Raw genomic sequence first — 266,630 nt, forward strand, 5'->3', positions numbered from 1 at the left:
GCTAAGAAACTGAAACTGAAGAGGAAATAATGCGCAACAACATGCTTCTTGAAACTTAACCTAAATGGCACATGATATGTGGGGAGGGGAACAGTAGTGTACTCAGACATTGCTGGCATCTCTTAGATCCGAAAAAAACGTGATCACTAAAATGTGCAGGTGTCTGGTGGTCGCTTGTGTCGTGTAGCATTTGAATATCTTAGTCTTGCTTAGAAGATTTATAACAATATTTCAGTCCCAGTGCCCAGCTTTGACAGCTTTAATGCCAGTCCATCTTCTTGAAAGTAGCCTCTCCAATCACGAGGCTTTCACTCTCAAGGGGCAGTGGGATAGAATCCTATGCGCAGAGCAAACAGAGTTCTACTTGGAAAAAGGGTGAGGGCTTGTAACCATGCAGTCGATTCTCCAAGGGCTAAACTGTGATGAAAATTGGAGTTCCATGTTGGTTTCCAGTTCTAAAAATGAGTCATGCGCAAACTGAACTAATTAGTATCCAAGTGATACCTTGCTGGAAACGTTTTTGTGTGTGTGTGTGGGGGGGGGGGGGGGGGGTCAGAGAGAGAGAGGGAGAGAGATGCAGAAGTGTTGCAAAGGACCGTGTTGCTGTATCGTATCCCTGCACATGCAAGTGCAGAGCCATAAGGAACCCAACGCTGTGAAATATTTATTCATTCATTCATTCATTTTCCGAACCGCTTTATCCTCACAAGGGTCGCGGGGGATGCTGTCTTCGGGCAGTAGGCGGGGGACACCTTGAACCGGTTGCCAGCCAATTGCAGGACAGACAGAAACGAACAATCATTCGCGCTCATAGTCACACCTAGGGAGAATTTGGAGTGTTCAATCAGCCTGCCATGCATGTTTTTGGAATGTGGGAGGAAACCGGAGAACCCGGAGAAAACCCACGCAAGCACGGGGAGAACATGCAAGCTCCACACAGGAAGGCCGGGGATGGAATTGAACTGTGAAGTCGATGTGCTAACCACTCAACTACCAGGCCACCTGTGAAATATTTTTTCATAAATATTTAATTATATATAATATAAATGTTTTTTTAGTTGTTTGATGTATTTCATAGCATTGGGTTCCTTATGGCTACAGAAGATCCTCTCTGGGCCTTCTGGCACAAAAAATTTGCCTCGTCCCCAACTCATCTGACAATTTGTTAACAGAAAGTAGTCTTCGCTCTGCATAAAAACGGGCACAATGTCATTCCCGTGCCTGAGCTATGGACTGGGCGTTATTGCCGCTTCCCCCGGCGCATCTGCAAATGTCGTTATAAAAGGTAGTCTCGATTTTAGACTCACAAAAAGCAGGTTGACTCTGAACGCAGGTGGTTTGACGCAATTTTGGTGTCTTTGATCGAGGCACCAACAGACAATTTCCACGTTCCATGCAAGAGTATGGTGGACGTCATGCTATTTCATTCATAAATACGACACCAGCATGAGACAATCCCTCTGAATTGTAGAAATCGATTAATTGCACAAAGTGTAATCATTATCACCTTTAAAATTTTAATAGCACCACTGTCACTATTGGGGTGGCGGTCTCCACGGCGTACAACAGTTACAATTTACTTGCCAATGTCGATCATGGCATAGTCGGTCGGGCGTACTGCGCTGCCGATCACACGAATTTTGATGGAAACTAGGATTGGCTAGAAAAGACCCACATCCCGTAAGACTGCACAAAGGTGCAAATGCTTCGTTATGCCCAATTATATCTGTGGAAAGTCTCACAAAATACCAAAAGGATGAAAGCTGGACCCATGCACACAACTAGACTGAGCTTCGAGCTACACTTGCGCTGGGCAAGAAAGCATAGCCCCGAAAAGGTTGTGTTTTTATTTGCTTTTGTTGAGTTCCTCATATTAGTGAGCTTATTTTTACACGTGGGTAACTACAAATGTAAAAAAAAAAGAAATAAAAATCTGTAAAAAAAATGCAGGAAGATGTAATACATGTTTTTCACTAGAAGTGAAGTGGTACACGTGACTGCCCTCCATGCAGACAGTGTGGGCTTGATTACTGGCCAGTGCCCCAAAACCTGCTGCTGCTGCCAATCCCAAACCTGGATAAAATTAAATGGGTGTGTTGCATCAGAAAGGGCATCCAGTGTAAAAACGGTGCCAAGGTTGAAAGTTGGTCAAGCAACAACAGGATTTTCATTCTATTTCGAGCAGACCCTTTTCCCAGAACACTATCTTGCACACAAATGATGTCTTAGCCAAGATCACTTCATACAGTCTTGTGCAACAGCAACGGTGTTTAAAACGGGGGTCAACCAATCACTTTTATGCATGTATGCTTCTTGAGAGGACCACAGCTCATAGTTATTGTTTAGAGAGCATTAAAAATCAGTGTGGATACTCATGTGGGTCTCGACGTATGTACAGTACGAAACAAGGGAGCCCACGAACACACTGCTGCAAGCATACAAATGTCCTTTGCAGTACCATACATAGCTCAGTGAGACTCATTTCTCAACAGTTGGGACGCAGGGCATAAAAAATACTGCTGTGCTTTCCCAATGGGCTGCAAAAATGCAGGAAATCTTTGCATTTTCATGCTTGAAAATCTTGCATTTCTGGCTCCATGCTACACTGAGCGGATGTCATGGGCTTTAATAGTGTCTTGTGATGTACATGCCCTGTACATACAGAAAGAGAACAACGACCTCTATGAGAAGGTCGTATTGCACGGCTGCACATTTCAAATAGTGAGCGCGAATAAGATTTTGGACTTACTGGGCTCTATATTTTTGTGACTGATTTAAACCCTTCGCGGTAGGTGGCATAACTCTGTGTAGGTGGGTTAGAGCCAATGTCGAGAATTTCGCAGACGGGCGCCGGCAGGCGGCTCTGCGACAGGAAGGGCGGCGCCGTTATTGGAGTGACTGGTGCCGTTTTCAATCATGGCCAGTGAAAAATACCTCCTTTTATTCACTTTAAATGTAGCGTGCTCGTCCTACAATGAAGTCTCGACACGTCAAGCGAGCGCTTGGAGACCGCCTCTGCGCTCCCAACTGTTTGTGTGCCTCCCCATAGTTGTGTTGCTCAGTGGGATGATTTAAACATAATAGTAAAATGATTTCGAGGGTTTGATGAGGGGCGACCTGGTGGTCCAGTGGTTAGCCCGTCGACCTCACAGTGCAGAGGTACCGGGTTCGATTCCAGCTCCGGCCTTCCTGTGTGGAGATTGAATGTCCTTCCCGCGCCTTCGTGGATTTTCTCTGGGTGCTCAGATTTCCTCCCACGTGCATGGCAGGCTGTTGAACACTCCAAATTGTCTGTGTGCCTTGCGATTGGCTGGCAACCGGTTCAGGGTGTCCCCCGCCGACTGACCGAAGACAGCTGAAATAGGCTCCAGAACGCCCCGCGACACTTGCAAAGATAAAGCGGATCAAGAAATAGATGAATGATTTGGGTTTGATGAATGAAGACCAGCTTTCTACCCTACGGTGTTATTAGACCTGGCCTGGACAGGTGTTTACAGGGTTTATATTGACTTTTTTGTGTTACGCATGGACACGAATAAATGCAAGCATGCGAGGTTTTGTCGAGAATTGTCGCTTTTACATCTGAAACACCGTTCACATCAGTGACGGTTAGCCAGAGATGAGGCAGGGAGCTCCACGTTTTCTAATCAACAACGTCCCAATCGCCCGTCATTTGCTATAAAAACATCACTTGCTGTCCTTATTCAAAGTATATTCAGGTAATATGCAATATTGTGCATTGACACAAAATAACAACATAAATCAGTAGCCAAATGTTTTGTAGATCGCTACAGTATCTCTGGTCAAATAACATGCGTCACTATTTTGTACTTTTACACGTTCACAAATGCCCAAAACCTACATTGCACACAATAATCACATTATTGAGGGATACTTGGACTCAACTACCGGCAGTATTGCAAGTTATAACAATCACTTTGGCACTTTTATTCGCCGCGAGGTGCACATTGTCAACTGACTTTTGGGTTATGAGCACCGCAAAGCTGTCCCAGATGACTTCATTAACTTCACACCTCTGATCTAATTAGCCACTGATGAATTATTCTACTGTTAGCACGTACACATTTAAAATGATTGTCATAAAATCATCTTAAACGAAATAAAATATATATGGGTAGGGACCATGGATGTCATTGACTTATGAAGCCAACATTGTCCAACGACCTTGGATCCCACATTATGCCACCAAAGTATCACTCTGCCGGGTTCATCTCCACGAGAGTCCTTCTGCTGCGCAGGCTCGCTCATCCTGGCTGCCAAATAGACACAGCGAGGCTTGCAATGATAGGAACAAAAGTCATCGCTAGCATTTGCGGCTTGGCGCTGTTGCGATGTCTCGGAAAACTGAGCCCACAGTCTTGCGACTCAGCCAAAAAGGATTGTGTTATTAATTATAGGAAACACCTCGAAGGCATGTCTGCATTCGTGGCTCTTTTTTAGGGCAGTTGCAGTACAATACAGTACTATAGTTGAGAGAGAGAGAGAGAGAGGAGAAAATTGTTTCTTTATATTGGTCATGCTGGAATGATGGGCTGGTATTTGTTCCCTTTATAAGATAAGATACCCTTTATTTGTCCCACACTGGGGAAATTTACAGTTTTTGTCGTCATTTAAATGTTTTTTTGATCGAGTCTAAAATCATACAATTCGCAATTCAATAGTCATCTGTAGTAATTAATGTAGTGTAAAGGCAAAACTTTGTTTTATATAGCGCATTTCATACAAAAGGTAAGTCAATGTGCTTCAGTCGTTACAAAAACAATATTTTAAGGCGTTAAAAAAATGAAGAATTTAAGATCATTCAAAGCAAAGTAGGAAAAAGGAGCAAATTAAATTACTAAAAGAATGTACAAGCGGAATAATTTTTTGGGGGAGGGGGCAGGGGATGATTGATGACAATTGTGACAAGAAAAGTACAGCTGAACGTCTGACTAAAGCATGCTGACTGTTGGGTGAACATTTGCAATCTTGAATGAACCCTGATGAGACTGCAACATTTGCTACCTCTGCAAACACTCACGAATGTTCACCGCTCAGTCGGATAGAGGCTTAAAACAGCTGCAGGCAGCCACCGGCTTAACTCCGAAAAAACCAAAAAGTTTTAAATGCCTTATTTTAACCAGAATCCGCTCTGCATTATGTTCAATCCAATCCAAGTAACTGGCAAAGCAATTCAGGGTGTCCCCCACCTACAGACAGCTGGGATAGGCTCCAGCACCCCCTGCGACCCTCGTGAGGATAAAACGGATTTGAAAATGGATGGCTGGTTGTCATAAATGTGCAGACAAGTGAAGTCTAATCCGTTGCATCTGACAAGTGACAACCGTGACAAAGTGCCCAAATATTTGGTATTGACTGTTTCCCCAGGTGGAGAAGTCACTGATGGACAGAAAGAAGCTAACAACGTTGTCCTCCTTAGGGGGATGAACCTAAACATAGCAAAATAACCCCCATGCACTCAACTGCCTTTGGTCACACAGCATGACCGGTGAGTCAGGGCAGTGCTAGCACAAAGTTGATGTGTTGGCTGCTTGAGCTTCTTAGAATTAACATAGTGGCATAATCCCTGCAGAGAGGGGTCTGCCATTTTATGTGTGCGTCTGCAAAAAGAAAAGCATGGATGTGTATGCGTGCCAAATTTGAGAAGAAAAAATGTGATTTGAGGGGTTGAGGTGAGGGGGGGGGGGAGGGATAATCTCAATTCACGCCACATGGCGGAAATTACCTTTTAAAGTGTCTGGCTTGGCTGCTAGGTGGCAGTGCAATGCAGTTCATGTGTGCAGGCAGCTCAGAGGATACCACTTCTCTTGACCATTACTAGATTAGCCGGATAATCCTGTTTTTACAGTCCCTATTATGTTTCCCTTCCCAGCTGAGTTCCTATCTCATGAGAAAGATTCATTCATTGACCTTCAATTGCCCTAACTTAATCAGAACACCTTTAAATCTCACTGACTCAGTTAATTTACCAAAATCGAAGAGGCCAGACTGGTGAGTTCATTTATAACATTGGATTTTCATTTAAAGACTTGTCAGTTTTTAAACTCCGTCGCCATGTGTGTCTAGTTCAATTTCCTTTGCTGTTTAAGGGAATGATGAAGGCGCCTGATGATCCTAAGTAATTAAGAAATTCAAAGGGATTCTTCAAATGAGCTGGTGATCACATGCCGGTTCAACCTTGTATTAACATGGACCCTCCATCAAAGCAAAACAATGTTCCCTCTCTCATCCTCAAGTACGTAAGTCCTTCATCATTTGTCTTTGCAAACTCTCATATTGTATATACCCGCATTTCAAAGAAAGGTGGTTTTACAGAGATAGCGCCGGCAAAATTGCATCATCTTGATGGCTACAGTATAGGACATGATTGCCCCCCTTCACAAGTATAAATCAGGCACATTCGCTTCCCTCTTCCAATCCTGTGAAAAGGGCTCAAATATGACCGCCCGCTTCACTGTAGAAGAGTATTAATCTGCCTTCATTTCCAGCTATCGCTGCATTTCATTGTTTGTTTTGTGTCTTTACAGTCACTCGACGTGGTGCTACTCTGGCGCTTCATGCTCTAGGACAGCCTGTGGAGAAATTTATTGACAAGTGCACTCATAACTCAGACCGTTGGTACTTCACAGGCCGTCATGTGTTACCGCTTCATCCATTTCCTCCATGGAGCCCTGCAGGTGACCTGCAGATAAATAGTCTGTGTGTGTGTGGGGCGGTGGGGGAGGGGGGGCTCGCAATGTCTCCAAGGACAAAATTAGATCGGTATGTACCTGTCAGAACCATGAAGTATGAATCGGCTCAATTCTTATTGCTGCTGTGCTAAAACGTGGATTTACCTTATCAGAAACCTTGAGGACAGTCACAGTAATCCACCCAAATAGTCACTGAAATAACTCTGAACTTTGTTCACTACCTGGCCTTGTTTTTGCTGCATGTACACTAACAGCAACTGAGCAACAAATACCAATTGTGAATCGCCAGTTCATTCGAACCACAGTAGAGTGCATTCATTTGAGTGAAACACCAGGCAACTTAGAACATTGAGAACTGCCCGAGTGGATATAGCCACCGGCGTTCTCTGCTCCAGTGTTGCTTGTTTACTTTAGACAGCTCCACACTGGGGCTTCAACATGTCCGGTCCTTGCAGTAAAGTTCGACATGTTCGTTTATATGCTGAAGAAGTAGTGTGGTGCAACGACCCCCATTTTGAACGCCTCCCTCATTCTTCTCAGATGGGAGTAGCAGAACTCAAGAAGAGGATGAGGTGAGCTTTCGTGGTCTAATCCATTACATTTCATCACCCATGTTTGGGATCCAGGGCGGCCCAGTGGGCAAGTGGTTAGCTCGTCACCCTCACAGTGCAGAGGTCGTGGGTTCAATCCCGGCGCCAGCCTTCCTGTGTGGAATTTGCATGTTCTCCCCGGGCCTGCGTGGGTTTTCTCCGGGTACTCCGGTTTCCTCCCACATTCCAAAAACATGCACGGCAGGCGGATTGAACACTCAAAATTGACCCTAGGTGTGAGTGTGCACGCGGATGGTTGTTCGTCTCTGTGTGCCCTGCGATTGGCTGGCAACCGGATCAGGGTGTCCCCTGCCTACTGCTTGAAGATGGCTAGGATAGGCTCCAGCGCCAACCGCGACCCTTGTGAGGAAAGAGTGGATCAGAAAATGGATGGATGCATGGATTTTTGGAATCCGTGATAATTGAAAGCAGACTTTGTGACCAATCTCTTTTCTCCAACCCCATTGTTCCAAAGTAACAGACGAAAGGCTCGAGACTGCAAATTTAAAGCACCACCTCCGCAGTGATCATGGGTGGCCATCTGAAGAGAGAAATCTGATGGTATCATTTTCAGCGCTCACTCATTGCTAGTCAAGTGGAGCATATAAAGTGTCACATAAACCAAGCCAGTTAGAGAGCTTATTCTCTGATGAGGCGGAGTGGGGAATCCCACGGCGCACGTATGAAGCTGTAATTAATGGAAGAGAACAAACTGTTTTGAATAAAATATTCAGCGTCATTCACGCAGTAGATTGGCACCAGAGAAGCAAAGCTACTGAACCCGAAATGCGTAAATTACATATTAATTATATTTGATGACATGATATAATTGGCTAATTATATGAAGCACAAACGTTTTGACAACATACTTTTTTTAAAAAACCATCAGTTGCAGCACATTAAAAGCAATGGTTGCAGCAAAACATACGTTATATGCCAATATATTCTCTGCAATCCATACCAAATTAATTACAGTAGAACATTCAAGGTAAAATGTTTCCGAGATCATAGAATTTTGAATTGAGTTTTTCAATTAAATCTGATCGGCATACATTGGATCATGGAAGAACTCAGTTCTACAACCACCGACTGTATTCAGTTGTGGCTGTTGCAGAGGGGATTTGACAATCCTTTGCACACTGGTTCTTTTCTTTCTCTCGAAGGTGGAATAAAGACGACTTTTCTTCTGTTTACTCCAACATCACAACATGTGTGCCGAAAACTCACCTCGCAGGTAGGTGTGATTAGCAAGCAAGAGAGGAAGTTGTAAATCACAGTAAGCAGAAAATTCCTCCACAATGTACATTTGCTTTGGATAGCTGGTTTCTATTTTTTATGCCCTGTGCAAATCTGCGCAGGGGTAGGTTAGGCCGGGTTTGGGAATTTTTCCAAGGATCTGGGCACAGTAATGCATTGTTGTGGGCATAAACAGAGCCAACTTGCTTCCTCGCGTTACCTTTGGCACACGAGAGGCACAGTCCTTGACTGGGCAGAAGCTCAAGTCCATGTGGGAGGTTGAACCGTGCAAAGTACACTTATCAGGAATTGCAAGCATACCTCCATGGGGTGGGGTGGGGGGGGGGGTGATATATAGCTGGCCAAGGGCATCATACTTTGTCGATCTGTGAAGTGGGCCCGCCTACCACCCGGATCGTTTATGTCCATGTGTGACCGTGGCACCTCATTCCCCCGGAGCTGCGCTGAGGTCAGAGGTTGATTCAGAGGGTTGGATGCATGCTGTTATATTTATGAATGAACTACAAAAGCAGAATCTGCCTGTGTCCCAATGGAGAACCCCATCGACCCTCAATTTAGGAGATTTATGATCACGTCTTTGACTCAATAAAGTAGCAATAACTTTTTGGTCTGTGCTACTACTTTGCACGGGAGTCAACGCTGTTGATTCATTCAGGTTTGTTGCTGTTGGTGATACCATGGCGACGGTCGAGTTGCGTCGACAAAAAGTATTTTTCCTGTTGTATTACTCGGCATTTGTGAAGGTATGCACGGCAACCTTCTTGTCAAGATGATATCTTTTTCTTACAAAATCCAGTGTTTCCACACAGACAAACGCATTGCTTTGTCTTCAAAATCTCCTCCTTCCTGTTGATATATAATAATCCTGTTGCGTGTTGACATACATCTCCGGCGCCGATCAAAGATGATGTGCACAGGTGAAAAACTAAAACACATTTATTGAAAAATAACACTCAAACCTCTGTGGCGCGGTGGACGAGTGGTTAGCGCGTCAACCTCACAGTGCAGAGGTGCAGGGTTTAATTCCGGCCTTCCTGTGTTGAGTTTACATGTTCTCCCTGTGCCTGTGTGGGTTTTCTCCGGGTACTCTGGTTTACTCCCACATTCCAAAAACATGCATGGCAGGTTAGTGGAACACTAAATTGTCTTTAGGTATGATTGTGAGCATGCATGGTTGTTCGTCTCTGTGTGCCCTGCAATTGGCTGGCAACCGGTTCAGGGTGTCCCCCGCCTACTGCCCGAAGACAGCTGGAATCGGCTCCAGCACCCCCCGGGACCCTTGTGAGCATAAAGATGTTCAGAAAATGGATGGATGGGTGGATAATTTGAACAGCGTGAGCGAGAGATGACCAGAGGTCAGCATTTCGTCAGTACATCGTCACTGGAGGTTGACCGTTTTGCTGACGAACGACGGCAAACTTCAGAAAAAATTATGGAGGGAGCACTGACGAGAGGGTTTTTTTTTTGTCTGTCAGTGTAATTGTGTATGTGTGCCCGGCTGGCAACCAGTTCAGGGTGTCCCCCGCCTACTGCCCGAAGACAGCTGGGATAGGCTCCAACCGCTTATCCTTGTGAGGATAAGGGCATCGGAAAATCGATGGAATGATAATATTCAAACCTTAATTAAAAATAAAAGGGCATTGAGAATTTTGAGCATAAAATGTTTTTCGTTCATATCGATTTGATCTATAAAAAATGAAAACTGTCCAGCAACTTCAGCACAAAATATTCCTTTTGTAAGTAGTCTCAAGCAAGCATTGTTTGTACAGCTAACTTTGAAGTCATTCCAGAATAACAATAGGGAGCTGGAATGCATGGCTCCTTTAACATTCCAGAATTATTATTTCTCGCAAACTATTCGCTTCCTTTGTCCTCGTTGGATGAACTTGAACAAAAGTTCAATTTAAGCCTAGTCATTTATTCACTGTGCTGAGGGAAAAGGAGGCAGCAGAACAGGAACTGGAGACCCACATTAAAGTTATAAATGATCTCCATGCGGTTTTGATCAGTATGCAAGTATCACACTACATCACGCTGCATTTTCTTGAATAAATAAGCAAACATGTTGGGCAAAATATTCCTCCAAGACGCTCATAAATATTTGATGCAATCGCATTTGAGAATGCAGATAACGAGTGACCTTTGCCATTGACATTGTGTTGGGGGGGGCAAGGGTAGGAGTGATTTACTTTAACCTGCTGACTGCTGCCTTATGATGCTGCATTATTAAGCTGTAATGTTTACTGTTGTATCTACGGCAGCTCACAAATCGAAAGGAAATCAACAGGTTCACAAGGCAAGGTCAAACACATGCGTCGCTGTTTGGCATCCGTAATACAGAATATGACAATCACCAGCAATATCAGTGTGTTGCTATTTATTATGAACAGCATCAATTGAGGCGCTTAGTATTTTTGCTACGACGATGGCAGATGCACACGTTTTCATGATGTTCTGAACAAGCTCTGACCCAATTCTTTTAATGTGGCCAGGGCGACCCATTTTTAATCACTCAAAAATTCTTTCTACATTTGTCTTTAGTCAGGAAAATGAATCTAGCTTGCATTTTCAATTTTAGCACTTTGTTTTGGAGAAATCTGCACATAATTAACGAATGTTGTAAAGCCTCTTTCTGCTGTCAAATCTGGAGGAACTGGACACAATTTGTCTAAATCACTTATTACATTACGTATAATAACCAAAAACTGTGCTAAATCATTGCCAAAATGTACATGGCCATCTCTACTTATGCTCTCTCCAACCACTGAAAATACCACGACGATAAAGCTTTTCATAAGTGCTAAGTGTAAGAAAGTGAAGAACTGCGTGGGTTTAATGGAGTGCTTTTCCCTTTCCTACCATGCAGGTCTGTATTTCTTTGCAAATGAAATTTATATAGCACTCTTCAAGACACTCAGGGACGTTTTTATGTCCAAAAATGAAAATCAAAACTGTTTCTGCTACTCCTTGTTGCTGGCATCAACAAGAAGCCCCTAGCCCCCATTGAAAGGAAGCCAAGTGAAACTCTTGTTGGGGAGAGAGTGGCCTTTCTCTTCCTCCACGTGTTCGTTAATTTCGGATGATGAGGATGTTGGTTATCCAAATACAGCTGGAGACAATGAACAGTACCTTCAAAGGTTTTATTTTTCTTTTCTGTAGTTTTCGAATCGATTTTGGCTCCTGAGAGTTTCATATTTTGTCAGGAAGCCCGAAAAAATACAGTCATGAGAATGTATAGAGAGAATATGATAATGAGAGGTGGGGAGTTATGCCTCCATGCAAATCCCGGAAACAAAGAAAGATCGATGCAATTTGATCTTGGCATGTTGGGAAAATCCAGACATCTCCCGCTGTGCGTAAATCTTGAGATAAGAGTCCCTCCCCGGGGGAACTTGACGGCCTTCAGGAACTCTCCCGAGGTGGGGGTCAAGAGGCACTAAAGGTGATTGTAATCACAGTAAGCAGGAAATACCTTCAACAGCATTCTACATTCTTTGTTTCAAGTGTTTGAACAGAACCAAAAACAGAGAGGGGCTAAAAAAAAAAATCACAGTAAGGAATAGATTCCTTAACACTCGCTTTACCTGCGAGAAGCTCACTTTTGTCGGTGTGCAAAGCAGAAGCTACAGCACCGGCCAGAAAGAAGCCAGTGTCTGTCTGGTCGGCGTCGCCTGCTTTCATGGCGAGGAGCTCACCTCTGTCAGCAGGGAAACCAGCAGCTGTGCTCAGGGAAGACACCACAATACCGGCTAGAAAGATGCCAATATTTGTCCAGTTAGCATTGCCTGCGTTAGCGGTTGAAAATTCACAGCTGTCGGGGTGGTGAAGCAGCAGCCGTGCTCGTAGAAGAAGCCACAGCACTGGCTGGAAAGAACACGATTTTGTCTGGTTGCCATCACCTGCATGAGCGAGTGGGAGCTTACAGCTCTTGGCTGGTGAAGCAGGAGACATGCCTGGGAAGAAGTCACAGCACCGGCTGGAACATCAAGTACAATGGCGATTAGGTCCAAGAAGGGAGCTGCACGGCCTCATGGCAGCACCACTATGGGTTTGGAGCGAGGTGGTCATGGATTCTTGTTCAAGTAAGCTATTTCCTTCGAAATGCCAAACAAAACACTTCATCTTCCAAGTCGGAGTCATTGAAATGATCGCTGTCAATTACATTCTTCTGCATGGTCCATTCCATTTTTTTCCTTCATTCTTTGAGTTTCATGAGAAAAGGAAACCTGGCAAATAAGTAAACAGTGTCATTAGCCTTGCCTCGTTGCTTTGTTGACATCGTCAGGTTGACGCTTTCTTTCCTTAAAATGTAGGTGTTATGAAAGACTGTTGGAAAAGCAAAGCAACCATAAAATCACAAGTGTGTCATTTTGCTGGGGTTATTTTTACCGCTGGCCTTCAATTTTAAGTACAGAACTATGAAATAATTCAATTGGTCCTTTAATATGCATCAACACCAACTTCATCAGAAACATTTATTGGTAATAAGATATTGGAGTAAATGATTGAGTTTTGCAAATATGACGCTGACCTTGTGATATTCAGGATGCTTAACGCAGCCATTGCCTCTTGAATGAAAGGAAGCCTGGAAATGATCAAGCGTTTCCCTTGAGAAGTAAGATTTGACAATTCAATTATGGTATGAAATTGAGATTGGGTCCCATTGAAGTTTGCATGAACTTTCCTAAAATTAAAATAAATAATGGTTTGTGGTATTTGACTCAGATTCACTGTATTACAACCAACCAACTTCTTAAAACAAAACAAAATCAGTTTGGCCAACAGCTGGGGGAGTCAACACAGTACAGTCCATTGTTGTTGTTTTTTTATTTCGCATTGAATGATGCCTGCACTATCATACAGTAGGCAGTACTGTGAGAACTGGACTTACTTCTTCAGTTCAGAAACATTTTCAACAAGCAAGAAGGATCCAGCTGTTTCCTGACCAAAAACACGAAGTCGAAGTGCAATCTTAATAGGAAAAAAACTAAAAGAAAAAGCATACACACCCGCTAAAGCCATTGCCCCCGTGACCCAACGAGCAGTAGAAAATGGATGGATGGATGGATGGATGGAAAAGCATACATAAGACATTTATAAATACAGGTTAAAGTGACATTGCTGATAACAGGTTTTCAAAATAACATGGAAATTGCATTTAGTGCAAGTCATTTAATGGTGTTTTGCTCGAATGCAATACAAATGCTGCTTTATTCTTTTCTTTTAGTCTTTCAGCCCTTTCATGGGAACATCAGTCCAGTCTCATTTTTCAAGTGATGCAAGCCACACCACAGTTGACATGCCTCTCCAAACAAGTCAGGAGGCCATCATCATCTCTCAGCCACACATAGAAAGTACAACTGCATTCTAAGCAAGCTAAGACAAAATTGAGGAGTGCAACAAAAGGTTTGCGGCTTCTTTCAAAATCCATTAAAAAAGCTTTTGCTGCAGGTTTCACGAAAAGATGCCTGAGGCTGTTTGATTGAATATGTATCAAAACATACACTTAGTGCAGATGGCAGCAAGAATCAAAAGTTGATGGGTGTACAGCAGTGGTGTGAAACATAGGGCCCGCGGGCCGGAACTGGCCCCCAAGGAGGTTCGATCAGGTCCGCAGGATAATTTAAAAGTGAAAAAATAGATAAAAGACACGGAATCAATATTTTTAATAAGCTGCAATTCATGGATCATCCGCTAGGGGAACACTGTTTTGATCAGAGAAGAAGACAACAGCAGTCTCAGTCTGTCACTGAGACAGACCCAACACAGCAGTAAAAGCCAGCTACCTAATTGCGAGTGAAATAGCATGAGCATCAAAGCCATATTCCAACGGTGACTTTGTGAAACGATGCATGATGAAGGCGGCTGAACTTGTATGTCCCGAGAACCGACAAGCTTTTGCCAATATTAGCCTGACGAGGAATACCAGAGAGCATTTCGGACCTATCAGCAGATTTAGACAGCCAAATGAAACAGAGAGTCAAGTCATTTTGTCAAATTTTTTGTAAAAGGTACGTTGATTAAATTTCAACATTTTCCTAATGTTCTTGTGCTTATTTCTACCAAAACAAAGGAAAGAAATGATATTTTGGTTATTTATAGCAGAGTATGGTATAATTTTAACAGTCCGGTCCACTTGACATCGACCGAGGCCGTATGTGAAATGAGTTTGACACCCCTGGCGTACAGTATACGTGTGACACATCGGCCTGATGACAATCACCACGCCTGTTACGTGTTAAAAAAAAAAAAACATTCTGATGAAGAAGTGACTCAAATGCTTCACTGCCCGTGCACTGGTGTCCTGACAGATAGACAAGAACATGTTTGGTCTCTTTCAGGCTAAAGGGCAGAGCAAATCACACTCCCGGGATTGATCGATTGGGCCATAGGAATGAGTCATGTTGATGGAGCTGCAGTTGCGTGGCTCCCCTATTAATACAGCTGTGTGGAGATGTGGATTCTCTAATAGTTTAAATGAAATGAATCAGCTCGGTTTAATTTGCGGATTTGGGTCTGCTCCTGCAATGGTACATGCTTTGAATTTCAATATCTTCCTTTGCTTTCAAAATGCTGGTTTTGCTACACTATCTAGTCACAAAGCGATCTTCCTGCTTCTTCCTCTTTCACTTGCAACTAGGACATACATGACAAAGACGCAATCTTTTGTAATCCGCATCTTCAATATCCAGGCGGTTGCCAAAGAGGACGGAAAACAAAAAGTACAGTAGCTCATCAATTGTGCAACGTGTTTGAGAGCTTCCTTTCATTGCTTATGCAACAAATTATAAATAAAAGTAGTCATCTGGAGAGACGTAACATTCCCGCGACTGTAGTTTGTACGAAAATAAAACACGCCGACTGGGAGGAAAACAACATTGAATAATTAATCATTACTAAGCGGTGTGGCCATTTGTGTGCATTATTCAGTGATTCTTAATGTTTTGTAATGGTAATTGAACACAAAAGTGTGGAATTAAAAGAGTTACCCCTTTTTTTTGCCCCCCGCCCCTCCCTCGTAATCTTAGATTGAGTGTTCAGTTGTGGTTATAAGAGCCAAATGGATGGCTGTAGCACTGCTTGAGAAACATGTCCATAAAAAAAGCTCATCAGTGGGTACTTTAGAAAATATACGGTAAGTGAATTTTCATTTAGATTTCAAGGGACTGAAGGGGTCCTGCGCTGTCATTTGATTCACCTACTGATGACACAAATGTGGATCGGTATATTGCTGAAAGACACTTCGGCAGGGATAAAAGCTCCAAAATTCATTTTGGAGTCATAAAACTTGTTGCTCATTTATTGGCCTGCATTTGACTGACATGTTCTCCAGAGTGTGTCCCGCCTCAGACACATTGTTAGAGCTCCCCCTTACCCCAAATGGTTGGAATGTTAAAATACATCAGTAAAGCTTCAGAGGAAATCTTCCAGACAGAATGGTTGATTGAAGCTGATATTCCATTTTAAATCGATCACAATTCAGACAGAGTTTGTCTTTTTTGTTTTGTTTTACTATATAAAAAAAAGATCAACTCTTCTGGCAAGACTATCAATGTAGTTTTAGAGTGCATCGGAACATCCATCCATCCATATGTTAAAATTGCAACAATATTTTTTTTATCACTTCAAGCAGCCAGAGTGCGCCCATTTCTCTCTCAGAGATGTAAATGCCTGCGTTCATCACAAACCGAATCGATTACTGCATAGGTGTCAAAGTCAGGTCCTGGAGGGCCGCTGTCCTGCATGTTTTTCAAGTCTCCCTGTTGCAACACACCTGATTCAAATGATCAGATCATCAGCAAGCTCTGCGGAAGCCTGACATTGAACCTGTTCATTTGTATCAGGTGTGTTGCAACAGGGAGACTTGGAAAACATGCAGGACAGCGGCCCTCCAGGACCTGACTTTGACACCTATGGATTACTGCAATGCCTTGCTTTCTGGTCCCCTTAAAAAGATCATTTCATGTCTACAATTAATACAGAATTCGGCAGCTTGTGTCCTGACTGAGATTGGAAGGCGAGAGGATATTACACCAATTTTCAAATCTCTGCATTGGCTCCCTGTGTGCGTCAGGGTTGATTTTAAGGTATTATTATTGGTTTTTAAATGTCTTAATGATCTAGGGCAGGGATGGGCAACTTAAATATTGGAGGGGGCCACATACTTCCGAACAAGCTGTATGACAAAATTAAAATTTTACATATGGACAAAATGTGTGCATATGTGCAAAATATGTATTCTTAATGCATTTCATTTTTCATAATTCCTTTCTCAATGCATTTATAAAAGATCTGCTATCCTAACCCAAATTACCTTTCAAGGATGGCACAAAATTGCAAAACAGCAAATTAACATAAAGGGAACCACGTCTGTCTCGCATATAGAAATCCAGGGTTTGAATCCAGGCTCTGGTCTTCCTGTATAGAGTTTGCATGTTCTCCCCGTGCCTGCGTGGGTTTTCTCCAGGTACTCCGGTTCCCTCCCACATTCCAAAAACATGCTCGGCGGGCTGATTGAACATTCTAAATTGTCCCTGAGTGTGAGCGCCAATGGTCGTTCGTCTCAGTGTGCCCTGCGATTGGCTGGTAACCAGTTCAGGGTGACTCCCGCCTACTGCCTCAGACAGCTGGGATAGGCTCCAGCACGCCCTACGACCCTTGTGAGGATAAGCGGTTCGAATCATGGATGGATGGATAATTGTCTTGAATGTGATTTCAGAACAATTTGCTTTGGTTTTAAACAACAAGTGGGAAAAATAAGATGGATTCTTTGGAATAGATAATTATGACAACATAAGATGTCAATTCATTTTTACACAAACAGGAGACAAGAGGCCACACTGCACCCATTACTATGCAAGATGTGTTATTTCATATGCGTCATTTCCGGTACATCATTTTTGTTGGAATTAAAAAAAAAAAGTTACATTATAATAATCCATCCATCCATCCATCTTCTACCGCTTATCCGGGGCCGGGTCGCGGGGGCAACAGCTTTAGCAGGGAAGCCCAGACTTCCCTCTCCCTAGCTACTTCTTCCAGCTCTCCCCGGGGGATCCCGAGGCGTTCCCAGGCCAGCTGGGTGACATAGTCACTCCAGCGTGTCCTGGGTCTTCCTCGGGGTCTCCTCCCAGTGGGACATGCCCGGAACACCTCACCAGGGAGGCGTTCAGGAGGCATCCGAATCAGATGCCCAAGCCACCTCATCTGGCTCCTCTCGATGTGGAGGAGAAGCGGCTCGACTCTGAGCCCCTCCCGGATGACCGAGCTTCTCACCTTATCTCTAAGGGAGAGCCCGGACACCCTGCGGAGAAAACTCATTTCGGCCGCTTGTATCCGGGATCTCGTTCTTTCGGTCACGACCCATAGCTCGTGACCATAGATGAGGGTTGGAACGTAGATCGACCGGTAAATTGAGAGCTTCGCCCTTCGGCTCAGCTCCTTCTTCACCACGACAGACCGATACAACGTCCGCATCACAGCAGACGCTGCACCGATCCGCCTGTCGATCTCTCGCTCCCTCCTGCCCTCACTCGTGAACAAGACCCCAAGATACTTAAACTCCTCCACTTGGGGCAAGATCTCTCCCCCGACCCGGAGGGGGCACTCCACCCTTTTCCGACTGAGGACCATGGTTTCAGATTTGGAGGTGCTGATTTTCATCCCAACCGCTTCACACTCGGCTGCGAAACGCTCCAGTGAGAGTTGGAGAGCCCCGTTTGAAGGAGCCAACAGCACCACATCATCTGCAAAAAGCAGGGATGCAATACTGAGGCCACCAAAACGGACGCCCTCAACGCTTCGGCTGCGCCTAGAAATTCTGTCCATAAAGATTATGAACAGAATCGGCGACAAAGGGCAGCCTTGGCGGAGTCCTACCCTCACTGGAAACGATTCCGACTTACTGCCGGCAATGCGAACCAAACTCTGACATCGGTGGTATAGTGACCGAATAGCCCGTATCAGGGGGTTCGGTACCCCATACCCACGAAGCACCCCCCACAGAACTCCCCGAGGGACACGGTCAAACGCCTTCTCCAAGTCCACAAAACACATGTAGACTGGTTGGGCGAATTCCCACATACCCTCGAGGACCCTGCTAAGGGTGTAGAGCTGGTCCACTGTTCCACGGCCGGGACGAAAACCACACTGCTCCTCCTCAATCTGAGGCTCGACTTCCTGACGGACCCTCCTCTCCAGCACCCCTGAATAGACCTTACCAGGGAGGCTGAGGAGTGTGATCCCTCTGTAGTTGGAACACACCCTCCGGTCCCCCTTTTTAAAAAGAGGGACTACCACCCCGGTCTGCCAATCCAGAGGCACTCTCCCCGTTGACCACGCGATGTTGCAGAGGCGTGTCAACCAGGACAGCCCCACAACATCCAGAGCCCTGAGGAACTCCGGGCGGATCTCATCCACCCCTGGGGCCCTGCCACCGAGGAGCTTTTTAACCACATCGGTGACTTCAACCACAGAGATAGGAGAGCCCACCTCAGGGTCCTCAGACTCTGCTTCCTCCAAGGAAGACGTGTTGGTGGAGTTGAGGAGGTCTTCGAAGTACTCTGCCCACCGGTTCACAACGTCCCGAGTCGAAGTCAGCAGTGCCCCATCCCCACTGTACACAGTGTTAGTGGTGCACTGCTTCCCCCTCCTGAGACGTCGGATGGTGGACCAGAATTTCCTCGAAGCCGTCCGGAAGTCGGCTTCCATGGTCTCACCGAACTCTTCCCACGCTCGGGTTTTTGCCTCGGCGACCACCGAAGCTGCGTTCCGCTTGGCCAGTCGATACCCGTCAGCTGCCTCTGGGGTCCCACAGGCCATAAAGGCTCGATAGGACTCCTTCTTCAGCTTGACGGCATCCCTTACTGCTGGTGTCCACCAGCGAGTACGAGGGTTGCCGCCACGACAGGCACCAACCACTTTACGGCCACAACTCAGATTGGCCGCCTCAACAATAGAGGCACGGAACATGGTCCACTCGGACTCAATGTCCCCCGTCTCCCCCGGAACATGGGAAAAGCTCTGTCGGAGGTGGGAGTTGAAACTCCTTCTGACAGGGGATTCCGCCAAACGCTCCCAACAAACCCTCACAATACGTTTGGGTCTGCCAGGACGGACCGGCATCTTTCCCCACCATCGGAGCCTACTCACCACCAGGTGGTGATCAGTTGACAGCTCCGCCCCTCTCTTCACCCGAGTGTCCAAAACATGCGGCCGCAAATCCGATGATACAACCACAAGGTCGATCATCGAACTACGGCCCAGGGTGTCCTGGTGCCAAGTGCACATATGGACACCCTTATGTTTGAACAAGGTGTTCGTTATGGACAGTCCGTGACGAGCACAGAAGTCCAATAACAAAACACCACTCGAGTTCTGATCGGGGGGGCCGTTCCTCCCAATCACGCCCCTCCAGGTCTCACTGTCATTGCCCACGTGAGCATTGAAGTCCCCCAGCAGAACAAGGGAGTCCCCAGCAGGAGTACTCTCCAGCACACCCTCCAAGGACTCCAAAAAGGGTGGGTATGCTGAGCTGCCGTTTGGTGCATATGCACAAACAACAGTCAGGACCCGTCCCCCCACCCGAAGGCGGAGGGAAGCAACCCTCTCGTCTACCGGTGTGAACCCCAATGTACAGGCACTGAGCCGGGGTGCAATGAGTATGCCCACACCTGCTCTGCGCCTCTCACCATGAGCAACTCCAGAGTGGAAGAGAGTCCAACCCCTCTCGAGAGAACTAGTACCAGAACCCAGGCTGTGTGTGGAGGCAAGTCCGACTATATCCAGTCGGAACTTCTCTACCTCACACACCAGCTCGGGCTCCTTCCCTGCCAGAGAGGTGACATTCCATGTCCCAAGAGCTAGCTTCTGCAGCCGAGGATCGGACCGCCAGGGTCCCCGCCTTTGGCTGCCGCCCAGCTCGCATTGCACCCGACCCCTTTGACCCCTCCCACGGGTGGTGAGACCATGAGAAGGAGGACCCACGTTGCCTCTTCGGGCTGAGCCCGGCCGGGCCCCATGGGTGTAGGCCCGGCCACCAGGCGCTCGCCAACGAGCCCCACCTCCAGGCCTGGCTCCAGAGGGGGGCCCCGGTGACCCGCGTCCGGGCAAGGGAAACTGAGTGCCATCGATTTTGTCTGTCATAAGGGGTTTTGTGAGCCGTGCTTTGTCTGGTCCCTCACCTAGGACCTGTTTGCCATGGGTGACCCTGCCAGGGGCATAAAGCCCCAGACAACTTAGCTCCTAGGATCATTGGGACACACAAACCCCTCCACCACGGTAAGGTGACGGCTCCCGGAGAGGACATTATAATAATAATAATAATAATAATAATAATACATTTTATTTATAAGCGCCTTTCAAGACACGCAAGGACACTTTACAATCAGGAACAAAAACAATAAAACACATTAAGTTAGTTACAGCTTTAAAGGGGAATGCACAAGTGCTTGATTTTTACGCAAGTGGTGTTATGTTATTATTCACTGGATAAGCGAAGTGATTCTATACTGATTCAGGGCAATTATGAAGTGTTCAGTGAGTTAAAGCAAGGGTGACATTGTTTCACCACAGTTTAGTGGGAAAAAAATCCTTTTTTTTTTTTTTGTCACTGCCTGATAAATCACTTGTTTTCAGTTGCAGCCATTACAAAACATTACTGTGTTAAGTTATGACAAACTGTGCACTGCACACCACATATATCTTCAATTCTATGCATTTTTATGAGCTTAGCGCTTCCAACTGTACATCCATCACACTTCAAACATTTCGGCAGATAGCACAACATCATTTTAAAGCTGCTTTTCACAGTTAATGCATCAAGTAGCATCCAGGCCATATTGTGCTCCAGGTGACTTGAAACAGGCTCCCCCACCATTTTGGAATCCTCAAATCAATTCAGTCTGAGAGGCAGAGAAAGAGAAAGTTGAGGTGCAATGGAAAGAAAATTCAAGAGTCCAGTTTCATAGCATTAACATTCATTTGAGTCTTTAGCTCTTCACTCGAACAGCTGGCCTGATTTTGCAAAGGTCTCTTGCCAAAAGAAATGCTGGTGTCTGGTTGAATGGAAAGGTTTCACTCCAGTATCCTCGCCAATAGTTCAGGATTAGTTTCAGAAATTGAGGCTTAGCCTCTCTTCACTTATCATCAAATTCCCTTCATTTCCATGAAATCTGCATTTCAACCAGATGAATCAGCTTTATCTAAGACAGTACCAACAGCCACAGCTATATTTTGTTCATTAACTAGCATTGGCCCTGCTCACAAGTTTATCGACCTCCATTCCTCGATGCTTGTTGATTTCCAAGGTCTAATTTCAAAGCACTTTTGAAAATTGAATGACTCTGTTCCAAGGTTAGACTATTCATCATAAAACCTATTTATTAACTGTCCTAGCATTTTTTTTTTTAAAGAACATTTCAAAATTCACTCAGGATCACACAATCGTGCGAAGAGACCTTTGAAGAGCTAACGGGAATATTTGCACATTGATATTATTGGTGTCCTGTGGGGGTGTCACAAAAATACAAAAAGTCCAAGAAAAAGCAGAAAATGTACACAATTTATCTTTAGCTTCCTAGTGGGTTGAAAGCCAAACACGATTGGGTGGCATCTCACATGACATCACACGATCATGTTTTCAACTTGCAAGTGACTTATGAGGTTTATTTTTAAATCAAATGTTGGTTGAACTCCAAAGTGCGCCACATCTCATTTGTTTGACATTGGAAGTTCCACAGTCGTGCGCTTTAGGACTTAAATCGTTGTTTACCTTGACGGGATCTGAACATTTATTTTGTCTTACATAAATAAGAACTATTCAATTCATTTCATTGTTTTGTTTACTACTTGGGCTGTTCAGACTCAGAGGAACTTCGAAGGCCTTTGTGGCTGACTTATGAGTGAGAGATGTTGTACACGCCGGAATGCTCACCAGTCATGCAGGGACTAATTACTTCCCAATGTAAAACATTGTTTTGACAGTTAGTAATTAAATTAAGGATGCATGTGTACATATTGTACTGTCTACTATAAGCCAGCGATGTCTATCAAGCCAACTGAGGCAATATATTAAAATTTACACCTCACCAGCTTTGTGGAGGCAGGATAAGTGCCAGAAGTGTCGGTGCAGCCAAGTGCATGTAATGAAAGTCTTCATGTGGCAACAGTTGGAAAATATGTGGTGCTGTCCCCATATTTCGAAGATTCCATTTTTCGAAGTTTACCTGCTGCCTTGGCAATCTATTTTTGGTTCATCGTCAATGAGAAAAACACATTTATTTATTAAACAGTGTCAAATACTGTATATTAAACAATGGTTGTTAATCATTATTATGGCAATATCTATCACAACCATTGGTTTGGATATCTGATTGTGGTTTCTTAACAACGTTCTGGTGGGAATCTATGCCATGCAATTGGCTGGAAACCAAATTAATACAGGTAAGTGTCCAGAGAGAAAATTGTACAAAATAATGCTTGAAATAACCATTGCAAATTTTCAATCTGATCGAATGGCCACCACATGTGGGGTCCCGCAAGAGTCAGTCCTTGGACTGTGTTTGTTCACCCTGTATGCTACTCTTGGGTCAATTTTTTTGTTGGCTATCAGGCATATCTATCAATGTTGCCAAAAGACAACAGTTCAATGAAGGTGCTGTGTCGCTGTCTAAAACAAATTAATTACTGGATTAATGAACGTTTCTTCCAACTAAACCAAAACAAAACCGAGGTAGTCGGCAATAAAGAAAAGAGAAGTGGTGTTGCTTGGAATCACTGTCTTTAAAAACTAAAGACCAAGTTCGAAACCTTGGTGTGTTGACAGATTCGGATCTGACATTCAGCAGAGAAACATAGCTGCCCATCAATTCAAGCCATTGGTCCATCAGCGTCCAACACTTGAATACGGATAAGGTGCTCTGTTTGACAGGATCTCCCACATCAATCATGTCTGACACTTTGGATAATAAGGCTCTGGTCAGACTGCAGCTCAATTCCAATTTTTTTTTTTTAATTTGCCCCATATCCATCCATCCATCCATCCATCCATCCATTCTCTGATCCGCTTAATCCTCACAAGGGTCGCGAGGTGTCCTGGAGCCTATCCCAGCTGTCTTCTGGCAATAGGCGGGGGACACCCTGAACCGGTTGCCAGCCAATCGCAGGGCACACAGAGACGAACAACCATCCGCGCTCACACTCACACCTTGGGACAATTTGGAGTGTTCAATCAGCCTGCCATGGATGTTGTTGGAATGTGGGAGGAAACCGGAGAACCTGGAGAAAACCCACGCAGGCCCGGGGAGAACATGCCAACTCCACACAGGAAGGCCGGAGCCGGGACCTCTGCAGTGTGTGGTCGACATGCTAATCACTGGACCACAGGGCCGCCTATTTGCCCCATATGCTCCACGTATCTTTTTTTTTTTTCATGTAGTATGAACAGTCCCATTCCAATTTTTTTCAAGTCTGACCTGGTAACCTTTAGGATATGTATGCGATGCATCTGCAGTATGAACACTTATCGGTACACATCCGACTTATACGTCATCAAAGGCCCAATATGCAATCCGCTGGGGCGCAGAAAGTGCTTGGGACGGAGATCAATGTCCATGAATCTGAAATTTTTACTTTGAGTAACAGTGTTGTCTTTGTATTTGACTTGCATTTGAAGCATGCATCATACACTTGATATATGTACGGTATATGGTGATTATAGTAATGGACCTGACAATGTCATGCACAGACCCCAGCAAGTCTACTGAGGTACTGTGCTCCGACTGCCCTGATTTTAATACAAATGAGGGATGCTACTACGATTAGCCGGCAGACAATGGCGCTAACGCCCCACTATGCACAAACTGCATTTTCTGCTGGGGAACGAAAAGAGGGTCCATGGTACTTGAGCTGGAGCTGGAGCTGCATGTTGTAACTGTTGGAGATTCTTTAATGAATACTGGAGCAGCCTTGTAAGAGAGCATCATACCAATCAGGACTAGAGCTGACAAATGTATGTATTACTTTGTAATTTTTCAGCAGAACTAATGGCAAGTAACTTGAAAAGTGAAAGAATACTGTACTTGATGTATGCACACACACACACACACACACATTGTCTGAATACAAATATACGTGATTTTTTTTTTCCAGCTGTCTGCAACCCACCCAAAAGTGGTCCATGACCCATTTTTGTGTCCCGACCCACCAGTTGAGAATTATGACAATATAACCAATGAACCGTAAGTTCTCAATTTTTATATAATCAAGTTTATTTATTTATTTAAAGAACAGATCGTGCAGCAAAATGTATTTTCTTATCGAGAAACATTTTCAGTGAGGGAATTTGAAGCAGAAATATGAGTTTCGCTTTGAACTCATTCATTTCTGAAAAGGTTGTATGGTCCTTTTGCAAAGCTAAATTGATTAACAAATAAATCCAAATAAGATGAACAATTCAAGTGTTATGTCATTTTGAGAATATTTACACTGTGTCTATCTCCAAAGTTAAAATCAAAACTTAGGACTGTATTGTGAAAATAGCACCGCTGGTCTCTTCACCCAAGACTTGCGGCTGCAAACCCGATGACCCAATCACAAAGTCGATCACCAAACTGCGGCATAGGGTGACCTGATGCCAAGTGCACATATGGACACCGTTAAGTTTGAACTTGGTGTTCATTCTGAACAATCCGTAATGAGCACAGAAGTCCAGTAACAGAACCCCGCTCCGGTTCTGATCAGGGTGGCCGCTCCTCCCAAATATGCCCCTCACTGTCACTGCTGATGTGAGCATTGGAGTCCCCAGAAGGAGCACTCTCTAGCACTCCTTCCATGGATTCCAAAAAGGATGGCTACTCTGAACTGCTTTTTAGTGCAAAAAATAGTCAGGACCTACTCCCAAACCCAAAGGCAGAGGAAGGCTACCTTCTCATCCACTAGAGCTGGGGTGTCCAAGGTTTTTTTGGTGAGGGCCAAAGTCTGAAAAATAAGCATAGGCTCGGGCCACACACTAGAGGTGGCATTTTGACACATGATTACTGTGTGTAATTCTTACTCACCTGTAATGTGAAGAACATTGCTCTCAGTTGGAGCAGTGATGCTGTCCTTTGGATTGAAGGACGGCTGGGATGTCAGGGGAAAGTTTAGTGGTTGAGACACAAAGGACTTCACAGAGATGGCTATCAGTCATTCTGGATCTCAGTCTGCTTTTGTTCTGATTTAACAGAAAAAATGTTTGTTCACATATGTATGTGTATGATATGTATATGTATGAGCTGAACAGGCTCATCATTGTTTTTGCGTCTCATCAGAGGAAACTTGGCATTCTCCAAACTCTGATAGAGGTCAAGGAGGGAGAGAAGCTGATGTTGACGCTTTAGAGAATCATCCCATTGCATTTCAATCAGTTCTAATTGCAGACTCTCTTCCACTTCTTCTGCATCCACCTGGAAGGGGGTCGAGAACAGCTTGATTTGTTTTTCAATGACAGAAAAATCTTGAAAACGCTGGTTGAATTCTGTCACGAGAGATGGAATCACAGACACATATTTCTCATTTTGAGCAGAAAGGTCTGCCTTTGGAAAAGCAGACTTGATTTCAGACAGCACAGGGAAATCTGCAGCATTAAAGCTTTGTAGTTGTGTCTGAAACAGGCGGAGCTTTACACAGAAGGCTTTCATGTGCGCATACAGGTGTGACACCAGCTGTTCTTTGCCTTGTAGGTTCTTGTTCAGTGTATTCAGATGATGAGTGAGATCAACTAAAAATGCCAGGTCTGCCAGCCATAGAGGGTCACTAAGTTCATGAAGAGGTCGGCCCTTCTCTTTCAAAAACTTTCTGATCTCAGCGGAAAACCCCCCCGCTGCAGCACAGAGCCGCGGCTGAGCCACACAGAGTGGTTTGAGTACATCCCCGTATTCAGCATCCACATCAGATAAGAAAGCTTGAAATTCCCTGTTGTCCAGTCCTCTAGCTCGAATTATGTTGACAGTTTTTACAACAGTGTTCATCACATCGCCCAGCTAGACAGTCTTAGCACACAGTGCTTCTTGGTGGATTATACAGTGCAGCCTAACAGCCTCACCTCCGCTCTGTTTTACCTTGGCGCACACCATGGATGCCATTCCTTTGCGCTCACCCGTCATGGCTGGAGCTCCGTCCGTTGTTACTCCACAGAGCTTGTCCCATTTAAGCCCCATCTTTTTAACTGCCTCTGACACAGCTTCAAAAATATTTCCACTCGTCGTTGTGCCTTTTAGGCTCATCATATCAAGGAGCTCCTCCGTACAGCAAAAATTGTCATCGCCTCCCCTGCAAAAAAATTAACAGCTGTGCAGTGTCTGTGGCGTCCGTGCTCTCATGGCTTGCTATCGAGTAAAAATCTAAAGCACAACCTTTGTCTCTCAGCTAAAATTTCAGGTTGGCTGACAAGTCCTCGATTCTCCGCACCACTGTATTTCTAGATAAGCTCACGTTGTTGAAATCCTACACTTTTTCCGGGCACATTACTTCTGTGACTTTGATGAGGCACTGCTTTATGAAATCACCGTCTGAGAACGGTTTGGCATGCTGGGCAACAAGTTGAGCGACTTCATAGCTTGCTGCTATGGCATTTTCCTGTATTTTGTTAGCACGAAAAAAAAACCTGTTGCTGATCTTGCAGGCCAGATGCCAATTTCTGTGCTCGTTCGGCACCTGTGTACGATGCGTAGCTCTGATGCTTGGTCTCATAGTGCCGAAGGACATTATACTCCTTCATCACGGCAACATCTTCATTGCAAATCAAACAGACACGCTTTCTGTTGATTTCTTTGAAGAAATATAAATTTTCCCACCGTGTTTGAAATCTTCTGCACTCACTTGCTATCTTTCATTTCTTCGGTGCTGCCATTTCTGGTGACTCGTGGTAAATGTTTTTCTTAGCTTAATTTTGTCTAGTGGAGAAGCACCTTTTCTGTTAATGGCTCCATCTAGTGTTGAAACTGAGAAGTTCAACAGAGTTGAGCTCAAGCACCATGTGCGGGCCATATTCAACTATATGTTCAGAATTTGCTCTGGGCCAATAAAAACAAACCTGCGGGTCACAGTTGGCCCCCGGGCCGTAGCTTGGACACCCTAGTGACTAGTGACTAGAGTGAACCTCAATGTACAGGCACTAAGTCAGGGGGGCAATAAAAATGCCCAAACCTGCTCTACTATGTCTCTCACCACTCTTGAGTGGAAAAGAGTCAAACCTCTCTCGTGAGGATTGATACACAGCCTTCACGCACACAGTCTTGCCCTCACACACAGCTTGTGAAGGTGAGGCCGACTACATCTCGTCGGAACTTGCATCTATTTGGAGACGTAACATTCTACACCCTGAGAGCCAGCTTCTGGCTATCGGGGGAAAAATACACAAGCATGCCGTGGATTGATTAAGAACACCTCATGACTTGAAAAAAATGTAGCATCTATAATTTTTCTCAAGACAGAAGCCTCTTTGTCACGCAATTATTCCTTTTTAAAGCCGGTCAGTCTAATTTATTGATTAGTGAAGTAAGTGCTACTAAAATTGACACACTGATGGTTATATTAGGTAAAAAAATAAAATAAAATAAAAAGTGGAATCACATTAACCTCCTTTATCTTTAGGTTCAAGAGTCAAGTTGATCTCCTGGGGGCATTACAGTATACATAATTGATTATCGAGTGGGGGAAGGCTATTAGCATTTAATTGGCCAAAGAGCAATCAGTGTTTTTGTGACTAGTCATGAATATACTGGCCAACGAGCTGGCTTTGGCTTAAGGGTCTACTTGAGCAACAATGCACAAATTTCACTCCTGTTTCACTGATTGACCGAAACACACATGGGATGACTACACAGGGGCTGGTGAGAGCAGGTCTTCTCCGATGAAGAAAAAAAAAAAGTCGGAACATTGCTCGTCAATTTGAAGACCTGTTGTTGCATTGGCTGCTAAATGCAATCTTGGTTGACAGTTGAACAGGTGGAAAAAACTCAATCCCCTCACCAGACATGTCAACATTCTTGCTTCCCGTTCTCCTTTTCCTGGCTGGCAAAGGAAGCTGGCTGACATGTATACCTCTTAGTCACCATATCGTGTGTGTGTGTTTGTGTGTGCGTGCATGTGTGCTGTGCGTCCGTAACTATGCTCTTCATGGCAAATTGGCTGTAGCTGATGCACCATCGTCCAAGAAGAACAAAAAAAAAATTGACGGTCCTAAAGAAGTGTTGATGAACGGTAATGATTTGTTCAATGACGCATTAAAATTATTATTTCTTTTGCAATAATTAAGCAATGAAGTGCAGTTAAAAGATCTGCAATCGGTAGCAGGCCCGTTGAACATTTTACGCAAACATGGACTAAATACTGGAAGATATTTTGAGGAGGAAAAAAAATAGAAAAATAAATAATGACAGAACACCACCAAGCTCCTGTGTGACAGTTCAGCTTGTGTATTGTTGTGTATACAGTACTGTATACTACCACCATTTGGTACTGGGTAATTTGAAACAGACAAAAAGGGAAAAAAAAACTATTGGGATCAAAATATATGATTAATTATGCCCTTGTTCAGACTATTCCAGTCACTCATCCAAATGATAATTATAATCTAAAGTGTCAGGTACACAAAAGCTGTTCAGAAAAGGCCACGTCATTGACCAATCTCAGAGGTTGCCGTAGCAACGATGTCAGAACGGAGGCGTCATCCAGCACGTGTGGTGTTTGATGTCATTTAATTGTGACAGTGTAAACGCACAAAATACTTTCATGAATAGACTTGTTTCTATACTGTGCATGCCCTTGAGCTTTGCTTGTACGGCTTGTTTATCTCCACACAAACCGATAAGGCAACGAGGTTCCTCCTCCGTGAGGGACGGCTTTTTCCAATTTCTTCAATGTGCTCCATTCTTTACCACTCTGCATTTCGATTGCCGCTCTCTGTTCTGGCGCATTAGTTCTTGCGTCGTGTAAAGTGACTTCACAGACACTCAAGATCGATTGGTGTGTTAGGAGCTGTTCAGATTGAGACCAACTCCGATATGAAACTATTTGTAACTGTTTAGACTACAAAAGGGTCATCAGGATGGGCTAAAAATTGGATTTTGTCTGGCAGTCTAAACAAGGCCAGTATAAAATTGTTCCATCTTTTGATGACATACAGTACAACACTGATCTAAAAATGTCCCGTAATATCCACAGAGAATTTTCTCACTGATCTCAACATCTGTTGGCCACTATTAGATATTTAATAACAAGACCTACATTTATTGGCTCATACCAGAATGCTTGACCTACCCCTCTTGTTACACTACACTCTTAAGTAAAACCCACATTTGACCTACTTGTTATGTGCAGGCTTAGGGAGTAACAGAATACATGTACCATCGTATTTGAATTCCTGTTTTTTTAATGTATTTGATTTGAGTTACAGAAAAAAAAAAGACAGATACCCCGTCCGCCCGGTTGTTTATTTGAGCCCTGGGCACAACAAGTGGATAATTTCGGGAGGTGGGGTAACTTTCTGTGGTGTGTCCTCCAAACAGTTTGAAAGCAGGCAGCGCGGAAGAAATCAAGAATTTGTAACTGATATTCACAGTTTAGGCTGTATTCAGTGAAGGACATATTTATCTGAAATAAATTTTACAAAGAAAAGTTGAACAGTCATGTACGTAAGGCTGGAATACCCAAAGAAAACCCACACAGGCACAAGGACAACATGCAAAGCACACAGGAATGCCAGAGCCCAGAATCAAACCCCGGACCTTGGTATTGTGAGGCAGATGTGCAGACGTGCTAACAAGTTGTGCCACCTACTTATCTAATTTATGACTTTTTACTACCAAAATCAGTTACAATTATCCGCCTCCAGGTTGAAGCAATGAGGAAAAGTTAGATTCCACACTCTTTTCAGCCATGATGATCCCGGTTCTCGTTTGTGGCCATCTTACATACAGGTTTTAAAAAGACTGCTCCGATGTCCTCCTAACCAACATTTGGAAGAATCACCACCTGTGCTTTGCAATATGTAATGCTATGACCACGGTCGGATTCGGTAAGCCCACATCTTGCGAATGCCTGGTCTGGTGACAGAACAGATAATTGGTCAGCTATAAACTTCAAGTCACCAGAGTTTTGTAGCAGCATAAAATGATTACAGCCCTCTAACCATGTCCAGAGTTACATTTTCTGTTCTTTCAGCAAAGGATTATCCTGATCTACTTTGGGAAAATGGGATTGCACTAACTGTAAATGGTGAGAAGCTGTGACGTGCCAGATGTCATTTTTCTATGGTGGCACAATGAATGCTGTACTGCTTGGAAAGTCTTGTGCGGATTCCAAATCCACGACTAACCACCCTGCCCAGTGCACAATGAAAAGAACTTGCCTCTTTGATCCGGGTAAGTGGGGTACATTTTGAGAAAATCTGATAAGATGCCATAGCGTCATGGGATCTCATTTTCTTTCGAGGGCATCAAAAAAATTGCATACGTTTAAAAATTGACAGCCTCACATTGGCATTGTAGCAAACTCCTCTGAGTCTTTTTTGACACTGTCTTCCCCACCTGCATTTTTAAGAAAAGGATATGCATAAGTGGAGAGAATCAGCCTCCAGAATACATTTACAGGGGGGTTCACTTCATTGGAAGGTTGTGAGGTGCACACATTTGCCTTTCTCAGCTGTCTTTTCCTGGAAAAGTTTCCAACTGCAAACAATACCCTGAGAAAGAGAAGGAATGGGATCATCAGGTTTGTAGCGCCCGCAAGTTATTTCAGGCACAATAAAATGAAATATATCCATCTGATGAATGGAGAAACCAAGGATTGCAAATTTCATGTATTTCGCTATTTTTCCATCATGACCAAATACGCATCATAGCATGCATGGATGTTATAAAAAGCTCAAGAAAAAGTTAACAGGCACAAACCTATTCTTCTAATGCTCCGTGAACTGGGGCCTCGGGAGGTACCCTGGGGTTTCAGAGGAGCTGATGTCTCTGCCATTGCACCACCATCGCTCACTGAGATTTCTTGATGTCGGTTGACATGCAGCATAGCAGTTCATGCTCTCCCCTGAAATGTTTTGCATAGCTTGAAAGACATAATGCTGCTAAAATCTGTTGAAATCTTCAACTGTGAGATCTTAGACGACCGCAGGAAACAAGATTTGTTCCGTTTAGAAAATCAAGACCGAGGGTGGTGTTTGTTTATGTTTGCTCTGTGGGTGCAAAATATAACTTGTATATCGTAGCCTTGGGAACCATCCACTGACAAGGTTTAATATGGTCTTGGCTTGAAGGAACATCGGACAAATGGCCATTTTCTCTGGAGGAATCAGGTCAGCTTCGTGCTTGTTATACTGACAAATAGCTTAGAAAATAGTGGATCGATCCATCCATCCATCCATTCATTTTCCGACCCGCATATCCTCACAAAGGTCGTGTGGTGGGGGGTGCTGGAGCCTATCCCAGCTGTCTTCAGGCAGTAGGCGGGGTACACCCGGAACTGGTTGCCAGCCAATTGCAGGGCACACAGACAACAACCATCCACGCTCACACTCACACCTAGGGACAATTTAGAGCAGGGGTGGCCAACCCGCGGCTCACGAGCCGCATGCGGCTCTTTGGCTGGTTCAATGCGGCTCCCGGGCTCTCACACGACAAGCGTCGAAAATGCTTTGCCAGCGGCGATGCCATTCAAACAAGGTGCCAACTTCACAGAACGTACTCCGTCAGCCAATCATCAATCCCGTGCTTGATTGACATAGAGAGCAACCAATCAGATGACTGCATCACCGCTCATGCGCAAACAACTGCGCTAAGTGCTAAGCTAGTCAGTGAATTACCTCTGATTTTAAGGCAGCAGTGCCCAATACGTCGATCAGAATCGACCGGGAGCCAGCAAACTGGTCCCAAGTCGACCGCAAGGGGTGGGAGGAGGAAATGCATGGGGAAAAAAAGATTTGGTGTGCGTGCGTATGTGCGCATGTGTGTGTGTGTGTGCGTGTGTGTGTATGCTTGCACGTGCGCGATCTGGTCGTTCGTGAGAAGTTGGTCATTTCAAAAGTCGATCTTTGGCCAAAAAAGTGTGTTTGTGTGTGTGCCCACGCGCGTGCGCGAGGAAGGGTGTGATTTGGCTCTTTGCAGTAACTCAGTAAAAAAATTGGCTTTTCGTCTCTGACTGGTTGGCAACCCCTGATTTAGAGTGTTCAATCAGCGTGCCATGCATGTTTTTGGAATGTGGGAGGAAACCAGAGTACCTGGAGAAAAACCACATAGGCCCGGGGAGAACACAGGGAGGCCGGAGCTGGAATTGACCCCGGTACCTCTGCACTGTGAGGTCGACGCGCGAACCACTGGACCTCTGGGCTGCCGTGGATCGATCCATGAGGCTGAAAGCTTGTCTTCCTCAAATGGAAAATGGCTGCCTGGTATATTGTAAACAATTCCATTTTTCAGGACTACAGAATTTACTGGTATGTTTAAATTTAACAGGTATGTTTCCTCCGAATTTGAATTTCCATGATAATCCTCGTGTAAGGAACGAGTACGTACAGGGCACCAGCTGTTGTTTAAAAAAAAAAAAGTTGTGTTAATAGACTGGCTAGATTGGTCCATCCTCTGTTTGGATCTGTGATCGGTTGTCATTATTTTTAAAAATCGGTGATCGGCTCCAAAATTCTGATGGTGTAAAACCTACTCTACATTGCTCTGTTTTCTGAAACCACCGCTAACGCTTTGTTTAGTAAACTTCGACAAAGAGCAGTCGATGTGAAAACACAGAAGAATGTTTGTGTTTTACAAACAGAGAAAGGCGTTTTATCAGGCTTTGTTTTCGTCACCAAACGATAACCTGAGGAGAGACACTTTGTTATTCGAAACCTTTCTGGTAATTCTGGTAACTTGAGGGTATTTCCTCCAATCATCATCGTTACTGGCAGGGTAAAACATGAAATGGCCATATTACTTCTCAATCATTGACATGACCTGCCTCACTGTCCCTCTTGCCATGTGCACCATTTGGCTTCAGGTCATCCCTGCCAAGCATGATACCAGCTGTGAAGACACAATGATCCTCCATGCTTTGAAAGAGCCCAAGCTCGAGACAGAAATTGGATTTTTAAAAAAAAAACAAAAAAAAACTGTGCTTGTGTTCACTAAGTGCTCATCTGGCTGTTTTTGTTTTTTGTCTTATTTCAGCATGCTTTTATCTTTTTTTACATCTTTGTAAATTACATGTTTGTATGTTTTATTCTTTTACAGAATGTTCTACAACCTACAAGATTTTCCTCTATTTTGATGTTATACTATCCATCAGTCAGTAGCAGTGCATCAATGCCCCATAGGTAGTGTCATTCAAATACACGTGCGTTCAAAAAATCATATTACAATTAGCCATAGTCCGTTTTACCAGAGTGGTTTATGATCAGTGAGTTGGCGTCAGAAGCAGAGGTTGGCCAATCCAGGTCCAGAAAGTAAAAACCCTGCTACGGTTTGGCTTTCGCAACAAGTGAGAGGATTTTTTTTTTTACTTTGTAGATCTGGATTTGCCACCTCTGGTCAGAAGTTATGAAGTAGTCAGAAGTAGTCATGCATCAAAACTGACTTTCATAAGAAGCGCGTCATCAGAAAGCGCAGTGCTGGTTGCTTAAGCGCTGCTGGCTTCACAGCGTTTTTCGAAATCTGCTTTGTAAAGTCTGAAATGTTCTGCTCACTCTTCTTTTGAAGACTCAATTCCTGTGAGCTGTTTCTTGTGCCTCGGCTTGACATACCTCATTATCAGCGTCATCCTTCTCAACGGTTCCCTGCTCTGTTTAACTAGCTCTGCCTTACACCTTCACTCCAAATTGTCATTTGCATAATTTGCTAGCCCTTTTTCAGTGCCTGAAACTGTTTTTGGATCTACACTACCTGATTTCTGACCCTGCCTGTTCTCCTGACCTCACGTCTTGTTGATCTTTTTTTTTTTTTTGTTTGTTTGTTTATTGAACATAAAACATATACAGTAATAATTTGACAGAAAATAAGGTAGATAAAATAGTAAAAAGAAAGAAATCAGTCTTCATTCAACACAGTTATTATGTTCAAGGGAGTAGGAAGAAGTAAAAAACGTATCTAGTCCTACCCGTTATGTGTTTATATCTAATAAATCATTTTTATATCAATCAGAAAACAAAAAAAGTAAGAAGAAAGAAGTCTCCATTAAGGCTCATACTTTACCCTTAACCGTGATATTTTTACAACTTTTGGTTTGTATCGGGATTATATACATCCACACCCTGGCACTCTTGTGTCAATTTTCTCTTGTATTCATAATGGATATTTCAATACCTTTCTCTATTTATCAACTTAGTTCTGATTTATCATTATATTTAATGCTTAGAATTTATCATTTTAACTCTGATTGATGTAGGTTGTTTGTACTATTTTTTTAAATTTGTTTTTGAACTCAGCAAGCGATTTACTCATTTTCAGGTCCGTTTCGAAATTATTCCACAGATTAACACCTTAGATAGATACACTTCTTTGTTCTTTTTTTGAGTTTTTTAAATAAGTTGGTACCTATTTAAATTGTTTTGAGACCTTGCAGATATCATTTATATATAAGATGAATAGTTTTGGACCAAGCACTGACCCCTGAGGAACTCCATGAGTGATTTTCAGTTGATTCGTTTTTTTATTGTTGAGCTGCACGTACTGATATCTGTTTTCTAAATAACTTTTTATCCATTTATAAGCTACACCTCTAATGCCATATCTTTCTAGTTTTTTCAATAATATACTGTGATCTATTGTGTCAAAAGCTTTTTTTAGATCTAGGAAAACCCCAACAGTAAATTCTTTGTTGTCTATATTAAGATAAGAAAAGAGGTTGCTGCCGATGTTGACAAAATACTCATTAAATTCAGTTGCTATTTCTGCAGTTTTTTCCAGAATAGTATTTTTGCCTTTGATAAAATACTCTGGATAATCCATTTTTTTAGGACTATTTCTGATTACTTGGTTAAGTATTTTCCATATTTCTTGTGTGTTACTTTTATTCTGCTCTAATAGTGCATGATAATGATCTCTTTTACTGGTTCTTATAATATTTACTAGTTTATTTTTATAGGTCTTATATTTTTTTTCTGCTTCTTCAGTTCTCAATTTTAAAAACAATTTATATAAATTGCTGGCTGGACGTCTCCTGGGTCCCTCGTGGTCGCTGGCTCCCTTGTGGTCGTCGCCGACTCCCTCACGCTTGCTGGCTGGCTGCCTCCCGGCTCTCTCACGCGCGCTGGCTGGTTGTCTCCCGGCTCCCTCAGGCTCGCTGTCTCCCGGCTCCCTCGCGGTCACTGGCTCCCCTGCAGTCGTCGCTGGTTTCCTCTTGATCGTCTCTGGCTCCCTTGCGGTCGTCGCTGGCTCCCTCGCGGTGGTTGCTGGCTGGTTGTCTCCCGGCTTCCTCGCGGTCGCTGGCTTCCCTGCAGTTGTTGCTGGCTTCCTCGCGGTCGTCACTGGCTCCCTCACGGTCGGTCGTCGCTGGCTCCCTCGCGGTCGGTCGGTCTTGAAAAAGTTATTGTCCGGGTCCAAGTTGTTCTCAGGGTCAAATGTCTTGTGGTCAGTAGGGTTGGAAGTCATCAAAGGGTTGGAAGGGTCGTCTCCCGATCTGACCTTGGAAACTGCAAATTTGACTTGGACTTTCGGATTTTGGATCATTTGTGATGACCACAGACATCCGACGATTGGCATTGAACTTAAATCGCAAATGTGACCTTCTTTTTGGATTGCGGACCTCCACCTTGCAGTCCTGGCCAATCGCTGCGCACATAGGTACTGTAAAAACACACTTAACTATCTGCTGTGTGTCCTCCAGCCACACACACACACACACATCAAACATATACACAACTCCAAAACATTCAGATGTGAAAACAGCCCACTCCGCCGGAACCAGTCAAAAAGGAGAATAACTTTGCTACATGTCCTCTTCTCAAATGCTTCGAGCTGGTTCATACGATGCGAGCGTCGTTTGTGCATAAACTCTGGTATAAAATAAAGTTGTTGCTTGTGAAAGTCCGAATGGTGAATAACTGACAAACAAGTAGAAACAGTGCCTGGTGAGCAAAGAAAATACCGGTAGGTAAGCCACTCTCTATATAGGTTCTATATTAAGAAAGAAGGATGTTCAGAAAGAATGTTGCACCACTTGAGCAGAGTGATGAGGACAATGTCTTGCTCAAGAGCACATCAACAAAGCCAGCAAGAAAGTAGCATCTTTCCAGAAACTAGTTGCCTTCATTTTATATTTTGGGAAAAAAATGTTTGCCTGTCGTGGGATTCAAATATCTGCCCAATTCATTACAGGCTGAGCAACTGCCGACCTGTCGTAGCTCCTGCATTAATGGTGATGGAGGAGGCAGATTGCTATAAAATGGCCAACAGAGTTCTGATGACTCTTTTGTTTGCGCAGTGACTTGATGGATACACTTTACAGTAGAGTGTTGCAGTTAACCAAGAAGGAAGTGAAGAGGCTATGAACAAGAACATCAGTGATGTGGGTGGTGAGGAATGGACAGAGATGATTGATGTATGTATTGATGAAATTATGCAGACTGAGTCATGTTAATGGTATCTTGAAATAGAGAGCTGTCAAGGATGACATCCAGACTCCTAACCTGGGGGGAGGGAGAAAAAGAAGATCTATCAAGTATAATGGGAAAAAAGGGACCATTTTGGCTAGCGTGGGCTTGGTAAACCTAAGTAGGATTATGACGTAATCATTAGCCAGTTTTCCACTCACAAGCCCAAGAACATTTAGTTTCTGGTAATATAAATTCTTAGGAATATAAAGTGCCTATGGCCCAGGTGGTCTGCATTTCCACCGTATCTATTTTTGGGTAGGCAAGACATATGAGACCCGTGACATATTTAGGGGGTGGTGATGTGTTACTTTGTTCGTCATTTACGGACACCCTACGGCTCTTGATCAATGCAATTAACAAAAAATAATTCAGACAGTAACATACTGTATTGTTCTATATCTTGTGCTGCAAATGTGCATCTTATACACATTGTATTTCATAGTTCAGTTCAGATGTTTAAAAATGAACTAGTTCAAGTCATAGTTCAAAATTGTAAGAAGTTGACACTGTTGCCAAAATGAACTAGCTCCGATTTTGTTGTTGTTGTTTTTTTTAACTAAACAATATGTTGCTGTGAGGTATTAGTCTCAAAATGCCTAACCCACTTGTAGACAGCTGTAATTTGCAGGTTATAATTTTTTTTTTTTAAAGACAATCGCTCCAATAATCTAGGGCAGGGGTGTCAAACTCATTTTTGTCATGGGCCACATTGTAGTTCCGGTTTCCCTTGGTGGGCCGTAATGAATTTTGGGAAACCATATCAATGTTTAATCACCTCCACATATTACATGCACGGTGCACATCAAATTGATGGATAACTTGTTTTGGAATCAGAAGTCAAGAATAAGGACTGTAATTGTGGATTACATATGATCATTTGAAATTTTGGTTCAGACTTTAGCAAGAATCATGGAACTTGACATGCTTTCGCGGGCCACATAAAATGATATGGCGGGCCAGATCTGGCCCCCGGGCCTTCATTTTGACACCTGTGATCTAGGGTAAATCAGCAATGGCTTAAAAGTCACATATTGTTTGATTTAATTCATTCTGAGTGCTTGACAAGCAGATATTTGTACCCATCCTACGTAACACTGCATTTAAACCAGCCAGAAAATTATTCAAGGACAGCCCATCACCTGTTGTCAAAGTGTGCTAAAATGACACACATGCACAGAAATTCACGTACCTCCCAAAACATCACTTCTCAGGAGCCCGGCCAAAACGGCAGGTTTGTTCACGCATTAACATTGCATCGTCAAAGAGAGCAAGCCATTTTCAACATTTCACCCTTTCATACACCCTGTAACCTGATAACATGGTAAGATGTTAAGGGTTTAGCTTGATCAATAATTAAAAATAAATAAAAAAACACCCACATGTGTGTACCGAACAATAGTTTAGATTTGTGACAAATCTACTAAATCGAGACATTGGCTTTCGGGCCGATGCTGGCATTATGCAATTCAAAATTAGAGTTCTGCCTTCAAAACCCGAAATAAATCCCATCCAAATTTCAAAGAGCCTCTGAATGTGGTTGGAAGATGTTATCCTTTGGTCAAGACCGTTTTCAAAAAGTTGCGTTATGCCATTGTTCGCTGATAAGCTGGAGCGGGGAATGGGTAGAATTAAATTGCAGTCTTTCTGCATTAGCTGGGAGCTCTGATGTTGCAACATAGCACGTGACTCTGCTCAAAACTTCAGCAAGTTCCTCTTTTGTATTGTGCTCTCTTAACAGAGGACCAATATTAGCAAAAGGGTTCTATTAGCCAACAAAAGTCAGTGAACAAGCTCCTTTCTGACACAATGCCATCTTATTCATTTGTGACCTCAGTGCTTAATTTTATTGGGCTGATTGTGAATGGGACCATATTTCAATCAGTGAGAATAAAATAACGGGCTATTCCATTTAGAATGGATATGCTACAGAAAACAGTCTCAATTTGAAGTCACGGCCATGGGATTTTACTTTACTTTTGAATCTTCCACAAAGATTTTCACAAATTCAATAAATGACGACCATTTTATAGATGCAGAATAAAACATTTCTCTTCACGTGCTCCGGGTGTCCTTGGTCAATAAAACAATGAAAATACTAATTTTCGGTATAATACGCTGCCCTTCATCTACGGTCAGACACAGTGCTAGGAATCAGGCCTCAAGAGCAATGCAAAAAAACAACAACAAAAAAACCCAACAATGGATGACCTCATGAATACAGGTAAATCCTTTCCCAGACAATATAAGCCTTTTTAGTTCACAAATTGCGCCAGACAAAACTAAGATTCGAATATTTGTAATGCTAATGTAACCTTTGGGAAAGGAAAGCTAGACACACCGTACATGGTGTTGCTGTTCGCTCCTCAGCAAGAGGTGGGGCCGCGGTGTATTCTGCAGAACTTCCTAACTGTACAGCCAACCCCTGATATTCGCAGAGCCACGAATAAGCCAAAATTCACATCTCTAATTAAAATACATTAGAAAAAATAATAACAAACCATAAAATTCTCCCAAAAGCCAGCACGGTGGTCAGCCTGTTAGTTCCTGTGTTGAGTTTGCATGTCCTCCCAATGTCTGTGTGGGTTTTCTCAGGGTACTCCGGTTTCCTCCGAAACATGCCTGGCAGGTTAATGGAACACTCTAATCAGTGGTGTCAAACATACGGCCCGCGGGCCAGAACCGGCCCGCAAGAAGGTTCAATCGGGCCCGCAGGATAATTTAAAAGTGAAAAAAATGCGTAAAAGACACAGAATTCATATTTTTTAATAAGGTGCAATTCATTGAGTATCCTTTCTTTTTAAATCTCATTTAATCTTAAAGTGCATTACTATATTTTTCAATACCAATTACTTGTTAAAGTTTGTCCAATCAGTGGGTCAGTGGGATCAGTTGCAATGCATATATGTGAATGATAAAAGTAAATTGCACATTTGTCGAAGGAAATGCAATGTGCTTCATGAAATGTTTTGTAAAAGATATGTTCATTAAACTTCCACATTTTCCTAATGTTCTTGTACTTCTTTATACCAAAATAAAGGAAAGACATATTGTTTTGGTTATTTATAGCAAAGTATGGGGTGGTAGTCCAGTGGTTAGCACGTCGACTTCACAGTGCGGAGGTAGCGGGTTCAATTCCAGCTCCGGCCTCCCTGTGTGGAGTTTGCATGTTCTCCCCGGGCCTGCGTGGGTTTTCTCCGGGTACTCCGGTTTCCTCCCACATTCCAAAAACATGCATGGCAGGCGGATTGAACTCTCTAAAATTGTCCCTAGGTGTGAATGTGAGCATGGATGGTTGTTTGTCTCTGTGTGCCCTGCGATTGGCTGGCAACCGATTCAGGGTGTCCCCCGCCTACTGCCCGAAGACAGCTGGGATAGGCTCCAGCACCCCCCGCCACCCTAGTGAGGATTAAGCGGTTCGGAAAATGGATGGATAGCAAAGTATGGTATCATTTTAATGGTCCGGCCCACTTGACATCTACCGAGGGCATATGTGGCCCACCATGTGAAATGAGTTTGACACCCCTGCTCTAAATTGTCCCTAGGTGTGAGCATGGATGGTTGTTCTTCTTTGTGTGCTCTGTGATCGGCTGGCAACTTGATTGATTGATCAGCAAATCATGACATTACAACTGATCACTGATTTTGCATTCAATGCAAAAATATCCGCCGATGCGATCCAGCCAATCAGATCTGCAGCTTATTATAGAGCAAGACAAAATTGTTGATTACTTTTGGTAGTGGTAATTAGCTGCCAACCAGTCCAGGGTATATCGCATGCCTCTCACCCAAAGTCCAGTGGAATAGACTCTCGGTCACTCGTGACCCTGATGAAGACAATCGGTATGCAAAGTGGTTGGATTGAGGAATATTTGATCACAAGTAGAGTTTATGAGCATTATCACTACGGCTTCACAGTCGAAGTGAAAACATTATGCCTATGATTAGCAAGCCAAGGTGAAAGTTATCTTTTGTTTGTTTGTTTGTTTGTTTTTCATATAAAAAAGAAGAATTGAAGAGTAAGATAACGGAACTATTTAAAAACAAACAAGAAAGGACACTTTGTGAAGAAGATATCAGCTTCAGATAACAGATGTATACGATTGAATGCCATAATGGAAATCCTCTGCCTGGGCTGGGGTAAACTAGATAACAGTATGGAGGAGCCGACAGGTTGTGTCAAGCCATTTTCCTCCTTAATGGCTTGACGTGAGTCATTGCGTGGAAAATTGCCGATGCTGCTGTTGAGAAAGAAGTATTGTCATGGTGCGTGCTTCAAAAGATTGCAAAGTGTTCAGAATATATGGGATGATTGTGTGAGGGTTGCGCTGAGGATAACGCATTCAAACGTTGCAGCTGAAAAGGCCTTGACAAGCTTTCAAAAGATGATCAACCACGCCCTTGCAATTACAGTACTGTACTCTACTGGAAATGTAGCGACACCCATCCATCCATCCATCCATTTTCCGAACCGCTTAATCCTCACTAGGGTCGCGGGGGGTGCTGGAGCCCATCCCAGCTGTCTTCGGGCAGTAGGCGGGGGACACCCTGAATCGGTTGCCAGCCAATCGCAGGGCACACAGAGACAAACAACCATCCACGCTCACATTCACACCTAGGGACAATTTTAGAGAGTTCAATCAGCCTGCCATGCATGTTTTTGGAATGTGGGAGGAAACCGGAGCACCCGGAGAAAACCCACGCAGGCCCGGGGAGAACATGCAAACTCCACACAGGGAGGCCGCAGCTGGAATTGAACCCGGTACCTCTGCACTGTGAAGCCGACGTGCTAACCACTGGACTACCGGGCCGCCATGTAGCGACACAAACTACAAAATGGCCTTTAGCGGGGATCATAGCAAGAAGCTGAAATTAAAGTTAAAATCTGATTCACCCTTTCAGGGTCACCGGTTACTACAGTGGACAGCTTATAATGTGCATGAAAGGGTTACTGACACTAATATAACTCGTCGAGCTCATAGAATTTGTCATTCTTTTCCCACAAATCACAGTGTTCGGCCAAATTTTGAGAGATTGTTTGGAAAGATGTTAAATCAAATTGATCAGCAATTTGATCATCAAGATTATTGACTGTGAAAAAAAATCATCATATTTCACTAGACAAAGGTTTACATCTGTTCAGTCAACTAAGATTACTGATGTGACACTTTTCTGTTCTCGTCATCAGTTGTACTATTTTTTTTTTTAAAAAGCACAGTAGCCATTCAGATTTCTAAACAAATAAAGAAATTCAGTACAGTATTAGACCAGATTGAACCAAACTGCTGTTGTTGGTGGAAATGCTGCTTTTGTTTTTTTCAGTTCAGCGATGACAAGAGTAAGTTGAGCACTAATTTCAAAATAATTATCTTTCGGCGCATCGTGTCGGATGAGTGGTTAAGGTTTTGATTTGTTGCAGTGAGAGAGATGGCTTCATTTATTTTCAGTTTTTGCTCGCACCTCTGCTGTGCCGGTGAAAGTTTTATGCATGTAATTTTGTAGCCTGTCTTTGTGAGTGTTTGTTTGTAACTGAGTGACTTAAGTCAGACATTATTTTCTGAGGAATTCTGTATACTGTATTATGATACACGGTATCTCAAGCAAACTTGTACTTTTGTTTTTTTGTAAACCACAACAGAGGTGTGTGACTCATTGAGTGTCATTCAAGTTGTCATCAAGAGATTTTCAGGTCTTCAGCTTGTACAGTGCCCTGATGGAGTCCAAGGGAGAAAGGAGACTTAGCGGTACATGAATTCTTTTTTGGGGGGGGGGGGGGGGGGTTGTTTTTGTTTTTATAATCTGGTACTGAATGTAATTATTTAAACACCAGAACAATACATCATTAGTTAAATGAAATATTTTATGTTGAGAGGGAAGAAATTTCATCCGTGCTGTATGTAGATTTGACAATAAAGTTGTGTCCAATCCAATTCACAACAGCTTGGTCCCGGCGTAGCAGGTAAAGATTCTTAGAAAAAAAGAAAAAAAAAAGCACCCATATGAATGCGTGTGAGTTCCTCATGCCTCTGGCATGCATTCATGGTTTTCCAATTACAATCTTGCTCCAATTGTAAGCGTTCAGAATTAATGTTCGTTGTCCGGTGTCCTTGTCCATACAAGTCTTAGTTTCATCATTTCCCAGAAGCGCAGATTTTACTACCGACTCTCAATGCAATAAAATATACAGTACTGTAATTGCATAAATGATTCTTGAAACCTAATGATAAAACTAAAACAGTTAAAAAAAAACGATCCTGCAAAAACACCCCCGTCACTATGATGTTCATTTTTTATTGAATCTTTTTGGAGAGAGTATTTTAATGGTCGTGGGAGGCTGCGATTTGTGGCACTATAAACTATACTGGGGTAGATCATAAGATGAGGTTTTGCCATCACATTTATATGAATGAGTCCTGGTATGGCGCCCACCTCATGTTTACAAATTTAATTGGTGTCATTCAGGTCTTGCTTGAGGAAAATAACCCCCCTGACTGGAATGCAAGAATAAAAAGCATCCTGTAGTCACTTGTCTTGATTGTTGTCACAACCCAATGGTCTTTTTGTTTCAGAAAGAATTACTGAGAATCTGAATCAGAATCAGAATCATCTTTATTGGCCAAGTATGTAGAAGACACAAGGAACTTGTCTCCGGTATAACACGCTGCATTAGTATCATCGTAAACAAGGACATGACAAATAAGTATGGAAGGACATTTTGTAATGTAAGTGAACCGTAGTGCGGTGGTACCACCCAGTGACAACTGTGAGACAGCAAAACGGTCCACCTCCAGTGACGATGTACTGACGAAATGCTGACATCTGGTCATCTCTCGCTCACGCTGTTCAAATTATCCAACCATCCATCCATTTTCTGAACATCTTTATGCTCACAAGGGTCGTGGGGGGTGCTGGAGCCGATCCCAGCTGTCTTCGGGCAGGAGACGGGGGACACCCTGAAATGGTTGCCAGCCAATCACATATAGACGAACAACCATCCACGCTCACACTCACACCTAAGGATAATTTAGAAGTCTTCAATCAGCCTGCCACACATGTTTTGGGAATGGCGGAGGAAACCGGAGAAACCCACGCAGGCACGGGGAGAACACGCAAACTCCACACAGGAAGGCCAGAGCCGGGATCGAACCCATGGCCTCGACACTGGTGTCGACACACTAAACATTTGTCCACCGGTCCACCCTGTTCAAATTATTTCAGGCAAAACTACAAATATATTGATGCCAGACAGCAGTTTCGGAGTTGCCAAATAGATTTACCCAATGTTTTTATCATCCAAATTGTTTTCATTTGCAAGCAACTTTACAATAACGTAAATAAAAATATTGCAAGAGAATGACATCTTATTTTACTGGAAACTGAGACGTGATCTGTTTTAAACATAACAACAAAAGAAAAACCCTAAAGACAGGGAAGGCTTTGCCATTCAGCGCCTGGAATACGTAAATTAGTTTTTAACATTTAAGATTATTTCGTCCCTTCCGTGAAATACACACGTTCAAAAAGTCACTTAGAATTCTAACCTATTTATTACAAAAACGAGTGAATGGACAACTTTGTGGGGATTCGTGCAAAATGAGGTGTAGAAATTGATCCTCATTTGATACACTTTGATATGGCAAAGCTGTCTTTTCCACATACGTTTTTTTCACCCAATCCCATTACTTTTTTAATATTTCTTTTTCAATTGTAAAGTGACTTTGTGGACACTGCATTATTTTCTGTTGGCGTTTTGAATAAATGAGCCAAAAGCAGGAAATACACTCCCCTTCTTCTGGCCAATGCAATATGAATTGATTTTTTGTTAACTCTTGTGGCCATGGAAATTACTTTGGCTGATAATAAAAACACTCTTATCACCACTCAAAACCTGCATTTACATTTTCATGAGCAGAGAAGGTCCCACAGGGATGGAGCACCGACCTTGGCTGACCCGTCCTTGAGTTCTGTACGGTGCACAACGGCAAGTAGAAGTGCACAGGGTCTCCTGGATTCCCTGTATCCGTGCGTTTGCTTAACTGCCAAGGATGGATGCTTTGATGAATATTTTTTGTTGAAAAGGTGAGTGCTGGCAGACCTTGCATTTGTTAGACTTCTGCCAATGTCCTCAATGCTGAATTATTCAAAGATATTAACGCGCTACATGCTGGCTGGTAATATATTATTGAGGCAACAGTGATCCAGTGATTGCCAGAATCTCACATTTTGGAGTCATGTTTGCTGTTTTGAATAGAAACTTTCTCAAAAAAGATGCATTCTGAAATATGAGTTTTATGATGTATGAACATTAGTCATATGTGCTTATAATACGCCACAGCCCCCATTAGATGCTAAAAAGATTCACACATTTTCACCAGATTTTCCAATGGCCACCATGCCCCTGGTTTTGGTTTATTTGTACCGGCTCTTATTTTGAAAGCAGTGGTTTTATTTTGGTGTGCGCAATCTAAATCAGGAGGTGTTGGGGCCTTGTGTGATACATGCAAGAAGTTATGCTGGTTCAGAAAAAAAAAAGGAAAAGAGTGAGAAAAAGAAAAGCAAAAGAGATCGATTCAAATCCATGCAGTTTTCACTCTGCCCGCCAAACGAGATTTTTGGTTAAAAGCTACAATTTACCATATTTTCACAGCCATATGGCACACTGCATTAAGAGGCGCAGTGTCAGCTACGGATGATATTTCTGCATTTAACACATTCATAACACGCACTGCATTATTGTTTGCAGGCATGGTAAAGCATACGCTAGCTTAAACAATACGGGAGCATGCATGCATGCTCGCGTATGTTTTAAAAAGGCAGCAGGAGCAAAACTGAGTTCGGTGGTACTTTATTGAAGTATATAACACTGTGTTTCGTGGGCGTGTCTCTTCATCTGTGCCTTTTTCAGGGGTCCGAAGTTGTTTTGCCCAATCCATGTACCGGCATTATATCCACCTATTGGTGCGTATGCCTTTAGTGTCCTCTTTCACGCCCACACTTTCCCTTTAACGTCCGCATGCCGTCCTCAGTTACGTCAGCCTTTTCTCTATAAAAGCAGCGTGTCCACATATCATCAGACAGTCAAGCGGAACACTCATCGAAGTCATACAACAACAATCACAGACTTTGGAACTCTATGCATAGATTAGACGCCCCGCATTATTTGGCACCCCGTCCATTTTGGAGAAAATGTAAGACTTTTCAGTGCACCCTACAATACGTTGCCATGAGGACGTCTTGAGTTTAGCTCGCTGTCTAGCTCAGACGAGGCCCACACATTTTTGCAAGGACACAGGCCCATGAACAAGAATAATATTCAGACCCACTGGAGCAGTTTTACTCTTTTTTCATCAATCATCTGAGCTTTAATGAGACACTTGATCTGACACGCGGCTGTTGTGATTTTGGTGCAACTGTGCCACGGGTCCAGGAAATAAATTATTAAATGTTTCCACGTACCCCCTGCAATGTGCTCACGTGCGCCCAGGTACACGTACTCCTGGAAACACTGAGTTGCATAATAAAAGTGGCCAAATGTATTCAGATGTCCACTGACGCTCGGAATTCTATCGAGGTAAAAGCAATAAACATCTTAACATTACAGCTGGCATGTCAATTCAAATCTGCCAAAAGTCTTGATGATCTACAGCAAACGTGTCAAACTCAAGGCCCGGGGCCAGACCTGGCCCGCCACATTATTTTATGTGGCTCGTGAAAGCAAAGCAAAGATGAAAACATTCACGATGCTTGCCAAGATCTGTACAAAAAAATCAAATTCTCCTTGTAATAAATAAGAGTGACACTGTATGCATTTTCTTGTTACCAACCCCCTCATGACAGTAACTTAAACAATAGATGAAAAAAACACTTTATTCTTGACTTCTTTATATGGTGTCAGTCATAACGGCCCTCCAAGGTGAAACTGTCAATAAAATCTGGCCCGTGACAAAAATGGGTTTGACACCCTTGATCTCCAGTATACTGTAGGATTGGTTATTTCCTTTGTTGTAATGGGCGACTTTTAAATTGAGGAAAATAAACTGATTTGACCTTCAAGCTCCCCATTGAGTCATCTTGTCTTCAATACAGTTGACGTCAGTAGCCTAGTTCTTCAGATATTAATACACCTTGAAATAGTTTGAAAAATGACAGAACTGTTCAATTCTCAAGTGATGGCAAGAATCAGATACCATCTACCCTCAATGTAGTCCCATCATCACTCTGCATGTCTACAACTACAGAAGCCAACCTGGTTGCTACATTCAAGGTTCTCTTTAATCATGTCATCTCCAAACTGCCCGCCAACTGAACCCCATATTTGATGAAGATGTCAACGCTGATACAGGTGATCATTTGCTTGCAAGGATTTGCCCCCCTCTTCATAGGATGACAGCAGATTCAGAAATGGACTCATGATAAGATTAAGAGCTTTCCCGACCAGCCCTGACAGGGTAGCCTTTAAGCGGACTGCTCCATCTATCAGTGTTCAAGTACAGAATGCCGTAAACTCAAACATGCAGCACATCATGCACACTGAGGGACGCCTTCTTTTTATGTCAAATGAATTCAGAAAACTGCGCGTGAGGTGAGTGCCAAGTATGTACAGCCATGGAAAAAAATGTAAGAGACCACAATGTTTTCCTCAATTTCTTGTTCATTTTAATGTCTGGTGCCACGAAAAGTGTATCAAAAAATGTAAGAGACCACAATGTTTTCCTCAATTTCTTGTTCATTTTAATATCTGGTGCCACGAAAAGTGTATCAAGTGACTGACACAAAATGCCTAAAAGCATAGCGATTGATGTAAAAATGTGTCAACCCAAATTTGGGTTATTATCAAGAAAACCTTTTGAAAAAGTCTTGATCAGACTCTCAAACTCTGATGAGCTGTTATGTTGACATTAATATATTGGTCCAAACAAATGAACAAGAAACTGAAGAAACACACACACCTCTCTCTCTCTCTCTCTTCATTCATTCATTCGTCTTCCGAACCGCTTTTTCCTCACGATGGTCGCGGGGGGTGCTGGAGCCTATCCCAACTGTCTTTGGGCAGTAGGCGGGGGAAACCCTGAATCAGTTGCCAGCCAATCGCAGGGCACACAGAGACGAACAACCATCCATGCCCACTCTCACACCTAGGGGCAATTTAGAGTGGTCAATCAGCCTGCCATGCATGTTTTTGGAATGTGGGAGGAAACCCGAGTACCCGGAGAAAACCCACACAGGCCCGGGGAGAACATGCAAACTCCACACAGGGAGGCCGGAGCTGGAATTGAACCCGGTACCTCTGCACTGTGAAGTTGATGTGCTAACCACTGGACTAGCGGGCTGCTCTCTTCTCTCTCTCTCTCTCTCTCTCTCTCTCTCTCTCTCTCTCTCTCTCTCTCTCTCTCTCTCTCTCTCTCTCTCTCTCTATATATATATATATATATATATATACAGTATATATATAAACTGTTAGGATGGCTTAATTAATGGCATCATTCCAATTTGGGCAGAAATAGCTTCTGGCAGTTAGAAAAAAAAGTTCTGATTTCATCAAGGTGACATCTGATGCGCCTCAAGGGTCCATACTTGGCCCTAAACCTTTCCCCCCTTTTTTAATCAATGATCTAGATTCAGTACTGTATTGCAATTTCCTGGTGTTAAGATCTTCACAGATGATGAAATTAAAATGAACGGCTACTTCACTCGTATTACTGATGTCAATGACTTAATCACACCTGATTTGGACGCAATTTCATACGTAACACATAAAGTAATGAGGAACAAGCTTGTTTGATGTACATTATGGCTAGGCTAAGCCAAACAGGGGTTTTCAGGAAATTTACAGTTGGCATAAGTCACTTGAAATTATGTAGGCCGTGACTTGACTTCTCTGAAAATGTGACGTTTTCCCAGCATCATTCAACATTAGGAAAGGAAATACAGGTACTTGTTTTAGTAAGAGGGTAGTGCCATTTTGGAACTACCTAGCAATCTTAGGAGCGATGTAAACTCTCCCCTATTGGCAATTTTTCAATGACATGTGGCTCAAATATCTGTGGATTCATTTTCGGGTTGGGAGTATGAGCCCACATCAGTTCCCTGCGAGTCAATTTAAATCATTTGGATTTGTCTGTTATTGTATTTAAATGTACCGGTATCTTGATATGGCTGGTTGTCTGTAATGTTTGTTGACTGGCAAACAATAAAATTCACATATTTTCTAGTCCACTTACACTGCCAGTGTACAGTTTCAGTCCAGGATAATGAAGTCAGGGTGGGCAATCGTACATATTTATGAAATTATTACTAAATGAATGAAAATTGCCAAATCTCCACAACCTTTGTGCTCTAAGTATTAGTTGTGAGTAATGACTATGCTCGTGAGTCGACTACAGTGGAGAAATGTATTTTAACATGATATTTGAAAACACAACACCTTAGTCGGGAAAAGTCCCACATTTGCCTCAATTTATGGACCTTGAGTGACATGTTGAAGACTCTTCTGGGAGCTTATGAGGAGTGAAATAGAATTTCCAGATGTAATTTGCCTGTTAATAGGTTTACCGGGAGAAGAGTGAGCTTTCATCTATGCGTTGGATTTCGGTTCAGCAATCAAGCCCATCTGCACATAAACACACAAAAAAAAAACCTTCACTTTGTTTCCTGCAGATTTATATCCACCAATCAAAAACTAATCAGGGTCCAATTCAATGTGTCAACAACACATTGAACTTTGAAGAGTTAATCATTTGATCTGGCTGGCTTGCCGTTCCTGTCCTCCCTGTTGCTTGTAAAATCTCTTAGAATTGATACCTTGGTTGAGCAAGCGAGTTCAAGCGATATCGGTCATTGACCCCCTTGGATGAGAACTACGGCTGCATTTGTCCTCCTGGAGTAACAACATGTTCAGGCGACTGAAAAAAACCTTGATTAAAACCCTTAAAGTCATATCCGAGTAAAAGTGTTGCTGAACCCTTACATGCACCCTGTAAGCCACAGGTGTCAAAGTCAAGGCCCGGGGGCCAGATGCAGCCCACCGCATCATTTTATGTGGTCCGCGGGAGCAAATCATGTGTGTCAACGATTCTTGCTGAAATCTGTACCAAATGTGAAATTGTCATTGGCAATAAATAACGTTGAGATTTTGCACCGGCCCTCCAAGGGAATCCGTAACTCCGAAGTGGCCCGCGACAAAAAATGAGTTTGACACCCCTGCTGTAACCAGATAACATGGTAAGCTGTGCACTGTAGTAACCGCTATTCCTGAAAGGGTTAAAGCATTTTCCACCAAGAAGAATCACATCAGACAAAAATATGAACAGACCACTTCATATTTTAGTTGTTTTATAATAACTATTGACACATTTTTGCACCAAGGAGCACTAAAAGAAACCATGACTTATTTAGTTGCACGTCAAAAGTGCCAAAACATCTAAACACACACACACACATATACAGTATATATACTGTATATATATATATATACTGTATATACACACACACACACACACACACACAGTGGAAGACCTAATGGTTTGTATCATTGCATTGCAGCACTGCATGAGACAGACCTTTCAGAAAAGCCTTTCAAGCTAATCAGCAATTTTTAAATAATTAATGCCTCAGCCTATTTTAGTATCTCTCACTTTGCACCTTTCTGTTTCATAAATACGTCATTCGAAATCCAATATAAAAGCAAGTGTCCACCGCCTACAAAAACAACAAATGATACAAACAAAAGATGATAATGAAACTTTTGTTGTTGCTGAAACAGAAATAAAAGTCTGAGAAAAGGTCCCTATACTCTTATCTTAATAATTTCTTGTACAACCTTTTGAGGTTATCACTAACTCTCAATTGGACTTTACCCCAATGCTGAAAGGTACTCCGAACGTGTGGCCCAATTATCTGGTCAAATGTTGACTCACTCATTATTTTCTTCACTCAACTTCACAATCAATGCTATGGAAGAGGATTAGGGCCAATGAACATACAAAAAAAAAAAAAAAGTCGGCAAGATTCTCACTTTTATCTCAGAATTGTGACTTAATACCCAGAATTGTGACTTAATACCCAGAATTCTGACTTTATTCTCAGAATTGTGACTTTAAAGTGAGAATGACAGAACTCTCACTTTGATTCCACCCCACCACAAAGACGAATTGCACGCTGCACTAGAAGTGGCAATACGGTTCAAGGTATTAAAAGTTTATTCTAGAAATATTCATCACAGATGGTGTAGTGGTACACCCGCCTGACTTGTGTGCGGGTAGTGTGGAATTGATTCCCACTCAGGGAGGATGGTTGTTCGTCTCCGTATGTGCTCTGCAGCTGACTAGAGTAGTTCACCTTATTATTGTAAAGAAAATTTTGGGGTTGACTTCCCCTTTAACTCGTGATGTTATTGCTTAGTATGTTTTTGGTTTTGTTTTGTTTCATGAAAAATAACCATCTCTCCGTTCTCACTGCTATAATGAATTTGATTGCATAATAGGTACTGTTAAACCGAGCTAATTTCCTCTGCAAAATTTCCAAGAAAGCATTGTCTGGCTTTTTTTGGTGACTAGAATCTGTCTTCCTGTAAAGTGGCCAAATTACCAGATAAGAAAAATATATATGGAAAAACTAACCAATCAAGAACCAAAGACAATACAGTACAATTTAAACTCCATTTTCCACTTCAGACAAATTGACTGGTAAAAACGCACAGGGGAGTCTGTATTAACTTTATTTCAATTAGTTTCCCTCTTTTCATTAACTATGTTCTCTTTACGTTACTTTGTATCTTATGTGAGAGGGATGTTTGTCAATTCCTGTTTCATTTCCCCTCCACCCACCTCATTTCACAGAATGACGTTATGATTCAGAGGTTTCCAGGAATTTAATAATTAATGTATTAGCAAGCAATATTTCTTTTGATTTGATGTCCCTTGGCCGAATTGACTGGTGTGTTTTCAAACTGCTTTTATATAATTAACTTAATAAGGAAAAAGCTATGTGCCCCAGTTATCCTATCTTTTACATTCAAGAGGGCTTACCGAGCACAAACATTTTTTAACGAAAGTCAGTGTGTCTAGATGCGCCAGTAGCTCCGGAACAAATGAGGATGTGTACAACACAAGGCGATATGAAACCAGGGAAGAGTGAGGAAATTCACCATCCTTTGGTCGTGAAAGGAGTGCAGACAAGTGGATGGCCATCAGCCTGACAACAAGCAGGCCAATGCTGTGTGCTTGCTTCTGTTTCCTGAGGGGTCTGGTCATTCGATACAGGCAAAAAGAACAAGAAATATATGTAGGAATCAACAGTGCAAACATGTCTGTGACATATGCCTGGCAGAATCCTTGTCCCTCCAAAATCATCTCTTTTCAGGAGACCCCAAAACATTAATTTGACGTTGTCAAAGACAGTGAGCCATTTTCAATCATTTAGATTGGTCAATATTTTTTTCAATAATACCCACATGCGGGGATTGACCACTAGCATCGATTTGTGAGAAAATATGGCATTTACCAAATTTTCTCAGAGTCTCAGTTAGTTTTGAGATTCACCGGAAAAAACTGTTTTTGCTACCCAACATGAATCACGGAGCATCACAAGCACAGCCCATCCGTTTGATGCAACAGGGCATTGGATTTATATTACTTGACAGAAAAACCCCTCATTTATGAATTTGTAACACACCTTGCACACGTGTGTAATTATGATAAATAAAATTACATGCCCCCTCCATGAGCCGTCACCTGACCGTGTTGGAGGGGTTTGTGTGTCCCAGTGATCCTAGGTGCTAAGTTGTCTAGGGCTTTATGCCGCTGGCATGGTCACCCATGGCAAACAGGCCCTAGGTGAGGGACCAGACAAAGCACGGCTCAAAACACCCCTTATGATGAATGGAATATATGGATCTCAGTTTCCCTTGCACGGACGCAGGTCACCGGGGCCCCCCTCTGGAGCCAGGCCTGGAGGTGAGGCTCGTTGATGAGCACCTGGTGGTCGTGCCTACACCCATGGGGTCCGGCCGGGCTCAGCCCGAAGAGGCAACGTGGGTCCCCCTTCTCATGGGCTCACCACCTATGGGAGGGACCAAAGGGGTCGGGTGCAATGCCTCTCGTCGTATCTGATTTTGAAGTCCGGTTTGAGTGAACGCTGGCGCGTTTTGGCTGCCGCTACTCTCTCACAACTTTTGTGTTTTACGGTGTTTTTACGCTCGATTGTTTTATTGTTTTCGCACGGAATCACTTTCGCACAGAATCACTGTCGTCATATCACAGTCATTCCACTCCAGCCCCCATCCACGCCTGCTTCACACTCTCAACCATCTTCGACTGTTTTCGTCCCGGCGTCCTACCTGCTCGGCTCTCGGACCAGGCCCCGTGCCATCTCTGCTCTGTTGTGCCCCGTGATGGGGGTCGGCAGGGCCTGTGTCTGGGTTCTACTGTTGTGGATCATCCTGTCGCTCCTCCATCGACCTGTCGAGGGTCTGCTCCAGTACTCTGTATTCAGATTTCTTGGATGTAGTGTGTTAAATGTTCTGTAATGCGCTTTGTTCCAGCTGCAGCGGTTGTGAAAGCGCTATATAAATACAGCTGTATTGTATTGTATTCCCTTTAACGTGACGCCATCTAGTGGATGCATAACACAACCACAGCCATTATTGTTGCTTCTATTCTATGCACCTTATAATAAGGTGCACCCTATATATGAAAACAGTTGTAAAATAAGCCATTCATTGAAGATGCGCCTTATGCTCCGAAGCAAAATACGGTAACTACTGCCGTACACATATGTAGCAGTGTATTAAATAGATGATTTAGTGTATTCAATAGATGTTGTATCAAATTTCCACCAGAAGAAGGTGCTAATATATTATGAAACATGCATTGGGAGTTTGAACACAGTTCACACATGGCTGTAGAATGAAAATGTGCGAAGATGGTCAAGAACATGGCAACTTTTTACCTTCAAGAGACAGATTGTGTGTCAATCTGTTTTTGTAGCCAAATTATCTGAATTACTTTTTTCCCCCAAGGAAGGTCGATAACAATCAACAAATCGAGGGAGCATTGCATTCATGAGTACAAAGGAAAATATTGTTTTGAAGGACTTTTTTCAAAGTGTGTCAAATATTGGAATGTCTGTTATTCTTGAGAAATTGGGATTAAAACCTTTGCCGATTTTCGGTTTGTAATTTTAAGACAAAAGACGAAAATCTGAAAGGATATACTGTGCAACAGTCTTAAACAATAAACTAAAAAATCAATATATCCCACTGGTGTAATGAAATATCAACATATGATCACTGCCTTTTCTAAATTTGAATCTACAATGTAAATTGACAAACTATATTTGTTTGCCGGGTTTTTTTTGTAGGGGTGGGGGTCTTTTTGCTATATCCCAGCCTTCTTTAGTCCAGGTCCCTTAAATATTTGTGAGGGAGTCCAGCAGTGTAGCCCTCAGGTTACCTTGTTCAGATGGTTCCCAGGAGATGAATCCTGAAGAAAGTTTGGGAGGATTCAAAGACTGGAGACAGGATGAAGCTTGTTATTTTCAACTCCTGGAGAGAAGCAGGTGAGATTTCATGTAACCTCGATAGAAAGCCATAATAGTATATTTTAACAGTTTGAGATCTCCTTGCTGAGTGCCAAAAGGCAGAGTGCTTAAATTACATTTTCACACCCCCCCCCCCCGCCCCTTTTTTGACAACCATGTGAGTTCATACATCACATTTAAGTGGCATCTCCGTAAGTTGACGATACAGACTTACTTCTCTGAACATTTCTTCCTGCTCGCTCCTCAAGTGATTCAGGTGACTCCTCAGTGGAATCTCTGATAGAAGGCATAACAGTGTGATGACTGGTCCAAGGACTAATAAAACAAAAGACTGGTATAAACACACAATGATAAACGAGCCAATTATGAAACCGAATTCCCTAGCTCTTCCAGTTAAAGTCATCTAAATCCCAATTATCGGATGGCTCTAAGAATCTTTCTAATCCCTGAGTGATTATACAGTACCAGTTTATACATGATTCATCTTCTCCATCTGCTCAGAAAAGTTTCACTATTTGTGATTGAAAATCCCTGCGATTGGTTAGTGACCAATTCAGGGTGCAGTTTGCCTTCCCCCGGAAGTTAGCTGGGATAGGCTGACAAAGAGGTTGTCGCTTAATCTGAAGGTTGTGGGTTTGATCTTAAATCCTTGTGAGAGTGAGGTGTCCTTGAGCAAGATAACGAACCCCCAGTTGCATCTAATGTTGCGTAGTGAAGGAGGAGACCGTGTTCGTATTTTGAGTACCTTGAAGGTTGAAAGTCAAGTAAAAGCCCACTTACTACAACAGACATCTGGTTTGGAGGAATAAAGGATTGTCAATGGTGATATTCTAATATAGGATGTGTGATGTGCTGTGTCAGTCATCTCGAGTACATCGTACAAAGAAAGAGTGAAAAGAGTACAAACTGTCATTAATTTTCTCATCATGTGTGAGGTCTCGCACATTTGATTTTTCTTTTTTCATTTCAAATGGTGTTTTTTTTTCTTTTATTTTTTTTAGCGCTGACTTGATGATGACAAATGGCAGGCCTTAATGAACGGAGATGGAGAACTGAGGCAGATAAAAGATGACTGTCAGGGTGGTAAGCAACAATGGGACATTGGAATTCAGATTATAACAAAAACAGTAATCAGTAAAAGTTTTCAAGGAATAACTGGTTAAGCTTGATGAGGTATAGCAGGTTCAATGAGAATCAACAACTATCTAGCATGGAAGCAGATGATTAGACTTTCTACAACGACAGCCGATATGGTCTTAAAGTCTGGTCCTCGTGAGCCTCAATCCAGCCTGTTTTTACTGTACAGTATTTCTTACCCTCTTCCAACACACCTGATTCAAACGATCAAGATTGTTATCAGGCTTGTGCAAAGCTTGCTGATGAGCTGATCATGTGACCAGGTGTGTTGGACGAGGGGAACATATAAACAAGGCTGGATAGGGGTTAGCAGGTGTGAAGCCTTCCCTGCAGTCTGCTCATGAGTCTTTCCTACCTGTTTTATTGACTCTCATGAGTGTCACTCATTGGTGAACAGTTCCAAATCAAGTCTGCACATCTCATCACAAATGATTCAAATACCGACACCAACTTTCTCCTCTTTTGGAGTGTATGTCAGATCGTGACTTCCAGTGGCTTGCTAGCAATCCCACAATGAATTGAGTGTCTTGTTTGCTTCGACCTAACCATGGACGTACTATACATAGTAACCTGGACGACCAGTCGCCTCTTGCGACGGATGCCAGAGGACAGGCATCTTGCGTTGCCTCTGTTACTGACACCTTTGGTTATATTTATTTATTTATTTTCTGAAAACACTGTTAGCAACGCACATTTTATGGGCATTTTATAGCTAGTTATTATTTGGCCGAATGGCAGCATGCACAGACTGAACTTTGGGAGTCCCAAGATTCACCCATGGGGAATCCCACAATTATTAATTTTAAAAATGTCCACTCTGTCTTCCAGATAGGACTTGAATCAGTTTAGAGGAGTCCCGGAAATTCCCACCCAGTGTTCCGACCTGTGTCAAAGGTAGCACTCAGGTCCAGCAGAATTAAGACTGAAACTCTGCCTGCGTCTGTGTTCAGGCAGATATCATTTGTCACTTTGATCGAAGTTATCTTTTTGCTGTGGTGGGACCTAAAGCTCATTTGGAAAGTATCCAGTGCATTATTTGACAGGATAAAGTCAGTAGGTTCTTGGTGTGGCATTAGGACTCGAGTGAGTCTTGGTAACAAACTCCTCAGCACCGACTTTTGAAATCTAGTGGGATACTCATCAAGGCAGCACGTCGATGGACTTCAGATGATCTTTTCGACTTGTTAGATAGTGACAGGTGTGAAATGTGGCAGCTCTACTGTAAGTGTCAATCAAGCTATGTCGTAGAATTTTGTATTTTTAAGGCACTGAACTTTTTCATTCAAGAATATTGATTACTCATTGTTTTGATGTGGAAGTTAGTTCATCAGGTAGAAAGACCGGAAATTTGTTGCTCATTCTTTGTAAGTTGCATGATGAACCCGAGGCTTGGACTTTGGCCATTTACTTTGGGCACTTTGGCACTCTTCTTTCTGTGCCTGAACTAAGTCTTCTTTTCTAGATCGCAGATTTTGTCTCCGAATAAACAGTTGACAAGAGCAATGGCATCCAAAATATTTCAAGCACTTGATGTGTTATGAGTTCACCAGATTATTAGAGCGAGAATACAGGATGCTTTAAAACCATCATGCTATCATTTATGAGACTCAACTGCTGGTTTCGGTGCAATAGACAGGTCAAAGAAAAACATCAAATAAAGGATCAGATGAAGCAATCTCGACATTCACATCTGAGAGGCGAACGCAAGTCGTAATGAGCATATCTTGAGCGCGCCCTCTGCGGTGAGTGGGCTCAGTCACATGCTGAGTTAGTGTGAATATTTGAAGTTCTTCTGCATGTTTTTCATTCACATGCACGTTGAAGTCCCCTGTCATGACAACAAAAGGCAGTGCACAGAATAGAAAGTAATATGGTAAAATCATCGATAAAACAATTCTGTGATGGTTTGTTAATGTTGATAAAAATTCTGGAAGATTATTTTATCTCCATTTTAAATGACACATGTATAGTGTCCTAATTTTTGGAAATCAGAATATGGTTACCATTATTAGTCCAGTAACATGCATTTGTTTAAACTAAACCAGTCATTGTACTGTTGGTTTGTGAGACCATTTTTACTTTTTCTGTGTTGTTTGTGATGACAGGGCAGTCATGGTGGTAATAATTTGCAATCAGCCCACCGCCTATTACCTTTACCCAGCTCATCTGATCAACAGGGTGCGATCTGCAACAAGACAACGTATGTGACCATTTGGAGTGGCACTGCTGAGTGTAGTTTGGAAAATAGTAGGAAAAATGTTTCTTACCCTTCAATAAGAGAGATCATGAATCAAATGTGATCTGGTTCCCGGATCAGAGAACGCAGTTTTGTGTTGCTCTTCAAGTATTTTCGCTGACTTTCATCCCTTCAGTTATTCGTGAAAAGTACAGTTGAGCCCACTTTAAACGTTTGACGCCACAAAAATGGTTGACTGTTTTTGAGTGCAGAAATTGTTGACAAACGTCACTTACTCCAAAACCAGCAAATAACTGACCAAATTTTTCGATGAAAACGGACCTTCGTCGATGGTTTGAGATATTACAAATAGCTTTCATTTCTGCAATTATGGAAAAGTAAAATCAGTGCAAGTTCACCTTTTTAACAACTTCAGTATATGCTCAGGAAAGCATCTGGGGAAAGCCATTCAAGTTATAGTTCAAATACAACAATCCATAGGATGAGTCATTTGGTTTCACTGGAATCATCATCCCCGTCATCCTCACAAGGCCTTGTAATTTGATGAAACATTTGATTCTAACATACGCTTTGCATTTTTTGGCCAAACATAACAGTGATGTCAATTGTCGGTAGAGTAAATAGGAAGACAAAACAAAAGACAAACAAACAGTAATCGATGGTGGCTGGGTATGAACCATTACGATGGCACTAAAATTTCAGGGTATTTAAAATTAACTAAGAAAATCCATCCATCCATCCATTTTCTGATCCGCTTTATCCTCTTAAGGGTCGCGGAGCGTGCTGGAGTCTATCCCAGCCGTCTTCGGGCGTTAGGCGGGGGACACCCTGAACCGGTTGCCAGCCAATCGCAGGGCACACATAGACACACAACCATTCGTGCTCACACTCACACCTAGGGACATTTTAGGGTGTTCATGCATGTTTTGTGGAATGTGTGTGCGTGTGTGGGGGGGGGGGGGGAGTACCCCGAGAAAACCCACATAGGCACAGGGAGAACATGCAAACTCTACACGGAGCTGGAATCGAGTTCAACGCGCGAACCACTCGACCACCGGGCCTCTGCTTATAGAAAATGAAATCAACTACAACCTCATCTGTTTTGTAATTACATTGTAAGATTATGAAGTAGATTCTTAGAGGTTTGTTTTTTGTTTTTTTCTTCATTTCAGTCTTCAACAGTAGCCTGTAGTGCAAGGCACTTATGCCTTAAAGTAGCGGGAATATGTTTGTTTTCAGCTTGTCATTTTTATTTAAACTGCCCATCTCTGTTTTTTGCAGGTGTTGTGATCCGGAGTAATCCAGATAGGTGTCGATCCCACAACCATGTACAAGGATAAAGGTCTTTTCACAAAAAGGTTTATTTTACTAAAAGTGCAAGACCGACAAGGTACAAATTAAGTAGCTGTTACTCAGAGCCAGGAGAAATCGTAAATAACAAAAACTGTTTGCAAAAAATATACCAGACCAGACATAAGTTTGATAGTGAGCAGGTTATCTCAAATCCTGTCACAACCAAAACAACATCACATGGTAGCAGCCAAAGATGTGATGAGATATTTAAAAGTCGCGGTCTCGATAGCTTTGCGGGTCAGCAAACTCACCATCACCATCTAGGGTTAACTTTTGTTCACACGGAGTGGATCTTGCTTGACACTCAGTCATACCAAATTCTTCTACTATCTTTGAGATATACTTCCGCTGGGACATTTTCACAATGTCTTTCGCTTTAGCCTGCTCAAAATCAATGACAATCGATTTCCAATATCCCACCCGGGCCCCTAACCGGTTGTGCTTCCCATATCTCTAGGTTGGATAACTGGATAAACTGTTTCTTTACAGAGGAACAAATAACACATAACACGCCGTGGGATCGCGTTTGGGACATTGTTTATTTTAACCTGTGCAACACATAAATGCAATCATCCTGTTTGTGACATCACAATAATCCACCTTGCCCCAATTATCGAATTATGAGAGCATACACCCGCACACAAGTTAACACAGCCTATACAGACAGGGTGACTGCTACGCATTAAGATGTTATTCACGTGTATGTCATGCATAAAACTTGCCAGGGAATGCAGAATTTATGAACTGAATTAGAGTGTGTGTGTGTGTGTGTGTGTGTGTGTGTGTGTGTGTGTGTGTGTGTGTGTGTGTGTGTGTGCGTGTGTGTGTGTGTGTGCGTGTGTCTGTGCATGTGTGTGCGTGTGTGCGTGCGTGTGTGTGTGTGTGCGCGCACAGAGGCGTTATAACATCCGCTCTCCCAAATGAACCTCCTGCACCCACTCGCCACCTCTGGTAAAACTCTGTGTTAAAACAAAAAGGTTTATTAAGCCATATGTACAGTACATGTATCAAAGTTGAATACTAAACCTTAAATGTTGATTTGCGACTGTGCTCTGTTGACCAGACGTGCTGAGTAAATGTAAAAATAATATTACCATGACTGCCAAGAAAAGGTGCATTAATACGAAAATGCTGATGAAAAATACAACAAACCCTGCTAAACTTGGAGTGGTTATAAAGTCCAGCTGTTGAAATGCCAGGTTTTGGTGATCCAAAAAAAAGTGACACTAAAATAAATCTAATTTACTCCCCTATTAATGTGACTTAAGATCTGAACATTCAAAATCGTGAACGTTCACAATTCAAAGCTTCTTGGCTGAAACACTTTCAAACGAATTCGGTTGTTCTAGCAGGCTTTTCATGACTTTTGTCTGGTAGAAGCATGAAGATTAATCCTAACATTTAGTGCCATTTGGAACTGTTCATAATTCCCCTCGCACATTGCTTAATGTTGCATTCCCAGCAAATGAAAAACAGCCCCAAAGCATGATGCTGCCACCACGACGCTTCACTGTAAATAGTGTTTGAGTAGATTTGTGTTTCTTGCCCAAAATATCTTTCCATAATTTGGTGGAAAAGTTCAATCTTGGTTTTTATCTGGGATTTTGTCTAACCATCAGGGGGCGGTTGCAGAGACGCCAACTTGTCCGGGCATTCCCCGTTGACATTCTTGTGTATACTACTTCTCAGATGAACTTTGCGATGCATAGCCTTTCAAATACCAAGTGGAATATATCGGGAATACAACATCACCAACCTGTCATGAATCAATAGCCGCAGCGGCCATGCAAGGTGCGACGGAGCAAAAAGGCGAGACCACCTTATTTATTCAAAAATCTGAGAATAAATCTCATACTGCTCAAATAATTACATCTTATTGCACAGCAGGCAGAGAATTGTCTTGCTGAAAGACAACATGGTGATCGGCTGATATTTCTTTCAAAGAATATGCAAGCCTTTGGCAAAATTGTTTGACTGTGACACGGAGTTGTGAAAAGAGAACGCTCACAGGAGCAGGTTAATTTCATGTGAAAATATGCACGTTGAATACTACGCTAAAAATGTGCCAGAAAAACAACATTGAATACTGTTCGGATATGTCAACGCAGCACTTGATCAAAAGGGTTTGTTTACATTCATGTTTTAATGCGTAAAATGAAGCAGCTCATTCTGATCATAAGGTCAGTTAGTGTATACAAAGAGAACTAGCTTGTTCTGTTTCACTTTGTTTATGCTAGACAGAGAACTAGCATGCTATATAAATAGAGTGAAGTTATAAATACATGAACTGTATATATATGTGTATATATACAGTATACCCACCCACACACTGTTCATTTAGAGAAGCTGTGGAATAGCTTACCTGGTGTGGTGGTCTTAGAAGGTTTGTATTATTTCAATGCGAATAATTAATATGCCTTAACTCTGTAATTGACAATTATCGGGCACTTATGTTTCCACTCAACAAATCTATTTGACTGCAGCAGTTGCTTTATGAATGCGGCAAATTATTCCCTCATTACAGAATGCGCTCTCTTCTGTGTTTGTGGATGCAGTAATTGTAAAAAATGAACTTAGTTGAGAGTTTTATTTGATGCTTTTCTTCCACATATGAATTACAATTAATTCCTCGCTGAAGGGCCCATGTGAAAGACGAATGGCTTTTCTTTTCCGGTACACGTTGCACTAATCTGTGCCAAGGAATTAATGTTATGCAAAGAGCCGCTGACTGCAGAATATTTATCCCTGCACAAGAAACTCAATTTGATTTTGTTTTGTTCTGATAAAATGTGATTTATTCGGCAATAAGTAAACAGGGCCAAGCAGGCCAAGGCGAGAAAATATCCACATTACTTGTCATTTATTATGTGTCAGAGACAATGCTGAATCCAGCTGTAAAAGATATGAAATTGCAGAATTTATGATGAACCTATGTGTCACCGAGAAAAAAACTCAATGTTATATATGTGTGTGGTGAAGTTAAACATGACATCTGAATAAGCTGAACAGGAGCCGGGCGGCAAGGTTTATGCAGAACCGAAATGCAAATACACAACACAGGTGTGAGATGACTTGTGACCCCCTGATGTGCCGCCCATCCTGGGTCGAATATTATTTCAAATAAGTGGGGTTCACATTTGGCTATCTGAAAACGGTCCAAGAAAACATAAAGGTCAGTTGAAAAGCACACAGATGACAATGTACTTGTATTGGATTGCTTCAGCTTAGTTTTCAGTGGTTTATAGTTGGATGTTTCAAATGATCAAGGTCTCTTGATTGAGGATGAACCATCGACACAATTTGTCTCCAAGCACTATAAAAAGACAGTTGTTCAAATTAAAGACAAGCCGCATTTAAAAAAAAACCCACACAACCCCCCCCCCCCCCGAAACTTAAATTAAGTAAGTATTGGTATATAAGAACAGAGCATATCATCAACATCCAATCACAACCTCCAAAGTCTACTTTTTGTGAAGACGCATCATTAATATTATATTTGAAAAATCCGGCCAATTTACTAATTACCAAAAGGTGATCTAGAAAGGCCGAGCGAAGATCCTTTGGAACTTCCACATCCGCACTCAGGAGCTACCCATCCAAATTCACATCACATCACTGAGTGGGAAATGAACCCACGCTGTCTGCACCAAAGAAAGGCAAGTGTACCACGAGGCACTCAGTGGCACAGAGGAGCTTATGGTTGACAACCAAAAAGGCTATGGTACTAAATGCAGCAGTCCCATGCAACATCGACTAGTTTGTGACCCCCACAAACTAGTCGAGTCGCTACAACAGATTTCAGCAATCACCTTAGTCCAGTAGCCACACAGTTAAAACACAACACAGAACTCTCAGGCTCCTCTGAAAGAAGACGTTTTAAATTTATTTTCCTCACTGGCGGCAGTTGTTTTTTCACTGTCATTGTCAGTCATGTTTATTTAGTACAATACATTCAGAATATTGGGCCATAAGCATTATGAGATACTGTGTACTCGACCTGACTCTTTAATGCTACAGTAGGTGTTAAGACCTGTAATTTTGAGACATGAAACTGTCAGAGCATCAGCTGCTGTCATGATTTACTGATGGAGTAGCGGTAGATACCGCAGCAGCATTCAGCAGCTGATCCAGCTGCTTTTTTTTTATTTTTTTAAATTTTGTCCCCATGTGCCAACCAAGCTGGACGCGAGTCTTTTAATATTTTATGTCTCACGGAGGCTGCTGGAGCTTTGCCCAGTGCTGACGTGTTTGATCGTGTCGCGCTTGTCAAAGGCTACTAGCGCATAGCTCCGGCATCTGTTAAAATAAAGTTTCGGAGCAATAACTTTTAGTACGGGCACAGTCCATTGGGTTGAGCAGGATTATGCATGCATGAATATACGCCGCATTTTAATGTGTCTTCAGCCTCTATCTCTTCTGAAAATTCATTAAAAAAAACAGACCACCGACTAACTTCATATCAACAATGTACATCAAATAAAGCGTTCCATTTATAACTACATTAACATTTATTTGTGAGCCCACCAATAGTCTCCATTGAATATTACTGTGTCGTTGGCGTTCACATCACTTATCAAACAGAAATTACGTTTCTGGGGTTGTTTGCTTCCACAAAAAAAAAAGACTGGTGCAAAAGACGTCTTTTCTGTAACTCAGTAAGATGCTTGTTTGCCTCTTCCACGAAGGCAGTGGTTCTTAACCTGGGTTCGATCGAACCCCAGAGGTTCGGTGAATCGGTCTCAGGGGTTCGCCGGAGCCTCTGCCATGCAGGTTAAGACACACCCGACTCAACATGTCAATCAGTTATGACACGTCTGCTTGGCCATCGCTGGCTGCAGATGATCACATGACTTGCTTGTGTAATCAGTGACTCATTTTTTGTGCACAATTAAAAAAAACTTACGTCTTGAAATTTTATTTACTTTTTTCTGTTTTTAATAAATGTGTTTTTTAATGTCTTGAATGTGTAAAACAATCATTTTAATTTTTCACTAACGAAGGGTTCGGTGAATGTGCATTTGAACTGGTTGGGTTCGGTACCTTCAACAAGGTTAAGAAACACTGTACTAAGGCATCCAATTCCACCACTATGGAGCTGCCTCTTTGTTTTTGTGCCGATACTGCACATACTTATCAAAATATTCAGATACTATGACACAGATACCGTTTCACCCGGCCTTGCAAACCCTCTGGGTAGGAGCGATGCCAGCCGAATGGAGATACTTTAAGGTGAACATGGAGGCCAACACTAAAGCGAATGCAAATTATACTCGCCTTTTACTCCGCTCCTTGCGCACCTTTGCTCCGTTCGACCCAGCCATGTTGTCATTCCAAAGCCGCTGTGAGAGGCTTCCTTATTCATCTCTGTAAATGTAAAAGGCCCAATTTAATGTTCATATTTTCTACCTGTTAAAGGCAACTTGATGCTGATCTTGGGTTTACTTTTGGGGATATTTTTAACATGCAACTGTTCAGAATCAGCCAGTAAAATACATGCCGCACATTTCAGTATTGATTTTAATTTCATTATTCACATTGATCGATAAAAACACATGCGTGTAATGAAATGCGTGTTTCGTCGTATCCTTGTTTTGGAAATTTCCGAGTTAATTTAAAAAAAACACATGCCTGCCTACAGCTTGCATCTGTGATTGGCTGAATGGGTGTGGTCTGAAGTTCGATGGAACTTCCGCCTCGTAATTAAATCTACTTTGACATGATGGTGCCAACATTCGCCATCCGTGGTCTTAATTAAAGAGATGCTATTATTGAATAAGTAACACACCGACTTATTTCTGCCTTTTTTACCACATCAGTCATAAAACTACCCGTAAGCTTTAACTTTGTGATTGGGTGGTCAAAGGAGCGGAGCCGGAACTTCTGCCTCCAATGGCGGACACGTCTAAAATTTGTTTTCGGGGTAATATACATACTATGGCAGGAAAGAAACTACAAATCAACTCAATTCAACTCAACTGTATTTAGATAGCACTTTCAAACAGCCATCGCTGCATACAAAGTGCTGTCCATGGAGCAACTAACATATACAACAGTAAAGTTATATAAATTTATCATTGTTTTAGTTAAAGTGATATTTTAGGGCAAATGTGTATTGGCACATTTTTTAGAATATTTTTGTCATTTTGGTATTTATGGTTTGATTAAAAAGAAAACAATCTGACGTTACTTGGATTACTTCAGGGTGAAAGAGGCTTGCATTACGCACACGAGATCTAACTGGGACAGGGGAATTGAACCAACATTCATATGCATCAATGCACGGCACAGCTTCTTTTTTACTTTTAAACTTTGCTTGCAGCAGACGGACGTGACGTCATGCACGCTGTGATCATGACGTCTCAGATCCACTGGTGAAAGGAGACTTGGTGTCTCTCCTCTCATCTATAACAGCTTCAAACAACAAGCCGTATGTAGGAATAGCTGTTATGATTGTATTATTGTCCAGGTTTTATGTGATGTGCTCTGTTGGATGATGTTTATTTTTTTGTTAAATGTCCCGCTTTTGTTCCAGCTGCAGCTGTTGTGAAAGCACTACATAAATATGTGTTGTATTATATTTATCGTAAATAAAGGCTTGTGAGAACAATTAAAATGCTCTTTTACGTTAGGCGTCATGCAACACTTCGTGATACCAGCTTCTTTTGCTGAGTGCCCTCTACAATTCCAGAACATTACGTCTTGGTAATCGTTGTTATTGTTGTTATTGTAACTATTAATCAGAATTCCAATATGGTTAAGTGCAAGATTAAGAGAGAATTCATTGACATGAGGAAACGTCTTCCTTAGTTCAGAACGGTAGTTGATGTAGTTTAGAGAGAAGAGCAGCGAACAAAACTATCAACTCTGCATTGCAAATTTAAGATAAGGGTCAATGGAAGCCAATTCCCCAAAATATGCATCTGAGTCTCCTTAAAGTGTCCTTGAGCCCCCATAATGGCAGTGGAGTAGTCCAAATGAGTGCATACCGTAAGTTACTTCTTTAAAAAAAAAATGCAATACATTTGTGGAAAAAAGGGATTTTACTCCAGACTCTTTGGAAAAAAATATTTGCATATAAATGGAGCATTTTATTCCTCCCACTACAACTCGTGTAGTCTCAATTGAAGTTGTGGTGTTGTTAGAGTTCTATTAAAATGACAAACTGTGGGATTATTTCTGTTTATGGGAACTGTAAGGGTGGCCATGCGGTTAGCACGACCGCCTCACAGTGCAGAGGTGCAGGGTTTGATTTCGGCTTGGGCCTTCCTGTGTAGAGCTTGCATGTTCTCCCTGTGCCTGCGTGGGTTTTCTGCGGGTACTCCGGTTTCCTCCCACATTCCAAAAACATGTGTGGTAGATTAATTGAACACTGTAAATTGTCTTTAAGTGTGAGTGTGGCGTGCGTGTGATTTTTTTTGGCGTGTGCTTTTGAGCTATTGGGTGAGATGCAGACATGATGCTGGGCAGTGGCGTGAGAAGAACAGTTGACCGGTTTCGATGCCATCGAAAACTTTTTGTCGAGAGTGGTGTTAGGGCAGGGGTGTAAAACTCATTTTTGTCATGGGCCTGATTTTAGTTACAGTTTCCCTTGGAGGGCTATTATGACTGAAACCATATAAAGAAGTCAAGAATAATGTTTTATCCACCTATTGTTTTAGTTACTGTAATGAGGGGTTTGTTAACATGAAAATTCTTACAGTATCACTTTTATTTTTTACATATGAGAATTTGAAATTTTGGTAGAGATTTTAGTAAGCATCGTGAAATCTGACATCTTTGATTTGCTTTCACGGGCCACAGAAAATGATGTGGGGGGGGGGGGGGGGGGCAGATCTGGGCCCCAGGCCTTGACTTTGACACCTGTGGGTTGGGGGTGTTTTTACAATGGTGACATCCATCCATCTCAGGGATCCAAATTCACGTGGCCCAGAGTGCTTACCGCTGAACTAAACGTCCAGTCTACCGTCGCTGCTCAGCACCGTATTAGAAGTTGGTAACTCCAGAAGACAGTGTCCCAAAGATAAAAGTTTTCGGGCCTTGAATTCATTTACCAGCATATTAAGCCCACGTTTTGTGAAGTTTCTCTTTTTTCATCGGTTACTGATGTCTTGATAATATAATTATCATTCAGAGTGTTTATTCCCACCGGCAGATACTGTTTGATTTGCATATTGATATAAGGCCATGGAGAGAGAGGAGTCTGGTACTCAAACATTTCAGCATTGATTGAGATGTGCCAAAGGGATGTGTTTGGATACACGCGTATGCAGAGATTCATTCATGTGCTACATTTTCTGGATTTGGCCATGAACCGTGTTTTAGAATGAAAGCCACACAAGTCCTTGTTCATGAGGCCCCAAAACAAGGGAATGGTGCTACAATTTAACCTTTTCAGGGACAGCGGTCACTACAGTGGACAGCTTATCATGTTATCAGCTTACAAGGTGCATGAAAGGGTTAAAGAAACAACAAAAATCCTGTGGGCGCAACAACTAAGAGTGCATGCAGCACAATGCGATCAAACAGATGCTGAGGGGTGCATTTCTGTAAAACTTTTATTAGGTTGGGTCGAGGGAATTATTATTTAACTCAACATTGATGTTTTTGTTCTTCAATGAAGTAATGAATCCCTTCATTATTTAAAACTTTTTAATTCCTGTGCTCGAGGTTCTGAAGGCGTTGGGACAAAATGAAACACATCAAAGCTGAAATCTGATTGGACCAAAAAAATAAACATGAACCCACAAACAACAAAAAGCCACACGGCTAAGAGAGATGCAATGAAATGAAGACAAATGACTGTTGGAAATAATTCATGACCAGTTTTTTTAAGTTGAATTTGTAGTTCTGTGCTTCGATAGTGTTCTGAAGGCTGCTGCTTTTGACAATGAGTCTATTTCTCGACGTGAAAAGTTTTCATGTAGTGTAGTGTCCAGTTGTACAGCTTGTACGATAGAGCACACGTAATCATGAGCGTGTTCAACATTGCTAGAAAATCAGCGGTAGCTTAAATTTGGATGACAATGTGTACATTGAAACAAAACAATGCTCTCCGTGTGTATTTTGTTGCTTTTGGAGAAAAAGAAAAAGCTCTTTTCGTAAGGCTCATCCTGGAAATTATGAATACACTGCCATCATTCTGCGCAAAACTGAAAATGGGTAAGCCGTATGATTCGCAACAGATGCAACGTTGTGGCGTTATGTGCAAAGAGTCCGTTTTCTTGCAAACCATACCTAAAAGCAAAAACCTAAGCGCAAATAATACCCAGACACAATGGCAGCGCCCATTTGTTTTCCTACACCCCATTTACCACAATATGGCCATAAACATTTTCATTTGATATGAAAATCAATTCTGAATGCAATACATGCTCCAATCAAAAAAAAGGAAATGTGAGTGAGTCACATTAAACCTGGTTGTGTGTGTGCCAACATCTCGTTTTAAAAGGTGACACTGCTGGCACTGACCTGCTGCCGAATGCTGTAGTTTGTCAAACTTGATGGCAATTTAAATGACCAACATTGAATTGTGAAGATGCTAAATTGATGAATTGGTCTTTCTTCAAAAGACACATATCGACAGAAACCACCAACATTCCTCAAAGTAATACTTGTAGCGTTTATGAATTATTTATCTCTGCGGGAAGAAAAAAACCCTTCTCATCATTCCACTTACTGTAGCTTGTCAGAGGTTTCTCTCTAATTACCATTTAGGAGTAGGAAGAGTTTCAAGGAGCTGAGGACATGCAGCACCCTAATTACTGTGTGTGTGTGGACCTGTAAGTGTTGTGACAGTCTTTGATGTCCCTGTTACCTTTTTCACCGTATTAAGAGAGGAGAAAATGTCAAAGAGTTTAAAACCCACCACTTGATGTTAAAAAAAAAAAAGTGCCATAATTTCAAATTGCTAACATGAACATCACAGCATACTTCCTTACTTATCAAGAGTCACATGTTGTAGTCATCACCAGAGTTCTTTGAAAATTCAACCAATAGAAATGTGGAAATGCTCAGTGAACATTTTTATAACTGCAAAAATGGAAATTATTTCATGCTCAACCATTGTCAGTGTCGACGTGAGAACAGATTGCTTTGGCTGCAAGTTCTGGAAAGACATCCTCATTTATTTAACACCGTCCCCGTCTGTCACTTTCACATTTTTCTGTTATGAGAAACCTCATGTTATGACTGGTTATTCCTTGATGAATCATTTGTGCTGCAGTTGGTCTTTTATTATGTCACCTTTATTCTGTCATATCGGCCTGATGTCACAACAAGACATAAGCCCACGTTACTCAGTGACATGTGGCCTGGTCAGTACGTCGAGCTTTCTTCGAGTCAGAATGTCAGATTTCTTCCATATCTCCTGCATCCAGCTCTGCTCTCTGTAGTTACTTTGTATTTTTGGAGATAAAGATGTTTACTTTTCATATCCGTTTCTGGATCCAAATTCTGCTCCTCATGTTGACCCTTGACCTAGACAAGACAACCAGGGCTCCATTTATAAAATGTGAAACAATACAGTGTCTGGTCAGAATCACTCTTGTCAATTTATTAACGAATATAACAATACAAAAAATATCCAAGGTAAGGGAAGGTAAAGAAGACGCTTTCTCATTAAGGCCACTTTTATCCTGCCTGGAGGAAATTAAGGCCTGGATGGTACTACATTTCTTGAATTTCAATGAAAAGAATACCGAAATGATGGTGTTTGGTCCCAGTGGCCCTTGTTACAGTCCATCCTGTAGACTTGAGCCCCCTGGCTCCTTATCGTAAGTCAACAGTCTCAAACTTGGGTCTTAAACCGCACAGTCTTTTTCAATTGGACCGGGAAATTGTTGCCGTTGTTCAATCCAGGTTCTTCCATTTTAGGCAGCTGGCTAAAGTAAAACATATCTTTCCTCATGAGCACTTTCGAACAAAAATGCATGCCTTCGTCACATCCCGGCTGCATTACAGTAATGCACTTTTACTTTGGAGTCAGCTAATCCTCCATGAAGCATCTCTCGTTGGTCCAGAATGCTGCTGCTTGCCTCTTGACTGGTACTCATAAGAGGGAGCACATAACTCCTACTCTGGCATCCCTTCACTACCTCCCTATACATTTTAGAGTTCTTTTTAAGATCCTATTATTTGTTATCAAATCTTTAAATGGCCTCGCTCCACCTTACCTCTCTGAGCTCCGGTCTGCGGACCAGGCATTATTCGAAGTACCAAGAACTAAGCGGAGGCTCAGAGGGGATTGAGCCTTTTCCGTTGCCGCTCCCTCTCTTTGGAAGGACCTCCCACTGAATGTTTGGCAAGTCCCCTCACTGCCCATTGTTAAAACTCATCTCAAAACCCAATTTTATTCTTTGGATTTTGACTCAGCATGACTCCGACATGATTTTTAGTTTTACTGTTTTTGTGCTTTCTACTGTCTTTATTAATTTATTGCTTTATTGTTGTACGTATAATTTTTGCTCCATGCACAGCACTTTGAATAGAGCGGTGGTTCTTTTAAAGTGCTCTATAAATATAGTTAAATTGAATTGAGTTGAGTATGGCAAAAGCTCAAAAGGAATGGTGTTGAGAATGAAGTCTAACAGCATGATCGGAACTGAATAAGACTGACGATCTTTGAGTTGTTTTGTTTCTTTGCATCATCGAGCTTGTCATTGGGTGATGTCATCACATCCCATGTGAAAGAGGCGGAAACCGCTCACCTTCCTTGTCCTCTGGCTTTTCATTTGCACACGTTCTCTTGGCCAGATTTCTGACATGACGCGCAAACACCAAAAAGGTGTGATTCACCTGACAGCTCAGATGACTTTGAATCAAGGAAACATGGGTTTTCCCCGGGACTTAGGACTGTCATTTAAATGCGCGAAAAAGATCAAGCACGCTTATAATTTGAAAACACCTTACACCAGTGAATTTGTAGCCAACGAGTTGGGATGTGCAAACCTGTCATGCTGACGGCGATAATTACACATCAAAAGAGAGCATGTTTTTTTTTTTTAATGAATTCACCAATAGGGATGTAATACCCACTCAAGAATACGGTTATACGTCCATAGAGTTTGACCAGGCAATAGATTCACGAGGGCGACAATAGAGATAAATGTTGGGGGTACAAATGAAATAACTGGGGACAGAAAAAAAGCCCCATGAATACTTGTATTCGTACAAAATGAAATAATAAAGGATGTAAACCTTTCCAGCCAGCATCTCTATGAATTCAAAGTAATTTTCAAAAATGTTCCTCTCTTGTGGCTATTTTTACTGTCAACTCTCATGTGCTTTGTGCACTTTTAGTTCAGTCAACCACAATTGTATTTTGTCTCCTTTGGGGACTAAAATTCGATGTTATCTATTGTTACAGATGGAAAGTGGATTGTATGTGCCTCAGAGCAAGCCAATCAATTCACACTATTTCCCCCCCCTCCAAGCAATAAGGGCATTTTGAATTAATTACCATCCTTCTAAATGCCTACCATCACTACGGAAGAGGATTAGGGCCAGTGAAGAAAAAAAAATAAGGTTGGCAAGATTCTCACTTCTGGAAATCTGGAGTTACAAAAAATAGTAATAATAAATAAAAATAATCATATTAAAATACTCATATTTACAAATACTATGTAGCATATCGCTACATAGCAACTCTGAAAGTGCAATGCAGTACATCTTTTTGGTTGTTTTTTAAATCACAGCAACTTTTGCAACTACTATGGTATATTTTCCTTATTTCTTTATCATCATTTTGTGTCACACACAAATATAGAGACACAGAAGATGAAATATTCAAGTCATATTTTTTTCCACAAGTTATATCAATCCCTAAAAAGAAAAAAAATCACATTCATTTTAACCTTGCTTAACTTGTTTATTTCTCTCCCTTTGCCACTCCTGTAAGATGAACAACATCATAACGTTGATGCGCATAAACTGGAAAATCGTCACACATTGTTTAGTTGTTGAAATGTCCATGTAGTATTATCTATGTTGGACTAATCAAGCGCATTCTGAAACTGAGAAGAGCAGAGCACAAATCTGCCCTCAGGAATGGGAATCCGGACTACGCCATAGCCAGGTATTTTAGAGAGAAGAATCTTGGTTCTGCGGCCTCCCTTAGATTTATTAGCAAATAAATACTTTTAACCGAGCCAAGAGGAGGGAAGCCAGTTCGAAAGCCTCTCCAGAGAGAACGATACTGAATTCATGCACTTAATTCACTGGAACCGCATGGCCTCAATGAATCCCCGGAGTTAAGCTCATACCTATAACGATTCTGGCTTGTCATGGCTATCTGCGGTCTGTTATTTGCGTTTTCTGTATTGTTTTTGTTTGATTCTTTCATCTATGTCCTAAACACGGGAAGTGGATTCAATATAAGACGGCGCCCATTCTTTCTGCTGAAGAATAACCACACATCTATCGTAAGAAGCTTTCAAGAACCCCATCCTCCACTCCTTTCCCTTCTCATTCGTATCCTCTTATCATTGTAGCTCCTGAACATATTTACACTGCTTTTAATTTTTTTTTAATACATGAAATGTGTAGCCCTCTTTGTATTATTGCTCCTTTTGCATTCTCTTGTATGATTTGTAGTTTGGATTATGCTATGTTGAGTGGCTCTGCAAGCCCCACCCCTCTCCCAGCTGTCACTCATTTGCTAATGACAACACCTGTCTATGTAAAAGCCGGCAGCGGAGCCCAGACATATTAGCTTCCTGATGAAGTCCCGAGTGGTGAAATGTGTTGCATATTTCATGAATTTGCCCACCTTTAAACTATGACACCACTGGCACAAGTCTATCACGTGTGGGGCATCCAACATCCATTTTCCGATCCGCTTTCTCCTCACGCCGTGCATGTTTCTGGAATCTTGGAGGAGACCGGAGTACCCGGAGAAAACCCACGCAGGCATGGGGAAAACATGCAAACCCCACACCGGAAGGCTGGAGCCGGAATCGAATCCTGAACACTCTGCACTGTGAGGCCAACTCGCTAGCCAGTCGACCACCAATCTCACCAATCTCAATGTTGTCAAACCACCATAAGAACGAGGGGGAGGAATTGATTCAATTCTGAATAAATCAAGCGATTTATATCCTTAGGTTTTGTAATTAGGTACAATAGTGTTATTTAGTTTGTATAGTCATTACAAGTACGCTTATATTTAGAACATCTGCCATCGTTTAAATCAGCTTATTAAATGAGGAATCAAGTGTGTTCTTGACATTATGCGCCATTAGAGGACCTATCAATTAGGTGGTGTACTTCTTGATAAGTGCAACATCACTACAGTCGGATAACAATGACATTAGTGTCAGTAATTTTCAGGCTTCTGACCATGAAATGGTTCAAATGAATACATCAATCACTCCCGGCTCATTTTACACCCCCTATTAAACGTCACCTCATTGATTCCGATAATAAAATGATTAGCTGGGGTAACCATAATGTCAAGTAGTTTGAGCTTTAATTTACTGATTTATTGCACGTCTCATTGTCTGACTGTTGTAAAAAATGTTTATTTCTGGTACACGTAGAGGTCCCTATATCCGTCGTAAGAAACAGCGGTACGCATATAGCAGATCCCCGAGAAGCTGTAGTACTGAGATCAACGCTACCAGTATCATCCATTGCATAAAAGTCAGGCGCCTACGCAATAATAAAAGCATGTTTAACCCCGGAATGGGTGTAATTCAAGTTCAGGGTGCTTACCCTTAACCCCAGTTTCTTTTGATGCTTAACCCCATTCAATATGATATTTACTCGTTTTATTATGTGGATTGAATTAGAGACTCGCTGAGCAGAAATGTTTAAGCAAAAGAAAATAAAGGGGGTGGAGGAAGAATGCGTGCAAAAAGTGTCTTTCACAAACAGTATTCAAAAGGTTACATTGAATACTGACACAGTTCAAGGATGTTAAAGGTCAATATCTGTTAATCTCACCAAGCTTCAGAAACATATTCCTCTAGCGTTTTTTTCATTTTATGCGATAAATATCAAACCGGGCGGCCCGGTAGTCCAGTGGTTAGCACGTCGGCTTCACAGTGCAGAGGTACCGGGTTCAATTACAGCTCCGGCCTCCCTGTGTGGAGTTTGCATGTTCTCCCCGGGCCTGCGTGGGTTTTCTCCGGGTGCTCCGGTTTCCTCCCACATTCCAAAAACATGAACGGCAGGCTGATTGAACGCTCTAAATTGTCCCTGGGTGTGAATGTGAGCGTGGATGGTTGTTCGTCTCTGTGTGCCCTGCGATTGGCTGGCAACCGATTCAGGGTGTCCCACGCCTACTGCCCGAAGACGGCTGGGATAGGCTCCAGCACCCCCCCGCGACCCTAGTGAGGATCAAGCGGTTCGGAAAATGGATGGATGGATGGAAATATCAAACCATGACAATGGCCAAACCGTCAGCGGTGTTCTTAGGATATCAGAATCAGAATCATCTTTATTGGCCAAGTATGTAGAACACACAAGGAATTTTGTCTCCGGTAGTACAGGCTACACTAGTATCATCATCAACAAGGACACAGTAAGTATGGAAGGACATTCCGTCATGTAAGTGGACTGCTGTGCGGTAGTACCACCCAATGATAGCTGTAACACAATGTGCAAAGTATCAAGCAGAGCTAAAGTGATCGGTGGTAGAATACAATACTTTCACGATTGTGCAGTTGGTGCAGATAATCGTTGCAGCATTTTTTTTAAAGTGACCAGTAGTAGTATTTGTAGAGCAAGTTTAAGTGTGCAATTGTACAGAAGACCTTGAGCGCTTTAAAGTGTCTGGTGCTGTGGAATAGAGATCAGTGACAACGGTATATACTGCCAAGATTCATTATATGAATGTCCTGCTCCAATATCCCAAAGGTTTTCTACTAGGATTGTGATATTACGGCATTGGTGGCCATTTAAATACATTGGGTTGATTGTGGTGATCAGGAGACCATTGCGAGAGATGAGCTCCGCGACATTCTCCGTTATCATCTTCAAGTAGCCATTAAAATAGAAAGTCTCGGAGCTCATTACCGAATGGACATGGTCAGCAAAATTGCTCAGGTGGGTCGTGGTTTTGAAAGTTATGTTCACTCAGTGCTAAAGGACTCACATTATTATGCCGAAAACAAAAGTCAAATCAAATGTTATTACCAAGAAGAACGGCAATTAAAAAAAAAAAAATAAGTCACATATGCACAGGATGATGTTTATGCTCATTTCAGAGCCAAGCATCTGCTGGCAAGGGGGTGGGCTTGGGGTGGGGGATCCCTTTCCTAGTTCTATCGCCCATTTTTAAGGCAGAATTTTACTTGAAGTGTATTTGAAAAGAAGATCCAAACACAGATAAATGGCACCGTGGGCAACGCGGGCACAGTCGCCACATCTCCAACTGTCTGCCTCGATAAGAAGGAAAGCCAACAAAAGGCGGGAGCCTCCGGAATAAAAAAAAAAAAAAGAATGCTTGTGATGCCATTTTCTACTCACAAACACCACCAGGCATGATATTCCTTTCATGTCGACACCCCAAAAATGGCAGACGTCATTTTGACTGGAGTCAAGAAAAATAAAAAGCAACCACAAGCAACGACCACACCTCTTCGAATCATTTCTTCTGTTCAGTAAGTGGATACCAAGGTCACAGTTGGTGCAGCCGATTAGTCAAATGTAGTCTTTGCCATTTCATGCTTTCATTCCCTTTGACCAACATTGTACTTGTCTCTCTCATGTAGCCGTGGGGTGATCGCCCCAAGCGGAGATAAGCTGCAGGCTTGGACAACCACACTTTTATCCGACTTAATCTCCATACAGTAGATTTTACTCACTATTTATTTATTGAGTCAGTGTCTCCATCTCAGGCTGCTTTAAGTGATACCACTTCAGTCGGTGTTGGGCGAAACAACCCTGTAGGCATAAACGGCTGTACAATGGAGCCTGTAAGTTGAACGCAATCTGTTTTGGGATGCTTGTCGACATGGATTTTGAAACAAGTCTCCCATGGGAAATAATGCCTCAGGTGGTGCCTTGACTTAGAACTTCTTCGACTGCTGAGACAGTTCAAGGCAAGGCAGAGGGCGACTGACCCTCATGCCGACTGACTGCAGTGACTGATATCACTCAGTAGGCCACGTGCCATTAAAAGAAAAAAAATCCTCAACATGCAAGTACCGTATTTTCCGCACGAAAAGGCGCTTTGGAGTATAAGGCGCACCTTCGATGAATGGCCTATTTTAGAACTGTTCTCATATATAGAGCACACCCGCATTATAAGGCAAATAGAATAGAAGATACAATAGTGGCTGTGGTTGTGTTGTGCATCCACTAGATGGAGCTATGCTAAAGGGAATACAACACAGCTTTATTGATACAGAACTTCTACAACCGCTGCAGCTGTAACCAAGCGCTTTACAGAACATTTAAAATATTACATCCAATAAATTAGAATATTGATCCACATATTAGGCGCATTGGATTATAAAGTGCAATGTCGGCTTTCGAGAAAATTGAATGCTTTTAGGAGCGCCATACAGTACGAAAAATATGGTAAACTTAGTTTACATTGCCTTTTAATTTGTGGTATCTGCTTTTATGTTTATATTCTACAATATGATGATATTCATTGCTGTATAGAAAAAAAAAACATGATCCATTTGACTAATAATACATTAATCCCTCGCCACACACACACACACACACACACACATTAACTAAATAATCAAAATATACAAATCACAAAAAATACAGCCATATCGTCAGCCAGCCACAGTGTGGAAAGATGCATTGTTTCATGTTGATGCGCGGGAGAGAAGGTTTCCCTGCATGCCGAACAAAGAGCTGACGTGACTCAGAGGCTTTGTACATGTACTGTAGTGTACTGTACATGTACTCAAACAAGGCGCGTGATTGGTTCCCGGCGCGACATCGACCAATGACAGCACGAGTGAATTTACCCCATGAGCTGATTGGCTGCGCATTATCGCAGCCTCGCCCAGCAAACTTCCCTTGTGTCTCGCCACGCTGTTGACTGTCTCGCATACTGTATCTTAGTGTTGTGTTTGCAATAATTTCTTTGAACCCATGAGTAGGTTTATTTTTACTTTTTCACATAGGGACAGGTAGGTTTGGATTCATTGATTAAATTTTTTGTGCATCAAAATGAATTAAATTGGCATTTAGAAACTGCATGTTGTATTTCCTTAGGTTGTCTCTGTGTGATTTGATGAACTGAAATCTTTTTGGGTGATAAATATGCAAAGAACCAGAAAACAGGAAGGAGGCAAATACTTGTTCATGGTACTGTGTCATGCTGCTTTGAATGGGACTTTATTTCCGTCACAGTGTATTCTTACATCTCAATTCCCATTCTTCTTCTCTGATTACCGCTTGCTGCAGTTCATCTTAGAATTATTGCAAAAATGCCAAATAGGAGGGAAGACGTACATAGTCACCCCTTTGATGCTCCCTTTAACTTAATGCATGTTGGCATGTTTTTTCTCAATTCACTTTTTACTATCCTCAAATAAGCGAAGAGGCAGGGAGGAGCAGGGTAGACTAAGCAAGATGTATTTAACAAAAAATACAAACAGGAGTACACTGGAGAAAAACTAACTGAAGTACTTGAACAAAGTCCTGAAAAGCCCAAGGAACCAAAGTAACAAAAACCTATGACAGAAAACAAAACATGACGGGAGCACACAGACACTTAAAATGATCCAACCAAGACTGACAGAACCCATGGAACTAAATACAAGCAAAATGACGAGATACCGAGAAACACCTGGACAAGACACAAAGGGTCGAGGGAGCCAATTGGTTAAACACAAGGGACACGGATGACGACAACAGGTGGACAAATAAAAGGGCACATGAGGGAACAAAACCCAATGTAACCTAAACAAAACATATTGATACTCGTATCAATCTGCGTATCAATTCGGTATTGACTATGCTCATAAGGTAACAATACTTAGGGATACGTAATGAATGCCTTCTGCTCCACTTTGGCTTTTCGGAAACTTAGACCATAATTGGAATGTGCCACGGTCTGGGGGTGCCAGAGTGCGTTCTGGTCATTCTGACTGGGGACCCAGAACGTGACAACGTCAGCCAGGACAAGACGGAAGCGATTAGCGTAAAATGCCAGGGTTGTGGGCTGTTGGGCCATTTGAATGGATTTGACAACAAAACGTTCGTAAGTACAAAAGAAAGGGAGCTTCGTTTGCCTCTCGGTACTCAACTGTATTTATAGAGCACTCTAAAACAATCACCCTCTTTATACAAAGTGCTGTACATGGAGAAAACATACAATTTTTTAAAAAAAAGTAATGAGAAATAAATATATCCATCCATGCATTTTCTGAACCGCTTTATTCTCACAAGGGTCGTGGGGCGTGCTGGAGCCTATCCCAGCCGTCTTCGGGCAGTAGGCGGGGGACACCCTGAACTGGTTGCCAGCCAATCGCAGGGCACACAGAGACAAACAACCATCCGTGATCACACTCACACCTAGGGACAATTTGGAGTGTTCAATCAGCCTGCCGTGCATGTTTTTGGAATGTGGGAGGAAACCCGAGTACCCGGAGAAAACCCACACAGGCACGAGGAGAACATGCAAACTCCACAAAGGAAGGCCGGAGCTGGGATCGAACCCGGTACCTCTGCACGGTGAGGTCGATGCGCTAACCACTGGCTTCACCGGGCCGCCTAAATAAATATAAAAGGATAAGATCAAAATAAGTGTATAAATAAGTTATTCCAAAGCCAAGCTAAAAAGATGTGCTAAAAGATAGATGTTACGAACATTTTTCACTCGGGTAACAAACTGAGCCACCGAAAATATTGGACGCTGTTTTCATTTTAATAATAATAATAATAATAATGCATTTTATTTAAAAGCGCCTTTCATGCCACCCAAGGACACTGTACAGACAATAAGAAAATACAATGTAAAAATTAGTAAACGAGATATTATATAAAAACAGGACATAAAATCATAAAAACATAGGAAATGGAAGAGCTATGTGTTGTAGGCAATCCTGAACAGGTGTGTTTTTAGACGGGACTTGAAAGTGGAAAGAGGTGTGCAGTTTTGGAGGTCCGGAGATAGGTTGTTCCAGAGCTTTGGAGCAGCGTGACTGAAGGCTCTGGCTCCCATGGTGCTCAGTCGGGCAGGGGGCACTGACAGGCGGAGGGAGGACGAGGATCTGAGGGAGCGAGAGGGGATATGCACCTGGAGAAGGTCGGATAGGTAAGGAGGGGCCAGGTTTTTTTGATACATTGCAGTTCGACACTACAGAAACCATACAGAATCATTCAATGCATATTTTGTGGATGAATGTGTTCTGTCCCCTTTTGGGGAACTCGTTTTTTTGTGGATTTCTCACGAGAACTTGAAACCTTATGACGGTCAGAAGAGTTTTGAGGGAGCGATGCGTTTAGAACAACAGATAGTACACTGCACCTGATAGGCTACTTTGTTCCCGTGAATGCTAAATACCGTTAAGAAGACACTAATCCGTGGTCGCTCCTTAATCTCCTGCACACAGCACGACACCGCAGGCTGTGGGGCGAGCAACCCAACTGTGTCTTTTTACGCACGGCCATTGCGCACTCGCCCCCCTCCAAGTGTTTGCGTAAATGCGCTCCCCCGTGCGAACTGACCTGCCTGCGCGCCCATCCTCCCAGCAGCTGCCGAGAGATTTTCCCAGCGTCCTCGTTGCTAGTCCCTTCACCAAAAGCCAACAAACTTCTCTGTTCGGTGGATCTAAATTTTGGTCAGCTTTCGGGATCCAATGGACCTTTCGCAAAGATAGGGAAATAGTTCCAAGGGACATAGTGTGCTCGCCGTGGAGAGTATAATTAGTTGCCATGTAGCAACACTCTGAAATGACGCTTGGAAATATTACAGCAGAGCCCTCGCATCCAACCGATTTATTTTTACTTCAAGGGAAAACTATACATGCGATGTGAAGCGCTTCGTCGCAGTTTGGTTCTCAGCGAGTGCAGCTTTTCAGAGCATCACAGATCTTGCCGGTGACATCCCCCCCCCCCCCCCCCCCCCCCCCTCCGTCAAGGAAGAAGCTCGAGTGAGGAAGCGAATATGCTGTCGGATAGGCAGCTGGTGGTTGTGCAGTTCAGATCTTGGTTTGAGTAGATGGACGAAGGGAGCGGCTGAAGCCCCGAACCAGGTCAACTCATCCGCATTCATACAGCCTGCAGCGACATATAATGGATCGTTATCCATCTTCAAAGGTAAGGGGGGGGGGGGGGGGGGGTGGATCATGTCCGATTCTGTCATGCAGTCTTAAACATTACATTATCTGTTTATAATGCAGCACACGAGTGGGTGGAATGCATACTGTAACAAATAGGTTTTTCATAGTTAAAAGAATATATATACTGTATATTTTGATGCACGACGCGCAATCTGCAGTGTCGGAGGTGTGTTGGAAAGTAGCTCACGGTTGCTCCTAGATTATCACAGGTAACCCGATTGCAATGGGATCAGTCCGGCAGAGGCTGCTGAGACTGTTCGTGTTCCGGAGTCCTCGCTTTGTTCTTAATGCGGGGGGGGGGGGGGGGGGGGGGGGGGGGGGGGGCTGCTGCGTGGGATTCGATGTATATCATGATGCTCGTAACCGACGCACACTAATTCCGGGTGCACTTTCGGGGGTCTGCGAATTGCGCGTGTGCACGTGAAATAGAATAGAAGGGCCGGTGTTGGTCGCCCAAACGCTTTTTGTAATAATACCCCCAATGTAATTGATGTGGGGGTATTGTGTCTGTTCAATTCGTGCTGTTTTCACAGCCTGCGTATGCCACCAATGTGCTCACGCTTAATTATGTTGAGAAACTTAACGTCTCAGTGGAATATCAAACGGTGCGCGCGCACGATCGCTTATATCGGAGGCGAGCGTCTGATAGGAGGATCGATAGCCACTCCGAGGCTCCATAGGAAGCAGTTTACGACCCCCCCCCCCCCCCCCCCCACACACACACACACACACTCCCCACCCGCAGTAATCTCTCCTTTGTGGATTACAAGCAGTTCCTTGGAGGGTCGCAATCGCAACTCCTCGCCTGGAGAGCTTTGGTGGCTTTTGCAGAACCATGGACAGCTCACAGTGTGAGCTGCAGTGGGAGACGGCACCTGACTCCCTCAATGGGGCATTGATCTTCCCCACCCCCACACCTAAAAAAAAAAATCTCCCTGTCCAGGATTCGTTTCCTGAATCCCGTGTTAAGATTTCTTGTCAAAGCAATGCATTAAGGACCCACACACACATTTACGAAAAGTGGAATGACGCAAAATGACTCACTGACGACCGCACTTGGCATGCAGAACAGTTTAGTGGTAGTCGTTATGATTTGAGTCCAGCATCAATATCTGTCATTTCAAAACAGGAACACTCTCGCAATCGATTCAGCGGGGACAGAAATTGCTATCACGTGCAAAACTACTACACCCGTTCTAGGATATGCAAATAAACCCAATGATTTCCACACTGTCATTATTGTCATTATTTGTTTCCCAAGAAAGCAGACGTATCCGAAAGCAGTTCATCCAAAGTATATATAGAATTTATTATATAGTGTGGGTATTGTCCTACTTCGTATAATGTGCTTGAAGAAACTAAAATTACACTTGTTCCTGTAACACAGCTAAATTAACGACACGATCATAATTGATTTTTAATTACCCATCATGAATTGATTTCACCAACTTTAAGAGCATTCAATTGTCAGAATTGCTTCGTGCTGAGAGAAGGCTAGTCAAATGGAATTACTTTTAATTACTATTTTGAGTCAGTGAACAACTCGTGATTGCAAACATCAAACAAATTAACAAACAAAACAATATGCGAAATAAAAGTATCTGCAGTGACCAGTACCCGAAACATCAGTTTTACACAGTCCACAGCACGTTTTGTGTCAAGGATGAAAATATGATACAAAACAAAGATGAGCTAGTGCAATGAAATTGTTTTGTTTTCAAGAGACAATGATATTCAAACACTGATGGTAAGAGAAATGTTGCAGCACTTTTGTATTTTATCCATTGTTTCAAAAGAAGCCTCAGAATCAAAAAACATAGTTGAAAACGGAACTCTTAAGTTTCTGTTGGCAAACTAGGCTTTCCCCCCCCCCCCTTTTAACATTGCACAATACATTTTACTTTTTTTTTTTAATTAACTGTCACCACAACTCAATGTCAACACAGTCTATAGCAGTGGTTCTTAACCTTGTTCGAGGTACCGAACCCAACCAGTTCACATGCACATTCACCGAACCATTCATTCGTGAAAAATAAAAATATGATTCAAGAAGTGTTCCTTCAGTTTTGAGTTGCTCAACTTGGCATGACAAATCATGCAGATAGGATAATTCACTCCCATCACTTTACATGATGCATGTGAATCCATGTTGGAAATATTTGTCCGACCACTTTTTTTTTTTTTGCTTGACATAGTTGGCATGTTTTTAAAAAAATTCAAATATATATATATATATAGTCAGAATTTCTAAAATAGCACAGTGAGACACATAAAACTTTAAAACCATGATGACAGAAATAAGAACCAAATAGGTAAGACATCATAAAAAAGACAATACAGTTATAAGCTGTCCACTGCAGTAACCGCTGTCCCTGAAAGGGTTAAAATCAACTGTAAACTCTACCAATGGTTGTTGTTTAGTGGTATCAGAACAACTTTGTCTACTTTTATTTTAGAACAGTTTTAGTTTTTGCCTCTTCATGATTTATCGCTGTTATTCGGAGCTCCACGAGCAACATTAGAGAGAGTGTGCTCATGTGCTGTGTTCCTGCCATGTGTGTCTCACGCTAGCATTCGGCATTGTCTCCGTTTAATCTCAAGCGTATCCAAAACATCATCCCACAAGAGGCAAGACCTTAGACGAGGGTTAGCACCATTTTTTTGTTGTTTGCAGTGATTTCATTTCCCAATGAGTCAGCGGTCGGAATCTCTTTGTTTTGAAATTTGGACCTCAGCTGGATCTGCAGCCTTTGTCACTTCCCTCCCATACCTGGTGATTGAATTGAAATGTATGCTGTTCAAATCCCAACAGAAGTCATCGAAAATTACCTTTTACATCTAGTACACTCCAAATACAGTAAACGGACATCTGTGATCTCATTTGATGTGAATGGCTTTAATTTAAAATGTCACACATCCACTGTTGTTGTGGCTAGCGACGTTGTGAACAATGTCGTCGGCAAACATGCGAAGGCAACCTCAATTGCCTGATAATCAGATGAAAAAGAGCTCGGACTCAGAGGGGCAAGTAGCAGCCAGAATGTCTTATTAGTCCAAGCAGGGAAAATACTGATGGCCCATCTCTCAGAAAAAGCAGCAATTTTCATGAACACCCCCTCCACCCACAAAAAAAAAAAAATCTAAGTGGATTGACAGTGGCTTTATAACAGAACTAAGAATATAAAGACCACACATAGAAAACATATTCTCACTCATGATACAATCAAATATCTGTCAAGGACAATACAAGATGGATAAATATCAAACAACGGAGTTGTACTACATTTTAAATCAATGCATTATATATACATTACCGTCTATATTCATTCACCAGATGAGCCCCACATTCGTTAGAGGTCAGTTCAAGCGCATTTTGATATTCCCTGAAATAGATTTTTACCAACATCAAGATGATGGATCTAGCTTTCGGTAGATTTTATGAATAAGGAATTGCGGAATAATTACATTTGTCTGGATTGCTTTGTGCACAATTTACCTTTGCACCAAATGATCGTTTTTGAACTTTGTCTCCCTTCACAAAATCAGATTCGTTCTCTGCCTTGTACGGCTGACTCTACAGCAGATTATAGTGGGACTAGCCTGTTGTTTCAGTTTGTTTTGCCACTGCAATTGATGAGATGTGCGCGTGGGTAACTTTCATAGGAATGCTCTTGTAAAAATGCGACAGAAGAAAGGCATCAGAGAGTTTGATTCCTTCCCATTCGGCGTGCTTGGGTTGTGACTCTCCTCTTTTGTCCCTCATCGCCAACAGTCAAAACAAAATCGTCACCAATGTTCGTCTTGCATGTCGAGATCACGGCTTTCAATGTCTGATGCCAAAATGACGCTTCGGGGTTAATGCCCTCTGTTGAGGCTGCACGGGGAAATTGATAGGCCTGCTTTGACAGATGAGATAACCTGCTATCACAGGCAAATGCAATTTACGGGGACGACAGATGGATGCAGAGCATTCTCTCTGAAGTAGGCCAATTTTACCTTGGGGAGAGACTCCACATGCAAAGAAGGCTCTCGGGTAATGTGAGAAAGTTGTTGTTTCGCATGTGAAATTCTGTGAGAGGGCAAAGACGAATGAGGACATTTACATTTTCCTGGCAGGCCATTTTTGCTCGGTTCTGACATAGACAAACCTGAATAGAGAATAGTTCCCTCTACATTCCAAGACTCAATGCTGGGTGTCTGTAACGGTGTTCCTTTTTCAATCTGGTTTGTGAGCAAAAGCAGTGAAATACAACTCGTACTCTGCCGCCCACAAGAAAATTAAAAAATAAATAAGACAAGACCGGTTGTAGGAGGCACGTGAAGACGTCCAGGTGTGTTTGAGCTGTTTTGAAATCATGAATATGCTGAAAGAAGTTGAGGAACTCTGCCGCAGGGCGTTCTTGAATAATTTTTGTGCCCCAACTGCAAATTGTTGTGCATTAGAGGGAGACATTTCCCTTAAAGAGACTGTCACCAAGTAGTCGTCAAAATATACTTCTTGTTAGGAATGACTTCCATAGAGGTCACGTTTATGTGTTGAAGTAACAATTGTATAGTGGATATGATCGAACGAATTCCCAAATTTGAAAACGCATCAACAAAATCGCAATGGAGTTGGGATGTTTTGTTACACATAAATAAAAACAGAATACAATGATTTGCAAATCATGTTCAGCCTATATTCAATTGAATAAACTACAGAGATGAGATATTTAATGTTAAAACTAATACATGTTATTCTTTTTTTTGCAAATGATCATTAACTTAAAATTTTATGGCTGCAACACGTTCCAAAAAAGCTTGGACAGTTGGAAAAAAAGACTGGGGAAGTTGAGGAATGCTAATCAAACACCTGTTTGGAACAACCCACAGCTGAAAAGGCTAACTGGGAACAGTTGGGTGCCATGATTGGGTGTCAAAGGAGCTTGCCTGAATTGCTCGGTCATTCACAAGGTGGGCCAAGGTTGACCTCTTTGTGAACGACTGTGTGAGAAAATAGTCAAACAGTTTAAGGACAAAGTGAGCGACATGTTCGAAAACCAACATTGAATGCCATTGACCTTTGATCCCTCCGGCGGCACTCCATCAATGTGTAAAGCAAAACAGAAAACTTATGTCAATAAATACAGTTTGACCCTAGATGTTTACGTGCAACTTAAAACTCTACTATGCAAAGCAAAAGGCATTTATCAACAACACCCAAAAACGGCCCTGGCTTCTCTGGGCCCAAGCTCATCTAAGGTAGACTGATGCAAAGTGGGAGCGTGTTCTGTGCTCTGATGAGTCTATATTTGAAATTGTTTTTCAAAATTGTGGATGTCGTGTCCTCGGGGCTAAAGAGGAAAAGAACCACCTGCATGCACTGTTATGGATTAATGCTTAATGGTGCATTTAGGTTTTTGGAGATACAGTATGTGCTGTCATCCAGCCAATGTTTCTTTCTTAAATGGGAGCCACTGCCATTTTCAGCAAAATAATTCCAAACCACATTCTACACGGGTTACAACAGTGTGGCTTGCAGTAAAAGAGTGCAGACTAGATTGGCCCGCCTGCAGTCCAGACCTGTCTCCCATTGACAAATGTGTGGCACATTATGAAGCGTAAACACAGTAACATCTTTGTCAACCTTTTTCCGAGCAAAATTTGTGTGCCATTAACTACAAGTATTGTAAGAGGACCATTTGGAAAACTGATAATGAATAAATGCATAAAAAAATAAATGCGAAACTAAAAGCAGACAACCATTAATTCTCGTGAAGAATATTACCTTCTCTCATTTCTGCATTGAAAAAATGACACTCAACTGCATGATGTTGAATTCATAATCCAAATTAAAATAAACACACACAATAGCAGGACAGTTGAAAACACAAATGGCACTTCATTTGGTTGACAATAAACTAACTTCTGGAGCAATTTTAATTTGGTGAGCGTGGAACCCATGTGTTTCCTCTATTTTCTCTCTGTATGTAACGGTCACAATTAGCCGAAGGTAATACAAAATTTTGCATTTATGAGACGTGACATGGCCGCAGCTTGATTCAGCCTTCCCAGTTTTCACAGGAATCACTTGGCTCCAAGGTAACCCTCAAAAGTACGCAAGACACTTTTGAGGGCTTGGCAATTGTTGCGCTCAGAATAAAAGGCAATGTCTCCTTTCAATGTCTCCTTTCCTTTTGAAATACAAGTCACTGCATTCATAAGCCCAATATGACTTCAGGGGCGCAAATATGCTGCCTCAGCCAGGATGTGGAACTTGAGAACATATTTTCCCGCTCAATATGAATATGCCTTTAAAATCAAAAGCCCAAGAGACTGAATTGTTTTCGTACTCCTGAGATTATTTATTAAATGTTTGCTTTTCCAGATTCAATAGATTTGAGAGAAGTGAGAGGTGTTGTTTAGCTTTTTCTATGACCTATCTGCCTCTCCCACATGAATTCTCTTGTTCTTGTTCCTGTTGACCCCCTTGGTTAAATTGGGGGCTCATTTATCACAGTCAGCAGTTCCAGCACAGTATTCCCGCAATAGGCCAAGTGTGAACAAGCTACTGACTTGAGTTGTTTACAAATTGTTGCAGTGTGTTCTTGTCCAGCGGCTACATTGTTTCCATAGTCACCTCGAGGTATGCTAAAGGGGATAATACAATAAAATGTGGCGGCACATTTCCACTCCCAAAACATTATTATTATGATAATTTATGAATTTATTGTCACCAGGGTTCATTGTCATAGGCGATGGCTCACGTACTGTGTGGTTATTTGGACTGGGTAGGAAGGAAATTAATCTTCTGCATTCGGTTAAAAGAATCCCTGACTTGGCGGTTTTACCTCAGTTCATAGCATAGGCTATGGAATACATGTTTCTATTGCATTTTGTTGGAAGCGATGACAGTTTTTTTTCCCCTGATTCTCCAATTGTGAAGCATTTGATTGAAACTATATGTAAAAGGTGATGGATACCATTGGTTGGCATTGCTGGCTAAGTTAGTTGAATCTTGATCATCTTGGACGCTGCAATTGATTATACCTTTGGAGCAACTGTGATGAGACCCAGCACATCCATGCAACACAGTTAGAAAATGGTGGATTGCACGGTCTGGACTGGGACTAAAGTTTTACCTCAAGTGCAAGTGTTTCATTTTCTTTGGTCTCAGGCAAACTCATTGGGGAAAACAATTACCGGTAATTGCAATGTTGATAGCCAGATTTGACCAGTGCCCGTGGTGGAAAAAAAGAGCTGAGCCAAAAGACAAAACCCGCATTTTACCAGTCGATCTACGTACCCAATTTCACATATTTCAACAAGTTCAAGAAGAGGTGACGGAAATTAGTTTTCTCTCCACAGAGTGGCTGTGCTCATCTTAGCTTATAAGTTGGATAATAAATCATGCATCAGGAAGTTGTTGAATTGTCTGGGAGGAGCACGTAATGCCATGTGTGGAAAAAAATGGCGCAGCACACCAACATCAAAATTTTATTCCAACTGTGAAGCATGGTGGAGGGACCATCAGTAATGGGTGTGATTTACTACCTCAGGGCCTGGATAGCTTGCTATTATCAATGAAAAACTGACTTGAATTTTCTCACAACATTTTGTCCAAAGAACTTGAGGTCATCTCCCTAACAGTTGAAATTCAAAGGAGGATAATTGTTGGAACAGGACAATGATCCGAAATACAGAAGCAAAACAAAAACAGAATGGCTACATCAAAAGAAAACTAGTTTTGGAGTTGCCCTGTCAAACCTTTGATCGCAACATGATTGAGAAGCTGTGGCATGACCTCAATATAGCTATTGACACTAAATATGCAAGGAGTCTTTGCTTACTTTCTCCGAATGTTCTGTGCCGGTTTACTTATGATCCGTTAAAACATGAAAACATATCATTTCAAGTTTGTGTTATTCATTGAAGCAGTTTAATGAAGCTCAAGTTTTATTCTTGTGATTGATATGAATATCAAGCTATTACCTTATTTTATGCTGACACTCAAGAAACTACAAAGCTCAGGTGTCAAATTCAAGGCCCGGGGGCCAGATCTGGCCTGACATAACCTTTTATGTGGCCCGCGAAAGCAAATCAAGCATGTCAAGTTCCATGTTACTTGCTAAATTCTGAACCAAAATATCAAATTGTCATATGTGATCCACCATAACTGTCATTATTCTTGACTTCTGATTGCAAAACTAGTTTTTTATCAATTTGTTGTGCGCTGTGTATGTAATATGTGGAGAGGATTAAACATTTATATGGTTTATCAAAATTCATCAGGGCCCTCCAAGGAAAACCGTAACTAAATTAAAAACTAAACTAAATATGGCCCGCGACAAAAACGAGTTTGACACCCCTGCTACAAAGGCTTCATATTTTTCCTCTCACTGCATAGTTACAATACCCATAAATACACATTTACTTAGACTATGTACTCAATTCATATATCCAGTATATTGACCTGCTGAAGTCACCTCTCACAGCAATATTATAAAACGTAAAGTGGTCTCATCTGCCTCACTGTTACATTGTGATCACTTTGTGAGGCCTACGTATCGTCGTAACCTGTGACAGTTTTTTGCACTCAAAAAACTTTAGTATACTGTATATAAATCTTGTGTGTCCCACTGTGACCTCATTAATGAACAAGACACAAGCGAATACATTAACCGATCAATTAACTTGCCATTCTACTCTTGAGAGAAAAAAAATATATATATACTATATATATATATATGCCTTTCCACTCACATTCCAATTAATTCTCCTCGTGCAGTGCGACTTGACCAAAATGACTCACTTTCTAAAACATAAAATAATAAGCAGCATTGTGTCATCACATATCTGTCATCCATGCCCTGTTTACATTGCTTTTCACCAAAGCATTTGTCTGTTTTTGCCCAATATTTCTTCATTTTGCCCACGGGCCCGAGAAGATAAGCTTTTCAAATCCTCTATAAATTACAGCTTCTTCATAGCCGTGACATCCCCCCACAGAGCCTGAATCTTATCACTCCACAGCGGCATGACGAGCTCTTCATTTGAGACCTCTGGAGCGAAAGCATTTTTGTTTCTAACCTTGGGGCCCCGCTGCTCACCAGCAAAAAAAGGAAGCGAGACTTTCTGAACTGCCACTGCCACTGTGTGTGTGTTCACTGATGCAAGCGGGTTAAATGTGCAGTCCTAATTTTCTCCGAATTAATCACAAAGATGAAAAAGACAAAACTACATTAAGTGGGCCTAAATAAGATTGTGCATTGACTTTTGCAACACCACATAGATCCTTCAGTATATTGGCTGTCTGCTTGGATTGGCTGCATTTGTACATCATTAAATTTACTGCAATGCACATGTTTCCAGTCATGTTAGTTAAATTAAAATGGAGAAAAGTGGTCTTTTTTCTTTTGGGATTTTGTTGCGGTGGTAATCTATGACATTATCTTATATTTGTCGCTTTACACCCGTAAAAAGAGGAGACAGTGTACAGAGCAAACGTAGGATTCTGACAAGCACGACAGCTTCCTCTACAATTTCCCTCAGTTTCTGTAAGTAATAACCAATCAGATTCCAGCCTGCCTCTGCAAAATATGCAGTTGTCTCATCATCTTGATTAGTCTCAGTGGATTGGTATTTCCATTCTCATATTCATTTCAGTCTTGTTTGTGTGACCAATCTACTTGGAGTTTTTAGTTTGAAACATTTTCTCAGCTTGTCAGTACTTTTGTAATGTGTTTAGATTCGCAGAACTTTGTGATGTCCAGATTAAATGGAAACTATGTCATGCTTTTATTTTGAAAGTGACGCTTTTATTTCGATGAGCACGCGTGTCGGTAAAACAAGCAAGCGAGCCTTCGTAATCTTCAGTGTTGTGAATTTAAGGGCATATTCTCCCGTTCGCACTTAAATAATCTTCGCACGCCTGAATTGTAAACTGCGATTCTCCCGTCATGCACATCATGGAAGCTTATGAAAACGTTTTATTATTATTATTATTATTATTTTTAATTCTTTGAAAAGACAGTATTCATCTTGAAAACAACTGATGTTAGTATTTTAAAGTGGCCTTGCCAATCATTCCATTCTTCCATGGCCCCTTTGGAAAATGAGTTGTCCACCTCTGCACTACATCATGCAACAAAATATTTTAGTGGTGATATGCTGGATCTATGATGTCCCTTTTGCTGCTTTACAATATACCAAAATATTCAAACATGTTTAGAAACAAATGAAGAAACATCAAAATCAGAATCATCTTTACTGGCCGAGTATGTAAAACGCACAAGGAATTTGTCTCCGGTAGTATGAGCTACCCTAGTCTTGCAATAACAAGCAACTCCGATGTAGTCAGAAATGTGAAGACACAATAGTTTCACTGTAAGTTAGCTCTTGTTGCAGTTTAGCTAATTATATAAACACTGACTCTGTTTTGTGGGCATAAAGTGTAGCACTGGACTCAAGTGTAATCTAGTCAAAACGCTTCCCCTTCACTGGCCTTGGCAGTACTGCACTGCTGTCATGGCTTCACTTCCATGGAAGCTCTCAAACGCTCACAAAAATGATCATAAAAATGATTCAGGTGACCAGCCACTCATCCCCCAAAACAAAATGTGTTGATTTATTTTATTTTTTTACCATAGCTGTTTTCTCACATTGTATTTGTCTCCTCTGGCGCATTGGATTTTGAGGAGGCAAAGCAGGCACTGACCGTCCTCTTCGCCATCGTTCATTGTTTACAAGAGTGACACCTGAAGATGTGTGCAATTACCTCAAGATCTGCCTCTTTTCACACATTAGCCCAGTGGTGGGCAAACTACGGCCCACGGGCCGAATCCGGCCCGTTGGTCTTTTTAATCCGGCCCGCCGAAGGTTGGTCCACAATTAAGGTTCGATGTGAATGATTGCATTCATTTCAATTGGACTTGTAATGACAGGCATTTCACCGCCAGGTGGCGCATTGACGTGAAGTTGCAGAACACGGGGGGCGGGGCAATCTTTTCGACCACCTAGTACCTCTGTATCGCTCTACTTCTACTGGTCTGATCACAACCCATCTGCAGCGATGCACAGGCTAAAATAGGTCATCAACAACACTTTTGTCATTTAAAAAATGTATATTAGCACGTCAACTTCACAGTGCAGAGGTACCGGGTTCAATTCCAGCTCCGGCCTCCCTGTGTGGAGTTTGCATGTTCTCCCCGGGCCTGCGTGGGTTTTCTCCGGGTACTCCGGTTTCCTCCCACATTCCAAAAACATGCATGGCAGGCTGATTGATCACTCTAAATTGTCCCGAGGTGTGAGTGAGGGTGTGCATGGTTGTTCGTCTCTGTGTGCCCTGCGATTGGCTGGCTACCAATTCGGGGTGTCCCCCGCCTACTGCCCGAAGACAGCTGGGATAGGCTCCAGCACCCCCGCGACCCTAGTGAGGATGAAGCGGTTCGGAAGATGAATGAATGAATATTAATAGCGTACTTTCATGCTTTTGTTCTGTTGATGTTTGATATGGACTGTCAACAAATGCAGTTTTTTTTTAATGTACCATAGCTCGTGCTGACCTGGCCCTTCTGTCAAATTTAAAAAATCAATGCGGCCCCCGAGCCAAAAAGTTTGCCCACCCCTGCATTAGCCAGTCACCGTGGTCAGTCGCCGACAACCTCCCCAACCCACCCCCGTGCCCTCGCTTTCCCTTTTGTCTTGCTCTCTTCTTTTGTGGCATTTGGCAAACATGTGTGCGTTCTCACCAAAAACTGCGCTGATGTGTGGAGCGGAGGTTCGTCAGGAACCAAAAACATGTAATTCAACTATTTGTATTTGTTTATCGGCAAATTTCCAGGTGAAATATCTACAAGTAAATGTTCCCACCCTGTTTCTGGACACTGTGCAAAATTTCCTACCAAAGAGGGATTGAAAACATTTGCATTTTTACAGAGTAACCCTGACCTATGTCAATACTGGCATCAACAATTACCACAAGCTATTTCTCTCAGTGGCCTCATCTATTTGAAACAAAAACAATTGTTGATTAGATGTCCTGTCCGAAATATCAAATAAATGCCTCCTGACCGTGTGACTGGAAAAACTGGCAACATTTTCTGTCTGAGCACTTTTCACACTTAGAGTGGTTGAGACCATGTCCAGTGCTGCTGAGAGTTTCAGCTTTGCTATCGATTGAGTATTTTGCACCTTGTGATGTGGTGGACAACTTTGGATGAGGCTAACAGTACTTGATTGCCCCCCCCCCCCCATTTACTGAAGTTGTGCTCTCAAAATGACCAGTCATTCGGGAATAACCCACCAGCCCGCCCCCCCCCGCCCCCCTCAAAAAAAAGGAGTCCAGTGGGTTATTGACATAACTGGGATTTAATGTGTCCAGGTGCCATCTTAATTGTTGGGTTTCATGCTCCTGCCAGAGTTTTTTAGCGACAAAACACACGCGGAATTTTCCTCATTTCCGACCGTATTCACAGGAGACCCAAAGGGCTATTTAGGTGCACTCGCCTCAGAGATTTACTCCATTTTTTTATTTTTTTTGTTCAAAGTGTTTCTATTCATTTCGAATAAATGCTTTTACACAACACTATTTGAGTTCCCGCTCCACTAAAAACCAAAAGAAGAAAACCTTCCTTTTTTTGGGGTCTCTCTGTGTGGTACCGAATGGCCTGTGACCCGGTACCTGTCCAAGGATTGCTGGTTAGAGACCCCTGAATTAGTATAGTGCAGGATAGTTATTCTCGACCAGTTTCTTGAGGCGATAGTCTCCTTTCCTATTTTGTTGAGCGGGGAAATTGTTTGTTTTGTTTAACAGAGTCACCATAAGAGCAGTGACTATAAATCATGGATATGTAGTTTAGTACAAATATTCCATTTCAACTGCTAAATATCACGAGACCTCTCTTCAGGATAACACACGGCAACAACAACTCAACAGTATTCAGTGAACTTGAATTTGGGCTGCTTGTACTACTACAGCTACTTGTCATCCCGGCGCTATTATATTGCATTGGATACTGTAATTCATCAGCTTTCGGTAGTCACCTTGAAAGGATGAAAATGTGACTTGTAACATTTTGTCAAATCTGAGTTAGCGCTCTCACTTATTGGCGATCTTATCAGGGAAAAATACACTACGAAATAACAAATTTTAATAGAACTGAATAGAATCCCTTTATTGTCATTGGCATTGTAGACCACGAAATGATCATTCTCATTTCACGTTTCTTGCAAAATTCTCACAGCGAGAGATGACAACAAAACTGTTGCCATCAGTGAGGTATGATAAAGCAAAGTCATGGCTTTTTTTCGCTTATTTTGAACGCTGGCCTTCTATAAAACGCCGGAACGGTAAGGATTTTAGTATACTTCATTAGTCGAGCTGAGAGCTTTAAAGCACTAAGGATCCAAGATTGCAGGGTTATTGCCTGTGGCTACTACGCGGCGGTCATTAAACAAAAACTGTACTAAACAGCTGTGTGGTCTGTACTTCGTAAAATTACGTTAAAAGATGAATAGGCACATTTGGTTGTTTTTTTTTCTCCCACTTTTCCTCCAAGTGATAATATCTGCCTTTTGATTGAATATAATCGACTGACTCATTTTACAGTAAAACTCCGCTGTAATATCTTGGTCTTATTAAACCATGGTATAATATAAGACAGTGATCTATATATAGCACAGCATTCTTTTTATGTAGTTTCATTAATTTTAGAATATTCCCCTGCATGCCACGATGTACTGGTGAGCAGTTTATTTTAGGTAATTGCTTCAAAGGTACTCTACTGAATTTGTCCAGGAGGAATTGTCGAACAACACATCTTAGATTTGTGCACAAAGGCAGGGAGAGAATGTTGGCAGGCCGGATGTGGCCCCACTGCTGGACTTCCATCCATCCATCCATTTTCCGAACCGCTTGATCCTCACTAGGGTCGCGGGGGGTGCTGGAGCCTATCCCAGCCATCTCCGGGCAGTAGGCGGGGGACACCCTGAATCAGTTGCCAGCCAATCGCAGGGCACACAGAGACGAACAACCATCCACGCCCACACTCACACCTAGGGACAATTTAGAGCGTCCAACCAGCCTGACATGCACGTTTTTGGAATGTGGGAGGAAACCGGAGCACCCGGAGAAAACCCACGCAGGCCCGGGGAGAACATGCAAACTCCACACAGGGAGGCCGGAGCTGGAATCGAACCCGGTACCTCTGCACTGTGAAGCCGACGTGCTAACCACTGGACTACCGGGCCGCCCCTGCTGGACTTAATTGTGTTTAATTATGTCACAATTAGAATGGAAAAGTAATGATAAAGAATCTGTCTCGACAGAAGTTTATGCTTGAACATTTTTTGTCAAACAATATTGATGGGGGGACTCACCTGTTTACTGTTTTGCTGTTCAGGGTCAAGCCTTGTATAATCAACTATTGCTTTGGTTCCATATTTTGGAAACTTGATGCAAAATAATGTCGAAGTGAGGGGAGGAGACTCTTACCATAGCTTTTGACTTTATTTGAAACGTGAAAGTAAAAATTGAAATATAGGCAAATAATTTATTTTGGCTTCATATTTTTATATCTCCGTGGATGTAGCATCTCACCAGTCATGAATCTCACCGCACGTCACTGCATCACATCCACCGCGAAATCCTCTTCCCACATTGGCAGTTTCGGCGCCTGATGAAATTGAATGCGGAAGTGCTGCGTGCAGTCCATAGTGGCGGAACACAGTACTACACTTTCTTCTTCCTTGTATTGTCTATCATTCTCAATTACCTCTGGCACCATGCGTCCTGGTACTATGACTGACAGATTTTATCCATTGCGTTGCATCTGAATACCCGCTGAGTAATGCATCATCATCCGTCCTGCAACACAAAATCTCTCACAATAGCCAGTCCTACCCGGCAGATGAACAGAAAAAGAAATATTCGGAATCCACTAAAGTCCTCGCTGGCAGTGACCGGATGCGACTTTTCCATTTTTAAAAATGCTGAGCTGTGGTTGAGAAATAAATAGCACAACTCGAAGAGGAAGATAGTTGCAATATGTCCACTGTGTCTCTGGAGATGTGCTCTCACTATCTGAGTAAATATAGCAACTAATCTCTTGCAGGTCACTGTTTCAATATGTAGTGTGGACTTTTCTAGAGAAAGCAAACATGAGTCACCTTTAGATTATTTACCATCAAAGCACCCTGTGCTTTGCCGTCAGGTTTATAACCATACACTGCTGGAATGCCAAGGTATCGAGGGAATATGTAGGAAATTTTCAAAGGCTGATTCTTGGGGATGGCGGCCCGGTGGACCTCACAGTGCAGAGGTCGGGGGTCCGATCCCGGCTCCGGCCTCCCTGTGTGGAGTTTGCGTGTTCTCCCCGGGCCTGCGTGGGTTTTCTCCGGGTACTCCGGTTTCCTCCCACATTCCAAAAACATGCATGTCAGACTGATTGAACACTCTAATTCTGAGGTGTCAAACCCAAGGCCCGGGGGCCAGACCTGGCCCACCACATCATTTTATGTGGCCTGCGAAAGCAAATCAAAATTATCTTCTTCTGTGATGCCTGCTTAAATCCGTATCAAAAATCAAATTATCATATGTAATAAGTAAGAGAGCTATTGTAAGTTTTCCTGTTTCTATATCCCTCATGACAGTAACTTAAACAATGAATAAACCATGAGTCTTAACTTCTTTATATGGTTTCACAGTAATAACGAACCTCCAAGGGAAACAGTAACTACACTGTGGCCTGCGACAAAATTGAGTTTGACACCCCTGCTCTAAATTGTCCCTGGGTGTGAGTGTGAGCGTGGATGGTTGTTCGTCTCTGTCTGCCCTGTGATTGGCTGGCAACCGGTTCAGGGTGTCCCCCGCCTACTGCCCAAAGCCGGCTGGGATAGGCTTCAGCACCCCCGTGACCCTTGTGAGGATAAGCGGATCGGAAAATGGATGGATGGATTCTTGGGGACCTGTAGGTGCCCTAGTAAAAGACTTGCAAGTTAGATTGCATATCAGATTAAAAAAAAATAGGACATTTGAGAATATTTCTTCAGTGTTTTTTCAGGTTGCCCAAATCCTGCACTGCTTGTGGGGTGACCATTTCCTCAGTGCAGTTCCACGGTAAAAATTAAGTTTGGCTTGGGCCTTTTAGGGTGTACTGTATACACGCAACTTTATCAAGACATTGAGAAATGAGGTTTTTTAGGGGCTGGAGGCAAACACAGACATCATGGATGACAGCAACATGATGGCAAGATTGGTCACGACAAAGCTGTTGATGTATTTAATGGCTGTCCCAGTGACATCTGCCAGAAGCCCCTGCAAGGACCGTATCTCTCACATCGCATTTTCTCTTCAGGCAGAAATGGATATTTTTCGTACTTGGACAAGAGTGACGTTCAGCCATATCAAAAGGCTTTTTTTTCCTTCAGTGAATCACCCCCTGGTGTCTAGCTCTGGTGCCCTTCAACACAAATATTGGTTGTAATGTTTTTATTTAGACTTGCTTGCTTTGATAGTAATGTGATGTCAGTTGCAAAAAAATTGTTCACCTCCCCTCATAGGCTTGGGATATTTCAGTCATAAAGTTTATGAGGAATACTCTTTAAAGTATGTTGTAAAAGCTCTTCAAGGCACAGGATGCGCGCAGTATGGCTTTATAAGGACTTGAGCACGGAGCTCAATATGAGATTCACTTTATTGTGAAATAAAACACGTAAAACGAGGAGAGAGGTGCGTTTTATGTATTTGATTGTGTTGTATGTGTTTCGGCCTCAACTATGTGTGCTAAAAATAAAACATTGGACAAAAGCATATTGGTTCAGCTCGTCCAGAGGTAGTGTCGTGTTAATTTGTGGATACAAAAGCAATGACCGTATTTTAGACGGGATGAAGCCTATCTAACTTTGGTTACATTTATTCATTTATTTATTTTGGGAGAACCAAAAAACAACAACAACAGCAAAAATCGATATTAAGTGGCTTTAAAATTACTTTCATTTTCACTTTAATATGAACAGGGGGTTTCCCTGATCTTCAGCATGACACTTGCCATGTTTCATTAATCCATTTCATTTAATCATATTGAGAGAATCAAACTTATTACTAAAACTCCCCTCCATATATACTTTGCAACCTTGCTCGCAGTGGTTCAGGCCTATATGAGCATCTCAACTAAAAGCAGTAGAAGGTAAATAATGTCAAGTATAGAGTATCATATTGTGAGGCAAATGACGAATGATGGACCAGCAAAGTTTGCAGACACACCCACCTCTGTATCAATAAATCTTCCTTACCACTTGTCTTTTTTTTTTTTGCTTGTGTGTGTGCTGCACTTATTCACATCCTGTGCAGTCATTGGGGGCTCAGACCCCATCCATAAAACCTCATGACGCCCCTCTACACAAGTATCAACAAACATGAATAACCTTCCATGGGTTCAGTCACATTCATTTGTTCCTTTCTCCAGTACAGTCATGCTTGATACCGACGTTACAGGGGCATTGATAGGCATAAAGGTCTACATTAGTGGAGCGTATGTGTGCCAATTGTATGTTATCGCCATAGCACGAATGTAACGGATGGTTGACGGAGCACGGACAATCAATCCAACCATGAAGCAGTCCGTTGCAGAAAAAAGGTTGGGGACCACTGCCTTACTATGCCATTCCTGGCATGGCTAATAATGGAACAAATTCAAATACTGTATACTGTACACACTTTTCTGTCTCACCTGTTGGTGGTCTGGTTTGATGTTAGCTAGTTAATGTGCAGTGAAGATTGTGATGGTTGGTGATACCGGGACAAATTAGCAGCATTATTTTTCTTTTGTAGCATCTAAAAAAAAAAAAAAAAATGAACACCATCTCTTGATTCTTATCCTCACCCTTTAGGTTTTATTTTTCTCGTTTTGCGTGACCTGCTCGATAAGTTTGCTTCATCCAGTCTTGTTTTGAGATCTTTTCAGCAAAATTGCTACACTGAAAGAAAAAAAATGGTGTGTTGAATGAACTGAATTGTATTTTGTTAATTTCCTGCACATTATAGAATCGTCTGGATAGAGTTGTATTGATATTTGTAAGTTGATGTATAGTCTACTTAAAAAAAAAAGTTTTCCGGATCCCGATGATTTTAATTTTGTGCAACAATAAAACATGTGTCATCTGTCGACATTCTCTCTTCAAAGTTCAAACATACCAACTTCACACGCACACACACACGCACATATAATATATATATATATATATATATATATATATATATATATCCAATTTCCGAACCGCTTGATCCTCACTAGGGTCGCGGGGGGTGCTGGAGCCTATCCCAGCTGTCTTCGGGCAGTAGGCAGGGGACACCCTGAATCGGTTGCCAGCCAATCGCAGGGCACACAGAGACGAACAACCATCCACACTCACATTCACACCTAGGGACAATTTAGAGCGTTCAATCAGCCTGCCATGCATGTTTTTGCTGTGTATATATATATATATATATATATATATATATATATATATACACAGTATATATATACAATATATATATACACACACATAATTTTCTTTTACGTAATCTAGTAATCTATTGTATTCTTGGTCAACAATTTGACCAATCTAGTATATTGAAAATGGTTTACTCTCTTTGACGAAGCAATGTCAAACATGACATTTTTGGGGTCTCATGGAAAGTGAAGTTTTTCAAGGTTTTTTGATTTTTTATATTTTGCCTTACACCCAAGATCATACAGCTGATGTTTACAATCGTGTTTGATAATCATTTTTTTTCAGTCCATCAAAATTCCGATGATGGATTCAGGACATGATTAGGCATGATTAAAAAGGGACTTCTTCTGGAAAATGTACTTTAATTGCTTCTATACAAAGATTTTAGTGTCTGGAATGTTTGGGCACCCATCAAGGGGAAGATGAAAGAACTAAATGAATACTACATTCGCTGCTTATTTATGAAAATGTTTCTGAAAGTGAGCTGGGGGTTTTTTTTTGGGGGGGGGGGGGGTTCCACTTGACAAGTGTACCGGTAATTTGGCTTGATGATGAAGTGCTGCCTCCTCTAGTCATACTTCAAACAAATCTAACAGCAATCTCACCAAGTTCCTCATGTTATGCAGCTATTTCCAAAAGGTAGTTTATGGGGTGTCAAAACTAGGATGTTACCATTTTCAAATTTAGTGTAATTTAAAAAGTTTTCGTCAAGCTGATTAGAAATCTGACATCTTCACCTTCAAATGAAAACATACTTGTCACGGGTGCAAAAACATTCAATGTTGTCTTCAGATGCAGGATACAAGTACAAAAGGCCGAGAATTAAAGCTGCCATGCCAGAATATGTGCTGTAATCTGGGGAAGCACAAGAATATGTGAGTCTTTGTTTGAGTTTAGATAAATGAAACAATATTGGCATGTTCCAATGCATGTTAATGCTGTTTGCTGATGAGATGAACGCTATTATGGGGCGAAGGCGTATCTGTTTATTGTTGTGCTTTGCCTTTCACAGTTTATTTTGCATATGTTTTGCATGCATTGCAATGTTTTTCTCAGTGTCAATAAGATTGGCATGCATATATGGAGAGGGATAATAGACTTTGGGTATATGAATACTAGACACATGCGACAGCCTTATTTTATTTAGTCCCTATCTACAACTTTGCTAGATCAAGGTAGCCTGTGTTATGAAAATTCCCAGCAAGCAGGGTGACTTAAATGTTTAATTTTTTTTTGGACTATTGACATCAGAGGTGTTCAAATCCGGTTCTCAAGAGCCGCTCTCCTGCATGTTTTCGCTACCGTATTGGCCCGAATATAAGACTGAAAAAGTGGGGGTCGTCTTATATTTGGGGTCTAGACATTATACCCATTCACGACGCTAGATGGCGCCAGATATCATTGAAGCGAATGCTGAACTTGACTCCCCAGGCCAAAGCGAACCCCCGTCACGAAGAATAAAAATGAAAATAGCGGTAAGAAAGAAAAAAGAAGAAAATAAAAGAAGAGATAACAGAAAATGGAGAAACGTCGCGACAATCTGGGGAAAAGTGGGTCGAAGATCGGCAGCTGAGGAGAAGTTAGGGTGTAAACTTCAAGATGCTTTTCCTCTCAAATATATTTTTATCATAATTTGTTTCAGGTGTACTGTAATTATTTTCTGTATAAAAAATTAATTTGGTGTTCAGAAAGTCTTTCAAACTTGAGTCTTGAAAAAAAGGTCTTATATATTCGGGCCAATACGGTATCTCCCTCCTCCATCTGATTCATATGATCAGCTCAACAGTAAGCTCTTCAGGAGCCTGGTAAGGATCCTGATCATTTGAATTAGGTGTATTGGAGAAGGGAAACATCTAGAACATGCAGGAAAGCAGCACACTGCACACCATTTTTTTTCATTGGACAATTCACATTTCCTCACTCATTTGTACAGATGCCAGCATTCAGCCTTCAGTTTGTATTCTTGAGCTCGGTCGGGGGCCCACACCCTCTGAGTATGTCTGGGGCACCTGAAATGCAGAGCCCCTGCGGATCACAATCATGCAAGGCTTTTTGAAGTGAACTTGCATTGTTACAAACGGTTGCTGTGATGCACCGTGGAAGAATGCTTTTCTTCCATGGTAAAGTAAAAATTATTGAGTTCTCCAAGTACCACAGGCTAATTCCGGGCACTCTGAATGACATGAACATATTTAACAATGATTTTGCTTTCATGTCAGCATCAGACTTAACTTGAATAAAAACTTTGTGTGTCCATGAGGGGGAAAAAATGCTGGAAGGTTACCTGTCAAAAAGTTGCTGTGGTTCCTTTAATTTTCTGCTGAAAACAATGAGGCTAGCAAAACCCGCAATCCCAGCCTCTTGTTTAAAGGGGCACTTGTCAGGTGCTATTATGAGCAGTAGTTATCGGGTCAAACACTAAGCTTGCTGCGGGCTAAATGAGTGTGCATGCTGGGACGGTAGGCACACACCTCTTGTGGTGAATGCCTTTTTTTTTTGTCTTCTTTGTCATGCAACAATCGAGAGCAGACAGCCGCACCTACTGCTCATCGTCAAGTTCTGACAACTTTTAGAAGAACTGCAGCATGAAAAGTAGTCTTTGAAGAAGTCTCCCATTGCACTTTCATTGAGGAAAAATGAGTGATGGTGAAACATCAGCATGGGGATAGAAATAGAGGTTGAGCTGTGGAATGAAACTCTTCACATGGGGAAGAAATATTCAAATAGTGAATAGAGTATTGCCATAAGGAAAACAGAACTGCGTTGAGGATTATAATTTATTCCAGAATAGACTCAGGTGCAGGTCATTGCAACCCAAATGCCGACGACTTAGTTAAGAGAGAATTGTTTTTGCTCATACTGTTTTTTTGTTTTTTTTTGTGAATCATCAATGTTCCAATGTAATATCATAATAAAAATATGGATCTGAAATGAGTATGAAAGTAAAATCTTTTTGAACCATTCATCTCTAGAAATACACAATACAGTGCAAACCATCCATCCATTCTCTGAGGCATACCAGAGATTGGTTTGGAGTGGACATGCCCCACGAAAAATATTTAAAGTGTTCTTTTTAATTATTACTGTATATATGTTTTATGTTCAATAAACAAACAAACAAACAAACAAACAATTATTCGTGTAAGAGACAGTTGCAACCGAATTAACCCATGACAGGGATCAAACTTTATCCTTGCTTTGAAGTATTGTCCAGGTCATATTAGCACTATTAATTTGTTAATAATGCATTGTTAATTCTCCTACACATACAACACAAATTATGACAAATAATAACTAACCTCATATACATACAAGACCAATCATTACAATTAATGTTAACAAAAAAAACTACCTCAAACATGGAGCTGTTTCCGACGCTAAGCTTTGATTTGTATATCTTCTGATGCCAAACCTTTTATCTCCTCATAAATTCCTGTTTGATTACTCCTATAAGTGGTCGGCATTTTCTGTGGCTGTTGAACTTTTCACTGCTTTTGTTAAAATGGTGACAGCATTTTAGCACCTATAGGTGTAAAAGTCTATTATGGAATAATGTCTCATACGATGATTGAAAAACATCCACATCGTAATAAATTTGTCTCGTCGTAAAATTTATTGACCTAAGTTCCCTGAACACCGTAAATATGCCAGTTTAAGGGCATCTCCTCTCACACCCATTACTTTAACTGGACTGATGGCTTGGTGCCAGACAAAATATTGTCTTTTCTATTAGTGCTGCTCAATAAGTGAGAGAAAAGTAGACTGGAGGCACAACGCTTCAGACAGCAACCCTTTAAAAGAAAAATACTGCAGAAAAAAGCTATTCCTTCTCTCTTCACTGCAAGTGAAAACATTCCTTAAACCCTACAATGGTGCAACAATAAACTGTTAAAATGTTTCAAAGGAATTAGGTGACGAGTCTACGGTAATTAAAATGATTGAAAAGACACTAAAATGATCAGTCGGTGAAACGAAGTGCCCAACGCAAGTCTCATGCAAGAAGCGTTCTAAATGTATACATACTGCAGGTGGAGTTTTCTTTCTTGAAGTATATTCGTACAAACGCACAGTTAGAACCGGTCTTTGCGCTTCTGTGGGAAAAAAACAAAGCCAACTTGCTTCCCGGCCAATGAAAACGGCTCCTTTCGTTCCCTTTCAATTCAGCGGAGGAGAGGTGATGATTTCTGATTTTAACGTGGAAGATCCTATTTGTTCATGAGCTTATATATGTGAAATCTGAGGTTATGTTTTGTTTTGTTGGCAATCCGATCTCAAAATGAAAGTCCAGCCACTTTTAGCCATTTAGGGCCAAGATCTCTGTGATTCACTTGTTTATTTTGCAGGTGCAAAATGGCTCTGCCTCGACAGAAGTCGGCATTCACTGCGTTCTCTTGTTTCTTATGTCGATGCACCTCCATTTGTCAAGGTGTGTGACCGCTCCTTCCAATGCATACCTGTACATCTCGTCACACACACTGGGCCACTGTGGCCAGTTTCTTTCAGTTTAATGAGGACGGCGGTGTCCAAGCCACTTTCTTTCCAAGGTTCAACCTGAGGATTCACACCAGAAACTTTCCATGCACTTCTCCACTAGTTTGCTTACATTCAGGTTGTGTCGCTTTACAAATGCACATATTGCCAGTGTTTGTGGTGTTGACATTTGGTGGAATAAATTGTGTTGCACTGATGTCCATGCAATAAAAACGATATTCACTTGTCCCTCTCCTGCTCAGCATTGCATATGGCACGATGCAGAAAAGCAGCCACACGTCACACCAGCACTTGCTTGACAACTGTCATCTGTCTGCTCTCCTATCATGCCAAGAGCTGAAATATGCAGTCAGTTTTTGTGGCCTGCACACAAGCTCTTATAAATAATTAGGCTTTTTTTGGATTGGGAAAACATGTAGCCAAAACAATAGAGAAGCCATACCAATTGTGCAAAATTCACATCATATCATGACTTATTAATGAAGGCATTGGTTCATAACCTGATCTCATCCTTTGAAAGCTATTTTATTTTTTCATGAGCATTGGCTCAAGTTGTGACATTGAGTGTCAGGGACATTTTCCTGAAGTTTTGAACTGACCGGAAGCTTTTCATCATCAAGTGATTGAAAGCACAGTAAAATGGTTCATTGCTCAAATATATCACCCGTTTGGCCGCAGCTTGGGTCTTGTTTGAAAATACCGTTTACAGTCTACGTCAATCAGAAGATGACAGTTAAATTGAATTCAGATTTTCCTGCCAGCGTGTTCTAAAACAGAACTGATTCGACACTCTAAAATAATTGACGTGACAGCTAACGTTTAACAAGCTCTCAGGAAATATTGACTGCCTTTGCTTAACGTTTCAGTATTATGAGCTCATAAAGAAACCTCTTCTGTGATTGCAACTTGAGTGGAGGGATAAAAGCTCCCATTGCAACATAGGGTGGCGCTCATAGTTACAAAGTGTACCTGAGTGGATATAGTCAATGAATTAAAAGCCTCAAGTTGCGCCATCATGATTTGCGGTATAACGTCATTTTAAATTTATTTATTTATTTATTTTAAGGATTTACTGTCAGCGGGGTAAGTTGTGGTTCCAAGTCCTCTGATCCTATTGTCCTTTTTATGGTGTGAGGGACTTTAACTGCAGTTTTATAAGTCCTGTCTTCGAATTTATGATGATGAGGGTGTTGTTATTTCGGTTCACGGACAGTCACATCATCCACACGAAATGCTTAGTTGTGCTTTCTCTTACACAGCGTGAACCACCGCGCATCACATTTTTCACATAGAGATACGATCTTTACGAATCTTTTTTTTTTTAATTTCAGGCTTTAAATTAGGCCCCAGTGTGGCTCCCAGGAACGTGTCCACAAAGGTCATTTCGAGTCACTTTAATGAGACGTACATTGCACATTCTATTCGACAATCATTTTACATACAAAGCTCTCTTGCAGGTCAGATAATCATCTCATGTCTGAATGTTACAAGTTCTTGTTAGATATGTAAAAAATAATAATAAAATGCATCATGGAACATGCAGCCATTTCTTATTACTCGATGAGTGAATATGAGATGCCGGGAGAAGATGCACTGTGTGATTTTTTTTACTTTAGCTCTTGGAGACAGCCTGGCTTGTTTATGGTTGCTTATGAGCCCTCTTAACATCAGCAGATGTCAAATTGAAGTTTAAAGAATTATGGCTGAAAGAGCTGAGCCTTGGGGGATACACACATCGCTGGCCAGGAATTTGCTGCTTGGCATTGCCTCTACCAGAGATCACTGGTTTATGTTTAATTCAGCACTGATCTCATATGCTTGTGGAATGTGAGTTAGAAGCGAAATACAGTACATGCTTTTGGTTTCCAGTATAGAGGTCAAGTCAAGGATTCCCAGTCCTGCAGTAGGTGATACGGGATTATAGAAATGTTTGCTTGTGCAACAATGGGATGAGCTTGTAAGCTAAGAGTGCCACTCGGTGATTGTGTAACATGTGAGTCAGACCTCTGAGCAAATTAAATGTACCCTGGGTGCTGCTCATTGCTTGGATTCAGTGTTTGCAAGATGATTTGTCTTTATCCTTTGAGCAAAACATCAGGTTTGTTCAAACTCAGAAAATATTTGCAAAGGTGCGTTTTTATGTTGTTGTTGTTTGTTTTTTTTGTCAACATCAGCTCAACCAAACCGAACAGCATTTTCAAAGCGCTCTATTTCTGGCACTGGTAGTTTAAATAATGGATGAAACACGAGAAGTGAATAATTTTAAAGTCTTCATTTTTTTTTTGTTGCCATTTTCCCACTGGTTTGCTTTGAGGTCGTACTGTTTCTCTAACGCCTTCACCCTTCATTTCTTTATTCAACCTATCAGGGACAGCGGTTACGAGAGTGGATGGCTATTCAAATGTTGTTTTTCATCTTAATGTCCCAATAGTGCTTCAACCATGGCAATGGACCCTTATGTGTGTTGCCATCCAAGGTGATTTTTTTTCATGCCTAAAGACTAATAAAAACACTTCAAAAGAAAAATCTCTCTCTCTCTCTCTCTCTCTCTCTCTCTCCATCCATCCATTTTCCGATCCGCTTATCCTCACAAGGGTCGCGGGGGGTGCTGGAGCCTATCCCAGCCATCTTCAGGCAGTAGGCGGGGGACACCCTGAATCGGTCGCCTGCCAATCGCAGGGCACACAGAGACGAACAACCATCGGCGCCCACACTCACACCTAGGGACAATTTAGAGTGTTCAATCCGCCTGCCATGCATGTCTTTGGAATGTTGGAGGAAACTGGAGTACCTGGAGAAAACCCACGTGGGCCCGGGGAGAACATGCAAACTCCACACGGGGAGGCCGAAGCTGGAATTGAACCCGGTACATCTGCACGTGCTAAACCACTGGACCACTGGGTGCCCTTCTCTCTCTCTCAAATTATATATACAGTATATATACTGTATATATATATATATACTGTATATATAATGCACTAATCCCATAACTTTACTGCCTGTGTCTTCCTCGTTGCTGATAACGGCATGGAGAGCTCTCTGATGAAATCTTGTCAAGATGTAAAATAGAGAACACTGCAAGAAAACGAAGGGGTTCGATTCCAGCTTATTTTACACTGTAATACACACTAAACTAATTATCATCTAATGACGTGCTTTACTCCAAAGGAATTCTCAAAGGAGTGGTCATTTCCACTGCGGACTCGAATCACTAGTCAGCTCCGTAGTCTGCCGAAAACGTAATCTTTGCAGGGTTTTTTTGCACATTGTATTTTAACAAACATGTTCTTGAAATCGCCCCAACTGCAGGTCCCAGAATATTATGCAAGCGAAGTTTTGTGTAAATGGCATCCCAGCATGCCTTGTGGTTGTTTAGCAGTAATTTATTTAAATTTGTTCTTTCATGCATCCATTTTCTGTACCGGTCCCTCTTATCCTCATTAGGGTCACGGGTGAGTTGGAGTCTGTCTCATCTTACTGTAGGTGAGAATGGTCGCCAGCCAAGCGCAGGGCCAAATGTGTTGTCGTCTATGAAAATTGTGCTCTTTTGTGCCTTTATAGAGCAGTAGTCAGTAAGGTACTGTTTAGCTCATTATTACTAGTTTTGTCATAGTGGATGGTGCACGATGTGTTAGACTCTCTTCCTGTATCTGGGTACACCATTAAGCTGTATCCGAGCAAATTGAAGTCCAATTAATTGTTTCAGATGAGCACCTCCGCTTCTCAATGGCTACGTCAACTCAAGCTTGTCAAGATGCCTTCAGTGGTGATCATTCTTAGATTCACTGACTTGTAAAACATACCTACGGTCCTTGTTTAAGATTCTAACGGATTTAAACTGTTGGAAATGTAACTGGGTGTTTTCCCCCCACTTTTTTTATAAGCTTACTACTAAATAAATTACAATCAACCCTTTATTTTTCGTGGGGGTCAGGGACCAAGACCTGTTGCAGATAGCAACATTTTGCAAAGGGTAGATAGCTCCCTGAGATTTTTTTTTTTAATCATTTGCTAGATTAATAGTTAAAACCTTAAATGAACCGCAAGCTGCATCCCAAAACACTTTAATATCTTTCCAAGCTCGCCTTACACATACCCTTAAATAATAAATAGTGTTTTCCTTGAAGATCTGCTGCTAAAATGTTTTCGGATTTTCCTAAATGGTGTTGCCATCCAAGGGGATGCTCCTTTTCCACAAGGCCAAGACAGACTCCATCTTGACAATGTGCTTATCTCACACAATCTTAACTATTTTAGCACTACGCTCTCGCCGTTTTGTTACATTATATACCGTACGGTACTCTTGTTGGCAACATGATTTTTAAAAGTTGTTTTTTTCCTTAGTGTTTCGATTGATTGCCTTTAGAAGACTTAAAAGGAGCAGGGCATGTGGGCGACATTTAAGGTCATTAGTGAAGAGCACAAAACTACGTGGGTATGAATATGTGGGTTTTTCAGCCAACTTTATCATTTACAGAAAAAAAAATTAATGGCAAATTGATGGGGATTGCCTGTATATACTGTCTATTCCATGAATTTATTTTGAAAGACTATTATACCCACCTTTGGCTCTATCTTTGTAAATGGTCCATGCAAAATTACTGGCATATCCTGATTTGCTTGGTGCGCTGGTTTGGCAAACCGCCCTGCGACATAGCGAGGGTGTACCCAGACAATTTGGTAGGTCTAAAGTTGCGCCTGCTGGAACATCTAAATCGAGGGACATCTGGTCTAGCTCAATTTTTATGAATTTGCTCAGGGCATAGGCAGCCAGAATCTGAGCCTCGCGGACATGTACATGGGTGTCACTGGTCTCATCTCATGTTTCTGAATATCTCCGTTCCGAGCTTCTCTCTCCTCAAAACATTCCAGTTGTTCTCACGCCATATTAAGGAACATCTCAATTGTCTTAAATGCACGTCGAGGTAAGAGTATTGAGCATCGAGGAGCTTCCACCGGCTATCTTGATTGGAGGGACATATTTCCATACCTGTCAACTTTTCGGAGCGCCAACCTGTATAAACTACCAAAAAAATCCTTATAAAGAGCAAAAAATCCTTATAACATACCAAAGCATTTTATATGTCAAAATAACGGCAGAAAAAAACCCACGAAATTTTCAATTATATTTATTGTAGATCTCCATAATACAATGTCTGGTTAATGTCTAATCATCATTATATTATATAATGTCTAATCAGCCTCCTCGCTGCCCATCTTCAAAACCCTCCTCAAAACTCACTTGTATTCTTTGGCATTCGACTCAGCATGACTTAGATTTGTTCTTGGTTTACTGTTTGGTGCTTTCTACCGCCTTTATTACCGATTTGTCTTACTGTTTGTTGTGCATGTTAAATTGCTCCATGTACAGCACTTTGTATGCAGCGATGGCTGTTTGAAAGTGCTCTATAAATACTGTTGACTTGACTTGATTCTACTTAGTGGCATTACTGTGTTCATAGTTGTATTCCTGCGTTACTTTTTTCACCAACTCCAAATCATTTGGAGTTGGTGAAAAAAAAAAACGGAAATTTTCAGAATCCGTATGATTTGTGCGATACGGCCATATACGTAAGATTCACCACAAAATCCGTATGAACTATGGCTAAACCGTATGAGTTGACAGGTATGTATTTCAAATATGTCTAAATTATTGTAGATAGAAAACCCCACATTGGGATCACGATAGCTTCAAGATATACCTTGTGGCCTTTCCCAAATAATGCAGTGAGATTTCTTGTGATTTCATTCATAACAACCATGTATAGCAAGTTAGGAGTTTTTTGCCTAACTCAAATTATCCTCAAAATGAGGGTAGTTTGAGCGTGGATTTTTTTCTCCCCCTCTCCCTCCCTTGTGGTTTCTTTCTGCCTTCCGGGTTGAGTGAACGCTGGCGCGTTTTGGCTGCCGCTGCTCAATCTGTATTGTTTTGTGTTTTTTGTTATTGTAAAGTGTCCTTGGGTGTCTTGAAAGGCGCTTATAAATAAAATGTATTATTATTATTATTATAAATATGCACTGCATGCATTAAGTGAGGGAGAGGGGGGGCACGCGTGGGACAGATCAATCACGCTTGATAATTGACCTTAACTTAATCTCACGAGAAACATAAAGTGAACATTTGTGGTAATAGTAATTCTCACAAGCAGACGGTACATTTCTGACGCGTCAATGCCGTTAAGTCATCTTGAGCAGACGTCAAATGACGACATCGACTCATTACCCCAAAACATTTCTACCTCCTCCCGCCTTGCTGCTTTGTCAGTGTCCTCCCTCCCGCATAGAATTTTTGGTGTGTGGTGCTGGCATGTAAACAAGGGAATGACGAAAGGTACGTGCAATTAGAAAAATGAGTTGAGCCCACTGTATTTCATTCATAAATATGAAAACAGCGTGCATCAGACCCTCTGAATAGTTGTAGAAATCAATTCATTGAACACCTTATTATTATTAATTAATTAATTGTTTACTTAATTAATTATAGTAGTAGTAGTTTTATTAATAGTTGTATTGTCCTTATTGTACTCTTAAAACTATCCCACTGGCCAGTGCACAGCTAGACACTGAGGTTTGAACTGTCAGGGGCAGGTATTGATACAGTACATAAGGTCCGAGGACATATAGAACGTCAGCGGTTCTCAACAGCTCAGTGTGTTTAATTGGGATACTTGCTTACGTTGTCTGGTGATACACCGGCCAAGAACTGATCACGCACTCATCGCTGTGTAGTCCCCCCCCCCCCCCCCCACCACCACCATCACCACAGAGACCCTTGAGAGATGTCAGTGGGACAAAATTAAATGAGAGGAGCTACTTCCATTGGCAGCGGATAAAGTCATCTGTATTCATGCCAAAAACGATGCAATCCGCCGTTTTTAAAAAAACACCAGCTTGTGTGCGTCTGCCAAATTACCAAGGCCTGGTCTTACACATCTCAACTGCGTAACAAACAAAACCAAGCATCATAACATACAGTTGATCATTTGATATAACTTTTTTTTACATGACTATTTACTAACAAATGTTGGAACTGGAATGATGAAATCCCCAATACCTATTGGTTTTGGCTCGTGAATGTGATTACCAAATTAGTTGAGTGAGCAATTCAGACACGTAGTTGCATGCTCTCAGTCTTTGAAATGTTAACACCACTCAACAGTGCTCAAATATTTTAAGTATTTGAAACTATCTACTGTTAAATCATACTGTATACTTTTTAAATCTCGAGAATAAAATGAGATGCACATTCTCTAGGCTGTACGTCAGCAAGAGCTTGAGTGGCATTAAGAGACTCAGAGAAAGTCAGACAGACAAACTCAGAAAATTAATCATAAAGCACTACAAATTGGGAAGACAATGTGTGTTTTTATGCATTTCCAAGATTGAATCACTACTTTGTACAGGAAACAAAAAAAAAATGTAAAGGAAAACTACTAAATCCTCGAAGACCTGTAAGCACAGCCATACTACTTGCTCCTTTTGCAAATTTGTCATTTCCTCAAGCAAGAACCAACTGCTCCTTTGTTTAGATTTTGGTCTCGAAAAGAGGCCACTATTCTTGGAAACAGGCTGCCACTCTTTACCTTCTTAATATAAATAGGTTAGGATGGCAGTGAAAGGCCGTTGAGCAGCTTAGTGTGTGTGGACAAAGCTCCCTGCGTGCTACTTGGGGTCCACATGCACGTACTGGATAAAGAAGTGTGCCTAAATTGCAATCCCCCTCCTTCAAAAACATTTTTGGCTGATAATAAAACAAAGTTTTTAATGTGGTTATGGATCGTTGGGTGTGTACACATCAACCTATCATAACTCCAGATGGGATTTGTGAGTTCAATTAAGAAATGAGAATTGAGACAAAATTGACATTCCTATTCGAACTTCTCCAATGTGGACTTTGGAGATCCTGGAGGCAATTGTGGGAGTTGATCCGGAATTACCAGTGTTTTCCTGTCGAGTAGTCCTGGAATATGCTCTTTGCATATGTAATATTACACTTACCGTCGTTACCATGTACTTTTTGTCATACTACAAATTGCTTCTACAACTGCTGAACATGAACAGTCCAGTCAAAACAGATCAGATCAGGAAGTTAATAGCAGGTAGTTTTTGGTGGATGACCTCTGATGCCCTTTGTAAAATAAAATAATTGAAGCATACAGTTCTGGTTGCCCTGTGTTGAGTTAGTTCTCTGGAGGAGCCTGTGGATTGATGAACTTTTAACAGGCCAAATCAGGCAAGATACAAAGCTCATTGGTTAACTTCTGAGCAGAGTCAACAGAGTGAATGCCCCTAAATAGGCACAGGTGTCTCCCGAGTGCTGGCCGATTTCGCTTTGTGGATCCATCCATCCATCCATCCATCTATCTATCTATCTATCATCCGCTTAATTTACTGTTTACCAACAATGTGAGGTAATTGAATGATGGCCATATTGGGGGCGGAGGGAACTCTTTTTGGGGCATTACAAAGAAGATTCACGTCATTACCCCTGTCTACCATGTAGTGCTTTTAAGCCTTGGATTTACAGCCTGTCACTCGGCAAAGCCTTGAATTAGCTTAATAAGGAGAGCTAGACACATGACTTATACCTCACGTGGAGAGTGACAGCAAGCCAATATGGTAATGCTACAATGTACTGTATAATTGCGATTGGGGTGTGGTCTGTTTGCGTGCCATGCCTGATTGTATGGATTTTAAATACATTTGGGAAAGAGCCAAAAGAAAAGTCTGTCACCCAATCCTTGCTCTTTTGTTTGTAATTTAACGTTGTATAGCTCTGATTTAAACTGATTCTGACTATAAACACCGCCTCTTTGGATGAGCGACCAAACTGAGTTTTGTCAGGCTCAGGTGTCCAGGCTCATCTTTAGTGAGGTTCAGGAATCATGTCATCAAGGAGAGTAGTAGAGCTGCTTCTCCTTCCCATGGAGAGCAGACCAATGAGGTGAGCATCTCTCCTGACTATTCCCCTCTTAAGGAGCTCCTGGTATCTCCCTAAGGGTGTAGACCAGGGGTGTCCAAAGTCGGTCCTCAAGGGCCGCTGTCCTGCCTGTTTTCCAGCTCTCCCAGGAGCAACACACCTGATTCAAATCATCAGGATCATTCTAATGCTGCTTCAGAGCTGGCTGATGAGCTGATCATCTGAATCAGGTGTGTTTCAGGCGGGAGAGCTTGAAAACAGGCAGGACGGTGGCCCTCCAGGCCTGGAGCTGGACATGTCTAGTGTAGACCATAGGTGTCAAACTCAGGTCCCGGAGGGCCGCTGTCCTGCATTTTTTCCAAGTCTCCCTGTTGCAACACACCTCATTCAAATGATCAGATCATCACCAAGCTCTGCGGAAGCCTGACATTGAACCTGTTCATTTGAATCAGATGTGTTGCAACAGGGAGACTTGGAAAACATGCAGGACAGCGGCCCTCCAGGACCTGAGTTTGACACCTATGGTGTAGACCCTTGGGAGCACCCACAACCTGCTGGAAAGACTCTTTGTCTCTTGGCTAACCTGGCAATGCCTCAGGAATGATTCCCTTGGAAGAGCTGGACAAAGTGGTGGGTCAGAGATAAATCTAAGATTTCCTACTTTTCCGGCAACCTGAGCAGGAAGCGGCCAGGTCGAAGCGGAAGATGACGTACTGTATAATTATGAGCCTTTTTTTATGTGAAGAATTTATTTCCATTTTGGTTGTCTTAGAAAGGCAACTCAACAGTGTTCTGGAAGCATAAAAGTTTCTGAATTGTGATAATTCAGCCAGCAGTGGTTTTGAACACTCACTTCTGATCCCAAGGCCCACTGTTAGTAAAACTGAAATCCTGCTGTACATAAAGAGGTAAATCATGGTGTTCTTAGCAAAATGTCTACCCTATTGGATATTGTGTTAAAAGTACATTTGACAAAATATAAGACTGCTCCCAAGGTTACAGGGAGATATATAGATACCGGTAATATTAATAGAGAATATTAAATTAATACCTCTGGTGTGTCCTGTCAACACTGTTCTGCTTAGGCTTGTGGAAAAACCATCTATTAAGCCATTAGCACACGTTTGCAACCATTGGCTCTGTCTGCACACTTAGACACAGTCCCTAAAGGTCTGTGGTATTCATGATCCAAATGGTTCCATGGCTTTCTGGCAGTTATGGCTGGCAAGAAGAACATGAGACTCACATTAAACTCGCCATACATCATTATCAAAGTGCATGGTTGTGTTGGCTTGGTTGAGAATATTAAAGATTTACGTATCTACAGTATATGACAATGTGGAGAATAGGGAGCAGGATTTTAATACACAAAATGTAGCACCAAAAGGACCTCAGCTCACAAAATATGATTCGAAACATGTTCATATAGTAAACATGCTCAAACTGGAACTTCTGCTGGACGTGCAGTTATGACACAATAAAAAGACCAGGGATGGGAACAAATTTTCAGAGCCTCTATAATGTAATAAGCAAATTTTGGAGCGTAACATTAGGTTGTCCAAAACAGCAAAGCAAAGCAAAAGCAAAATACATCTCTCCACACAGCATGAAATCAATGGCACATGGAACGTTGCCGTTGTCATCTAGTAAATATAAGGCACATATACTTGGGCTGCTCTTGTCCCGATTTTGCAGATTTTTTTCTATTTGGGGTGTGGGAAGAGTGGATTTGTCCCAACAATCGGGTCGGAAAATAATATTTTAAAAGATTAATTTTGTTTCACATTTATGACCAAAAATCTTCATGTGTACAGGGGAAAGCAGACTACTGTACTCTCTCGTCATTTGACTCCATGAACTGTCATGTGAATGGAAAGCAGCCAATCAGAGAAGCGCCCGGACTGTTGAACGAAGAAGCGGCAGTTAAATAAAACAAAATATGTCCTTATTTGTGTACCAGCAAAAATATGTCCTTATTTGTGTACCAGCCCTTGGGGCTACTTGTGTTGTGGCTACACTGTGATGAACATAAGAATTGGTTCCACAGCAGACTCATTGTTTATGTTGCAAGGCTGCAGCACAATGATTCAGTGGCAAATGGGAATAGAAGTGTAAAAATAAATTTGGCATTCTTTCCATGTGTTGAGTACTGACTTCCATTATGTTGTTTGTGTTGTTTTGAATGCACGCTGTGACTTCTCCATTTAGTTGCGGGGACTAGCAGTGCTTGAATGCACATTTTCACAGGTCACTGTGCCTTGACTTTGTTTTACAGAAATGCACTCTATCCCCCCTCCTTCAGTGTAGTGATCCGAGTATACTGTATAATTCAGTTGTGGGTAGCATTTATATGGCACACTATTTGCGTTTAGGAGGCTCAACTCTATGCAAGTTGCCATATATGTTTGAGTATGCGTGTGCGGGGGAATTTGTCGTTTATGTTCTACAGATTTACCACCTTTTTGACTGAAAAGATTTGGTCTTATTTAAAAATGTGCAAATGTGTTGTTGCCTAATAGGCTTCAACTACACATTATTTAAAAATGTGCAAATGTGTTGTTGCCTAATAGGCTTCAACTACACATGATATATACAGTAGATAATAATGATTTGGACAGAGTATTTATCACTACACTGAACAACGAGCTGAAGTTGCCATGAGCAACAGCCTCCATTGTTTTGAAAAGACCTTGGACACAATTTTTGAGTATCTTTGCACTTTATAGTGTGGTGAGAATCCTGTGACTTAAAATAGTAAATACTCCCAGTCCACAATTTCTTATGCAGAACTGTAAAATAGGGAGTTGATACAGCATTGATCACGCAAACAGTTTTGCCAGGACATTGAAACAATACAGGACTCCTATCCCAAGTCCGATGATAAAATATTTCATTCGGCAATGACCAAATGTCTGAAAATAATGTTTACATTATAAGGTGTAACTATTATTTCTGATTGGTCCATTTCTCAGTGGTGTTATTTTATTCGACATTTGTTGTATAGTAGAATAACACGGTTTGAAACGAATGAAAAAAAATCTACGTAACAAAATGTTTAATTACTCTATAATTATCTTTATTGTCAGTAATAGTGCTTTCAAACTGGCCATTTAAAAGCAATGAAAAAAAAAATGTTCGCCGGTCAGCGAACAACATGTACTTGTCTCAACTCAAAAAAGTTGGCCACCACTTGTCTACATTATATCCATCCATCCAGTTTCTATACTCCTTGTCCTCATTATTGAATTGGCCAGCAGCAATCTTTTTGACATAGTAAAAGAGAAAAAAAGAAAAGGAGAAAATTTGAGCATAATTCGGAGTATTGCTGAACATCATGGTCCTTCTACCCATGCGTGCCAACAACTCCAGGATCCATTGTGTGCAATCACTCCAGCACGAATTGTGAACTGTTATGATAACCATTTTACTAGGATAGCCGCAGAGAGTGTTCCGTAAACTTCACAGTTAAAACAAAACATCATATTGCTTATGTTGTGAACAAATATGCTCTCAATTATTGCCTGTTTTACTTTGAAGGATCTGTTCCAACTTCCGGTTTGTCCACTATATATGCTGTGTGTGTTATACTGGACGCTCACCAATTCTAATAAAACAAGAGACGTGTCACGCAGATTTTTCCTCCGTTTATCCAGCCGCCTTGAGGGGTGACACGCGGGTATACTGCATAAGTAAGCCGCTGACAACAGCTTATTTCCCAGTTTTCTGTCAAAGCCTCAACAGTTAGGTGAAAGGATAGTCGGCGATGCACCAACCCACCGATTGTCAGTCGATGCAGTTTGATGCATTAAAGCAACTGCAGGAGAGCACTTGAAGAAAGTGGGCTTCAAAGAAGCCACCGAGATAGCGGCTGCCGAATCTGATTTCTCTCGCGTTGGATAATAGCATTCAGGTCCCTAGAGGCAAAAACAAGGATGTGTGATAAATTATGAAATTCTGGGAGAACTGCAATGGATGGCGGTGTCATGCAATAATTGCTACAGCTCCTCCAAGTGAAGCTCGGTAGTCGATGTGGGATGTACACTGCAGGCACCTTCCTTAAAAAACAAGTAACCCAAATCATTGTCAATCTCAATTGTCATATTGATCTAAGACTTGTTCATGTTATGGTTCAAACTCGGGTTGTACCGACCAGTCACTTTACTTCCCCTAATGAGGTTTGCTGCATGTTGTTGACAAGCCACTTGAAGTCACAGATGAGCGTGCCGAAAGAAATTGTTCCGTCACCTGTGCGGATTTAAATTGTCTTCTGTTTCTGAATGCAAAGCTTTGTTCAGTGAGTGAAAAGGCAGTGCCGAGTTCAAAGATGGCACATTTGAGTTGGCAGCCCGGTTACAAAAGCTCTGCTAAGTTTTCCGTTTAGCTTTAAATGTATTGATTTCGGTATTACTTAATGGCCATACGAAAGACTGGAGGACAAATTGTCATTTGTGAATTCTAGTATACTTTTCTTTACTGCACAATAATTGTGACCTTAATCTTGCATTCAACAAATACTCCATGTATTTCCATCCATCCATTTTCCGATCTGCTTATGCTCACAAAGGTCGCAGGCTTTTTTGCGTTATTTTATTGTACGGGAAAATGATGTTAAGAGAACAAATATCCACTGGAAATTCTCTACATTAACCAAGTTTGCCTACTTTTGTCCAGCATTACTGAGTATTTTAAGTGAAGAAAATCCTTTATAGCCATGTGGTTGACTGAAAACAAGTATTAGTTCTTTTAAGAGTCAAGTTAATTTCTAATCACAAAAGAATCTCAAAGGGCTTCACACACCCACAAGTGACAAAAATCAACATCACCAGATCTAAACCTCACATCCGGGGAAAAAAGGATCACAGATAGTATGTTGTGCATTTGCACCATGTTTGTTTATCAGTGGAAATGCATTTGACAAGAATAATCAGTGAGCGAAGATGCAAACCCGAATTAACTTCAGAGCCGCAGGCTAGCTAGTGCCGAACACAAACAATTTTAATGGTCTTTCGGGATGTTATTGGAGATGAATTTTCAGTTGGTGACTTTATCCAGGTAAACAAGCCTGACTCTTTCAGCGTAATGCTACCGGTGAGAAGGAATCTCAACAGCAGTGATCAGCCGGGGTATCCATATCCCGCATTCCCCCCTAAAGCAAGAGGATTAGATGTGACACTCTGACCATTTCTCATTCTCTCCTTCTCTCTCCTCGATGTGTTCTTGCAGCTTTGAGTGCGAGCTGATGAGGTGGTTGACTTCTTCTTCAGCACACAGAGAGGAGACTTTTTTTCTGTCCACGGTAGGAATTTAAGGCCTGTGTTTGTGCACACATACAGTCAGGCTGACTACATATATATATTAGGGCTGTCAGTTTAGCGTGTTTTTATTGGCATTAATTTAAATGAATTTCAACGGGATTCATTTTTTTCTCGCGAGATTAACGCGGCACACGTCACAGCGGATGTTACGTTGCTCAATAAATAAAACAGAAACAAAACAACAAGCGCTGCAGAAGCCCACGCCCATGTCTGTTTTGCCAGCCACGGCAGCGCGAGACACCGAAAACAGATACTTAAAGAGTTTATGAATGGAAAGTTTACTTTTAAAAAGTTGCCAGATTGTTCCACTGACAAGACCAAAGTTACCTGTATGTTTTGCAGTAGTAAACTGAGCTATCATCATAGCACGTTGAGTGTGAAATACCACTTAATGGCCAAGCACACAGCTGACGTGAGTACTCCGCCCCCTCGTCAAAGACAGACAGCTATGGATCATTTCAAAGCGAAGAAAATGGATAACACGACGAAGAAAAAATTTGCTGAAGCTATACTATAGCTAAATGTATGGCGACTGCATGCGAGCCTGTCAACATTGTCCACAGCTCGACTCAAGCTGAAATCATTTGCATTGCAACTAACGACTCCACTACGGATTGCCAGCGAGAGCCTCCATTACCAACTGTGTACAGAGATTGTACGTAGCGGAGAAGACACTGTTTCGGGAGAGAAATAAGCGACTAGGTTGATGAGCCTCTGGTGAATAAAGAGCAGGCATTCTGTTGAGTTCGATGTATGCCACTGATGCGATTGTTACTTGTTTGGAACTATTTTGTGTGGAAGGTTACCGTGTTCCGTGTCCATATAAATAATGGGGGTGGAGCTTCTCTGTGTTCATCTGACAGCGACGGTGCGCTGACGCACGTCGAGAGTTCAGCGGTGCAGTCGTAGCAACGATGCTGAAAATAAAACGTCTCCCGTGTTGTCATCTAACCAAGTGTAGTCATCCGAAATGATGTCTACACAAAACCGTAGAGCCGTCTTCCTCAACTGGCGGACCGCGATCCACGACCGGACCGCCGACCTCCTCTGTCCGGACCCTCGGCAAATTGTATAAAGTAATAAATTATAAAGTGATTTTTACGTTATACATTTTATATTTTTGGACTATAATCCGCGCATTACCACGATCGCTTGTTAAAATTATCCGTTTTATTATTTGCGTGCACGAACAGATGTATTGCAGAGGACGCAGCAGCGCGACTGTGTGTGTATAATGTTTGACGAACTGGAGACCCTGGCTGAGCAGGGCATGTCGGCGATAACGATGCGCTGATTGGCTCCTCTGAACTTAAGGTGTGCCCATACATAAGCGTCAGCATATACGATGCGCTGATTGGCTCCTCTGAACTTAAGGTGTGCCCATACATAAGCGTCACGCATTCAAAACGGATGATTGTGTCAGGAAACAGACGCATGCATGACGCCACAGTGTGCTCACAGCTTCAGCACAGGAGAGCCGCACACAGACAATTAGACAAGACGAATCGCGGGAGATTTCGATTGTGTGCAGTTTTGCTCCCGTCTACCCGGGGATCTTTGCAGCTGTTTAACAGCAGAACACCGCAACATGGTAAATGAACATCCCAATGGTGTCCTCAAATAATATTTGCATGACATTGTATTCACCTTTAGTGGAAGAACAGCACTGCACATTCCTGTGCTCCCTTGTGTCAGTATTTAAAAGGGTTCTTAACTCCTCTTCTGATATATTTTTCAGTGATTTCAGAGGGGATGTGAAAAGGGGAATTGTACAAATGAAAATAATATTTTTGTTTTCATGTTTAGTATGTATTTTGGTAAAATGAGTATTTTGTTTTGCTTTTGTTAAATTAAGGGGAAAAACGACAACTACTGTTTAACAAAGTTAAAGTAAATATGTCTTATTTCCCTAAAAGGGCTATTTCTATTATTAAGCAGGCACAACTTAACAAAATAAAATAGTTCCTCTGCCTCAACACAATACCTCTCATTATTTGTTGTGTACTGGCAAGGTGAATAATTGTTATTTTCATGCACCCCATTATTGGTTGGTTGTGAGGAGTGTTGATTTGTATAAGCTTGGCTTGACCATACTAAATTGGCATATCGCCCTGCTCCCCATGACCGCCGTGCATGGGACCGGACCTTGGTCTTATAAAAAAAAAAAAAAAAAAGTGGACCTACACCCTTTCTAGTTGAGGACCACTGCCGTAGAGAGACTTGCGCGCAAGAAGGACCAACAGAATCAACATAGCCTGACTGCCGTGTTCAAAACAAACTTGAGAAAAACGAAGTATGCAACCATGGTTTAAATCCACTATAGGCGGAGTACTAGTTTACCTTTGATGTGCACTTTATAATGTTATATTGCTCTGTTTTGAGTTCATAAAAAGAGCTGTTAAAGCAGCTGTTGTGTGCACACACTGCATACACAGTATCTTCAAGATTATGTTCAGATCCTCAAATCTTTCAACAATAAAAACAAATATCATTTTGGAGAACAAATGGAAGAAAACGCTAAACCACATAACTACTCTTTGACACATCACTTTGATTGCAGTTGTACTTTTTTTCGTGTACTTGTGCATAAAAAGTCCATTTTTGGTGTTGCCGGAGCACCTCTTAACTTGAGAAAAACGAAGTATGCAACCATGGTTTAAATCCACTATAGGCGGAGTACTAGTTTACCTTTGATGTGCACTTCCATCCATCCATTTTCCGAACCGCTTGATCCTCACTAGGGTCGCGGGGGGTGCTGGAGCCTATCCCAGCCATCTCCGGGCAGTAGGCGGGGGACACCCTGAATCAGTTGCCAGCCAATCGCAGGGCACACAGAGACGAACAACCATCATGCACTTTATAATGTTATATTGCTCTGTTTTGAGTTCATAAAAAGAGCTGTTAAAGCAGCTGTTGTGTGACAAATATTTTTTTCACTGTTGTTGATGGACAGTAATATTGTGTGAGATATTATGTGTGAATAACTGCTCCAAGTGAAAAATGTTCATGTAAAATTTCAGTAAACATCTGCATTTTGCACATAGAAAATTGATTCATGATTCCATGTTGATGAGAGCATTAAAATGGGGAAAAATAGGACAAAAAATCTAAAAGGAAATTCAGAAACAATAAAAAGTGCGTGAGTAATCACGATTAATTTTTAGTTCATCTGAGTTAATTATGACAGTTGCGTTTTAATTAGATTAAATATTTTAATCGTTTGACAGCTCTAATATATATATATATATATATATACACACACACGCACACACTGCATACACAGTATCTTCAAGATTATGTTCAGATCCTCAAATCTTTCAACAATAAAAACAAATATCATTTTGGAGAACAAATGGAAGAAAACGCTAAACCACACAACTACTCTTTGACACATCACTTTGATTCCAGTTGTACTTTTTTTTGTGTACTTGTGCATAAAAAGTCCATTTTTGGTGTTGCCGGAGCACCTCTTAACGTAAATCCAAGCACCCCCAAAATATGAGATCTTAAGATGTTATTATATGAATGTCCCTTTTAAACAAGCAGCAGAAAGAGTTTAAAGCAATCCTGTTCGGCTTAGCTTGAGATGAGCACAGGACCCATAGGCAGAGACAATGAACTCAGAACTGGTTTATTGTCAGGAATCGGGACAGGTCGAGGAAGCAGGAACCAAAGGTGGTCAGAGGAACTACGTCGAGGAGTACAGCTGGGCTTGAATGTAACAGCTCGGCAGCATCGAGTATGGCAGGGAAGGTAGCTAACAAACTGGCAACGGGTGGCTTTTCAGACTGACCTTTATGCTGCAAGGGGTGAGTGTGGCTGTAAAATGTAAAACGCAAAAGTAAAATCCCCCCGGCGACTGAATGCCCCATACCAGTTGTGCTCTGGCAGCAAAACTGTCAGCAGCCCTAAACCTCTGATCATAGAATCACTTCTGTATGTGATTTGTATGCAGCGATGGCTGTTTGAAAGTGCTCTATAAATACTGTTGACTTGACTTGACTTGACTTCTGTACTTTTGTATTTTTTTCCACCTTTGTTTTCATTTGAATGGATGCAGAGTACGTATAAAACAGATGCCTACTTTTTTTTTTTTTACTCCTGTGAACTGTCCACCGTAGGAGGAGCCCAGATTTTAATTGCTTCCCCACAGATTGCAGCCTCGCAGAGAAACTGGGTTAATTGCAAAAGAAGTGAGAGCCGATTGTGACCTTCACTGAGTACTGCCAATTATACTCGCTGCACCACACAGCCCTGGTAAGGAAAATTGCAATAGCCTGACTAAGGATTGAAATTATATAATTTTGTAATGCAGTTTAGAATAGTTAGGGTTATGACGGACTGTTAGTTAGTTAGTTAGTTAGTTAGTTCCGCCCGCTCCTATTTGGAACATTGGGCGACGAGTCTCCTCCATTTGTTCCGGTCACTGGCGACCCTTCTTGCTCCATGCCAGCTGACACCCATCTCACTGAGGTCTTCTTTGGCAGTCTGTCTCCATGTCTTCTTTTGCCTACCTCTCTTCCTCTTTCCACCCTCTGGCATCCAGTCCATGGCCACACTTGCCGGTCTCTCTCTTGGCAGGAGAACGTGGCCGATCATTTTCCTTCTCCTTTCAGAGACAATGTCTGACAGTTCAGCCACTCCTGCCCTCTTCATCACCTCCTCGTTGGTGATGTGGTCTCTCCATGAGATCCTCAGGATGGATCTCAGGCAACGCCGATGGAAGACATCTAACTTGTTGGTAATGTTGGCTGTCTTCATCCATGTCTCACAGGCGTAAATCGCTGTTGGGATAACCATTGACATATAGAGGCGTAGCTTGGTGGTCGTAGTGATGGCTTTCGATGACCAGATGTTGCGGAGGCGTTGGAACACTCCCGAAGCTTTACCAAGTCTACTGTTGACGTCTTTCTCCACACCACCTGTATTTGAGATGTTACTCCCAAGATATGTGAAGCTGTCAATGTACTCTATGTCATGTTGGTGTTAGAGTGAGTGGTTGAAGGTGTTGGTGCTGTCCGACGGCCATGGCCTTGGTCTTTTCCTGGCTAATTCGTAAACCGACCTTAACTCCGTGCTCATGCAGATTGTTGGTCAACTCCTGGAGTGCGGGCTGGGTGTGACTTAACAGAGCCAAATCATCTGCAAATTCCAGGTCAGCTAGTCTGCTCCCTCCCCACTTGATACCAACTTTTGCCCCTGTGATGGACTTCCTCATCACAATGACTTCCTCATGACGGACTGTGCCATTATGAAAATGGTTTCTTGACAGGGCTATTTACAAGGAAACTTTGCATTCTGCCTACTTCATTTTGAAGGGCATTAGCTGAATAGATAAATGGCTTCTGACTTCTTTGCTGAGTCTGTCTGGACATTGGGAACATGTCTGTGGCACTGGGAATCAAATGAGAATCATTGCTACAAGTTTCACAGTACGGGCAAATTGCCATGAGATGATTCGGCAGATGGAAAACCATTTGAGAAAACTGTGGTCAGGCTTTGACAGCTTTACTTTTGCACTGCGATAACCGCAACGTAATTGGCTAATATGAAATCGCAAATTTCAAGACTGTTAATTGGTCTGATGGGAATGTGTGATCACACTGGCCAATCTGTGCTGTGGCAAATCTTGGAGCGTTCAACACATTTGTGCTGAATTGTTGGCATTCCAGCTGTTCCAGCTCATGCATTTGGAGTTCATTTTTAGCACTGCAAGAAAGTATACTTTGTATTCATGAGGCAACATACAGTATTTCATTTAGTATGAATTTTATCAGGCCGGTCCGGTAGGCGGCTTGTTAGCGCATCAGCCTCGCAGTGCGGAGGTGCGGGTTTGATTCCGGCTCCGACCTTCCTGTCTGGGGTTTGCGTGTTCTCCCCGTGCCTGCGTGGGTTTTCTCTGGGTACTCCGGTTTCCTCCGACATTGCAAAAACACGCGTGGTAGGTTAATGGAACACTCTAAATTGTCCCTAGGTGAGAGTGTGGGTGTGGATAGTTGTTCATCTCTGTGTGCCCTGCGATTGACTGGCAACCAGTTCAGGGTGTCCCGCGCCTACTGCCAGAAGACAGCTGGGATGGGCTCCAGCACCACCGCGGCCCTTATGAGGATAGGGAACGTGATATCCAAGTTGGATGGCTTGTTTAGTGCAATCATTTTATTTACTGTATTTTCTGGATTGTAAATCAAAGGGTTTTTTTCATAATTTGGAGCGATTTATGCTTTTTTCATACTCTGGAGCGACTTATATGTGAAATTATTAACACATTATTTTTACATTTCAAATGGTATTTTCAAATTAACTGCAAGAGGGCGCTCTCGGCCTGCGCTGATAAGTGGACGATGAGTCTGACGTTAGCGACGTAGAAGTGGAAGTGAGTTGACGGAGTTGTTTAAAGGTGAGACAGAGGATGAAGATTTCATTGGATTTAGTGATTTGGAGTGACACTGGTGGTTTGGTCAATTTGTTTGCATCTTCTTTATGCTATGGTTATCTGAGTCACTCTTTTAATAGCTTATGTGAACATACCAGGCAGGTTCTCAGTTCATCGTTTATGCGTCATATAATGTTAGCATATTGTATGCTTATTCAGCTTGTTGTTCTCTTTTTTTATTTTTATTTGCCTTTCAAGATGACATGTCTGTTCTTGGCGACTTAGATATGTTTTTGTTCTTCTTTATTTTGCATTTCATGGCTGGTGCGATTTATACTCCGGAGCGATTTATAATCCGGAAAATACGGTTGTCGTTTCGATAACAAAAACAAACGTGACTTCTAACGTGAATGCAAAGCGTCCATGATATGACACGCATGCGCACAAAGCACAAAAAGAAACGTGGCATTCTTTACGGAAATAAATATGGTCCCGCGCGTAGGGGCTCATTTTTTTGTTTTGTTTGGTGACCAGTTCAGATTTACACTTGCCCAAAGTTAGCTGGGATAGAGACAACACATCATCAACCTTGTGAGGATTGAGAAGTGTTCGAGAGACCGAGTGGAATAATGGACGGTATAACGTCGAGAAGATGAAGTCTTCTAATTACTCCTGATAGTAAAAGGCCTTGCTTCCCATACAGCTACTGAATAATCTTCCAAGTAAATCCAAACCCTGAGAGGGTGTAATATCCTCGTGTGAAAGCCTTCGTGCGCAGAAACATGTTGTTCATGTTTATTGTTGTCAAGGTGATACAGTTATGGCAGTTCACACACGTCGGAACAAATTTTCAACCTACCTTGAAACAGCTCATGCATTTTTGTCTCTTGGATGATATAAAGACAAGCACAAGCTCCTTCAATAGTCTTTATTATTAGAGCAGAAGAAAATGGGTCTTTGGGGACCAGCTGACTGGAGGTGTATGTGGGCGCTGTGTTTAGCTGACATGTTTTATTACCCCTTTGGTTTGCCAGCAACACTCTTGCCTGAAGGGAGTAAACTCTCATATTAACACACTTGATTTGCTCAACTAAAAGATCATCTCTCACAACAGCTCTTCGCAACACATAGCCATCATTCACGATGCAAAATGTTAAATTGATAAGATCTTCACAAGTCACGTCATAACATATTGAGCGAGTACAGTGGAGCTCACAGAGCTCTCGGTGGACTGCTTGTCCTACATTGTAACATTGGGCTGATGATTTTATTTTATTTTTTTGGTCATCTCAATCTTCTGCTGTGCTGGGCTTCGAAGACAAGTGATCTATTAAAAATGTGAAAACCATACCAGTGCTTGACAAATTACCCAAAGACATCCATCAAGTCAGTCGCACTCAATCAAAGTTGACAGTCAAACCAAAATCAGACGTCTGCTACAGTTTTGCAGATGATGGAAAAAGTACCTGATCAAACCGTCTCAGGGAATCTTAGGTGCTGCATTTTTGTGCCTCATCTAACTGAGCTTTGATCAGAAAATGTCTGTCTGCTAAAATCTATGAATGCCTCCCTCAATCTCTATTTATGAACATGTCCCAAAACTGTCACGGTGACAGATGGAACAGTAGGAGAAGTCCTGGGGATAAAAGTTCAACTGCAGTTAAATTTCATTCCTCGAGTCATCAAGGATGTTTTGCTAGTCCAGGTGGTCCTGTGAAAAATGTGCGAACCATCAGTGAACTATTTCAATTTGTCCCGTTTTCCTTCCCGCCTCACATGATGCTGAATGTCAGCACTTTCATCGAAGGTGTTGTTTCACATTCTTGCGTCAATTGCCGAGACAGTTGGCCCTGTTACATTCCTCATGTGATAGCCAGAATTATTTTTGTACCAGCCTGCAAATGTGTTTTGTTTTTTGGAGGGGGGGGGGGGGCTTCGGGGGTTGGCCAAGCAACATGAGTTGTATTAAATGTTGTTCTTAGCTAACCACCAGTAATTACCTGTGAGGAAACAATTAATGTCAGTTTGAGTCCAGTCCAATTGATGTATTGTGAATAAGCTTTTGGGCTTAATGGGTGCAAACATCCATCCATCCATTTTCCGAACCGCTTGATCCTCACTAGGGTCGCGGGGGGTGCTGGAGCCTATCCCAGCCGTCTCCGGGCAGTAGGCGGGGGACACCCTGAATCAGTTGCCAGCCAATCGCAGGGCACACAGAGACAAACAACCATCCACGCCCACACTCACACCTAGGGACAATTTAGAGCATCCAATCAGCCTGCCATGCATGTTTTTGGAATGTGGGGGGAAACCGGAGCACCCGGAGAAAACCCACGCAGGCCCGGGGAGAACATGCAAACTCCACACAGGGAGGCCGGAGCTGGAATACCTCTGCACTGTGAAGCCGACGTGCTAACCACTGGACTACCGGGCCGCCCGGGTGCAAACATAATATGCCAAATGAAGTTGGGTTTTTTTCCATTTCGTTCTTAATTTTATATATATACAGTATGTGGGGCCGGTCCAGTGGTTAGTGCGTAGACCTCACAGTGGAGCGGGACCGGGTTTAATTCCAGCTGCGGCCTTCCTGTGTGGAGTTTACATGTTCTCCTCGTGCTTGCGTGGGTTTTCTCCGGGTACTCTGGTTTCCTCCGACATTCCAAAAACATGCATGGCAGGCTGATTGAACACTCCAAATGGTCCCTCAGAATGAGTGTGAGCGTAAATGGCTGTTCATCTCTGTGTGCACTGCGATTGTCTGGCAACCAGTTCAGGGTGTACCACGCCTACTGCCCGAAGACAGCTGGGATAGGCTCCAGCACCCCCTGCAATCCTTGTGAGGATAAAGCGGTTCGGAAAATGGATGGATATCGGAAGATGGATGGATATATATAAGTCACAGCTTTGTTCAAACATGCCATTCAAAAGCTAACTTTTACCCATAACACTGTTGACCTTTTGTGCTACTTTAGTACTGTAGTATTTAATGTAAGGGTCGAAATAAGCAGCTTGTAAACATAAACATAAAATTTGTATGTTACGGTTGAAACACATTGAAACAAAAACTATATGAATGAATTGATGTTCAAGTAGCAAAACGCAGAGCTGCCAACTGCTATGGAAATCACTGAGGGCTAGCTCATTATGCCCGTACCATCTCGTGATTGTTCCAAATATTAAAAATAAATAAAAAATAAGGAAGAGCTTTCGTCAAACAGCCTCAACCGGGGGTCTCAAAGCCAATTCACGTAAAGGCTGCTGGAGATGGAGTCTGGATATGTCTGGGGCGCACCAAGTATTCCACAGAAAAGGGGTTCAAGTCATAAAAAAAAGTACAACTAATCGAATCTTTTCAGTCTGTATTAATAACCGTTCAGAATATTAATGATTCTACAAAAAAGATTTGTGATTAGTGACCCGCTTCTCTCTCTCCCCTCTCCGTGGTATTTTGCATACTCCTTAGAACATAGGTGTCAAACTCAGGTCCTGGAGGGCCGCTGTCCTGCATGTTTTCCAAGTCTCCCCATTGCAACACATCTGATTCAAATAAACAGGTTCAATATCAGGCTTCCGCAGAGCTTGCTGATGATCTGATCATTTGAATCAGGTGTGTTGCAACAGGGAGACTTGGAAAACATGCAGGACAGCGGCCCTCTGGGACCTGAGTTTGACACCTATGGTCTACACTAGACATGTCCAGCTCCAGGCCTGGAGGGCCACCGTCCTGCCTGTTTTCAAGCTCTCCCGCCTGAAACACACCTGATTCAGATGATCAGCTCATCAGCCAGCTCTGAAGCAGCATTAGAATGATCCTGATGATTTGAATCAGGTGTGTTGCTCCTGGGAGAGCTGGAAAACAGGCAGGACAGCGGCCCTTGAGGACCTGAGTTTGACACCCCTGCCTTAGAATGTCAAGTTGAATAATAAGAAATGACATCTGATATCTAGAACACCCCAACTTTCCCTGCACATTCAAGACTTAGAAAGGTGCATATGCGCTGCCCCCCACCCCAAAAAAAACAAAAACAACAACAACAAAAAAAAACATGCCGACTCCTAATTTTCTTGAAATAGGCTTTTCGCGGCAGCAACACTTCTCTTCACGGGAGGTTTTGAAAAGTCATAACTGATTGGGTGACGGGATATTGGTGTTACTTCAAAATGTCATTTCACCGAAAGCTTTCATTAGCATGTGCTATGCTAGCACACAATGCAGGCAGGCAAATGGCCCACACGCTGCTTGTTTGAGATCTCTGCCATAAACTTTGGCGAGCCAATAAGTAAAAGTTAAATTCATGCGTTCAACTAATTCTTTGATCTTAACGACAGGCATCAATCATCTGTGGGCTCACTTTTTAACCCTACGTATGCACAAAATGGGGTCTGAAAAATGCATACACAAGTTCCGGCGCAAAGTGTTTTGACTTATGGAAAAAAAAAAAAGGAGTTGACAGAAAAAAGTGTTTCGTGTACTGCGGCCGGACTCATCAATCCTGCGTTTGCACAAAACACGGCTTGAAATTTGTGTAACCAATGTCCTGTATGTGACCCCCCTAAAAAAATTACAGTAGACACATTTTGGGGAAGAAAGGAAATTCACACACATCCAGTTTCACTTAATATCAAACGTCAATCATGCAGATTATGCATACAGGTATATAGAGTTTGTATTTTGCGTACAACTTGATTAATGTTCCGTCTGTCCTTTTGTAACGATGCTGCTTGTGATTTTTAAAATGGCTCTTCTGGGATAAATCAAGTGTTTTGATTGCAAAATCACATGTTGGTGTGGCGTGGGGGCGGTTGGAGGAGGGGGGTGGCTTGGCAGTCTACTGCAAGCACTCTCCTGTATTTACCACTCGTAATCCTACAGGAATAAACAAAGGACAGACATCCACCCTTTTGTTTTATCATCGCTTTTTCATTTGTTGTAATTTGTTGTCATTTGAAGACTGAAGAGTGCTTCAATTTCTGGATTGTCTCAGGTGTCGATGTCGACAATGCGCCACGCAAAAAAAAGTCCTTAAATGCATCAACTTAATTCAGACATACATCGGTTGCACATGATTGAAAAGTGATTAATGTTTTTTACTCTTTTCCTTGAAAATATTTAAACTACAAATGTTAGCTCAACACAATTTTAGTCATGTGCAACCGATGTCCATGTCCAAATTAAGTAAATCCATTGGTTTTTTTCTTTTTTTTTCTTTTCAGTGTAGTCTACAAGTTGATGGCGTTGCTCCGTGTCAGTCCACCTCTGGAAGAGGGCTTCAAACCCCAAATGGGTCGCGCTTGGGGTTTGAAGCCAGTTTGGAACCAGAGCGCACTAATTGCTGAGCTATAACATCCCGGCCACCAACAAAGCAGCCAGCTCCCTTTTTTTTTTTTTTTTTAACTGTAATATACCCCAATCTATTTTCATTTTAACACAATCAATGTACACAAATTACATAAATTGAATCGGCTATTTGTTTCAGCGCAGCACCATTTGCATTCCCGAGTTGTGTCCCTCTGTGTGAGTGCACACCTGCGCCTGTCATCACTGGAGGAGCAGCAGCAACGCACGATGGGTCGCACCATTGCAATTTATTTATTTATTTGTGTGTCCATCTGTCCTGCCTTTTTTTTGTACGTTGCCAACTTAGGCCACCAAACAATATTCCCCTCCTTGTTTCCCCCGCGCTGACAAACATTGCCGCCATGATTGAGCTTTCACAAAACGTTGGCCGGCATAGCTCATTCATTTTCATGTACCGATACGCAGTGACCATTTATGGATAGATTTGGCCATGCAGAAGGCGGTACGGGCAGGTTACTAAGTTTCCGTGACTTATCAAGAGAAAATATGCAATAGGTGCTTGCACGTCCGCACAGTTCGGTAGGTCAGATTTTTTTGCGACCCTATTCTCGGATTTTGTGCAAACAAATACATTTAGTTTATATCCCACACACTCTTTGATAAGTGAGACCTCTGGCCTTTGTACAAGAGCATTGAGAACTAGTGGTCACCCCTGCACATTTTTGGGATCTCGGAGAAACCGAGACACTAGAGATTTTCCTGGGTGAAGAGGAACTAGTCAGCTTCCCTCATTTTCCAACCGCTAGCTTGTTTGCTTACACATGTAGTATAATTGACTAAGCACGTATGTCAGCATCTACATGCCTGATTACACAAATTTGCATGAATAGAAGCTAATGGAAGTACAAGTGTTCGTGACAGTGAAATCAGAGTAGCAACAAAAGGCGCTACTCTCTTGAAGCCAAGTGGATGCTTGATTGTGCTTCAGTCATAGTCCCTGTAACACGAAGGAGGCCATGTGATCCATTATTAATTTACTGGCCTTTCGGCCTTGAGATAGTGTAGTACTTCCACTTTTGTTTTTATCTTTATCACCTTGTCAGGGCAAAGGACTATTGTGATGCGGAATTCTCCTTGCCAGTTGACTTTAGGATGCCACAAGCATTCACACTGCCACTGCTCTGCTGGCTCAGAGGATTCAGTAATTGAATATCCTTTGATGACGGCCCACTTAGCAGCGCGGAAATGGCTTCAGGAGGTCACAACAGAGAGGGAGGGCATGCATCATCCTTCAAAACATATTAGAGTTCCCGTGGCTGAGCCTGGCGGAAGAAACAATGTTGGAGAGACCAGAGAGAAACTTTAGAATAATAATGATGACAATAAAAGAAGAATCGCCACCTTTTAGATGACTACCTTTGGAGATAGATTTGGATTTGAGCCTCAGAACATGACTGCCCTCCCTACACATCCACATAGTCAAAATGAATATTCTGGCAAAAAAAATTTCAACTTTGTGTGTGTGTGCACCTGTGAAAGCTTTTGCGGCTCTTTTGTAATGAAGGGCTATACAAGCAAACTTGGCTTAATTATTTTCATGAATGACAATCATATGGGCTTAAAACTGTCTTCAAAGTATGTAGAATGGTTGCCCTCTGTGCTGAGGGCTTTGTTTAACAACTGCTTAGGAGAAACAGGGATGACATTTGGGAAAATACTTACGTAATACCGAAAGAGATATTGCTAAGTGTAATTTGGATCCCCTTTAAGGCACCAGAATGCGTATCACAAAATGCATCATTTAGAAGTGTAATGATCAAGCCTGTGCTCAGCATATCACTGTCAGCGTACTGATGCATACACTCCTTTGCCAGATCTTATTAATAATCACTGATTGTGGGCTCTTCAATAATGTAAAGGAAACCAAGAGATATTAAAAAAAATACTCACTGGGGAGACAAAAATGCAAGATGGTGAATCTATGAATTAGAAATGAGCAACGCATTTCGCATTTATAACCAAACGAGACCGCTCAGATATTCACGTGACAAATCTTCCTTCATTTTTCAGGATCTTGTCTTGCGTTTCCGTTATTCATTGCCTTTAACGTTGGGGCTTTGGTTTATTGCGGACCAGAGGCTACACATGCTGCAAATGTATTAGTGAGTCAACTAATGCAATTCACCTCATTTTTTGGGGGGGTTATATCTTTTTAAAAATCCGAAGCAACCATCAACATCAAGTAGTATTGCGAGTCTTCACTGACCTCACATTGGTCAGATGTCACATGATGCAACGTTTCACCTCGTGCTAAATGACCCCCGCCCCTCCCCCACCCCCATGGGGAATGGGGCCTACGCGCAGTACATGATCTGCATGTCGGGAGGGCGTGACTCTCTACCCCACCTTTGTTTTCTTAATAGTTAGCTAAAAAAAAGCCCAAGGCCTGCCCATTGGTAATTCCACAAAGTGCAAGCACTAACAAGACACCAGTAGTCATCAGGCACTCGTCTACCCGTCTTCGTTGCAGAACAATTATTCCCTGTACTGTTGAGTGCATATATTAGGAATTACATCACTCTGCCTACACAACCTTTTGGAGTCCAACTCTGAGGGGTTAGTATTAGCTTCAGAGATGAGCAAATATTTGTTTATTCTTGGAGATGTGCAAGTTTGAAATCACTTGATCCGCCGATCCTCACGAGGGTCGTGGGTGTGCTGGAGCCAATCCCAGCTAACTGCAGGCAGAAGATCGGGTACACCCCATGTTATGTTTGTGTATGTAGAAATATGCACCCCAAAAAGAAATAGCAGAGGATCAATCAAACAGTAGTCTGCCAGGGGGTGTCTGTTGGAGGGGTGGGGGGGGGGGGGGGGGGGGGGGGGGGACTGTCATTTTCTGTTTATTTCAGCTCCAGCAGGCATGAAGCGTGTTTCCTTCCGGCAGGTACACTTGATCCTTGTTCCTAATCAAAGCCTTGCCAAGTATTTAAGGACTGCCAAGTTGACGCATTTCTGTCGGATTATTGACCTTGCTTACTGTACTGCCTTAAGTGATATTTTGTAGTCCGTGTTGATTCCAGTTTTGGAAGTATTTTTGTTGTCTTGATTCTGGTTTTGCGTATTTGGATTCTTGCTATTTTGTTTTGTGTATTTTCGCGTTTTGCTATTACCTTGCTTTTAAGTAAGCGTTTTCTGTTTTCCTGGCTTTTTATCATCAGTGATTTCTGTTTGTACTTTGTCGGTCTTTCAATAAATATTTTTGTTACATATTTTATTTGTCTATGTTTGTGGGATCCCATCACCATCCAGTTCGTCTACAAACCGTTCCATGAATAAAGATAAGAATCTCAGCTCAACTGAATGAAGACTGGAGAAAGCACAAAAACAGAAAAACTAAAATCAAGTCTGAGTCATGTTGAGTCAAAAGCCAAAGAATACAAATGAGTTTTGAGACCAGTTTTTAATAGAATAACTAAGATGAACGAGCGAAGCAAGGGAGGAGCTAGCCGCCAAAAAAAAAAGACTAAAAGCTACAATGCAAAAACTAAAGAAGATTCAAAGAAAACCAAAAAAAAAAAACTCAGCCGCTCAGGAACACTAAATTGTACAAAAGGACAGGATCTAACCTACACAAGGATAGCTACAAACTAAGAAAAACGAAAACCGGTAACTACGTGGACATAACGAGACACGAATACTGTAATGTAGCAACAAGCACAATGCACACTTGCAAATGGTAAAGAGAAACAATATTCCAGCAACCAGCTCCTCTCTCTCCAACAGTTATTAACCTAACTGATGATGATGACAGGCAGTTGTACACTGGAGACTCCTTCCATCCATCTGTCCAATGACTGGCTAAAAAAAACAAAAACAAAAAAAAAACAGATCGACCTGCATGGCGGCTCATAACCCCCCGAGTTGTTTGCAATCCAATCGCAAGGCACACATAGATGAAAAACCATTCAAACTCACAATCACACCTAAGGACAATTTTGAGTGATCAATTAATATACAATGCATGCTTTTGGGCAGCCTGGTGGTCCAGTTCACAGTGCAGAGGTACCGGGTTCAATTCCAGCTCCGGCCTCCCTGTGTGGAGTTTGCATGTTCTCCCTGGGCCTGCGTGGGTTTTCTCCGGGTACTCCGGTTTCCTCCCACATTCCAAAAACATGCTCGGCAGGCTGATTCAACACTCTAAATTGTCCCTAGGTGTGAGTGTGAGTGTGGATGGTTGTGCGTCTCTATTGGCCCTGCGATTGGCAACCGGTTCAGGGTGTCCCCCGCCTACTGCCCGAAGACAACTGGGATAGGCTACAGCACCCCCTGCAACCCTCGTGAGGATAAAGCTAAGCTAAACGCTATGATGGACAGTCCCTTACACCCCCTCCAGCCCACCCTGACAGCATTGGGTAGCTCCTTCAGCCAGAGACTGTTACACCCGCGCTGCAAGAAGGAGAGATACCGCCGCCCGTTCCTGCCGACTGCTGTCAGTCTGCTGAATAAACATGCGGGAAACCCTGTAACCATTCTAAATAGCACAGCCACCTTATGTATGCATAAGATGCATATATGCAGCTTATATTTATATTGCATTTTATACTGTGTACATTTCTTTTTCTGAGACATTTATTTTTTTTGTGCATTCAACACTTTGTTTTTTTTTCTTTTCGACAAAATAGATGAATACAGTTCAGAAAATATCCGCAATACCTTTTTGCAATTTCCAAGTTCAGCTTATAAACACAGTGTGTAACATTTACACAAGACTGCTTTGTCTGTGTATTTTTTGGAAAATAGAAGGTAACAATCATCAAAACAATTTTAAAAACTGATCACAGCTTAAGCATATTATTATTTTGAAGCATTTTCTGTCTCAAAACTTGCAACAATGCTAATAGCTGTGCTGCTATCCAGTGATTACAGTGATTATTTTTTGCATCTTGCAGTGTAGTGGGCAACTTCATAGGAGCTCGAACGGTGTTTTATTTTAATTACGTCTGAGTCGATTCCAGTCAACTTGCTTCTCTTATCTCTGACTCATCCATTTTTCCTTTTCTTTGTCCATCTCACCCCCTCCACCATTGGCTAATTGAACACAAATGCAGTAGAGCTCTCCACTGTCCAAACTCAGGTCAATTAAGGGAGCCCAGGTTTCAAAGCCAGCATGGTAAAGTGGCATTTAACTGTTATGCTGCACACAAATGCAATAAGTTGCCAACAGAGATGAAGTCAAAGCCAAGCATAAATGTTTTTTAAAAAATGTCTACATTCCTTCGATGGAGGTCTTTTAAGCATTTTAAAAATCAATTTCCCTATACAGCCTTTCAGTAATTTCAGAATTCTACTTTTGATTTCAGCCCTTTGCTTGTAAATGTCTTTATATCTTTTGTTTGGAAATGTGTTATAATGTTGTCAATGTATGTACTTTTAGTAACTTTAATAAGCTACTTTTGTTCTCTTTTCCCTGCCTTTGAATGTTTGTTTTGTTTTGAAATGCCCTTAGGTGTTGTGGTCTGTGGTCTTGGTTTGTATGAAGCACATTGAGTTGCCTTGTGTCTGAAATGTGCTCTAGAAATAAACTTGCTTTGCCTTCTAACCGGGTTGAAGAAGGCAGCCTGTTGATTAATTTCGAGCATTGCTGCCCCCTAACGACTGGAGGCTTTTTCATTGTGTATAACGGCGTAGACTTAGACTAAAAGTACCCCCTGCCTCTCCCATCACCCCGCTGGGGTACTCGGGATGTTGTGCCCCACTGTTTGAGAAGTACTACTTAAACTGAAATGGCTTTTCCCATTTCTAGTCAGGATAGGCTCCAGCACCCCCCGCGACCCTAGTGAGGATCAAGCGGTTCGGAAAATGGATGGATGGGGATAGTCAAACATAAAAAAGTCTGCAGCGGCTTTTTATTGAAATGTGACTGCAAATTAAGAATGTTTTGTTTTATTGATCAAAGCAACCATTTGATTAAATCAATGGAGTTTTTTTTCCTGCCCCTAATTAAATGATGACACACTTCATGTCACACCACCAAACATCAACTCATGCAAATGTGGAACAGCTTTTCATTGGCCTCATCAACGCAACCCTCTGCGAGCTGATGCTAAAAATATAGTTGGCCCTGTTTTCTCATTACTTCCTCCTTTGGGAGTTTTGGGGTGTATGACAGCTGCTTTCACAGACGGAATGCAAAATGTATAGGAAACAAACACACAAGTCGTTATGACAGTTAACGGTAGCCCTTTTTTGTACTACATCAGAGAGAGAATTCACAGTAGAATTGCTACAAAATTCTGCAGGTTTTATTTCCAAGTGTGGTTTTTACTTGGACTTTAAATGTTTAAGACAAAATGGGTGAAAAAGGCTCCAAATAATTACTGTTGTTTGCAAACTAAAAAAAAAAAAAGAACAAGAAATTAAAATGGATGACTGTGGCTCCTTTGTGAGGATGCCCAATTGTACTGAACCATCACCAAATTGTTTTCATTGTTGAACAGCGCCTGACCCTGGCTGATCTCTGACCAATTACATTTTTATTACTTGTAACCTAATGGTACTGACATCTAACAATTTGACAAAAACAGCTGAAGTTCAGCAATGACCAAAGAAGAAAATGACGATATTCCTCTGCATGCCGGGTTGGGAATTATTCAGCCATCTGGGCCCAGCTCTCAAATTGATAGACAGGAAGCATGGGCTAATCTGCACTGGCCGACCCGTAATAATACAAGCGCGTTAACCACCTGAGCCACCCAGAGAACCCTGTCTCTTCACATATGCAGCAAGTCCTTGGGAATTTTTTTTTAAAGTACTTTCAAACATACTCTCGATGTCATATCGAGCAACCACTTAAATTAACAATGAGTCTTTCAATCATTTTCAAGTACCCTCAGACTGCTATTGCTTGGTTATGAAAAACATGGCCAGATATTAAATATGATGGTTAAGATTCGTAGTGTGAATGACGCAGCATCAGGAGCAACTGGGGGTTCAGTATCTTGCTCAAGGACACTTTGACAACCACTCCACCACTGAGCCATACATACAGATCTTTGTATGAGTTCCCATTTAATTGTGCAATCATATGTAATGATGCATGTCACTACTTTGACTTGCACTTGAGGAACGATGCCTCTAGAAAACTGGTCATTGCAAGTAGCAACACATCACCTGGATGCAAACAAACTTTCTCATTCTAAACTGCACTCAATCTCAACTGCTAATCACCGGTCCAAACTCCCATCACCCAAACAGCCTCCAACTTTCAGCTCACTATCCACCCCTCTCCCCATCCTCCCACTGTCCCTTTTGATAATGATCTCTCTTACGACCAACACATCACCCAAATCACCAATAATTGATTTCTTCCACCTCAAAAATATTTCTCGCCTCCGCCCTTCACTTTGTTTCAACGCCACTCAAACACTCACCTACGACTTCATCACCTCCCACCGTAACTACTGCAATAGCATCCCCGAGGGTTCAACCTCCAAACTCCTCAATAAACTACAGTCCATCCAGAATGCCGCCGTCCGCCTTCTCACCCACGCCCGCACCTGTGCTCACATCACCCCCATCCTTAAAAACCTCCACTGGCTCCCCGTTCTCCAGCGTATCCAATTTAAACTCCTCCTACTGACCTACAAAGCAACATATCTGCAACTGTACTGACCCCCATTTCTTAAAACTCATCTGTTCCGCAATGCTTTCAACATCTTTTTTACCCAATTTTCGCTTTGTTTTTCTTTTTCAAAATGAGTTCATTTTAGAACATGTATATTTTGCTTTAAAGTCTAGGTTTTTATTCTGTGTTGCTCAATTTTTGTTGTGAAGTGTCTTTGAGTACTATGAAAAGCGCTTTCAAATTAAATGTATTATTATTATCATCCAAAAATTTGGGGTTTCCAGGAATTGTTACAATAAGGCTTTATTCATTTCATAATCTCAATATTTTCATTGTGAAGTACATTAATACAGTATGTCATCAACAACGCATGATGGCAGGCAAGCAGTGAGTGGTGCGGTACGGTGTCTGTTTAGAACAAAAAAAAAAAAAAAACCCCACAAGTGTTGTGCCACATCCACAGACAATATCGTGACCAAACACTAGAATGAGAGGCACAATCATTTTGAGTGCATGGGGTACTGTCTGCTGTTTTAGGTTTCACTTTCAGCGTAACATTTACATACAGTGTTGCAATATTTGGAGTTCCCAATTACATAATTATTAAAGGATAGTACATTAAAGGATATGGCTTTTCTGCTTATGTGTGTTTGCGCGTGCGCATGCGTGCATGTCTGTCATATTGCATTCGGAACATGTGCTTGGATGCACAGCTGTTTAGAATGTTTTAACTTAAACGCTTCAAGGTTGAGGAGGGGGGAAGCATTTTGACCCCTACAGTTTTAAAATAAATAGTTGGAGATGTCAAGCATAAAAAATGTGTCAACTTCCCTCATCTTTTCTGATTAACCTTGACAAGAAGCACAATCGGGGTGGCTGCCTGTCACGCCGAAGAGCTTAGCAGCTGAGATAAGGCCAGCGGCATTGAGACCAAATCCACAAATCACTCAACAAAAAGTAGTAAAAAGTAAGAAAAGACTTTTACATTTTCTTTGGGTCCTTTTTATTTGACAGAATGAATGTACAGATCTGCCATTATACAGTGATCAGGGGCGCACATACCCACTCAGAGGCTAGCTAGCAGCTAGCAACGGAAGTTAATGTTTCAGTCCACTCCAGTATCCGGTTTGATTTGATTTGGTTTGTTTATTGAACATAAAACATATACAGTAATAATTTGACAGAAAATAAGGTAAATAAAATAGTAAAAAAGAAAGAAATCAGTCTTCATTCAACACAGTTATTATGTTCAAGGGAGTAGGAAGAAGTAAAAAAAAACCTATCTAGTCTTACCCCGTTATGTGTTTATATCTAATAAATCATTTTTATATCAATCAGAAAAGAAAGAAAGGAAGAAGAAAGAAGTCTCCATTAAGGCTCATACTTTACCCTTAACCGTGATATTTTTACAACCTTTGGCTTTCTATCCAGAATCTCCTCAGCTTCTCATTTTCAAGAAGCTGACAGACATCGCTATTGTAGTTACTACGATACATCCATCCATTTTCTAATCCGCTTATCCATACGAAGATCACGGGCATGTTGGAATCTATCCCAGATGTCTTGGTGCAGTGGTGGGTTGGGGGGGGGGGGTAAAACATCCTGAACTGGTTGCCAGCCAATCGCTGGGCACGCATAAATGAACAAGCATTCACATTCACGATCACACGTGGGGACAAGTTCAATTAACCTACCATGCATGTTTTTGGAATGTGGGAGGAAAACGGCGAAAACCCGCGCAGGCACGGAGACACGTTTGCTTTCCACTGTTAAGTCTGGTCTGTCAAGTCTTTTGGAATAAGCATCACACATAGCATTATATCCATACTTTTAAAAGTGTGGTCCCTTCCAATCAATATTTCCTCCCTCTGACACATTTTATGACAAAAACATTGGAATTTCACAAGTCCTATTATCCTTGCATATGTAATGCATCTTCCTCACTTGAAAAATATTCAGTCTTGTGCTCAAGACTGGGGGCGTTCATCTTACATAGACAAGTACGGTATTCAGCTTCATCATATATCTTCCATGCAAATGAGACTATAAATAGACAAACACATCTCTAAGATGTGCCGTGTGCAATGTCAGACTGCGGTTCAGTGTTTTCCTGTGATCTTCTGCTTTGAAAAGTGAACCCGTTAAATTTAGGAGGATTTTTCTTTCAACTAGTCCTATCACTAAGCCCCCCATTTCTAGTGGATATTAGAAGTCGACAAACATCTATACCAGGGGTGCCCAAACTTTTTGGACTTTTCGATCAACCAACCTCCCGCGATCGACCCGTTACCGCGTACGTGCACGCACATACACGTGCAACAGCCTGACACGGAAGCATGCGACGCACTTTTGCACCCTGTGAACTATCGTAGCTCACACGTACCGTTTTAAATTGCTTCCCTTGGCCCTCTAAATTCCTATTCTTTGCCCGTGCCCTCGGTGAATTGTACACGAAAAAAATGAATGAGAATAATGATAACAATAAAAGCTATAGCGCAGCAGCTCTGATCATAAGCTGCAATTGCAGACTGCTGAGCGCTAACAACTTCCGGTAAGACAGGTTACGCGCCACTGTAGGTTAAAGATTTACCTGCTTTTATTGTATTTTTTTTTTGATATATTTTAGTGACAATGAGACTGATAGGATGATTAAGGTGCCGTGTAAATTAACATAAAAAATGTATTACTAACATGCACAAAGACACACAAATGGTTTGGTTTGGGGGTTTTTTCACACCTTGCGATCGACTTGGGACCCGTCCGCGATCTACCGGTCGATGGCGATCGACGTAATGGGCACCCCTAATCGATACTCAAATTGCCAGGCTTTTGTGATATTTAAAAAAAAAGTGCAACCAAAAAAACTTTGCCCATCATCAATGTGATCTATATAACCTGTCCAGTTCAACTAAAAACAAATCTATGAGAGACTCCATTTTATAACTGGGAATGTAACAGCATTCACAATGAACCAATCACATTCAAACTCATGATAAATTGGAGTCGGCATACAACTCGCGTGAAGCTAGAACTGGTCAGAATTTTCTCCACCTTGACTAACCAATGCATGATGCTGCCATCACCATGCTTTACTGTCGGCTGACCCAGCCCAGACCTTGAGAGGGGCCCACTTATTACTATTACCTGACAAACAACTGCATGACTGCATGCGTAGCTCAAATGCAACAGTGCAACAAATTCTTTGAGAGAAACACTGTCTTATTATTCATTTTCTGGCTTTGCACAGGACCTGTCACAGTTTGAGAAGTGCTCAATGCACTAAAAACGTTGCAGTGTGACGTTTGTTTCATGTGGTGTACTGTAACATAATGTTTTGCTTGCTTGCTTCATCACAATTTTTGCTAAGTGAGTGCAACAAGCAACACACCTCGCTCCGGTTCAGCCTCTCTTTTTTTCATCATCCAAAATAGGTCCAGTTAATTGTGGATAATTTATTTTTTGCCTTTGCATCCGGAAAATTGTGTTCTGCACACTCCTTAACTTCCGTCTAAATCCCCCCGTGCATGTCGCATTTGTTGCTCCCACCCTTAGATAATTGTCATTGGCTGGCTTCAGCTGGTGTACCACGGCAAGCATGAAATGAGGTTTGTGATTGGTTGGCCTTAGCGTTGAATTCGAAGGCAAGCGTGAAAATGAGTTGTGCATTCACTTTAAGTTAGTGAAAACCGACTGTATATTTTTGCATTTTGAGATATTTGAAGGGTGGCACGGTAGTTGGCACATCCTCCTCACAGCGCAGAGGACTTGGGTTCAATTCCTGACTCCGGCCTTCCTGTGAGGACTTTGTATGTTCTCCTCATGCCTGCGTAGGTTTTCAACGGGTACTCCGGTTTTCTCCCACATTACAAAAACATGCATGACAAGTTAATTGAACACACTACATTGTACCTCGGTGCGATTGTGAGCGCGGATGGTTGTTTGTCTGTGTGCGCCCTGCAATTGGTTGGCAACAGGTTCAGGGTGTCCCCCATCTACTGCCCGAAGACAGCTGGGATAGGCTCCAGCACGCCTGTGAACTTTGTGAGGATAAGCGGTTCAGATGGGTTGATCAGTAATACTGCCAATACTTCAATGTTGCTGTGAGTCTGCCTTCTGGGAGCCTTCTGACCTCTCATCTTTTCATCCATTTTAAAGGAATTTTTCTTTTAAATGTCACCGTAATGCCACATTTTCCCTACTTGATGATGACTTTCTGCACTGTGTTCCATGGTATATTTGATGCCTTGGAAACTATTTTGTAACCTTCTCCGGACTGATACCCTTGAACCATGAGATTCCTTCTGATGCCATGAAAGATCTCTGTGGACCAAAGCTTGGACTGTCAGATGTGTCGGCAAAATTGTAATGAAAATCTCACGAGAAGAGCTCAAATTTATTCCGGTTTAATAAATATACTTTAGAAGATGGCAACTGTCTACAGACCTGAATTTGAATGTGATTGGTTAATTCTGAACACACTGTGTAGTCTTTTGCAAGTCTGTCTGTTTTATTTTTTATTTCCATTCTAAAATATGTAATTGTGTTCAATTGAATTTTTCAAGTTGTACATCATATGCTTCAGACAACAAAGTGTATGCAGAAAATTGGTGAAGATTGCACGACTGTCTGTGCTATTTTCACTTCAAAATGGCGCCGCGAGAGTGGCTGCCTTTCCAGCAGCTCCTATATTTTGTTGTTCTACTTCTTCCTTTCATAACTTTGCCGCTGTGAATTGGGAATTTCTCCATTGCGAGACTAATAAAGGTTTTCTTATCTTTCTTATCTTATATTAATGAAAGAAAAAAATTTGAAATAATTTATCGTGGTCACATTTCTACTTTGTCATTTGAACAGGATGTGTCAACATTTCATATCCACTGTAAGTCTTCTCACCTATAACTGAATAGAAACCAAAATAACTTCAATCCTGATATTTTGAGCTATTTGAATTGTTATTATTTTTTAACAAATACTCACCTTAGATGGCTTCTTAGGAGATGGTATTTATTTGTCAACAAGTCCACAAGACAACAAGGTTATTGAACAAAACGAGTGCAAGCTGCTTTCTCTTTTTGGGTACAAGTGCACAACATAATATCCATTTTGTTTTCGACAGAAAATACTATATAAAAGTCGCGGATGGTTTGGTGGTGCACTCACCTGACTGTGGTTCCTACACAGTGACGGTGTGAATGTGGGTGTGATGGGTCGTTTGTCTCTGTATGTGCCCTGCGACTGACTGGCGACCAGTTCAGGGTGTAGTCTGCCTTCCGCCCAAAGTCAGCTGGGATAGGCTCCAAGCATCTCCACACGACCCTGTTGGGGGTAAGCGGTGTTGAAAATGGATGGATGGGTGGATGGATGGATGGGCGATAGCATACAATGTTAATACTGTACACATACACCATACACACACACACACACACACCGTATATATATATATATATATATCCATCCATCCATCCATTTTCCGAACCGCTTGATCCTCACTAGGGTCGCGGGGGGTGCTGGAGCCTATCCCAGCTGTCTTCGGGCAGTAGGCGGGGGACACCCTGAATCAGTTGCCAGCCAATCGCAGGGCACACAGAGACGAACAACCATCCACGCCCACACTCACACCTATGGAGAATTCAGAGCGTCCAATCAGCCTGACATGCATGTTTTTGGAATGTGGGAGGAAACCGGAGCACCCGGAGAAAACCCACGCAGGCCCGGGGAGAACATGCAAACTCCACACAGGGAGGCCGGAGCTGGAATACCTCTGCACTGTGAAGCCGACGTGCTAACCACTGGACTACCGGGCCGCCCTATATATATATATATATATATATATATATATATATATATATATATATACACATATAGGACACAACAACGAGGGACCTGATTGAACTGAACCAAATCCTCTCAGGATAATCACCCAGTAAGACATCCTGATGAAACTTAAAGGCAAGGTGATTAGTTGAAACAAGTAGAGCAGGGCGAGACCGAAGAGGACAAAGACGATACTCTACTAGAAAAAAAAAAAAGAAAAGCAAAAAATGACATGCGACAACTCGGTGGTGGTGAGATGATGCTCAAGTCAAGATCTTCATACAGCCATTGTCATTAAACATCATAAAAATCCACAATCAAGCTGCTTTTTTTGCTCTGTTTTTCTCCAGTATGTTATTTTGGTGGACCTTGTGATGAGACAAGCTTGCCATACAAATACATAATTATTTTGGTTGTTTCCATGAGGCTTCAGTTAATTTGTGTCAAGTACAGAGATAAATTACATGGTGAATGCCCACCAATGGTTTCCACGAGCTGCTGCAGAGCTAAAGATAGTATCAACAACAGCACAGGCTCATCAGCTCTCTGTCTCCTACGTGCTGGCCTAACAACAAGAAACCGCAAGACTGTGGTCTCATGGCTTGCTGAGCTGTGAAGCATCTTGCACAACATAGATTATGCGTTTAGTAATGCGATGCTGAAAACATCCATTTACATGCAAAAGAAGTGATGTTTGTTAAAAAAAAAATGTATGGCACCTTTAGACCACTGGCGCGGGGGGGGGGGGGGGGAGAAGTTTAATTAGGAACATAATATATAAGTGAACAATGACCAGTATTCATAGTCTTTTAATACTTTATTTGTTAAGATTTTATGTGATGGATCAACGCAATGGAGTCCATAATTGTGAACAGTGGACGACTGGTTCGCATTTCCGCTTCACAGTGCACATGTGCGGGGTTTGATTCCGGCTTCAGCCTTCCTGTGTGGAGTTTGCATGTTCTCCACGTGCCTGTGTGGGTTTCATCAGGGGTCAAGCAGGCATGCGGTCCATGCATGCGCATTAGTTCACGCATCCCTATCCTACTCGAACACATTTAATTGAAATGGCAACCCTGTAAAAGTGAAAAGAAACAGAGCCTTTACGTCACTGACATCTGAGGAGGAGGGAAGGCAAACGTAATTAACCCCCCCACGATTTCCACTGAATGTCAATAGACGATATGGAGAAATTAGCACACTTGTACAAGACATGAGGCATTGATGAGGAGAACTGTCATTAATTCTTTTGGGATGACAGCCCCAAAAGCTTGATCACCTCACCCTCATGTCCAGCACCCAACTACATACACACGGGGCTCCTGTTGGTGTGTCTGAAAGGTGCATTTAAACCTTTCATGCACCAATAATGATAACCTGTAACCTGTTACCATGATAAGCTGTCCACTCTCGTAACCGCTGTCCCTGAAAGGGTTGATATGCGTTCAGTTCTGGGTTTCTTAAGAGTGCGATTACTCGTACATTTCACTTTCTGGGGCGCCGTACTTATTTACAGCAGCAGAAAATAAATGTACCCGAAGTATGTGGCAAACGATGTTTACGCCATGTGAGCTCAAGTCGACATTCCTTATGGATGTCTTGAGGGTTGTTCACCCAAGCAAAATGTGTGTTTGTAAACTGATTTATTCGTGAACAGAGGTCCCACCAAGAGGTTCTACCTTGATTGATGCTTTTTTTTTTCCCTTTACTGGAGCTGTGGAAGGGCGTGGACCTCACAGTGCAGAGGTACCGGGTTCGATTCCAGCTCCGGCCTTCCTGTGTGGAGTTTGCATGTTCCCCCTATCCCTTTGTGGATTTTCTCCGGGTACTTCGGTTTCATCCCACATTCCAAAAACATGCATGGCAGGCTGATTGAAGACTTCTAAATTATCCTTAGGTGTGAGCGTGAGCGTGGATGGTTGTTCGTCTATTTGTGATTGGCTGGCAACCATTTCAGGGTGTCCCCCGTCTCCTGCCCGAAGACAGCTGGGATTAGGCTCCAGCACGCCCCGCAACCCTTGTGAGGATAAAGCGCATCGGAAAATGGATGGATGGATGAATGAAGCTGTGGAGAACCGAAAGCTCAAGTCACTGATTGCAATTTTTGGCGTTAAAAATATATATACAGTATATCTATAAAATCTTTAATCATTTCTCAGTCGGGGCTCTCGTAGGTCAAGGGACCATCAAGTACCATACACAATTTGCCTTTCCATTTCCTAGAGTCGTGAAGGGTCCCAAAATAACCCCTTTATGCCATACAACGTTTTGGCACCTCCTGTCAAACAATGGCACCGGTACGGTAATTAATTGCAGTCCGGCGTAGGGCTTGGAAAGAATTGTCAACAAGTCGACGTTAATTCTCCACAATGATATTTAGAGCATCTCGCTAATTATTTGTTTGTTTGTTTGTTTGATGGCTTTATTTTGTTTGTTTGTTTGTTTGTTTTGCTTTCAGAGCAGGCAGAACACGTTTGCCAACAGATGAGTTTGTTGAATGAAATTAGTTGATCATCTTAAATGTCTGCTATTTCTGAACGCGCAGCTTTGCATTCACTCATGGATGTTCAAAGAGACATGCTCAAACCATACCCAGCACTCACTACAGATCCAAACAAAGCAAACAGCAGGGCTTGAGGAATTGGAATAGCATGTCGTCCGACCACCAACCTTGGCGAGCAACTCGTTCGCAGCCAGTGCCGTGTGCAAATCCCTTTTGATGGATAAATTCAAGCTATATACAGCAGCCCGTCATCGTATCGTGATGAGTCTGTTTGCAGAGAGAGATTGGATCTGATTGAGAGGAACCTTACACCAGTTCTTTGATGATCTGATGATTTAAGTAGCTACCCTAGTAGGCATAATAATGAGAGAATTAGAATATGCATGTCCTGTGCCCAGCGCAGATACTAGTGAAAGGCAAGACAAAGTCAGCCCTTGCTGCATAATAAATGTTATCTTTTAGAAGTGCACCTCAGACTAATGAGGGGCATTCCGCTGTTAAGCTATATCGACAAAGGTCCTGTCCTAAAAAAAAAAAGGAAAAATTAAGTGATTTACGAATGGCCTCTCATTTGGAGCAAGTGCAACTTCAAATGCGGGAGGCTTTTTTTGAAGATTTTGGAATTCTTCAATGGGACTTGTTGAGCATGACGGATATCACCAATGTTGGTGAATGGGTGTCGTCACTGCGGTTCAATTGGATGGGGTTCAGGTCAGGGCCGTCAGTTCCTTTTATGCTAAATGAATCCGTTTTCACAGGAGTTGGTGAGTTGAATCCGCAGAGAGCAGTACAAAATTGATTGAAAACACGACTATTTGCATGACTCGAAAATATGATTTTGAATGCGGGTCTTGGTGTCTGTTTGGGTTGTTAATTTGAGCTGTGGGAGTCAAGTGTCCCCACTGGTCAGAAAAAATGTGCTATCAAGCTCAATATTTTCAGAGGCACATGCAACACCAGCCCTTTGTTTTCGGGAAGATCCTTTTTTGTGTTTGTGAGTGTACGTGCACACGCATGTGTCTGTTAATTTATCACTCACGGCGTTGCCACACTTTCCCTAAAAGTGTAGCACTCTACCGATTACTTGTTTTAAAAGTAACTTAGTGACTTTGCTCATTGATCTTTTTAAAACTAAGTTAGATTACAAGTTAGTTAAATAGTTACATTCAGTGAAGACTGACAACCCTGCTTTCGATAAAAATGACACCAGGTTTCGCTACTTTATTGGAAGTGCATTTTTAACTCACATGTAAGATTCCATTTCAACATCGCTCATCCTGAAGAGGGTTGTGGGGAGTTGCTGGAACCTACCCCAGCTGACTTCGGTCAGAAGGCATAGTACACCCTCAACTGGTTGCCAGACACATATAGAGACAAACAACCATTCACGCCCAAATCCACACCATCACTGAGTGGGATCCTATCCCACGCTGCCCACATACAAGTCACCATCAGTGACTTACATTTCAGAAAAAAAAAAATGTTTTTATCATAAATAAAGAACCCTTTTGACAATGTAATAATTTGAGTTTAAAAAAAGAGTATTTTGTAGATTTCACTTAACATAAATCAGCTACTTGAAAAAAGACCATTCAGGACCTAACTTAGCATTAATACTTTATAAAATAAAATGTAAAATAAAGGCAGTTTTTTGGTTTTGTTTTTTATTTTACCTGACATATTGAACTCTTAATTTTGTAATGGCAAAACTCAACATTCATAATCTACATTGTCGATCAATAAAACAATATTTTTTAGGGGTGGGCCGGAGCTCCACATGCTGTGTGGGAACCACAAAGAGTTTCCATATAGTCAGTGGAAGCAACCCTGCTTGTATTCAGCGCCATAAACAAAAGACATGAGACAGGCGGGACATGTTTCCATCAGCCGTCAACCAAAAGGGCATCCATCAGTGACGGACTGAGAGGTCTGTCGGTACTTGACACGGTTAGTGACCATTACACTGACGACAAAAAACCACCTCTGTTAGTCGATAGTCCGTCCTTTTTGTTTTGTTTTTTAAGTTTCCCGTCCTTCATCAATCGTCAGCAAAACGGGCGTCTATCGGTGACGGACTGACAGACCTTCCGTCAGTATTGACAGAATACCCACCTCTGTATACACACAGATTTAGAGAAAGAGAGAGAGGGAGGGAGAGAGAGAGAATCTATTACTATGTGCCATGTTTCACTCCATCACACGGACCATAATCTGGAGTGACAGCTATTGATGACCTGCAGTGTGTGACTTGTACGCCAGCAGCTACGTCTCAATTATTACACAGTGTGAAATTGTTACTGTCTGAATCCTGGTTCAACTTTTACAGCTTCATGCCTCTTTGCACTCAAACAGTTTGCGAAGCCCGCCATCAGGCCTTTTGGGAACTCGCTTAAGTACCAAGAGAAATGAAGTTTGTAGCCTCTGGAATTCCATTAAGCATCTTGTGTTTCCAGGATAGATACTGACGTATCCTTGGCAAAGGCTCGCCACCACAACCAAAAGAATGAGGAAATCTCTTTGGCTTAGAAACACCCGCAATGCAGACTGATTCTCTTACCGAGATTTTTCGGATACTACTGTATATGGGAGTGTGATGAGCCAATGATGATACAAATGGGGATGATTTGTATATGCAACAGCCATACATTTTATTGAGCCACTTGATAGTGGCTGAATTACCCTTCGCGAGGCAAGGAAAGCTTGTACTGTGTAATACCAAGCAAAAATCATTTTCAGTGTGCTCTACATTGAGTCTGTAAATATGCAAAATATCTACCCAAAGTGCAGTATATGATGTGCAGTGTATAATATATATATATATAAATTCCTCGTCTCACCCCCCCTCGGGTGGTGTCCGTCCCTCATTCAGCTCGGGTCCTCTACCGGAGGCCAGGAAGCTTGAGGGTTGAGGGTCCAACAAGGAGCAGGCCCTGAGCACCAGAGCCATTGAGGCCCAGATATACCACACCAGACAAGAACCAAGGTGTAGGTTGTGCAAAGAGAAACCCCTAGGTCAAAATGGGAAACACCTCCGAAGGTGGTGGAGAATGACAGATCCTGTGGGACTTCCAGATCCAGACTGACAAGATGGTAATGGCGAACCAACCAGATATCGTGATCATAGGTAAACGGCAGAGGAAAGCCCTTGTAGTGGATGTAGCGGTCCCAAGTGATGGAAACATCAGAAAGAAGGAACACGAGAAACTCGAGAAATACCAAGGGCTCAGAGAGGAGCTGGAGAGAGCCTGGAAGGTAAAGGTGACAGTCGTGCCTGTGGTGGTCGGAGCACTCGGGGCAGTGACCCCCAAACTAGATGAGTGGTTGCAACAGATCCCGGGAACAACATCCGACATCCCAGTCCAGAAATGTGCAGTGCTGGGAACAGCAAGGATACTGCGCAGAACCCTCAAGCTTCCTGGCCTCTGGTAGAGGACCCGAGCTGAATGAGGGACGGACACCACCCGAGGGGTTGTGAGACGAGGATTTTTTTTTTTATATATGTCAAGTTTTACCTGACATATTTAACTCGTAATTTTGTAATCGGAAAAGTCAACATTCATCATCTACATTGTTTATAAGTACAATGATGTGCCCATCACTAATGAAGACAAACGACGTAGCTTCATTGTTTTTGGGCATATGTGGGCACATACATGCACAGCCTGGCGGTGCTATTGGAGAAACCGAGCAGCCTTGGTTTCCTTCACGATATTATTTACCTCTGCCTAGCAACAAAAGTTAATCAGAAAGAATTGAACAGCTCCTGAGACAATACAAGGCTAACAACACAGCACTCCGTCGTAAATAAGTCATGCTAGCATGTAGCAGCCGTGGATAAGAACAGCTTGTTCGCATGCATGTTTCATGCATGTTTCATGCATGCGAACATTCGTGATAGAAATGAGGTTACGCTCAAATGTTGCTAGCAGTTTAAAAACTGCAAACTTCCCCTTCAAAATCAAACTACAAAGTTCAGGATTGTTGACATTCAGGTATTGATTCTTCAGCCGCTTGTAAATATGCTTTGAAATGCGGAGTGAACAAATTACTCATGTTTTTAAAATGGGATACATTTGAGTTCAAAACAGATCATGGATTTATATGTACATTTACTATTAGAATTAATTCACTTATAGGTACCAATGTTACATTTGCATATGTATAAATGTGAATTTGAAAAATAAATAATAAATTTTACTCCCATTGAAAGCATTTGCAGGGCAATTATGAAACGTGCTGAAGACCCTTTCAAATAAATATCATATTTTACAAATCCAATAGTTTGTAAAAAAGAAATCACTCCAGTCATTGAGATATTACGCAAAGCCACAGAAATTATAATCATGCTGTTATTAAAGAATAAAAAGAAAACAACTCTTTTGAAGTATGGATAAGCTTTAATTGACACTCAGATATGAATCTAGTTGATGATTCTTGAAGTTGTGCTACGAAGGTGTGTAATTATCTTGACTTTACTATGGGCTAACTGTATGAATAAGGTGATTTGGGATTTGACTCAACACAGGACGTGACTTCACATGATGCATATGATGGCGCATGTGCAGCTCTAGCTGTCAATAAACTGGCAAAATTTGACACTTAAGAGGTAAGTATTCTTATCTACTTCCGTTTCTTTAAAAATGCATGTTGCACATCGTGAGGGAACGCAAAGAAAAGTCATTTTCATGGAGCAAACAGTCTACTTTTTCCTTGTTCGTGCCAGAGCAGCATTTATGAGCCTTCACAGTGACACAGTTTAATTTGGACTCTGTTGTCCAGCAGAATGAAACTGTGGCTTCATTTCTTTCAGCGGTATTTTGTGCATTTCAATGTTTTACCCCAACGGTCGGCTTTGGCAGAGACAGACGTCTGGCAGAGGCAGACTTAAACTAAAGCTGTATACTTAGCAAAAAGCAGCATTATTCAGAAAGCAAGCGCTCCTTGTGGTGAGATATTCCAAAAAAAATGCCTTGATTTATTTATCTTGGTCGGCTCTGTTGGAATAATGTTTGACCAAAATCAACATAATAGATCCTTGCAGTGCCTCAGTGGCTGTGTGCTTTTATCCCGGCTCATGGTGTGGAACAGCATTGTGTTCTGTGAGGCCACGCGCTCTTGCTTGTCCCGAAATTTAATGAGGGAGCAGCTTTGGCCTTGTTAAAAAAAAAAAACTCAATATCCTCCCCTCCTGTCGTATCATTTTGTGACGTAAATAAAACAAACAAAATGGTCAAAACAAAGCACAACCAGGAAAAACCCCATGGCGTCATTCTACAAAAGAGCACATTTCAAAAAGCCAGTAATATTTTCTGATTTCTTTTTTTTTGTTTGTTTCCTCAAAATTGCTTTGTGGCTAGATAATATGCCACCAGAAAGCTAATTTGAAACTCTGATTTCCGTTTTCTAGGTGACCCAGAAGAGACAACTTTGACTCGGATCGAAACAAGAAACGGAATCTGCCTCCTGCTTTCTCATGACCAATATGTGTCTGGATACTTGAGTAGAGCAAACAAGTTACGATCACCGTGAGTACCGTGAAATCACATTCTTAGGTGCTCTCTCGCTATTTCACTATGTGTCAAAATGCATGCACTCCATCTCACTCAGAAGTGTTTCAATTTGACGCAACAGCAGCACCCTTTATATTGTCGAACCTGTAAGTGGTTTTGCAGGTTGCCATTTATCAGTCATGGCCAAATGGGTGCATGATATTTTGACAGACTAATGAATATTATCCGGTTTCAATATTTCTCAAGCTGTCATGGTGTTGCGTTTGTCCAATTTTTAGCCTTTGTTGACTCATTAGACTTCTGTCAGCTCGTGTTGGTATAATTAACCGTGGTGTCAAATTGCAGCATGAATTCGAAACGGGGAAAAGAACACATTTAGTTCTCTGATATGGCAATTTTCCATTTTTATTCCACAAAGTGTCTGATGTTGTCTAACACACCCAAATCTTTAATGATTTCTGTATTCTTTTATTACTATTATTATTTTTGTAATTAGCTTTTTTCACGTGGTATTTAATAACAGCTTCAGCGTCTTTTTAAATATCATCAAAGTCATTTTATTAGCTCACCGTGTACCCTATGATATTATTGAGTGTTACTAATATTGCAAAACATGTCTTTGAGGCATGTGTCTTTGCAATGAGTTGAGAAATATTCTTTGGGCCAATACATTTGAGTGTGTGGAATATGTGCGTGTTTTATCCCCATCAAACAAAACAAGTTCAACCTCTCTAAAATTTGACATACTTAATCTAATCCTCTTACATGCCATTGTACTTTTGTCGAGCACGATTAAATGATACAAATCAGTGAGCGGGTCAAAAACCCAACACATTCTGATATACAAAGTTGGATTAGGTTCTTAAACCATCTGCCCACTCTTCCTCAACTCATTCTATTCATCACCCTTTCTGTGGGGAAAATTGGCACCATTTACTGCTGTCACTGCAGGGCTTATTGTCTCCTTTTATTCCGGGGACAAAGCTGCCTTGACATTGAAATGATCCTTGCTTGTTTCAAATTTACTTTCAGGAGGAAGAAGGAAAACAGATAAGCGAGTAGGCGGTGGCAAGTAGGTGCCATACCTCGGGGGGGGGGGACGGATTACAATGAGTGGGACAGTTCATGAAAAGATAAAATGCAATCTGCCAGGGAAATTGGGTTGATTTCGTTCAAAAGTGTCAGGTAGGTGTTGAGCGCCTGCAGGTGTTCCCCCTGGGAGTGATCGAATAAAGACTTTGATAGCTTACCAGAAAGTCAGACAAGACGAGCAACAAACAAAATATGCTCCTCTAAATTGGAGGTTTAATGAATGTGTTAACCTCTGTCAGACTCAACTCGACTTTGATATGGCTTTTTCCATTAAAATAATATTTATTGAATTGATTTGAGAGTCACCTTATACAGATAAAATTATTGGGAAATCAAGCCGTTTGATCGAATGGACAAGGCATTAGCATAAAAACAATTTTTTACACTTCTGGGAAGATTTTTTTCTCCCAGATTTCTCCCCAGCTGTCAGTAGGTGGGGTACACCCTGAAGTGGTTGCCACACCGAGGGACAATTTTGAATGTTCAATACACCTACCATGCATCTTTTTGCAATGTGGGAGGAAACCGGAGTACCCGGAGAAACACCACATTGGCAAGGGGGGGGGGGGGGGGGGGGGGATGTGCAAACTCCACCAATATATAGTGACTGTTTAGCAGTATTTTGTTTTGTTTCTTGAAGATTTATTTATTTATTTTTTTATTTTTTTGGGGTGGTTTGAAATGTTCCCCCCCCCCCCCCCAATTCATTTCAATGGTCGTCAATTACAAACGGATTCATGGAACGTTCTGGTCTCTACCTTTCGGGGAAAATGGAGGTCAACTGTGCATTTCTGCTCCTTCCTCTGCCACAGTATCCAGTTCCCCGCTTTCCATAATCCATACTCCTCCAGTAAATGGGAAAATATTAATCCTGTCAACACTCTTGCGCAGTCATCGCAAAAGTAGCTTCACAACTGAAGCTGTACTGTGTTAAAAACGGCGTCTCTTCAACCTTGCTTATGTCGCTACTGTCCGACACTGCCTCAGCTCTTAATAATAATTATTATAGAGTGCCTATTAAAAGTGTCTACAAATATACTGGACATATAAACATTAACTTGTCAATTACAAGGTTTTACTAGCTGATGACAGAGTGATTGCACAATGTGCGGTGTGGTCCATCTATCCATCCATCCATTTTCCGAACCGCTTGATCCTCACTAGGGTCGCGGGGGGTGCTGGAGCCTATCCCAGCCGTCTTCGGGCAGTAGGCGGGGGACACCCTGAATCAGTTGCCATCCAATCGCAGGGCACACAGAGACGAACAGCCATCCACGCCCACACTCACACCTAGGGACAATTTAGAGCGTCCAATCAACCTGCCATGCATGTTTTTGGAATGTGGGAGGAAACCGGAGCACCCGGAGAAAACCCACGCAGGCCCGGGGAGAACATGCAAACTCCACACAGGGAGGCCGGAGCTGGAATCGAACCCGGTACCTCTGCACTGTGAAGCCGACGTGCTAACCACTGGACTACCGGGCCGCCCTGGTCCATCTATGAACACAATATATTCAAATTCAGCAACTTTGACAATGAAATCATTGACATTATTGGATTCAGAAAACAAATCAACATACACCACAGAGCAGAGAATTAAAAGACATGTTTGTGTACTAAAAGTCTGTATCTCTGTCAGTAATATGAAGTCCATGAGGACGTAGAGCAGTGGTAGGGAACCTTTTTGACTAAGAGCCATGAAAGCAAAATATTTGGAAATGTATTTCAATGAGAGCCATGTAATATACTGTATTTTAAAAGTGAATTCAACAAAATGTCAGTTTAATAAGCCTCTGAATTTATTCTTTTAAATAATTTGGTTATGATACTCACCATGAATGTGAATGGTTTTCTGTTCCTCACTATTGCTAAAGATCTAGCCTGCACCTTACTCAGTAGCTTGAACGCTTTCTTTCTGGTGTCGCCCGCAGGGTATTTTGATGCGAACGTAGCATGGCACGTGTCAAAGTTCCACGATACATTCGACCGTTTCAGCGATGCAATGCTGTCATTGCAAATTAAACACACCAAAGAACCTGTTCTCTCCACAAAAAGGTGAATTCTTCGGTCCATTCGTCCTGAAGTGTTCCATACTCGTCATCTTTTTTTTTTCTTTTCACCATCTGCTTAGTCGAAGGGTTAGCTTTGAGCTAATGACTGAGCAGACGGAGTCAAAAATAGTTTTCCCAGCAATTGCTCCTGCAGCCAACCGCGGCCCTGAACAGGACATGAGCAGTGAAAAATCGATGGGTGGATTAAACAAGTGAAAATATTTTGGTTTATCTGCAAGCCAGATGCAATCATCAAAAGAGCCACACCTGGCTCGCGAGCCATAGGTTCCCGACCCCTGACGTAGAGCCGTCTCCAACCTTCTCGGAACCCCATAGCCTAATGACATCTTCAAATAAGATCGAAATACAATTTTTCTTTTCTTTTTCGACACACATTTTACTCCGCAGCACTTTGAAGTGCATAAAAGCTTTTCTGGGCCAAAGTAACATGGGAAATGAACTTGAGATTTACATTACTCAGGACAGCCACTAGACAGCCCCCCTGGTGGCACATACACAAGGCTTGCTCCCAAGGAGCATGCTCTCCTTGAAAGCAAAACATTCCTTTTCAAACTGTTCCGATCATAGATATAACAGATGGCATAGGCCATAAAATATCCCCAAAAAAAAAAAAACAACCCCCCCCCCAAAAAAAAATAGTGACAAAGATGATGTGTAATGTTACGTGATGTATTTTAACTGTGGCTAACCTTGACAGTGGTCTGTTGTTCCCTCATGGTGTGTTTCATGGGTAATAAAATAAGTGAAAAATAAACAAACTCTTTACAACAGCTTTATTGCTTCTTGGCAGATTCTCAAGGTCACCGAAAATCCCACACATTATCAGCAAGAGCTGAGAAAAAGAAAAAGAAAGTGGAGGTAGCAATAGTGCAATCATCCAATTGCTTCGGCTAGATTTCATTGATGATGCCCCGATGCCTTTCACCAAACTGAATTTGAGGCATTTTTTTTATTCAGTCTTATTTTGTTCTCCTTTTACCTGATCTCTTTCCTAGTTTAGATTTGAAATCCGTTTATGTTTAACTTTGTAATTGCAGATGTACGTAATCTACAATGTCAATCAGTGAAATGAGGATTTCTCAGTAAATTTCAACATAAAAGGGTACATCTGCCATGATGGTGTGAGCAACCGATGAAGTAACAAAAGACAAATATGTTGGCAAACTGTTGAGCTGGGCTTCATTGACTTCTGAACAGTTGAATTTAACGGCTCGATAGCCAGCTCAATATTGTCATACACGCGCTTCTGTTTTGTTCTCGAATGCAGAAGGATGTCACACAGTGCATGCACTTCTCCCACATATACAGTATATGTAACGCACAGATGTGAGACGTGTGTGCGTGCGCGTGCGCGCTCCATTGATCTATTAATAATGATGCACTTTTTCACAGCACACATTTCTATTTGTCTGACCAAGTAAGCATTTGTCACCTGCAGTTTTTAAAAACTATGTTTGTGATAAGAAACAAGCATTGAATTCATTTCCAATGCATTTTATTAAACTAATGGGGATGCGTGGAAACTGCAAATTTACAAAAAGTATGCAATACGGTAATCAGTATATTGATCCCCATAGACCCCCCCCCCTCCCCACCGTGCACCCAAAAAGTGCTATACCAAAAGAAATGTTCCCATTTTGTCCCAAAAAATATCTGTTTTGGGTGTTCAACACAAAAGTTGAGAGCACAAATCACTGCAGTTAGTTACAAATATGTACTTCAGTACAAGCAGTTCAACATCAATAAATAAATAAATAGACATGAACTTGACTTTAGACCCAATGCTTGCCACAGAACCCATCCGTCCATCCATTTTCCAATCCTCTTTATCCTCACAATCGTCGCGGGCGGTGCTGGAGCCTATCCCAGCTGTCTTTGGGACACCCTGAACCAGTTGCCAGCCAATCGCAGGGCACACATAGACGAACAACCATCCGCGCTCAGACTCACACGAGGGACGATTTAGAGTGTTCCATTCACATGCCATGCATGTTTTTGGAATGGGGGAGGAAACCGGAGTACCCGGAGAAAACCCACGCAGGCCCGGGGAGAACATGCAAACTCCACACAGGAAGGCTGGAGCCAGGATCGAACTCACGACCTCTGCACTGTGAGGTCGATGCGCTAACCACTGGTCCACCGGGCCGCCTGCACAGAATCCCTCAGACAAAATCGGAAAAAAAATCTGAAAGTGCTTTCAACAGGCTACTGCTATAAGAACTCCTAAAAACAGGCCACAGGTCAATTCAGAAGTGGTAAGTGGGTGAGTTTGGCGCACATTTGCAAGTTGTTATATAAGAAGTTTTGATCGCTTGGATAATAGTGTGGCGTGAGATAGCGTCAGGATGATATTGTGTACCTGGGCTCCAACGTATGCATTATGCAGCATTGCTCGAAATCCCTCATTTTCCACAACAAAATAATGACTCAAACCTTGGCGATAAATGCCGCGATGGTTCGTAATTCACTTGGCATTTTCCAATCAGGCTGGCAGCTTTCAAATTGGCTCCTCGATTGTTCTCTGGTCAGTTGCATCACTAGTACCCGCAGCAACAGCAGCCAGCCGTCTCATTAGTGCGATACAGATTACATATACTGCGGCTCATGACGGGTAGCGCGCTTCTTTTTTCCCTATTATTTAGAAGCTTCTGTGTTACTTTAATTGGCATATTTAAATAATTGAAATGTGGACGTTTGTGGATCGCTTCAAATTCGTCCATATCTAAATCGCGATGCATCTAAGAATAGGAAATTTCCCCCACCCCTAAAATTGAATTTTACATAATCAGAGTGTTACAAAAAATAATTTAGCACAAAATACAAACACATCGCACCATCAAAAAGGTATATATATTTTTTGCACTGTTGAACATTTGTTGGAGCAGCACCAGTTGAAGTCGACACACTTGCTTGCTCATTAACAGCGGGTGTCCTCGCTTGTTTGTTTGTTTGTTTTTTCTTCTCTTACTAAAGGGTGAACAATACGCATATGCCGAACGCAGGTTGTTTGTGGAGTTTAAATTTCAAAATTTTTCAAATAAATAAAAAGAAATGTAATGTAGAGAAAGTGATAAAACACACACACGCACACACACAAATAAAAACAGAAAACTGTGGCCATTTGTATGAAAACTCAGTCACCAGAAACCAGTCATCCCTCAGCTTCCTTGTAATAATGATATGTGTTATCTTATCGACACTGTTCCCGGCATGCCGACAACTACTGAATATATGTCTTTCCTATCTGTTAATGCTCTCTGAACCAGCCACCGGCTGCACAACTGACCACGGGTGCAGTGGTGAAGCCTCATGCGCAGCATAATCACCAAGTGTGAATTCGATAAAGACTTCTCTCATGGGCAATAGCAACAGCCTGGTAGAAAATGCTATTACACCTCTGCACAGCAGTTACAGTGTGCGACACGGTTGCAGAAAGATCCTCGTCACTAAGAACTCCAGCTTGAAAAGTGAGAGAGGCATGGAAGTGTTTGTGTGGGTTTGAGTGTGAGGGCATTTTTTTAACAACTGTCCAGTACAGTCTATTCATTGTGACTTTGCGTCATAACCCTTCTGTAAACAAAAGATTGTGACCACCTGCACAATAGAATGATGCAAGAGCTGCATTCACTCGGCTGCCTTTATAAATATAGTGTAATAACGTTCAATTTTGACTGATGCTATAACAGAGGTATTTTGTTCGCAATATACATTCTTGAGTTTGTGTCTGTGTAGAACTGCACTTTATTATACTGTGAACTGAACCCAATATTTCTCTCACGTAACCAATTAAGACATGCCATACTGTATGTAGGTAGCATCGGTCGTTAAGATGCAAAGTCAGCACCTCGCTGGCAGCGTCAATTAATACGGCTGATTATAACCTCGGGCAGCCCGGTGGGCCAGTGGTTAGCGCATTGACCTCACAGTGCAGAGGTACCGGGTTCGATTCCAGCTCCGGCCTCCCTGTGTGGAGTTTGCATGTTCTCCCCGGGCCTGCGTGGGTTTTCTCCGGGTACTCCGGTTTCCTCCCACATTCAGGCAGGCATGTGGGCAGGCTAATGGAACACTCAAAATTGTCCCAAAGTGAGAGTGTGGTCGCGAATGGTTGTTCATTTCTGTGTGCCCTGCGATTGGCTGGCAACCGATTCAGGGTGTCCCCCGCCTACTGCCTGAAGACAATTGGGATAGGCTCCAGCACCCCCCGCAACCCTTGTGAGGATAAGCGGATCAGAAAATGAATGAATTATAACCTCGAATATTTGCACCTCGATCAGCTCTTGTTCGAGATGATAGTGTTAGTATCGTGACAATTTACAAGTTACACTGTATATTGTGGCTGGTTGGTGTAGACCACAGGTATCAAACTCAAGGCCCCGGGGCCAGATCTGGCCTGCCACATCATTTTATGTGGCCTGCGAAAGCAAATCAAATTGTTGTCTTTTATGATGCTGGCTAAAATTTGTACCAACGTTTCAAATTGTATGTAATATATAAGAGAGCTATTGTAAGTTTTCTTGTTACCAAAATCCTCATTACAGTAACTTAAACTACAGTTGAATAAACCATTATTCATTATGGACTTCCTGATATGGTTTCACAGTCATACCGGCCCTCCAAGGGAACCAGTAACTAGAATGCGGCCTGCGACCAAAATGAATTGGACACCCCTGGGATAGACAGTCAAGAAGAATAATGTTTCAGGACAGGGTCACTGAGCACCAAGTCATTCTGCTAATACAATATTCTACTTTCTTCGGTAGTAAAATGACAACGGACAGTTCATAAATGGTGAATGGTGATGCGGGTATGAACTCAACTCAACTTATTTATCTAGCACTTTAAAACAGCCATTGCTGCAAGCAAAGCGCTGTACGTAGCGTAAAAATCCATACAATCATAAACAGTCAAAACAGTAAATTAATAAGACAAATCACCCCAAATACAGTACTTTTCAAAAGTCAATTCATGATAATAATACTTTATTTATTAATTATCTCACATTCATTACTTCTCTCACCAACATCACACGTGTTTAAGTATTTTATAAGTCACACCAGGCAAAATAAGGTGCAAGGGAGTCATGCACCTTATTTTCTGATATCATGACAAATTAATGAAGTGGACCATCTCAAGATAGCTAAAATTTGGACCAAAGGAGTGGCGGATTTCTGACTGACAACTGTTCTCCTGGTGGTGATATAAATCATGGGTTAATTTAATGTAAGGGTCAGTGAGTTGGTCATGGATGATATTTTTTGGGGGGGAGGTTGACTAACAATTACGCAAAATTAGTGTTTGTGTTACATAGTGTGCATTAGTATCAGTGCAGTTCGGCTACCTGCGTGCCATTCATCCATCCATCCATCCATCCATCTTCTTCCGCTTATCGGGGGTCGGTTGTGGGGTAATTGGCTTCAGCAAAAAGCACAGAGTTCCCTCTCCCCAGCCTCTTCCTCCAACTCTTCCGGGCGTATCTTCAGGTGTTCCCAAGCCAACCGGGAAGCATAGTCTCTTCAGCATCTCCTGTGTCATTCTTCTCTCGATGAGAAGTTCCCGGAAAACGTCACCTTGGAGCCATCCTGATCAGATGGCAGAGGCAACTGATCTGGCTCCTTTCATTGTGGAGGAGGGAGGAGTGGTTCTACTCTGAGCCCTTTCTGGATAACCAAGCTTCTCATTGTATTTCTAAGGGAGAGACTCTGTGGAGGAAATTCATTTTGGCCACTTGCATCTGTGATCTTATTGTTTTCGTCATGACGCACAGGACGTGACCATGAACAAGGCCGCAAGATACTTGAACTCCTCCATGTAGTGCAGGATCTCATTCCTGACCTTGGTGCCTCACACAGGTGGTGAGCCCATGGTAAGGCGGCTGTGCTCGGCCTCATGGGGGCAGGCCCAGCCACCAAATGCTTGCCAGCAAGTCCCATTTACGGGCCTGCATCCAGGCAAGGGAAAACTTTGCCTCAACACCTATTGCGACTCACGTAGTGCATTCAGATATTCGCTTCCTCACAGAAGCTGATGTTTATCCTTTGTGATTTCATCAAGACTCGTAGATGGAGTCCTGAACACATGACGTCACAAAACTGAAAAAAATCCGACATTGTATCGGTCCCAGTTTCCTTCAGCAGCTTTATAGAAAGCTTTATTTTCTGCAGGGACACTATAATGCTATTGAGGTGTCTTCACTGAAGCTTGAAGGACAATAATAAAGATTGAAAACGATTGTTTACTGTTGTTTGACAGAGATCCGAAATATTTGGTCAGGCATTAAAAATATTTCCTGCGGGTTTGTTGTGTTGTTTTATTCAGTGAGCTTTTTTTTTTTTACTTATTTTAGTCATTTTAACCTCAATCAGTTCAAAAACATTGTGTAGAAGTAATGTGAAACAACTCGATGAAAAACAGCTCATAAAAGTGATTTAATGATGACCGTTTGGATGCAGTAGCCACTTGTCCTTGAGATCAAACACTCAAAATGTCTCAGGTCAACAGCATCACGTTTCGTCATTAGATCATCCTTGCTATAATATTCCAGTCAGGGTAGGTCGATGTAGTGTTAGTGTCTCTGAGGTAATCATGCAGTGCATCCTGGGAACACCGGGATTGACAGCCTAAGAACAGGCAAGGACCCGTTAAAATTGAGGCTTAGATTGTTCTTTTGAAGGGCGCTACTGTCGACAGAAAACCACCAGATGAGCAAGTTATGGCCCACAAATCAAAGCGCTGCACACTGGCTCATCACACTGACATTCTCTGCAAGATCACCGGGGATGAAGGAGGGCGGGTGGGCGTCAAGACTGCGGCAAGTCTGAACGGAGAATTAGGTGCGTTATGATCCCCCTGAGTCAGGTATGAGCGTGTGAGAATGCGTGAAAGAGAAAGCGAGTCGACAAGCAGCAGAAGGAGATGCGATAATGTTATTCCTTGAGAACGTAAAAAAAAACAAAAAAAAAAACGTCATGACATTGTTATGAATCATGGTTTTGTCATCGTCATTTATGATCAAATCCGTTCACTTCAAGGTCACATTTACATGGTTGCGTATCAAAATGAGAGTTGTTATTCCCTTCAGGAAAAAAAAAGCACCGTGTATACAAACCCAATTCCAATGAAGTTAGGACTTTGTGTTAAACATGCATCCATCCATCCATTTTCTGATCCGCTTTATCCTCACAAGGGTCGCGGGGTGTGCTTTGAGTCTATCCCAGCCGTTTTCGAGCAGTAGTAGTAGCCAGCCAATCGCAGGGCACACATAGACAAACAAGCATTTGCGCTCACACTCACACCTAGGGACAATTTCGAGTGTTCAATCAGCCTGCCATGCATGTTTTTGGAATGCGGGAGGAAACCGGAGTACCTGGAGAAAAGCCACGCAGGCCCGGAGAGAACATGCAAACACCACACAGGGAGGCCGGAGCTAGAATTGCACCCAGTACCTCTGCACTGTGAGGTCTACGCGCTGACCACTGGCCCACCAGGCCGCCTGTGCTAAACATAAAAAAAAATAAATGAACAAAAACATAACACAATAATTTTCAAAACATGTTCAAACCCATATTTCATCGAATGCACGACAAACACAGTAATTTCACGTTAAAACTGATCAATTTATTGTTTATGGCAAATTATAATTTACTTGGAATTTTATGGCTGCAATACAATGTGAAAAAGATGGGACAGGGTCACGTTACATCACTTTTTCTTTTAACAGCATTCAATAAACGTTTGGGAACTGAGGACACAAATTGTTGAAATTTTGTAGGCGGATTTGTATTTTTTTTTTCCGCATTCTTGCTTGGTGTACATCTTCCGTCCAAAATGGGTATCCATCCGGGACGGACAGACGGACTGTTCCGTCCCAGGAAAGGAATGCCCATTACTGTTAATTTTGCCTTCACAGATGTGTCAGTTACCCATGCCATTGGCACGAGGACAGCCCCATACCGTCACAGAAACCGGCTTTAAATGTTGAATCCATCATAGTTCGGATTTGTTTTTTCTTCTTTGCCCCGGAGGACAAGACGTCAACAATTTCCAAAAACAATTTGAAATGTGGACTCATCAGACCACAAAACACATATCCACATCGCATGGTAGAGTCTAAAAGTTTCACTTACAGATGTAGCGTGGAACTGTATTTACTGACGTGGGTTTTCACAAGTTTTCCTGAGCCCTTGTGGTGATGTCGTAACACATTGATGTCGGTTTTTGATGCAGTGCTGCCCGAGGGATCGAAGGTCATGGGCATTCAATGTTTGTATTCAGCCTTCATACGGTGATTTCTCCAGAATCTCCGAACCTTTTGAATATATTATGGACCATAGATGATGAAATCCCTCAATTCCTTGCAATTGTCCTTAATAAACCAAAAATTTCCTCATCTTTGCTTTTCATCCATCCGTTAGCTTGTTCACCAGTCAGATGTTGCAATCAGGTGTTTGATGAGCATTCCACCTGTCTCAGATTTTTGGGAACGTGTTGTAGCCATAAAATCCTAAGTTAATGATCACTTGCTAAAAATAATAGTTTATCAGTTTCAATATTTCATATGTTGTCTTTATAGTGCATTTAATTAAATATAGCTTAAACATGATTTGCAAATCATTGTATTCTGTTTTTAGTTTTGTTTAAAAGAATTGGGTTCGTCCATGTGTAACCTTTCGGCGTCCTTTTCCGGTGCTCATACATGACTGTGTCACTGTGAAGACAAAAATTCTCATCTCGAGTCATGAATGCAAGTGCATTCACGATGACTCAATACATTCACACTCATTTGCAAAGCAAACACACAAAGCCACTCGGGGAGTGTGTGGTTAGAAAGCCAAACAACTTGCAGAGCTGACTGGCCAGAAAAAAAAGAAAGATTTAAAAAAAATTATAATAATAAAAAGAAAAAGCAAACAAAACAGGCTCACAGTGCATGTTTAGTAATTGTGGAGATTGCGAAGCTTGAGAGTCAAGGCCCTGTTGCGTTTAGTTTTCCAAAGAACCATATAACCCCCTAAACCTTCTCCAAGATGCTTTAAATTGATTTTCACAACCTTTTGTTTGTGAAGCCGATAATGAATTCTAAATGTTAAAGGTGTGATGCTTAGGTCACATCATTTTTTTTTTACAAATATGTACTGCGTTAAATAGCAAGACCGGATTAAAATGGGCAATAAATTGCTGTGTTGCCAGCAATGATGCAACCATTCAAGATGTCAATTAGGTCAAATAGAACTGTAAATGATCTGTGGCGTGAGATTTTTCATGTGCTTTCCAAGCTCTACTGTGGCAATGTGAACTGGCCCAATGCAATACAAGTTTGATACAGTGCCTTAATTGAATGATTGAGAAGGAGATCTTGAGTGACTGTATGACAGAATATAAATACCACAGCAAATTGGTCACGTGTTGTTTCTCTCTCTGCTCATTTTAAACTGGAGAAAGAAAGGGGGGCGGCCCGGTGATCCAGTGGTTAGCGCGTCGACCTTAAAGTGCAGAGGTACTGGGTTCAATTCCAGTTCGGGCCTTCCTGTGTGGAATTTGCATGTCCTCCCCGTGCCTGCGTGGGTTTTCTCCGGGTACTCCGGTTTCCTCCCACATTCCAAAAACATGCGTGGCAGGCTCATGGAACACTCTCAATTGTCCCTCGCGGTAAGGGTGAGTGTGCGCGTGGATGATTGTTCGTCTATGCGTGCCCTGCAATTAACTGGCAACCAGTTGCCCCGCCTACTGCCCGAAGACAGCTGGGACAGGCTCCAGCAGATCAGAAAGTGGGTGGATGAAATATGTAAATGTGAAGTGTTTGCCAGGAGTGAGCAGACAGGAAATTGCTGATAGAGCATCCAGCAGCTCTCTTCCTCAGTAGCCACTTTAAAACAGCAGCGATCTTTCATACAAAAATACTAACAAGGAAACATTGCGATGATCAGACAAAGGCTGAGAAACACCAGGAGCAGTACAGAGCACGGACCCTTCAACAGCTTTTACCTCGTCTTACAAACTGTATTTTTACCCGGGACAGCATTTTATTATTGTCTACCACAGCAACAGAAAAGTACATATTAGATGAACTGTGGAAACAACATTATTTGACAACGTTCTTCAACTTCTTGAATATTTCCTGATTGATATCTTTGATCCTCCATGAAAACAAATCTTTGTATTTTATGCAAAACAAGACATGAGAGCCACAGGATCAGTTGCTGTGGGCGAGGAGCGTGGGCTTTTTGCCATGTTCGGCTGGTTCGGGGACCTTGGTCACGTGGATTAGAGCGCAGGGCCGGTTCGAACAAGATGACCTTTGTTACACATCAGCTTGGACCAAGGAATCCTAATTAACACTTTTGGTTATTTTCCAATGTTTGAAATCAAACAGTACTCTAGTCATTCCCAAGAGTGCCACGTCCTCATTTGAAATCAGAAAATCCGCTCAAATCCACCAAAACCTCAACATGTGAGACCAGGATTAATAATTCCCAAATACATTATCACACTGAGAAAAAGCGCATGTGAGCATGAGGGTATAGAAATGCAACTTCATAATTAGTCCAGTTCTCTCCATCTGAATTTTAATGTAAACGCGTGTTTTTGTTCTTACCCACCAACATAAATAATAATTAAAATAACTGATTACAGTACCCAATGTAGTATGGCAAAAGTAAATACACACATTCAATCTGAAGGATCCTTCAACACATAATCCCAAAAATTACATATTACAATCAATCAATCACAGCAAAGCACTAGTGCTCTACATTTTGTCCAAAAATCCATGAAATCAGTAAGCACAATTTTTTCAACAGAAACAAAGCATTGTTTTTATGTTCTAGCATCACAAAATTGTTGCTCGCAAGCAAGCCAAAATACTGTATGTAACATGCATGTCGTAGTAGACTCATGGCTCTGATTCACATTGTTGTTTGTTTGTTTTTTCTTCTCAGAAGCAAAAAAAAAAAAAAAAAAAAAAAAGCAAGCTTGAGCAGCCTTACACTTTTTTTTTCTTTATGACACATATAAAAATTGTAATCACTTTTTAACTGAAAGAGCTGCGGACGCTAATAATAATGACTGTAACTCAGTCCACATTTCCCCACAACATTTATGGTATAGCTTCATTTGTCATAAATTGACTACATTATGAATGTGTCACAGTTTTACTCAGGTTACTAGCTTGCTTGAAATTAAGAAAAAATAATCCAACATTTCCAACGCTCACGTGACGGCTCAAACGTGTTGGGATGCTGAGGTGTATGCTTGACGAATGAACATGCATGACTGACAGCTGAAAGTTGGACGGGGAGCCTCGCTTTTTATTCTTGGGGATTTTATTTATTTTTTTATTTTTTTATTTGTTATCCATTCAAATTTGGCAGGCTTATTACCGACCATCTTTTCTGCTCTGTGTCACATTTATGACCTTTTTATTTTCACTTTACAGGGACTTTAAATCACAGCAAGGTCATACGCTCAAAGCTAATAATTCGATGATGCACAGCGCACAAGAAATATGTCCCAAGAAGAGCATAAATTGACCACGGCTGAAAATTATACCCACTGAGAAAATGAATTTCATTCTTTAAATCTGTGTCATATAAGTGTGTAGTTTAACAATCTACAGTATATTTGGACTTAAAGCAACAACTATGTAGAAAACTGTATGAAAGAATTTTTAATAGAAATAAAAGTGTAAATATGTAACTGGTTTGCATAATGCTTGAAAAATGCATTCGCATTGTTTGCGTCTGCTATGTTCCACAAATGTGGGCTCATCATAAAGCATTATTTTCGATTGCTTTTGACCCAGATTGAGACTTGCTATTGATTTTGTGTTTTATGGTGTTTACTGTTTTTATGTCATGAATTTATTGTTTTAACCGCCTTTGTTTTTGTTGTTCTGATTTTTACTCCCTGAAGAGTACTTTGTGTCCAGGGATGGAAAAGTGCTCTATAAATAAAGTTGAGTGTTGTTGAGGTGTGCTAAAAGCAACAAACAAAAAAGTGTGAGGTGATCACAGTTGATGTGGAAATAGTGAAGAAAAAGCAAATTTATTTCTCCTACCGTACCCCTCCTTACCTTTCTGAAACCATGTGTGCGTTGCAGAGCAAAGAAGCTGTGATGATCTAATATGATTACAGAATAATTGATCATGGATAATGAATGCACTGTTTAAAAAGACGACAGTGGATAATTAAGCTGTAGAAAGGCCTCACATCAAATTCTGCGTATTGCACCAATCCCTCTGAATGTTGCTTCAGAGAGACATTTGTAAACTCGATCAAACAGCACTGATTTGACCGTCAAAAACATTCTTCATTTATACGTATCCCAGTGAAATGAGGATTATCACCCAAATTATGGGTCGCATTACCTTCAGGGCCACTGTCCAATAAAACTATCCTGAAACCGGTACGCTGTTTAGAACAACCGTCTTTTATTTTGGCCTTACTGGACCAGTTTTGGACAATTTGTGATGCCACCGCAAAATCCCATGTTTATTATCCCTGTGGCGAGTTTAACATTGTATTTGTTGACACGGGTTGAAAGAGCAAACCCATTGGTGATTTTGTGACGCAGGGTAAAATTTAAATTTGCTGCTAGCAGCTGGCTGCATCATAGCAGGACACAGTGGGACTCTAACAGCTCGCACGTTTCTTTTTAGATGTTGTTTAAGATAAATCAGTCCTTCAATGCCTTTGCCCCAGTGAAAAGCAGTCACCACTTCCTCCTTTCCCTTCATGTTGCTTTCAAACAAACTGTGTGTGTGTGTGTGTGTGTGTGTGTGTGTGGTGGACACAACAGAGCCAGGGCCCCCGCCTCCTCCTGACTACAGCCATCTAAGTCACGACCACGCAGAAGTAGTCAGGGGGGCCCATTGAGCTAGAGGCATTTATCCACTTGTTGCGAGCAAAGGAACAAACGTGCCGACAGCCTCTCTTTCTGCATTGAGATTGTAATCCTGTAATATAATCACATTTTTAAAATCATATATATATATATATACACACACACACACACACACACACACACACCAAAGACCTGGGAGGTTGAGGGTTCTGCGCAGGATTTTGGCTGTTCCCAGTATTGCGCTCTTCTGCATGGAGAAATTGGATGTTGTCCCTGGTATCTGCTGGAACCATCCACCCAATTTCAGGGGTTTCTACCTCGCGATCATGACTGGCACCACTGTTGCCTTTGCCCTCCACATTACCTCACGTTTGTCCTAGAGTCCTTGGGATATATCTCGCCATTTTTGTGCCTTTGGATGTTGGATGTATCATTTGGGATTGCTACATCTGTCACAACTGCTGTCTTCTGATGTTTATCCGCTACCGCTATGTCAGGCTGGAATCTGGAAGTCCCACGGGATCTTGGCATGGCTGTTCTCAACTACCTTTGAAGCTGTCATTTTGATTCTTGGACTTCGAGTCCATATTTTGCTGCAAATGTTCCAGTACACAATTCCTGCTACATGGTTCTGCCGCTCCATGTATGCCTTGCCCACCAGTATCTTACACCCTGCTGTGATATGCTGCACTGTCTCTGGGGCTTCTTTGCACAGCCTGCACCTGGGGTGATGATGAGTGCCTCCATGCTGTCGTTCATTCGAGCCTTTTCCAGCCACTGGAATGTTTTTTTGGTGACGGCCACATCATCCATTTGTTGGTGGAACATGCCATGCATGCATAATATGTGTACATAGTTGTGCAAATATATGTAAGCTTGGGAACATCTTTGAATTCAAATGGTCTTAAACACATTTAGATTTCAAGAAATTCAAAAGCTATTAGCGCTTGATATTGCACAGCCGTTAACTGAAAGTCATTCCAGGTCATCAAGCGCCCTCGATATCATAAAACTGACTGAGAAAATACCAAGATGTGCGACGTTATTATTTGGGCAAAATGTGCCTACTTCGAAGAATCAAAATGATATATTATATTGTGTTTTTTTATTTGTACGGATTGGGTTTGAAATATTCACAACACGAATGCAAATGTTTGACTTTTGCTGGACTGAGAGTTGAAATATTGGATTTTTTTTTAATTGCAGTGCTTTCGCAATGTTCTTTTGAAAATCTCGTCTTGTCAAATTAAGTAATGAGCAGCTGATGAGGATCAATACCTGAATTTCAGGAGCCGACACTGCCGCGAGTTTGACAGCACGCTCATTCCGACTGTCTGTGAGGTTTTAATCTCACTTGTTTCTTGTTCGTGCTGCCATCATTCTGCCCACACTGTTGATGATGCCTATTTTCTTTTTTTGGGGGGGGGGGGGGGGGGTACTTTTGCAATTTAAAGCAGTGTATGAATAAAATGTCCCTGACCGTTTACGAATCTGAGAAAAATCATTGATATGTAATAGACTCTTGATTGCTTAAAAGAAAAAAAAAAGATCTTTGAAAGACACCATTTAACTTGTGTGTTCTCTATTGGCCCTCAAACATCTGGCCATGACCTTACTCTGTAACCTCGACACGCACAGAACACACACCATTCAATAACCATTCCACTACTGATGTCACCGTTTACTGCTCACATAACATTTCGAGCAGGGGTCACCTTTTTGAAACACAGAGATCCCTCTTGACTACTGATTAACGCAGAGGGCTTCTGGTTTGATCGTATGCACTTTTGAAATAGATTTGCTCAAACTACCTTCATGTGTTATAATTAATCATTCATGATATTCATTTCTGAGAAGACACTGACCATATTAGTGATATCTCACAATAATTATCCATCCATCCATTTTCTACCGCTAATCTGGGGTCAGGTCACGGGGGGCAACAGGTTTAGCAGGGAAGCCCAGACTTCCCTCTCCCCAGCTACTTCTTCCAGCTTCTCCCAGGGGATCGCGAGGCGTTCCTAGGCCAGCTGGGAGACAGTCTCTCCAGCGTGTGCTGGGTCGTCCCTGGAACACCTCACCTGGGACACGTCCAGGAGGCATCCTAATCAGATGCCTGAGCCACCTCATCTGGCTCCTGTCGACGTGGAGGAGAAGTAGCTGGACTCTGACCCACTCCCGGATGACCGGGTTTCTCACCATATCTCTAAGAGAGAGCCCAGACACCCAGCAGAGAAAACTAATTTTCGGCCGCTGGTATCCGGGATCTTGTTCTTTCAGTTATGACCCATAGCTCGTGACCGTAGGTGAGGGTTGGAACCTAGATCAACCAGTAAATTGAGAGCTTCGCCTTTTGGCTCAGATCCTTCTTCCCCATGACAGACCAAGACAACAGACAAAGTCCACATCACAGCAGATGCTGCTCCGCTCCCTCCTGCCCTCACTCGTGAACAAGACCCCAAGATACTCTAACTCCTCCACTTGGGCTAAATATCAATCGGCCACACTTTATTATAAATAATTGCCAGTGTTCACATTTTGAAATGATCACTTCAACAATATTTCTGGAGAGTCACAGTGTCTCATCAGTGGTGAGCTATTTTTGGAATAGGCCCACGGGCTACTCATGTCGTCCTTGATGGCTCCCTGGTGCCCGCGGGCACCATGTTGATGACTCCAGATTCATAGTGACAGTCCATGTCTTCCTCTTTTTTATAAATGTGGGGTCCTTTCAAACCTTAATTGCTTAAACAGATCACAATAGAATTAAGCCAGCCTTTGAAAACAAATCACACTGCCGGTTGCGTGGAACAAAAGTTAATCTTGATACTTGGACTGAATCAATTGCATATCAATTGTTTTTGCATGATTAGAATGCAACGCAAGGGAAGCTTCACTAACCGAGTATCATTTATTTCCATTTTCAAAATCAAACAAATAAGTGAATGAATGGTTGTTTTGTCAAGTCAGAACTGTACGTTCTTAAATTGGTTTTGACTTCCGCAAAAGCATATCTCCTGTTTTACGCATAATGCATGGCGCCAATTACGATCATATAGCTCATGGATCGTTTGAACGCTCGTCCTGGTCCTGACTCATTGTGGCAGCAAACAAGCAACCATCTTCACATCGGTTCCAGGTCATGTAAACACAACTAACGAAAATATTCAAAGTCAGTTCTTTTCCAATTTGTATTTTTGATGTGAGCCTTCAATTGAATTCTGAATAGGTGTCATATATTTTTGTTTTGTGCTTTGACTGACAAGTTCGAATGTAAAGTATGAATGACACATAGTAGGTTGGTCACTTGGGTTTTGTTCATGTTTGATTTAAAGGAAGCTGACAAGTTTCTCCTTCATGTTCTTTTCTCAATATGTATCCCCGCTCTGCCTGCGTATCTCCCTTTGACTACAATGTGTCAGCCTTTTTTTTTCAACATATAGAGGAGCGCATATATCAACAGGGTCTAAAAGCCGCCACGTGGTTGCTGTTGTCTAACTCAAGAGTATGAATTATAAATGAGTACCCATAAGGGCAGTCCTCTGTGCCTTTGTGAGCAGTCATTGATCACAGATAGACTAGGGGTGCTATTTTTATTTCATAGTCATTCTTTTTGCGTGATTTGGCCAATAAGATGTGAAAAAGTACCGTATTGGCCCGAATATAAGACGGCCCTGATTATAAGATGACCCCCTCTTTTTCAAGACTCAAGTTTGAAAAAAGACTTTTTGAACAAATTAATTTTTATCCAGAAAATAATTACAGTACATCTGAAACAAATGATTATAACAATATATTTGAGAGAAAAAGCATGTTATTTTTCCTCATTCAAATCTTAATATCTGAACATTTAAATATGTATACTAAAGTGCAATCACATTCGTAAATGAATGGCTTCTGATTTTTGAATTGTAAATTACATTATAACTTCTCCTCAGCTGCCGGTTAACCTGGCCGATCTTCGACCCACTTTTCTCCAGATTGTCGCTACGTTTCTCCATTTTCTGTTATCTCTCCTATTATTTTCTTCTCTTTTCTTTCTTACCGCTATTTTTTATTTTTCTTCTTCGTGCTACCGCTATTTTTGTTTGTTATTCTTCATGACAGAGGTTCACTGTGGCCTGGGGAGTCAAGTTCAGCATTCGCTTCAAGGATATCTGGCGCCATCTAGCGTCGTGAATGGGTATAATGTCTAGACCCCGGATATAAGACGACCCCCACTTTTTCAGTCTTATTTCAATGCAAAAAACACAGTCTTATATTCGGGCCAATGCGGTAAATTACGTGTTCACTCGAACAGACGGAGCACGCTGTTGGTCGGCATGTTACTTCTGAACTACCGATTGTGATCTATAACTTTGACTCTTTTATTCTGAAAACATTTCAGTCAATCCAGGGTCGTCCACATTTGCTTTATTATTTTTAAAAAATAATAATAAAAAATAAATAGAAACCAATTTGCCAGTCTGCCAAAATAGGGCCCCACAATATACTGGCTACAGTATAATGTATATGAAAATAACAGTTTCATTAGTGAAATAATTTCACTCTGAGCAGGCTTGTCAGCGAAACACTGTATTACTTTTTTTCAGCCTGTCTGGTTTATGCAAAAAAGAAGCCTTTCAATTGTATTTAAAAAGGATATCAGCTCATAACAGCTATAAATTCCACCCAACCCGCTTAATGTTGACAAAGGATGTTATGGCCTCACTGCGACAGATATAAGTTGCTTTTTATTGTGTGTGTGTGTGGGGGGGGGGGGCACATTTATTCCAGTTTTATGAATGAATGATTACAAGCGTTTACTCAAGCGTTTCTGTTTCTTCATATTTACCTTTTCACACAGTGCAGTGAACCCCGTTTCTTGTAGGGGATACATTCCGTGCCCTGCTATAATTGGTGAAAATTTGTTACACTTAACACGTTATAATCTTACTGGTGTTTGCTCAGGGAAGCTAGTGATGATGGCAACGACTTTGAAAAAAAAACATGTTTTCTTAAACTGAACAGTTGCCAGCGGTCACGACTGAATGCTGGTGCATCTGTGAAGAGCGGGCACGTCTGAATGTCAACATAAATGGGCCAAAAGTGGAGCGCGTGACAGAGGAACAAAAATGTGGAGTTGGGGCTCTTTCTGCCTCTCCACTTTCAGCAGCCTGTCAAAAGCTAAACATAGGTGGCATGGCCAAACTGTCTGTTTCACTTGAGGAAAAAAAAAGGTTTTCTACCTTCTACAAGTTATGAAAGATTCCGCACGCACACACACACACACACACACACACACAATGAAAGACTCTCCTGTAGGCTTTCGCATACAATGTGTGCTTGAGTGGCTTTGCCGCCGGGCCTGCTCTGTACGTTGGCACTGCAACAAAGGTGATAGATGAAGCTTGTTACTCACAAGTGATTTGCATCATCCCCACCGTTGCCACAATGATGACGTGGGAAACCATCACAAACCCATTTTTTTTCTCCCCTTGCTTTTTCACAGTAACAAATCACATTTTGTCAGAAGCTATCTAAAGTTGTCCCTCCTCTCATTCATTTTTAGCCTCTCAGGCATCGTTGCAGAAGAGAAGAAAAAAAAGTATCCTCACTCTTGCGATCCACTTTCACTCAGCCTTCCTCTGCTCCAATCGACCTTCCTCTGCAGCGTGATCCATTTTCCCTCCTGGAAGTTCCCAGGCTATATGTCTCATTTTCCCCTTCTTTTCCCCTCTCGTTCTCTCGAATGTATCTCAGTCTCTCTGCTCTGCCTCCTCCCTAATGCATGACTGCGTGTTGCGTTGCCTCTTCGGGCTATGTGTGGGATGGTGTTGTAGGCTGGCAGTCTCTGATAAGAGGGTGAGTGAGCTGGTGCCATATTCCTTGTGAATTTTTCTTCATTATTTCATTTTTTTTTTTTCAATGAGGAAGCCTTTTTTTTCTTCTTCACACTCAGTTAAAATGAAATAGAGATTACAAAGTTAATGCGGTAGCTGTGTGTGCCTTCCATTGAAACCATTTCTCAAAACTAAGCGCCGACTTGATTTGTTGGTCGGTCAGTCAGTTAGAATGTTGCACTCTTTTTCTGAAAAATATAGCTCATCGTCTTTCAATCTATGAAGAGTGCAGCATTCATGAATCCAGGGGTGGACTTGCGAGTGCCTCGTCGCCCGCAGAGAGCCAATGTGTCTCCTGCAGAGGACTTTATCATGCACCAGCGCAAACATGAGCGCTCGACTTGCAGTGGATGTCTCGTACGGTGTGTGTACTGGTTGTGCAAGCCCCTTCGTAGTGAAGAGCGCCACCTTACGTATTAGAGATTAATACAAATAAAGTCAATGGCCACCGTGCACTTGCTCACGCAAGAACAAATGTGTAATTAATGGGATCGATAATCAACCGATTATTCATGAATGATAGCTGCAACACAACCAGCAAACTTGCACAAACGCAGTGTTGTACAGTGATACCTTGAATTACAAGTGGCCCACGGAAAGAGTTTTTCAACTTCCGAGCCCGATCGTCTCATTTAATTTTGGTTTCAAGTTCATTATTTCAGTTTGTGAATGTTTGGGATTACAAACAGGTTGAACATTGACCCTCAAATTAAGTCATTTATTCACCAAAAGTACTTGGCAAAGAAAAAAAAAGATTTTAAGACATTATACCATATTATTAGTTATTAAAAATGATTCCAAAAATTAATTGCGGAAATTTTTATCGAAAGCAAATTTTAAATACAACACCAGCTATAACAAACCTATCTTTGGTATGAACATTATTATGTCAACTCAAAGCTATTGTTTGTTCTTTTGGGGGTTTTTGTGGTTGTTGCTGTTTTTATTTTGCACAGTTTTATTATTGCTCATGCAGTACTGCATCATATTTTTTTTTTGTGATTGTGTGCTGGGTTTTTTTTTTTTTTTGCAAGAATAGTCTTCATTGTGGTATAAATTAATGGGGAGCCTTAATAATCTCAACTAAACACACTGCTGTCCATTTTATTGAACAAAAATCGCCAAACAATACGACTACTACAAATAAGAATAGTGCTACTCATAATAAATAAATAACTACATAATGTTTCATTTTCTAGAAGTCCTCCCTTCATGATAGTGTGTGTCATACAATCTAGAGAGAATGTGAATTTTATCCTTGCTGCACAGTCTGCAATACAGTACGTGTGTAACTATAAACACAAGAGAGCAGCAGGACCAGTATGAGGGTTCCGGGATGCTGAAAACATGCATGATGTCACTGCCGTTCACTGCAGGAGCTGAAGTTTGAAAATGGCTAAAGCAGTGGTTCTCAACTTGGGTTCGATCGAACCCCAGCGGTTCGGTGACTCGGTCTCAGGGGTTCGAGGGAGCCTTTGCCTTGGAGGTTAAGACACACCCGACTCAACATGTCAATTAGTTATGACACGCCCGCGGCAAATGATCACATTACATCGCTTGTCCAATCAGCGCTGCGGGAAATTTAGTTCTCGGCAGCCACTCGTTGACGTCGACGAGTGGCTGCCGTGATAGTACGTCGTGTGATTTATATTTTTTTAATATATGCTATGTCGAGCAAAAAAAAAAAAAGCGGTTGGACGAATATTTACAACATGGATTCACATGCATCACGAAAAGTGATGGGAGTCAGTGTCCTATCTGCATGATTTGTCATTCCAAGTTGAGCAACTCAAAACGGAAGGAGCACTTCTTGAATCCGATTTTTATTTTTCACTAATGAAGGGTTCGGTGAATGTGCATATGAATTGGTTGGGTTCGGTACCTCGAACAAGGTTAAGAACGACTGGGCTAAAGCGTTGTGATCATGCAAACATTTAAAACAACGCAACACAAATGGTGAAAAGTACAAATAACAAGGAAAGTTGGCAGAGCTGCTGCAGTACGCGCAACTCCAAGAACAAGGTTAGCTAAGCTGAGTCACAGCACAAACTAGACTCATTAATCAAGCTAGCACTGTTTTATGAAGTGATGACATGTTAACGGGAATTGATAGAAGCACAATTGGACAAGAAAGAGAAAGTTAAAAATATCCACTGATTGGTGTGTTCCGTTGAATCAAGATCATACAAAAACAAATGTATCAACTTCAGCTCCACATTTGAGAAAATGGGGCTTTGTGACATGGATACCAAATGTTCTGTTTTTCTACCCTTGGCCACTTAACATTTAAGTACCTCAAAGAAAAACGTGTAGAACTTTAGGATTTGCATGTTTGTCTTCAGGATGACTCTGTTAGAGGACTAAGATTTATTTGGATAATATGACCACCTCCAGCAACGTCTGGCCCCATATTCGACTTTACTGACAATGACAGTAGAGTACAGTCAAGCTAAGCCCCAGGCATAGCGCCATCTTGAACTGTCTTTCTTGGAACTTTGGAATTTAAAGCTTTCCTCAATGGACAAACACTGCAAAACATACAGAACGCTAAATCTGACCCCTGGGCCTTCTTAAAGAATAGAGCACATATCTTGATGGAAATATCTCCCGGGTTACTCTTTTGACTGTCTTCATTTAATGTATGGGTTGGAGTTGTGTGTTTAGGGAATAAGAGTATTTTTCATTGCTCAATTAATTGCAAATGTGACTGAGGGGAAAGGGTCATACCGGTAACTGTAATCATCTCTGTGTTTGGCTCCCCATGGGAGAGTGAGGCATCATGAACCGCCTATTGATCGAGTAATAGTAGAAGAGAAGGGGTTCCAGACTGGCTGGCTTCAACATTTCTATTGTATGGAGCCTGTGCCTTACCAGACGGAGTGCTTCAAAAGTGTAGAGGAGCCTCAAAAGCCCACATTTGCAGTAAGATGCCACACAAAATTCGTCTTCATTCCAAATCTGAATGTTGAGTGTCAGCAAATTAATAATGAACGGTTACAATTTTTGGAGAGGATGACCAGGGGCAGCAGCATAGCCATCATTTCAGAATTGAGGGGATGGGGTGGGCATTTTTCAGGACAAAACAACTTTGATGAGAAAATTATCACCTTCGGATATCCAGCTGCTCTTCTCAGCAACAAAATTGTTGAGTTAAAACAATGATAGGGAAACATAAATAGCTGGACATTTCATTGCATAATGGTGACACTAAATACCAAAATTCAGTAAAACATCAGTCCTCATCAGGCCGTCATGTAAGGTGCTACCAAAAGTGTTCTTATCTTCGGTGGACTACACTTATGTAATTGTATTACTTGCTCTTACAGTTCATGGCTTTGTATTCAGTAAGCCTCAGACTTGACAAAACGTTCAGTCAGGCACCTAAAAGAACAGCTCATTGCCAATACACAGTATACATTAAGCACAGTTGTGCATAATGCAATTTCTTAATAAGGTGCTCTAAAAGGCACTTTGGACATATGGACACTAATGTGTAAAACTATTTTCGTTACTGAAATGAATTTCTGGAAAAGCAAAATATGAAAGTGCAGATGCTGTTAGGTTCTGACCAAACTGAATAATTTTTTAGGATTCCAAAAAATGCAGACAAAGTGCGATTGCAAAAATATTTATTAAAGTAAAGTTGCACCGACAAACTATGAACTGAAATCGCTGGTCATAAGGTGCCAGGAAAAACAATGCATGAAACCAAAAGTGCTTGCAAAGGCAAAGATTCAATAGAACACAGAGAACACACAAATCAAATATCCAAAAGTCCAATAACACGAAAACAAAGAGCAATACTCGAAAAACAAAACTACTTACAAACAAGGATCTATGAACAAAACCAGAGCGACTATGAATGGTATCGAATGGGCAAAAAATAATAATAATAAAATCGCACTCGGCCGCTAGGTCAATAATCCGACAAGGCGTGGCAGAAATCAGAGTCTGTAAAGACACACCTGAGCTTGATGGGGGAACGAGTCACAGGTGCACCTGCTGGAAGGAAATGCCCTCCACTCAGCTGGAACTGGAACACAATCAAGACAAAACATGACAGATCCCAAGGTGACAACAGTTGAGAATCACTGATTAATGCCATTACTTGTCTGTAAGTAATACAAGGAATTGAGTATTTGTTTTATATATGTACATGTGTATGTACGTGTATATATATATACAGTATATATTATATATATATATATATATATATATATATATATTTGTTTTATATATTGTATATAGTTTGAAGTCAAGATTGCAGCCGTCGGCAAGTGCTCTCATGAGCCTTGCTTTTTTTGTTGTTTTTTGGTTTGTTTTGTCACTTTGTGTTTGTTGTTACGTCGTGTGGACCTGATGTGGACTTTTCTCAGCATTTTTTGGCCACGACATTCATCAAGGAGGAAACTCTGTGCTTGGTGGTTGCGCCTTCTCGGCAGCATGGGTATACCAGCACTGTTTTTGCCTGGGAGGAATGTCGACGCCATTTGACTGTCGTTGCTGGACAGTCCCGGGGCGCTTGTGTCTTGCGCCTGTTATGGGCAGCATTTTTCACAGCCCCACTTTGTTCAGCGGAGAGATCGGTGCTGTTGAACGGTCTGTGGCTGGATGGATGTAAGGCTTGAGGAGCCGACGATGAGAAGAAAGGAGCGTTAGCGCGGAGCGCCGATGCGGATGTGGAACTGGAAGTCGCGGCTTGGAATTGAAGTGGATTTACATGGGACAGGAGATGTGAGCCAATCTCTTTTTCGTCAATGGACGCAACAGCTTCGTGTTTGCTTTCAAAACTTAGCTTGTAGCAGACGTGTGCACATTTTCAGCATGACGTCTCTGATCCACTGGTGAAAGGACACTTTGATCCTCTCCTCTTTCATCTATCTATAACTGCTTCAGACAACAAAGTGTATGCAGAAAAGTGGTGAAGATTGCACGACTGTCTGTGTCCTATATGTTGTGTTATTTTTGTTATTTTGACTTCAAAATGGCGCCGCGTGAGTGGCTGCCTTTCCTATATTTTGTTGTTCTACTTCTTCCTTTCATAACTTTGCTACTGTGAATCGGGAATTTCTCCATTGCGAGACAAATAAAGGTTTTCTTATCTTATTCTTATTTTCTTATATATACTGTATACTGTATGTATATATATATATATATATATATATATATATATATATATATATATACTCACACACACATATATACATACATACACATTCACATTCAACAATACAATGTGGGGGCAAGTGAAAGTATTAACCATGTCTTCTGCTGTGGTGCAGTGAGGACAGAAACAGAAACATTGTTTTAATCTGCCTGCAGTTTCAGCTACAATCTTCTGAGCAGCCGTCCGTGCCTGCCCAATGCTCAGCTGAACAGAGAAGCCCAGCCATCAATCATGTGTTAACTCCAAATGACCTCACTCTCCAAAACGGAGAGGAGCGTGCTATTGCACCTTACTGGAAAGCCAGACTAAAAGATTAAGTAACATCTTGACCAATTTCTAGATAATCAAAGGTAGAAAGAAATATTTTTCACTGAGGTGATCAAGGATGAAAGTTTATCCCAAGTGAGTAAGTATTCAAATGCTCCTCTTGTAAATTAAGGAATGTAGGTTAATCAAAACTAAAAAGAACAAAAAAAATAAAACCTGAGCCTTCAGTGGAACTCAGTAGACCTGTGCTCTGTATCTTACTGTGGTGCACGGACGTGTGCGGCACGTTTTGCTGTTCTAGCGTGAGCTAACCAACTTGTTCACTGCAACAAGCTTGTAAAGTAATGTAAAAATGTTTTTTGTAGAAGCAATAGGAGTGCCCAACCATTTGAAATGGTAGACTACGATGAGTATTCGGGAGTCAAAAATAAATAGTGTGTGTGCGTTTGTTTGTGGGGGGTGGGGGTGTTATTATCCATCCATCCATCCATCCATCTTCTACCGCTTATCCGGGGCCAGGTCGCGGGGGCAACAGCTTTAGCAGGGAAGCCCAAACTTCCCTCTCCCTAGCTACTTCTTCCAGCACTCCCCGGGGGATCCCGAGATGTTCCCAGGCCAGCTGGGTGACATAGTCTCTCCAGCGTGTCCTGGGTCTTCCTCGGGGTCTCCTCCCGGTGGGACATGCCCGGGAGGCATCCGAATCAGATGCCCAAGCCACCTCATCTGGCTCCTCTCGATGTGGAGGAGAAGCGGCTCGATTCTGAGCCCCTCCCGGATGACCGAGCTTCTCACCTTATCTCTAAGGGAGAGCCCGGACACCCTGCGGAGAAAACTCATTTCGGCCGCTTGTATCCGGGGTACAAGCGGGTGTTATTATGATTCGTATTATATATATTTTCTTGTTCGTGTGTGTTATAACTTGCACACCCTACCAATCTCATGTCCACATCTTTTTTCAAAGAAAAAAAGTGGGTCACCTTGGTACGTTAGTAAAACCACACTTGGTGTGTCAGCGCTGTGTGCTGTCAATATTGAGACACTGGCGTTGCAGTTTCAATCCCCAAATTGGGTAAAGCGCCACTGGTTACCCATATCAGCCACAAGTAGTAGATGAATGGGCCTGTGCGGCATCTCCCCAAGATAAACGGTATAAAGAGGTCACTACTGTACTCATCTGCTATTTGGTTTGTAATAGAATTTCTTTACAGCCCCTATCCTATATCCTATAGTGTTGGCAAAGGTAGGGAAATGCGGATTTACGTCAGGGTTCGTTCACGGACGCAAACGTTCCCCAGATGTTCGCCATCAGTTTCAATGTTTTTTTCTTGTCGCAAGGAAATTTTGAAAGTTCCCTTGCTACAAGAAGAGTCGAAGCGAATGTCTGGCAAAAGTCTGGAAAAAGTTTGGCGAATGTGTGCGACCTTGAAACGAACCCTGACGAGAACGCAAGGTTCACTATTTCTAAGTTAACATAGACATGCCGTTTTCATTTTTTTTCATGTTGCAACTATTTGGACGCTTGCACTTATAATTCCTAGACACACAATTTGAAGACAGGATCAATGAGTATTCTAAAACATGATCAAGGTAACTGATGCAGTTTGAGCCTTTTGCTACCAAATTAAACTTGATTTGTTATTTTGCCTCAAGTGTGGTGGCAGCTTTTGTCATCTAAACATTTTGACATTCAAGGCTCAAAAATTCATTCCTTTTACTCACCTGAAAATTGTCTCCAAAATGGTTTGTGTTATCTCCTCATTAAATAATGCCTGGCATGGTCTGTCTTAACATGAAAAACAATAAAAAAAGTGAGTATGAGCTTGATTTAGGTTAATGGCAAAATGACAAACTCAGGTCCAATGTTACTTAACAATTGTGCCTATGTGATATGAGCCTAATTTGTATTCTGCACCAAATGCACCAGTGGCAGTGTGAGCAGTATGTATCATCTACTAAACAGCAGGTTGCCATAATTTTCAGAGATTACCACGGTCTGTGCCAGCAGCATGATTGTGAGATGAATCCTACAGATGGACAAACAGACTCTGAGTGGAGTTTAATTTTTGTTCAGCTACTTTCATAATTCAAGTTGCCCAGCCATCTGAGAGTTGTTTGGGAGGGAGTAAAATGGTATCTCTCTGATCCACACTCCCAACCACACCGTCACTGAGTGTGTACCGATCCCACGCTGCCCGCACAAATGTCAGGCATCAGGCGAGTGGCCCACTTCACTATCAGCGACTTACATTATTACATAAACAAGCCATTTCAAAGAACCACGTTGTAGGGGTGGCAACTCAAAATGTTGAAAGAGCCATATTGGCCTTAAAAAATGTCTGGAGCTGCCAAAAATAATAAATGCCTTATATAAGCCTTTTAATGAAGCCAGCACATGCTGTGAGTGTCTGAATAAGCTATATTAGCTTACTATCAAAATGACTAAGCAGGCTCCAAATACATAATGGGTAGTCATGATTAAATGTTTATTTTCCCTGCAGCGCATCCGGAGAGAATGACGCATCCCGTGACAACTCTGCTGTACAATAGTACTTTTAGTTTACTTTCCAGAGAGGCATGGCTTTAATATTTGGAATTATCCCAGTTTTGTTTTTGAGTTCTGAAAATAGGTGCTCACAGATTTAAGGAAGGCGGCAGTGGTTATTTTTCCGTGATCGGCAACTCTCCTGTACAGAGAAATCATGCAAACTCCACACAGAACTGTGAAGCAATTAAGCCAGCTGCTTGTCCACTGCATCGCTCCATACACGTAGCTCGCTAAGCGGCTAGCTAAGTGAGATACAATTTTGAGTGTCAACCTCGACATAAAATGCAAGATGACAGAAGTAGCAAGTTAGCAACACACAAAGTTTCACCAAGCTATTGGAATGTGACGTCTTATCAAAGCTTCAGAGCAGAAAGAGAGATGAAAGATGTTGGCAAGTCTGGTTCACTGCTGTCAGTGCTCATACCTTCCTTCAGGAGATCAGAGTGTATTTCACATTTTACACCAGTGTGTTGAAGGAATCTTGACTTTGTCTAAATAAAAACTTAAGCAATGAATAAATAAATAAATCGCAAAAAAAAAAATCCGAATATTATTTTCCATTTGAAGCTTTGGCTGCATTTGTCATATGGTTGTCATGTTCCGTATTTGACAGCAGGGGGCAGGCGTTCTTGCTTGCCGCCTGCACACCTGCCACCCATTTGTCGGTGATTGCACCAGCTATATCCAGGCGCTCCGGCAGTCGACTCACTGCCGGAGTATTCCACGCCGTGCCATTGCTGTTGCCTATTCCTTCACGATTAAACGCTGCTTTAAAGACTATTGACAATTGTTGCGTTCCTCTATATTCTCTCGTGTGTTATCATAGTATTTGGCCTAATCTTTCTCCTTGCTGTTTTTTCGCAAGCGTTTTCTGTTGTCTCGTTATAATTATTTCCTGGTTCTCTTTTTTTAACCAGCGTTTTCTGTTGTCCGTTTAGACGGGGGGGTTTTGTTGTAATAAATATTATTTTCGTGACAAAGTTCCTTTCTGTGTCTGCTATTTCGGTGATCCACTTATTTCCAGTTTGTTGCGCACGAAGCGATTACTCTGTCGCTTCGAGCGCAACATGACAATGGTTGTTGCTACCAGGGGATGAGGAGGCACTCAACGAACACCTCATCTCCCACATGGTGAAATTATATCTATATATATATAGCACTTGGATTGTTGTTTAACAGACGGTAATGTCACTTTCCAGGCCTGATTTTGCTCGACGATACACGGAGCACACTCTATTCTTGACAAACTAAAATTGCTCTTTGGAAATAGAATATCATAAATTGCTGCCATTTTCGGGAGCACGTTGAATAAATAGTTTGGCACTATTTGAAGAGATTTCACAGGAATGGATACATATTAAATCGTAAAGTAAAGCATATTTGGGTGGTGGGACTTGCCAAAGTATAAATTAACCCATTGATGAAGAGGTTTTCCATTCATTCTCCTCCCAGCAAGACCTTTGCAGATCGATGACATGAACTACATTGTTCAGACTATGGTCACACTTTTATTAGAGTTTTTTTCTGGTCTTGCGACTTCAATTTAGGTCCAACTTGTATCCCTCCATCCATTTTCTGATCCGCTTATCCTCACAAGCTGCGGGGTGTCCTGGAGCCTATCCCAGCCGTCTTCGGGCAGTAGGCAGGTGACACCCTGAACCGGTTGCCAGCCAATCGCAGGGCACACAGAGACGAACAACCATCCGAGCTCACACTCACATCTCGGGACAATTTAGAGTGTTCTAATAACCTTACACGCATGTTTTCGGAATGTGGGAGGAAACCGGAGTACCCGGAGAAAACCCACATAGGCACGGTTAGAACATGCAAAAGCCACACAGGAAGGATGGAGCCGGAATCAAACCCTGCACTGTGAGGCCGACGTGCTAACCAGTCAACCACCGTGCCGCCCAGCTGCAACTTGTATATATTAAAAATAACAGGATTGACTTCCGGGGCAGTCATGGAGTAAGACGCACGGCTGCAGAGCTCCTCGATCACTTCGAGCAACGCCGTACTTTATTAGTATTTTGACGAGTTATATTTGTATTTAAAGGCGTTGACGAAATGCCTAAAGCAAACAAAAAGTCGGTTTCACGGATTGAAATAACCCACTCGGACGGAGAGGATCTCGCCGCAAGCGACATTGACGGCCGGCACGAACCCGGGGAGCTACGGGCTAATGAGGCTACAGCTAACCTATCAACGATCCTGCAAGAATTAAGGGAATTCCGGCGTGAAAGCGCCAATACACTCACCGAAATCAAGGACGAAATTAAGACGACTAACAACAGAATAGATGACGTCGAAACGAGGATCTCAGAGACGGAAGAAAGAGTGCTGGGGCTAGAAGAAGCTACGAAGGAGCTGCTACAGCTACAAGCTAAAATGCAAGATAAGATAACTGATCAAGAGGGACGAGCAAGACGGGACAATATAAGGATTTATGTTGTTGAGGAGGGGGCTGAGACCAACTCTGCAACGATGATAGTGTTTGTAGAACAGCTCGAGCTTTCTCCCTCCACCGATCTGAAGATTGAGCGGGCGCATCGAGCGCTAGGCCGTAAACCTCCCGCCGATTCCCCCCCCCCCCCGAGGTCTATAATAGTAAAATTCGCCAGCAATAAGATGAAGGAGGAGGTCCTGCGTAATGTTTGGCACAAGAAGGGATTTCTGTACAAAGAGAAGAGAGTTTTGTCGACCACGACTATGCACCAGAGACCCTGAGGAAACGCCGGGAATACGCACAGGCGAAGAAGGTGCTGCGGGAGAAAGGGATACGATTTCAGACTCCGTTTCCAGCGAGGATGAGAGTATTCTACGAGGGAGAAACGTGCCTTTACAACTCAGCGCAGGAGGCCTCTTCTGACATGCTGAAGAGGGGTTTTCCCGTGGCTGTATACAAACCTCCTACCACCTGGGTTGACAGAATTAAGAACAGACTGTGGCATCGGTCTGCGAGCGGTGAGGAACAACAGCTGGAAGCTCCACGTGAGGGTTTCAAAAAGAAACTGGCCGCATACAGGAGAGTGGACAATGAAAATTGTTGAAGCCTGACAAGGTGACGAGATTTTCCACCCAAATACTGTTCAATTCAACTAACCCTTGGTTGTCCCACACCAAGGGTTAGATTTTGGCCAATATCTGTAATCCATCCTATAGTGCGAAGTGGAAAGACATTGAATGTCAGGTATCTAGTGATATCCCACTACAAGCAATTATCACAGACCCTGGTTTGATCGATTGTCTTAAAAGTGTTAACCCTTGGTTAGAACCTCAATTAAGGTGTGGCACGGAATATTAAAGCAAGACAAAGAAAATATCCCATATTTGCTTCTAAGATGGATTGGGTATGACTCCGATTTCTTACCAAACAGAATGGATACAGGATTTAAAAAATGGATTGGAAAAGGGTTAAAGATATATAAGGACCTCCTTGAGGTGGGCGGGATGCGACAATTCCAAGATCTTAGAAACAATTTCGGATTGAGTAATCAAGATTTCTATAGATTCTTGCAGTTTAGACATTACTTAGAGAGAACTCTACGCACAGGATGGGTCCAACAAAGTGGTTTCGGCTTAATCAAGATATTCCTACTATCTTATGGGTCAGATCCTGGACGGGGTAATATATCGAAAATTTACAAAGAGTTGCAGGTACTAGAAGGTGGAGATACAACATATTTAAAGAATAAGTGGGCTAAGGAGGGTGGCATTACAATTCAACTGGAAGCATGAGAGAGAACAATAGCACAGCAATGGAAATGTACATCGGCTCTCTCTTGGAGGGAATTTGGGTGGAAGAATGTAGTCAGGTTTTTTAGAGTTCCGGCCCAAGGGACTTCACAAGGAATGAACACAGCCTGTTGGAGATCCTGTGGTAATAGCAAAGCCTCACATTTTCATGTGTTTTGGGAATGCCCGGTCATCTCCAAATACTGGGAAGAGAAAAGGATGATTATGGGTAGGATTATGGGAACAGTGGTCCCTCCGACCTTTGAAGCCCTGTACTTGGGACTGGAACCTGACTTTACCATTAACTTTGCCCAGAAATACACCTACAACATCTTATTGTTAGCAAGCAAAAAAGCAATCACAAGAAGATGGCTGACAAAAGATCCCTCAACAGTCAAAGACTGGACTAAGGTGGTTTGGGAAATTTTTGAAATGGAGAAAATGACATTTATTCTTCGAGGCGAACAAGAGAAATTTGAGACATTATGGGATACCTGGATAAAATTTACGGAAACCTAAGGAAGTGCTTGAACAGATAGTTGAGTTACCCTATTGGCCCCATTCCACTCAGGTTGGTTTATTTTTGTTTATTAATATTTTATTTTATTTTATTACTTTTCTATTCATATGGCACAGTGTTCAGGACATTGTATATGTGGGAGGGCAGTAATTGTAACCCGTTTCACAGGGATGTCAATGTATGTATGTACTATTTCGATGCCCGGAACTGATGTGGTTCTATGTATTTAAACACGTGACCACGTTTTTCTTTGTTCTAACTGTTTGAAAAAATTCAATAAAAAGTTTAATAACAAAAAAATAACAGAGGTTGGGCGCAGTGGCGTAAATATCGACCGTGCAACCGGTGCACGTTGCACCATGGCCCAGATGGCTTTAGGGGCCCATGGAGGAAGGTGAAAAAAAAAGCTGTCTAGAATTGTCACAGACTCGTGACTTTGTAAATAGAATAGCTCGGGGCGGACCAGTGACGCTGAGTGGCTGGTAAAGAAGTAGGAAATGATCATTTGTCCAATCACCTGTCAGTCACGACGAGTCTCGACGTGACGTGGCGCGCTCAAAACAGGAAGGACAAAATCAAGCAAGATAAGTAAGGTTAACGTTAAAATGGCTAAAAAGATAGACCTGTTTACATAATCAAAGCTTCAGAGGGTGAATTTGGCTGTGTCCACCTGTGCACCTGTTGTAAGGACTATTCCGTATCCTGGTTGTAAGGTTTTTTTTGTTTGTTTTTTAAATGAAAAAGCCACACATTCCTTTCATATTTTTCCACAAATAATTGTGCTACCTTTTAAAATGAGCATAACTCATGGTAAACTAGCCATATGATTTTAACCGACCTTTAGAAATAGGACTTGGTTTAGCAAGCGTACACATTCATTGTCAATGAGGTGATTAAAGCTTCCACGGCTGTCTCTGCTGGATTTATAGAACGTTTAGTGAACAAATGGAGACACTTGGAACAATACGACATGTTTTCATTCATTAGTTAGTGCCACAGTGTTAACGGTACATGCATGAGTACACGATAATGTGATTAATTTCATCAAAGTTAAGTGCATCTCCCTCATCAACGATGTACTTTCCTGTATGGTCAGAGGAGAAGCTCCATCCCAAAAATATGACTTCACAAACTGGCCAGCATTGACCAATTAATTTTCATCGGAGGTTCATAACAATCTCTTCATAGGTTCAATGAAGACATAATCCGTTTTATACATTTCAGGAAAAGGATCATGAAAAGTGATCAGACTCAGTCATCGAGAGTTTGTCAGTTCACTTATGGAAAATGAAAAACCTCGACCAGTCAATGATGTTCTCTCAAAAAGTTTTCTACCTTAACTTATTCAGACGATGACTGGAAGTCACCACCAACATTATCACTCAGAGCATGCCAAAAAAGCTTGTTTTCAATAAAAAAAAAAAGCACCAATATCTTCCCATGAACTGATACATCTGTAACTTTTGCTCAAGGACATCTTATTATGCTGGAGCGTATTCTGTCCTCCCTATGCGCCCGAAGTTGAATCTTTCTTCCTAGCTTATCAGTAAACAAACGCTTTGGCTCCATTGTGTACCAGCTGTATAAACACACTCGTTTGAGGTTAATCAAGCATGTAACAAAATGAAACTTGAAAAACATGATAATATTGTGTTTGGCTATTCTCCATCAGTGGTCAAAACAATAATGATCTTAAAATCTTGTGAATGCAAGATCTGCATAGACAAAAATTACATTTCTTTCTCGTCCGATGCTTAGAATGTGACCACTCTTTGATACCACGCAAGCGTCACAGTGAGGAGTGTCTTGAGATGCACAAAAACACCTGCATTTAATGAGACTATTAGTCTGCACCATGTTCTGTCAGTACACTTGGGCAGTTTGCACTTATCCAAGTGGCAGTGTAACTTCGGCATGTAATTAACTCTATTCATTTTGTGGAAGGAAACGGACATTAAATTTAGGGCTTCATTTATTCAAGGTTTGTCCGTGCAAAAACAGGGATGAAAGCTGATCTACAAACGGTACGGGGCCAGGATTGTGTCTGCCAAATGGGCAATATTGCGTGACAGTTCATTTCATGCATTTTGGCAGGAGCATATACAAATTGATGAATTCAGTCCACGCAATGTGATTTATCAAACCTCGAATGAATTCTGATGGCTGAATAACGCATCAGAAAGGCGGGTGAAAAACGACGCGCTCAGCACTGCCAGCATAATGCAGGCAACATGGGTGGGTGGTGGGTGGGGAGAACTTTTCCACTTCAGTGGACATTTATGTTGAAATGCCAGAAACAAAAGTTTAAATTTTGGAATGCAATATTACAGAGGATGGGCAGATACATTGAATTCCCACCCACTTGGGATGAGTAGAATCACACAAAATGTGGCTTTTTTTGTGGTTACTTTCTTCCCCAAAGAGAGGTCAATTTCTTTTGCCTTTTCCACCAACGCTCCCAATTCAATCACTTCAAACTTAATCGCTCCCACATTTTTCATGGTGAAAACCTCCAGAGATGGTTCAAGCGCAAAACCCTCTTTTCAATATTGTGGGGTTCCATCACTTTTACATGTTCCCAACAGTTTATGCAATCTGTTAGAGTGAGTGAACATGCAATTTAGTGCCTGCTATTTTGGAATTTACGAAGAGATTGCAATCTCACACCCACCAACAGCGCATGCAATCTGTGAGAGAGAACATGTAACATAGCTGCCGCTATTTGGGATCTTGGTGAATCATGTCTCTAATGTGCAAACAATCGCTGTGGGTTTGTACATTTTTCATTTGCAAATAAGCCATATCCATGGACAGATGTTTCTGTGATGATTGCCATTAAATGATTGAGGTCCATTTTAAGTATTCATGACAATAAATTATACGGTAAATATGAATAGGATTGGCTGGTAACCGGTTCAGGGTGTCCCCCACCTACTGCCCGAAGACAGCTGGGATAGGCTCCACCACCCCCGCTACCCTAGGGAGGATAAAGCGGTTCGGAAAATGAATGAATGAATTAATATTATGAATCATGTGGCCCAGTGGTTGACTGGCTAGCGCGTCAGTCTCACAGTGCAGCGGTGCAGGCTTCGATTCCGGCCTTCCTGTGTAGAGTTTGCATGTTCTCCCCGTGCCTGCGTGGATTTTCTCCGGGTACTCCGGTATCCTCCCACATTCCAAAAAACATGCTTGGCAGGTTAATGGAACACTCTAAATTGTCCCTAGGTATGAGTGTGAGCGTGGACGGTTGTTCGTCTATGTGTTCCCCGCAATTGACTGGCAACCAGTTCATGGTATATCCCGCTTACTGCCTGAAGACAGCTGGGATAGGCTCCAGGACACCCCACGACCCTTGTGAGCATAAAGATGTTCAGAAAATGGATGGATGGTTGGATATTATGAATTGTGTTCATCTTATTTATCTTGTTTTGCATGCCATATCAAAAGATTCATGCAGGAGCGTACTTGTTCTGCGCTTACGTTTAATGAAATTAGCGATATTCACACGTGGCTGTAAATGTATCTGTAAATGGCATGTAGAGCACCTCCTTGACGTTGACAGGGCCAAGATACTGTCACACAGCTAAAATTACAGGAAAAAAAAGTCACACTACAAAGTTGATTTGTACATCACGGCATATTTTAGAACCTTTACATTACCTCTCGAGTGAGAAAACCTCACTTATTGAGATTATAAGATTGAGATTTAAGTCAGTGGAACAATCACGGGACAGCTTTACAGTATGTCCTTTCATCTAATGTAAGGCTGGATGTGCATGTTGGTATTTCAGCAGCAGACTTGACCTTTGCTTTGACCATCGTAGATAGTGTTTGAGCCTCGGAAAAGGCCATTAGTAAATGGCTGCAGACCTTAAACACCCTGCATGGGTCTTATTACCTTGTGTGGAGAACCCCCATTCAGGAAAGGTCATGTCTTTGTCTCACTCGGACTTACTCTACTCACTACATACTCCATTTTTTTAAGCATTTGTAATGCTTCACATTTATTTTGCTGTTGTGTACCTATAAATGTCACCTTTGAACAAAAGCAATAAGATAATGGATTATTATTTCATGGTAGTTGTTGCTACTGAATGAGTTTCGAATGACTAGCCCAGTCATGCCAAAGTGGAGACATGTGCTTGAATTTTACTCATTTTGTTTTTAAAAATCATTTAAGGTTAACGGAACATTTTAAAATGTCCCTAGGTGTGTGAACGCTGATGGTTGTTCGTCTATGTCTGCCCTGCGATTGGCTGGCAACAAGTTTAGGGTGTCCCCCGCCTACTGCCAGAAGATAGCTGGGATGGGCTCGCGCACCCCCCCCCCCCCATGACCCTTGTGAGGATAAGCAGATCAGAAAATGGATAGATGAATGATTCTGTCTTTTTCATCTGCGAGTTATGTCAATCTTATGGAGTTATCGCCTGGTCCCACTTCTGTCTCTTTATTATTCCCTCACTTCCTCAGTGGCATCCCAGGTGTTGTAATCACCAAATAAAATAAATGATCAAATCACTCATTATTGTTTGCAATTCATTAATTTCCGTACTGAGAGCACTTCATGTTTACTAATCAATACTCACGGTCAGGTTACTATTGTGACGCCCTCGTATGTGGCCAAGGATGACACAGTCGCTGATGCGCCTCATATTGTTTGATTCCCATGAGCGATAACCGAATGAACATTCATTCAAGAGAAGCTATCGGCCACAACTCATGATCAGTCACTCAACACATTAACTGACTGCCTTGCGCCAATGTTAAAGTTATATTTCCCATCTGCCCTTTCATCTGATACATCCCCCTTCTCTTCTTTGATCCTTTCAACTTGGAATCTGTCAACTAATCCGTTTAACCTCACAAGGGTCGCGGGGCATGCTGGAGCCTATCCCAGCTGTCTTCAGGCAGTAGGCAGGGTCCATCCTGAACTGGTTGCCAGCCAATCCAAGGGAACACAGAGACGAACAACCATCAGTGCTCACACTCACACATAGGGACAATTTTGAAGTGTTCCGTTAAACTGCCATGCAAATGGGAATTCCTTGGAGAAAACCCACGCAGGCACGGGGAGAACTTCCAAACCCCACACAGGAAGGGCGGAGCCGGAATCGAACCCTGCACCTATGCACTGTGAAGCGGACATGCTAACCAGTCGACCACCTCGCCACCCTGCTGCGCTTCCAAGCACCTTAAAAAAATAATAATAATTAAAAAAAAATAAAAACCAGATCAATCTGTATTGTTTTAAATATTCATAATTTTTTTGTTTTGGAAAATAGCCCTGTTGTAACAGTCTTTTATACAACACATCAATATTTATATAGTGCTTTCACATCAGCTTTTGCAAAAATTAGTATTTTTCCAGACAATAGTTTCCATCTTCCACACTTTTCCAGACTTAGAAATGTATGAAATCAAATTCCATAGTTTTCCACACTTTCCATACTTGCCAAGGAACCTTGTTCATGGCATCATTGCTATTGTTATTGCAATATGTAAATTTCACGTTTATTTCTTGGTGATATCTTTCTAAGACTTCTTAATTGTGCAGTGCTAGTAAAAAATATAACAGTTGATCTCATGTTATGCATATTCATTATTGCTTTCAAAGTACTGTTTCAACTACTCATTCATCATCGAACCTCAGGTTTATTTAAACTGTCCTCATGTGATTTATCACTTCTCTCTTGCATTGCTAATTTCAGTCCGTGCAAATCTGCATGAACCAAACTTGTCAAAGAGAGAAAAAAAACGATGATAATGTGATTAGCTCATTAAAACAACTGCGCTTATCTACAGAGGCGAGACTTCTTAATTTGTGCATAAGAGTTTCTATACACAAGCAGCAGTTTGTCTCGAGTTTTGTGGAAAGTGTTTTTAGGGATTTGTTGTTGTTCACAAACCTACTGCAAGTACAATTACAACTATCCATGCTAATAGTATATGTCCTGTGATTACCCCAATTAATAAATTTTTTCATTGTCATTTCTGCAGGTCTACTTTGTATGAACTAACATGGACAAAGTCATCAGTCTCCTGCTGCTGGGAATCACGTTTACAACGGTCCATGCATGTCCCAAATACTGTGTGTGCCAGAACCTCTCAGAATCTCTGGGGACGCTTTGTCCCTCCAAAGGCCTCCTCTTTGTCCCGCCGGACATTGATCGGCACACTGTGGAACTACGACTGGGCGGCAACTTTATCCTCAAGATAACCACTCAGGACTTTGCCAACATGACAGGTCTGGTAGACCTCACCTTGTCCCGTAACACGATCAGCATGATCCAGCCTTTTTCCTTCATCGACCTGGAGACCCTGAGATCTCTTCACCTTGACACCAACAGATTGACTGAGCTGGGTCCGGATGACCTCAAAGGTCTGATCAACCTGCAGCATCTGATCCTCAACAACAATCAGCTGAGTCGCATCTCTAAAGCCGCCTTTGACGACCTGTTGCTGACACTTGAAGATCTGGACTTGTCGTATAACAACCTACGCAGTGTGCCTTGGGAAGCCATCCGCAAGATGGTCAACCTCCATCAGATGAGTCTGGACCATAATCTTATCTCATTCATTGCTGAGGGGACTTTTACAGACCTGGAAAAATTGGCTCGTTTGGACCTGACTTCCAACCGTTTGCAGAAGCTCCCACCGGACCCTATCTTTGCACGCTCGCAAACTAGCATTGGCATGAGTACTCCATACATACCACCATTATCCTTAAGCTTTGGTGGAAACCCATTGCACTGCAACTGTGAGGTGCTTTGGCTTAGGAGGCTCGAACGAGAGGATGACATGGAAACCTGTGCTTCTCCTACAAGTGTGAAAGGACGCTACTTTTGGTCTGTCCAAGAGGAGGAATTTGTTTGTGAGCCTCCCCTCATCACACAGCACACAAACAAATTGCTGGTGCTTGAGGGCCAAACTGCTAGCCTCCGCTGCAAGGCAGTTGGAGATCCAATGCCAACTGTGCACTGGGTTGCACCTGATGACCGACTGATCAGCAATTCTTCTCGAGCAACTTTATATGAAAATGGCACCCTTGATATCACAGTCACAACATCCAAGGATTATGGTACATTTACATGCATAGCTGCGAATGCTGCTGGGGAATCTACAGCCTCCATAGAGCTCTCAATCATACAGCTCCCTCACCTCACAAATGGTACAAACCGTACCACCCAGTCCAAGTCTGGTCTTTCAGACATAACGAGCTCAACCAAGATGAGTAAAGGGGAGCCTAAAACTATTCCTGAGAATGTGGTATCTGTCTCAGAAGTGGCCTCAGCTTCAGCCCTGATTAAGTGGACTGTAGGCAAATCAACACCGAAGGTCAAAATGTATCAGCTTCAGTACAATTGCTCTGAGGATGAAGTTCTCATTTACAGGTAAGAATTATGAATACCATTACATGATATCTAAACAGCCTCTGTTGTCGACATAGTTTTAGTCTCCAGGAAATTATTTTCTGAATTGGTACTTGAAGCTACCAATTTCTTGAAGTTTATTTTCTTCATTAATATTCAAAATATTTATTTATTTATTTATTCATTCATTCTGGCCAGTTTTTCCCAAACCCATTCATTGAAAATCAAATAAGAATACAGAATTCCAATTCATTAGTCAATTAGACATTAGCCTGGAGACTTTTGCTGGAGATCTCTGATCTCTGTGAAATGTATTTCATATGACAAATGAGACAGAAAAATCAATGGCATTCAACAAAGACAATTGAGTTGAAAAACGGAAACAGACAGATCAAACTTTATGAGTCCCAAGATGTGATTTTGAAGTAACACACTGTGTCATACAGATTCAAGACATTCCCCAGTGTTTGCAGGATACATTCCTTTGCACCATTACTCGAAAAAGTGGTCAAGTCTCTTCATGGAAATTCATTATCCTCTTGAACTATGTCAAACAAATTGCACGTAAACATTCGGCCCCTTCATACTTGCGGTTCGGCACCCATACTATCGCTGCATTGCAGTGGGCATCAATTAAACATGGATTTCCACTATTCATAGCCCGGCCTGTTTCCTATTCATTGTGTGTGCGCGTGCACATTTATATATATATATATACACACACACACACAGACAGTCATACAGTCGAACTTCAGTACAACGTATGTCGAGGGATATAACAAATCTGTACGCTATAATGGTAGCTCGCTGTAACCATTTCCAATAAAATGGCCACCAACTACGATGTATCACAGAAATCGCTGTGAAAAAAAAGCCAGGAAAACAAGGCATGAACAAAAGACACTTGCAGAAGGCAAGGAAATAATGAACACAGAGAATACACAAAATGAAAAGGCAAGAGTCCAAACACGCGTAACCAAAGTCAAGAGAGGATAACTTAGTAATGAAAATACTTAGAAAACAAGGATCAACGCAAATGAGAGTGACTATGAACACGAACGAGAGGTTGATAAAATATCGCTTGATGCAATAAAGTGAGCAAAGTCAATAATCTGACAAAGCATGGCCGAAGTCGGAGTCCTTAAATACCATGGTGATTGAAACAAGAAACAGGTGTGCCGCTGGAGGGAACGCCCTCCACTCCAGCCGGAACTGGAACAAAAACAAAAACAGGACCAATCCATGACTGTGGATGCCATGTCGCCAGAGAGAGAGAGATGTTGGTATCTCTTGGGATTGCGACATCTATCACCACTGCTGTCTTCTGATGTTCATCCACCACCACTTGATCAAGCTGGTCGGCTATCACCAATCTGTCAGTCTGGATCTTTAAGTCACACAGCATCTTGGCTGGGTTGTTCTCAACCACCTTTAGAGGTGTCTGCCATCTTCATCCTGGGACCTATAGTCCAGATATGCTGTTCCTGCTGCTTGGTTATGCCGCTCCATGTTTGCCTTGCCCGCCAGCATCTTACACCCTGCTGTGATATGGTGCACCGTCACTGGGGCTTTGTTGCATAGCTTGCACCTAAGGTCCTCTCAGATGTGGTAGACCCTAGCGTCTATTCACCTTGTGTTAATGGTCCTGTCCAACCTTTTCCAGCCACATGTATGTTTTCTCAATGTCTGCCACGTCTTCAATTTATTGGTGGTAGATGCCATGCAGGCTTTTTCCATGACAATCCATCTGTCTCCTTCTCCGTACTGGGCTTTTGTTGCCTGAGGCATTTACGAAGCAGGTAGTCCCTGGGAGCCATCTTCTGGATGTATTCTTGGAAGCCTGTTATTTCCTCCTGGATTGTACCCATGATTCTCACTAGTCCACGACCCCCTTCTTTCCACTTTGTGTAAAGCCTCAGGATGCTGGACTTGGTGTGGAACCCTCTGTGCATTGTATGGATCTTTCTTGTCTTGACAACAGTGGATTGCATCTGTTCCAGTGTCCTGGATATTGGAACTACACTCTGCTTTGAAATGCTGCACTGTCTCTGGGGCTTTTTTGCACAGCCTGCAGCTGGGATCCTGTCTAATCTCTGTTGATCTTGTCAGGGTCTTGACTTTCCATTGCTCTTTCTCCTTACTGGGCTTCTGTTGCCTGAGGCATTCACTAAGCAGGTTGTACCTGGGGGCCATCATCTTCATGTATTCTTGGAGGCCTGTTGTTTCCTCCTAGATGGTGCTCGTGCTGCTTACTAGCACATGTTCCCACTAGTTCGGCTTTGTGTACAGCCTCAGGATGCTGGACTTCGTATGGAACCCTCTGTGTATTGGTAATGTCCAGGATCTTATTCTTGCCGTTCAGATGACTATTCAGTATCTACCTCTGCCCTTCGAGCTGCCTCTTCATGAATGCTATTTGCTTGTGGCTTGTATTTGTAGCTGTCCTGCACATATGCTGCCGTCGGGTTATTCAATCCCTTCGGTTGTGATCATCTCCCCTCATCTAGATATCATTCATCTACACTTACCTTGTCCAAATGACATTCCGATGCTGTATATCCTTGTGAGATGAATCAGAAAGTCGATATGCTCGTTCTTGGGATACAGCTTGATGTCATCCATGTAGAGGAGGTAGCTGATTGTCGTTCAACTTGTTAACGGGTACCCGAAGCCCCCCTTGGTTGTGATCTGACTGAGTTGAACCCCAGCCCCCTGTGTTAAAGTCGGTGGTCTTACCCACTGAGCCCTCCGGCTACTACCCAAAAGACATTCTTATGCAAGCCGCGTCATGGCAAAGTAAACTTGAAGAAGATAAAATTACAGTTGTATTTTCTTTCCCGACCTGTGCTAACTAACCAAAATAAAATCAGATCAAGGCTTGTTTTCCTTTTCTCAATTTCCAGGTTTTAAACAAAAAACGGGACGTGACTCATTTGACATTCAACGGAGACAGCAACACTGCCCCCTAGCGGATGGAGGAGGGATGGCCTTTCATGAATGTTTTGAAGTTGTGTGTGAATATCTTGAAAACGGCATCATGTTTGGGGGGGGTTTTCTCAAAAATAAATGCACATGCCCACTAATCCATAAACACATCAATTCACAAGGTGAATTGAATGTTAACACGCGATAAGTCATGATAAATGCACACATATTTCTGGATCTGAAAAATATGAAAATTAATATTTGTGGATCTGGTAGATTTCTTTGCTTGAAGAACTTTGAGACAAGTCTTTTCCCATAAGGCTGGGGATGTGTACGAGGGGCATCACGCATATGCGTAATATAGCTTGTTTGTGGAGCAAGCCAGATGTGAAATTTGGATTTTGCAAAGTATGCACTCTGTCCATGAACAAATACATTTGAAATATCTCCAAATTTCACTTCTTTTTTGACAATAATTTTGTCACCTTGGCTGTGCGTAGTCTTTCACTGCATACTGTAGCTATGCACTACTGTCAGGTCCTCACTCCAACTTCTGTGTGTGTTTGTCACCTCTTTCTTCTGCAAAGTGTCGGCACACAGATGCTGCCGCATATCTTCACTTTCACTTGCAGCTTTACCCACGAAAAATAAAAGAAAAAAATTGGCTCCCAATCAGGACCTGGCTATCATCCTTCACTTCAAAGAATCAGTTCCCAAAACAGAATCATTCATGAACGACACATCACTTTTTTTTTTTTTTTTTACTGAACACAACATGTAAAACTCACAGTACTGGGTGGAAAAAGTATGTGAACCTTTGGACTTAATAGCAGGTTCACCCTCCTTTAGGAGCAATAACCTCAACCAAATGTTCCCTGTAGTTGCACATCGGACCTGCCCAATGGTCGGGAGGAAAATTGGATCATTCTTCTTTACGAAACGGTTTCAGTTCAGCAATATTAGTCGGATGACTGGTGCAAATCACTCTCTTGAGGTCGTGCCACAGCCAGAGATGCCAAGTGTTCCAGTTTGGATGTGTATTTTGTTCTGGGCATTCCCCATCTGTTAGGCAGTTATTGGGAAGTTGAAAATGTTCCACCTAATGATGAGATGACATGCGTGGTTGATTAACTTGGAGTTTGCAAGTGAATCTGTAAGTACCATGTGTGATTGGGTGGCATAAGATTTGGAGTCTATGAGTCACCCAATTGCGATAACGTTTGTTGGCCTTACTGCATATTCCCCGTTTAGAAAAGTAGCTTTGTAGCGCCGTCATCGCTGTGGCTGGCTGGCGATCATGGTGGCTAAATAGCCACCACTTCTTTCAAAGTCATTAATCATCATCTCCAGAGCAGCAAATAAGAGACACTTCAGACAAGTATCGTTAACACAAAAACATGCTGAGTAATATATTACAGGACAAGAATTGCTAATCGTCAACCATGCTAAACTGCTAGGTTATTTCAAATGTGTTCACGAAACGATGGAATAAGAAATTGTTGATACAGTACAATTTTCACACCAGTCTCACGTTTCAAAGAGGGTTTATTTTAAAGTGGAACAATTTCATCGAGTTCGGGTATGGATCAAGAAGTTTACAAACTTTTCTGTTTTTTGTAAATGTGACATTTTATTGAAAGATCGATCCCTCGAATAAAAGACGAGTTGATACGTACCTTGATTTAACCCTGGAGTACCCACGGGGTCAATTTTGGCCCCTATAAATTCTGCTACTCAAATGCTACCCTTAAATCCCAAAGGGTCAAATTTGGCCCTAATCCTAAATTAGGATCAAAGCATTAAATCTGTTCAGTGAACATATAGCAGTCATTTAATGTAAAATTCATCATTTTCCAAAGAAGAAAAGGGTTCTTGGGTTCTCCAGGGTTAAAGTGAAACGATTTGGTTCGATTCAATTATCTCACATTTTTTTAAATCAAAACCGATTTCCCAATTCAATTTAACATTTTGTGACACCCCTTTTATCACTATAACATTGTGAGAGACAGTGGATTGAATAAATTAAAACTGAAATGTTTCGTTACTCGAAAATATCGGAATTTTCGGATGATAAAACACCTGATAAATATACAATTGAATACAACTTTATTGTCAAATGTGCTGTATGTATGTGTAACATACAGCACAGATGAAATGTCTTCCCTCCCAACATAATATATACAGTATATATGTATATATATATATATAAACGGGACGTTAAGACCCGAAAGCTCCTAACCATGCATGGAGGGTTCCATCCGAAATCCAGCACCCTGAGACTGTACGCAAGCCGAAAGGAAGTAGGCCGGGGCCTAGTGAGTGTGAGAGCCACTGTCCAGGATGAAACATCCAAGCTCCATGAATACATCAAGGAGAAGGCTCCAACGGATGACGTACTCAGAGAATGTCTCAGACAATGGGGAACAGAAGATGAGGCGCTGGAAGAGGGACCATCATGGCAGGACAAGCCCCTACACGGGATGTACCACCGGACCATAACTGAAGTGGCCGATCTCAAGAAGTCCTATCAGTGGCTCGAGAGGGCTGGCCTGAAGGACAGCACAGAGGCACTCATCCTGGCTGCTCAGGAGCAGGCCCTGAGCACCAGAGCCATCGAGGCCCAGATATACCACACCAGACAAGACCCAAGGTGTAGGTTGTGCAAAGAGGCACCTGAGACGATCCAACACATAACTGCAGGGTGTAAGATGCTGGCAGGGAAAGCCTACATGGAACGCCATAACCAGGTGGCTGGCATAGTCTACCGAAACATCTGTGTGGAGTATGGACTGGAAACCCCAAGGTCAAAATGGGAAACACCTCCGAAGGTGGTGGAGAATGACAGAGCGAAGATCCTGTGGGACTTCCAGATCCAGACTGACAAGATGGTAATGGCGAACCAACCAGATATCGTGATCATAGATAAAGGGCAGAGGAAAGCCGTTGTAGTGGACGTAGCGGTCCCAAGTGATGGAAACATCAGAAAGAAGGAACACGAGAAACTCGAGAAATACCAAGGGCTCAGAGAGGAGCTGGAGAGAGCCTGGAAGGTAAAGGTGACAGTCGTGCCTGTGGTGGTCGGAGCACTCGGTGCAGTGACCCCCAAACTAGATGAGTGGTTGCAACAGATCCCGGGATCAACATCGGATATCTTAGTCCAGAAATGTGCAGTGCTGGGAACAGCAAGGATACTGCGCAGAACCCTCAAGCTTCCTGGCCTCTGGTAGAGGACCCGAGCTGAATGGAGGATGGACACCACCCGAGGGGTGAGACGAGGATTTTTATATATATATATGTGTGTGTGCAGGGTGGGGAGTTGTTCACGTTTGGTTGTGTGTGAAGCACTTTGCGTTAATGTTTTATGTATGGATAGTGATGTACAAATAAAGTTTGATTTGATTTCATTTTATTCTCCAGCTTGTAAAAAAAGGGCATGCACAGTAAAACTCAAGATGTCCCAAATTTTGGGGGTGCTCTGATTTGCTTTCGAGGTGCTTCGGCACCCACAAAAATGGGTTAGACACATCGACGCTTGCAATGATGAGATTGAATATGAATTATAGACTTGTGGGGGAAGGAAAAGATTGCATAAGGTCCCTCATGCATGAGGAAAAGTATTATGGAAAAAGGCAATTAATGATGAATAATGAACTGCAACAGCAATGTTGTATGTGTGGTAGAGGGAGTTCAGAAGGATCAAGGCTAAGAATAGAGATAGATGAACAGCAAAATTTCCTATTTATAGATAATTATTGCACTTGCTAAAATGTTAGTTGTATGTTGCAGCTTTGCAAGAACGATAAATTATCGAAATGATATAATTATAATCATAAATTAAGCCGAGTCGCTGATGCAGTAGTGGTACACTGGCCTGACTTGTGTGCGGGCAGCGTGGGATCGGTTCCCACTCAGTGACGGTGTGTGTGGATGTGGGTGCGAATAGTCGTTTGTCTCTATATGTGCCCTGCGACTGACTAGCGACCATTTCAGGTTGTCGTCTGCCTTCCACCCGAAGTCAGCTGGGATGGGCTCCAGCAACTCTCCCACACCCTGTTCAGGATAAGTGGCGTTGAAAATGGATGGCTGGATAAATTCTGAGCGAATTAAAATAAAATATTTGACAGGATGCTCTATAATGTGTACATGGCACTTTAAGTACAAGACTGTTTCTTGAACTGGTAGTCTCTACTGTTTCATTCTTTGTCAGCTCTCCAAAAAGTCATTTTGGTTGAGCTGCAGAAATCCTTGGGGAAGACGGGAGAAAGTTCGAGATAACATTAATTGCAACCCATCACTGCACTGGGTTTTATGGCCTAGTGGCTTGAAGGAAACCTCATGAAAGCCCCAAAGCAGTTTGTAAAAATACCTCAGGGACTTTCAGAATGTGAAAAACAAGATGTCCGGTTGAACGGAACTAAGATTAAACTTTTCGCTCTGCCACACACCGAGCAATATGGCTAAGCGCAACTGAACTGGGCAACTGCGGACAAATTATGATCAGCAACTCACACCCGCACATCTGAAAACGGACACGTGCGCACAAAAAAACTGTGACCCTTGGTTTTATCACGAAACATTTTAAGGTTTCACATACGGGTTCTGTTATTTTATTCATTGAGCCATAACTGGAATTACATGATTGACAAGGAAGAAGCTGATTGCCCTGGCTGCTACAGCTTCAATCTCTTGACGATCATATGTTTTACACGCCCCCACTAGTCTAAACACGGCACTCTGATTAATATTGCGTTTGTTGAATATGATTTAAGCAGCAAAATCCATCCGTCTTTAGAGGGACATCACAGTGGCTCCGTTCAGGTAACGTCCAATCATTGCTAACCTGTTTTCTGAGTCTTGTCATGTCATTCGATATCCGCAAGCTGAGCCGAGAAATTGTGATGTCATTTTCACTTGACAGCAAGTGATAAATTGGCCACAGAGATGGTTTAAAATGGTTTAATTTTGCTTCTGAATTCCTATTCCACAAACGCAATATTAATCAGAATGGCATGTTTAAATTAGTGGGGCCGAATGGAACATATTATCAAGAAAATTTTTGACTTCTCCTTTAAGAGGCTGTTGGCTATGATTGCACCATTATTAACTGCACTCGGGCATTTTCGCAAAGGAGGCTTTCTGCTAGTTGAAGAGCCCCGCACACTGCCAAAACAGTTCAGTCATGTTAGGCTGTGTTGCTCGGTGTGGCGTGGGCCTTTGGCCTCAATTCTAAGCAAAGTGTTTGGAGGGAATTAGGCACCGCTTATCACCTGCAGACTATGACAAGACAAAATGTGTACTTTGTAAATGCACAACACTGAAGACAAAAAATGGGTCATTTCAACTAACTTTGTGCTCTCTTCGAATAGGTACATTTGTGGCACATGATTGAAATACCTTCAATAAAAAATTCGCAATGTATTTTTTTGAGACCAAGAGGAGACAATGACATTTCATTTTTAGCATGCCCAAGGGACGTACACGATCAAATCAGGTACCGTATTTTCCGCACTATAAGATGCTTCGGAGAATAAGGCGCACCTTCAATGAATGGCCGATTTTAAAACAGTTTTCAAATATAGGGCACACCGCATTATGAGGAGCATAGAATAGAAGCTACAAAAGTGGCTACGGTTGCGTTATGCATCCACTAGATAGAGCTACACTAAAGAGAATCCAGCTGTATCTATACAGAGCTTTCACAACCACTGTAGCTGTAACAAAGCACTTTACAAAACATTTAAAATGCTATGTCCAAGAAATCAGAATATTGATCCATATATTAGGCCCATCATGTTAGAAGGCCCACTGTTGGCTTTTGAGAAAACTAAACGAATTTAGTTGCGCCTAATAGTGCGGAAAATACGGTATTTAAATGAATCCAATGTTTTTTTGAGAAACCGACGGTTCACATAATTTTGAACAACCTTGACCTTTTATGTGATGTTTCACATTCAACAATTATGTAGTCAGCAAACTCGACAACAATGGGAAACACATTGTACTGTAGATCACTGATGTGAAAGCCACACTCAACCTCAAAAGTTTGCTTTTGCCACATATAAATAGAGCAGTGGTTTCCTTTTTCACAATGAGAGTTGCAAGTACATTGATGCTGTTGAATATTCATTATTATTTAGTTGTATTGAAAAATCAAGCGTCTCCACCTTAATAGTGTAGATAGTAAATGTTTCTCGATGCTCTCCGAGCTCAAACAAACTTCTTTAAGTCCAAACTTAACCAATAAGTCAATGATGGCTACTAATGATGGAAGAATGCTGAAACCATTGGTTTGTTGTTTTCGATGTAAAATGACAGCCTGAACATAATTTGTCATCTGTTTTTAATCTTTGCGTTTCAACAAACTTATTTTGTCAACACCTTTCAATAGAAGATGCAATCAGCATTCCAAACCGGGGTGCTGTCCTTTTGTTGATGCTGGCGAGTATTAACCTGTAATTTATCGCTGCTGCAACCAAAGGACAACAGTCAAAGTTGTCTTATTGCTGGAGATTGTCAAACTGTCTCGGTTCATGGTAATACAAAGTGATAGGATAGCTGTTAACTGACTTAATAAAAGAAAATAAGGCACTTTATGCTCACGTCATTGTCGAACTCCTCAGAAAGAGCTACTTGTTGGATACCCGTGTCCTAAACTTAACCATGTGATCTCTCCACATGGCAAAAAGTAACAAACCCCATGTGTACTTTACTTTACACCCTAGACTGTTATTAAACTGATAAATACCTTGTAACATTTTCAACAGCAGTCACATTGCATCATGAAGAATTAGCATTCTATTTTAATCGCACATAAGCCCATTTATTCGCTTATATTTCAACTTTTTCAATGGGTATACTGTAATCCCTCGCTATATTGCGCTTCGTTTATCACGGCTTCGCTACATCACAGCTTTGCATACATCGCAGTTTTTTTTTTTACCAAAGTATTGTGTTCAGAAAAAAAATGCTGAATGACTCAGAGGTTTTGTACATGGCTGTACGCATGATTGGTTCATGGTGCAGACATCGACCAATGACAGCACGAGTGGATTTATCCCTTGAGTTGATTAGCGAGATGCCCCGCCCAGCACTTTCCCTTATGTGTCATTACCTGGTTGACTCTGATCAATGTCTCATCACGTGGTTGACTTTGATCAATGTCTAGTTTTGCTGTTGACTCTGATCAGTCTTGTCAGCTGTGTACTCTCTTATCTGTTGTGTTTGCTACGTGCAGGGAGAGGGGAGGCACACATGCTACAGCGAGAGGGAGTGCGAGAGTGAAAATGAAAGTGAGCGTGAGCGAGTGAGTGAGAGAAGGAGAGGGGGTGATTGGGCTTGTCTGGAAAAAAAGCGGCAAGTCTCTCTTTGTCTCCTCCTCATCAATACCAATTAATTGTCTTATCATAAACACATCAGCTGCACGGGGATAGCTGGCTAGCAGCTAGCTGGAGGCTAACGGGAGCTACACCGTCAGAGCGGTGAGAACAGTGAGAGTAACACAAGTCTCTATGTCTCTCTCAGAAGGCAATGCTGATGAATGTTAATTACCATATAAGGTTTTATAATTAAAGATTTCAGTAAATACATATACTGCTGTAGTCTTTGTCTTACATATGTAAACTATAAATACTGTTGACATATTTTAAACATGCTACTATTCACATGCACATACAGGAAAATTCATGGGGAGCCAAGGCTCCATCGCGGTTTTTCACTTATCGCGGCAGGATCCTGGTCCCCATTAAAGTGAGGGAACACCATACATTTATTGCGCGGTATCTAAACCATGACTCTTGTGTAAGGCATTCTACAATGACTACAGTACAGTACTTGCACTGTGCACTGTTTAACGCTGTCTTTCTTTCTCATCTGTGTGTTTACAGGATGATTCCCATGACTAACAGAGCTTTCGTAGTCACCAATCTTGTCCCGGGCATGCAGTATGATCTGTGTGTATTGGCCATCTGGGATGACAGTGCCACCACGCTCACAGCCACCAACATTGTAGGCTGTGTCCAATTCATGACCACGGATGAGTATCCCCAATGCCAGTCTCTTCACAGTGGTTTCCTGGGTGGCACCATGATCTTGGTCATTGGCGGTATCATTGTGGCCACGCTACTGGTGTTTATCATCATCCTCATGGTGCGCTATAAGGTGACCAGCGGTATCCAGACTATAAAGTTACCCACTGTAAGTAATACTTACTCACAGACCAATGGGGGTATGAACAGGTTCAACGGCGCCCCGCCACAAGTCAAGTCGGCCGTGGTGGTCATGCGTGAGGAAATGGTCGAGTTTAAATGTGGATCCCTTCAGAGCAGCATCTCCTCATCGTCATCCTCCTCCAACTCACTGGATAGTCAAACAGGAAGAAGGATCGGTGACTGCTACAGTATGCGAGGAGCTGAATGCAGTACCCTTCCCAGCAGCAAATTCCGTAGGCACCGGCACAGCCACAAACCACAACCAAACTTGGACCACCTTTTAGGAGCCTTCACCACAATGGAGCTGCGAGGGATCACCAGAGACCGTCAAGGTGCAGCCGGCCCCTCCACCGCTTCCACTACCATGACTCCAGGAGCCGTCGCGCCCCTTTCCGACAAAGAACCTCTACTTGGAAGAGCGGAGTCCACCACCATGCTGGGCCGTCTGCTCGGGCTCCCCCAGGAAGGGAAACCTAAAAGGAGCCATTCGTTTGACATGGGTCATGTGGGGTCGACACAGTGCCGTGGCAGCTATCCTCGCAGGATCAGTAACATTTGGACGAAACGCAGTTTGTCAGTGAATGGCATGCTACTACAGTACGATGACAATGAGGATGACAAGCCGAGTTTAGAGGGCTCTGAGTGGGTGATGGAGAGCACAGTTTGAGTACTACTGTGCGGATTGCACTTGGCCAAACAATGCTAACTACTGAATCTAAATCATAGACATGATCAAAAAGGGAGACGTGTTCCACATGGGACCAGTCTTTGTGTATTACACTTCAACCGTGTCATTTTTCAACAAAATTCTGAACTCAAGACAGTCTTGGACTGTATATAGAAAATATTTCACCTGTCTTGAGTTTTGGCTTGCACAGCAATGGTCTGGAATACGTTCTCTCAACTTGGCACATGAGAGTATCACAAGAGGGAAAAGAGGAGAAACTGAGTGGATTTACTGCATCTTATCAAATGAATTGACTGCCAAGTGGATTTGCCGCACAAATGGTGAATGGGGTGTACTTTTGTGTGACCCACTGCGTGAAATAAGACTACAGTACTGCCACAGTTGATCGGAGGACCACAGGATCACAATGGAGGAGATTTAAATGTTACTTTTACCAAGGTTTTCTATCATTTATACTATTTATTATTTTGAGTGATACATCCAGTCACAGATGTGCAGCTCGGTTATCCAGAAGAATCAAAACATCACAGAAAGTAGCCTTCATAGAGAGCATTTCAGAACAGATTATGTTTATCCACTGTTCATTCCTGTCACGCAATAGACCAAGCACAATCTTTACCACGTGGCCCTATTTTCAAGACAAAGTCAAAGATTGAAAGGTATCAAATTTGTCTCGCTGTCTACTTTGGGTAAATGTAGGCTTAGTGGTTAGTTGCAGGAAAGCAATTAAGATGAAACTGTACTGAAATAGACAAGGCAAGAAATGGGTCAAAGTAGGACAGATATGGACTCGTTTGCACACGTTTCAAAGAAATGTAGCACAAAGCAGATCAAATCATTTTTAGCCAAACTCTGTTCACTTTCATATGCTTTGTATTCCTCAGTTAAAGGTGGTGACAAAAGTAAGATGACTCTAAGCCTCATTATTCGTCATGGTTAATTTTTGGCAATGTCAAAAATGAGGATATTTCAGTCGGGCTATGTCCACAATGAGCCCTGTATATCAATACTTGGCGCAAAGTTAGAAATGTTGCATATCATGGGCAAAACTATAAAACCAGATGGCATGGAGGAAAACGGCAAAGAATCGGCTGCTGCGCTATAGATTGCTTGAGTTGAGTCATCCAATGAGCTGTACATCATTCATTGTCTTTCATTTAGAGCTGTAAATGATACTTCTTTTTAATTGGTGGCTATTTAGAATTATGGCCTAAGTGAGATATATCCACTCCCCATTTTGATGCCTTTCTCGATATCCTGTCGGTTTTTGCTGCATCTGATTCTGTTTCTCAATTTGTTTCTCAATCGTTTTGATCGCTAGGTGTAGCATTCTGTATATTGGCATATTTTGTACAAATAACTGGGTGGAATGTAAATGTGGGGAAATCATTTGGTGGTGTTTTTATTTTCATTGCAAGCAAACAGTGAGGGTGCTTTGCTGTGGTGTACTAACTTGGTCGTTTTTAGCTGGCTCAGTGAAATGGGAATTTCCAAAACAGGAAGACAAGTGGCAAAGTACTTGTTCTTAAAATATCGATAAAAAAAAATCACTGAAATCATACAAACAAATCAATAAAAATCTTTCCTGACAGACATTGTCTTTTGTTTCCTCTCAATTAGTCATATTATCAAATCGGCTATGCGTTCTACAGTACCTTTTGCCTCCACTGAGTTGGGGATTACCAAAAAGACAAATACAACTCCAATATCCCAAGAAGTGACCCCATTGTTGATAAGATACATTTGTATTTTGTGAATGGACAATTTAACTGACTAGTTCTATTTGTGTCAACTTGTAACATCCCTTTTCACGCTGCAAAGAATAAAATGTCTGTGCGTGACTTGGCTTAGTCATGATTCTGCGACTCAAGGATTTAAACAAAAAAAAAAAAAGGAAAAGTGTTTTTTTCTAAAAAGAAAGAAAGATAAAATGTTCATAAATTCCCATGGCTATTGTGTTTTTACTTCAACATCACATCCTGGTGTTCTATGTGCCTTGAATTACACGAATCATTGCATGTGTGGTTCATATACCAAATATCGCCTGGGTGTCCTTCCCCTTTCACTGTTTTTATTTATTATAGGTGGCCCAAGGCATTTGTCCAGCTGCTGCAATCACTCCAGGTGCTGCTAACCCAGCACTGCCCTTATTACACATCACAAATACATGCAGCTCCTTGCCAGGGCCCATTACAAGGCCCCAATTCATAATTTGCGCAGGAGGTGTTTACACTGCCACAGAATAAATGTAATCCCAGAGTAAATCTCATCATACGAGAGCTAAATTTCGAATAAGGCTTGTGTGATGGACATTTGGGCTTCTTCGGGCAGGAGGCGCCATTTGCCAGCCAATTGCAGGGCAGACAGAGACGAACAACCATCCACGCTCACACTCACACCTAGGGACAATTTAGAGTGGTCCATTAACCTGCCACACATGTTTTTTGAAATGTGGGAGGAAACCGGACTACCCAGAGAAAACCCACACAGGCACGGGGAGAACATGCAAACTCCACACAGGGGGGCTGGAGCCGGAATCAAACCCGGGACCACTGCACTGTGAGGTCAACGCAACTGCACCACCGGGCCGCCCCAGTTAATAAAATTAATCATAAAATACAAGATTATGATGTTCAACTCCAGTCGTGTAAATCCTTTTAATATAGATTACAAATTGAGTGTCAGCCGCACAAAAACAAAATAAAAACATAAATTCCGTGGCTCCATTGGATGGGTCTGGAAGCTCACAAGTCAACAACTAAATCTGTGCTTTTATCCAGATATTCACCTAAATTAAAATTAATTAGCACCTAATCAGACCACACATAACGATTGAAATTTGCTGGGCCATATTACGGTTGAAGTCAATAAAATGTACCTTGTATTTATTTATTTTTTAATGCTCTCCTATAACATGTAAATTTAACGAATTGGGCAGTCTGGCTATGTTGCAAATATCCGTCGATTTACATTATTCTTGAGTAATGCCCTGAGCCGTAATTGCTCCCGAAGATTTTGTCATCATTGTGTTCCTTCTTATAATTGCTGTCCCAAATGTGGCTCAAAATTGCCAGAGTAGAGAAAAGATCTTTGAAATGTAATATTGGAAAACAAAATAACAAAAACACCTGAGAATGGCCATAAGGGGTCAATCAGCAAGATGAAATTGGAAACTGTCATATCTTGTTATGTAATATTTTAGAACTGATACCCTTGTCTCATTCTTAACAAATATCTCATTCACTGTCTCTCGGCTCCCTGTAACAAGCAATTGCCTGATATCCTGGTTTTATTTTGGCCAGCTGTCTAAGGTGAAAGAAGCTGGATTTAACAACGGCACCAATTTGCCGATCGAGTTTGAAATCACTGTCCAGTTTAAGGCCCAAGTTTGAGACTGTTGACTTAAGATAAGGAGACAGGGGGCCCAAGTCTACAGGATGGAATGTACAAGGGCCACTGGGACCAAACAATATCACCTCTGTCTTCTTTTCATTGAATCTCAAGAAATTTTGTGCCATCCAGGTTTTGATTTCTTCCAGACAGGATAGGAGTGGCCTTAATGAGAAGGCGTCTTTCTTGCTCAGTGGGACATAGATCTGGCAGTCATCTGCATAGCAGTGGAAGGGAATACCATGTTTCCTTAAGATGGAACCCAATGGGAGCAGATACAGCGAGAACAGCAGAGGCCCCAGAATTGAGCCCTGTGGAACACCACATGACAGGGGAGCAATGCGTGACTCAGAGCAGCCAAGGCTGACACAGAAGGTTCTGTCAGCTAAATAGGACCTAAACCACTCAAGAGCACTGCCGCCAATGCCCACCAAGTGCTGCAAATGAGTCAGCAGAATACTGTGATCCACGGTATCAAATGCTGCAGTAAGTCCAATAAAACTAGACACACGTGGTCTCCAGTCATTTGCCAGGAGGATGTCATTAGAAACGCGTAACAGGGCTGACTCCGTGCTATGCATCGTCTTGAAACCTGACTGGAAGACCTCCAAGATGTTATGTTCATCCAAGAAAAATTTCAACTGCATGTGCACCACTTTTTCCAGAATTTTGGAAATGAAAGGCAGTTTGAAAATGGGCCTGAAGCTTGACAGCACATCTGGATCAAGACCAGGTTTCTTGATCAAGGGTTGGACCACAGCATGTTTAAACTGTTGGGGAACTACACCAGAAGAGAGGCTGCTGTTGATGATATCCAAGACTGATGCGCCAACACTCGGGAGAACCTCCTGAAAGAAGTGCGGAGGAAGAGAGTCGCAAGGGGAGCCAGATGGCTTCGTCTGGCGAACTACATCCTCCAAAAGCGCCAAGGACACAGTTTCAAAAGAATTTAGCACAGCTGAACATGGAACATGGACAGAGGGGTCAGATGCAGTATTTGAGACCGGAGTCCTAGCTGTAGAGACCTTATCAATGAAAAACTGAAGGAATCTGTTGCACATCTCGGGTGAAGAATCCGAGCAAGTAGGCAGAGGGGGTTTGAGTACAGAATCTATCGTTTTAAATAGTGCGCGTGGGTTGTGACGGTTAGCTTGAATAAGGTCCGACAGATATTCTCTTTTGGCCTCTTTTACTGTGAGCTGGTAATTACGCCAGCAGTCTTTCCAAATTTGATAAGAGACATGCAATTTATCATTTTTCCACTTGCGTTCGGCTTTGCGACACCCCTGCCTAGCTGCGCGGGTAATGTCGTTAAACCATGGCAAGGGTTTAGGTTTTGGGAGCACAGTTTTTGAAGGAGCCACCAAATCCAGGATGGCACGGCATGATGAGTTGAACCAAGAGGTGAGTTCCTCTGTGTTCGACGAGGGTACGCAAAGGTTATTAAAGGCATCAGAGAAACGACTAGCAGTGCGAGGGTTAAAAATTCGGCGTTTAAAACGAGGAGCGGCAGATTTCACAGCAGCATGCGATAAGACTACGTCAAATAAAACTGCCATGTGATCAGAAATCCCACCGTATATTTATTTTCTTTGCTGCTTATAACTCAGAAAAGCTGGAAAAGATCTCAAATCCACAAAGGGTAGGCCAACACAATTGTCCCGAGGTGTGAGTCTGAGCGCGTATGGTTGTTCGTCTCTGTGTGCACTGCGACTAGCTGGCAACCGGTTCAGGGTGTCCCCCGCCTACTGACCGAAGACAGCTGGGATTGGCTCCAGCACCCCCATGACCCTGAGGATAAAGCGGATTGCAAAATGGATGGATGGATGGATGGACAAAGTCAGGCCTGTTTGAGCTCAGTGTGCCATCTCCAACAGTGCCAGTGGAAAGATCAATCTCCCATTAAAAAGACTAAAACATTTATTCAAAATACGACTGAACAAGGAAGACTTTCTTTCTTGGAAATGATCTCTTCAATGGAGAAACGACGCCATTTTGGCAGGATAGGAAATGTCACAAACGAACGCCGAATCTTATTTTTCCCGTGAGAATGGTCAGATCATATTGTCATCAAAGAGGAATGTTTGTATTGATCATTGTCCCTATGTCTAACCTATCTCTGTGGGCAGTGCACAAGGTCTGCTTCATTAAAGCGGATGCTCGGGTTAGTTGCACAGCTTTTGGCCAGCTAACAGCCAGCTGAACGCCATACTGGCATCAAACAAACGGGAGTGTTCAACAAACATATGCTGCACCTGTGAGACAAAGTAGAGACAGAGTAGCTTTGTACTAAGCTAGGATGAGGCTAGTAAAACACAGCGTCGATGGATTTAAAATGGGGCCTGAGAAAGAGAGATACATCCAGTTTGCTGTAAGCCAGGGGACAGCGCGGCTTGGAGTCTGTCTGAAAGCACCACTCACAACTGCACTCATTGTTATGGTGGAAAACGGTAAGTTAGAGTTTGAGTCATTTGTTTTCTGTCGTTATGCCTGTCGTGAAATGCATAGAAGTGGCGTGTGCGCCTGTGCGGCAAGACGCGTTGCTAGGCAACACTTAAGCAATGGACGGCTCACTCACTTTTCTCCTGATGCAGACAAGCGTTGAGTCATGAGCATAGTACTCTGAACACAGTACTCTGCCATTCAAAAGTACAAATATGATGACGTCGCGATGCATTTTTGTCAAGACAGATTGCACAGACCGGACACGGCTTGGCTATTCTGATTGAACCGTCATTCGGATTGGCAAAAGGAATATACCACCACTGCGATTCCAAAAAAAATTCCATTTGGATTCTGCCTTTTTATTCCAAATGAAATGTGCATATATGTGTGTGTGTATCAATTTGGTCATTTCGATTCATACTAAATGGAATGCATGGCTCCCTGTAAACCCGGCTATTCACATGAACCTGGATGGACAATTCCATTGAGCTAACATGCATGTGTTTTGAATGTGGAGGATGCTGGCGTGTCCGGAGAAAACCCACGCATGGGAGGAACACGAGGAATACCAAATCCTGCATTTCTCAGAACTAGGGAGCGGATGTATTAACGACTCAGCCAGTGAGCCTGGAATGAACATACCACATCTAATTTCTATTCTGTAAAAATAATAGCACTCTCTGCTAAATTCATTTTCTCAATATTCCATTAGTATTGCTAGTAAGCATTCGTAATGTAGTAGAATCTCTGGAGTTAAAATAGGTAAATCTAATGTTCCCTTCTTTCCAAGAACTCTCACAACATTAATGACTTTCTTACTTTAGCAAAATGCCCTTTTATTAATTAATTTCAAATATCATTTTGAGCAACCTGGGTACTTAGAATATGATATCACTGCATTGCAATTTAAAATATGAGGATGCTGTCCTTTGAAATGACTCTGTTTTGGGGTGTGTTTAGAGTACACATGTTGAAATGCACAAATATTTCAAAACCTTGCTTTTCTATCACAGTGTAGCGATGATATCGATTAGTTGTGAGATCATGTACTTCCGTGTTAGCCCAAATGCCCCACATTGACTTTCTATTGAAGATGAGAGATGGCATAGTATTTTTAAGATGAAAACCATACAGATCGGCAACTTCAGATGACTGGCAATCAGTGATGACTGAGTGACACTTATATGACAACGTTATTGGGTAAAGAGTAATCTCACGCGTGACTATTTCAGGACCAGTAATCAGATTAAAGTGATTTATCCAAGTCACTTGGTGCATTCATATTTTTGTCGCTTTCCTTAGTCGGGAAAAAAAAACGAAAACCTTGTTCCACCTAGCATCTATCCCAGCCTGCCAAAAGACTGCCTCCATCATCCCCGTGCAGGGGAAGACCGTCATTTGCACACTCGCGTGTGTGCATTTGGATCCCAGGATACACACTTCATAGATTTAAATCTGCCTTGTGTACATTGTGCACATGGCGTGGTTTATAATACCATCCACAGCCAAGGTTCGGAAAGAAATGCCCAACACACTCATACTACAAGCAGTAACACTGAACTACATATACAGTCAAACTTCGGTTTTCGAACGTCTCTGTGATAGACCAAATCAGATTTCGACCAAAACATTCGAGATATTTATGCCTCCGATTACGACCGAGCAAACCCGAATACGCCACTCAAGTACTCTCGGCTTCCTTTCACGAGGAAGTGTCGTGTACGGTTCGTTGTGAGCAGACGTGTTTGTTGATTTACACTTTTTTGTTATTTCTGCATCGTGTATTAGCCCCTAACCATGGGCTAATAAAATAGTTTCGTATTTCGAACAAATCGCTTTTTGAAAAGTCTTCTGGAACAGATTATGGTCGAAAACCGAGGTATGACTGCACTAGATATTTGCGGTTCTCTCTATTTCACTCTAGTGGTTAAACCAAAAATGACTATTCTAATGCACTGGCTGATTATAAAAATCAAAATTAAGGCGGGCTTGCCGTAGTGGTTAAATGTAATTCAGAAGAATCAAACTCAGGGATGGTGAACTCTGGTGTTTGAATTTTTCGAATTGCAAATATTCCTGCCAATCATTTGCCAAGCCAATTGTCATGGAATTAAATCCATTTAACCTTCTACCTTCCATTAAATCATTAGACATGGCACATTTACAAGAATAAGTGCTCATTTCCACCTCACGGTTCTTTCTATCTTGCGTCATGCCACCGCTCCACCTGACAACTGCTGGTGCTTGATTGACAACTGCAAATGGAGAATGTCTTTCCTATTGTTTTCACCGAAGAAAAAAATGTTACTTTGCATTGAAAAAAAATTGCACCCATGTTTAGTAAAGGTTCATCCAAACTCTGTTTCACTCTACTTTCTACTTCCCTGGAAATCTTGCAGCAGGTGCTGCCTGACAGCAACATGCCTCGGCAGGTCTTCTTCGTCCACTTCAATAGCAGGCAAACAACCTTTGGTGCATTACCGCCATCGTCTGACTCCAAGAACGTATTCTTCTTCTTCTTCTTTGTCCTCTTTTTCATATTTGTCTTCATTTAGTATTTAACGGCAATTTGCTAGCTCAAGCAGTGCAATACCACCACACAATGATTTGCCATGAATACTGCATTACTTCTTCTTCTTTATGATCAGCATTTTGAAGCCTTCGTGAAATCATCCATTGACAGCACAGGTGGTTCACATTCAAATGTGCATACAGAGTACCCATATATTCCACATCTTCCATTTTTTTGTCCTCTTTGGGATACGACGGGGAGCACTCTCTGACAATTGAACAGGATTGATATACAGTATGCGATGAAAACAATGAAGCACCTTAACCACAGTAGACGGTGGCACTGCGCAGGCGCCTAAATACGAAACACGGGTCATCCTCCATTTCTCCATCGCTCACATTTGAACAGTTTTTAGCAGCAAATAAATTAGTTTCCTACGTTCCCATTACGATCTGTTTTTTTTAAATCCCGCGCAGACATTTTGTTAGCGCCTGGAACAGCATACCTTGAACAGATACAAAATAAATCAACTTCGAAACTGCAGTGAACAATACAACAAAAAATGTGGATACTAAAACTACATGCAGTTCCGAAATAAAGACAGCTGTCATTGTTTTTTTAAAACATACAAATTATTAATTTGTGTAACACTCAAGCAAATACAGACAAGTCTGTCCGTCTCCGTGCCTTCTTTTGTAGTTCGGCTCGAGAGGCGTTCAAAGACCGCCTCCGAAAAACGTAAATTAATGATTACTTCAGAGAAACTTAAAAAGTCGAAAATAATGCACCAAAACAGAAAATCAAGCAAGGAGATCACAGAATAAATTCTAGGGGGGGTGGGGGGGGGGGGGGGGTTTGTAAACACACAACAAAGGAATAAATAACATAAACAATTCTGAGACAGTCCAGTCTGCTACATGTACCCTGGGAAGATAAACTCAACCACATATCCCCAAATGATGCCACTTAATTCGCTCAGTCTTTAGTCAATTGCAACATTAATTTAAGCAAATCAATAGCACATTAGCATGTATTTAGATTTGTTGAAGAAAACAATCAATTCTTCAATCAGGCAGTTGGAGAGTGCCCAAAAGGCGAATAAGAAGCACTAATGAGGAATGAATTTGAAAGTCAATGAGCAATCAGGCATCGTCTGTGTCTATGTTTATCAAATCAAGCCCTAAACAACGCAGAGGGATAAAATAATGGAGTGTACATTGCTCAAGTCAAATTAGAAAATGAACTTTACATGTTTAAACCTTGTAATGATGTCAATGTTTGTCACACAGGAGTTACTCCAGTCCCCCTCAGTTTTTTTTAAATCCTCTCAACATGAATATCATTACTTTTTAACAGGCATGCGTTAGTACCAGAAATTGATAATGGGCATGAAAACCTTGAATTTTGAATAAAGTTAAAGCCAAGGTGTAAATAAAAAACAAGTGTAATTAGAAAATGACTCTGTATCTGATACATTTTTATTCAAATTAATGTTTTCGACCATCATAACTACTGTTGCCCATCTTAAGTCATTTGTCTGTGTTGTGCAGACTAGTTTCACTTCTTGAACTTGACCATGTGACTGTTGCGGTTGTTCATTGAACAATTTGTACATTTATTAGGCTAATTTGCATCTAATACAATGTACATACTGGTATTGTGTTGCATTGGTTCCTTTGTGGAGAAAGGAGAACAAACATTTAATTTAATTTAATCATTTGCATGTAGCACAGAAGCCAATTATTTTAGTTTGCTAAAATCTTCTGTCCCCTTTGTATCACATTTTTGTTCTTGCCCCAGTAATCCCATATGTTCCACGCGCACGCACGCGCGCGCCCACACACACACACACACACACACACACACACACACAGAAAACAGTTATAATAACCAGAAACAAATCTCACCAGAGTGTTTCTTTTGTTAAAAGAAACGTACACTCTGAGACTTTCATCCAAAAAGAATGCCAAGAGTCTAACTACAGCGCTTATTCTTGTATTCTTTGTGATACCTTTCCACTGCAATCCATTGGATATATGCTTTGTAAAACCAACCTAGCAAGCTGCAGATGGACTCCCAGGGAGAATATAGTATGTGTCATAATCAAACATATTTCCATGTCAATGTTCATTCATATCCACTGTCCCTTCTTTCAAATAAATGAGTGTATATTGAAAATTGAGGCTTCATCACAACAGGTGATTCGCATGTTGCAGGTACGGCTGCGGTTGTCATATTTGCCTGCCAGCATTTCCAGATGGGATCGCCATGCAGGGCTCCCACAGATTCTGCCTCAGAGGAGACTTGAACGCAACAGTAGTCCACATTTCGTGATGCTTACTAATAAAATAAAACAAATAAAAAACATTTATAGCTACTTATTTTCTAGAAATAAACCACAAATGATGAGACATGTTGGGCATTGGAAAAGTCAATCTACATGAATTCTCGATATGCCTAGAAGACTTGTACTTATTTCTTTTTTCATTGTAGAGCAATTTTGCGAATCAGTGATTTCATTTGAGGAACAACTTTCTAATGTTGTGGAACAATTATTTGCAGGTTAAGTCAAGGGAATAGAAGAAAGAGTTGTATTAAATACAAATCATATGACGATATGATTTTTTTTTTCAAATATAAATTCTTGTCATGATCCTGTTCTTGTGTGTCTCCAGCAGGTGGCAGTGGAGGGATTTTTCTCCTGCGTGTACACCTGCTGCCAATTTGATCATCATGTGAAGCCATGTATTTAACGACTGCCAAGATCCCAGGTCTCTGTCGGATTATTGCATTGCTCACGACAAGTGATGCGTCCATGAGGCCTCATGAGGCGTGTCGACACACTGACACACTGTGTTGATACTGTGCTGATACTGTGTTGCTGACCACTGGCACCTGCTGGACCTTCAAAATCCCTGCAGCCAACCCACTTGACAGACTGAAATGACTGATTTGATGATGAAGTGTATACAATTGCATTCACATCCATGCATTCATATTGTATCATTCAATGTGTTTCAATAATGTGAAAATCATGTGAATGAGGATGCTTGTGGGCTTTGTCTTCACAAATTTTTATTTAGAAAAATAAGATGCTCCAGTGTTTTAAATTTCAGTCTGTTGCGTTTCTTGTATGCTATTTCCCCTGCTGTGGAGAACACACACACAATGGAATAAGACATGTCAAAAATCCGATAGGCACTTGGTGAGACAAGGAGATTTGAATAAATACCTTATTCTCCAAAAGGAGATCAAAATGGCTCTACACTGCGGTTTGTCCGGAAGCTGCTCAATAATATGCACGTACTGTAGCAACGTCACTCGAGGAAGCGCATCTCAACAGTCGATAGTCCGCTGCTCTCTGCTGTGGGCGCGTGAGCGCGAGCACGTACTCACGGCTCCGATGCAACCCACGCCACATATTAAAGAAGCTTTGAAGTACAACAGCTAAGCTAGGCTAGCCGATGTAATGATGGTCAGCAGACAAGGTTAACGTTTTATGTGACTTTTAAAAACAATGTGGTAGAGTCGTCAAACATGCGGTGTGCTCACTCTCAATCACTTCCTGGAACTCCCCTTATAGGCGGGACCAATCAATCAACTGGAGTATGACGTACAGTACAAACTTTAATAAAGCACTTCTCATATAAGAATAGCCTATTATATGACAGCCGACACGACGCTCGAAGTCAGACAGACACGTATTTCTGATAATCAGTGTGTTTTCCTTTTTACTCAAATATATATTTTTATTCGAGCGAGGCTGAGGTCTGGCTTGTTTCGGTAGGCGGCATCGTGTCGCCAGATGCACTTCCTTATTAACACTGTGTGGCGGGCTTTTGCTGCGTCTACGCCCCCCTGGACTGAGTCGACGCAGTTCACATGTTGATCACGCGATCTCATGAAGCAGCACACGCACCGACACGTGGATTGCTCTGTGAACCCGACGCATGCATCGATGCATCGGTGTCGCTGGACCCATCACTACTCACGACTACCCGCTTGTCTTTGTTTCACCGGACACTCTAGGTATTTTTTTCTTCATTACCTTTGCCAAGTCATCCGTAGTATTTTTGCTCTGTAAGTATTCTGGTGATGCATTCTCGGTTTATGTTCTTTGTGTATAGAATTCTCTTGTCCTTTGAGTTGACAAGCAATTTACGCTTTTCTTGCTCCTCCTTTTGCAAGCACTTTTGATTTGTTCTCGCCTTTTCATGGTTCTTTGCTACCAGCGTCCTTAGTTGTAATTTGTCGGTCTATCGTTTTTATAAATAAATATATTTTTGTTCAAAGCCTCTCATCTCTGTCTACGTTTGCGGAAACCTTGTTCTGTCCGGAATCTTTCCGGACAGTTTTAAACAATATTTCAATTTAACTATTTTGAGTGCATGTCACAGTATGTATCGAGCTAAGTCGATGAAGTTACAAACAAGGAGGGGAAACGTTCCTTAATAATAATAATAATAATAATAATAATAATGCATTTTATTTAAAAGCGCCTTTCATGCCACCCAAGGACACTGTACAGACAATACGAAAATACAATGTAAAAATTAGTAAACGAGATATTATATAAAAACAGGACATAAAATCATCTTCTATCATTCACATTGAGCAAACACAGTGTGGGGAAGTGACGCTCGCGCTCACCGTGAGAGTGTGTTCATTCCCCACTGCCTGTCGGAATTTATAGCGCAAAACACCATAACGCCAGAGTTACGTGCTCACGTCGCTTCCCAGCCTTGGATGAGTGTTTTTAACGAGCAAGAAGTGGGAGATGAGCTGCCGGAAGGAAGATGTGCTTTCTCACAACCCTTCCTGATTCCTGGGGGTTGACGGCGTTATGTCCATAATGCGAGCAGAGTCCGCACTCGTAAATTAAGCCATTGAGACACCAGACCAAAAGCGGCACCCTGACCCTCATGCCTGGTGTCATGAGCGATCGACATGCCTGACATGGTGCTCTCTGCCTCACTTCCTCGTCGACTTTAAAGCGTATTTTGTGCCATCAAAAGACATATGTGAAGTATCATTTTAATATAGTACGTAAGTATAGTAACCTACAAACAATTCAGCTTACGAACAGCCTCTCAGAACGCATTGCGTTCATACGGTGGGGGTTTTTCAAAGAAAATAGATGCAGCATGACATGATCTGCATGTAGGGTGCTCGGTTTTCGTCAGTCTCTCATAAGTGACCCATGGAGAGGCGAATCGCTGTGCTACTTTAGAGGTTGAATTAGTCGTAAGTAGTGATGTCCACATACAGCGATCGCGGATTTTTTGATATTATGAACGACGCATGTAATCTGAAATGGACTAACAATGTCCGGTTCCTTTAAAGATGGAGGAGGGCAGGCTGTTTTGCTGGCCAGAAAGGGGCTTTTTGACAGACGTTATTGATTTCTCCAAACAAATTGGCAATTTTGAAAATGCAAGCTAATACCACTTTACTGATTAAAAATATATAAATAAAGATTGAAAAAAATCCTTCTTCCTCCTTGCTGGGCCATTCCATTAATGGCCAAATATGGAACAATTCCGTATTTTACGTGGCAAGTGGCAACCGTAGCTGGAACCTATCCTAGCTGACTTCAGGCGAGAAGCGAGGTACACCCTGGACTGGTTGCTAGGCAACTGCATGGCACATAGAGAATAGACAACAATTTGCACTTATGGGTAATTATGAATGTTCAATGAATCTAATTAACATGCATATTTTCGAATGTGGAAAGTCGGAATACCCCCCCCCCCCAAAAAAAAATAGCCAAGTGAGCAAGGAGAGAACACGCGAACTCAGAAGGGATTGAGCAGAGATCAGTAAACAGTACCTCTCAGCTGTGCGGCAGACTTTCTCACAACAACATGCACAATGTTGTTCCGATTAAATCCTTTTTCATGAGATGTTGAGCACCAAGTGTATTAGCTGTGCAGCTCCCTCTTTAAGCATCATTCTACATCAAGCATTCCTTTGGTGACGAAATACACTGTTTACCGAAGGCCACTAGCCATAAATGCAGTGACATCACTGCGTCAAATAAAAGTGTGTGGGGGGGGGCTTCCCCACAGCGTCCTGATTCTCTGCTCATAACCCCCACAGCGTTGAATCCCCAATCAAGCGGAATGAGGGTTGTTTTTTTTTTTTGGCCATCCTCCAAAGTCCTCCCATTCACCCCCACCCCCACCACCTTCCCCTTGTCAACACTGCTCTTTTTGAAATCAGAATAACTTGAACTGCAGGCTAAAGCCCTTTTCTCATCCAAGCCTAAATATGGATACTGCGGAGAAACAAATATTGCATCTTCCATATTGAAACTCCCAAGGGTATTACTTAACTTGTTATGGAAAGGTCAACTCACAAAGGGGGGGGGGGGGGGGGGGGGGCAGCAGAGAGAAATGTTTCAGTGAATGGCAAATAACATTGTTTTTTCCGGTGCAGATGAAGAATTATTCTATGGTGGATGATGGATCGAGAAGAATATTTAAAACTAGATGACAGCACCTTCATGTACAAATGAAGACTTTTTCCTGGTTTTATTTATCAACCAATAAATCAATTCTTTATTTGTAGAGTGCTTTTCATACATAAAATGCAACTCAAAGTACTTTTTATGAATTCAAATCAAGCCCACTTGTCCACACGGACACAGACACACACATACAAGAAGCATGAACTCTCGCTGATGAGCTCTTACGGGCAAGGATGGGCGCATGCCACCATGCATTGTTTTTAATGAATTGATCTTTTGAAGTTCTGTAAACACTCTACTTTCCGGTTCAAGGAGACAGTGTTACGTTCTTAAAGGAGCATGCCGATTAGTCAGTGGTGGTTTGCGTAAGCATGGCCAAGAACGGTTTTCGAACGAAACCCACTGCCAAAGGAATTATTTTGTTTGGTATTGACAGTTTCTACAATTGCGACATGATCGTGGTGGTACGCAGTGTTGGTAAAATCCACAATGTGTGCACTCATAGATTGACTGAAAACAAACGCAATGTAAAGAGTGTCAACTTGAAATTTTAACAGAAAATAGATTAGGGTGGAATTATTTACGTATATCCCATACAATTTGGCTCACTTGCGTCAACGGCAAATGCATACGGAGAAACTCAACTCCTTTAGATCACAAGCAGAAGGAATAGAAAAGAAAAAAAATGTTGGGATTCGTCTTGTCGCGCAATCAGGCCGCATTGGAAAGAATAAGCAATTGACAAGATTTAAAGAGATCATCCACACCCTGCGTGAAGGCTTACAATGAGGAAAACTTTGCAGTTAGTTAGATAGTCAAATATCATATGCAGCATTTTTTTCTAAATGGTTTCATTTACTGGTAATATACATGACAAATTGTTATTTCATAACGTTACCTCTCTTGGAACAAGACTGCTTGACTCAGGAGCACTCCATTGTAATTATCTCTTATGAAGGTGACATTGGTCAAAAGTTCCTTGGACCGTGGTTCTTCTCATGTTTGGTTATTTGGACATGAACACTTCCGTTACTCTTTGAGGTCTCTGGACTGGAGACCAGACTTCGGTGGGTTAAACTGCTGAAGCAGTGTACTCAAAACTCTAAATAACAACAAGGATTTGGAGGAAATTGATTACCGGTACATATTTGCACTTCACAACATCATTGGAAAGTGCCTGTAATAAAATGCAACTCTGAAACGTAACTTTTTGTGGCTTCAAAAGGGCAATTGATCGCATTCACAATTAATGCCCATAGGGACCTGCGATTCAAGTGCAGTGTATTTTAAGACACCACTATGAGAGAGTGGTTCAAAGTTAGAGCTGAAGCACACCAGGCGTGTACCCTCTCCGATCCTGACTCCAATAATCATTAACTGCGGGCTGTACGGCAAGAAACATCCGACTGCCCCGTGTGATACTCAGACAAATTTGCACAGTTGTAGGACCTTGACTTTGCTAATAATGCAACTGTTGTTACATCATCACAGAGACACTTCCAAAGGAAGAGTCACAGACTGAAGAGTCACGAAAACTGTCCGCCAAATTGAGTTGGCAAAGACCAAATTATGGAAAATGCCCCAGCTGACCTACCAGTAATGATAAAGCTAAAGACATAATTAAGAACCCGATTTGCAATTTATATAACATTCATTTGATAAGGAGAAAATGAGGAAAAAAATGTGAATTCAGTAAGTAAATATTTTGAACCGAAATGAGAAGCAAGTATACACAGATGTCTGAGGCTTTCCAAAAAATACTGCAGCATTATTTTTAGACTGCAGCTAAGACTGTGTCACCTTTCTAATTCATAACTCCACAAACAGTTTCCTTCTAAAGCAGTTGCAACTCTTTGTTTTGTAAACTCTGAGAAGAAAAAGGAATTTTCTTGTCTCCCTGCATTCTCCCGTGTTAGGCTCCCTCTCTGAAGCGTCACGTCACTCCAGCTCTTTTTTTCCTCACATCACACCACCACCTTTCCTCATAGTCGGAGACAGTGAATCAATATCCATGTCTTAGTGCTCCATGTTCTATTGACTTTGTTTTCCCAAAGACTCCATAAAGAGCAATTGTGGAGGATGTGTCACTGCTGTTTCCATCCTCTGACATTATCCCCTCCTTGTTGCCACTTACCACCCAATACACTGTATAAAATAGCTGCACTGGAATACCAGTTTACAGAAAATGAGTCAGAAATGCCCCTTTCCAAATAAATAATACTTTATATGTGAAGACTTCTATGTTTGTGGCGGGAAGGAACATGTTAAGAGTCCACCAGTGCTTCTAATAATTGTGGGGGGCAGCATGCCAGTGTTGTGTGTTGACTTTAAATATCCATCCATCCATCCATTTTCCGAACCGCTTGATCCTCACTAGGGTTGCGGGGGGTGCTGGAGCCTATCCCAGCCGTCTCCGGGCAGTAGGCGGGGGACACCCTGAATCAGTTGCCAGCCAATCGCAGGGCACACAGAGACGAACAACCATCCACGCCCACACTCACACCTAGGGACAATTTAGAGCGTCCAATCAAATATATTTCACTTAAAAGTTAAACATTTTTTAAATTATGTGGGCTTCAATGGGTGAAGAATTTAGGGTGCACAGACGGTAACCGACAAAATACCTAGACGACTTATCCAAGATGTTTGCAGCACAACAGCAAAATACAGCTTCACAATGTTTACTTTGAACTCTGGGGTTCACTAATTGTCGGCAGACCTCAGAGCCTCCCCGGGTTCCTAATTCCATTAGCATTTCTGTCATGTAATCAGGACCTAATTCTTTCAGCAATTTAAAGCCCAGTAGCAGAATTTTTTATATGAAATCCGGAATCTGAGTGGATCCCACAAACGTTGACCAAGATAGATCCAATGACACAAATTCACTCAAGTGCAAAGCAAACCCGACAAAGTACAAATAATGATATTGGTACCAATGAACTAGGAGAAAATGCAATAAGCCAAAAGCATGTGCAAACGGCAAGGGAAAAAAACTGAACATAAATTGCTTGTCTCAAAAGGACAAGAGGAAGACAATACCAAAACGATGAAACCGAGAATAGCACAACACAATAAATAGTTACTATGATCAAGGAAGAACTAAGAAAGAGACAAAACGGACCATGAAACGAGAACAAGGGGCATCGAGAGGATTCAAGACCTTGGTACAATAGAGATGAGCAAGGCCGGAATAATCCGACAAATGAGTTTTCAGCTTCGCAGTCTTTTAAAGGTGGCTGATGATGAGCTTGACGATGAACGAGGGCGGAGCAAAGGACATGCCCTCCGGTCCGGCATACAACCAAAACAAAACAGACAGAAACATGACAATTTTAGGACTTTAGAACTGGAGTAATACGTTCTGATCTTATTTTTCCGGTCAGAACCTGAGTTGCGCCATTCTGAATGAGCTGCAGCTGTTTGATGCTCTTTTGAGGGAGTCCAGTCAGACGACCATGACAATAATCAAGTCCATCAAGATAAAAACATGGATAAGCTCTCTCTTGGAGCATGCAACCCTTCAATCTGGATCTGCTTTTCGGCTCTGTGAGTGCAGATGGTTGTTAATTTCTGTGTGCCCTGCGATTGGCTGGCAACCAGTTCAGGGTGCCCCCCGCCTACTTCCGAAGACAGCTGGGATAGGCTCCAGCACACCCCGCAACCCTTGTGGGGATAAGCGGATCAGAAAATGGATGGATGGATGGACGTATAGGGGAAGCAATGATGCAAACAGATGTAGTCACAAAGTAAACAGACAAGAAACTGTAATTCCCACCAGCCCACACATCCGCTATAGTGAACATGTAGGATAATCTTATTAGTGAGAGATGTTATGGGGGAATGGACCTGATGACAAAGCTTTGAGGATAAGAGAAGATCATCCTAATTTGCTTTAGCGCATGATGCAGTGGATACATAAAAATCTTTGAAGGATTCCTTTACTCACCTAAAGCACAGAGCATGACTCATCAGTAGAATGTGTAGGTGTGTGCTCAGAGGAGCGCTGCACACTGTTGGCTCGGTATGAATGTCTTAATCTTACAGTAATGAAGGCCCATGCTGTCAGCCAAGCAGCTGGTATATCTCCTCACGCTGATGTGCGCCTCAGGATATCTCTTTTGACTACATACATTCATCATCAATCAGATCTCATTTCTCTTCATTTCACACAAATAACTCATGCTCGATAACTATAAGAACCTAACAGATTTCTCATGCAAAAAAGGACCAAAGTAGGACATGGTGAAGTATATTACCAGTAGACCCAATGCTGTTTTGCATTTGTCATATTTTAGAACGGGGCAGCACAGTGTTCGACTGCTTAGGACCTTGGCCTCATAGTGCAGAGGTGCAAGGTTCGATTCCGGCTCCGGCCTTCCTATGTGGAGCTTGCATGTTCCTCCCGTGCCTATGTGGGTTTTCTCCGGGTACCTCCAACATTCCACAAACATGTGTAGCAGGTTAATGGAACACTCTAAATTGTCCCTAGGTGTGATTGTGAGTGTGATTGGTTGATTGTCTATGTGTGCCCAGCTTACTATCCGAAGACAGCTGGGATAGGCTCCATCACTCCCATGTCCCTCGAGAGGATAAGAGGATTGGAAAAGGGATGGAATATATAAATATATATACAGTATATACTGTATTAACCATAAAATAAAGGGCTGCAACAACAACTGTGGCGGCAACGAATGGATTCACAGTGCCGTATGATAAATGCGTCAGTCACATAAATTCAGCAGGTGATGCGCACCACAGAAAGAAGAGCGAAGCAAGACAGCTACATTGCTACAGAAACCCACTTTATTCCATCTTAAAAAAGAAGAAACGTCATGTTCATCTCTCCTAAAGCTGGTCTATACTTGCAGTTCGACAAGTATGAAAAACTTCAACGGCGTGTGCTACTTAAAATAATGCACTACAGTATAATCCCTCGTTTATCGCGGTTAATGGGGACCAAAACAACCTGCGATAGATGAAAATCGGTGAAGTAGCGACCAATTAACATATACAGGTAAAATATATATATATTATTTTTTTGAAGTCCGTAAACAGTCCGCGAGAAGCTGCAAAACAACAGCGAATCGCAACATATTTTTTGTATTTATATTGCACTTAATTGAACGGTGTTTGTTTGCTTTTTCTTCTTTCTTCTTTCTGCCTACATTCTTGCTGCTGGAGGCTGTAAATTTCTGCAGTGTGGGACAAATAAAGGATATCTTATCTTATATACAGTACTGTACTCCATGTACAGTATATGCTATTTCTTTTATGAATATGTTTGAAAAAATTTGTGATGCATTGAATCCGCAATACACGAACCGCAAAATAGCAACGGATCGCTGTATATAGAAATATTGCTGCATATTACTTGAAACTTGTCAAATAAAAGATTGATTAAAAACAAAGGAATAATGTTTATGGAAATGGCTATCACTACAACAGTATAACCGGGCATGAAATGAAATGATTTTAACATGCAGTCTGGCTGGACAATTCTCACTACTACAGTTGCTACATACAGACTCGTCACCAGACCTCAGTGTCAAGGGGCTCATTATATGAAGAGGGGGCGGGGGGTTGCCACTAATTATTACCCCATAAATATATCCATCCATCCATTTTCTGATCCGCTTTATCCTCACTATCCCAGATGTGTTCGGGTAGTAGGTGGGGGACACCCTGAACCAGTTGCCAGCCAATCGCAGGGCACACAGAGACGAACAACCATCCGCGCTCACACTCACACACAGGAACAATTTGGAGTGTTCAATCAGCCTGCAACGCATGTTTTTGGAAAGAGGGAGGAAACCGGTGTCCCGGGTGAAAAGCCACGCAGGCCCGGGTAGAACATGCAAACTCCACACAGGAGGGCCGGAGCCAGGATCGAACCCACGATCTCTGCACTGTGAGGTCCACGTGCTAACCACTGGATCACCGGGCCCCCTTCCGGAAATATATAAATGTGTGCATCCATGGCTCGAATGCAGCAGTGCAACTTCTACAGATTTTTTGAGAAGCACAATCTTATTGATCACGTTCTGGTTTCAGACAGTTTATGGTGTTATTCAATGTTCTAAAAAATGTTGTGACGTATTTGTTTGATGTGGTGTACTGTAACTTAAAGTTGTGCCGTCTTGCTTCGTCACAATATTTTGCGAAGCGAGGGACCAGCAACAGAAAAAGGCTCGATCTATCCAGAAGTTCATCAATTTGGGGGTCCTCCCAATGGCTGCAGGGGCGTAAAACATGTGCTCTGTTTGCTTAAAGGCGGGCTGTGTTCATTCAAGTAACTTCAAAGATATTCCTTTTTTTTTTTTTTGAACGTGTGGAATAATCCATTTGGCTCTCTTCCAACGTAAAAACAAGCCATCTGGCATGTCAGGTGAAATTTCTTGTGTAGTTTTTCTCAAACACCACCTTGCCAACCAAATCACGAGACAGGTTCATATTTTTACAGCTTCAAGCGATTTTCTATATTCACTGCTTGATTGTATTTTTTTATAACTTTTCAAAACACCACTGATTTTTTAGGAAAATTCTTTTGACTGATTTTTTAGGAAAATTCTTTTGAGTAACAAAGACCATAAAACCCAAGCCTCACTGTCAAGTTCTCCACTTAAACTGTGCCAACAACTGTTCCTGTGATAAAAAGAATTAAGAAGCTCCTGGAGAGGGAACAGATGGCCAGAGCTAGACGTAACCCAAGGTCCCTTTGCCCACAAACCACTTTTCTTTTGTAATTGTGCCCTGAGGGGGAACAAGCCCGCGAGTCGGCTTTACAAACTGAAGGCCTATCCTAAAAGAGAGGGATATCGTGGCACGGATCTTGCGGTCAGCGTGGCAAAGACAACTTTAGAAAAAGACACAAAATGAGCATTTAAGCATTCCCAATAAGTAAGTGGTATTTTCTTTTTGAATTTATTCGGACAGTGTGCATATGAAAGAATATCACTAACATGTTAAATGTTGAAAGTCAAGTCGTCGATAGAAGTAATAAGGCCGGAAATGCTTGCACGGAGAGAAATAAGGGGGGAACTGAAGAGTATGAGAGTGTGTCATTTTTCTTCTTGTTTTCAATCTCGGTGAACAGTGTGTGGGTGCTCAGGAATTAAAGAAGCAGAGGAGTGTGCATGTGCAACCGCAGACGCGATAACGGATAGGATTTTTTAAAAAAAGGAATAAAATAAACGACTGGAGGGGACAGAAGAAGAGAATGAGCTCAAAAAGGAAAAATGTTGTATCCCGTTCTCACACGTTACAGCACTGCTTTATCAGTCCTATACAACGTTTCTGTTGATGCCCGATTGATGCCTTGACTTTGACTCTCTTGACATTTGCGACAGGTATGACTGCCCAAGCCTCGCTTATTTTCTTAAAACTGTCAGATTCATTGACTTAAACTTTCAGCTTTCACGGCGAATGTTTTGCAGTTCAAAAGGGCTTGTCGATCATCGTCTTTTGTTTATGTCCCGACCGAGTGTTTATTTCTTGATGTCGGTTCCCTTCTCGAACTCCCGCCCTGCCAAAAGAACGCAACTCTCACTGCCTCATCAAGCTTAGCATGTCCGCCCTTTGGTCTTCCAACCACTCAGCACCAGAACATTTTTCAATCCACTGCAGTTTACTCGCTCTGTTATTTTCAGAGGTATTCTGGGATATGTTGTTGACGCCTCTGTTGACGTCGCTTTCTCTTTTTTTACTTGACCGATGGTTTCACCAAGCAGTACGCTTCAGTTTGTCACGGCGTTGTTCATGGGCCTCACTTATCAAACAGTGTGTAGGGTTTCTAGTTAGTATACATGTACAGTCATACTTCGGTTTTCGAACGTCTCTGTTCTCGACGAAATCGGTTTTTGACCAGAAAATTACAGATTTTTACGCCTCGGATTACGACCGAAAATCGGTTTCCGACCAAACTATGCCACTCGACACCTCGAGGCTTCCTTACACAAGGAAGTGACGCTTCCTCGTATAGTGTTAATTGTGAGCGGATTATAATGGGAAACATGGTTTCGGAATTCGAACCAATCGGATTTCAAACAGCCTTCTGGAACAGCTTATGGTCGAAAACCGAGGTATGACTGTAGTAGAATACATATGGTACGCACAAAAAGGCAAAAATGGCATGCGACAAAAAAAAATTACTAATAATAATAATAATCAGGTCTATCAAACTGTCTGTATGTTTGGACACCTGTAGGAAATCTTACCTTACAATTCACTTTGAAAAAACATTGAGCATCACACAAATACAAGGAATCTGTGCTGATTAGTACTGCATGTATGTGAATTATGAATCATGGCTACTAGCGAAAATAAAAGGAAGAAAAGAATCTCTTATCGGTGAGGTGGAGACGAGAAAGTTTCCATGTGACATAATCGATTCAAATCTGTTGTTTGCATGCGCCACTACATTAATCAGAACGGCAGTTTTCTGAAAGCAACCGCTTGATCAAAACAAGTTACGAGTAGTTGAAAATACTGGTGACACGCTGCCATTTTCAAGTGTGTAAACGATGACGTCACTGTGTTTTGCTACTGTTACTTAGTATTCGTGCGTCACACTGTTTGTGCTGTTGATAGAGAAATCTATGAACAAAATTGTATCATGTTTAAAGTTTCGGTTAATTTGGGCATATCTGGACATGCTCAGCACAGAGGTGTCGGCCGTTCGGGCGGAGGGCCTTTTCTTGAGTAATCACGTCAAAGCAAGGGAGGCGAAGGCTAGATTCAATCACAGAGTGGGAATAAACAAATTGGGAACAAAGAGTTGTTGAATACCAAAAGACAGTTTGGGAACAGCTGTCGCGCCCAGGTGGACATTAGTCATCAGCAAAGTCTGTGACTTGTGTATTCGGGTAGATCAGATCACTACCGAGGGGCCGGACCGGGGGGCGCGGTATGCAAATCTCTGGGGCAGTGTCTTTCTTGTATTTTGCAATAAAAGTGTCGAACCGGCGGAGAGGGAGCCGAGTGTGATCGTCGTTCGCTCTCAGAGATCCGCTTCCGCCGATATTGAAGACAATTTTCCTGTGTGCCGAGTCATTTCTTTAACTTTGTCCAAGAAAATCTCTGACAGCTGTTTTGGTTGAATAAAATGTGAGTACCGTTGGTTGTGTTCCATCCTCACGACGTTCATCTAATCAGCAATCAAGCGGCTCCAAATTGCTTGCTTGCTTCCTAACTGGCAATTGTAGGAGGGAGCACACCACTCCAATAGTGGCCTCCCTTCACTGGCTCCCTCTGCATTTTAGATATAATTTGAATTTAAACTTGAAATCATCCCACCCCGCCTTATCTTTCTGAGCTCCTCCATCTCTATGTACCTGACCCATGCCTCAATTTATCGACGCAGATGCGACTGGAGTTACTGAGTACAGTGGTACCTCTACTTATGAAATTAATTGGTTCTGGTAGAAATTTCTTAACTAGAAAAGTTTTGTAAGTAGAGACGCTTTTTCCATGTAAATGCCCTAATCCGTTCCAAGTATGTATATATGTCAGATATTTACTTAATGTTCAGCACTTTGTAATCAGCTGCAGTCGTTTTTATAGGGCTCTTTAAAGTCTCGTTGACTCCTCTCGCACACTATCCCATAATTGGTAGCCCATAATCTTGCAGCTACAGGTTTTGAACCATGACCGAGACATCAATACATGCCGCATTGAATTAAATTACAGGGTAACAATAATTAATTTTCCTTTCAATCTTTTGATTATAATTAATCTTGCAATTTCACTAAGGGCCTTGTCATCCCAGGACATTGATGAACCAATTAATCCAGTCCATAAAAGACAATATATCACTGAACTGGATTGTTCAGACACCAATTATTAAGAGCTTCAAAGAGTTCAGCTACATCAGTGTGCATTAATTAAAATGTTTCGTCTTGATTTCATTATCACACGGACCCAGTTATTGATCAGATGCCAGTAACTGACTGTCAACTGCTATTCTGACACCTGATTACACATTTTTCTATTGAAAATAGGCAGAGATACCATCTACCTACTCTCTAGCCTTTCGTGGATCACAGAGGACCGAGTATAGACGTGGATGTGAAGGCCACAGTCAGTGGAGGAGCAGACAGTGTGTAACAAACACTGATGAGAACTAATTAGAGGGGACCCGAGATAGGAGGACACTAGTCACAAAAATACTCAGTATTCGCAACAGTCCAATCAAGTCTACACTGAATAACATTGTATTTATTTTTATTCAAGGATTCACTGCAGTCAGTCATGTTGAATTTGTAATTGTGAAGAGCAGTATCTCAATTTGATCTTATTTATTTTGTACTGACTGCAATTTACAATGGGCAAGAATAAAGAAAAACAAATAATGCTTCCATCAAATTTTAACTGATTTAAGCAAATGTACTGCCAGAAGCTACAGTTATATACGGATGCCGGTGTGTTTGTACTGGAAAGTAAATTCATTTACATTGGCTGAGGAGAAGAAAAAAAAAATCCGCTTGAAAGATGAAATCTCTTCATGCACGTGGACGTATAGAGATGCCTCAGCCAACCTGTGTTTCCACATATTAAAAAGGCACATTGAAACTTCTTTTTTTTTTATATACTGTATACATAAAATTAAAATAATGTTACTCCGTGATCATCAAAAAAACAACACCAGTAAACATAAACTTCAACTCTGACCCTCCAACATCTAACCAGTTCTTAAAAATATATATAAATAGCATTTTAAGTGGGTGTGAATAACCTTCATGAAAAGCACAGTAGCCCATCTGTTTAATCATACTCTATTTAGCCAGGTAAGAAAGCGCATACATTTCAACAACAAGATATCTCCTTGAAGCACGTAATCAATGAAGGCATTACTGAAGCGAGGAGGCAGATGAGAAGGCTGTCATGAGAGCACAATGCAGAGATTAGCATGATAGACAGGAAGTGGAAAGCAGACTAATACAGTGTTTGCACTGTTTCATGACCGATATCGTAACCGTAAGCTCTCCTTCCTTATTAGGAAAAAGTTTAGCATCATCAATCATTTTCACAAGGTTGGCTTGAACCTGTACGATTCTTTAATCGAGTTATCTCAATTGTTTTGATTGCATCAGCAGCTGTTATATCAGCAACTCTTTAGTTTTGTTGTCAAATACACGGCCCGCGGGCCGAAAGCGGCCCCAAAGAGGTTCGATCAGGCCCGCAGGAGAATTTGAAAGTGAAAACATGCATAAAAGACACGGAATGAATACTTTAATGAGGTGCAATTCATGGAGTATGCGCTAGGGGGCACGCTGTTTTGATCAGAGTAGAAGACAACATTGTTCTGATCAGAGAAGAAGACAACCGCAGTCTCATACCAAACATAGCAGATGCTTTAAAGGACATGTGAATACTTTCTTCTTTATACATTTAATAGCACTCTCCTTATTTTGTAACATGTAGGCAAGGATTGCATTTAGATTTTATATGCACATGTGTAAATGGTTTAAAAATTCCTTTCTTTATAAATCTTTTTTAATCTTAAAGTGCATTACTATATTTTTCAATACCAATTACTTGTTAAAGTTTTATGCCCTTGTACAACCAGTGGGATCCGTTGCAATGCATATATGTGAATGATAGAAGTAAATTGCACATTTGTCTAACGAAAGCTAAGGTGCTTCATGAAATGTTTTGTCACAGATATGTTCATTAAATGTCAACATTTTCCTAATGTTCTTGTGCTTCTTTAGACCAAAACAAAGGAAAGACATATTATTTTGGTTATTTATAGCTAAGTACGGTATAATTTTAATGGTCCGGCCCACTTGACATCTACCGAGGCCGTATGTGACCCACAATGTGAAATGAGTTTGACACCCCTGAACTAAAGGGATTGTGGAGACGATTCATTTTTCGGTATAAGGACTTCTAATACAGATAGAAACATACTTTTTTTTCAACGTAGCCTCCCAGCACTGTCACACACTTTTCCCATCTGTGCACAAGCTTCTATATTCCCTCAGCGTAAAACTATTTGGACTGATGTCTCAGCCAGTCACTCACAACACTTTTGACTTCATCGTTACTTCCACACTTTGTGCATCTTGTGAACGCTTTTAAGGGACCAAACAAGTGAAAGTCTGTAGGGGCAAGGTCTGGGCTCTAAGGGGGATGAGGGAGCAGTTACCAGCCCAGCTCATTGATGGTCTGCACAGTTTGAGCTACTGTATGAGGCCTTGCGCTGTCACGATGTAAGATGACTGCTTCTGGCTGATGACCCCTGTCTTTGTTCTTGATGTCTTTCTTGACCTGCCTCAGCAGTTCACAGTAGATGGCACGATGTTTGAAAGTGGCAATGAAATCAAAAGTTTTGTGAGCGACTGGCTGAGACATCAGTCCAAAGATTTTTACGCTGAGGGAATATGGAAGCTTGTGCACAGATGGGAAAAGTGTGTAACAGTGCCGGGAGACGAAGTTGAATTTTTTTTTTTGAAAAAGTAAACTTCTATCTGTATTAGAAGTCATTTTACCCAAAAATGGCACCTTATTTATTGAATGGCCCTCGTAAATCTAAAGAACTAATTTGTTTGTAAAAGCCGCTCGTATATTAGGCCCACTGTGTTTTATATGCTTGGCTTTGAACTATGGTTTTTGCCAACATGAATCAATAGGTCAGGGATGGGCGGATGGGGTATGAAGGCATGTAGCGTTATTTAAGAGCAAAGGAGCAGCCGCACCACATTCAAATTTATCTTGCTGGCAGACCGCACTTGTCACAAGAGAGTTTATATTATTATACAGAAGAGCAATAACGTACATAATTCAATCTGATTCGTTTCATTTCAAATAGCCATCAATACACAATGGAATATACTTTTAGACAAAACTTCCCAGACATTAAATACCAAGCATCCGTCTACTGACTTAATATTCTTTAAGTTTTTTGTTTCTTTCTTTCTTTTTTTTTTTTTGACAGCAGACTTATTCTGTAGCAGTGCTGAACCTGAGAGGTAAATGTAGAAGGTAAAGTAAGTCGTGTCAGTTAGAGGAATTGTTTTCCAGTAGACATGCACTATATTACCGCTTCAAAAAGCATGCAGAGACAAGCACCCTGTCAGCCGAATGATCGACTTACAAGCTTTGCCCCTGAGCCCGAAGACACGACAAATTGTCAACAATCTTTTGAGTCAAGTACACTCAGCTCTAATGTTGATTTCGTCAGCGAGACACTTTAAAACATAGCTGTTGCGTCAGCCTGGACTGCAGTACAAGTACTACAATGTGTCTTCTGACAAAAAAGGGTGTATGGAATAATAACAATGATGATAAATGCACTGAACACACCATATACATCTTGTTTACTCTCCTAAAATGATTCCATTGCATGTATGTGCGGTTTGATCAAGCCTCCTTGACATACGATGAGCCGAAAAGCTCCCGAGCATCAGTGGAACCTTCATGAAGGGATGATCTAAAAAATGTAGCGTGTGTGTGAGCCTTGTAAAAATGCTCGTCTTGTGGCTTTTCAACAATCAAACTTATCAACATAATACATTTCATAAATTAAATTACCTCGCTACCTTCGTCACATGATCTATTCTACAAAGATGTCCCCCCCCCCACCCCCCCGAAACTTCTGGTATCGCGGGAAGTCGTCACTGTAGCTGCTCGAGAAGTTAGCAACTGACGGCATGCCACCATCTACTCATAAACGGTGTGCAACGGCGTTCTGCTGTACAGATGTTTCAGTGAGAGGGCTTGTTTTGGAATTAGCATGAATATTATGATGTGGGCAAGTTGGTCGTTTAGGTGCGAACGCCTGTTTCTGTGCAAAACAGCAAGCACCCCGAGGCTGGACCATTGCCATCCAGCAGCAGTCTAAACAAAAAAGGGCGCTGTTGCAAACATGCTCCCGAAAAGAGCTGCAGCGTTGGGTTTTTTTCATGGTACAATTTATTAATTCTTTAGAACTCCCAAACGAACAGACATGGCCCTCTTCGACAACGTGCCTTCTCTTTTTCATTCCGCTCGAGAGGCGTTCAAAGACCGACTCCGAAAAACCTCCAATGCCACTAAGAATTTTTTTTAAAAAAGCACCAATCCAGAAAATCCAGTGAGGAAATCACAAAAGAAATTCTATGGGGTGTGTTTGTGAACACAAAACAAAGGAATAATTCTTTAAACGTCAACATAGACAATTCTGAACCAGTCCAGTCTATAATAAAATTGCCAATACTGTCATCATTTTTGTTCCAATTCACCCAGCACAAGTATATATTGCACATAACATTTATAGGAAACGTAAGCACAAGAGATGTTGAAAATGTAACATATATACTGTATATATGGATAGAGAGAGATCAAAGATTCTGAGTTTTTAATGAGTCACACTTTTCAGTACATGTGAGCATTGTACAGTATATCCAATGGGCAGGTAGCTTCAGATGAAACGTTATTAGTATAATGTGAAAAATCGAGCAGGCGTGAAGCTGCAGTCATTAAGGTGGCCTCTCCGTGTATATGAAGCTATTACTGCACAGGCAGCCAACTATTAACCTGTCTCTTTCGATTAAATGCTAAGTGATGAAAATCCAGACCAACAAAAGTAAAAGAATAACAGTCTGCGCCTCAGGAAGAGAGTTTCGAGATGGATATTGTGAAATGTGCAACTCCCTTCCATTTTTTTTAAAGGACTACAGGCTAGACTGCAGGCTACAGACCGCACCTGATTAAGAGCCGCATGCTCAGATTTATGAAGAAAAATCTATTTTGTAATTATATGCGCCGCACCGTACTACAAACCGCTGGCCAATGAGTAGGCGGGGGTTCGCTTCTGCATCCCCGCCGCCGTGGAGCGCCTCCGGGTGAGGCGGCTGACGCGGTCCCCCCGCTGAACCCCCGCAGAAAAAAAAACGCTAAATTTCTTAAGGTTAAAATAATCTCCATATTTTTATGAGCATGATAAATGCATTTGCACAATGAAATTACGCTGAAACACACATTTAAGAGGCCAGACAAAGAGAGATCTTGATGTGCATTTGCGTAATTACGAGGAGAAATACTGCAGCCCACTAGGCTTTAAATAGAATAATGCAAATCATATAAATGGGAAAAGATAAATAAAATTATTTCTATAGTCAGCCGCTTAAAAAGGATCATCATTGGTAGCTTTAGGCCCGATGCTGCGCGGCTCAAAACACAGGTAAAATGTGTTCTCTCGTGGCCGCTTGTTTTCAGTATGGGGGGGGGGGGCACCTTTTTTATTTACAGTCCGAGTGAGGGGCAAATCAAATGTGCATGGGTCTTTTTGGTTGTCTTTTTACACTGGCTCAGTTCTTCTTGCCGGAGCCTCCACCTTCGCACCATCGACTCGTCTTTGCCAAGATTACGGGCAGCAGCTCGATTTCTTTCTTTAACTGCCAGAGTGATCGCTTTTAGTTTAAAAGCTGCATCATATGCTTTTCGTCTGGTATTCTCCATGTTGATCAGGGTTAGAAGAAAGACTGAAATAAGGAAGTTGTGATTACCGGTAATCATACAATTTCATTGGACCCCTGTGTACTACTCATTCATTTTATTGGTCGACTGTTGCCGGGTAGCACATTTTTCCCCCGCTATGGCAAAAAAGCGGAAGTTGTGATTATAGTCATACAATCTCATTAGACCTCAGTGAACTACTCATTCATTTTATTGGTCCATTTTTTCCCGCGATGGAAAAAAAAAAATTAAAAAGCCGCTTCATATTACACGCCGCAGTGTTGAAAGTGTGGGAAAAAAAGTAGCGGCTTGTAATCCCGAATTTACGGTAAATAACAATAATAGCTGTCACTGCTTGACCCTGAGGGTACTTACGAATGCTTGAACCCCAATATGGACCAAAATATGAAAAGTGGGATTGATTGAGAAGCTAATTTTGACACTCAACCAGGGACTGTTGTTTCCTTTGAGCATATCAGTAAAACGTGTGTGTGTGTATTGCAGTGTCTCATTTATGTATTATATACATCCCATCCGGGCGGCCCGGTAGTCCAGTGGTTAGCACGTTGACTTCACAGTGCAGAGGTACCGGGTTCAATTCCAGCTCCGGCCTCCCTGTGTGGAGTTTGCATGTTCTCCCCGCGCCTGCGTGGGTTTTCTCCGGGTACTCCGGTTTCCTCCCACATTCCAAAAACATGCATGGCAGGCTGATTGGATGCTCTAAATTGTCCCGAGGTGTGAGTGAGGGTGTGCATGGTTGTTCGTCTCTGTGTGCCCTGCGATTGGCTGGCTACCAATTCGGGGTGTCCCCCGCCTACTGCCCGAAGACAGCTGGGATAGGCTCCAGCACCCCCGCGACCCTAGTGAGGATGAAGCGATTCGGAAGATGAATGACTGAATGAATACATCCCATCCATTTTCTTATCATCTTTTCCTCATAAGGGTCACAGGCATGTTGGAGCCTATCCCAGCTGTCTTTGGGCAGTGAGAAACAAGTTTAAAAAAATCTCAAACAAACAAGCAGTCATTGAATGTTTCACAAAAGTGTATGCCTTACTGTACAAAAGCTTGCAGGCGTTGTTTTTGTAAGGCTTTAAGGCTCAGGTGACAAAACAGGTGAACTTTGTGCCATGTTGAACTGCTCGAATGGAATGTATAAGCTTGAACGTTGGTGTAAAAAAATTCATCGAAAGACGGTGTTGTAAACCTCCCTTCATTCGTCACAATTCCCCAATAGAAAAGAAGGATCCAGATGGACGTAAAATACAACAAATAAATTGTACAAAGCGAGGTAGCACACAGAGGCTCGTACGATCGAGAGATTTTTTAAAAATGTTATTCTATTTTTTTTTTTCGAAATGCACCAAGGAGTGGCACCCAAATTTCGTTGTGTGCTATACAATGACAATAAAGGTGATTCTGATTCTGATTCTGGTTCTGAGATTATAGAATCAGCCCAACAGAAACCGTTTTGTCGTCAGCCACTTTTTAAATTGACAAACGCTGCCACATTTGAATATTAATTATCATGTTATGTTCCATTCGGATCACGACAATCACGTCGTGTGGTCAAAACAACACTATTATATTTATTTGTGTTACCCTGCCAATGTTGGGAGTAACCCATAACAAAACTAGCCATTTACAGAAACATTTCTCAGTCTCCACGCTGTGTCCACAATGCCTGAACAGTCCGCAAAGATAATTTTCCTCAACAAGAATGGTTTTTGAGTTCGTACTCTACCTGCTACTAATTTGGACTGGGTTGACATTTGCTATAGTGTGTATAGTGTATTTGCTGCGTGGCTGGACGATTTTTCATTCCAGTAGCTATATGCTATATCTAGATATGAACAATCAAATTCTCTTAAAATCAACAATCTAGGTCCCCCCCAGGCATTTCATTTGCACCCCTGAAGGCTGAGGTCTGGTGACGGGTGTGTTTGGGAGCTTGAATGTCAGAGCTGACCTTCCGTCCTGTCTTTTATTCATACCCTCACCCTAGGTGGTCCTTTTCTAACACCACTCCTCCTCACCTTCATTGCCCTTTCTTATTCCATTTTGTTCTATAAACAATAAGACCTGCATGTCCAATACGTACAGCATTTCTCTGGGCAACCAACAGAGATGCAAAAGTCTCAGGTGCGCACCGTTTCTTTTATTTGTGGAAAAATGGGAAAAAAAGAGTGATGTGTATGGTAATATAAAGAAGTGAAATTTCCCTGCAGAGTACTGTATATCCATAAAGAATACAACATCAGGTTGCCTGTGAAGGTGCCCATGTTTATGTGCGTTTTTATACGAGAGGACTCAACATTCTTCTGAAGTTACCAAGGTTTTAAGTGGTCTTTTCATTTTCAGCATTAAGGATATGGCACAAAAGAGCTCCACTTGGAAGTGGAGACATTTGTTTACCAGCACGGAGTGCATTGCATTCCGCAGAAGAGAAAACAGACTGATGCTCCTGAAACGAAACTTACTTTGTTGGATTTCTGCTCACGCATACACACGCTCTCTCTCTCTCTCTCTCTCTCTCTCTCTCTCTCTCTCTCTCTCTCTCTCTCATTGTTGTTTGGAAAATTGCTACAACTGACTTTCGAACTGCTTCGAAACAAGGTTAATCGGAACAGACTCGTGCTGTCCTAGCAAAGTGTTGTTGTGCTCTGTTGAAAACATACAATGCCATTCAGATTTTCCAAATAGCGTAGTTGACATGGCTGTAGGTATGAATGTGTATGTGTGTAAATGATCCTGTCTCTGAGTGCCGTGTTATTGACTATCTATCCATCCATCCGTCCATACACTCGGGCAGAAATCCATCGGTGCTCCTGGTTTGTGAAAGCCCCCCCTCACCCCGAGCCGCTTTTGCACTTACAGCGAGCATAAGCTTTATTTTTTAAAAATCACATTATTTATTCCAAAATCAAAATTGTCACAGTTCTGTTTGTGACCAACAGGTGGCACTGTAGGGCTCCACCTGCAGTGGCACACCTGTTGGTCATTACGTCATTAGTTGTATAAAAGGACTCCCGGCACGACCACTCGGATTCGGGTCATTGTTTGTTTCTGTCATGGTTCTGTTACTGTTAGCTTTTTACTTCAGTCATGGTTTTGGTTTGCTACTTTGGATTATTTTTGTTTTCAGGACTTTGTTTGTTTAGGATTTAGTTTTCTCTGTGTTTTAATACAATTTGTCAAATACAACCTGCTCCTCCCTCTTGCCTGCTTTTTGGGGTCCACCACCACCGCTTCGTGACACTAAACATACCATGTTGTGTTCCAATGTGCATATCCAAATTCCACAGAGTAAGCAACTACCGACTTTGCGACGATTCTAAACACTCACTCATGATTATGTGTATAGTACTCCTCTGTCCCAAAGCTTACTTTCTAGGGCAACGCAGTGCATGAAAACATCAATCAAAGGCAGAAATAGACCTGTTCAATAAAGAGATCCGGAAACTAAACATTCTAAAAATTCGATCATTATTTGACAATAACAATGGCAAAGGCAGAAAAACAAAAACCAAGAATATAAAGGCAGATTGAACACAGAATTGTTGATACTAAAATGTATGCAATTCCACACGCACAGCGCTACAATGATTTCTTATTAGCATTATGATAACTTACATCTAATGTCACTACAATGTCAGGAAAAAGATTGACTTACACATTCATAACAGTTGAAGTACAGTTAAGAAGAGTCATACATTAAAGCCCTTTACTAAATCGCTGCTTATTTCTTTTGAAATACCGGTCTGCCAATGTTAGTATTCCACAAACTAGCGGCAGCTTCACATCGACATCAGCAGACAAATGTCTCAAATCCGAATTTGCAAGTTGGCATGAAGGTCCGTCTCATCCATGGTACTCCACTATTGAGATACTAAACCCTTCTATGTTTGTCATTTCAACATTTTTTTTTCACTGCTGGAGCGAGGAAGAATGGCAGATGCATAGGTAACCCATTATCATGACTCCTGGTGTCATTCAAATGATATTTTCTGCTGCCATCCTTCGTACAACTGCAGGTGGAAGTGAGGGCCAACTTATTTTTATTTATTTATATTTTTGTATTTGTCTTACATATCTCCTTTGTTACCAGCTCCTCTTCCTCGGAGTAATTATTCGAGGTGCTGCAATTAGTTTTCCTTTTCTTTCTCTTCCACAAATCCTCCTCCAAATTGTCATTATGGAAAATCAAATCAAGTACAACTTAATTTTGCCATTTTTTTGCCAAGCAGGAAGTTAATTTTATATCATCAAGAAGAACACACCAGCACTAAGCATACCAAAGTATGCCACAAAATGGGTGAAAAGAGGCCCTATCAAAGATACTCCAAGCTTCTTTTAACACACAGGCAAATTAAAAAACAACAACAACAAAAAACGGTAGAGGATACCCAAAGAATCAATACGTAGGAGTCAACCAATACTAAAGAGGGCATTTGTAGTATGTTTAAGGCAAATTATAAATAAATGCACATATAATCCAGCTTTTAATTTCCTCTTAAAGATCAAGAGAGATCAGTTGATTTTGACCTGAGCATCAAACGGTTTCCAAATCTGCGAACGATAGCATACAAACTTTAGGCTGGTAGTTTTAAGTCTTTGCTTTTGCGCAATGATAATATCTTTATATCTGGTGATGTGTGCGTCTCGAGAGGAGTTTACTGGGGTAAGACCACAGAGTTTGGGATTCAACTGGCTGATTGCTTGATGCATCGTGCACGAATTTTGACGGATATTGAGTTTGGGGAGCCTTTGTATTTAATGGTGACGCAAGAGCATTGAAATCAGAGCAGGAGAGGGCAGGTATTACTTTACTTTTGCAGAACTTGGAATGTTTCTCTGTGGCTAGGCAACATGTTCCACAAAATGATATTTCAGTAATACAGGTGAGGGTCAAGTAAAGTTTTGCAGTTGTTGATGAAAATGTGAGATTTATGAATAAGTGAAAAGACCCACACATTTAGAAAGCTCTCCAATAAGGGAATCAAAATGACTTTCACCAATATAAAAATACATCATTTATTCCGAGGCACTTACATATTGGCTGTCCATCAATTGCAATGTGTATGACGCGTACCATCTCCATGGAAGGCGTCTCCGATGCCTATTAAAAAGATTTGTGATCTCCCTAGCCAACTCTATAGCAGCCGTGTATTGGTTATGCTTGCAGTTCCTTTTAAACGTACTTTACACGCTTCGAGCTGCCGCAGGACTCAAGCTAAGCAGTGTCTTCTTCCACCACATTAAGGACTATCAGTGAACCTCTTGCGCTCATTGGAAGGGACAATGGGGCAAAGCGCGCATTTTAAAGTACACCACACTACACCAGCTTGCGCAATTGCAAAATCTACAAATTGAGAAAATATGGAAAAGGGGTGAACAGTCAGTCGAGAAAAATTACCCCAAGAGTATAGCATGATATGATAATCTAGGCCTCCATTGCCTCAATTAAGCTCAGTGTTCATGACTCAACAATAAGGAAGAGATGCATAGAAAATGACATCCACGACAGAGTTTCAAGACGAAAACCACTGCTGACCAAAAATTAAAAAATATCGTCAAGAGTGCACATTCACACTTTTTGGATGCTCCGTGAATTTCAAACGGTGGCAACTGAATAAAGTTAATTCTGTCTTTTGCTTATAATTGAACTTGTTAGCTATTTTATCTCGGACACGTTTTTTATTAGGTTGTTATTTACCTGACATGTTTTGGTGGAATTCTTTCGCCAGTGTCACATGATGGTGTGTCACTCGTCTTTATCAGCTGATGTTCAATGGAGGCATGACTCACCTGACAGGCGAGTCACACCCTCTGCTGTCCGTTCGCCCACTCCGGGCTCCTGCTCCAGGTGGGATGTATGTACAGTACATGTATGCTCCCTTGTTCCTGTTGATGGACCTCGGGCCGCGCTTCCTGATCTCAGTAGCCTAAATGGTCCAGCACTGATGTTTGTTTTCTTCAGTGCGGATGACTGTCCTTTTTCCTCTCCACAATGTGGTTTTCCATTTTGCAGTGATAGTGATGGCTGATTCACGGTGTTCCTGGTGTGCCTTTTCTTTTATCGCTCTTGCTTGTCATGTTGCTGTCTCCTTTGCGCAGTCCTTTTTATGTTCCTTCTTTCTTGTAATGAAGCTCCTCCCTGTCTCCCCGATGTATGTTTTATGGCCTGATTGGCAGGGTATGTCGCAGTGCCGTTCTGTCAGCGCTTTCAAGGCCTTCTCTGCAGGCACAAACAGTATCAGAAACACAGACTTACATTTACAAATGAAGTGGAAAAAAATACAGTCTTTTGTCGTGAATTCATTTGAGTATGTGTTGACCATGCAGCTGTGGGTAATTTTTTGTTTGTTTGTTTGTTTTGGGGGGCAGGGGGGGGTCCAATCATATTTCAGCTTTGATGTGTTGCCATGCACATATTATTTCGTCAAACACCTTCGGGACCTTAGGGCATGATTATAAGGTGAATTATATCAGTAAATACCCACTGAAGGCCAGGTCCAAAATTCACCGCCCACCACGGGTATTTCATATACGGCATTGGTGTCAAACTCATTTCACATTGTGGGCCACATACGGCCTCAGTAGATGTCAAGCAAGCCGGACTATTAAAATTCTACCATACTCTGCTATAATTAACCAAAATACAGCATGTCTTTCCTTTGTTTTGATCTAAGGAAGCACAAGAACATTAGGAAAATGTTGAAATTTAATGAACATATCTTTGACAAAACATTTCATGAAGCACCTTAGATTTCCTTAGAGAAATGTGCAATTTACTTTTATCATTCACATGTATGCATTGCAACTGATCCCACTGATTGTACAAAGGCACAAAACTTTAACAAGTAATTGGTATTGAAAAATATAGTAATGCACTTTAAGATTAAACAAGATTTATAAAGAAATGATTTTTTAAACCATTTACACATGTGCATATAAAATCTAAATTTAATCCCTGCTTACACCTTACAAACTCAGGAGAGTGCTACTAAATGTGTAAAGAATAAAGTATTCATCTCCTTGATAGCGTGTTGTTGGGTCTGTCTCAGTGACAGACTGAGGCTGCTGTTGTCTTCTACTCTGATCAAAACAGTGTGTCCCCTAGCGGATACGTCATGAATTGCACCTTATTAAAAATAATTATTCCGTGTCTTTCATGCATTTTTTTAAACTTTTAAATTATCCCGCGGGCCGGAACCGGCCCCCAAGGAGGTTCCACCAGGCCCACGGGCCGTATGTTTGACACATTGGAATACGGTGTTGGATTTGTTTTCAGGGTGTATCTGGGATGAACCAGTATTTGAGTGTTGTGTGTGGTTTGACGGGTGTTTTGATGTAATATTTTTTCATTGCACTTTGGATGAGTTCTGTGACTCAATGTTCTTGTTTATTTGTTTGTTTTTTCTTCCCTCCTGTGCTCAGTTGTTTTTGTTTTAGACCTGTCCTGGTCCTTTGGTTATTGTCCAATGTTATTGCCCATTTTTTCGATGCATGTTCAAGTTCAATTGAACTGGTGGTGTTAGACTTTTTTGGGTTTTTTTTTAATACTTTTTCACTGAACACACACCAACTGAACCCTCAATATAGTCCTTCTGTTTTCGTCCAGACTTCAGAACCAAATTATATGCCCAAACACACAGTGGGCTCATGGTAATAAAAGAAGATAAACACCAAGTTCTCAAAGTTTTCTCTGGCAGCAATACTTCCCATCTCTTGCTTTGGTGTAAATCTAATGTCTGCTGGCTTGACTAAGCCAACCTGAGCCTATCTGAGTCTTGAAAGATGTTTTAAATAAGACTTGACGTCTCCTGTTTTCTCTGGGTTTTATTTCTCACCGGTGGCAGTTATTTGACATACTGTGTCACCCTAAAGCAGTGTTTTCAATTATTTTCTGTGACAACAGCCGCCCCACCCCACCTCCGCACACACACACATACGGAAGAAAAAACATTCTGCCATGACTATTTGTCAATGAAATAGTAAATGTAAAATGTAAGTACATTTCTGCATAAAAATGTGTCCTTATTCGCGGAAAAGAAAAGAACAATGAATTATAGATCAACTTCCAAGAACTATAAATCAACTTATAACAAATAACTTTTTAGTATGTCACAGAAAGATTTGAAGTTTGAAATTTAACAAAAAAGTCAATGAATAAATTGCCACCTACTGTAGTGGATTTGCAATTACACTTTATTCATCTATCCATCCATCCATTTTCAACCCCTGAAAAGGGTCGCGGGGCTGTGCTGGAGCCTTTCCCAGCTGATTCAAGGCAGAAGGCAGACTACACCCTGAACTGGTCGCCAGTTAGTCGCAGGGCACATATAGAAACGAACAACCATTCACATCCACATCGTCACTGAGTGGGAACCGATCCTACACTGCCTGCTCAGAAATCATGCGAGCGTACCACTACACCATCAGCGACTACACTTTATTCTTGTACATCAAAAGAAAAAAAGCATGTTCCCTAGGTCACCCCTCACCCCCTGAGCATCCCACCGCGCCCACAGTGGGTCCGCTCCACTATTTGAGAAAGACTGCCCTCTGATGTGGTGACAATAGGTTAGAGCAGGGGTGGGCAAACTACGGCCCGCGGGCCGGATCCGGCCCGTTGGTCTTTTTAATCCGGCCCGCCGAAGATTGGTGCACAATTAAGGTTTGATTGCATTCATTTCGTTTGGACTTGTAATGACAGGTATTTCAACACCAGGTGGCACAGTTACTTCAAGTTGCAGAGCACAGGGAGGGAGGGGAAGATGAAGAAAGAGGGAGAAAGTAATGACCATGGAAGGGAAAGTGATATGTATCTGATTAAACGAAGCGGGTAACAAAGTACGAAACATTCAGGAGACGCCTGGAGTCGGAAAGACTCAAATCTACGAGACTTTGAAAAACAAGGAAGTGATTCTTACTCAGTCCGATTCTGGCAATTTCCATGCTCAGAGTGAATTGCTTGTGGCTCGAGTAAATGAACATTTCCTAGAATGGTTTGATTGTTATCATGTTAAAAACTTTCCGCAAACTGGACCGCTAATAAGAGTCGGAGAGCAGTCAAATATGTAGAGCGTGAACAACAGGGGGCTCAGTACACATCCTTGAGGAGAACCGGTCGGTGCTGAGTGTGATGGTGGAGGAGAATGTTACACTATTACTGGCATACAAAGACATTGTGCTATCTTCTTTATTTTCTATTTCTAACTTTTGGCCCGGCCCTCCACAATATTTTCTGCTTCTCATTTGGCCCCCCCGGGAAAATAATTGCCCACCCCTGGGTTAGAGGAATGTGTGCGGCGGGTGTGTGTGTGTGCATGCATGCACACTAACAAAGGGAAGCGTGAGGAAAAGAAGCGTCTCCCCATTTTTTCATTTCGTTCTTTCTCCTCCCATTCTAATTTGTTCCATTTCAAAGGTAATGGGATATGGAGGGCTCTTGGAAGGTGTTAGTTCTTCGGTCTGAGATGGGCAATGTGATATTCCCGATTGCGATGTTTCCCTCCGACTTGCATGTTAGTTTCGTGATTCATTCTCTGGTTGCACAGGCCTCCATTAAAGACCAGGGGGGAGTCATTTGGATCCGGATTGTTATAGTCCCCTGCTCTATGGACTGCTGAGTTTTATTCTCAGCAGAGTGAATGCCCAACAAAACTGATCTGAGCTACAGGGGACTTGACTGCCATAATAGCTGCACGACTGTGGCCCCCAGAGGAGTTTCTTTATTCAGACAGAGTTTATGTTTATGGACATTCATGAGGGCACTTTTGCAACCCATAATTTCAAGCAGTCTTTTGGGTTATGTGCTCAAATCTAGTTGATATACGGAGTGGAAACACCAACGTCAAAATTGCAGCCAATTGTTCAAACAAGTCACCAGGCAACACTATGCTGCACGATATCAAGATAATCAATTGTAAACCTAAATGCTTTGATTTGATTTTAGTTTTATTTTTATTTTTCAAAAGTGTAAAGTTTCAAGTTACAATGGTGCCTTGAGATACGAGCTTCATTTACTCTGTGAACATGCAAGTATCTCAAAATTTGGATTTCAAATCATCTTTCCAACTGAAATAAATGGAAATGCACATAATTCGTTCAATGTGCACCATCGCGTAGAATCCATCATGATTCTATGCCCAAATATGGGCGAAGGGCCAGGGTGGAATGTACACGTCATTGACTTGGCACATACCCAAAAGGTTGATGTCATCCAGAACATGTATGGATGACGTCAACCTTCCACCCCCCACCCATTTACCCAAATTTGGGCATGCGATGACATCACTTTCGCACACACCTTTCTGTGACGGAGCAAGTCCTGATATGATGTCATCGTTCGGACGTCAGCGTTTGTAAATGGCCTCCAGGTGGACAATAGTCTGAGTCCTCTTCCTCTGAGATGTCAAATCCTGAGTTAAACCCCATAATAGACCCTACCTCTATCAAAATCATTTGTACAGCAAGTTCTCAAGGAGCAGCAGACATGATGGTCTAGATGAGAACATAAAATATTTTTGGCATGGAGGACACGTGTGGACAGACACACATTTACAATATATCACTGAGGAGTCAATAATAGTATGCCTACATTACGCCCCCAAATGGGTTATATTTTATTACAGGAACCTGTAAATATGATAATAGGAGTCAGTTTCTCTACACAAAAAAGGTTTTGCGTAAGGCACAGACGCTCTAGGCCAGGAGTGCCCAATATGTCGATCGCGATCAACCGTTAGCCTGTGTTCATGAGGGAGGGATGTGGGGGGAAATGGGAGAAAAATGATTTGTGATTCTGTGTGCGAGGTTTAGAAATTATATATTTTTGTGTTAGTGCACACTGCACCCTAAGCATCCTATCAGTTTTCGCAGAAAAAAAAGTATAAAATAAATGAATAACAGATCACCTTTTAACCTGCGATGGCGCATGATCTGCATCACCGGACAGGGTTAGCGGTCAATAGTCTGCAATTGCAACTTGCGATCAAAGCTATTACAAAATATATATTTTTTTGTTCTTATTATTATTATTCTCATTTAAAATTTGTTTCATGTAATTCACCCATGGCACTGGCCAAAATGGTTATCCGAAGCGGTACTGTACAGTTTAACATGTTGCAAAAGTATGACCCATGCCTCTGTGTCAGCTCTCTAGCAAGGGAGGCAGTCATTTCCTCTTGCATTTACTTTCTTTTTCTGTTTCGTTCATGATAGGGGCCGTTATGACTGTTGTTCATCATGGCCTGCGCGTGTGTGTGTGTGTGTGCGTGCGTGCACGTGCATAACTGATCGATCGCGGGAGGTTAGTTGCTTGAAAAGTAGATCTTTGGTCAAATAAGGTTTTCCCTCGGCGTGAGTGTGCAGTTATCTCGTTACCTCTGCGTCCCGCGTCCTCGACGCATAATTTTCCCGCGGGACGCACAGTTCCAAATAATGTGCATTTTAGGGACCCAAGGAAATTTCTCAGTCAAAACAAAGAAAAAATCTACGGTACATCTTTTTATCTTTTTTGCCAGCAACGCAGTGTCGCAGTTCGACAATCGCCGCCATTGTTGTTTTGATCTCGTGTGACAAGATTTCCGTTCTCGCGAGACGAGATTGGTGAGATCGGCCTTCAACATTGCGGAAAGCAGACGATTTCCAAGTTGTGTCACGTTAAATCAAGTGTTGCGAACAAGTGTTGCGGAAGTTTATTGCGGAGACAGAAGCAGCTAAAGTTGGATCGTTTTTTTGCGATAATAAGTTGACTTTGAGAAAGTCTTGCATCATTGGAAGCAGAGTAAAGAGAGGAGAAATTATGAACTCAAAGACTGAACCATGGGATGAAATAAGAACCTCAGCAAATCTTGTATACCTTTTTCATTCATTCATTTCCCGAACCGCTTTATCCTCACTAGGGTCGCGGGGGGTGCTGGAGCCTATCCCAGCCTATCCCTGTCTTCGGGCAGTAAGCGGGGGACACCCTGAATTGGCTGCCAGCCAATCGCAATCTTGTATACCTGAATTAATTAAATTTTTGCAGCATTTGTTTATGAAAAATAAACCTATTATCAATGCATATTGTTGTTGTCTGTGTTATTGTCATATGGAATTGAATAAGTAGACCATTTCAGAATTCGAAATTTGGGACTCTCAAAATGCAGAATGGGACTCATACTTTTCTGATCAGCGAGTCCCTGGGACTCACTGGGGTAAAACTGTAAAATTATCACTGAGTGTGAGCGTGGATGGATGCTGCTCTAGGCCTTCGAGGCCCCGATATCATCAATGAAATACAAGCTACAAACATTCAGCAAACCTTATGTATTTATTCATTTTATCTCCTTCACTAAAGTTATTTGGAGAGCTGACGTGGAAGCATGGAGTATAAATACTGATGTAAGTTATGCTAGTGAGAGGTAGAAAGTCCTCTACTTCTTCCTTTCCCTCCCAAACTGTAATTTTGTGATTTACTCATGGCAGCAGTTGGTAGCTAGAGGGGGGAAGGTGGATGTGTTTGGAGATGGATGGGGGTTTAATTTGAGACTGAGCTCACCGTTCCCCTCTGGTGGTTTCCTTAAGTGACAAGCCCCCGGGGCTGAAGAAGTGTTAGTTAATCCTAAAATGCATCCGGGAATACAGCACGGTGGTCCAGGATAAATTGTGGTAGCTTTGCATCAATATGCTGTGGTATGAGTCAGGTATCTGTGGGTCTATTTCATTCAAATGCAATGACAGTTGTCCTTTGCAGTTTCTAACAATACATTTTGCAAAACAGGATGCAGTTACAAATACAGTTTAAAGGTATTGGACAATATTTCAAAGGTTGTAACCTTACGACCTGGAGCATCATCACTTTCTCCCTTTTATTCAGCATGTTGGGAAAAGGCCAAACCTTCTCAGGCAGAGGGTCAAACACCTTGTCACCCCCCTCACACATCATTTCGCACACCTGCAGCTCAACTCTGCAATCTGTCTGCGTGCTAATAGTTGGGTGACAACATACTACATCACCCGGCTGGCTGTCTCTCATGACTCAGCGGTCCCTACAAGCTCTATCCGACCCCATTCTGAGCTCGGATATACTTCAGCAGTTCAGCCGCCAGCATTGCTTGAATTTGTCAGGGTGCTGAGTAAGTTACACACACCATACCACAAACTTAGTACGTGTGGGCGTGCATGTACAGGATTTGCTACATTATAGAAAACTACATGGTCAACAGATATTTCTTAAAATGTCAAGGCCAATGTCTTACAATACATACATACATTAATTTCTGTCCATCCATCCATTCATTTTCTAATCCGCTTATCCTCACGAGGGTCACGGTGCATGCTGGAACCTATCCCAGTTGTCTTCGGGCAGTAGGTGGGGGACACTCTGAACCGGTTGCCAGCCAATCGCAGGGCATACATAGACGAGCAACCATCCTCGCTCAGACTCACGACTAGGGACAATTTCGAGTGTTCCATGAATCTGTCACGCATGTTTTTGGAAGGTACGAAGAATCGAAGAAAACTCACCCAGGCACGGGTAGAACATGCAAACTCCACACAGGAAGGCTAGAGCCGTAATCGAACCCTTGCACTGAGGCGGACATGCTAAGGCCGCCTGCATGTAATTTTAAATGGTGTCTACAGACAACTACTACCGAAATCTACTCTATGTAGCTGTCGCAGTTCCTGTGGGTCAAACTTATCTATCAACAATGTTTGTGCCCTCAGAATAATTCTGCTTTCTCACTCAGTATGATTTACTTAATTTATTTTACTGTGTTGTAATTATCCAATAGAGTCCAGCGACCGTTTCTGATATATTCTGCTTAAGGACCTGTGCTAATTGGTTGGGGATTTAAAACAGGTGGCTTTAGCTTTAGTTGAAATGAAGAACTCCACACAAATTGTACTCTTCCAGGTATTGCGGACCACCCTTACATGTGGCTGAGGAGCACAGGGTACGGTTTTTAGTCCTGGCATATCGTCTTTTTCCAAGTGGACTTGTACTCTTGTCTCAGAAATACAGTCTTCACCTCTGCGTCAATTGACTGCATAGGAGTAGCATCAGTTTTTTGTTTTTTTATCAGACTGTGTGATTTTACCTGGTTTTACTCTTCCACAAGGGATTGGATCCACAGTCTGGATGATGCTGATCACCGGCCCTAACTGAGACCTGCTGATGAGTCCACAAGCATCCAGAATGGTAAAACATCACAGTTATAATCATTGCCCAGTCGTGGGACATTTATTACACCAAAAACAGTCCAGTTATACACTTTAATACCTTCTGTGGCATATGCGCAAAGGCAAGTGACAACTTTGAAGTGGTGAACAGGCCATTTTAGCAGTGCAACAGCTGTGAACTGGATTGTAAATGGAACTCTCCCAATCCCTCAAATCTGCAAATGCTGGCAAGCAGTGTAAGCCTGAACCTTGCAGATCTGTGCTAAGTGGAATCAATAATGTATCAAAATTCAGTACACTTTGTGCTGCTCAGAACTGCAAAAAATTGATCAAAATTTTAAACGGATTTTTTTTTCATCAAAAAAGAGAAACTTTTTGCAGGGAGCACTAATTTAAGTTGGAACTACTTTAGAATTTACATTATTGACATTTATGGCAACAAGCATAACAGAGCAAGCAAGTTGTTTGCTCCAAAACAATCTGCTATAAATATTTAGATCATTTGCCCAACCTGACATTTTATTGATGTTTGTTGTGAAATGATTAATGTAAGATGTCACACATAAAACTGATTCCAGTTTCTTCATTTGCTTCATGTAGTCTGCAATAGCATCCTCAATAGTCTCCCCCTCAAGCCATGTCTGTCATGGCTTGTATTGGGTGAGGACCCAAATGCAGGGAAGTAGCCAGGCGAGGCAGGCTTGCGCACAAAAGTATTGTATTTTTATTTTTTTTAAGGCAAACAAAATACTGGGATAATCAAAAATCCGAAATGAACAGACGTCCAAAAATCCTCAGGTTCAAAGTAGCAGAACAAACACTGTAGGCTGGGTGTGAATCGAGGCAAAAAAGACAAACGCTACGTTCACACTGGACACAAAATGGAATGTGGTGCCTCGCGCAAGTTTGATCGAGGGTGTTTATTTCTGCATTCGCATGCCCCTGGCTTGTTAAGAATGTGTTGTCCACATCCCTTTTTAGATAAGTACAATGGAAGCTGCTCTGTTGCCTCGTTTTCAATTTGATTATTTTCATATTTAATGTTTATCACGTGCACGGCGGGATAACTAACCTTGAATGGGAGAGGCAGGGGACTCATCCATTCCAAACGATCTCCAGTAACCAAACAAACAGGCAGATGGGAGTCGCACTGTAGAGAAAGCTTTTATGACACACATTGTCCTTGTCTGTGCTTATCTCGACTCAAAATGCTTCTCCTTGCTCTTACTTGTCCCTTAACGGTCGCACACCACTTCTCACAGTCACTCAGTCACGGGCCCTTTCATTGGAACAATGGAGGAGGTTACCTACATTTTTGCCCCCTTTTAGAAGCCTTTAAAATGTCATCACTTCCTTCATTTTTAACATATTGACAACATTTAAACACCGTTTTGTTCCTGTATTCCAGCTTTTTCTGGGGACATTGTTCTTGCTGAGAAGAAAAGAATTTGAATTTATTTATCATGTACCTAAATGATGTTTAGCTCACCGGTTAGCGTTTTGCACTCCAACCATGATCTGGTTTCGACCCCCACGTTGGGTGGAAGTCACAGATAGATCATATCCCAGTTGTAGCAAACCTGGTGTCATTGAAACACATTAGTGACATAACTGTGTCACAACACACACACACACATGAACACACAGTAAATCTAAACGTGTTAAATATGGGACTAACATAGGTGTATTGATCATTAATAAGATCACCAGTCAATATAACCGGTGGAGTAATGCAGCGGTTACTCACGGTAACATCACTTAGTTGCTGCCACATGTTGTTGCTGCCCAGTGGTGACATTCATTTTGAATATTTGCACGGGTGTTGTTTTATGTGACAAATGAACGTACCTTAAGGACATGTACAAAATACCTGTGTATTGAAATGGAGAAGGGGCGGCCTGGTAGTCCAGTGGTTAGCACGTCGACCTCACAGGGCAGATGTAGCTTCAATTCCAGCTCCGGCCTCCCTGTGTGGAGTTTGCATGTTCTCCCCGGGCCTGCGTGGGTTTTCTCCAGGCACTCCGGTTTCCTCCTACGTTCCAAAAACATGCACGGTAGGCTAATTGAACACTCTAAATTGTCCCTCGGTGTGAGTGTGAGCGCGCATGGTTGTTCGTCTCTGTGAGCCCTGCGATTGGCTGGCAACCGGTTCAGGGTGTCCCCTGCCTGCTGCCCGAAGACGGCTGGGATAGGCTCCAGCACCCTAGTGAGAATTAAGCGGTTCGGAGAATGAATGAATGAACGAAATGGAGAATTGCTACTTAAACCTGCAATACACTGTAAATCAAGCCTAAGGAGACATTTATACAGGACCATTTTTACATACTGTACAAAACAGATAAAAATGCAAGTTCTGGACAGAAAGTCCGCAAGAAATGGGTCCAAGTGGAAATTGACCTTAGCATTCACGTGTAAACATCGGAACATGTATGTTTTCTAAAACAGTGCGCATGCACGAGCACTTCATGTAAATTTATGAATGGCGAAACATGGGGTGTTTGTGTGTGTGCTGCTCAAGATAATGAGCTTGATCATGATAACCCAGCAGTTATGCTCGTAAATTAACATATCCTGGCAGAATTTGTGAAATATTTGCAATTTTAGAGGGCGGGAGTGGGGGCCATATGACTGACATTGAATAAAGCATTTATTTTATTTTATTTTTTTTCATTTTACTAGTGGTCCAGTTGATACTAAGCCCCGGCAGGAAGACCAAACAAAGATTTGAGCCTAAACTACCATGAAGATTGTTTGGGAGGAAAAGAAAACCCCCCAAAGAACCTTTGGATGAATCACAGACTTCTCTTCATAAGAGTCGTGTGGCGATTTCAAGATGCGCAAAAGCAAGGTCCTAGAACAACCATAACAATGAATAACAAACTAAGCAGCGCAGATTCCGGAGGGTGTGCACACATACAGCTAGACTGGGCAAGTTCATATTTCAAGACCGCCTTGCCTGTCTAACTCATTTTTTAATCTGAGCCAAGTACAAATGTGGTTGGCTATGGGTAGCCATTTAGTGTTCTGGGAAATACGAGAAATGACAGGTCAAGTCGGAGCAATTTATGGCATGTCATATACGCGGTCCATTCCACAATGATCTTGTTCAGGACAACGAGAGTGAAGTGGATTTACTGATTTCCAAGTCGCATTGCGCCTGCGCAAAACTGGTTAGCAGCCAGCTAAAATCAGATTACGCAGGGAGTTGTGTGTCTATCAATGCACGGTTCTCTCTTTCTTCTACACGCAGTTGATAGAAGCATATGAAGTTTGTCATTAATCATCCATCTTCTCTACTGCTTATCCTCGCTCGAGTCACGGGTGTGCTAGAGCCTATCCCAAAATGACTTGAGGAGAGCCAGTCAATCGCGGGGCGCATACAGACACGCAACCATCAACACTCTTGTTCAAATCAAAGAACAATTTCGTTTTTGCTGAACCCAACATGCATGTTTTTAGAATGTGGGAGGAAACCAGAGTACCCAGAGAAAAGTCACACCAGGGAGAACAAACAAACCCCGAACCTCAGAACTGAGATGTGAATGTGCTAACCCCTTGCCCCCCCCCCCAAACGTTTTTGTTTTGCAAAAAAAAAAAAAAAAAAGTGAATTATGCCCAATCCTTATTATACTCAATATATCCTTGAACTGAATTCTGCAGTCATGTCTTTCTTCACTGACCTCAGTGACCATTAGAGATGTCAAATCGAGGTGCAAAGTAAAAACCCTGCCACATTTTGGTGTTTCGAGGGTTTTTAAATTCTGGACATAATTTGACACCTCTGGGAAGTATAATCATCCAGATGTGTGTTCCTGCATATTTTTGCCGACTAATTACCACTTTCAGGTACAGCGGTCACTAGAGTGGACAGCCTATCATGTTATCAGGTTACAGGTCATTATTATTATTGGTGCATGAAAGGGTTAATACATCATAAGAGTGTTTTTTTTTTAACATTTCATTTAACTTCCTTTTTTCTAGTGTAATTCTGACAGTAGAGGTTATTTGGGTAAAGCAGCGGTGCCCAAGTCCGGTCCTCGAGAAACCCAATCCAGCCTGTTTTAGATCGCTCCCTCCTCCAACACATCTGATTCAAATGGTGAGTATCGTAATCAGGCATCAGGAAATGTGCTGATCTAAACAGGCTGGAATTTAGAGAGGTTCCGCATAATACAGAGAGACAGACTTGAGTCTAATAAATGATTTTACATTTTTGACATTTCAAATCCCACTCAAGGAAATGTTGGATAACATTACACGGCACTTTTTTAAAACTCTTGAGACAGGCGTAATCTCCTCAAAACATGCTTGCACACAACACAGTCATCCCTCAGATGGGACATCAGCAGTCTTAAGCAGCCTAGTGCTTTTTCACAGTGTCATGAAAATGCATTTGCCTGTATCACCAGCCAAGTACCTTCAAATACAATCTTGCAGCAGTATTTTAACAGTGGTTGCATCACGTTTCAAATTTCTTTCAAAGCAACATTGCCCTTGTTCTGACAAATGGATGCATTTTTACAGACTGCCAAAGCACTCACTCCACTCAAGTACATCCAGAGGTCATTCATTTCTGCTTGTTGCCGCCCCATCTGCACTCCTTTCTATGTCCCCTTATTTCTGTCCAGAGACCACTGCTCAACCCTTTGACAGTTACCATCGACTCCTCCTTGAAGCCAAGGACAAAACACCTATCCCTCCTCAAATCGGACGCTACTCTAAAGAAATCTATTTTCAACCAACACTCAGTTCTCCTCATTTTAGCTCATTTCTGCAGCAGTTTATCTCACCTCCTTTCTCTCTTCCCAAAGTAGTGCAAATTTCATCACTTCTGTCAATGTCACAACATCCTCCAAAAGGGTTGTGAGTTGTTCAGTTGCTCAACTATAGCCCTTTTTCATTCATAGTGGTTCAGGCCAGGGATGGTGGCCACTGTTACTGTATCGGCCTCTTTTTTTAAATGATAATGGTTGGTTCTTCCGCATAAATGAAGCTAATTACAGATATAAACTTGCTGTAACATATAATAATGTCTTTTGCATACCAACAAAATGATGTTCCCAAGGTGAACATTTCCAACAGTTGAGAGAGCATATTATCCATTGCACTGAAGGCCCATATTCTCCAATATGCGGAAATCAGAAAAGTCACGCCTTCCCGCTTTCTCCTGTCCACTTAAATATTTCAGTTACACACTCCAAGTCCACATTCTGAGTGGTGGAACCCTAAAATGTGGGGTTTCAAACATCGATGGTCCCAACACTGCTCTCCATATACCATTGCATTTGCATTGTGAAGATGCTGGGTTAATCTTGCATCAATGGCTGCCAGCAATAAAATAGTGATCATGAACAAAAGTAGAGATATGAAATGACCTCTCCAGTTGTTTTTTTTAATTAATTCTATCATCCATCCATCCATTTATTTTACTAATTCGCTGATTATCACGAGGATCGCGGGCATGCTGCAGCCTATCCCAGCTGTCTTCGGGCTATAGGCTGGGTACTTGCTGCCAGCAGGGCACACATAGAAAAACAACATTTCACACTTACAATCACACCGAGGGACAATTTAGAGTGTTCTTTAACCTGGCACGCATATTTTTGGGATGTACGAGGACATCGTTGTATCCAGAGAAAATCCACGAAGGCACATGGAGAACACGCAAGCGCCACAGAGGAAGGCCGGAGCCAGAATCGAACCCTGTACCTCTGCACTGTGAGGCAGATGTGCTAACCAGTAAATCCCCATGCCACCCAGGAAGAGTTTCATTCACTCAATTCATGTCACTCAAAATGCACCTATTTAAAACTGCCAACTCAAAATGTCATTTTGATCTGCCCCTTTGTTTTTTTTTAATTTAGATTTATTTGTCTGATTCCATTTTTTTATTGTTCTTTTATTAAAAGCAATGTAATATTGTATGGTGTCCTTCAGTGCCAAGAAAGACGCCTTCAAATAAAATGCTTTTGGCTATGATGATGGTGATGATGATGATCAGAGTGTGACCTTGGGGGTTCTGACCGAGGAGGTGCGAAAAGTACTTTCATCTGACCGGCCCATGCCGAACTGCCATCTTTCGACAAGAAATTATTTGGCCGACTGGGGGTGGGTGTGTTGGTGTGATTGCTTGTGTGTGTGTGTGTGGGTGTGTTGGGGAGGGTGCGGGGGGTCTAATTTGGACGACATGTATTATGCCGGAACGTTCCCTCACATCGCTCAAAAGAGGTTTGACTGACAAGTGTAAATTTTTGACTGCTTTTTTTCTCAGTGTTATTTGCGTCACTCAAACTGTGTCTGGCTATTACAATTAGACGTTGTTTATCAATAAGGCTGATTTGCATAGAGGTGGGCAATTTCTTTCTCAAATATATGCAAATTACCTCATTTGAATAGGCGCAAATACCACCGGCGCACCGAGACGCATTCTGCTTGGTATATCACAGTTGGTGACGCATTTCACCATCTGCGTGTCCTTTGTGGATTAGACGCTATCTGTTTGCTCCATTTTTCCTGGATAGCGGCACGCAAAAGTCCCACAATCCTTTCGGGAATTTGGCCCTGTTAGTGTTAGACTGGACCGCCAACAGCCCAGACCTGCCCCCCTCAGAAAATGTGTTGTGCATAAAGTCCCAACACGACAACTGAGAACACTCTTTCCCCTGCTACTACAAACACCACACACACACACACACTCACACACCACTTTTTGGCACAGTGATGCAGGCATCAAATTTAAATTTGGTGAATCTTTAAGAAAAAAAAATCAGTTTGAACATGAAATATCTATTACCTGCTGTGGATTCAACTGAATAAAAGGTAAAAAGGATTTTGCATATTTTTATTTACTTTTAACCCTACAGCCCAACACAAGTGGAATTGGACTTTGGATTTGTCCAGTGAGGAATAGTCAACGCCAAAGTAAGAAAGGAGTCACAACAAACACAAAAGTGTGGCTGCATTTAGTAAAACACGACTTAAGTACATGATGCAAACATCAAAGATTGATGCACTGCAGTCTGACAGCACTGACCAAGGTGGGCGATAAGCTTAGGGTGAAGGACAGAAAATAAATAAAGACTAGTAGACCAAAGGGAGCGGCAAAAGCATAGGAGTCGATAAAGGTCAGTGACATATGAAGATGTTTGACCACATAGCGCTCTGAGACTAAATTGGATTTCTGTAGGCAACGGGGAGCTGCCGAAGAAAGCGGTGATGTGACGTTTTCTGAGAATAGTCAACATTTTTGCAGAGGTATTCTGCATTGCTAGCAGATGACGGAGTGCACCAAATTTCAGTTTAACTTCCAGCCACTGCAGGAAATGGCACCTCAATCATACAGTTTGAAATGAAATGATGCTATACAGATCAGAAATTGCAATTGCATTATCAGAATCATAGCGATGTCTAGCCCATTTTTCGGGGTTCAACACCCCTAAAGTGAATCCAATCGCTGATGTTCTTATGACATGCATTTTGCCGCAGATAACAAATGACGATAGAAACAATTGTCTAAAAATGCCACTATCTAATATTTTTCTCTTGTCATCGCAATTTATATCGTCATATCACCCAGCTCTAACATGGTCTATAAAAAAACAGTTATACAATTGTCATGTTTCGGTTTGTGACCAACAGGTGGCAGGTGGTTTTCCCTGCAGCTGCACACCTGTTGGACGTTAGGTAATTAGTGGCTTTTAAAGGACTCCCAACCTGAGCACTCATTGTCGGGTCATTGTTTGCTCTTGGCTACTGTCATGTTCGTTTGTTGCCGTTTATCTGCTGCTGTCAGGTTTGTTTCGGTCATGTTTTGGCCACGGTTCTGTTTTAGCTTCAGTTGTGATTTTTGTTTGCTACTTTGGACTATGTTTTGGATTTAGTTTTCTCTGTTTCAATACACTTCAAGTACAACCTGCTCCTCCCTCCTGCCTGCTTTTTGGGGTACACCACCACCACTCAACATGACAACAATAGAAGTGGCATGACATCTAAGGCTGCCACCTGTCCCGTAAAATACGGAATCGTCCTTTATTATGGAATTAAATGTTACGTCCTGTATTGGTTCAATACGGGTCACGGTTTCTTTCGCATTTTCCTAATTGTCCCATGCATCTCTCACACACAAACGTGAACAATGAATTGAACAATAATGAACAAAATATAAGAAAGGAGAAATTAAAAACGTGGTATTGGCAGGAGGTACGCGAGTGTAGCCGACGTCTGGTGCGTTCTTCTCTGCTCTGTGCCAAATCCTCTGTCTGCCTGCCTGCACGGCCCCTTTGCGCTGCCGCTGCCTGTCATGATCGTTGCCTAGTAACACACTCACTACACGCTACACAACAGGCTGCACCGCAGGTTTTAAACATGTCGACTACAGTATATCCTCCTGAGACTCCACCGCGTCCTCAAAAGAGGAAACTGCGACAAAAATATAGACGAGAGTGGGAAGAGGCAAACCCTTGGCTTGAAAGCATTAGTAGAGAGGACCTTATTGTTCATCTTTTCATTTGGGTTCACACAAGTGGTGATTTTATGAGAGTTATCTTTCTTAAGACTTATTTTTATTTTGAATTTCAGAATTAATGGAGGGCGGCCCGGTAGTCCAGTGGTTAGCACGTCGGCTTCACAGTGCAGAGGTACCGGGTTCAATTCCAGCTCCGGCCTCCCTGTGTGGAGTTTGCATGTTCTCCCCGGGCCTGCGTGGGTTTTCTCCGGGTGCTCCGGTTTCCTCCCACATTCCAAAAACATGCATGGCAGGCTGATTGGACGCTCTAAATTGTCCCTAGGTGTGAATGTGGGCATGAATGGTTGTTCGTCTCTGTGTGCCCTGCGATTGGCTGGCAACTGATTCAAGGTGTCCCCGCCTACTGCCCGAAGACGGCTGGGATAGGCTCCAGCACCCCCCGCGACCCTAGTGAGGATCAAGCGGTTTGGAAAATGGATGGATGGAGAATTAATGGATAATTCATTTCAGAATTAGAAACAATTCTACAATTTACTGTTCCATTAACCTTTCAAGAAACCTTTGTGGTTTCTATAAAGGTGGTGTAGAGCACACCAATGCTGTTAATTTATGGAAACATTGGTAGAAACTTGACACTGGTTGGTTGTAAAACAAATGTTTTACGCGTTTATGTTGTCATATACTCATAGTGTAATGCCAAGAGGTGTTCTCAGAAAGTCACACCAGGAGTCATGTTGGCAGTTCTCGCCATCAGTACTTGACAGTCCCTGTCCATGGTGCCAAAATGAGAGTTGAAGCATGTTATTTGTAATTAATATTGCCCACCTCAAGTGGGGATTGTTTGAGATTCCAGTCTGGACTCTGGGCTGCACTCCAGCCACAGGACACACACACTCTCCTTGATATGCATTGGAACACAAAGGCGTATTCATTTTATTTTTCTGTAGACAGACACATTAGGTTTTGACATCAAAACATCAATATGACACCAAGATATTAATATTTCTGTTTTCATTTCAATATATTCACATCTGATATACACTTTCAAAGATAACACCTTTTTCTTTGAGCAAAAGTATTGTCTTTTACCCAAGTAGTCTTATTGCATAAATATCCAATAAACTGTATCAGACATCGTACAAAGTAATTTAGTTGGTTGTTCTTGAGCGATTTCATCACAACATAATAAATTGGTTTGCCGTTTCAATTCCAAGAATTTTAAATGGTGAAGTTGGCTTTTCTGCAGTGAGCAGAATACCTCACTTCTCATCCACATGACATCATGTCCAGATGAGCGATTTCAGAAACATGCCAGCCTCTAAAGCCAGGATCGTGTGCCATAGTGTTTATCAATGTCTCAGTGCTTGCCTGACAACCTGCATGCACAATTCTCTTCTGGGCAATTGCTGTCATTGTAGACAGGAAAAGAAAATGCTCCCACAAGAACTACGTCCTCAACACACTGGTCCCATATATGGCCCAATACACCCATTGAAAGTATAATTACCATGGGTGGGTGTTCTGTCAATACTGATGGAAGGCCTGTCAATCCGTCACTGATGGATGCCTGTTTTGCAGTCGATTGACAAATGACAGGAAACTACAAAAAACATGACGGGCTAAGCACTGGTGAAGTGGGTTTTTATCCGCCATTGTAATCGTCATGAACGGGTGGGTCAAGTATTGACGGACCGCTCAGTCCATCACTGACGGACACCTGTTTTGCCGATGATCGACAGAAACGCCCCACTTATCTGTTTTGTTTGTTCGTGGGGGTTTCTTGAGAGAGGATTGCATTAACTATATATGTGTGAGAATGAGTGCTCCAATTTCCAATTGGATCTCTGCGGGGACTGTGATAGCTGGCTGTGATTGGCCAAGGAGGCGGAAGCAGATGATGTCACTTCACTCTGCTATGACAATACAAAACTACAATTTTTGTTTCATATAGGTGTATTTATTTACATACAAACCTTGATGGTTGTGGTTTCATGATAATCTTGTTATTTCTAGTTAAGCCTGTCTTGTGTGTTCACGGGGCTGAATTGAACACGAGCAGGGTTGCTTCCATTGACTATATATGGAAACGTTTTGTGCTTCCTGTGCAGTAGGTGGTGGCCGCCCCAAAGAGCTTAATCCACCAATGAACCAATAACAATAATAAGAATAAGAATTAGAAGAAGCAGACGACAAGCATTTAAAGACAAGAGTAGGTCTGCAAGCTACTTGGATTGAATTTTACCCTTGGCCACAACGCAGAGCCTGAGTCTGGTTCAGATATGCCATTTTAAACTTTCAATTAAAACTTGTGGTGGTGGTGTTATTGGAGTTAAAATCGCTGCAGGCAGCCACCAGCATGCTCCTGCTGACTGTACTTACAGTTCAATAGATTGTCAAATAAGTGTATGGGAAATGTACAGTATGTCAGAGTATGTGCGTGTATTGCTCTTTGGAAAGACATCGTAGGATGTAGATACGTTGATAGGTCACATTGGATTTTTCATCTGTTGAACTGTGATGTGTTTTTTGAGGGGGCGCGGTCTGACTGACAGATGGATGAAATTTACTGGTGGAAGCAATGATGAAAGCGTCGTTAAAATAACATGACGGATTGACCGACTGATAATTACAGTTTGGTTCAGCTTGAAAATAATGATGGACTGACAATTACGGACGGGTGCCCAGGCCGCTTGACAGATGACAAATGACGGACCGACAAAATGTTGGACCAGGAAATGGGCATGTGCAGCGGAGTTCCTTGCCACATCACTTAAGACAAGGGTAGGGTTCTTTGAGAACCAAATCCTGCAGGTTTTAGATGCCTCCCTTCTCCAACACACCTGAATCACTTGACCATGATCGTTTCAGGCTTCTACAGAGGTTGCTAATTCGATGGTTTTTGAATCTGGTGTGTTGAATTAGAGAGAGATCAGGCAGAATAAAGGAAGCAGAGTTCCCTACCACTGGCTTAAGAAAGGCCGACATCTGTCAGCCAATAAGATAACAGTAACGTCACAGCCCCGCTCAGGTGCGTTTTAGAACCATCTTGGAAGAGGTTCATTGTAACCGTATGCCTCAAAAAAACGGAAACGTGACCCTCCGCTGAATATGACTGTTTCGGTGTGGAACCAGTACAATGGAAAATCGGCTCTAGATTATTTGAAAGATATTAACTGCTTATAGGTATGAATGGGATTGTGTGTAGTTGTTTGTCTATAGGCTGACTGGTGACTTGACTCTATAGGGGTGTTCACACGGCACACATTTGCTCCGGCGCTGCACCGATGTATTTTGTTGCGATATATTTTGCACCGCAGCAAATTGTGTGGAGCGTTCACACGTACAAAGCCGCTGAGCGTGTCAGCACCGGCACAGCGTCGGTGCAGCCCCACTTGCGTTCACACGGCAGTTTCTGCAGCGGAGCAAAACGACAGAAAACAAATGAGCTGTCGTGTTGGTTCTTTTTAAAACGTATACACAACTTAAGCGACTACTGGACAGGCACGTCCTTCTCCTTCTCGGTCTCCGTGCCTTCTGCTCGAGAGTGACCGCCCCCGAAAACGTAAATCAACGATGACTTCAATGACACTCAGAAAAGTAAACACATAATGCGCCAAACAGAAAATCAAGAGAGGAAATCACAAATTAAATTATATGGGGGGCGGGGGGTTGTGAACACACAACAAAGGAACAAACTACACTAACAACTCCGAGACAGTCCAGTCTCCTACAAAAGGAAAGATGTTACCAGCCAAGTCTTGTGTCGTTATTAAACAAACACATGACGGAAGTCCGACAGAGCACGAAAGCAACGCATTTTCGCCGTACCTACGCTTCACAAGCATTTGCTCTGGAGCAAATTTAACCCAGTTGCGTTCACACGTGCAAATTTACATCGGTGCTGCTTCGCAAACGAGCATTTGCTCCGGAGCAAATTTTTAAACCACCTCCCTGAGGTGGATCAAATTTGGTCCGGTGTAAGCTGTTTTCCGGGGCTACCCCGGAGCTAATTTGCACGTGTGAACGCTCTACTGGGGCAGCCCCGGCCGGCGTAGCACCGGACCAAATCTTGCCGTGTGAACACCCCTTAATAGGCTCCAGCTCACAGCTCACACGGACCGTGCCTTGTTAGAATAAACATATTCTGCATTTCACTTGACTTTAGAGTTTGTTTTAATCATTTATTTATTTAAGGTTTTAACACGATTTTTAACACATTTTATTAACACGAGTACAGTATAACTAATGTGACAAATTTTGCCAAGGTTCTTAGCCAAGTGCTAATTAGATTAGAATACAAGTGAGCATTTCTACTCCAGGATCAGTCAGTAAGTTGCTATCATTTGGATCAAAGCACACTGTGCATGACCTTATGCCACTGAACGAGTCAGCTGAAGTTAGCAATTAACTGAAGATCGTTTATAAAACATGCAACAGATGGATGCAAAGATTACGTCATATATATTGTGTCCATGCAGCTGTTCCATATCAGATATCCCCTGCTGGCCTCGGAATGGACGACTGTCGAACAATCGGGTTAGAATGAGATTGCACATGGAACCGGTTGATTTAACTGAACAGGGCAACACAATCATGGACCTTTTGGGTGAATTTGACCTTGTTTCTTCCTTCTGATTTTTCCATTTATATTATTTTCTCAGTTCCAAATGCTGAACATTACACAGGGCCACAACAATATGGCATGGAAGTGTACAAGGAGAACAGTTGGAGAAGTTCCCAGTATTGGGGTTATTCCTTTATTGATGACAAACAGGTGAGAGGTACTGTATATGGGTAACATTAATGGCTGGCAGCTACATCAACGCTCAAACGGGGGAGACAATTTCGTGAGTGGGCTGGCTCGAGAGGACTTTAATTAAACATTGGGTTTGAAAGCAACATTAATTTTCATTAATTTTCCCCATAACACAAAATGTAAGTAGACTCTGTCCCGGGGGTCTAATTTGTGCCATTATAACACTGTTAAATACTGTGCTCGTAATATTTTAGGCAACTCTGCAGCATTATTCATTAGTATAAATTGGTATAAAAATATTTACTGTTACTTCACTATTGAAAATGTTAAAACGTAAAGGGTAGCACCCCTTTGATGAGTGTTGCTTTTGGCAATAGAATGGTTGGGTTTTTAGTTTTTATAATTAGTTCTGTTGCAATCATTACTATTTCACATTAGGAATATCCTAGACACACACACACTCAAACACACAAGAGCCGACTAAAACAGCTTGTTCACAATATTAATGTGAACACACTGTAGAAAGTTGTTCAGGTTCACCAGGAATGTTAAAGACAGAATATCTAGTGAAGAAAAAGGAATTTGGAGCAGATGTCATTAAACCCTTGATAATGAAATCATTTGCAGCCGCAGCACCCCGAGAGGTTATCAATATTGCATACTGAATAAAAAGATAATGACCAGCAATTCTAATTTCATTGGGGCTTTCAGAGATAGTCCCCGTCAAAATTCAGACGTCATGGGGGAACAAGGATTACGGTTAGAAGTAGGCAATCTGCTTGTTCGTTTAAACAATTAAGGATGCACTCTTTTCTTATTATTGCATCAGTTAATGTTTCTTGTTAAAAGCCAGAGATGGGGTATGTCAAGCTAAAGTTAAATTGTCACAATGCTGCTTATATTATACCCCCACCTTTAGAATCTGAATCTTTTTTTCGGTCTGATGGTGTAGCATGAATGATAATAATATACTGTGTGTGTGTGTGTGTGTGTGTGTGTGTGTGTGTGTGTGTGTGTGTGTGTGTGTGTATATATACTGTATATATATGTAAAGAGAGAGAGAGAGAGAGAGCGATCGATAGATATACCTGTACATACATTTTTCCTGTTCATAGACCCTTCACGAAAGAGAAAAAAAGCTCATGTCACTTAATATCCGAAAATTAAACTGGTCAACAAATTTGAAGAAGCCCAATACAGTGTAAACTAAATGTCCACAAAATCCAAAATAAAAGGCTAAAGTTTATGATATAAGATGTGACCAACAGGGAGGTGATACAAAAAAAAAAGTGTAAAAATACCAAATATCCAGTTTCATGGCAGGATGCAAGTTTACTGTTTGCCGGTAGTTAAAAGAAGCAAATGCTCACAATTTGACTCAAATTAGCAAAAAAAAACCCCCTAATTTATCGGCACCTTTATCCAGATTCTCCCCAAATGAACTCATCATTTTTGACACCGCATCTTAGTATTAGAATTACACAAAGTGTGATGAAAACCAACTCAGTGACAGTGTGAATGTGGGTGTGGGTGTGAATGGTTATTTGTCTCTGTATGTGCTCTGCGACTGACTGGCAATCAGTTCAGGGTGTAATCTGCCTTCTGCCCGAAGTCAGCTGGGATAGGCTCCAGCTACTCTCTGCGACCCATTTCAGGAAAAGCGGTGTTGAATATTGATGGATCGATAGATGGATGATGAAAACTATGGTTGTATTGTTTTGTGCAAAGTGGCCAACTAACAAACCAATAAACAATACAGTACGTATCCTTACACGCTTGCTGGACAGAACATTAGAGGGCATTTTACGTGCCTTCTAATTTGCATTTTTTAGTTTACATTTAAGAGCAAGCTAAGTGATGATTCTCTGTGAAGTGGCTGTCACTACTCATTTGGCTCGCCGTCCATCTGCAGTGGTTATTCTGACATCTTTTGCAACTTTTGACAAGAGAAATGCATACAGTGCATACTGAATCGAGCCATGTTTTTAAATTTGACCGAAATCGTTGAAATTCTTATCATGGTAGTTTCATCAACTTGACCACTCCAGCATGTTATCACCAAGCCACCATGACCTTTGATCCTCTGCATGGTTCTCCACCAGTTTTATCCCACAAGATAAGGTCCTTTGTCAGTCAGATCGACCCCTGAGACATTGTGACATTTGGCGAGCACAACAATATCACAGCTGCTTATCTGACCTTTCACAAAGACTCCACCTACTATGTCTTGGAAAAGTGTCAGTTTCTCCTAATAGTACTCAGAAACAATAGAAGTTGCAATACGGCCTTGTCACATGCAGTGTAAGAATGCTATTGCCATGTTCATGTTTTTTGATTCACCTGCAAAACTCGGGTTTGCATCTTTGTGGCATTGTCCATCAAATACGTGAATAGATCTCTCTCTCTCTCTCTCTCTCTCTCTCTCTCTCTCTCTCTATATATATATATATATATATATATATATAATTTATTTTACTTTTTTTATTTTATTTATTTTAAAATAAAATAAATAAAATAAAAAAAGTAAAATAAATTTTTAAAAAATAAAATAAATACAAAATAAAATAAAAAAGGTAAGAGCGAGCAAGGAAAAATAGATTTGCTAACAGTGCCATCCTGTGTACATACAATTTATTACACACATCATGCCACTATGTGTGTGTGTGTGGGGGGGCGGGGGGTGAACTTAGTTTGAGCTCTATTGCAAACTCGTCATGATAGTCTCCGCCAATAGAAGAGCCACGAAAGCTATTATTTTGAACTGACGTGAATAAAGCATTGTATGAAAGATGTGTGGCAAAATTAAACTGCTTTTTGCTCAGAATTTACAGACCTTGAATTTAAATGCTGTTATTTAGATGCAGAGCATGCTACAACCATGCGAGGACGTCTTCTGATGCCTTCAAAGACCTGACGTATTCACATGGTCTAAACTAATACTGTAGCTTGGTCTGTGTAACAAACAGACATCTTATGTTTATGGATTGGAATTTGGATGTGATGGCCGCTCTCATCTTAATGATCCAAATCCTTGACTCAACTTAACAATATTGTCAGTTTTCTGCAATATTTATTTATCTTGTATATACAGTAAATGTACATAAGCACCCCTGTGATCGACTGGTCAGCACGTCTGCCTAACGGTGCAGAGGTGCAGGGTTCGATTCCAGCTCCGGCCTTCCTGTGTGGAGTTTGCAATGTCTCCCCGTGCCGACGTGGATTTTCTCCGGGTACTCCGGTTTCCTCCCACATTACAAAAACATGCATGGCAGGCTGAGTGAACACTCTCAATTGTCCCTCACTGTGAGTGTGAATGCGGATATCTATCTATCTATCTATTTATTGATTGATTTGTTTATTTTTAATCTGTACCGGTAGACCAAAGGGTTCAGTAGTAATCCAGAGGAGTTTGGCTGCATATATGGCATGAAACAAAGTCATGAATGGAATAGGGGCCCATCATAGGGAGATGGGAAGTTTATGCAATATTTTGATTCACCTGTGGAGTTCAATTGCTGCTGTGATAGTGCAAAATTTGTCGAGTCCAAAAGTGATGCTAATGTTGTTGCAATTGTCATCCAGTACAATTGAAATGATCCAGCGGCAGTATTTTAACGTAATCTGAAATCGTTTGCCAGGAAAATATGCTACGAACAAAACAATGCGTGTTTAAAATTGCCCACATTGGTCATTCAGTCGCACTCTCACTTTTTCAGCTGTGAATTTTTAGATTTATTAGGCTTTGCATTTTCTCTCCCAGGCCATGCATTATGCATGACAATCGGAGTAACACAGAATAATGGTTGTGTCAGAAAAAATTGGCGCTGTATCTTTGACACCTGCCTGCAATTGTAAACAAACTGATGTGCTCTGAGCAGTTCCTAACAACATATCTAGTTGTTGGTATACGTGCTCTGAAAAGCTGCAGCGAATGAAATATTTGCTGGCTGAACAAACATGCAATGCAATCATGAAATAATGGGTAAAAGAAAATGGTGGCAGCTAAAAAGAGAATTAATAATGACCAGAAACAAAATCCGTACAACTGTACAGCTCAAGTCAAATGAACTGGAGACTCTATCTATCTATCTATCTATCTATCGATCTCTCTATCTAGCTATCGATCGATTAATCGATCGATAGCTTGTGAAATCACTGCATGTAAGCGGCCGAAAACCAACATTGAATGCCGAAAGCCAACATTAAATGCCCTTGACCTTTGATCCCTCAGACAGCATTACATTTAAAAAAATAAAAAAATAAAAAAATCATTGTTGTAAGTAAGGACATCACCACATGGGGTGAGGAAGACTTTAGAAAACCAATGTCAGTAAATTGTTTGGCCCTACATCTGTACTTGCAACTTAAAACTATAGTATGCAAAGCAAAAGCCAGAGAACGTTTTGCAAACTGTTAGATCAGTGGTTCTTAACCTTCTCGGAGGTACCGAAACCAACTGACTGAACCCTTCATTACTGAAAAATAAATCAATTATATATGTACTTTTTTTAAATTCAAGATATTAAAAAACACATTTATTAAAAACAGAAATAAGTAAATAATTGAACGCCATACTATCACGAGAGTCACATGTTGACTACTGAGCGAACTAAATTTCCTGCAGCACTGATTGAACAAGCAATGTAATGTGATCATCTGCAGCCAGTGATGGCCAAGCGGGTGTGTCATA

At 41.9% G+C, this 266,630-nt stretch overlaps 1 protein-coding gene, 1 long non-coding RNA gene and 1 pseudogene across 3 annotated transcripts; 1 reads left to right on the top strand and 2 right to left on the bottom strand.

The window, feature by feature from the left end:
* Positions 1-21,259: 21,259 nt before the first annotated feature.
* Positions 21,260-27,086, bottom strand: LOC147195962 (uncharacterized). Its single transcript, XR_015102701.1, has 2 exons — positions 25,618-27,086; positions 21,260-21,462 (listed from the first exon to the last, which is right to left on the bottom strand). It is a non-coding gene; the product is annotated as an uncharacterized LOC147195962 (long non-coding RNA).
* Positions 27,087-80,472: 53,386 nt separating this feature from the next.
* LOC147195963 (leucine-rich repeat and fibronectin type-III domain-containing protein 2) lies at positions 80,473-205,885 on the top strand. 2 transcript variants are annotated; one of them, XM_086128087.1, is made up of 5 exons: positions 80,473-80,637; positions 117,769-117,841; positions 150,884-151,001; positions 191,102-192,495; positions 203,283-205,885. In XM_086128087.1, exons 4-5 carry the CDS (start codon positions 191,123-191,125, stop codon positions 204,271-204,273), a joined length of 2,364 nt encoding a protein of 787 aa, XP_085984213.1. In that variant the 5' UTR covers positions 80,473-80,637; positions 117,769-117,841; positions 150,884-151,001; positions 191,102-191,122; the 3' UTR covers positions 204,274-205,885. The 2 variants fall into 2 exon arrangements, with proteins under 2 accessions (XP_085984213.1, XP_085984214.1); XM_086128088.1 differs by lacking the exon at positions 117,769-117,841.
* Positions 193,906-194,676, bottom strand: LOC147195964 (uncharacterized; annotated as a pseudogene).
* Positions 205,886-266,630: the final 60,745 nt, after the last annotated feature.

The sequence above is a fragment of the Hippocampus guttulatus genome, chromosome 13 (genome assembly GCF_054856545.1).
Source record: "Hippocampus guttulatus isolate MCC_2025c chromosome 13, RoL_Hgut_1.0, whole genome shotgun sequence".
In the NCBI taxonomy this organism is placed as follows: Eukaryota; Metazoa; Chordata; class Actinopteri; order Syngnathiformes; family Syngnathidae; genus Hippocampus; species Hippocampus guttulatus.

What these genes read in the sequence shown, in the direction of transcription:
- LOC147195963 (XM_086128087.1), top strand. Translation starts at nt 191,123, where the DNA reads ATGGACAAAGTCATCAGTCTCCTGCTGCTGGGAATCACGTTTACAACG. An exon ending in GATGAAGTTCTCATTTACAG is followed by an intron (nt 192,496 to 203,282) that starts GTAAGAATTATG and finishes GTGTGTTTACAG; the next exon opens with GATGATTCCCATGACTAACA.